The sequence below is a fragment of the Geotrypetes seraphini genome, chromosome 7 (assembly GCF_902459505.1).
Source record: "Geotrypetes seraphini chromosome 7, aGeoSer1.1, whole genome shotgun sequence".
NCBI lineage: Eukaryota > Metazoa > Chordata > Amphibia > Gymnophiona > Dermophiidae > Geotrypetes > Geotrypetes seraphini.
This window is the reverse complement of record NC_047090.1, coordinates 14031675-14320032: the sequence shown is the minus strand read 5'-3', so window position 1 is coordinate 14320032 and position 288358 is coordinate 14031675. Positions and strand designations below refer to the sequence as shown.

Sequence of the window (288358 nt, the reverse complement as noted above, 5' to 3'; positions counted from 1 at the left end):
TGGGTTAATTTATATGACTGCGGTTGTTCAGCTGAAGGCAGGCTTGAAGGTGATCCACGGAGTACAGAAAGAAAGGGGGGGATGTAGATGGGGAAAGTGAAAAGAGAAATGTAATGTAATGTAATGTAATTTATTTCTTATATACCGCTACATCCGTTAGGTTCTAAGCGGTTTACAGAAAATATACATTAAGATTAGAAATAAGAAAGGTACTTGAAAAATTCCCTTACTGTCCCGAAGGCTCACAATCTAACTAAAGTACCTGGAGGGTAATAGAGAAGTGAAAAGTAGAGATAGAGGAAAAATAAAAAATAAAAATAAACATTTTAACAAGACAGCATTGATCTAAATACTTTGGAAGGTAGAAGAGAGGAGAGAAAGGAATAGAAGCAGAAGGGGGAGCCGTTGAACAGTAGAATTCTGCAGCATCCACTATCTCCTCCTCTCCCTATTGGCTAAGGCTCTTAACATTTGCATATCTTCTTCCCATTGGCTAAGGCTCTTTGCCTGCATTGTGATGTCATAGAGCTTTATGGTTATAGAAACCTAGAAACATGATGGCAGATGAAGGCCAAATGGTCCATGTAATGTAATGTAATGTAATGTAATTTATTTCTTATATACCGCTACATCCGTTAGGTTCTAAGCGGTTTACAGAAAATATACATTAAGATTAGAAATAAGAAAGGTACTTGAAAAATTCCCTTACTGTCCCGAAGGCTCACAATCTAACTAAAGTACCTGGAGGGTAATAGAGAAGTGAAAAGTAGAGATAGAGGAAAAATAAAAAATAAAAATAAACATTTTAACAAGACAGCATTGATCTAAATACTTTGGAAGGTAGAAGAGAGGAGAGAAAGGAATAGAAGCAGAAGGGGGAGCCGTTGAACAGTAGAATTCTGCAGCATCCACTATCTCCTCCTCTCCCTATTGGCTAAGGCTCTTAACATTTGCATATCTTCTTCCCATTGGCTAAGGCTCTTTGCCTGCATTGTGATGTCATAGAGCTTTATGGTTATAGAAACCTAGAAACATGATGGCAGATGAAGGCCAAATGGTCCATGTAATGTAATGTAATGTAATGTAATTTATTTCTTATATACCGCTACATCCATTAGGTTCTAAGCGGTTTACAGAAAATATACATTAAGATTAGAAATAAGAAAGGTACTTGAAAAATTCCCTTACTGTCCCGAAGGCTCACAATCTAACTAAAGTACCTGGAGGGTAATAGAGAAGTGAAAAGTAGAGTTAGAGGAAAAATAAAAATAAAATAAACATTTTAACAAGACAGCATTGATCTAAATACTTTGGAAGGTAGAAGAGAGCAGAGAAAGGAATAGAAGCAGAAGGGGGAATAGAAAGATGATAGATGGGGAATATGAAAAGGGAAAGATGGTCTGTGGGGATGGAAAGAGAGGGAAGTACAAATGCTGGATATAGTTGGAGAGGAGAGGGGAGGGGAGAAGAGGGAGACATGCCAAAACAGGGAGTGGGAGAAGTGTTGGACCACAAGAAGACAGAGAGAAGGGGGGTGGGGGGGAGGAGAAATGTATTTTGGCTTATCTAAAGTCACTGAAGTTGAATGCAACATAGGCCTGTTGTGGGGATATGGAACGAATCGTCCGAGTTTCCATTACTTCCTATGGGGAAATTCTCTGTGATATACGAGCGTTTTGGATTACGAGCATGCTTCTGGAACAAATTATGCTTGCAAACCAAGGTACCACTGTATTAGTTAATAGTAGTATATTTTTAAACATTATCAGTGGAATGGGGTGGACCATTAGGGCCAACCAATAGTTTGCCCAAAATACCATTAACAAGGGGTGTGGCTAGAGATTAGTTGATTTGGTCCCTCCTACCAAAAAGGTAGTTTGTATACCTCTTCTTAATGTCAATAATACTGTTGTAAAGAGAGGGTTTTAAAAAAATTTACAGGACTTTTAGGGACCCCTGAGGAAGACAGCATTGTCGAAACACGGGACCGTGTTGAGTCCACAGTTCCCAACAGTTTGGGTCCTAGTTATACTTTATGTGGATTATAAAGCGGCTGGGGCACGGGCAGTGTGTCTGGGAGGGAATGCATGGATGGGAGAACATCGCAGGGGAGGAGACATAGGCATCCTGGGACTGTCGGCCAAGTCTCTTCCCTGAAGAAGCCCTTTCTGGAAACGTCAATCGCTCCTCCTAAACTTACTTGCTCCACTTCATCACTGACGCTGAAACCGTGGATTGAAGACAAAGTTTTATTTTATTTTTCTTTCCAGCTTATGATTTATCTTTAATCTTATCTATTGTTTTGCCTTTTGTCTTTGTTTTGTTCTATTTCTATCATTTAAATTTCTCCAGAATTCTACTGTTCAACGGCTCCCCCTTCTGCTTCTATTCCTTTCTCTCCTCTCTTCTACCTTCCAAAGTATTTAGATCAATGCTGTCTTGTTAAAATGTTTATTTTATTTTTATTTTTCCTCTAACTCTACTTTTCACTTCTCTATTACCCTCCAGGTACTTTAGTTAGATTGTGAGCCTTCGGGACAGTAAGGGAATTTTTCAAGTACCTTTCTTATTTCTAATCTTAATGTATATTTTCTGTAAACCGCTTAGAACCTAACGGATGTAGCGGTATATAAGAAATAAATTACATTACATTACATTACATTATCAAATTGTATATTTTTAAATGAAGCCTGCATCTTGAACATCACCATCTCCACAGTATTTTCGTTTTCGCTGGGTTTTTTTTTTATTTGGCATGCGGGAAAATGCAACTTACTTTTCACTGAATTATATATCCGGTAAAAAGAAAAAAAACCAACATATTAAAATTATTCCTTGTCCTTATTCAGGTCCTCCTCAGCCTTTGCCTCACATCAGAGTGAACAAAAAAGACTCGTCGATCAGCAAATCGTCCATCAATTTCAGCTTCAACTGCAGTTGGTTTAGCGACACCAACGGAGCAGTGAAGTACTTCACGGTGATTGTGTCTGAAACCGAGGGTGAGCTTTTATGGATTAAGAACTTGGTGTTATTTTCGGATGTAAAATAATATTTCTTTTCTGCCCATTTGGTACAGAGGACTTAGGAAGCTCGAGTTAATAATAACGCCCAAAAGGAGCAAATGCCTCATTTCAGTGAACTATGAACAAAACTATTTTAAGCAAAACGGACGCATTTATTATCCGAGTCTGGTGTATAAATAATGACACAGAAGGACACCTCTGGGCCCATGGCAGTGGTCACTTTTTTTTTTAAATGACAACTGCCATGGGTAGAAAAAAAAATCTAGATGTTGGTCAGCACCGGCTGCTGAGTATCTGGGAGGCGGGGCTAAGTGTTGCAACAATCCAGATAGCCAATCTACACACTGCAAATCACCGCTATTCCGATAAGTGTTGGCTCCTCCCATAGACCACCACGGCTATCAGAGGAAACGTTCAGTGGTGCTGTCCAGTTGTGGTGCTGAATATTTGGGCTCCTACTAACTGGATAAGCCCTTGTGAAATATCAGCCCCATAGGGCTAGTCCCAAAGAGCATGCTAGGAGCTCAACTTCATAGCATATTTGCAACTGCAAAGATTTCCCTATGATCTACTGTACATCTGCTCTTTATGTATGTTTCAATGTAATGGAATTTGACATAAACAAAAACAAGAGAATTGACCCAATGATCTCCACAGACAAATCCAAGAAGAAACAAAAAACAACGTGGAGAAATGATGTTCCTGAGATGGACTTTATTAATATTAAAACTTGGCAAACCACATAAAAACCTCTAGGACGCAGTCCGCTGAAAAGCTTTGGACCCTGGACCCAACATGGTCCATGTTTCGACAGAATGTCTTCTTCAGGGGTCCCTATGAAGCCATATGGTAAATATACGTAGATTAAAATGCCAGTCAGAAATAAACCGTAGGACTTCATAGGGACCCCTGAAGAAGACATTCTGTCGAAACACAGACCGTGTTGGGTCCAGGGTCCAAAGCTTTTCAGCAGACTGCGTCCTAGAGGTTTTTATGTGGTTTGCCAAGTTTTAATATTATTTTAATATGAATAAAGTCCATCTCAAGAAATTCCACATGGAATTTGACATAGCCATTCAGACAAGAAATGTGTGGTACCTGTATATAATTTTTTAAAATTTAAACTCCTATTGTGGTTCCACAGAAAGGCGATACTGTATATCATATCCATGACAGAAAAAATGGAAAAGGGACTGGTTACAATCAAAATGGTTTACATATTATATGTATACAGGCATTTATTTTGTACATGGTACAAATGAAGGGGCTGAATGACTTGCTCAGAGTTACAGGGAACTGCAGTGGGAATTAAACCCAGTCCCCCTGATTCTCAAGCCGCTACATAAACCATCAGGCTACTCCTCATGGAGAGGGGCTGGTAATAAGTTCCAGAATGTAAAGAAAAGATGGAGTAGGGATGGGACAGTGAGAAGATTTTGAGAGTTTGAGCTTTAATACACTATTCTGATAATATCCCTCTCAAGTTTCAAATATAAGGGATGATCAGTCGATCCAAGAAGCCTGGGGAATCAAATAGTGTGCGGGAAGCCAAAGGGAATGGCCATGGGAAGGGTGCAGGCAGGTCATGGGTGTTCCAAAGTTAGGTGCAGGAATTTGCGCCAGGTTTCAGTTGATGTAAATGGTCACACCTAAATTTAGTCGCAGGTCCCGACGCTAAGCGCTAGTCTATAAACTGAGTCTAACTTTAAGCACAGTTCATAGAACGGCCGATTTTTTTGGGATGCCATCAGTGGTGTAGTGAGGGTAAGAGGTACCTGGGGCAGTGGCACCCCCCCCTTCCTCTCTGCCCCCTCCACTCTTTAAGCGCCAACTCCCTATGCCCTCTTCGCCAAACCCGTGCCTTTACTTCCCACCCTGTACCTCTTCAAATCTTCTCCAGCGTGAGAAGCTTCTCTGGCCTGCTGTTCATGCTAGCTTTCCCCCTGACATCACTTCCTGGCCCCATGACCCAGAAGTGATTTCAAAGGAAGCCAGGCTACAGTAGTTGCTTGCAATGGCGGAGATTTTTAAAGAAGTGTGGGGGAGGAGAAGGGAGGGCACCCACCAAGATGGCACCCAGGTTCCCCTCCCCCTTAATATGCCACTGGGTGCCATTTATAGAATTTCTCCCCGATTGTCAAAACAACACAAAAGTAATTACCAGGGGTTGTGTGATAGCAGTTAACATATCTGGGCTGAGCCCTAACATGCAGCAGAGAGGAAAAAGGGGGGGGAGTGTGCCTCGAAACAACCTTAGCGGCAAAACATGATCATGCCGGCCTGCCCATTCCCTCCCCGACATGACCACAAAGCTAAGTTTGCTGTATTTATAATATTGAAACAGTATTTTATATTGATACAGTATGCTGAAGTATACCTACGTATTAGTTATGAACTTTGAATTTTGAGTTTACAAGCACGTCTAGGCACCTTATCAAATGTACAACACAACTTTTAAAAAAAGCCCCCAAATTTTTCAAAACGGGACTACTGATAAGACACTTCTCCCTCCGTATTCGCTGTGATAGGGGATTAACAGAACCGCGAATACAGAAAAGCCGCGAATAACGTTTTCATATGTTATTCGCTGTTTTCTATTAAAAGCCATCGTGAATATGGTGAAACTGTGAATAACAATGGTGGGAGACCCGGCCTGTTCCTGAAGGAGATGCAGAACACGGTGAAAAAAGTACTGGGAATCAGAAATTTTCTCTGTAAACGCTTGGAATCGGCGATTTCTCTATGCAAGCTGATGTAGTTGGGGGGGGGGGGGGAGGAGCCAGCAAGCTAAAAACCGTGAATAATCGAAACCGCGAATGCTGAAACCGCAAATACAGAGGGAGAAGTATATAGCAATTTTGCTATTTTAGTCCAACTGGTGTTATCTCAGATGTCCTACACTATGGTTGAAGAGTCCATATAAGCCAGCTTTAATTAATTTTAATATTCTAAGCTTATTTAGAATTTCCTTTTAAATTGTGTGCCTTTAGTTCCATTAGTGTTAGTATTAGCGGTTAACATGTGTCATTTCATGCGTTAAGGACCCTAAAATTGCTTCCCACAAATCTGACTCTTTATCAAGGTGCCGAATGTTTCATTCCAATCTTTGGCTGGCCCCAAATGCCTTCTGACCGGCGATGGCTGAATGCATTGAGTTAAGCACAATACTTTGCGCTGCTTTCTGATAAAGCCCCCAAGAATGTCGGCTATTTTTATTCTTTTAAGGAGGAAACAGATGGTACTGCTCAGTGGTTTGATAAAAGCAGTAAGAAATCTCTGAACTGGAAGGGAGCGGTAGGCGACAGCAATTCTAGAAATTGACTCCTTATTTTAAGTGCTTTAAAGGGGCACGTGTAGCCCCAGTTTTGTAAGGTTAAGAGTGTATCTAAGCAACACTGGTACTGCAAAAGGTAGGCGCAACCCCTTACAAGAGGTCAACGGCACATCCGTTAATAAATTCAAATCTTCACTATAAGCTTTCTTGTTTTTATAAACCTGAGCTTAATTGAGTTCAGATGTGACAGCTAATGAAATGTTTGTTTATTCATTTGATGAATCGCTTATCCATAATTTACTAAGCGATTTACAATAAGATACATAAGCATTATAAAACAAATTACTAATATCATGTACGAGATAAAAACAGACTCATGAACTGACAAACACATAAACATTTTAAGACAAACATAATCATTTTAAAAAACATATTAATAATATCAAGTAATAGATAAAAACAGACTCATACACAGACAACACAAAGACACATAATGATAAAAGGGGAAAAGTTACATAATAGATGTTTCGAGAAGAAAGAAAAAGGGAACATTCAAGGAAAAAACATAGGGAGGGATAACTTAACTACAGTAAAAAAGTATTTTTATTAAAGACTAGCTGATGCCCCAGCGTTGCACGGGTATTTAATTATAGCAATAACACTGTAAATGGATTCAAATAAAGATACTTTATAGTGGTGAATGAAAGTATTTTTACAGCTTAATAAAAAGTACAATATTCAAATTATAAAGTGAAATATTTGACAAAATGAATACAATACAACTAACACAAAACGTGATTATAAACAACAATTTTAGTTTCACCTCCTGGAGCAAGAACATATAAATTCTTGGGTGAACCCACCCTTGAGCAAGCAACATAGAGTTGTGGGCCGTGAGATCCCCAGGACATATCACCCCAGGTAGTGAGGGATCTGCATACCAAGTTTCATCCAAATCAGTCAAGCCGTTTTTGAATTACTGTGAGAATGGCAGCTTTTTACATTTTTTCCATTGACATGAATGGGTGACATAGTAACATAGTAGATGACGGCAGATAAAGACCCGAATGGTCCATCCAGTCTGCCCAACCTGATTCAATTTAAAATTTTTTTTTTTTTTTTTTCTTCTTAGCTATTTCTGGGCGAGAATCCAAAGCTTTACCCGGTACTGTGCTTGGGTTCCAACTGCCGAAATCTCTGTTAAGACTTACTCCAGCCCATCTACACCCTCCCAGCCATTGAAGCCCTCCCCTGCCCATCCTCCACCAAACGGCCATACACAGACACAGACTGTGCAAGTCTACCCAGTAACTGGCCTAGTTCAATATTTAATATTATTTTCTGATTTTCTGTTTGTAGCTCCGCCCACGTGTGCAGGTGGGCCGCGAGACCCCCAGAACATATCACCCCAGGTAGTGAGGGATCTGCATCCCAAGTTTCATTCAAATCGGTCAAGTCGTTTTTGCGTGATCGCAGCACATACACACATACATACCTCCGATTTTATATATATAGATTAAAAGCATCTTTAAAAAGGAAAGTTTTTAATTTATTTTTAAAAAGACTGGGATCCTTTTCATTGTTTATGTATTGTGGCAAAGAGTTCCAAGTCTGGGGGGCCACAATTGAAAACATGTCATGACGTCTGGTACCTACCACTTTTAAAGAAGGGACTGCCAGGAACCATTACCGTTACCCATTTTTCCCTCCTCTTTTCTATCAACTATTGGAATTCATTCCCTTCTTCTCTCCTCCTTTAATTCCCCTTTTGTCTTTTTCTTTCTTTCTTTTTTCTTCTCTTTTCATCGCTTTTAATTTTAACTTCAAGATCTAAGGAAGTTGTAAACCGCTCAGATAACCGCTTAAACTTAAATGAACACGCCAAAGAGTCCATGTAGTGCGTACAACCTAATATTCTATAAATTGTGGGTGTCTTGTGGCAACATACAGCCCATGTTCCACCCACATGTACGCCCCCCCTCCCCCAAAAGTTGCATGCTAATCCGTGTAGGCGCTCTCTTTCTAGACTAGCACCTGTGCAATTATGTGGGCTTAGCTTTAGATGTCAGCTTAAAGAACTGCCTTTCATAGGAATCGGGCCAATTGCAAAATCTTAACCTCTGATCCGTGCTTAGTATGGTGTCTTTCATCCTTTCTTTCTCGGGGGGGGGGGGGGGGAGAAACCCTGCAAGCAGACTGGACGAGTCATTTGGCCTTTATCTGCCATCATGTTTCTATGCTTCAATCAGGGCATATTTTAGCCTGATGGTTAGTGCAGTTGGGTTAAGTTTGGGAGTCCAGGCAAGTCACTTAACCCTCCGTTGTCCCAGGTACAAAATAGGGCCCTGTGTTTAATATGTAACCTGCTCTGATTGTAACCAAGAAAGGCGGAATATCAAATCCCTTTCTAGATAATGGACAGAATGGATAGGCCAGGGGTGTCAAAGTCCCTCCTCAAGGGCCACAATCCAGTTGGGTTTTCAGGATTTCCATCATGAATATTCATGAGATCTATTTGCATGCAGTGCTTTCATTGTATGTTAATATTCATTGGGGAAATCCTGAAAACCTGACTGGATTGTGGCCCTCAAGGAGGGACTTTGACACCCCTGGGATAGGCCATATGGTCTCTATCTGCTATCATTTCCACAGACTCATTTACCCATATCCAAAAAATGACACCCAGGACTTTTTCTTGGGTGCCGACTCCTAAGGTGAACCCTAGCATTGGGTAACTATGATTTAGAATAATAGAGTATTCTTCCCGATGTGCATTACTTTGTTTCTCTCTTTCTATATTTGTCCATATTAAATTTCATCTGCCATTTGGATGCCCAGTCTTCGAATTGCCTAAGGCAGGGGTGTCAAAGTCCCTCCTCGAGGGCCGTAATCCAGTCGGGTTTTCAGGATTTCCCCAATGAATATGCATTGAAAGCAGTGCATGCACATAGATCTCATGCATATTCATTGGGGAAATCCTGGAAACCCGACTGGATTCCGGCCCTCGAGGACCAGAGTTGCCCATCCCTGACATAGACACTCTAATCCAGGGGTCTCAAAGTCCCTCCTTGAGGGCCGCAATCCAGTCGGGTTTTCAGGATTTCCCCAATGAATATGCATTGAAAGCAGTGCATGCACATAGATCTCATACATATTCATTGGGGAAATCCTGGAAACCCGACTGGATTCCGGCCCTCGAGGACCGACTTTGACACCTGTGGCCTAAGGTCTTCCTGCAATTTTTCCTGTCCGAACGTGTTTTAACCACTTGGAATAGTTTTGTGTTACCTGCAAATTTTATCACCTCACTTGGCTCTACAATTTCCAGGTCGTTTATAAATATGTTTAATAGCACCAGCCCTAGTACAGATCCCTGCAGCACTTCACCGTTCACTTTCCATCATTGAGAAAAATAGCCATTTAACCCTACCCTCTGTTTTCTGTCCAGGAACCAATTCCTAATCCCCAACAGAACATTGCCTCCCATCCCATGACTTTTAAATTTTCTCTGGAGTCTCTCATGAGGAATTTTAGCGAAAGCTTTCTGAAAATCTAGATAACTGGCTCATCTTTATCCACATGTTTATGGTCTGCCCTAAGCTCCAATTTTTGTAAGAGTAGACAGGAAAGCCGATTTCATCCTTGAAATGTAGCACCGGCCTAGACATTTGTTATATTTCCCAGAGATTTGTTTTATTTTTTTTATCTACAAAATTACAAAAAAAAGTCCAAAAGGGCATTTTAAAATGTTTACGATGTACCTTCCATTGGCTGAGAATGACTTTTAGTGCATATTGTCTTACTATATCAAAATGACAAGAAAAAATATGATTTGCTTGCATATTGCCTGACATGTCATTCAAGCTTTTACACTAGGGAAGATTTAATCTAGCTTCAGTCTTGGTCTCCACATACTGTAATTTGAAGGCGCAATTCCTGTATTCTAGGAACTTTACTGTAACTGGGTCATATTTTAGAATGGATTCAGAGCCCGTTTAATAACTTTCTTTGCCTGTTACCAGCTCCTGGAAAGGTCCTGCCCATCGGACCGACATATTTCTGTTTCTCATTTCTCATTTTAGGCGGCGACGCGCTGCAGCCGGATCAGCACCACCCTTTCCCTTCCTACGCAGACTATAAGCACAATGAATCCATTAAAATCTACCAAACCAACTATTTTGCAAGCAAATGTACTGAGACGCGGGAGAACAGTGCTCAAAGCTTTAACATCCATCTTGGAGCAGAGACGGAAAGCCTGGGGGGCAAGTGCGACCCGCAGCAGCACACATTCTGTGATGGACCCTTGAAGCCCAGGACCACCTACAGGTGAGATTGGATGGCAGTGGACCCTGATATCGTCCTATACACCTCAGCTTTACATTACATTGCATTGCTGATTTCTATTCCGCCTCAACCTTGCAGTTCTGGGCGGATGACAAAAGAGACAACTGAACATTTCCTTAGGACATTTATATATAGTAAATCTTGGGTGACTCAAGTGTCTGATAGTTTATGATATTCCACTCTTTATACACAGACCTGAACGTGCAAACTGTTAACCCCAACCCCTATTCACTAAATATGAACACTCTATGAACCTAAGGAATATTTCTACTTCTGTGTAAACAACTTGGCACTTCCTGGCCTTGCAACACACAAACTGACGTTAACACTATTAATGTTATCAGATGTACACTGCTATATTCTCTAATTCATTGTACGAGATACACAATGATATACTCTTTAATTCGCTGTACGTAAAGTTTCTCTTGATTGTATTTACAGTTTCTTCAATTGTATTTACAGTTTCTCTTGACTTTATCTAACTCGCTGTACGTAAAGTTTCTCTTGATTGTATTTACAGTTTCTCTTGATTGTATCTACAGTTTCTTTTATTGTAAACCGCCTAGAAGTCGCAAGATTGTTGGCGGTATATAAGAATAAAGTTATTATTATTATTATTATTATTATACTGCAATATTTTCACTTGTAGGAATAAAAATATATAATATTCCAATAATATCCCTCTCAAGTTTCAAATATCCATTCTGTCTCTTCTACAGAACCTCAGCGACACAGCTAAGTAACCCCCCCCCCCCCCTCTGTGAGCGTCGGGGCTGTTACCGCAGCGGCCAACGCTAAAAACACTAGCATGGCTTTGTAAAAGAGAGGGTAAATTTGAGATAAATTAAGTAAAGACTGAAATGTAATTTAAAAAGCACCAATGACGAATGAACACATAAAGCTTGGGGCAATGAAAAAGCTGAGGTTCTGTTGAAGAGACAGAGATGGATATTTGGAACTTGAGGGGGATATTTTACGATGGCATCTGATAGGGAGTATGGGGACAGTTAAAGAATGAATTGCCCATCCTTCAAACCTTGCAACCCCTTTGGCAAATGTATGAAAAACCTGACTTCATACTGCGTAACGCTCCCTTCTACACACAAGGACCGGTTCAAAAAGTACAAGAACCTCAAAGTCACCTTAAGGTAAACCAGTAAAAGTTTATTCCCCCCCAAAAAAATTGTACAGGTGAAATTTAAAAGGTGCCGACCTGCCTAACTTCCCGCCATTAACTTTGCAGGATCAGTATCCGAGCTTTCACCCAGCTTTTCGGCGATGACCTGAAGGAATTCCAGGAGCCCCTCTTCTCGGACACCTTCTTCTCCATGCCTATCACCACCGAGTCGGGTCAGTGCTTTCTCACATCAGTGAGGAGATGTCGTCACACTAAAACAACATGAAGCATCCTGGATGCTGGTTTTACTGGTTAGGTCAACCATTGTTTCTGTAAATAGAAGAAAAGAGGGTGCCCGCCTTTCCAAAGATATGTCTTTATATATAACGGCTCTGCTACTTGGTTATTCTGCGCTACCCCTCAGGGATTTGAGATGTAAATCGCATAAAAGCCAGAAATGGCGCATGCGGTATCAAACCTGTATAAATAAATACGTAAGAAACCCTCCTGTTAAAAATAAGGGGAGAGAGAAAAAATGTTGGTAATGTGAAAAAACAAAACAGGTTTATTCTCCCCCTTCCACCACAATAAAATACTACCTGCCAGGGATGCCAAGCCCCGCCAGCCGAAGAAATCTCCTGCATGAGTTCCACCCATGCTGAGCAAGCAGCACTTGCGGTATAAAAGAAATAAAGTTATTATTATTATTATTAATTCAGTAGGCGCGCTTCTGTCGCTAATGCTCACGCTCACTTCAGTCTAAGTAGGCATGTGCAGAAGAGCCAGAACTTATTCAAGAGACATCTTCATCTTGCGGGGCTTGGCATCCCCACCAGCCATGAAAGCAGTGGGGGGCCTGAGCCAGGCCCTCAAGGTCACCCATAGCTACACCACCAGCTTGAGTGTAGGTGTGTATGTAATTTTTTTAATTTATACTCCGTGTAGTGATATTATTTTACATGTAGTGATATTATTTTACGTGGGGTAAAAGTTGAATTCGTGTAGAGTTCTACAACTGCATCTGTTGCCCTGAATGGAAACTCTACTATTCCTACTGCTTATCACTTATATAGCGCTGAGAGGCGTACGTAGTGCTGCCAGTAGGGGGTGATGTTTTCCTAACACATTTTCAATAGTGAGTGGCAGGCAAGCACTGCAGTAATCCATGGAACCTGCCTGTCCCTCGAGCTTGAAAACACAATATGGAAACAGCACCCCCTAGTGGTAGCAATGCACTTGGAGGTCTCCCACACAGAGGGAACAGTGCAACATTGCCACCCTTGCTCTTGAAACTCTAAAGCTCTTTTCCCTGTCACAGTGAATCTGATTTCTTTCTTTCTTGTTATTCTCTTGCAGAGCCTTTGGTTGGTGTTATAGAAGGTGTAATCGCTGGCTTATTCCTCCTCTTGATGGTGGCTGCAGTCACAGTTTTATTTGTCTGCAGACAAAAAGTGAGAAGAGTGTGAGTGTCATTTCTTTGACATTATGAATTACAGACACAAAGTTTGGAATCTCCCCACTTTATTCTCCCTTTCTGTCATAGAGAATGACATGGGGACAAATTTTTCCCCGTCCCTGCAGGAACTCTTTTTCCCGTCCCATCCCGGCGAGTTCTTTTCCTGTCCCTGCCGCATTCCTGGAAGCTACGTCCTCATCTGCACAAGCCTTAAACACTTTAATATCCTAAGTAGCAACATTCTAGAGCTCAGATTGTGATGTCATAATGCCTCGTTCCACCAATGCCTAAGCTCCGTCCTCATCTGCACGAGCCTCAAACACTTTAAAATCATAAGTGTTCAAGGCTTCTGCGGTTAAGGCAGAGCTTACAGGAATGGGGCAGGGACAAAACTCATGGAGACGATTCGGGGAAATTGAGTTCCTGCGGGGCCGAGGACAAATTTGTCCCCATGTCATTCATTCTCTATGTCGTACTAATTCTTTTCATATAACAAAACGCATCCCTAATGATATCTTAGTCCAGTTTCTTTTTTCAGTCTGTGGAGTAGCCATGCGTGGTCCTGGGCCCACCTACAAATTCTGGCATTTTTGTTATGGCTGGAGGGGATGCCCAAGTCCTTCTAGCTGGAAGAGGTCCTCCTGCAGCCAGGACTAGTCATTCTTCTAATTGCTGCAGCCAGTGGCACTGTCCACGCCCTACTGTCGTGGTGGCTCCTCCCCTCCAACACATGCTTAGGGAGAAGGCGGCAAAACGTGAGCTGTGCTTCTGGCTGCAGCAAATAAGAGAATGGCCTGTTCTAAAACAGAGGGCTTCTTCCAGCTGGCGGGGCTTGGGGATCCCCATCAGTTTAGGTATTTATTTGTTGGGGGATGCTGGTGCAGGAGTTGGGGCAGAAAGCACGGGATGGGGAAATTGTGTGCCCACCCACTTTGAACTCAGGCCCACCCATTATATCATACTAGCCCTTCTGTACCTCTGGCTGACGAAGTGGGGACATATCCCTGGTAGGAGGAAGGTATAATGAGGGGTGGGGGCTTTGTTGAACTGGTGCTGTATGGTCCCAAGCTGTACACAGCTTCCATCTTGACTACTTGGCCTCTCAATCTTTTGAAGAACAATGTCATGGTTGCCATATTAATCCATTTTGTTGTCCCTTCTAGGGCCAGAATCTTTAAATGAATATTAAAAGATGAGAGAGACACAGCCATGAATAGAAATTTAAAAAGAGCCCCCTTGGATGGCTGTTGTCATTTCAGACAAGACACTTAAACCAGCTAAGTAATGCAAAAAAATGTGTGCTCTGCATTGTATTTTAGCCACGGGCAGGACAGACCTTTGGCCAGACTCAGCATTCGACGGGAGAGAGCATCCTCCGTGCATCTCAACCTTGGACACAAAAGGTATTCAGTTCTGGTTTCAAATGGCTCCACCCTAGCGGTCACCATTATCATTAACAAAAGAACCTAAGAATAGCCTTACTGGGTCAAACCAATGGTCCATCAAGCCCCTAAGCCCGTTCTCTCTGTGGCCAATCCAGGTCCCTAATACCTGGCCAAACCCCCCCCCCCCCCCAAAGATTAGCAACATTCCATTTTGGCTATTGGAGCAACTTTTTTCCTTCGTTTTCCCCGTAGATGTGTTTTACATTATCAGGGTAAACAGTTCTTATCTTTTGGAGAAATTTCTATTGAAACATGAAAAAAAATGGGAATTAAAACAGAAAATGGATCTCATTGTTTATAGTTAGGATGCTAACTGGATTTCCATCAGGAATAATTTACTTTTAGTTTATCCTCGCAAATCTCTCCGTGGACTTTAGAATTAGTTTTTTTTCTATTTCTTTTAAAATAGGTTTCACCAATGCTATTCTTTTCTTGTATATCTATACTTGATATGTATAATTGAAATTACTACATCAAAACAAAAAAGAAATACCAAATGCCAAAGTAAAAAAAATGAGCCTTTAGCAAGGCCTTAAACCTAGGCGAAGACAGATGGAGAGGGAGGTTGTTCCATAAAAAAGGGGCAAGTTAAGAAATAATGGGCTCATTTGGGAGATGAGAGGACCAGCCTGTGAGCAGCTAGAGAATGACGTGAGCGTGGTGGCGTGGAGGAGATAGTAACGTCAGAGAAGTAAGAAGGTGGCCTACTACTGTTTGTACATAATACGTGATTACTGAGGGGAAGGTACGTGATGTGGAATGTTCGTTAAAAAAGTCTGAAAGACTCAAGCCTTTTTGGCGGGAGACTTTTGTGTACCCTGTTGCTCGAGTCTTTCGGACTTTTTTTTTTACGAACATTCCATATTTTTACAGTCTTTTCAAAGCCGGTATTCCCAGCACTGGAGTGACACCTAGTGGACTATTAGAACATTTCCCTGAGGCAGGCCTCCATCTGGGGGCCGAAACACGGTCCGTGTCAGGCCATCAACTGGATCCTTTCAATATAAGGACATCAAGGGCTCCGTTTACTTAGGTGCACCGGCGGTTTTAATGCACGCTTAGCATGCGCTACAATGCCGCACACACTAAAAGCTAACGCCTCCATAGAGCTGGCGTTAGTTTTTTTTTTCGTTTAGCGTGCGCTAAAAATGCTAACGCACCTTAGTAAAAGGACTTTTTATACATGTGTTTTTTATTCATGTGTTTCTTTATTTTGAATTTATAGAAATAAAAGGCTGACATGTTCTATCCCACTCCCCACTTGTGCTCTCTCTGTTCAGTATTTCAAGCCCCCCCCCCGGAATCGGGCTCTTGCTGCCGTCAGATTTGCCGTTGTCCCCGTTTTCTAATATCTTTTTTATTTCTGTTTTTCAGCAACCAGAAAATATCTAGGTAAGAGATTGCTTGTTCACCTAATGAGTTTCCTGTTAATTAGCGCCGCGATCAGTGTTAACCTAGAGTAATTTTTAATTTTTTTACTTTTTTAAAAAATTTTAGTCCAATTAAAACAAGCCAATTTGACGTGCACTTCACCAAACTTCAAGCAGACTCCAATTACCTCCTGTCCGAAGAGTACGAGGTAGGTTACCACAAGAATATTTCATTTCCATGATCTGGACCCGCTTTGAGATGGCTTTAGATATATAGGGGTCCTTTTACAAAGGCGCGGTAGCGGTTTAACGCGTGGAATACCGCGTGTTAAACCACCTGCCGCGCTAGTATCTAACGCCTCTGTTGACGAGGCGATAGGATTTTAGGCTGCTGTGGGGGTTAGCGCAGGAAACTCAAGGCCTTTTTTTTTTTAAAGATGCATTCAATGACTAAATGAATTACTTAGGAGTTTCATTTTATCTTTATATTTTTTTTAGAGTTTTTCTCCTTCCCCTTCCTATTGTTTTTGAGCTTAATTGTCTTTCTTTTTATTAATCAGATTGTATTTCTTTCCTTTTCTTTCCTTGTGTTTTATTATGTTTGTAAAGTTGGTTTTTATTATGTTTTGTAGATTTAGTCTTTGTGTTTTATTATGTTTGTAAAGTTGGTTTTTATTATGTTTTGTAGATTTAGTCTTTTTGTTAGTTATGTTTGTTTCCCCTAACTTTGTAATTTTATCGATTTGTTCATCACTTAGAATTTGGAATAGGCGATTAATCAAATTTTATAATAAACTTGAAACTAAACTTGAAACTTGAAACCCCCATAGCATGCCTTGATAAAAGGAGCCCATAGTTTTTTTAACTTTATATTTTGCAATTGTAGGTTTCGTTTTAATTTTGTTATTACTGTAAACTAGTGCCTTTTCCAGAGACGTTCCCCTCACAGGGTGCCGTTTCATTTTACAGGACCTTAAGGACGTGGGCCGAAACCAGTCTTATGACACGGCGCTTTTACCGGAGAACAGAGGGAAAAATCGATACAACAACATATTGCCATGTGAGTTCTAGGTTTCAAAATGTGTGTGGGGGGGGGGGGGGTGGAAGTCTAGCAATGTTTTTCTTAGGTTTTCCTTCATATTTTGTTACTTTGTCATTAGCTTGGTTTTATTTTCAAAAGAAATGAGATAAAAGATGAAATAAAATAATGCCCCATTCCAGCCCCTTCCCCTACCTCCTCCTTATGCCCCATTCCAGCCCCTTCCCCTACCTCCTCCTTAAGTCAATAAGGGGAAGGAGTGATCCTCAATCACTATTTTTTTTTTTTTTAAATAAATCTTTATTGATTTTCAAGTAGTAACACTGCAATACATATAAGAACATAAGAAATGCCTTCACCGAATCAGACTCTTGGTCCATCCAGTCCGGTGATCCGCACACGCGGAGGCCCAACTAGGTGCTTCATAATGAGACCTTGTTTACCTGTATCCCTCAATGTGATTTGCAAGGAGGTATGCATCCAACGTGCCCTTGAATCCTATAATGGAGGTCTCCGTCACAACCTCCTCCGGGAGAGCGTTCCAAGCGTCCACCACTTGCTGTGCAAAACAGAACTTCCTGACATTTGTCCTGGGCCTGTCGCCTCTCAATTTCAGTACATGACCTCTCATCCGAGTCACATTTGTCAACGTGAAAAACGATGCATCTTGCTGGATTTTATCTAGTCCTTTTAGTATTTTAAAAGTCTCTATCATATCTCCATGCATTCTTCTTTTCTCTAGAGTGAACAAGCTCAGTTTTCTGAGGCGTTCTTTGTAGCTCAAATTTCCCATACCTTTTACTAGCTTTGTAGCTCGCCTCTGTACCCTTTCCAGCAGGGTTATATCCTTTTTTAGGTAGGGAGACCAGTGTTGGATACAATACTCCAGGTGTGGCCTGACCATTGCTCTGTAAAGCGGCATTATGACGTTAGCCAATCTACTTGCGATTCCCTTCTTGATCATGCCCAACATCCTGTTCACTTTCTTTGCAGCCGCCGCACATTGTACCGACGGTTTCAGTGTCCGGTCTATCAGTACCCCCAGGTCCCTTTCCTGTTCGCTCTTGCTCAATGTCACACCTAACATTTTATATTCATGTTCCTTGTTCTTCGTGCATATAACAAATCAAGAAAAGCACTTTGAACTTACAAATATTTGAAAATAATATTTTCCCCCACCCCCTTTACTTAATCAATAATATAAATGCAATTATCCTTCCAATAACCCACTCTTATTTAAAGTAGTACATTCCCACCCTGGATGTGTAAGGAAATCAGACAAAAATTAAAGAGAAATGACAACTATATAGAAGCAATAACAGATGCCCACCCCAAGTTCAATACATTCCTATGCCTCGATATCTCAGCATTCATTTTTTCATATTTGTAGCTGGAGCATAAGTTCGCCCACCAAAAGGGAAAGTTAAGGCGCTCATAGTGCTTCCAATTACGTGTTATCATCTTCCAATTACGTGTTATCATAATTAAGAAAAGCCGGCATTTATAACGATCCATAGGGGGTTTAATATGTAATAATGTTCCACATATTATGACTTCATAAATTAATGTGATTGATAACTCAAGTACAACATTAATTTGACCCCATATCGACATCCAAAAATTAAGTATCAAAGGACAATAGAATAACAGATGATCTCCAATCACTCCTGACCTACAAAACCTCCTCACTGTTCCCTCACTTCGTCATATTACCTATGATAACACTCGCAAATCTATTTTTTCAGTTACAATTCGAAAGAATGTTAGTCCTATCTTTGTCCCAAAATATTATTCCTATTTTCATCACAAAACTTCACTGGCTAAGTTTAAATCTAGTCTTAAAACCTTTGTATTCAAAGATGCTTATGAAATATAACAATAAGACGCTATTTTTTTATTAAGGCACATTTTCTTTAGACTTAAATAAGGATGGGATCATTTTAACTTAAACTTGGACAAGGATTGGGATTATTTTAAGTTTATACCCTTTTCCTTTTGTGATTGACCTTTGATCTCTTTTCTATCAACATGTATTTCTTACCCATGGTCCTTATGTATCTTGTTGTTTGTCTTTTTGGTAATCCTTGTATTCAACTTTTTAAAAATCTGTTAATTTTTTTTATGTAAACCACTCAGACATTTGATGAGCGGTATTATCAAGATTTAAATAAACTTGGAATGATGTAATTAAAAGTAGAATTGGCCAACCTGAGATGCTGTACATCAAAATGGCACCAGTTGGGCAGGAGTAACTAGGGATTGCTCCAGTCCTGTGAAAGTTCACAGAAGGGGTAAGAAACAGTGGAGTCCAAAGGAAGGGGCGGTGGGAAGATGGCCTGTGGGAACTAGTTTAAGGTGTAGGTCAGTTGGTGCTTTGCTGTGTTGTATGGAGGCAGGGGTATACTGACCTACAAATGTATTCACTTGGCCGCTCCTCACTATCACTCTTCACTTATCTCCCCCTATGCTCCCCTCCGCCCTGCGGACTCCGCTCAGCTGATAAGTCCCTCCTATCTATGTCCTTCTCCTCCTCTATCAATTCCTGACTCTGTCCTTTCTATCTTGCTGCGCGCTGTATGCCTGGAACAAACCGCCTGAATCTCTATGGCGTGCTCCATCACTTGCAGTGTTCAAGTCCAAGTTAAAATCCCACCTCCGCGAGAGTGCTTTTGAATCCTAACTTCCCAACCCTATATGGCATGTCTGTCTGTCCAAGTTAGATTGTAAGCTCTTCCGAGCAGGGACCATCTATTAAATGTCAAAATGTACAGCGCTGTGTACGCCTTTCAGTGGAACAGTAATAGCAGTAGTTAAAATCAAAATCAAAGAGACAGAAAATCCCTTTCATTTTTCCTTTGCTTTAATTCAGCCCAGTTACTTCTCGCTCTCTCTCTGTGGGGCCCATTTACTAGAATTATTGCGCTATTACATTTGGATGAGCGAGTCATAGAACAGAGCTCTCTGCCCAACTAACTTAATTGTTAAAATAGGCACCAGTTGGCCTTAAATGCCAATAAGAGCCTTTAAGTGCCGTTAATTGATGCCAATTGGCATTAACTTGTAATTACATGAATAACTGCACTTGGGTGCTATTCTATAAACTAAGGGACATTCTAGAAGGTCCGCCTAAAGTTAGGGAACTACATTGGCACCTAACTTAATTAATAGGCTTAATTAGCACCAATGACCTCATAATTGGTGTTAATTGGACTTAATTGAACAAGGAGTACATTTCCTGTGATTGGGATCATAGAAGCCGGCGGGTAATTGTTTTCAATCCATTTCTTCCCAGATGATTCGACAAGAGTAAAGCTTTCCAATGTGGATGACGACCCGTGCTCAGACTACATTAATGCTAGTTATATACCTGTAAGTTCATTTCTATTTTAACCATATTTAGATAACGGTGGCCCCATGTTCAGCCAGCAGCAATTAATTCTGGCGGCAGTCAGCAAAACCCCCAAACCCAGAAATTCAAGGCTGGGCTGTGTCCAGACGCCGGCATTGCATTTCCGGGTGTCTGAAGCCAGCTAAGACGCAGCCAGTTTGGTGCGGTATCCAGCTAGGAGTTGCCGCATGAAGACAGAACCTCACAAAAGTCAGTCCTGTTTAGGCGTTTAGCCAGACGGGTGCTGACTTCAGCACCACTAACTGGTTAAATGGCACTGAAAATTAGTGGTTCGCCCCAAACAAGCAATTCAACCAGTCAGGAGCCATTTCAGGTAAAGGGGGAGGGGACGTCATGTACCACCTTTTCTGTGGTTACAATCAAAGTGGTTTACATATTTTAGGCAGGTGCATAATTTGTACCCGGGGCAATGCCCAGAGTCACAAGAAGCGGCTGGCGACAACCTGTGACCTCAGGGTGCTGAGGCGGCAGCTCTAATCACTGGGCCACACCTCCACTTTGAATAGTGACACGAACTTAAGATGATTCATAATATAAAAACATATCACTTGAAACACCAGTTCAATATGTATCCATCAGACTCCTCTAGCGTAAGTGATTTGTTAAATTATTATAACAATGCATCAACATTGTTGTTTAATAATAGAGTGCAGAAACTAGGCCAGAAGTGTCCAACCTGCGGCCCAAGGGCTGCATGAGGCCCCGTGACGTATTTTGAGCCCGGTCAAGGGCGATTCAGTGTTTTCTTCTGCTGCAGCCGGGTGTTTACCATCTTGCCGGCTCCCTCCTCTGTCTTGCTGCAGCATTTGCGCGGCCCCAGAATCATTTTTTTCGGCCAGTGCAGCCCAGGAAAGCCAAAAGGTTGGACACCCCTGAACTAGGCCATCTTCCTGTAAGCTAAAGAATACTGCTAGAATTGAGTGGATGAGTAGCACAAGTCGTACACGTGGGATAGGTACAAGAAATAAATTCAAACAAGCAAAACATAATGAATGTCATATCTCTTATTATATCCAGTTTTGCACACTGAAAAAGTACCTTTTTAAAAAAAAATAATTTTTAATGGAAATGCAGCCAAGTACAAACAGAGCTCAGAATTTCAATGCGTATATTATAAAGGCTTGAAAAAGTACATTTTTTTTAATGTACAGTTTACTATGGTGGCTGATGACATAATAGCACAAAAGCCACATGCCACAGAACTGACACAGAATGTGAGGAGCAGTGTAGCTACAGACGCAATCGCAAAGGATGGGTTTTGCAGACAGAATGTGAGAAGCGGTGTAGATACAGGCGCAATCGCAAAGCATGGGTATTGCAGACAGAATGTGAGGAGCGGTGTAGCTACAGGTGCAATCGCAAAGCACGAGTATCGCAGACAGAATGTGAGGAGCGGTGTAGCTACAGGCACAATCGCAAAGGACGGGTTTCACAGACAGAATGTCATGAGCGGTATAGCTACAGGCAAAATTGCAATGGACAGGTTTCGCAGACAGAATGTGAGGAGCCGTATAGCTACACGCACAATCGCAAAGCAAGGGTTTCGCAGATAGAATGTGAGGAGCAGTATAGCTACAGGTGCAATTGCAAAGGATGGGTTTCGCAGACAATGTGAGGAGCGGTGTAGCTACAGGTGCAATCGCAAAGGATGGGTTTCGCAGACAATGTGAGGAGCGGTGTAGCTACAGGTGCAATCGCAAAGGATGGGTTTCGCAGGCAGAATGTGAGGAGCAGTATAGCTACAGGTGCAATCGCAAAGGATGGGTTTTGCAGGCAGAATGTGAGGAGTGGTGTAGCTATAGGCACAATCGCAAAGGACAGGTTTTGCAGGCAGAATGTGAGGAGCAGTGTAGCTACAGGCGCAATCGCAAAGGATGAGTTTCGCAAGCAGAATGTGAGGAGCGGTGTAGCTACAGGTGCAATCGCAAAGCACTAGTTTTACAGAGTTTAATGCTAAATAAAGAGATATGAGAAGTGCAAGTAGCACTTCAGATTAGACTGTGCCCCTGGTAATGAGCTCTAACAGAGCGGCTCCAACACTCACCTGTGTCCGTATAGTAAAACGTATGACTGCATCTAATCAAAAGTGTATACTTCTATCTCAGAGCTCTGACAGGTAATACTCAGCCTTGGTCATTTCTAGGCACTCCTCAGATGTCAAAGGCTGAGGTCATAACTAGCCAAGAAGATCCCCAAATGAGAGAGATGATTGCTAGCTGAAAAGAAAAGATAAAATACTGCAGAGAGGTTTCGATCAACATCTTGAAACATTTAATGTAATTCATGTTCCTATTTGCCCTTTCATCTCCGAGATCTTCCAATTCTGATTCTCCTGCCTCTCATTACCCCCAACGGGGAAATGCAAGCTTTTTATGATTAAGAGAAGCAAGTTTTTATAATATTGCAGGCTGTCGATAATTAAATATGTTGTTTTGTACTGTCAATATTTTTATGATGCAAATGATTTTGTGTGTGTTATTTGTAACCCGCCTAGGTAGGAGATAAATTTTAAAATAAATAAATAAATTTCTTGCTTTTTTTTCCAAGTTAGATCTAACAACATGATAATGTTGGCTTTTTTCAGGGCAACAGTTTTCGAAGGGAATACATTGCTGCTCAGGGCCCACTTCCTGGCACCAAAGATGACTTCTGGAAAATGGCATGGGAGCAGAATGTTCAGAACATCGTGATGGTGACACAATGTGTGGAGAAAGGACGGGTGAGAGAACAGGAACGTCGACACTTTTTTTTTCCACTTGTCTCTGAGAAATGCTTTCTGGAATGTGTGGAATTATTATACTGGGGACCTGGATTGGCCACTGTGAGAACGAGCTACTGGGCTAGAGGGACCATTGGTCTGACCCAGTAAGGCTATTCTTATGTTCTTACGTGAGCCAAGTATAGGACAATTAAGCCATTGAGATTGGCTCTGAGGCACTGTGGAATGAGGCATTATGACATCACAGTCTCAGCTCTGGAATGTTGCTCTCATTGTAGTTCCGAAATCTTGCTATTCTTTGAGATGCTGGAATGTTGCTACTCTTTGGGTTTTGGCCAGGCACTAGTGACCTGGATTGGCCACCGTGAGAATGGGCTACTGGGCTTGATGGACCATTGGCCTGACCCAGTAAGGCTATTCTTAGGTTCTTACGTGAGCCAAGTATAGGACAATTAAGCCATTGTAACATCATTGATGAGGTTGGCTCTGAGGCACTGTAGAATGAGGCATTATGACATCACAATCTCAGCTCCGGAATGTTGCTCTCATTGGGGTTCCGAAATCTTGCTAGTCTTTGAGATGCTGGAATGTTGCTACTCTTTGGGTTTTGGCCAGGTACTAGAGACCTGGATTGGCCACTGTGAGAACGGGCTACTGGGCTTGATGGACCATTGGTCTAACCCAGGAAGGCTATTCTTATGTTCTTATAGATCCAGTCAAGCAAATAGATTACAACCAAGGTGGGGGAATGAAGTACAAACTCCCAAACAGGAAACAAAGACTGAGGAAGAAAAATTCAGCACATAAGCATCACTTGGTCTACCAAGTCTTACCTACCTAGTGTAGTACCAGGGACCCAGCGCAGTCTGTGGCCTTTGTGCATCTCTCACCAGTGTCCTTTGATGTCCGTCTAACTCATGCTTGAACTCTGTCATCATTTTGACTCCTACCACCTTAGCAGATCATCTCAGTGGACACATAGTAGTAACCTAGTAGATGATACCAGATAAAGACCCGAATGGTCCATCCAGTCTGCCCAACCCTGCCCACTTTTTAAATTACTGACCTAATTAAATTTTCCTTCTTCTTAACTATTGCTGGGCCAGAACCTAAAGCTCTGCCCAGTACTATGCTTAGGTTCCATCTACTGAAGTCTCCATCAAAGCACACTACAAGACACATTCCTTCTGAGCCATTCCCTCCAGCTTCCTATGATGACCCCCCTATCCAGGTGCTTCTCATTTGGTTGGTCAACACATGGAAGATGGTATGACATGAAAGGTCACAACAAGACACTTTTGGTGATGGTCGCCCAGGATCACAAGGAGCTGCAGTGGAACTCAAACCTAGTTCCCCAGGTTCTCAGCTCACTGCACTAGACATTAGGAAACTCATCCATTCAATGGTAACATCAAGTCCTCTTCTGCCAGTGTTACCCACTGGGCCTATTAACTGAGGCGCCTATTTTCAGCCTTTAATAAATTGAAGCATAACCCCAGCTCTTTGTTAAATTACAGAGCCAAAATCACAAGGCATAAGAACATATGAATAGCTTTACTGGGCCATCCCAATGGTCCATCAAGCCCATAGCCCATTGTCACGGTGGCCAATCAAGGTCACTAGTACCTGGCCAAAACCCAAAGAGTAGCAGCATTCCACGCAAAATCCCAAAGAATAGCAAGATTCCGGAATCCCAGAGAGTAACAAGATTCTAGAATCTCAAAGAGTAGCAACATTCCATGCAACCGTGGCTTCCCCCATGTCCTTCTCAATAACAGAGTATGGACTTTTCCACCAGGAACTTGTCCCAAACCTTCCTGAAAACCAGATAAGCTATCCGCTTTTACCACAACCTCTGGCAACACGTTCCAGAGCTTAATTATTCTCCGAGTGAAAAAATATTTCCAAGCACCAAGGAAATTTTTTAGGAATTGGCTAAATTGAAGGTTCAAGACCCATTAGTAGTGCAAAGGTGGGACTTCCATCTGCACAGTCTGGCACTGGTAAGCTCCAAGACAAACCATACTGTTAAAGACAAGCAAAGTCTCCCGTGTTTCTGTAATAATCCATTTCTTTTCCCATTAGGTGAAATGTGATCACTATTGGCCTTTTGACCAGGACTCCTTGTACTACGGCGACCTTATTGTTCAGATGTTGTCAGAATCTGTACTGCCGGAGTGGACAATACGGGAATTTAAGATCTGCAGTGTAAGATTCCTTTGTCTTTCTGTAAACACTGGGGATGGCTCAGCTTTTCTTGACCGCTCCCCAGCGGAGCACTGACGGGTGGCTGTCACAGACACAAAACTGTTCTACTGCCAACGTTACTGCTCAGGCCTGTCTTTGCCTCGTGGAGCCGTTTAAGACATCCTGATTACATCCGCTTCTTGTCTCTGGCAGGAGGAGCAGCTGGACTCCACCAGGCTTGTTCGTCACTTCCATTACACGGTGTGGCCAGACCACGGAGTGCCAGAAACCACACAGTCCCTGATCCAGTTTGTAAGGACGGTGAGGGACTACATAAACCGGACGCCTGGCACCGGACCCACTATCGTGCACTGCAGGTAACCGAGAACACGAGGGCCAGTGCAAATCCATTGGGTCAGTTTTCAACGGTACCAATCCAGATAACAGCGCCAGCTCCTCAGATACACACGGGCGCTAGTTTACCCCTTCTTTTACGAATGCGTAGTGTGGGTTTTAGCGCTGGCAGGGGCGGTAACTGCTTCGATGCTCATAGAAATTCCTATGAGCATCGGAGCAGTTACCGCTGCTACTGGCGCCAAAACCCACACTACGTGTTCGTAAAAGAAGGGGGGGTTATTTAGTTATGCTAATAAGTCAAGTAAAAATGGTTCCAAAACTATAAATAGAAGTTCTTCATATATATCACATCTTTTAAATATGATTACTCAAAGTTTGCGCCATAGGGTAGAACATAATGGTCAGACCAATGGTCCATGAAGCCCAGTAGCCCGTTCTCACGGTGGTCAATCCAGGTCACTAGTACCTGCCCAAAACCCAAGGAGTAGCAACATTCCATACAGAATCCCAAGGACTAGCAAGATTCCGGAATCCCAAAGAGTATCAACATTCCATGCTACCGATCCAGAGCAAGCAGTGGCTTCCCCATGTCTTTCTCAATAAGACTATAGATTTTTCCTCCAGGAACTTGTCCATACCTTTTTTAAAAACAGCTACATTAACTGCTCTTACCATATCCTCTGGCAATGCGTTCCAGAGCTTAACTATTCTCTGAATGAAAAAATATTTCCTCCTATTGGTTTTAAAAGTATTTCCCTGTAACTTCATCGAGTGTCCCCTAATCTTTGTCATTTTTGATGGAGTGAAAAATCAATCCACTTGCACCTGTTCTACTCCACTCAGGATTTTGTAGACTTCAATCATATTTCCCGCAAGCCGTCTCTTTTCCAAGCTGAAGAGCCCTAACCGTTTTAGTCTTTCCTCATACGAGAGGAGTTCCATCCCCTTTACCATCTTGGTCTTGTGCCTGTATGTAAAAAAAACAAAACAAAAAAAACCAAAACACTGAACAAATTCAATGCAAATTGTCCAGCAATGCTATGATAATTATGATGTACAAAATGGCATACTAATGATGCCATGTCAATATGATTCTTATGCCAGTAATATCTAACTGATGGTCTACAACCTTATATAAGTACTTAAATATTAAAAAATGCATATTTGTATATTTGTTGAGCACTCATATTTTAAAAGATGCGACTTCTAAGAGGAACTTCTATTTATAGATTTTGGTAATTACAGTATATACTCGAATATAAAACAAGAATTTTGGGCCAAATAAATGGCCCCAAAAATGGGGGTCTCGGTTTATAGTCAGGTCAGCGCTGACCCACCCCCCTCCTGAACCTACTGCAGGCTTCTGCTGGGCCTGCCATAAGACCTGGTGGGCTGAGACGGGAGAGATCCCGGCCGTCTGCTGTTCTGGCCGACTCTAATAACTTTTACCCCTCCTCCCCCATCCCTGATGTACCTTCCAGGTCAGGACAGCAGCGATCCCTCCTGCCTCCTGTCCCAGCCAATTCTAAGAAATTTTACCTCCCTCCCGCCTCCCCCGCGGCCAGAGAGACCTTCCTTCGCTACTGCCTTTGTAGACCTGCTAGCTGATTGGTTGCCGCAAGTTTTTAGGAACTAGATATATTTGGGGATCATAAGAAATGTTTTGGCAAGCTGAGGACATTAGGCTTGAAGTTTCATTCAGATGGCATCCACGCTGCCTTTGCTTTTCAGTGCCGGAGTGGGAAGGACTGGCACATTCATTGCACTGGACCGAATCCTTCAGCAGCTGGATTCCAGAGATTCGGTGGATATCTATGGCGCAGTCCATGACCTGAGACTACACCGAGTTCATATGGTTCAGACTGAGGTGAGTTCCATTGGGGAGAATCTACAAAAATTTCCTCAGCATTTAATGGTCAGAATAGTTAATTAGCAGGCAAAGAGCGGAGATGGCAAAGCAGAGCCCAACGCCAAAATTACGCACATTTGCAGACCTTTTGGTAATGCCGCCTGATTGAGCCTCGATGCTAATTTCTCAACGTGGTGCCTTTTGTGAGATACTCAATGGACCTCTGGTGCAGGCATGGGAGTGTGTGGCACAGTGGCTAAAGCTATAGCCTCAGCACCCTGAGGTTGTGGGTTCAAACCCACGCTGATCCTTGTGACCCTGGGCAAGTCACTTAATCCCCCCCCCCCCCATTACCCCAGGTACATTAGACAGATTGGGAGCCCACCAGGACAGACAGGGAAAAATGCTTGAGTACCTGAATAAATCCATATAAACTATTCTGAGCTCCCCTGGGAGAACGGTATAGAAAATTGAATGAATAAATACTGTGAAAAGGGGGGTAGGGGGGGTGGGAGGGTAAGGGGTGCGGACCGCTCCATGCATGGTCATGGTGGGAGTGCCAGCACCCCTTCACCCCCCCATGCCACGCTTGCGCCCTCCCTTCCCTGCACCCCCCATGCCATGCTTGCGCCCTCCCTTCCCTGCGCCCTCCCTTCCCTGTGCCCCCCCATGCCATGCTTGCGCCCTCCCTTCCCTGCGCCCTCCCTTCCCTGCGCCCTCTCTTCGCACCCCCCACACCACGCTTGCACCCTCCCTTCCTTGCGCCCCCCCACACCACACTTGTGCCCTCTCTTTGCACCCCCCACGCTACGCTTGCACCCTCCCTTCCCTGCGCCCCATGCCACGCTTGCGCCCTCCCTTCCCTGCATCCCCCTTCCTGACCCCCATCCATACCTCTTTAAAACCTTCACCAGTGCAAGTAACTACCCTAACCTGTGGCCTGGCTCCCTCTGAAATCAATTCCGGGTTGCGGGGCCAAGAAGTGACACGAGAGGGAAAGCCAACGCCAGCACGAGCAGCACTGGCGAAGATTTAAAGCGCTACGAGGTGGGAAGGAAGAGTGCGAGTGTGGCATGGAGGCGCGGAAGGAGCAGGGGAGGGGTGTGGAGAGGAGGGCGCAGGGGGGGCGTGCTACCACCCCTGGCACCTCCTACCCTTGCTCCACCCCCACACACATTTTAATAGATGAGCCAATTAGCACTGATGATTGGGTGCTAGGAACCAATTTAAATTTCCGCGCATATCTTTAGGTGCTGGGATCCATGTGTCAATTTTGGGCAGATCAGGGGCGATCCTGGAATTTGCACACAGTTTTACTAAATACGGGAGATCCACGCCTAATTTAGGTGTGAGAATTTATACCAGGTTTTAGTTGGTGTAAATCCTGGCGCCAAAAATTGGGCGCGGATCCTGGCGCCAAACGCTATTCTATAAACGCCGTTCGGAGAAAAGTGCTTAGCGCCGACTTTTATCGGCATTGATTTTTTAGCCCCATCTACAGACCTCAGTCCGTAACGTATAAAACACCATTATGTGTCGCACCCGTCTCCGGAATCTAGGCGCGCGAGCATTTGCAGCAGAACATACCGAAGGATGCAAGTGTGGGGGGCCATGTGCACATTGTCAGGCAATGCTTGGGCCAAAATGAAACCAATTTCCAGCGTCGGCTCAAGCGGGCTGACCTAGAACGCTCTCCGAGATCTCTCTGCATTTTAGACACCATCTCTCTCTCTCTCTCGTAGTGTCAGTATGTGTACTTACACCAGTGTGTCCGGGACGTGTTGAGAGCCAGGAAGCTGCGCAACGAGCAGGAGAATCCTTTGTTTCCAATCTATGAAAATGTGAATCCAGAGTACCACCGAGGTAAGGATTGCAGGGCACCCGGGCCCCGATTCTCAAAACAGTGCCTAACTTTCAAATTTCAAGTTTAATGGAGATTTGATTAATCGCTTAATCATAATTCTAAGTGACGTACATAATAATAAAATTACAAAATGTGGGGAACAATACAATAAATAACAAAAATCAGGTCTGACAAGACTATTGACAAATGTAACAAAACTAAGAACATAAGGGAAGAGAGGGATAAGAACTACAAATTATTTAAAAGTTAAAGAGATATATAAGGGAGATACAGAAGGAAAGGGAAGTTAAAAATTACTTCAATAAAATTAGAGGGAAAAAGTAAAATTGGTTGGAAGACTAAATGGCTAATTTTCAAAGGCGTCTTTAAAAAGAAAGCTCTTTAGTTTACTTTTGAATTTTTCTAAGTTGTGTTCTTCCCTCAAGTGAATAGGAAGTGAATTCCAAGTTTGGGGAGCTGTGACAGAAAAAATCAATTGCCGTCTAGTATTAATTATTCTAAAAGAGAGGGAATCGTCAGCAAGTGCTGTTCAGTAGATCTTAACATTCTATTGGAAGTATATGGAATTAATAACTTCTAGACATCAAGGAGAGCAATTGTCAATCATCCACTAGGCGCCATTTATAGAATTGCACCTAGAGGTAGCAGAAGGTGCTAAAACCCTAGGTGCACTCCATTTACGCCAGGGTCTTCATGGCGTAAACGAGCGCGCCTAAGTCAAAGCCCGCTCAAAATCCGCTCCTAACCACACCTACTTTCTGGAAGGTACCTCGCAGTAGACACCTACCTCGAAATGGTAGGCGCCTACCAGCTAATTAATTTTTTTAATTGTATTTTAATGTCACTTTTCAATTAACGGCGCTAATTAAGCCTAATTGAACAACTAAGGTAGGCATCTAACATCAGGCACCATTTACGGAATCTGAGACTCTCTGTCCAAAGCTTCACCTTCCTGACTGCCACCCTCCTTTCTTCCTCTTGCAGATGTGATGTATTCAAGGCATTAGGACGGGAGTCGAGGCCTTCACGTCAGACCGGAGAGGCTGTGTGTTGTTGATCCCTGAATGTATCTCATGCACCAAAGAGGTGCCAGAGATTTCTGTTTTATGCTGTGTATAATTTATTATGTCTGCTGAATTTGGAAGAATTCGTGTCATTTTGGTGTAATAGATATATCATTGTATATAAGTTTATTTGGGTGGCATTGTTATGTAAATATGTATGTTTTATTTCACCGTGTTGAATCGGAAGCTTCAGATCGTCTTCTTTTTCCACATGTGCATAAGCTATTTTGATTCTGCGGCGATTAGCGAGCATCTGGCGGAAGAGGTTTTCTTACGGGGCACTTAAAGCTAGGGTTACCAGACGTCTGGATTTCCCCAGATGCCTCCTTTTGAGGACATGTCCGGGGGATCCGGACGGCTTTTCAAAACCCAGCACTTTGTGTTTTGAAAAGCTGTGTCGGGCAGCGAGGATGTCCGAGCGTAATATCATCACGTAGCATCCGTGCATGCGCAGCCATCCTCCCTGCCCGACAAGAGCAGGCAGCACGGGGGGGGGGGGGGGGGGGGGGGGGAGGGGCGGAACTAGGTGGGCTTGGGGGGGCGGAGTTAGAGAGTCCGGATTTTCCAAAATGAAAATCTGGTAACCTTCCTTAAAGGATAATTCTAGAATTCAAAGAACATAAGAATTGCCGCTGCTGGGTCAGACCAGTGGTCCATCGTGTGCAGCAGTCTGCTCCCGCGGCGGCCCTTAGGTCAAAGGCCAGTGCCCTAACTGAGTCTAGCCTTACCTGCGTACGTTCTGGTTTAGCAGGAACTTGTCTACATTACATAAAAGCCCTCACATTTGTTAGCATCCTAAGCACTGTTCTATAAGGGTGTGTAACTACTATACCACACCAGTGCGAGGGGCTGTGTGTGTGGGCAGGGCATGGCGGGGACTCGCAGCTACCATAAGTCACATTAGGAATCCAGAGATACAGCACTGTTATGCAGTGGTGTAGGAAGGAGGGGAGGGGCGAGGGGGCGGTCTGCCCTGGGCGCCATGTTGGTGTAGGCACCAGCACCCCTCCTGCTCTCCTCCCCCTTCCTTTCCCGTGTAACTCTAGTTGTTCACCGCTGCGAGCAACTACTTCAACGTGTTCCTCACGACTGCGTCAGCTCTCCCGCTGACGTCGCTTCCGGGTGCCGCGCATAGGAAGGGACGTTAGAGGGAGAGCTGCCGGGGTCGCGAGGAGCACATTGACGTTGTTACTCGCGGCAGTGGATATCTAGAGGTACGGGGGAAGGGAGGGCGTGCGTGGTAGGGTAGATTGGGGGTGGGGCACCTGTCACCATCGCTACGCCACTGGTGCAATGGATGGCACAACTGTGGTTCCCTAAACACAAAGCATGCTGATACCAAGCAATGCTAGGATTCTGTAACGGAATCTAGGTGCCCGATGCGGTTGTAGGATAACCTGTCAGAGTGGCACATGGGGCGGTGGGGCCCCTCTTCAGCCACTTTCACTTCCCTCCGGATCCCCCCTTTCCCCATACCTCTTTAATTTTCCAAGCATGAGCAGTATCATGAACTTGCTGCCCACATCTGTGTCGGCTCTCCGTGCGGAGAAATCCGGACATCTGGTAACCCTATTCCTCAGGAGCTTAAAAAGTAGCCAGAAGCAGGATCCAAATACCACAAAGGTGGTTTCTTCTCTGCTCTGCACTTTCAGGTGGCAGACAAATGAGTCCCCAGGCTGGTCCTTTCATTCTTTGGCTTGGTCAGGGGCTGGGATATTGTACAGACCAGAAATCTCAAAGTCCCTCCTTGAGGGCCACAATCCAGTCGGGTTTTCAGGATTTCCCCAATGAATATGCATTGAAAGCAGCGCATGCACATAGATCTCATGCATATTCATTGGGGAAATCCTGAAAACCCAACTGGATTGCGGCCCTCAAGGAGGGACTTTGAGACCCCTGGTATAGACAGCATTTATAATCTCAAGGGGGGAAGGGGTCATTCACAGGGGTTACGTTCCTGTAGCCACTGTGAATTTCAAAAAACTGTGAATACTCTAAACCAGGGGTAGGGAACTCCGGTCCTCGAGAGCCGTAATCCAGTCGGGTTTTCAGGATTTCCCCAATGAATATGCATTGAAAGCAGTGCATGCAGATAGATCTCAGGCATATTCATTGGGGAAATCCTGAAAACTCGACTGGAATACGGCTCTCGAGGACCGGAGTTCCCTACCCCTGCTCTAAACTCACCTCTACATCACTCGCATCTGGGGTCCTGCCCTCTTCCGAGGTTGCTTCCTGTTTCTGGCAAGGCGGGACAGCCGTTGTACTCAAGTGACTGTTTGCTAGAAGGGAAGGGGGAGGAGCTGTGAGCACTGCAGAGTAAACGCCGGCTGAAGGCAGCTGGTACCTGGACTGGGTGCATTGTAGGTTGTGGAAAAACCCACGAATTACTGAGTCCGCAAATCGTGGACTGTAAATTTACAGGGGTATACTGTAGTCAATTTCAGAAGGAATCCTGGCGCATGAAGCCCAGCAGAGGACTGGCCTAAATTATTTTAGAAAGGAATTTTTTTTAAAAAAAACAAAACTGGGCACAAATATTCTAGCCTTGATTCCGATAGTTCAAAAGGATAAGAAAGAAATGGCTGAGTGAAACACAAAAGAAGAAAAAGAAATAGCCATCATTTGCACTTGTAAAAAGAGAACACATTTGTGCAAAGTAAGTAAAATTTTGCAAAACATGTTAAAGGGAGAAAAAATGATAGATAAAAAAAAAAAATACAGGCAAACAAAAACTCTCCAGCCTCTTGACTCCTCCTCTTCTCCCTCTGCCCCCCACCCCAAAAAAAAAGCCAAAATTTAAGAAAGTGAAATCCTTCAGTGCTATTTGGGCCAAGCTCCTGCTTGCACAACGCTCTAGGTTGTGGTGGTTGTCCTTCCAGGTGCTGAGAGAAATTAAAACCGAGCAGAAGATGCCAGTTTCTGAAATCAATGCCAGGCGATTGGCTGGCAAGGTCCCTCCTTCTTCTCCCCCCTTTTTTGTTTTATCTGGTAACTTAAAGGTGACCCTTCATCGATTTCCCTTCAAGCCCTCCCTCACTTGCTGCTCATTGGCCTACTTTATTCTCACCGACTGTGAATTCACCTCTGCTGTAACTCACTGAAAATACTGTAAAATGATTCTCTACTCGTGTTTAATTGAGGCGATGTAGCAATACTATCTGAACGGACCTCGTGTAACAGGACTGGCTTAAAGCAGTTTCAAATGAGATAACAAATATATTCTAAATAGGACCCGCCAGTGTATATTTTAATAACATAATGTAATTTTGAATGTCTTTGCAAAAGAATGTGATAAGCTGTTAGAATCGTAGGCAATTTTCTTTCCTATAAGTAATTACCAGCTGCTATATTTATTTCGCTTCAGTGTGAATAAAAAATATCTATTTATAATGTCAAAATGTCCAGCCATGTCTACTAGCCCGAGAAGTGCTTCTCCCACTGTCAGCTGTGCATGTGAGCCATCGTGGCTGCCCAGGTAGGCTTTTTTTTATTTTTAAGACTGAAGAAAGCCAAAATGGGTCTAAATAGATGTGGAGGGGCATAATAAAAAAAACCATCTAAGTCCCCTTTTGGCCTAAGGCCTTAAACGTCGAAAATAGAAGCAGGGAAAATGTCCATTTTCAAAAAAAGAGGCAGGCCATTATCCAAAAGGAGGTGTTTTTTGGATAATGGCCTGCCTCTACGTTCAGCTGTTTAAACGCCCAAACCACCACTACGTCTAAATATACACCATATAATCAACCTAAAAAAAGCCTAAGTCACAAATGCCCAAAACAAGGGCTTTTAGGCGAAGGAGGAGCCAGTCCTTCACCGAAAAGCTGGATTCTGTAACCAATGTCTGTCAAAAACAACACCAGTTACAGAATCCATCCCCCCCCCCCCCCCTCACAACGATCCAGGCAGGAGAGAGCCCAAGACCTCCTGCCCGGCTGCACCCTGAACCCCCGACTAAGATCAGGGCAGGAGGGAGCCCAAGCCTTCTTGCCGCGGCGACTCCCCGAACCCTCGACTAAGATCGGGGCAATAGGGAGCCCAACCGGCGTCTGTAACATGGACGTCAGTTGGAGAATAGGGTTCACTTTAGGCGGCCTTAGGCCCGATTCTATATAGGACGCCCGTGGGCTTCTGAGACCAGCCGTCCTATACAGAATCTGGGCCTAAATGTCAGCAGATATAGAGTCCATCCTTCCTGCCCAACAAGGTGGCCAGAGTTAGGCAATCCTAGGCAGGCATCTAATGCTAACATAACGCCTGGCCTTTTTCACACATGCAGAAAACAGAGATACTTTCACCATGTACGGAATAAGCAACCACAAGCTAAAAATAGAAATATGAGGGAAAAAATTATACTGAAGGCCAGACTCTGCAAACAATGCAACATCAGAGAAAAAGTGAGGCATGACCTCTTGTACTGTGCAAAATATAAAGTTAACAGCTGTGAATTTCAGAATAAATAAAAATAAAACAAAAATTGGAACATAAGATGATGCATTTTTGTTGGACTGGTTTTCAGAGGCCAAAATCTACTTCCCAAAATCAGGTCAATGGATTTACTCCCAAAAAAGGTTATCACCTTCTTTCCATTGCTATTAACCTTTGAAGTGAACTAACAGGGAATGAGAGGGCATAGGATGAAGTTGAGAGGCTTAAGGAAATACCTTTTTTTACAGAAAGGGTGGTAGATGCCTGGAACAGTCTCAAGGCAGAGACTGTGTGAATTCAAGAAAGCGTGGGATAGGCACATGGGATCTCTGAGAGAGATAAAGCGATAACAGTTACTGTGGATGGGCCATTTGGCCTTTATCCATCATCATATTTCTATGTTTCTACCCGTTTCTCTCACCCAAACCTTTCCATGTCCCTTCATCTTATTGCCCATTCTTTCATTAAGTCTTCTCTTGCTCCTCTCCTTGCTGTCCAGCATCTTCTCTCTGTGTTATGCTCACTTTCTCCTTCTTTCTCCTCCCATGGCCCTATCTTCCTCCTCCATTCAGCATGGCCAAATCTCTTTCTCTCTGCCCCAGTGCATCATCTTTCTCTAACTCTTTCCCATCCAGCATTGTCCCACCTCTCTTCTCCACACTCTCCTGCCTTCTAGGGTCAATAGTAGCCGCAGCAAAATCAAAAGAAGAAAAAGACACGTGGAACCACTTCCCTGTGTGTACCCTATGCTAGTTCTGCCAGGGCTGCCCCCTCTGATTCCTTGGCAACGCTAACTGCGGCGCACACTGGGAATTGATCCTATGCATCTTTCTTGTTGATTATACAACTGCTTCTGCCACAACCGCCAAATTGGAAAGGCAGCAGATCCAGACAGTGGCGTTGTAAAGGGGGGGCACGAGGGGGCAGTCTGCCCCAGGCAGGGTCTTGGTGAGAGCGCCAGAACCCCTCCTCCACTCCATACCCTCCACTCCCTTCCCCGCTGTGCGCGTGCACCTCCATTTCCCCTCCCCCTACCCCACCTCTATTTCTCACGCCAGTAGCAGCCTTCCCTCTGACATCACTTCCGGGTGCCTGATGTCAAAGGAAGAACCAACGCGGGCAGCGAGGGGGTAATGCTGGGGAAGTTAAAAGAGGTACGGGGAAGGGGTGTGTATGCATTGTGGGGGGGGGGGGGCAGAGGGCAGGGGAGGAGCTGCCACTGCCCCAGGTGCCTCTCATCCTCGCTACGGCACTGGCCCAGAAAAGGTGGCATGAGAGGGCAAGTGGGAAAGAGGGAAAGGTCATAGTTGGGAAAGGAGAAGGCTTAGCCTCCTCAAGCCTCTTCTACAGGGTGACTATGGGGATATTATATGCCATTTATTTCAGAGGTGCAGGGTCTCTGAGCCATGTTGGTTTTAAACCCTGGATATAATTTATTTTATTCATCAAACTCGTCGGAAAAAGTTTTGTTTATGTAAGTCCTGAATTTTGCTGAGTCACCTGCGTGGCATGCAGCTGGTCATATCATTTTTATTCCAAGAAACATATTGAACCCCTTACCTGTCAGTACTTATGTGAGTGATATGGGGGGGGGGGGAGGATCAGACACGTCAACGGCCAATCAGAGGGACTCATTTAACCCATTCCAGGACACCATAACAAAGGAGATGACAGCAGAGAAAGACCATGTGGCCCATCTACTCGGCCATACCCTCCTTGTGAACTGCTGGTGAGCAGTCGTCTCTATTTATACGCTGAATATATATTTATAAATGAAAACAAAGTATCTGTGAGTATATTTTATGACTGTTCAATAATAAAATGATAGTTTATTAAGAATTTTGTGTGTGTGTGTCATACCTTCTCAATTATATTTCGACTTTGTCTTAAAAAAAAAAAAAAAGTTTCAAAGCATAAGGAGCAAGTTTCAAGTTTCAAGTTTATTCAGTTTTTGATGAATCGCCTATTATAAATTCTAGGCGATGTACATGATACAATTTTAATATAAGAAACTTACAAAATAGTTCAAAAATACAGGATATAAACGATACATACATGACTTAAGGAAAAGGGGGAAAAGTTACAATAATAGGGAGTTGTTAAAATAAAGGAAAGAACAATAGGGAAGGTATTATAAAAAACCAGAGCACAAGATAAAAAAAGGATTCCGAAATTGTGTTAAAAATCATAGGCGTCTTTAAATAAAAAAGTCTTTAAAAGAGATTTGAATTTAACAGAATCAGGTTCAGAACGGATATACTGTGGTAACATATTCCACCACTGAGGGCCCACAACTGTAAAAATGTCTAGTCTTCTGGTTCCAATAACCTTTAAAGACGGAACTGAAAGGAGACTCTGTTCTGATGATCTTAATGATCGTTTTGGTTTGTATGGAATTAATAACTTAGATATGAATTGCGGTTCGTTAAAAGCTAAAGTTTTAATAATAAGAAATATTATTTTAAACATGATCCTATGGCCAATTGGTAGCCAATGTGCATCCTTCAAAAGAGGTGAAACATGGTCGTACTTTTTTGCGTTATAGATTAATTTTACTGCAGTGTTCTGGATAATCTGTAATCTCCGTTTCTCCTTGTTTGTAATATTTAGAAATAAAGCACGTGGCAAGGCACTTCACAGATTCGCCGTGTTCCGATTCAACTCAAGAAAATTTTGTTCTAGAAATACTTCCTCATGGTCTTGAAAATATTTGATTCGGTTTTTCCCTCGAACAAAAATTCCCTTCTGAAGCTCTACTTGAAACGACGTATATCTTGAAGGAGAACCTGCCCCCACCGCTGCGCTCCCTTTTCAGGGTGAGAGCACACAATAGGACACGAGTGGGCCATAAAATGAGTACGGAAACGGATGTCATGCACTTTATGGTGTGTGAAATCCCATTTTGCATAGGAGTTGCATGTAGGAAAAAGGGAAGGGTTTTGTTTGCCCTTTTTGTTGTTGGAATTGAATGCCATTAAGAGTGCCAGGTGCTATTCTGGAAGAGTGGCCTAGTGGTTAAGGCTGCGGCCTTGGCACCCTGAAGTTGTGGGATCAAACCCCTCCGCTGCTCCTTGTGACCCTGGACAAGTCACTTAATCCTCCGTTGCCCCAGGTGGATTCTGAGCCCACCGGGACAGACAGGGAAAAATACTTGAGTACCTGAATGTAAACCACTTAGGGGCCCTTTTAGTAAAGTGTGGCAAAATCTGGGCTTAGCGTGTTCTAACATGGGGGCTTTCCAACATGCTAAGCCCAGATTACACATGGCATCAAAATAGCGCTTTTTTGCGAGCCAAGTGCTAGTGTTCCAACATGCTCCAATAATTCTGACCATGGTTTATTTCTGCCTCCTGCTAGTTCAGATGTAGAGACCAGCAGAGTTCAGCTCCCTTAAGAGCTGCAGAGACCTCTAGTGACTTAATTAGGACATTGCCTTTTGCATATCCCACAGTGTTTGGCAGTGACTGACAGTGATAGGAAGAGACATCTCTTGGAGGGGAAAGTATGGCGGGATAAATACGCAGCCCAGTTTGAATTTCATGGATTTCCTGCCCATTACACCAGAGTTTCTCCACTAGTTGCCGGTCAGGTTTTCAGGATATCCACGAGGAATATGCATGAAATAAATTTGCATATAACAGAGGCAGTGTATGCAAATCAAGTTTATGCATTTTCATTGTGGATATCCTGAGCACCTGACTGGCAAGGGGGTACACAACTACAAAGTAGAGATGGAGAGATGTTTCCAAAGGGATCTTAAATCAAGTTCTGGAAAAGTACTGACTGAACACGGCCTGTGTTTTTTTAGCATAAATGCGCCTTCTTCAGGAGTCCAAACTTCAGTATATTTATGTATGGACTGGAGGTACAAGTATGACCACAGGCCACAGGTGGTCATTCAATAAACCACAAATATAGACCTGTCTGATAAAACAACTCCTAAGTTCTATTATCCTTAGTAAGGGAAAGAGGGGCTCTGGCTAACACCTAGAAAAGGCACACTGGCTTCTGATAAAATACAGAATTTCCTATCAAATTTCTTTATTAACTTTTAAAACATTATTATCTTTAAAAAAACAACAACAAAACCAGCTACGCTATCCGCTCTTACCACAACCTCTGGCAACGCATTCCAAAGCTTAACTATTCTGCGTGGAAAAATATTTCCTCCTATTGGTTTTAAAAGTATTTCCCTGTAACTTCATCGGGTGTCCCCCTAGTCTTTGTAATTTTTGACGGAGTGAAAAATCGATCCACTTGTACCCGTTCTACACCACTCAGGATTTTGTAGACTTCAATCCTATCTCCCCTCTTTTCCAAGCTGAAGAGCCCTAACCTCTTTAGTCTTTCCTCATATGAGAGGAGTTCCATCCCCTTTGTCATCTTGGTTGCTCTTCTTTGAACCTTTTCTAGCGCCAGTATATCTTTCTTGAGATAAGGAGACCAGAATTGAACGCAATACTTCGGGTGAGGTGTAACTTCCTTCAGACTTTAAATTGAACAGACCCATATCCCTAGAATACAAAGCAACCAGAGCTTATGAAAAAACTGGAATCTTATTGGACTCGGTGTAAAGCCCTCGATGAAGATCACATTGTTCAACTTCCTGGGTTTTTTTATCAAACTTTTCAAACCAGCCTCATCGTTTTGTTTGTCGCTTTTCTTCCATTTTTAATCTGACTTTTAAATACTAATCTCAGAGCTTTCAGTCATTTGCACCTGAATTTTAAAATGAATCCCACCAAATGGGAACGGAAATTTTTTGAAACGTGAAAGGGAAAATGTCACGTTTGCATTGTAGGTTCACAAGCTAGCCAAAGTTGGAAGTTATGTGGCTCAAAGCCTTCCATGCTGCAAGATCGTTGTGGTGTGTAAAGTCCTCTTTGCATCATGCAAATGATCAAAAACCGATCCTAGCTTTACCCAACTTGGGCTTCTTCCTGTGCATAACTTTTTTACTCACCTTTCCAGACATGGCACCCGCTTCCAAAAGGTCTACTTGCTTCCCCTCATGAGAAGACAATAATATTTAATTCTTTCTCAAACTACAAGCAAAGCATGTTTCCAACCACTAAAGCAAGGTTCTTGTTTAAATAGTTAAAAACCGAATCTAGTACTGCACATTTAAACACTGGAGCTTATTAACACTCAAAAGACAAATTTAAAGCCTCCAGTGCAGTAATCCTGCATCGCTAAGCCATCTGCCAGAATTTTAAGATCAAACATTTGAGCTCAATTGCACAATACTGAAGTCTATAAAGAATGTGTTTTACAGAACCTTAGAGCAATAATCTTCTGCCCAGATGCAGAGATTCATACAACAGCTGGCAGGAGGTTTGGAAGGATGGGGGGGGGGGGGGGAGAGACACAACACAGACCTCTCAAGCGTTTTCTTTGGTTTTCAGTTCCAGTTGCTTTTAGGAACATTTTCTCTTTTCAATGGCTTCCGCTCTGATAGCAAGGTTCCTTGTACAGACGGTCAGGACCACAAGGAGGACCCCCAGAAGGCAAGCGACTAGTGGCCAGAGGAAACAGTGGAGGAGGATCTTTTCATCATGAGTCCGCCTCAACAGCATATCGTCCGGCCTGCAGGAGAGAGAAGAGAGACGTCAGCACATGGAGGGAAATGGTCCTGGAGCATGCAGGAAGAAGTCCAACTTTGAGCCGGCAAAAGTTAAAGGCGTGCAGTCAATGAAAGCACGGGCATAATTCTCTAAGGGACAGAGAGCTAGCTCCGAATCTTTCTCATTCAACACAAGACATAGATGCCGACTTTTCAAAGTGATTGGGGGTCGCTAAACTTAACACAATGACCCCTTCCTGGACACAATGAGGGGCATTTTCGAGAGGACCTCTGAAGTTGGACGTTTGGGGCAAGACGTCCACAAACCCAGCAGAATAAAAAGTCCATTTTCAAAACTGCCAGACGTTTAAGCTGTTATTTTTGAAAATGACCTAGGTTTAAGTTTTGGTCCTTAGGACGTCTATCTTTTTTGGCCATTTTCAAAAATAAAAACGTCCACATTAAAATTCACAAAAGCAAGTCTTGCAGATGTGCCCAACTACCTTGTCTGATCATGGCAGAGGAATCCCCATCAGCTGAGCCAGTTTTGGGAATTCCTGTTAGCTCAGCTGATGGGGATTCCCTCTGCCAGGATCAGCTGAGCTGAAGAGCCCTACACCCCTCCCCCTGACATCCCCAGATCCCCCTTGACATCCCTGGACCCCCCCCCCCCACACACACACACACACATCCCACAACATTTCTGGACCCTCCTTCCACATCCCTGGACACCCTTCCCCCCCAATATCTTCCAAAGATAAATTGGCAGGAGGGAAGCACACACCCTCCTGCCTACAGGGTTGTGTGCTGAGAATGACAGGCCTTCCTCCTCCCAATGCATCTTGGTATGCAGGGGGAGGGGCCTAAGGCCCTGCTTGGCACTTGAACGTCCATGCTATTAGGATATCCAAGTGCCAACTTGGACGTTTTAAAGTTTTGCTTATGTTTGCTCGAAATTGGGGATGCTCTGCACCCTTAGAGGTGGCTCCTGTGGCACAAGATATTAACTCAGAAAATTCTGCAGAACCGACAACGGAGGGAGCAAAATAAAATAAAATGTGGACTGTAAGATTTAGAGAATATTAAACATGTCATTAGCATCTCAACCAGAAAACATCTCCATTACATTCTACAAAAATCATCTAGAGGCAAGAATTTGATTATTTCATTTTCTGACTCACTGCCCATGTATCCAATTGTGAGGTCAAATTAATGTATTTTTACTGTAGAATATTTTTTTCCCTGACGTTACGCAGTTGTTTCATGAGCCATTGCAGGAATACTCCGGTGAAACTTTAACTGAATCAGCAATATGAACATTTGTCTGTCTTGTGTGTGTGTGCATGGGTTGTTGTTTTTTTTTTAATCTTTTATTACAATGGTAAATCAGAGCTTGCCAACAGCAGACCAGCAACTGAACACTCAAGCCAAGGAGGAGACAAACAAAACCTTCAAAATGAGTTATGGGCTTCTTTTCTAGAACCGAAGGAGCAGCCTAGTGGTTAAAGCAACAGGCTGAGATCCAGGGAGGACGGCTTCATTTCGCACTGTGGCCCCTACTGAATATGGGGCAAGTCACTTAACCCCTTCATTGCTTCAGGTACAAACTTAAATTGCAAGTTCTCTAAGACTAGGGGGGAAATACCTCCTGTACCCAAAAGTAATTTGTTTATTGATTCTCGATATACCGTTTTAGCTAGCCAATAGGACAAAGCGGCTCACGGCATCAAAATACAACGTTTTCTGCTTTTTCTGTGTGTACTAAATTCTTCCTAGCCACCCCCAATGACAAAATCAAAGAAGCTACAATTCAACTGAAAGGAATGACCTTCCCCCTCGAACCAACCTTAAAAATCCTGGGAGTCACACTGGACAAAAATCTTTCCCTAGAAAATCACACCGACCTCATCGTCAGGAAAAGCTTCTCTGTACTTTGGAAACTTCGCACTATAAAAAAATACTTCAATGACACTTCCTTCCGCCTTCTTGTACAATCCTCCATCCTCAGCATCCTAGATTATTGCAACATCATATACCTTAACGCCACGAAGAAAACAACCAGGAGACTAAAAATAATCCAAAATATCGCCGTGCGCCTCATCTTTGGCCTAAAGAAATGGGAACACGTCACCCCATTCTACCACCAACTTCACTGGCTGCCATTCGAGTCTAGAGTCCTTTTCAAATTCGCATGCTTCTGCTACAAGGCTGTAAATGGTTCCTCACCAAGTTACATCAACCCCCGCTAGCCCAGTGCGTACGCTAAAACCGTTAGCACACCTTCGTAAAAGGAAACCTTAGTCTATGAACGTGCCTATTTTATTGATTTTGCATTTTGGTTATTTTTTGTTGTTATAGACATCTTTGGACCCCTGAAGCAGGTGAAGCAAGACCCTTGTCGCGTCTGTTTATGAATAAATGCAAACAAAATTACTTTGCTCTTGAATACATTCTATTCTATATTTGACTTTCCACTGTTTTTTGTCTCAGTCTTATGATACTGTATTTTAAATATGTTGTGCATTACATAGAGCAATATACCTTCAACAAATAATAGGTAACTAATTTTGCATAAGCTATTTAGTGTGATAAACAGGAGCACGCTACAGGGGTTCAAAGAAGCTTTGCATAGATACTTGGAAGACAAAGGGATTGAGGGGTACAGATAAGAGTAGAGGTAGATTATAGGGATGGGATTAGAGGTAAGTTATAAAATTAATCAGGGATCACTGTTCAGGCACTAGGCCTGATGGGCCACCGCGGGAGCGGACCACTGAGCAAGATGGACCTCTGGTCTGACTCAGCGGGGGCAACTTCTTATGTTCTTATGTTCAACCTCTATCGCACCAACAAGAAATCCCGTCGTATTCAGTTGTTCGCCTTCCCTTCGCTCAAACTTTGTCACCTCAAAAGATTCCTGGACAAAACTTTTGCCTTCCAAGCAGCTAAGCTGAACCCATGGCTAGCACAAATGATACTCGAGGCCCCCACTTACCTCGGCTTTAGAAAATTACTTAAAACCTACCTATTCAGCAAACAAGACCCGAAGTGTCCCCCCCCCCCCCCCGACAATAACTCCCCCCCCCTCCGCCTCCCTCATGAGGCCTTCTCCTTTTTCCCTACTCTCCACATCCTCTGTCTAGTTCGATTAAAGCTGAAATTCTGATAAATAATTGTAAATCTGCCTGTCTATGCAGATCCTAAGCTAATTCGATGTAAACCGCCTTGAACTCGCTGGGTATGGCGGTATATAAGAATAAACTATTATTATTATTACTTTAGTGAGAACTTACCTTGAGCTCTATGTGGAAAAGCACGTTTGAATAAGCTTGAACTGAAAGCAGACCATGCAGTCTTTCAAATGGCCTCATCCCGGACAAGGCTCGGGGCAGTGATGTGGCGAGAGGCGCCCAGGGCGGTGGCACGCCTCCCTTTCCCCAATCTCCCCTGCCATGCACGCGAGCAACAGGAACTACAACATGCCCCTCGCGACCCTGTCTGCTCTCTCTCCGCCATCGCCTCCTCTGCGCGGCACCCGGGAAGTGATGTCAGCGGGAGACACGGCGCGGTCGCGAGGAGCACGTTGAAGTTGTCGCTCACGGTGGTGAGCACAGAGGTACGGGGGAAGGGAAGGGGGAGGAGTGTGAAGAGGCAGGGGTGGGGGCGGAGAGAAGCCGGTGCCCCCCACCGACATGGCACCCCCCCCCCCCCACTGGGTTTGGGAAGAGAGGGAACCCTGTGGCACACAACACACAACGGTAGAGGATGAGTTACCTTTGATGTTGATCAATGTAGCAGATAAACGACCGAGAACCAATTTCTTCCCTCCAGTATTTCAAATCGTGCAGCACGTTTTCAGAGTTCTTGTGGTCATCTCTTTCACAAGGGGGAATATATGAACACGGTTGTTTATTTGCACCCAGGATGAGACACGGTATATTTTCTAGGAGCATGCAAGCAAAAACAAAAATATATATATATATAAAATTAAGTTTGTTTGCAGGTTTTTCATTTTCTTTTTAAAAGTTTTTGTTTCAGTGCAGGTTTTTTTTTAATGCTGCAAGTCACAAAAGGAAAGAAAAATATGTTCATGGATAAACACCCGACTTACCTAACCACACGATCGGCTAACCCTTTCCATTGCAACCAGAATTCCCCACCCCCACCCCCCAATCATCATGTGACTCACACTTAGATCTCTCCAATCACCTCACTACAGACGAGGCAGACAATCCTCATCCCCACTCCCCCAATCCAACTTTTACTGGAGTCCCCGATACTGTAGTGGGTGAAGGAACGATCTTCAGTTGATGTTGCTCATTGCAGTGTCAGCCTGAAAATGGTGGTCTTGATGTCCAACAGTGAGCCTCAGTGGTAAAACCATGGGATGAAGTTGCCCTTTTAAGGGCACTGCCCCAGAAACAACTTTTTAATGCATCTGAAAAACGATGTCTACATTGCTGGACAAAAAGGGAGAGAAAAAGATTTGATATGTTCGAATGAAGAGTTCTTGCTTCTCGTTAGCTGGTCCACAGTTGTGGAATGCATTATCAGGAACATTATGTCTTTGTAGAAAGCTTCTGCAATTTACCTGTTTGTTCAAGCTTTATTAAAAAGTAAATATATATAAATAACAGTGGTTGAGTTAGGTTTTTATAGGTAAATGGTTTATTAAATTGAAGAATGATGGTACTTAGGAACAGTTTGAATGCAGTCATATTGTGGCTATGTAGACTATTGTAACTCTGTATTTTCCTTTATTGATGTATGTCTTTTTATTTTGTAATCTTATTGTCATGGAAATTTGTAAGCTGCCTTGGATAAAGGCGGATTCAAAATGTTGTTTTTTTTAAATTATTATTATTATTTATTTAATTTTATAAATATACATTCATACAGTATGTATATAGGAAAGAGAGATTAAACACATTAATTAAAAAGAAAAGGGAAAGAAGAGAATTAAACAACTTCCATTACAGTATCAATCGTCTCTCAAAAAGTCCACATTATTGGAAAAGCAATTCACATTAGTAGGGTCCTATATTATACAGAAATTTATAATACAAAAATGCAGTGTTACTTCTTCAAATAAATGAAAACTAGACCTTATTCCACTGTAGGAGCACTGGACAGCGTTACCCCTTTAACCTCAAGAAAAAATCGTAGTTGGGGGGGGATCAAAAAAAATATATGAATGTTGATCCAACAAGATCCAACAATTCACAATGTTTTAAATAAATAAATAGGTATGCACACGTGAGTCCTGGACTCTAAAAATGAAAGTGGGCGCTCTGAACCTGATCACATTTGAAATGAAGGGCAATAAAGCAAATAAGTTGGAAGGATTTAGTGAGCAAGAGAAAGATCAGAGGATTTGAACAGGAAATTGATGATATTGGACATATCTGCAGGATGGAAGACAATTGGTTGATAAAAATAGCGATGTCTGGAAGTGCCAAAGGAGTGAAGAAAAGGGAGACTGGGGGAAAAAAATGGCTGGGGCCGGATTAGACATCCAAAGTGCAGTACGTGACTCACGACAGGAAAAGATGGTTCTGATGGTCCAAAGGGTGCAAAGACAATTATGATAAAGGTAAGCATGTATTTTTATCCAGTCTGGGAGGGATCATTTCACCCCAAGGTAATCTAGTTGCAAAAGTATTATCCCACACTACTCCTTAGTCCCCATTGCCCCAGGAACATTAGTTAGGGTGGGAGCCCACTGGGACAGTTAGGGAATAATTTGTAATCCATATAGAATTGTAGGATATGCGGCATATAAATGATTTTTAAAAGTATTAGCTACCTGTAGAAATCTCTCTGAAAACCGTCTTTGTACTGTTGAGTGTGATAAAACAACAGACCTATGAGGAGCCCTAGGACACAAAACAAGGAACTGGGACAGAGAAAGGAGAGCCCCTGCAGTCATGGCCATCAGAAGTGGTAGGCAAAACGGGAGGCCGCCTGGAAGCATCAGTGTCTCATGCCACACTACTGCTCCAGCAAGCTCTGCTTCCGCTTCCAAAAACATTGCAGAGGACAAATTGATTACAGCATCAGAAAAGGGAAATGATCCCCTCCAGAGGCCAACTTCCTCCTCTCCAGGGTACCCTCCAGCCTTGAGATATATTCCTAGGGTTAAACTAGAAATTAAGCATGTGCATTTTACTCCTAAATGCTTCAGCTTCTCCATTCACTTTTAGCCCTAGAATTAGGCGACATTCTATGAAACCAGCTGACAGAAAGGACTAGAGCATGGATCTACAAGGGAAGATGTGAAAATGAAGACAAAGGTTTAAGCTGCTTAGAAACACAACTCTTTAAATCGAGGGACACTCCCTCCTTAGATGATCCATGAGTGCTGGCTGACACCCCAAAATAACCCACCTCCCCCTAATACAAAATCTTAAGAAATGATTCTACTAGCCTGTTCCAATCCACAGAAACCACAGATTGCAAACTGAATCTACCATCCTCAAGATCTGAGCACTTCGATTTGCGTAAGGACTGCACTGTGTGCTCTGAAATAAAGCCTAGAGAACAACACAGGGACAAATTGTTCCCCGTCCCCACAGGAACTCAATTTTCCCATCCTGTTCCTATGAGTTTTGTCCCTGTCCCATTCCTGTAAGCTCTGCCTCAACCACACAAGCTTCGAGCATTATGGTTTTAAAGCGTTTGAGGCTCCTGCACATGAGGACGGAGCTTAGGCATTGGTGGAATGAGGCATTATGACATCACAATCTGAGCTCTAGAATGTTGCTACTTAGGATTTTCAAGTGTTTGAGGCTTGTGAGGATGAGGACGGAGCTTAGGCATTGGTGGAATGAGGCATTATGACATCACAATCTGACCTCTAGAATGTTGCTACTTAGGATTTTCAAGTGTTTGAGGCTTGTGAGGATGAGGACGGAGCTTAGGCATTGGTGGAATGAGGCATTATGACATCACAATCTGACCTCTAGAATGTTGCTACTTAGGATTTTCAAGTGTTTGAGGCTTGTGAGGATGAGGACGGAGCTTAGGCATTGGTGGAATGAGGCATTATGACATCACAATCTGACCTCTAGAATGTTGCTACTTAGGATTTTCAAGTGTTTGAGGCTTGTGAGGATGAGGACGGAGCTTAGGCATTGGTGGAATGAGGCATTATGACATCACAATCTGACCTCTAGAATGTTGCTACTTAGGATTTTCAAGTGTTTGAGGCTTGTGAGGATGAGGACGGAGCTTAGGCATTGGTGGAATGAGGCATTATGACATCACAATCTGACCTCTAGAATGTTGCTACTTAGGATTTTCAAGTGTTTGAGGCTTGTGAGGATGAGGACGGAGCTTAGGAATTGGTGGAATGAGGCATTATGACATCACAATCTGAGCTCTAGAATGTTGCTACTTAGGATTTTAAAGTGTTTGAGGCTTGTGAGGATGAGGACGGAGCTTAGGCATTGGTGGAATGAGGCATTATGACATCACAATCTGACCTCTAGAATGTTGCTACTTAGGATTTTCAAGTGTTTGAGGCTTGTGAGGATGAGGACGGAGCTTAGGCATTGGTGGAATGAGGCATTATGACATCACAATCTGACCTCTAGAATGTTGCTACTTAGGATTTTAAAGCATTTGAGGCTTGTGCAGATGAGGACGGAGCTGGCAGGAATGGGGCAGCGACAGGAAAATAACTCGCGGGGACAGGACAGGAAAATTAATTCCCATGGGAACAGGGAAAAATTTGTCCCCGTGTCATTCTCTAATAAAGTCATATGTCTGGGTGTGGGGGAAATTCTACATTTAAGGTGCTCCTAAAAATGGGAGGCAACAGTTTATTGTGTATGAACACTTGGGTGCCCAAATGTCCTTCTGGAATACTAGCGTGGCAAAGTGTGGCAAGGCTGGGATTTCAGCGCTGTTTTCTGCAACGCTCCAGCTCCAGCCCTCCTGGATTCTCTTGAATCCATCTTGCATGCAACTTATCTGGAAGATCGATGCTTTGTACTTCAGAGAACTGGAAGGTTTTGCAGTGTACAAATGTTTATGTTGGCAACTTAAAGAGTCCTTTAATGGACTTGAAAAGTCTGTGTCAGTAACCAGGTCTCCGACCCCTCTCAATGTTGGTTAACTTGGACCCCCCTTTGTCTGTATAAGTAACTCTCTCTGTTAACTCCTGTTCTGAGCTTTCTGGCAGGACGGGATATAAAGCTAAATAGATATTTATTTTAATAATTTCTATACCGTTTTATGCCAAAACGGTTTACAAAACTGTTACATATATAAAATGTTAAAACAAATTAAGACAAATAGAAACAGAAGGATTCAATTCTTTCAGCAAATCATCAAACAAGTGTAATCAATATTCAAAAAAATGCATTAACCAATAATTGTGTTTTAAGTAACTTTCTGAATTTGCCCAACAAGGGAATTAGACAGTTTAACTCCTGCACATGAGAAGGTCCTTGCCTCAGTTTCCACGTGTTTGGGGTTGACGCTTGTCTTCAGCGGTGCCGAATTTTCCAATCGCAATGTTCTTGTTGGTTGATAACCAGACATCTTATTGTTAAAGAATTCAGGGATCTTGCCCTACAGAAATTGGTGACAAATCATGACGGCTAGATTGGATTCGAAATGCAACGGTTTCAGAGGCAGCTGCCAGATTTCCCCAGAGGGTATTTAGCTGTCTCCAGGGCATGTAGGGAAGAGGAAAAGTTCCTTGCTACTAAGTTTCAAGTTTATTTAAATTTGATAAATCGCTTATTACATACTAAGCGAGTAACATTGAAAATATATGGTATACAACATTAAAAGGGGGGTAAACAACAGACTGACAATACAGACGAACTAGAATACATTTGGGGAAGGACAAAGGAGGGCAAAAGTTACAAAATACTGTTTACCTAATGAAAAGAGAGAGAGTGTCTAGTAAGGGGAAAAACATTGGGATTGGGATAAAAATGGGTAAAAAGAGTTATTTTAGAGATTAAAAGAAGCTTTAAAAAGAAAAGTTTTTAAATTGATTTTAAATAAATTAAGATCTTTAACTTCTCTGATGTATAAGGGAAGAGTATTCCAGGTAAGGGGGGCCATAACTGAAAAAATGTCATGACGTCTGGTTCCTATAATTTTCAAGGAAGGAACCATAAGCAGCCCTTGTGTAGCGAGAAAGACCAAGAATGGAAAAGTGGGAACAAGGGAGGTTTCTAAAAAGGCATCTGTGCTGCTATTTTTTGAGCCATTAAGGGTAGACACTTTCCCTTTTGGCTCCCAAGAAAAGGGGTGTTAGTTCCCGGTACCTTAATGAACAGGGGTCTACTACTACTATTTACTATTTCTATAGCACTGAAAGGTGTACGCAGCACTGTACATTTTAACATACAATAGACAGTCCCTGCTCAGAAGAGCTTACAATCTAATAGAACATTTCAAGGTTGGGGAGTTTATAGTGGGTCTAGGTATCGGACAGCAGCGAGGGAAAGTTAAGAGTTGAAAGCAGTTTAAAAAAAAAGTGGGATTTGAACACTGCCCCCTCCTTACCTTAGGGTTGCACAGGAGCTGCGGCTCGTCCGGGTCCAGCAGGGCGCTGGAGTTGGCTAACATAGACCTGCAGGCAGGGGTAGAGCGAGGTTCCCCAGCAGGTGGCGCCACAGCTGAAGGTGCAGCAAGCGCACCATGCTGGTGGCCGCCTGGCCCCGCAGGTCCTGCCGGGCGGGACGGAGCCAGCAGAAGCCCAGGACGACAAGTGACGCGAGCCCAGAGCCCATCAAGAAGCAGCCCAGGCGCAGGTTTCTGTGCTCCGCTTCTGAATAGCCGCTGGGCAGCCGCAGCTTCACCATCGCCCCATCCCCACCGCGGCCACTTTCACTTTTATAGCTTGGGGCTAGAGCCGCCCAACTCTTGCCCTGCCAATGAGGAGAGCCGCTGAAGTGGAGCACCGTTTGCCGGGGATTAACTCCAACACAATCTTTGATCGGGAAAAGAACAATCATTCCTAGGAAATGATCAATATCAATACTAAAGGACGTATTCAAATACAAATCTTCCCCTATTTAGAAGAAGAGAACTAATACATATATGCACACACCATTAATAACTTATTAATCAACCTTACTTTTTCATAAATATTATAAATATATTGAATCTACCACCCTCTAACTTATAACAAACACATATTTCAACAGACAACCCAGGCAAATGTCCTTGTTGCCTTGAAAACCTGGATAATCAGTTCCACATTGTCCAGTGTTTTATTTGCCAAACTGGTGCTTCATGGATTAAACTCCTGCTTTCATGATAAGATCTTGTCCTCTCTTCAATAACAACTGACAAAATGTTCAAGCCAGCCCAACACAATCTTACGTCTCGCCACACAGATGTCCTCAGGAGCTGAAGCCACTTCAGGTTTTCACTGTATTTTTTTCTCTCTATAATCACATTTGTTAATCACAGCAACCGCAGGGCTCAAAAACCATGTCTCCCCTCTAGTTCGGTTTATTCCTTCCAGAGGGGAGACGGGCTCAAAAACCATGTCTCCCCTCTAGTTCGGTTTATTCCTTCCAGAGGGGAGACGGGCTCAAAAACCATGTCTCCCCTCTAGTTCGGTTTATTCCTTCCAGAGGGGAGATGGGCTCAAAAACCATGTCTCCCCTCTAGTTCGGTTTATTCCTTCCAGAGGGGAGACGTGGTTTTTGAGCCTAAGTGATTATAGAGAGAAAAATACAGTGAAAACCTGAAGTGGCTTCAGCTCCTGAGGACGCCTGTGTGGCGAAACGCAAGATTGTGTTGGGCTGGCTTAAACATTTTGTCAGTTGTTATTCAAAAGAGAACAAGATCTTATCATGAAAGCAGGAGTTTAATCCACGAAGCACCAGTTTGGCAAATAAAACACTGGACAATGTGGAACTGATTATCCAGGTTTTCGGGGCAACAAGGGCATTTGCCTGGGTTGTCTGTTGAAATATGTGTTTGTTATAAGTTAGAGGGTGGTAGATTCAATATATTTATACTATTTATGAAAAACAATCAGGACTCCCTTGTTTAATTCAATTTCATTTGTATTTTTTTTTTTTTAAATTAAAAATGTACTGAACCTTGGTCAATGCAACTGGAAAAAGCAAGAGAGGGAGAATACGCCTACTCTACGTAACAGCAGGGACTGACTTTTAGGCCAGTATTCTATAAATAGCACCTTAAATTAGGCACTACTGGCGCCTAACAAGTTGACAACGCCATTTAAAAACAATTAAAAGTATTTCAAAACAAAAACTGTAGGCGCTTGCAACGCTCCTACAGACATTTTACCACGCCTAATGCCACTGTAGGTGTGGCTAATGCTAGAAGCGGCGTTAGGCATCTCAAATCATCTCCTTAGGCGCGATTCATGTGAACGTTTGGTGGCAGAAATGTAGGCCTCAAAAACCCTGACCTACATTCCCGAAGCTGCGATTCTGTAAGTGGCGCCGTCACGTGATTGACTTGCAATCGGCGGCCGTTTTTAAGCGGCCACTGCCGCCAGCACGATTTATAAAATCTTGGCCTTAAAGATTAAGCAAAAAGAGGCTGCCGCATCCTCTGCTGCCAAGTCTCCGGGCCCTGATGGGTTTGGTCCGGAATACTATAAACTATTTCCCTGATCTTCTCTCTCTGCCTTTGGGGAACTATTTTAATTTCCTCGCCACTGCTGATTCGGGTCCCTGCTGTAATTTAGCTCATATTACATTGCTACCTAAACCGGGGAAGAATCCAGCCCAGGTCGGGTCCTATCGCCCGATTTCGCTGTTGAACCAAGATGTTAAGCTCCTGGCAGCTATTCTGGCGGCCTGTCTAAATTTGTTCTTACCCGGGCTCATAGGGGCTGATCAGGTAGGCTTTGTCCCGCAGCGTTATGCTTCTATGAACCTCCTTAAAGATCAGTTCATGAGCTGCAGACTGAAGCAGGAGACGGACACAATAAACTGAGATCAAACCCAAAATAAAAGTTAACCCCCTCCCCCATCTAGAAAACAAATACACGAAAAGAAAGCACAACTTTAATTTTAGAAAGTTTATGTACCTCTGTACACACATTCCCACCTAAAGAGCCAAGAAAGAAGAAACAGGGAAAATGAATTTTAAAGAAAATACTTTAGGCAAAATAATGTAGAAATTTGAAGAAATATATGTTAAACGGAAACCAATGAAAATACATACAAATGTATAAAACACATTACCATAAACAGAGCAGTATATTTCTCCCTGAGGGAATGTTCTGGATGCAGTGTAACATGGCACAAGTGCTTCCCTGATATTACAAGAGAAATGATCCATGGCCTTGAGATTTCATAGAGAAATTTAGGCCCAGTGCTAGGGTTCCTGACATCCCCTGCAACCTATAAATCTGTGCCCCTCTCTTTTTTCCTTTTCCTGATCCAGCATCTCCTTTTCCACTCTTTTCTTTCCTCTCCTCCCCGTACTCAGTCAGCATCTTCCTTTTGGTTTTCATCCCCTCCTCCGTCCAGCATGACCCCCTCCCTTCTCTGTTCTCTCCCATCCCTTCCACCCATTTGTCCAGCATCATCCCCTCTCTTCTTCTCCTTGTCCAGCACTTACCATCCATTTCACTAGAAATAGGAAATAAGAGAACTGAGAAAACAGGAAAAAGAAGAATGTCTGTTTGTACCTGCTGTATAATGAACTAAGGAAAGGGGAGGGAGCTGGAGTTATCCACTTTTTCCTATCATTTGTATAGCTGTACACTGCTCATCTATGCTCTGCAATTTTGGCTAAAAATGCCAGTAAGCTGCAAGATGTAGTGTTATGTTCCATTTGAGGCACACCACAGGGAGCAATAAGATCAATGGTGATGCACACAGCATATTGGCTTTTTTTTGTCAACATTGCAAGGAATGGATGAATTTTAAGAGCCTTTTGGATCTTTTGGTCAAAATTGTAGTGAGCCTGTGAACTTGAAGAAGAGTCAGGCGAATCTGGTGGGACTCTCCTGCTTTTTCATCATTGCAAGATGCATTTTGTGTGTTACATTTAGCAGCTGAGTAAAGTGTTTGCTGTGCCATCTTTGAGCTGATTTGCATTTTGGACACTAAGGAGTGTGGAGGATTACAATTGCTCATTTAATACAAGAGTTTGGACTCTGAAAGTTGAGGGATGAAGGAGAGGGAATCCAGAGTACACAAATCAAAGCAAAAAAAAGGACCAAGAGGTCCTCAAAATTAGGATAGCAAACAAATCTTTACTCCAGGACCCAATAAGGGTCGGGTTTTGGCACAAACGCCTACATCGGGGGTCTGTAGTCTTGCTGGCTGTGCAGTACGAGACACTAGTTTGATATATGGATCAACAATCTTTGCTCTAATTCTGTCAACAGCACTTTCTAAAGCTCGATGTCCAAGGAAAGGCTTTTCTCCCCTGTATGTTCTATAAGAAGTATTCCAACCCATTCTAAATTGAGTTACAATAGTCCAGCTATTTAAGAATAATGATAGCAGGTATCTAAGATGACAGATTTTCTTCATGGCTAAGAAGGAAGGCCAAACTGTAGATGAGATCTGAGGGGACAAAATTGGATCCGATTCCATGCAGATCCCAAGAATGGTAACAATTTTTTTTAAGGCAACACGAATTCCATTAAGAGGAGCAAGAACTGAATAGGTATTTTTCCTGGAAAACCAGTGTCCTCTGATTTAAGAGTACTCAAAACAAGCTTCTGTTGTGCCAGTCATTATGCAAGTGCATCCAGGGAATTATTACGAAGGTGCCAGAGTCTGTTTCTGCCAATTAACTGATTATCATCAGTGTAAAGGGAACAATTTACAGCTAACCCTTGGATAAGCGCTGGTCAAAGGGACACAAGATTAAAGTGAATGCCAAGAGACAACCTTAGGGGATGTCACAGATCACGCACCCTCCTATCAAAGAAGTCAAACGGAAAAAACTTTATGATGGCCTCCTAGCCACACAAGCAGCAAAATTTGACAACTAAATCTCCAATCTACTGATTATGACCACAGACTACACGTCTCCCTCCTTATTCGCGGGGGATATGGGCAGAGCCGGACCGTGAATGGCGAAAAACCGCGAATATCCGGCTCTGACCCACCCCCGCCTCCCTTCTGCCTTCCCCTGGCATCCCGGCCTTGCCTAGTGGTCTAGCTGGTTTTCGGGGCAGTAGTGATCTTCCTACGCTCCTGCCCCGAATGGCTGTGGGGATTTCCCGTAGTCTCTGCTAATCTAGACAACAGCAGATTAGCTTTGGAAATAGCCATTTGATCTTGTGCATCATCAGCTTCTATCATCCGTCTATACAAAGTGTGGTTAAGAGTCACTGCTCTTAAATGGTTTCTTTCTTTCCTGTCTAATCGCTCCTTTGCTGTTCTGTAGGACGTCCGTCTCTTGATCACAATCACTGGTTCTTGGAGCATTCCAGAAATCTACAGTATTTTTGTTCAACATTTTCTTGACACTTTTAGTTACACGGATTCAGTTACAGAATCAGCACTTACTAAAAGCTGAATGTTTGCCTAGAGCAGGGCTTCCCAAACTGTGGGTTGCAACCTGAGCTGAAACTACCTGGCCTAGATGCGACTGGAACTTATTGCTGGAGGATGTGGTCACTACAGTTAGCATAGCTGGGTTTATAAAACGTTCGGACAAGTTCCTGAAGGAAAGGTCCATAGTCTGCTAATGAGACAAAACATGAGGGAAGCCACTGCTTGTCCTGAGATCAGCAGCATGGAATATTGCTACTATTTGAGTTTCTGCCAGGTACTTGTGACCTGGATTGGCCACTGATGGAAGCAGGATACTGGGCTAGAGGGATCTGACCCAGCTTAACTATTCTTATGATTGCAGGTTGAAATTAAATTCTCTAAAATGCGAACAATACTTTTCACTTCTTGCCTCCCAAGATCTATGGTCTCTCCCTTAAACTTGTTTTATGTACGATTCTACATCCCTATTTAGAAGAGAAGGATCTTCTTCTATTCACAGTTCATGATACCTGTCTGGGCTATAGCAATTCATTGCTAACAGGTGTACCTGAATTCTCACTTAAATGATAACAGTTGATCCCGGAAAGTTTACCATTAGAATGATTTGGTTATGTTAGAGGGAATTTGGATTTAGCTTACATATTTTTCAGTAGTGACTCAAGGTGAGTTCCAATCAGGTAAAGTAGGTGTTTTCTGTCCCTGATTCCACATGCCTGTCCCAAGATTTCTTGAATTCAGACACAGTCTGTGTCCACCACTACTTCTGGGAGTCTATTCCACAAATCTATAAAAAAGTATTTCCTTAGATTACTCCTGAGCCTATCACCTCTTAACTTCATCCTATGCCCTCTAATTCCAGAGCTTCCTTTCAATTATTCTTGGAACTTCTCCTGGAAATGACCAGAATTCTCTCTGTAAATTATCCTGGAAATGTCCAGTTGTCTCTTTTGTAATCCGTCCAGAACTGCAAGGTTGAGGCGGAATAGAAATCAGTAATGTAATGTAATGAGACTCGCCTCATGCGTATTTGTGCCATGTATATATTTAAATGTCTCTATTATATTTCTCCTTTCCCGCCTTTTCTCCAAAGTATACATATTGAGATCTTTATGACAAAGACCACTGACCATTTTAATAGCCTTCCTCTGGACCGACTCCATCCTGTTCATCTCTCTTGAAGATGTGGTCTCCAGAATTGTGCACAATATTCTAAATGAGGTCTCAGCAGAGTCTTATACAGGGGCATCAATACCTCTTATTTCCTATTGGTCATACCTCTCCCTATGCACTCTAGCATCCTTCTAGCTTTCGCCATCACCTTTTCGACCTGTTTGGTCATCTCAAGATCATCACATACTATCATTCCTAAGTCCCACTACTCTTTCATGCACAAAAGTTCTTCACCCCCTAAACTGTACTGTTCCTTCAGGTTTTTGCAGCCCAAAATGCATGATCTTGCATTTTTTAGCATTAAATCTTAGCTGCCAAATTTCAGGCCAGTCTTCAATCTTTGCTAGGTCCTTACTCATGTTAGTCACACCATCAGGGGTGTTTACTCTATTCCAGATTTTAGTATCATCTGCAAAGAGGCAAATCTTAACTGACAGCCATTGCTTTAGATGCCATTAATAGAATAGTGCTTAGGCAGTCTTATGTGCAATATACAGAATTCAGTCCTTTATGTTTTGAGATGTTTTGGTTTATCATCCACTGATTCTTCTTTGTTGATTATTGTAATTGTATTGTGATGAGCATTTTTATCTAGTCAAATATATATTTTGTACTTTTTATAAACTGTCTTGATGTCTGTATTAAAGAGGGTACATGAAGCGAATAAACAAAAACCTAGATGAGAAAGCAGCATGTCAAATGTGAACGGAGGTCACATGAAACCTAAACTCATCTTTGCCTTAACCTCATTCAGTAACAATAGTAGAGAAATTTTAATATCTAATCTAATCTTCCATTTGTGAGTCGCACATACCTATACAGGCTCAAGGCGACAGATCGAAGAGGAAGGGGGCATGGAAAAACAAAAGGAGGGACCTAGAAGTAAGGGGTGCTATACAGAAACAAAGACAGTTAATTGTCAAAGAGGTGAGTCTTCAGGTATTTTTTTTAATGTGGTGTAGTTTGTCTCTTTCCTGATAACTTCTGGTATGTCATTCCAAGTTTTTATACCCAGATAAGTTAGCATAGAGTGGAAAATTCACTTGTAGTGGAGGTATTTTATGGATGGCAGGGTTAGTTGAATTCTGTTAAGGATTCTTTTTGATGTCGACCAAACATTAGAGAATAATTGGATGAGGGGGACTGCTGAGCTTCCGTATAGAATCTGATGTAGAATACATGACGTTTTGAAAATTATTCAGGATGATATTGGGTGCCGATATTGTGATTGATCTGAAATTCTGCTTGGAGGGGGGGTGGGGTCAGCCAAACATTTTCTCCAAGATATAAATTAATTGGCCTAGGACTATCTTTTCAATAATCTTTGAGATAAAATGCTAATTTGAAACTAATCAACAGTGAATCACGAATGGTGGGTCAAGATTGGGGTTTTTTTTCTCTCTCAAATAATCTAAGAAGAATGGCAGCACTAAGCTTTTGTTCACCAATGACAGAAGAGTATAGCAACCTACCTTTTCACTAATTGAGATGTCAAGGAACTGGCCGGAGACTAGAATAATTCACTGAAAGAGGTCTTCTGAAGACCTACAGGCCTCCATGAGCCTGAAAAGACGACACATGTGGAGCCACAGAAAATATTAACTATACCATCATGTATCTGAGAAATGCCAGGTCCAATGCAAGTTATTACGCCTGGCAAGAACAGGGGAATAGATAGAGGAAAAATAACAGGGATCCTTGGTTGCTTTAAGATAAAGGCTTTTAACAGCTTATCACATAAAATGGAGGGAGCTGCTAAATTGCTCTTGCAAGGTTGCAAGAAATGGTTTGCAGAATTATCGGGGGAGGAGGACAAAAGTAAAGAATACCAAAGATACAGATGTGAGCCTAGCTGCCAACTGAAATAATTTCCTGGTCTTATTCTCAGAAGAACTGATCAGACTGTAGGTAGTAGTGGATCAAACACCTTTATAGACCCAGTAGTGATCTTTTCTCCATTTTCTCTTTTCTTATCCAGATTGTCTTCTGAGCAGAGAAAGCACTGAGCAATAACCCAGCTATTATATACTTAACATAGTGTTCCAACAGGTTGCCTGATTCATGAAATCGAATGTGATACTGGTCAATGTCCATATCCGATATGTTGTCTGACAATAAACAAAGTTAATGAACTACAATGATCTGTCCAGGATAGTGAGAAAAGAAGTAGATTTGTTTCCAACTAAAAGAGGAGTCCCAAGAATAAATCTAAGTACAGAGTAGAGAGTTGCACGGAGACAGAAATCCCACCCATCCCCGCCAGGATCCTCTCCGTCCCCACCTGTTCCCATCAGGATCCTCTCCGTCCCCATCTATCCCCGCAAGGAATTACTTCCATCCCCGCCCATCCCCATAAAAAGCAGTAATTACTTCTGACAGGATCATCAATTCCACAGTTTCTTTTGCTGTTTTCCTTGTGGAATCTCTTTGGTGGAACCCTTTTTTTGTTTTCTGTTCAGGTAATTAACTTATAAAGCCCCTCTTTTATTAAGGCTGACGTGTCCATTATATTGTATGGACGAACCCTGCTTCCATAGCCTTCCATCCCCGTGAGAGTCCCGTTGGCTAGAGGGAGGTCCCCGTGGGAGTACGGTGGGCCAGAGGGAGGTCCCCGTGGGAGTCCTGTGGGCCAGAGGGGGGTCCCTGTGGGAGTCCCGTGGGTTAGAGGGGGATTCCCGCAATCCCCGTTCCTGTGCAGACCACTAGTACAGAGTATGGCCAGCAGTGTGAGTAGGGGAACACATCATATTACATTACAAAAAAACGCACATATTATGGGAAGCCCAGATCATCCATGAAGGATACAAACCGCCTATCTAAATTGATTAGCAAGCTCAATTAAGCTTTTTAATCAGCAATCATTTAAACTTAAGCACCTATCAAGAAAGAGCGATTCTGCAATAAGGCGCCTCTAAAAATTTAGGCGGCCTTCAAAAAAACAGGCGCTATGCACGTTAGACATGGGCGTGGCTACCTGTTAGGCGCCTTGTTGCAGAATAGCTGCTCTTAAGCGTGCTTAAGCGCTCAGACAGTCGCCTAACCTTTAGCTGCGCCTAGAGCCGGCCTATTTCTTGGGTGCTTCCAAAATAGGTGCCGCTCAGTGTGATTCATTAAACAGCACCGAATTTTACTTGAATCATACTGAATAGTGCCTAATTCAGCGCCTAACTTTTGGGCGCTTCTTGTAAAATTTGTCCTTCAGTGTCCAGGGATCTAGTGCAATCATTCACATAAATGTTAAAAATCACATCAACAGATTCAGAAATCAGTATGCACTAACTGCTAAAGTGAGCATTACAGATAAAGCACCTTAGTCTATAGGCTACTTTTAGCCACTTCAGAAGGTGGCATTCACAGATGCAGTTTGGAGACACGTATGTCTTTCTCCTCCATAGTGATTCCTCCGTCCTATTAATCTCTTTCTCCTCAACGACGCATTTCCGGTCCTATTAACTCTCCTCTTCCCCCCTCTTAAATTCAATCAATTTGTACCTCGCTTAATCTATTGTAAACCGCATAGAACTTAACGGTATTACAGTATATAAACTGTTATTATTATTATTATTATTATAAGAATAGTCTTACTGGGTCAGACCAATGATCCATCAGCTCACAGTGGCCAATCCAGGTCACTAGTACCTGGCCAAAACTCAAAGAGTAGCAACATTCCAGGATCTCAAAGAATAACAAGATTCCGGAACCCCAATGAGAGCAACATTCCAGAGCTGAGATTGTGATGTCATAATGCCTCAGAGCCAACCTCAGCAGTGATGTTACAATGGCTTCATTGTCCTATACTTGGCACAGATAAGAACATAAGAACTCAACTGTTCCTAAAGTATCTGGACAACTGACCCTCTCATCTTCTTTCTCCTCTGTCCTATTACCGTATTTGCCGGCGTATAAGATGACTTTTCAGTACCTTAAAATCCTCCCCAAAGTCGGGGGTCGTCTTATACGCCGGGTACTGTTTACATGCCCTTACTTTACATGCCCTAACATCTCCTTCCTTACCTCCTTACGGTGCTTACGGTACTAGTAAACCTGCCGGGACATCAGCGGGGCCATGGCGGGACATCAGTGTGACAAGGGTGCCAGCTCCTTCATCCTGCGCAGCGGGAAGCAGCGGCGTTCTGGCCCCACCCCTTTTCTCTTTACTACGTCTCTCGCACATGCGGCCGTGTGTGGAGTCTAGCCCTTAAGGAAGTTGCGGGGGCGAACAGGAGGCTTTTGAAGGCTTTTAAAGGGAAACTGTCATGCCTGCAAACTTGCTAGGGACTTGCCCGGCACTTGCTCTCTCCCTCTATGTGTTATCTTCCTTCTATCATTGACAGTTTCAGTTTGGTTAACAGTTTAGAAAACAAATAGCATGGCAGCTCCCATGGGTTTATTGTTCTATTCAGCTTTAGTGAATTAATTAAAATTGTTGAAATAAATTCTGATGTTCTTTTAAGTTTTATTTGTTGTGCAGAAGGTGTGCGGAAGAAGGGGTAGTCTTATATGGCGAGTATATAACAAACTCTATATTTTAACTGTAAAAGTTGGGGGGTCGTCTTATACGCCCAGTCGTCTTATACGCCGGCAAATACGGTAATCTCTTTCTCCTCAACGACGCATTTCCGGTCCTATTAACTCTCCTCTTCCCCCCTCTTAAATTCAATCAATTTGTACCTCACTTAATCTATTGTAAACCGCATAGAACTTAACGGTATTGCGGGATATAAACTGTTATTATTATTATGTATACATTAAATTTTCACATTTTTCTATGCATTTTGCAGCACAAATGTACCTAAGCATATTTTGTAATTGTGACAAATTTTCAAAAGGCAAGCATGTGTGCACTCTCTCTTTGATAACCAATCTGTGCTTCAAAAGTATGTGCAATCTTTATCCCAATGTGACAGTCTGAGAACTCTCCCCATTATGTGTTGTAAGGAAGGTTAATCATGCAAAATTCAACTTAAAATGTATTATTTTCCTGCATTGGGACTTGCAATAAACACATTTCCTAGCCTTTTAGGCTATAAACCTCTTGGATTCCACATGTTAGGTCACATTAAAATTTCAGTAACAACATACACTGGGCAAGAGCTTGGATTTGTTACAATTGCTTGAATTTATGAAATCATTTAAAAAATAAACTTTTCACTTACAGCATGTGCAGGTCTTTCTGATTTGCAGTTGCAGCTCGCTCTCTCTTTTCCATGGATCGACATAAAGTACAAGTCGTGTTTAATTGAGCAGAAGACATAAGATGTTTCTTTCTCTGCCCCCACCACAGAATGGTATTTTACACACTAGACCAGCTCTTCCATGTATGATGGCAAAATTATTTCATGCTCAATCTCAAATCAAAGTCAACACTGCAGTGAGGATAGCTTTTCTACTTTATTACAAAGAGAAGAAGCCTTTATGTGGTCAGAAAATACAAGATTGATTTTTTTTTCTTCCTATGAAACGCTGCTGTTCAAACAGCCAGAGTGAATTGTCTCAGTTCACTTCTTTTAAGTCCCATCACGTTCACTTGGGTATGGATGTCCTTGGCTGCTGAAATCTGGCCCTATAGTGCACAGGGCGACAAAGGAGTCCCCTGACCAGCAGTTCCAGAATGTCCCGTTTTCATATATTGCATCCATGCACACCTCCTAAAAATGAGGTACAGCAGGGCAAACATTTTCCAAAATAGATGTCATATATATAATATATACACATTCGTACATACATACCTTTATTCATGTGATGTCCAAAAATTTAAAAAAAATGTACACATTTATTACAAAATAGTAACAAAGACTGGACAGTGTTTTGCTCATTCTGGAAAGATGAAGCTCAGTAATGCACAACTCTGGAAACTATCCAGAGGTTGTGGCAATATCTTTCTCCGAAACAGTCAAATATTCTTATTCTTGAAATAAGCTTGGCGAAAACTGCCTTTGAAAAAACCGAAGGGGAGGAATAAAAAGGAAGGAAGCAGACCTTGCTCATCTTTCCGAATGAAAATACGAGAAGGATCTTCACATAAAAATGCACAAACATTGGGGGGAAAAGGGGGATTATCAAGAGTGCTACAATGAACAATGCAAACTTTTATTTTCTAATATATTTTTTTCTCTTTTTTTTTTTTTTTTTTTTTTTTTACATTTTGGAAACTATGTGGTCAACTTTTGTCAGTGTACTTGTTTTGCGTTTGCAGACTCAGGTTTGTCTGCTGGCCAAAAAAAAAACAAAAAAAAAAAACCAAGAATGAAACAAAAAAAATTCAGACCCTGCTCAAACTAAGGAGAACAAGTTACAATTCTAGGTGTTGGGCAGCACATAATTAGTAAGGCAGGACCTCGAATGGTGATCCCTTTGCAAGAGACAATTGCCAGATCCTCAAGGAATTAAAACCAGGATGCCTGAGCCACATCAGTTCTGCAGTTATGGTAAGTTTTGTGCTGAGACAGCCATACCCCATGAACAGGGAAGTCTTTAGAAGGCTTGCTGAGCAGGGTTGTAGTTGAAGGTCGATGGCAGATGAGGTCGTTCTTCTAGCTTGTCATATTCCAGATGGAACTCCTACAGAGAAGAAAGGTGACATTTTTATTCAATGCCAATCTGCTTTAATACTGTTTTAAAAACATCCAAGGCAGTACTAGTTCAGTTCTAGTTATAAGAAGAGTTCTAACAAATTACTTTTGGGAGGACAGTGGCATTATTTCTGATGCTTGATCAAAGGTGTGTTTTATTTTTTTCTTTGTAGGAAGTCCTCATGTGCCAAGAGCAAAAATGTCTCATGACTAGTTAGGCACCATATGAAACACACAGTGAGAATATTTGTGTGTGTGGGGGGGGGGGGGGGGGGAGAAGAAAACTGAAGGTATGGCGTCCATTCTACTAGAACAGTGGTTCCCAAACCAGGCCAGTCGGGTTTTCAGGATAACCCTAATGAATATGCATGAGAGCGATCTGCATATAATGGAGGTGCCAGGCATGCAAATCTGCTCCATGCATATTCATTAGGGCTATCCTGAAAACCCGACTGGCCTGGGGGTCCTCCACGACAGGTTTGGGAACCACTGTACTAGAAGATGAACCCCAAGAATGGCTATCCTGGAAATTAACTCAACTGGTTCCCAAAATAAACCTTCAGGATGCTTCACCCTACTGGCTTCAGGGTCAACTTTCCAGACGTATTCTGCAGCAAAGCATGCTATAATTCAATTAGCTCCCTTTTCCTAACCTATGAGTTCTGGTCAGCTTCCTCACTCAGTTATATACCATTCCCCATACTGAAAAATTTACCGAAAAATCCTTGCTGAATCAGACAGCAATTCCAGAGCCTTGATCCATTTGGCTTATGTAGTATGGCGTATGCGTAAATCCACCAGCGTTTTTACTGAACTGGGCCCCTATATGTGGAACCAAGTAAAAGGTTTCCCTTTACAAGCAGTCATTTTTTTGTTAAAATTGAAGTGCAGAATTTTTTTTATTTTGTTTTACAACTCCTACCTGATATGTTAAAAAAAAAAAAAAAAAAATTCACGATAATACTGCAGAAGACTTCTATTTACTGATAACTATGGCTCAACAACACAGGGAAGAAAACATATCTATTTCACCAATCTGGCACCAGCTCCTTTCCTCAGAGCTTTACATTTTATCAAATAAAAAATTCTAGGAAGGGAAAGTTTTTCTTAAAATTGCAATATTTACGTTATCAACCAGGAAGCACCACAGAAATGTTATAGCCACCCTGACTCTACATTAAACGCTTGGCTTTTTCCCACCAGGGATGCTTTTACTACACTGGTAACTCCAGACAGATGAAACAAGCAATAAAGGTCTCAAAACACTTATTTCCTACAGAGACAAAATTCAACTAACATCTAAGAGTCTATGACACACTTCAAGCTGTATTTTAAACTGCTCTACATTCAAGATTTAGAAAAGTTTGACAAATGCCTTTTCTTCTATAAAAGCACCTTCCTGCATGCAATTCAGATTGAAAATATTTCATGGACAGAAATTTCCCCTTTAGCATGAAAAATAAAGTGCATCTAAATAAGATCTGAAACAAACATTTCCTTGTTGACTGCTTAAGATAAATCTAGAGCAATTGTTTCACTATATCAGAGTTCTCCGACTCTCTAACAACATTGTCTTGTAAGGATGGGGAATGCATTTAATACAATTTCCCGAAGAGTCTGGAAAGCTGTCTCACTTCTGATTCAATTTTTGATTTATTTCCTTTTATTATTAGCCTGAAATTCAAGGTAAATCTGAAGTAAAAACTAATTGTATATTAAATGAAAGTTATTTACTGCTTAATTGCACATGCCAGCATATATTATTTTTTATTAGTGATTTTAACAAACCTAGGAGCATTGCCCCAAATTTTATTCAATTCTGCCTGTTATAGAATTGCTTTTGATGGCACTAATTCATAGTCCATGTTTGTCCATGGATCTTGCAATATATTCTGCATCATACTATCCCTTCACAAAGAGAGATCAGAGCTGTCATTTGGTACTACGAACAGCTCAAACAAAAACCCTGCCCAATTACAGTACATTTTCTTTTAAAGTCATTTTTCACAATGGAGCTTCTTAACTCATACAGCAATGACTTAAGACCGACCTGACAAGCATGTGTAGAAAGAAGAACAAGTTAGGTTAGTACTGTACAAAATCAAATTTGCTTAGCAAAGTCACACTCAAAAGAACAACCCTTCACAACCCCGATTACTCACAGCCGCAAACTGAATGATGCAAAGGGGGAGGGGTCACAACAGAGCAGCTTTCTTAATTTGCAAAACAGTGGGTTTTCTTTAAAAAATAAACCAGTTTCCAAAGTAAGGGCTTTGACTTGATCATTGTCATAACTACCTAGTAAGTAAGTCTCGGTTTAGAGATTTGAAGCCCAAGGGAAAAGGTTTCACCGCTTTGCAAACATGAAGGCCCTTGCACTCTATAAGCACTCCCTCGGAGTCTATTATGGGATCTGCCTGTTAATTAGTATCAATTGAGAGGGCACATCCTGGTACCCTTTTGAGAAGGGCCAATGCACCATCTTGCTCTTAAGAATAGGAAATACAGTGGTACCTTGGATTACGAGCATAATCCATTCCAGGAGCATGCTTGTAATCCAAAATGCTCGTTTATCAAAGCGAGTTTCCCCATAGGAAATAACGGAAACTCGCTTTGATAGGTTCCCATCCTCCACCCCCTCCCCGAGGCCAGCAGCGCTGCTCACCCCCCACGAGAACCGGCATTGCTCCCCCCGAAGGCTCCCCCCCCACAAACTGGCACCCTCACCCCTGCGATCCGGCACCCCCCCCCGCCGCCAACCCACCCGAACCCTCTTCTTACTTTGATGTAGCCTCCGCACCGGCACAGCATGTCCTGTGCGGTGATGCTGGTGCCCGAAGATCTGCCTCCTGTGCTGGGCCTTGAGCATGTGCGCATGCTCAAGGCCTGAGAGTTCACGTTTGACGTGAGAGTTCACGTTCGACGGCTCAAGGCCCAGCACAGGAGGCAGATCTTCGGGCACCAGCACAGGACATGCTGGTGCCGGTGCGGAGGCTACATCAAAGTAAGAAGAGGGTTCGGGTGGGTTGGGGGGACCTCAGGTCGCGGTGGCGGGGGGTGCCGGATGGTGGGGGGGAAGGTGCCGGTTCGAGGGGGGGGGGCGCTCGCAAATCGAGGCGCGCTCGGTTTACGAGGCACCAAGTTTGCAAATGTTTTGCTCGTCTTGCAAAACACTCGCAAACCGGTGCACTCGTAAAATGAGGTACCACTGTACTCATATCCCAGGTGGTAACAACCATTAAAACTATCTTATACTGGAAATGACACAAATCATTGACAGAATTTGAGGTTCTGGTTAATTACATTATTGGCAGGAATCCTGTGTTTATAAGGAGTTGAAGGCAAAGCAAGGAGCCCTTCACCTGTCAGCTGGAGAGTCTTACAACTCTAGGAAAATGTTGTTTGGGTTTAATATGCTGACAGATAGAAACTATAGTTTTATGTTGCTGCTTTTTCATCTTCATGCTTAATGGGAAAAGTCCTACTAGGTTTTAATGGACAACAATAGTTTGATGACTGTAGGTTAAATGTTTGGGGAGATGACACATTTGCTCTATTATCCATGAACATGTTTTCTTTTCTTTTGACTACAAAAGCAAAAAACTAATAGAGCAATTAAAAAAAACAAACCACCTTACAATTGGGAGAAGAACTCTGATTTGTCTAATCTTCTGAAGTGGCACTGGCATGCTTTGAGCTCCAATATCTTGGTGCAAATCAGCAGAAGGTCTGATGTACGAGGGGCATTCATTAATTTATCTGAGTATGAAAGAAAGTAGCAAGCATGCTGAAACAAGTCTGTACATGTTGTGACGTGTCTCAAGGTTACTCATGCACGGTTGTGGCTCAGTGCGAGTCTAACATTCCAAGAGACAGGATATCAGGCAAGTCCTCATGCGATTCAAGAAACTGCTAGATTTGGAGCACCATTCAGTGATAAAATTTCTCACAAAAGGGAAAAAGCCAAAGGAGATACACTAAAGAGTCTGCCTCATCATCCTACAAAGCAAAATTTTGCAGCAAGCAGTTTAAGTGGGGTAGATAGTCCATTAAAGATGACCCTCACACTGGACAGCCTATGGAAGCAACTTCCACAGAAATGTGCAAGAAAGTTGAGGATTTAATTTTGTCAGACAGACGAATTAAAGTTTTCTGAATAGCTGAAGAAATGGGCATCTCGGAGTTACAATTTAGAAAAAAAGTCATAAAAAGTTGGGCATATCCAAAGTTAGTGCAAGATGGGTTCCAAGAATGCTGAAGCCATGTCAGAACGCCACGAGGCTCCAGTGCTGTCAGGAGAAGGCTTGAGTCTATCACAGAGATCCTGAGTCCAAAATGGAGTCAATGTAGTGGAAGCACAAGTCATTCCCCACCCCAAAAAAGTTCAAGACAGAAAAATCTGCATCTGCAGGCAAAGTCATGGCAACTGTCTTCTGGGATGATGATGGATTTTTGCTTCTGGAGTTCATGCCACATAAGAAACCATAACCGGGGAGAGTTACGCCAACCCAATGATCGCTTTGTGGGAGTCAATCAAGGTAAAAAGATGAGGAAAACTCATAGCAGGTGTGCTGCTTCTTCACCACAATCACAGGCTGCCATCCGAGAACGTGGGTTTCAGCAGCTGAACCATCCACCCTACAGTCCTGACCTGGTTCACTCGGATTATTTCCTGTTCTGAGTTTTGAAGAAATCTCTCCGTGGACAGCGCTTTTCAAGTGATGATGTCAAGGAAGCTATGGCGTCCTGGTTTGAAGGTCAAACAAAAGAATTATTTTCAAAGGGGTTAAGGTCATTGCAAGAAGAGTGGATGAAGTGTATGGAGCTATCAGGGAACTATACTGAAAAATAAAACAAATTTTTTTTTTTAAAACTCTTTCCTTTCCCACTGAGGTAGATAAATTATTGAAAGTCTCTTATACAATAGTACACCAAGCCAGGGGAGCTCTATCGGACTGGTCTATTATGAAACTTGCCTTGCACTAAGCTATAAAACCTTTGACCTCATTAAAAAGCTAGGATCTCTTCCAGCTATGATGAGCCTCACTGAGGAGATAACAGAAAAAAATATGGAGGATATTTTACATAGTATGGTGAGAAAAACTGTTTTTTCCTTTCTAAATTATCTCAGTACTGTCATATGAAACATGTCGCTCTCTTCAGAGGCCCCTATCAGCTAATGAGTGGACCAATGAAGGACTTAAAACACTGGACAGAAATCAGAGCACTACGATACAGTTTATAAGACAAATGTAGTAGAGGACATAAGAAAACCACACTCAGGCCCCTTGTTTCCATAACAACTACCACAAAATTTGTATTCCATAAGGGACTTGCCATTCAGAGCAAAATGTACGGAAACCGGAAATCTTGCTAGCTCTCGTGATAGAGGTAAGTGACATCCAACATCTCCCAGCCTGCATTTTCGTTCATCCTCCTGTGACGGAGTGTGTAGAATAAACTCAGTTCCCCTAAAATATACTCCTTCAAAGGGCCACAGAAAGAGAGACTTAGCTCTAGACTGCTTAGCCAGGAGGGTGTTGTCCAGCCCAGAGCAGGAAGAAACAGCCCTTCAGAGTACGTTTCCAAGAGCTGTGTTTAAAGGACCAGAAATACAGCCAAGGTAGGCAAGCTCTCATTGAACATTATAAAATACTGCCCTTAAGACCCCAACAGGGGCGGAGCAATGAGAGATGGGAAGGGAAGAGGAAAGCAGACATGGACGTGGAGGAAGGAAAGACGAGGAAGGGTTGGCATTTGAAAAGAGATAAGGAGGACAATGGGCGAGATTTCAGGAAGGATAGAGGAAAATGAGCAAGAAGAGTAGAAAGCTCAAAGAAAGGACAGTTATGTAAGTGGGGAACAGAGAAGTTAAACTATAGAGGAGCATGAATGACTGAATGACATGCTTTGCTGTTCACAGCAAGGGGAAGCACGTTTGGGAAGAGGAAGAAAGAAGAGAGAGAGAAGAAAGTAGATGAAAGAAAAAGGAATGAAATTAAGGGAAAATCCAAGTCAGACAAACTGAACTGAAAAGGGGAAAAAATATTCAGCCATGACAAGTTTGAGAAATGTTTTATTCTAAAGAAATATTTATAAAATGATAGATTTTCACTTTGGAATAAAAATAGTTTTTGCATATTTAAAGGAGCAATGTTAAAATGGAAAGGAAAAAAAAAAAAAAAGATTAAAACAAACTTAGAAGGGTTCATTAGAATTTGTCATTAAAAGTGTCTTGTACCTCACAGCTGGTAAGAGACACCAGATGTAAGGATGGGATGGGAACTGGTCACTATGGTCCAGGAATGTCCACCTCTATAAACATTGTAGTTGCTTTTAGCTAAGATCACCTCTCCAGCTGGTATTCAAGCATTAATTTATGTTCCATTTTTTTCCCCACCTTATAAAGCCTGCAAATAATCAGTGCTGTTGGCAGTTCTGTTAATATTGTATGCATACAAACAGAAACCCTGCTGCATGGTAATCCTTGTTGGATGTAAATAGACCTATTTCAGCAAGTAGTTACCATGAGAATGTCCTACATCTCTTCCCAACTGGTAAAAACCAGATCAAAGCATTCTCGGGGTTTTAAATGAGGAAATGCTGAAACTAAGACAAGCCACAAGGTTTTTCACAGGCCAGGAAGATCACAGCTCTACTTTCAGACTTTGCAGAGCAGAATGTCACCTTTGGGCCAGGGAAAAGATGAATTTCATATCCTAAGGCACTCATTTTCAAAGCATGTACACACACAAAGTACCATAGAAATAAACCTATGATACTTTGTGTGTCTAAGTGTTTTGAAAATGAGCCTCTAAGAAGCTTGTACGCATCATCACCTATCATGCTCACATTACCCTGATATTACACAACTCTATAAAAGTATAGTCACCTGAATACCTTTCGTAGAATGCACAAAAGGCAACAATTATGCTCAAATCCAAATACCAGATGTCAGTAACACATTGCACCTTGTAAAGTGATGTTTTAGAATCTTCTCCTACTGGAAAAGTACAATACAAAATGGAGCATGTATTTTGGGCAAAAAAGGGTATCGTCTTAAAATTGTAAAATATATAATTTCCCCACATCTAGTAGTAGCTGAAATCCAGGGCCTCTTCAGTGCAAGTCTAAACGGTTTACAATAAAATCAGTTATATAAATACATTAAAACTACTTTAAAAAATTAAAGCATTTTCATAGACAGTACTTAAATAACTAACATGAAACCAAGACGATGAGGGAGAGGGGAATATACGTTGATGTTGGGTATCATTAAAAAAGGGTATCACAACCAGGACGAAGGAAGTCATCATGCCGCTATATCATGGTCGCCATACCTCAAGAAAGACATAGCAGTACTTGAGGGGGTCCAGAGAAGAGTGACTAAACTGATAAAAGGTATGGAAAACTTTTCATACGCTGACAGGTTGAAAATGCTGGGGCTGTTCTCCCTAGAGAAGAGGAGACTTAGAGGAGACATGATAGAAACCTTCAAAATCCTGAAGGGCATAGAGAAGGAAGACAGGGTCAGATTCTTCAGACTGTGGGGAACCACAAGTACAAGGGGGCACTCAGAGAAATTGAAAGGGGACAGGTTTAGAACAAACGCTAGGAAGTTCTTTTTTTACCCAGAGGATGGTGGACACATGGAACGCGCTTCCAGAGGTTGCGATAGGCCAGATCACAGTACAGGGGTTCAAGGAAGGTTTAGATAGGTTCCTAAAGGATAAGGGGATTGAGGGGTACAGATAGATGTAGAGGTAGGTTATAGAAATGGTCAGGAACCACTTCACAGGTCATAGACCTGATGGGCCGCTGCGGGAGCGGACCGCTGGGCGCGATGGACCTCTGGTCTGACCCAGTGGAGGCAAATTCTTATGTTCTTATGTTACATTAAGAAAAAATAAAATAGGGAGGGAAAAGGGGAAAGACAATAGGTTAGGAAGAATGAGTTATCCTCAAATGAAATGTTAAAAATGCCAAACTTCTTGTGAGCTCTGCAATGCTCATCATGTCCAGGACAGGAATTGGATGGCAGAGGATTCTTCTTCAGTGTGTCAGCAACTGCACACTGGGACGTAAGAATTCATATCATTTGGACCTAAAGAAGCTGAGCCTGAACAGGAGTCAGCAATGCTTTTCAATTTCAGAACAAAAATCCATAGTTTGCACATTTCCTTATAATACCTTAGCTACTTTCCTCCAGTTAAGACAGTCAAAGAAGTAGTATGTTCCCCTCTCGTATGTATTGGTTTTCATTGTTGGTTCCATTCCTGGCGCCCTGGTAATCCATACCCGTTCTTCTTTATGGTACCTCCAGTCCCTGTTAAAGCTTGGTTTTTAGGTTAGACAAAGGAGAAAGGAAGAAGAAATTCTGATCTTAATTCATTTGAAATCAATTACAACATACGTAAAGTTCTTAAGCAAAAATCATGTACATTTTACCAGAGCTGGCTGTGCACGAGTGGTTGTGTTTTTGCATATGGCCCCACGTTTTGACCCCTACTGACGACTTATGCAAATATTTAAGCAAATGAGGTCCCAGAGGGAGTCTCTGCACATGACCCTGCATCCCACAGTTCTGCCTTAAAAACTGTAACCCATACCTCCTGGCTATTACTCTCCAGTTTAACATATTACACTACATGCATTCTGGTCAGATTAAGGGATGCAAAGAGAAAGAAGAAATACCTCGCCTCAAAATACAAACAGTCCAGCAAAAGAGGCAAGGGAGGCATCCTGATAGCCAAGGCAAATATATATTTGAATAAAGAATATTTGCCTCTTTTGCTGTACTGATTAAGGGATGCATCATGATCTGGGTTAATCAAACACCAGACACTTAAGAACATGAAATAGTAAGCATTGGAATGCCACATCAGACCAAAGGTCTATCTAGCCCAGTATCCTGCTTCAACAGTGGTCAATCCAGGTCAAAAGTAGCAGGCAGGATCCCACAAAGTAGCTAAATTACATGCTATCAACCCCCCCACAAGGATAAGCAAGGGCTTTCTCCAGTCTAACTTAACAGTTTATGAAAGTTACCTCCAGAACTTGTCCAAGTCTTTTTTTAACTGCTTTTACCACATCTTCTGGCAATGAGCTCCACAACTTAATTATGCATAGAGCAGAAAAACATTTTCTCTTATTAAACCCCTCTTTTACTAAGCCCAATAGCGCGGGCAGACACGTTAAGTGTTCCAATGCCCATAGGGATTGAATGGGCATTTGTTGCATGGCACTCGCTTCCACGGCTTAGTAAAAGGGGGCTTAAATGTATTTACTACGTAACTTCATGATTAGTCCCCTAGTCTTTAAACAAGAGAGTAAGCAATCAAATCACATTTACCCATTCCACTCCATTCAGGACTTTATAGTCGGCATTCTCCAAGCTGAGCTGGCCTAACCTCCACAGCCTTTCCTCATATGAAAGTCATTTTATTCCTGTTATCATTTGGTTGCCCTTCTCTGTATCTTTCTAATTCTTTTTTGAGAGATAATGGTACACAAACACTGAAGGTGCAGTTACACCATGCAGCAATACAGAAGCATTATGATTTTTGTTTCATTTTTTATTTCTTTCCTAATACAGTTAATTCCTAACTTTTTTTAAGTTGCTACCACATACTTTATTTTCTGTTCTTATGTGCTCTCTGTGGAACAACCTTATCTCCCCCCTTCGAAACCTGAGTGCTCTCCAACCCTTCCGTAAACAGCTGAAAACCTGGCTTTTCTCAAAAACCTAACACTCCCCACTCTTCTGACATCCTAGCCCTCTAACATTCTCCTCTCCTCTGATCTTCATCTAGCCCTTCCTTGGAGTTCCTTTCTTATTACAATTCCTGTAAACCGTGCCGACCTCCACAACTATGGAGATGGTGCGGTATACAAACCCAAGGTTTAGTTTAGTTAAGTTTGATATGATAAATCACACCACTACTTAATGTTTGTCTGCTAAAAGCAGCCTCTGGTTCACAGAATGCATGTCCTTTGCAGACTGGATCAACCTAAGAATTACCCAACATTGCACCATTCTTCAGATAGCAAATACTGTTATGTCATAACCAATACCCAGCTCTTAAGTAGGAAAAACATAGCAAGAGGAATGTGGCATGAACTCCACATACGACAAACTCTCTTAGCTGAGGATTTCAGACAGTGGAGTTTCCTCTGTAGATGGATTCAGAATTTCTTGAACTACCAAAGCCACTGATGGCATCAGGGTGAGAGCTGGTTGTTTCTAGCAGCTCCTTGATAACACTTGCAGCGGGTAGAAATAATAAATTATCCTTCACCAAAAGATCGCCCTGGACTTTGAAAACATCAGTAGAACTGCTCAGTCTTCTACTATGTAATCCAATTTTTTACATGGCTCATGCTTACCCTTGAGCAGGGGCATCCATTTTTTTTTCCCTTCCTGGACCACATGATCAGAACCCCTGTATTGGGGGGGGGAGCTCTTGAATATTTTGCCTGCTATAGCATGATTTATACTCATCAAAATGTGTGAATCTCATCTGAAACTGTAACTTCATGTTGCTAGCTCATTTACTAACAATGTCATGAAAGAAAGGCCAGATTGAGCTGTATTTAACCTCCAAACTGTTTCTTGGAATACAGGCACTTTTAAAATTAAATTAACTAAGGGGTCCTTTTACTAAAGTTTAGCATGCTGTGTATCCTATTTTACACCTGTGGGCCACGTCCGTTAGGGTATGCTTTGCTTTAATAAAAGGGTTTCTGAGTAAAAAAAAACACAACAAAAAAGTTTAAAAAAATGCATTTAAAGCTTCAAACTAGATTAAAGAAACATACAGCTCTACTGCAGCTAAAAGTTGTAAAACATCTCCCCCGTTCATGTAGTAGAGATAGAACAGTAGATCTTCTCCATATCGGCCAAGTTTTATTGCAGCAAGCTATGAAAGAGAAGAGAAATTGAGATTACAAAGTTTAAGGCAAGCCTAAACGCATTCATTTCAAGTCTGTCATTGCAAATTAAGGTCAAAGATTACTGCAAAGTCCTGTTTCACTTTACAATGGGTTGTGGATATCTTATTTACACCTAAGCGGCTTACAAGATACAATCACAATCTGAGAACATACGAGGTGCTACCCATAAGTTCAGGAAATTCAATTGTAAAAAAAAAAAAATTGACTACCAAAACTCCTAGTTTCCACCGTCTCCTTCGAAGTAGTCCCCTTGAGAATGTATACAACGATCCCAGCATTTCTCCCCTGAATCCACGCATCTAAGGAAATCATCTTGGGTGAGTGCCTTGAGGACCTCCTGCGATTTTGCCTGGATCTCTTCAATCATGTTAAAACGGCACCCTTTCAGTTGTAATTTCATTTGAGGGAATAGGAAAAAAATCAGGAATTGTCAAACGAGTGATGTGTGAGCAAGCATGCTGTCATGGTGGAGCAACCAATTTTTGGTTTTTCCCCTTGTCTGGGCATTTATGTCGAATGCTCTTGCTCAACCGCTTCAAAATCTCACAGTATGACTGTCCTACTATCTCACAAACATTGTGGATAGTTTGCCTATGATCTGCAAGGATAGTCTCATGAACTTTTGCTATGGTTTCCGGTGTTGTGCTTGTTGACTGTCATCGTCGTGGACAGATGTTCGTCCGTCCTTGAAGAGTTTGTACCAAAGAAAAAAGTTTTGCTTTGGCACTTGGCATTATCTCCAAAGGCTTCCTGGAGCATACGATGGGTTTCTGCAGCAGTTTTTAAAAGTTTGAAACAAAATTTGATGCAGATTCTTTGCTCAGTAAAATCCGCCGCATCACTAAAACAGAACCTTACACAGACCAAAACGACGCGACCACTCAGCTACAAGATCGTTGGCACACTGATTCACAAAAAAATACTGCTAGACACCTCTAGCGGTGGAAGGGCATACTATGTCCAGTTCACATGCGAGATTCACATTCCCCAAACTCTTGGGTAGCACCTCGTAAATACAATAACATACAAAAATGTAATTCTCCATAAAAATTGTCTTCATTCTCTATAATACCTCCACATACAATAATGTAAACATCTCCATAAAGTATTAATTCATTTAAAAGCTGGGATGGGAAAGTATGTTTGGATTGATGGGGGGGGAGGGAGGGAGGAGATCACTATGGGCTTACAATATCCACCACTATAAACCAAAAAAAAGGGTCATCATGTTATCCTATCTTACTTTCTCCTGTTGAATTAGCTAATGTCTTGGATTCCTCCAGCTGCTATTAAAGCAGGTAAACAGAGCTGGTGGTGACACTTCTGTTGATGCTACAGAATTTACTATAAATAGTTGTGTTTTACAATCATCCTTGTTCCTTTCTGGGCTATTAGTGATGAGTTGCAATGGTTGCAATTTATTTTTAACAGGATAAAGAGAATTACATTACATTAGTGATTTCCATTCTGCCATTACCTTGTGGTTCAAGGCGGATTACATCCAAACTAAAACCAGAATTACATTCAAAATTTGAAGGAATAGAATAAGCGATGACATAAAATTTTTAAGGTAATAAAAAACGTTGGTTAAAGAGTTACCAATGTCAGAATGTCAGAAGAAAAGTCATTAGGAAGTGTGTCAGTCACTGTCCTTTTACTGATCATTCACATTTTCCAGAAAACAGCACTCTGATACAAACAGTCCATCCTCATGGTGAGGGATAAAAACATATCGGGTCCAATACTCAAAAGGCATTTATCCTGACAATGGTTGCTGTTTATCTGGTTAAATATCTCAGCCAGCACTGGTTATGGACTATGTTCCCTCTAAGTGGAGCGCGTGAGCAAACGCTCATACGTTCTAGGAGCGTCACTCACAGATTTTATATGGTCACTCACAAGATTACTTGCAAATCTGAAAAACTGTTGGTTTTTAGAACTTGTTGCTTTCACAAAAAAAAAAAAAAAAAGAGAAAATTTTGCACACACCGACCAACCTTTACAGCAGGAATGTCCAACTCCGGCCCTCGAGGGCCATAATCCAGTTGGGTTTTCAGGATTTCCCCAGTGAATTTGCCTGCACTGCTTCCATTGTATGCGTATTGATCTCATGCATATTCATGGGGAAATCCTGAAAACCTGGCCTGGCGAGGGCCGAAGTTGGGCACCCCTGCATTGGGTGTGGATATTTCACAGCACTACCAGGACAGTGCTCTTGGATATCCTTTCAGACTGCCTTGGCATTAGCTGGATAGCACCAGGGAGGTGCAAGGGCAGAGTTGATATTTATCCAAAAAGTAGTGATATTCAGAATGCTATTCAGATAAATACCTACATAAGTTAAGCCAGAAAAACTACTTTCCTAACAATCAGGATAACACCAGCTATTTGGTGCTGGGGGCAACCTACTGAATATACTCAAATATAAACCTAGATTTTGGGGTGAAAAAAATGGCCCAAAAATAGGGGTATTGGTTTCTATTCAAGTCTTTCTCCTCTCAGACCCATGACAGGCCTCTCCCCGGGCCTAACTTAAGCCCTGCTGGTCTAGTGGTGAGCCAGGGCAAGAGCAATCCTCCTATGCTGCACCTCCCCATGCAGTCTCACTAGTTAAAATGGTGGATGCAAGTTCCCACAGCAGTTGCTATGGTGCTAATTGAGACTCGCCCAAAGTGGTTACAATACATTGAATAGTAATCAGGAACTCTTAAGTATTGTTCCTATCTGTCCTGCTATCTGGAGCAATGGAGGGATTAATTTACTTGCCCAGAGTCACAAGGAGCAGGCTGGGATTGAACACAAAACCCTCAGGGTGCTGAGGCAGCAGCTCTAACCACTAGGCCATTCACTCCCACAGTAACCTTGCAAGACTGACTGAGTTTGCTTTATATTCAAGTCAACCTTTCCCCCCCCCCCTCCCTTGTTGGATGGGTTTATATTCTTCGAGTATATACAATACTTCCATATGTTATTTAGGTGCTATGACTGGCATTTTAGAATAACAATCACAGTTGCTAAATACTAACCCAGCTCAGGAATTATGTCATTTATGTTAATTATTCAGTCAAACTTAATCTTCATTCACTGACCCTATACTTAAATATGATAAAGTAAGATCCTAGGACTGTCCCCAATCAAATAATCAAACAAACGTCCAGGCAGTTTACAATAAAAATTAATCAGTAGGAGACTCCATTTCAAACAGGAAAGCTCACACATACAATATACATACAGTGCTCGTTCATCCTTCATACTATTAATTAAATACTTGTAGGTCGGGGGTAGGGAACTCCGGTCCTCGAGGGCCAGAATCCAATCAGGTTTTCAGGATTTCCCCAATGAATATGCATGAGATCTATTTGCATGCACTGCTTTCAATGCATATTCATTGCGGAAATCCTGAAAACCCGACTGGAATACGGCTCTCGAGGACCGGAGTTCCCTACCCCTGTTGTAGGTAGTCATATAGAGCATTTTGCAAGGTCTTTAAAAACCTTAACAAACATCTCTGAAAACCAGCATGTATTATATTCCCATAGTTCAACCTTGAAACAAAAACACAGGTAACAAAATGTAAAAAGTCTCCTCAACAACATGTCCTCACAGCCCAAAGAAAATGCAGGCTTTGGAAACTTGTAGGAGCTATCCTTGCCACCTGTTGATCAAACTGCAAATAAGAATTCATCTATCTAAAACAGGGATCTCAAAGTCCCTCCTTGAGGGCCGCAATTCAGTCGGGTTTTCAGGATTTCCCCAATGAATATACATTGAAAGCAGTGCATGCACAAAGATCTCATGCATATTCATTGCGGAAATCCTGAAAACCCGACTGGATTGCAGCCCTCAAGGAGGGACTTTGAGACCTCTGATCTAAAAGATGTTGTCGTTTGCATTGGCCTCCCCAGCAAAACAGGTTCCAACAGAGGATGGGGATGATGGCCAACTCACCAGCATATTGTGGTTTTTGCCACTTTCAACACCAAATGGTGCTGGAGCAGCCAAGAAGAGACCGCCAAAGGCAATCCTGCAAAGGGGAAAGGTTCAACTCTCGCGGGAAGCAATAACCTGTCAATAATATGTCATCTGCATATCCGTACATTTCAATTCATATATTGGACCTTTAGACAACAGATGGTGATTTGATTTTTCAAGTAATAAAAATGGGTGGTTTTCCCCTTGGTTTACGAGCATAATTAGTTCCAGAAGCATGCTCGTAAACCAAATTACTCGTATATCAAAGCAAGTTTCCCCACAGGAAGTAAGAGAAACTCGCTTGATACATTCCCACCCACCCCCACCCCCGAGGCCAGCAGCAATGCTCCAACCCCCCCCCCCCCGAGAACTGGCATCGTTCCCCCCCCCCCCGCTCACGAACACCTCCCCCCACAAACCGGCACCACTCGCCCGAACAGCATTTAGCCTTACCCTATCTGGCACCGGCACACAGCCCACGGGACGTGCTGGTGCCGGTAAAAGAAGTTTCTGCCTCTTACCTGGGCATTGAGCATCTGCGCATGCTCAAGGCCTTCCGGTTCTCGCTCTCTCCGAGATCCTCAGAGATCTCAGAGATTTGTTCCTCAAATAAATTACATAATTAAAAACTATCATGTGTTTACTAAGATTCACTTTGTATAATGTTACATTTTGCTTAAAGTTTAGAAACCTTTCAGTGTGACAAACTTCTTTTTGTCCACCCCTACATTAAAATTCCATATTTGTTCTTCCTAGGAGGTTTTTCGCCTAGTTCCAACTTTTCCTCTTTTTTCCCTTCAATTATGAGCTTCATTCTAGAAACTGTACCTGCAATCATAGACTACCATCATTAACATGTGTAACTTAATTGGTCCTTAACTGGTTGAACTAGGACCTCTATTCCACAAACTTAACATATCATTTCATTTAGTGCGCATCTGAAAATGGAGTGTTGATATGGGCAGCGTATAGGTGGGTCACGAGTATTTGAACTATGTTGGCACATGCTCTACAGAATCCAAATTTATTATTATTTATTTATTATTTATCCATATTTATTATTATTTATTTTTAAAAATTCATATACCGTTTAGAACTAAACGATTTACATAATTTACATACACAATATTAAAATAAACACAGAATAAAAACATATACATAATGAAACACACATGTAATAAAATGAGTATACATCCAATCCTCTGGAAAATACCATGGTGAGGATAGTAGAGATCATAGATAATTCATCAGTTTTAGCGGAAATACCTAAAAAAAGGTATCTACGAATAGCTGTATCTTTAATAATTTTCTGAACCTACTCTTTTCACAGCAATTTCGTATCTGACCCACCAAGGAGTTCCATAACTTAACTCCTGCCCAACAGAAGGTCCTTTTACTAGACTCAACTAGTCTTGGATTCACGGACGTCTTCAGTAAAGCTAAACTCTCAGAACGCAAAGATCTTTTTGATGTATAACTGAGAATATTACTTTTAAGTAGTTCTGGGATATTTCATACAGAAATTGATGACAAATCATCACTGCTTTATATTGGACTCTAAAGGCGACCGGAAGCCAATGTAATGTTTTGAGATATGGTAAAATGCGATCATATTTAGTTAGACACACCCATGATCAAGCGTGCTGCTGTATTCTGTATAATCCGCAGTGCTCTGCATCTTGCCTTTATTATCCCAAGGTATAAAGCACTGCAATAATCAAGTCATGAGAAGACCATGGCCTGAACAACAGTTCGAAAATCATATGGTGCAAGCATTGGTTTCAAACGGTTCAACAAGTGCATTTGTGCAAAACATGTCTGAATGCTCTTAGTTACCTGTAAGTTCATTGTTAAGCCTGAATCAAGTCTTACGCCCAAAATAGTCAATGGCTCGTGCACAGAAAGAATATCATCAATAACTTTCACCTCTGTAGGCCACTGATAATCTGACTTTCCTACAAACATTATTTCAGTTTTATCTACATTTAATTTGAGATTTTGTTCTCCCATCCATTCCTCAATCTTACCCATGTATGCCTACAATAATTGTTCAATATTATTATCCCCATCACCTATTGGGAAAAACATTTATAACTGCTATAGAGCATGTGGAAGTTGTCGCACCAAACTTAAGACATGCGATTGCTGATTTACACTACTATTCTATATTCATGAGAAAGTTGTTTGTGAATTACTTTCTAGATGATAGCAAGCTACAGAATCAAACAGGCTCATTGAGAGACTACACCTAAGCAAGTAGCTGTTATTATAAAGCAAGAAATAATCTGACATTTTAAGACCAACCTAAGAGATTTACAACAGAGGAATAATGATATATAAATAATTAAAAAAAAAAACAAACCCCATAAACAGTCAAATAACCAATACAAATTGGATTGCAAGTAACTTGGTTTGCAAGCGTTTTGCAAGACAAGCAAAACATTTGATTAAATTTTAACCTGATATACAAACAATGTCTTGCAATACAAGCACATACAGTATACACACATCACAACTGAGCCGATGGTCCTCTCTCTGACGCTGCGGGACTGTAGTGACTGTTCTAAATGAGCGAGGTCTTGCAATACATACAAGTACATACAGTATACATGTGTCGCATCATCACAACTGAGCCAATGGTTCTTCTCTCGCTGATGCTACAGGAGTGTAGTGGCTGTTCTAAATGAGCGAGGTCTTGCAATATGAGTACTAAGTTTTTGGGTTGTGGAACGAATCGTCTGAGGTTCCATTATTTCCTCTGGGGAAATTCGCTTTGATATACGAGTACTTTGGATTACAAGCATGCTTCTGGAACGAATTATGCTCGCAAACCAAGGTTTGACTGTACATAAAAAAATAAAACCAAAAATGCCTGGCCCAACAGCGGAAATCCAATCTGCTCTCAGTAAGGAAACCTGCTGCTGCCACACAGTCTAAAAAACATCAGCATACACCTTTAAAATTTAAGCCCACATATATAAAATCCACCATCTGGGCCTGACACAAATGCATGTAATAACAATAACTCCAGCAAGGCCTCAGAACATCTACTTTTGATGTTTATTACCTTGTACTTAACAGTCTCAGGCATTGTAATAGCTTGTTTTATTATAATCACAATCAAAACATTAAAACGTAAATCAGATCTTTAAAAGCCAATTGCAATCCTTTTAGAGAGCCTAAGTACTCCTGGTGGGACTGCAACTTAATGGAATACACCTGTTCTAATTAATGCTAGATCCATTTTTTCTAATCTGTTCATGGCCATGATAGCTTTTACATTTCCTCAAACTAACAAGCTGGTTTAGCATCTCTAACTGCTCTGGTTTCACAACCAGGGCTGTGGAGTCGGAGTCAATTTCGGGTACCTGGAGTCGGAGTCTGAAGTACAAAAAACTGAGGAGTCGGAGTCGGAACATTTATCTACCGACTCCATTTTTGAACTTGGCATACCAATCACGAGTGATTCTTTCAGCTATAGCACCCACTATATACACAGCACAAATGTTGCGAGCAGCTTCTGCGGCCTTAGAACCTTGATTAAAAGCAAAAAGAAGGTGGTGTCGAAAATGCTCATTTCTCTCAACTTGATATTCCATTTTAACGATCTGAAAATTAACCAGTGCTGTGGAGTTGGAGTCGAGGAGTCGGAGGAAATTTCGGGTACCTGGAGTCGGAGTCTGAAGTACAAAAAACTGAGGAGTCGGAGTCGGAACATTTATCTACCGACTCCACAGCCCTGTTCACAACCATGAAAGAATTACTAGCACAGAATTTAAAAAAAATCAGCTAATGTATGAGAACTATAGTAGAAGATCTTTAATTTCCCTGACTTGGATTCTGAAACAATGAAGAGGTAGAAAGAAATTATTAAATATAATAGTTGGAACTCCAAAGGCACAAAATTTAATTGGCAGGATCCAGGAAAACTAAATGGGTTTGTACAAATAAAGGTTAACAAGTTGCACGTTATTGGATTATAATAACTGGGATATCACCTACAACTTGTTTGTTGACCTTCATTGCCAGAAGTGCTAAATGGTACAACAGAGGAAGATGAATTTCTACACCCTAGGGATGAGAGTTTACTTTCATGCAAAACTTGCCATCACAAGTTTGGCCAAATAAACTCTTAAGATAGACTGAAGAGGATGATATATGACAGAACAGAGCTCATTTGGAGTATTGCATTCAATTCTGGTCTCCTTATCTCAAGAAAGATATAGTGGCGCTAGAAAAGGTTCAAAGAAGAGCGACCAAGATGATAAAAGGGATGGAACTCCTCTCGTATGAGGAAAGATGAAAATGGTTAGGGCTCTTCAGCTTAGAAAAGAGACGGCTGAGGGGAGATTTTGAAGTCTACAAAATCCTGAGTGGAGTAGAACAGGTACAAGTGGATAGATTTTTCACTACATCAAAAATTGCAAAGACTAGGGGACACTCGATGAAGTTACACAGAAATACTTTTAAAACCAATAGGAAGAAATTTTTTCACTCAGAGAATAGTTAAGATCTGGAACGCATTGCCAGAGGATGTGGTAAGAGCGGATAGCATAGCTGGTTTTAAGAAAGGTTTGGACAAGTTCCTGGAGGAAAAGTCCATAGTCTGTTATTGAGAAAGACATGGGGGAAGCCACTGCTTGCCCTGTATTGGTAGCATGGAATACTGGTACACCTTGGGTTTTGGCCAGTAACTAGTGACCTGGACTGGCTGTGAGAATGGACTACTGGGCTTGATGGACCATTGGTCTAACCCAGTAAGGCTATTTGTATGTTCTTATGTACTTTACAAAGAGGCAGCCGAAAAAAACCGCAGGTGACCAAGTTACTGTAGAAGCAAACTCAGTAAGTTTACAGATCAGAGTGAGTGAACTTGCTGACCCGAGTCATTGAAGTTGGGTTCAGGACAGTAAAAAACTCAGTCCAAGTCTTGGAAACAAACAGGGAGCGAATCAATCCAGAAGAGATTTGCCCTTAGGGTGCAAAGACAAAATGAGCAAGGTGCTTTCACTGGAGAATGAATATGGAAGTAAGAAGGGCTGCTGTCTAAGAAGAGCTAAGTAACAGCTATGCATGGATCTGCTTAGAGAGCTTTCTCCCTCACATGTAAGGAAATATTTCAGGATTGGTTTTCTTGGTTTAATATGAGGATAACGAAACAAAAATTGTCTCTTCCCAGCCTCTGCTTGGGATAGCACTTAAGAACAAAAGAACTGCCATATTAGTATCCTATTTCCAATAATAGCCAATCCAGGTCAGAAGTACAAGGGATCTTCAAAAGGTTTCTGCACTTTTATTTTTTTAAACACTATCTATTAAATATCCCAAAAGCAAATTATATCATTTTTCCACAGGTGAGCTGGCTTGCCTGACTGACTACGACACATTCTCTTACCACTTCTCCCGCCCCAACTATTTCTCGCAAAAATATGAAAGTGCTGAAACATTTTGGCAGGATCCCAAAAGCAGATAGAGTCCATTCTGCTTAGCCTCAGGAATAAAGAGTGGCTTTCCCCATGTCTACCTTGTGAATCATGAAAAAGCAATGATTCAGAAAATGGAGTGTGCTCCCTTCAGGATAAAAGCTCACTTTATCAGCTGGGAACACTTCAATTGTGCCAAAAGGACTTGCTGTTCTGTATGTATGGTTTTAGACAGACCTTTGGGGAAAAAAAGATTTTTTAAGTAAAAACAAAAAACAAAACCTATGTAGATGAACTTGATATATGTCCGGTTCTACCCTCTCTCTTTTAGGGTACTGGCACTTATGTGACCCCTCTAGATCTGAGATTTGCATTATTCCCTAAAGGGAGGGGTGGAGGGAGAATTTAATCAAAGAACAGAGAAAAGCCAAAACAATTTCTAGGTAGCTTCTCCATTTTAATTTTTAATTCTGGTCCTTCAAAGAGTTCATGCTACATACACAGTGGCACAGTCAATACTGATTTGTTTTTAAATCAAATTTATTAGGAGTTAACTGATTTTCTAATTTGTATGAAAAAATTTAACTATAAAGAAAGATTAGGTTCTTACCTCGATAATCTTCTTTCTTGTAGATGTGTCTAGTGATCCTGAACTGTAGGGGGTTTGCATCTGAACCCGCAAATTGCTTGCAGAAAACTATCAATCATGTTTTCAACTCTACCTGCTGTCCCCTCAGAGCAGGATGATCTAAAATCACCGTTAAAATCCTGTGGGTCTCTGTGGTGCTGATAAATTGTTCGATTTGAAAACGGCAATCGATGTTCAAACAACTTCATGTGCAAATGAGTTTCGCGGAGATTCACCATAATGCCATCTGATCAGTCATAAGAGAAAGCAACTGACACATGCGCAGAATAGCTACGTTGCAGGGATGCACGATTGTCAATCATAGGCATGCCTTTTTGTAGCATATCATTGGTGCACGTCATAAGAGGGGAGGGGTGGAGAACTAACAACAAACCGTGCAAATGTGAAAACGCAAGATATATATGCTTTTTTCTACACTGCTTCGGCAGACATATGCAATCAGCAGCCACAGACCAGCCTGTATACACTTTTAATGGACACGCTTAAGATGCGCCTTTAACACACACATGAGATGCACACTCTTTACACATATAATCAGCAGCCCAGACCTGCTGGTATATGTGGAGAGTGTGGTGCAGTGGTTAAAACTACAGCCTCAGTACTCTCAGGTTGTGGGTTCAAACCCACGCTGCTCCTTGTGACCCTGGGCAAGTCACTTAATCCCCCCCATTGCCCCAGGTACATTAGATAGATAGGGAAAAATGCTGGAGTACCTGAATAAATTCATGTAAACCGTTCTGGGAGAACGGTACAGAAAATTAAATAAATAAATTCTAACACACGCATTTCAATGCTACCAGCACCTCCTGACCTGTCGCTAATTTGGGATCATTAAAGGCCGGCACTTCATTTTGTGCATCATCTGGGCATTGGTCGGAGTGCTCATTTTAATACTGATGAGCTCATTGTAATCCACTTACATACAATTATGGGAGGCTGCTATAAACCACGGAAAAGACCGTGATTAGCCATTTTGGACATCACTAGCTGAAATACTTCGACACTGGTTTAGCACTGATTGTTAAAGGCATGGTGAGTTTAAGAATATGGGTCTTAGTCTGTACTAAAACAATCAAGCAGCACTGTAATGCTGGAAAGAGGGAAACGGGGAGGAATCCCCGATTGTTACAGAGCAGAACAGAATTGTACTAACATTACCAATAAACATTATAACATTCAAACAGCTGCTACAAAACTGATATAAAAACGTGTGCAACCAGCACCAAGTTTATATAGAGCATGTGGCTACTCGCATGTCCCGCTATCTAGCAGAGACTTGAAGCAGACTATATACACTGTCTGGAGCATTCTCTTTTTCTTTTTTCAGCTCTCCTGAAAGGCAAATATTTCTCCAGCACTAGACTGATTCCAAGGCAGACGGCAGGCGAAGCCCACATTCAGGGTGGGGCTTTAGGATCACCAGATACATCTAAAAGAAAGAAGATTATCAAGGTAAGAACCTAATCTTTCTTTCTAGTGCAGTGTGTCTAGTGGTCCTGAACCGTAGGGACATATCAAAGCAGTCTCCAGAATTTAGAGCGTGGCCAAAAAGCCTGCTTTCAGGATGGAGGACTCGAAAGCGGCATCCTTCCTGGCTGCTACATCCACCCTGTAGAACCTAGTGAAGGTATGTAGGGTAGACCATGTAGCCCTCTACAAATCTCCGACGAGACAACCCTAGTCAAGAGACAGCAACTCCTCTGTTGGAGTGAGCTTTCAATGCGCTCAGTGGCTGCTTATTGCAGCCCACATACATGGAGGAATTGGACACCTTGATCCAACTGGAAATCAAGGCTTTAGATGCCGGCTTCCCTTTCGTCGCATGACTGGTCAGGACAAAGAGATGATCTGATACATGAAACTCATTGGTAACTTTGAGGTGCCGAAGAAGAGCACACTTGACATTCAGCAAATGCAATGCCCTATCTTTTTTCTTTGACCCCATAGGAGAGATAGTGGGCAGATGGAATTCCTGATTAATGTTGAAGGCTGAGACAATCTTTGGTAAGAAGGATGGACCCATATGTAAGGAGATCCCTGTTTCAGTAATCTTGAGGAATGGCTCCCTGCAGGAAAGAGTTTGCAACTCAGAGATTCATTTCCTGATGTAATCGCCACCAAGAAGGGAAGTCTTCTGCAAGAGCTTATACAGAAATCCATCGAGACGGTGTTAAGATTCCAGGAAGGGAAAAGGGGAAGGCACAAGGCACCCCTTTAATGAAACAAGTGACATCTGGGTATCAGGGAGCCTCTGACCCCCGTGTTTGGAAACAGGAAAGGCCTGATATCTGCACTTTCTGAAGTCTCTCCTGCAAAAAATCCAAGACTACCGAAATCAGAGCTCAGACAGATTCTGCACCTTTCACAGTGCACCAGCGCTGAAAGGACTTCCCGGTCTTAGAATAGGCTGCCACCGTGGATGGCCTCTTAGTTCTGAGGAAATACATCTGAATACCCCTTGCACTACAGCCATGCCATAAGCCCAAAGTGTTCTGGATTCTCTATAGAAACTGAACTCTGAGTAAGAAGGTCTGCTTGAACTGGCAGCCTGAGGCCCCCTGGAAACGGATTAGGTCCACAGACACAGCCTGTGGAGTCAATAGGTTCCACTAAGACTACCAACACTGAATGCCTCGAAATCCTGCAAATGACTCGACCGAGCATGGGCCATGGGGGAAACATGTATAAGAGCTTTCTCCAGTTACAGTTGGATCAACACATCCAATCCTGTGCTTCCGGGATCGTGTCTCCAACTGCAGAAATGGATCGTCTTTGGGTTTACTGCCCAGGCCTTCGGATCCATTTGTGGAAGCCCTCACTATGGCGCTGAATGCAAGGGGGAACAGAGACCATTCCCCGGGGTCGAGAGTCTGCCGACTGAGAAAATGAGCCTGCATATTTTCTTTTCCCAATAAGTATGCGGCCAAGAGAGCCTGCAAATGAGCTTCCGCCCACCAGAAGATGAGTTGAACTTCTAGGCGCAATAGGGTGCTTCTGATGCCTCCTTGCCTATTGACACAGGCCACCACTGTTGCATTGTCTGAGAAGACTGACTGCCTTGCCTTCCAGAGACTTCTCCAGCACCTGAAGCACTAGTCATATGGCTCCAAATTCCTGGTGATTTATGGACCACTTCTGTTGAGCCAGCATCCAACGACCCTGCACTGGGTGACTGTTGCAATGACCCCCCCCTCTCCCCGCCATAAAAGCTGGCATTAGTCGTAAATGTCTGCCAGGAGGAAATGCGAAGAGGCAAACTCCTGGAGAGGACAGTTGTCTGCAGCCACCACCACATGCTGCTTTTTGCTACTGGCAACCATAGAAGTGGTTGCTGAAGTAAGTCCATCTGAGGAGACCAGCAAGAGAGGAGAGAGCCCTGGAGGGGTCTCATGTGTGCTCTCACCAAAGAGACCACTTCTATGGCTGCTGCCATCGATCCTAAGACTTGTAGGTAGTGCCACACCATGGGAGACTACATACACTGAGTCAGTTCCAGATGGCTCGTCTTGAAGTTGACGATCCATCCCAAGTCTTAGAGGAGCTGTACCACTCTTGAAACTGCTTGTTTGCCTTCCTCCTTGAATGAAGCTCTGATGAGCCAATTGTCCAAGTACGGGTGCACTTAGATCCCAGCCTTGCAGAGGTACTTTGCCACCATCACCACCATTGCCTTGGTAAAGGTGTGAGGCACAGCTGCTAGGCCAAAGGGGAGCGCCGAGAACTGGAAATGCTGGTCCAGTACATGGAACCACAAGTACCTTCTGTGGGCTGGGAAAATGGGAATGTGGAGATAGGTTTCCATCAAGTCGAGGGAAGCAAGGAATTCCCCCGGTGCTACTGCCGCTATGACTGACCGAACAATCTTCATGTGGAAGTATAGCACCTTCAGAGCCACATTAACAGACTTGAGGTCTAGAATTGGTCTCCAGTCTTCTAAACCTCTCTTTGGAGTTTCTTCCTGAGCCCAATTCAGTGTCTGGGACTGACTCTATGGCATGAAGGTCCAGTAGCCTTTGCACCATTGCCCTGACTCTGAGGACTCTCTTTGGTTGGCCATCCATCCATCTACAAAGTGGTCTGGGGCCTGCTGTCTCCTTCCTCCTCTGACATGATCCCTGAAAGAACCGCTGGGTTGCTTGGCTTGCTGCAGAATGGAATCTGAGAACCTCAAAAATTACACCTTCCTGGATCCTGAGCCATCCGGGTTTCCTGTCTAGTAAGGCCTTGGGGTGACAGTCTGCAACGTTTGCCATTAGGCCATCCAGGCCCTTGTCAAATAGCATCTGCCCCTTAAAGGGGAGCCTGCTCAATGTGGCTTTAAAGGCAGAATCTCCTGCCTACTGTCTAATCCAGAGCATCCACCGAGTGGAGATCACATTGCCCAACACCATGCTCACAACTCTGATGAGATCACATAGAGCATCTGCTATATAATTCACCCCAGATAGGAGCATTTGGGGATCCTCGTCATTTTCCAGAACTGATGCTCGAGACAGTTATGTGTGGCAAACAAGTGCCACAAAGGAAGGCGCAGCTGCTGCCTTAATCCCCAACGCTAAAGCTTCAAATTGCCTCTTCAGGGGCAAGTCTACTTCATAGTCCTGCAAATCTTTATCACCACACCGTCCTCATTAGTCAGAAAAGTGCATTTGGTGACTTGTACCACCAGCAAATCCACCTTCGACTGAACAAATAACAACTGTATATCTGAAGCCATCAGGTAAAGCTTGGCTGTAGCCTTAGCTACCCGCAGGGACCCCTCTGGAGACTCCCAATGGTCTGTTACCAACTTTGTGTTGTCTGGAAGCGAAGGAAAGCACACTGACTGAGCAACAGAGCTGCTCATAACTGAGCACTGAGACGAAGGAGCTGGAGAAACTTCCAGTTTCAGTTCTCTCAGCAAAAAAGAAATAATGCTGGAAAGTGCAGAGGCGTTGAAAAACCGGCACACCATGGGATCATTCCCCTGGTCCTGGGCCACTGCCACTTTCTGACAGCCGTTCTTCAGCATCAAAGCACTCTGCCAGAAAAACTTCATCCTGGAACAATAATGCACGAAATCAGAGACTTTCCATCCTCTCTGTCTATATCAGACTGATTCTCCTGGTCCAAGCCTGTGTCCACAATTGGCCAGAACACCTGCTGAAGGGAGTTCTCCTGGGTTACTGCTTCTGTGCACTGCAAGCAGATGCTGAAGACCCTCAGCAGTTCAAATAGAGTTCTACATGACGCTCACAAAATCTGGGGTGAAGCCTTGTTCTGGGCATCTTGAGGACCCTGGTAGGGACCCCCTGGGCTCCGCTGCCCCCAAGCATCTGCAATTGGTCAGTGCACCTTGGGATGGCTCTGGAAAGGGTCTCTTCCCCTGGGAATGCACTTCCTATAGATCCCCAGTTCTGGAGAACTTGGAGGAGCCTGAGCCCGAGGCTCCCGCCCCTCCCCTGTGCACTCCGATGCATAAGGGACATGGACGCTCCTCGGCCTGCCATCCATTGCAAACCTGCCATGATATAGAGATTAAAAAACATGAGGGGTCAATCCCTATTGATCTGAAGTAAAATCAAGGTGTTTTGAGGCAGACAGAAGCTTTAGAAAAAAAAAATTTGTTTAAAATCCAAGATGGCCGCTGCTAGGAAAATCACACCAAAAAAACAGACCGTGAAGACCTACCGGATGGACAAAAAATATAGAGAAAGGGGTTTTAAAGGGGAGGAGCTAGGCTCTGTTTGTAGAAACCTTCAAAATTGACTTTTGAAGATATTAATAGCCTTACTCACTGTGCTATGTGGTACCTGCCTGCTTCAGCATAGGAAGAGATCTACCTCATAGAATCGCTGCACGAACCTGGTCTTTGGGCTGCTAGTTGGACAGAAGTCAGACTGAGCCTCAACCTCCAGAAAACCTCAGCATGAAAGGGAGGGAGGACCATTCGGCTGGCCCACTATTAATCTCGGCCGAGCAGAAACCCGAACAGCCTGTGCTCAAGCTCCTGAATAAATCAGGGATGTGAGCAGCTACACAGGAGACAGCCCTTGAACAATAAAAAAATACCAGAAGACTGGCTTGCTAGGTGTCCCCAAGGGGCCGATCGTGATAGCAGCAGACTTCCGCTGCGCGAGTCTGTGTCGTTTCCCAAGCAAGAGATCCCAACAAGTGGAAACTTCTGGCACCAAGCCTCCAAACAAATACTGAGAAAAAATGCCCCAAAATAATAAAACCGCAGAGCAGATCAGAAACACTTCTCAGAAACTTCTTTGCAGAAAACAAACTAGGTAGGGGGGGACAGGAGCAGCAACCTGGGAAGGAAGTGAGGTTGAAAACATGCTTGACAGTTTTCTGCAGGCAACTTGTAGGTTCAGATGCAAAACCTTACAGTTCAGGACCACTAGACACATTGCAATACAAATTGCATCTATAAGGTTTCTGTACAAAAAAAAAACCATTGACACAGCAGCTCCTGTTTGGATCACTACTGTCTTCATAGAGGTTGGACATACTTTCTATAGGAGGGAGATCTCTAAAGCACAAAAGATTGAACTCTAAGATGTTACAAGGGAAAGGGACTTGATATATTGGCTTTGATCCCGTGGGGAATCCACCAGGAACACAACTCCATCCCTCTCCCTTCACAGGTCTGGTGGCTCCAGCCCAGCCCAGCCCAGCCAACCCCCACCCCCCTCGCTTGCAGGTACAGCGGCTCCAGCTTACCCATCTCGCTCATGGATCCGGCAGCTCCAGCTGGCTTCCCTCCCTCCCTGCTGCTGGCATATACCTTGAATAAGAGTTAACCGATCAACGGTGCTGTGTGTGTGACCGAGGTATTCTGTTAGGATGAATTTTCTATGTAGCATTCCATTTTCCTGATAGTGGAGTGGATATTTTAAGGGGAGACAGGTTTTGTTGATCCCTTTCTGTATTTGTGATTTATAAAATGACAGTTGTACAGAATATTGTTACTTTTTATACTTTAATAAAATTATTTCAATATAAAATCAAAAATATTCAAGGTTTCAGCGGATGGGATCAGACAGAGTCCGCGGGGACAGAGCCAGAGTTTGCGGGACAGGGGCCAGAGTTCATGGGGATGGGGTGGGGACAGAGTTTGTAAGGACGGGAACAATTTGTTAACACCTGTATGCTACCTAGACAAGGGAAATTATTCACCTACAACTGGTGCACAGAACATCTGTTTAGAAATCAAAAATCAAACCACCAGTGTGCTCAGAGATCTTATAGTTGAGACCATTAGGTCATCTCTCAGTCATTGCACATATCTTCATAAATAAGTGAATAGTAAGACTTGCACTTAGCTTTGTATGGATGCTCAAAAGATCTCCTTATCTCCCTTATAAGTGCTCAGGGTCTTTATTTCATACATTTTGAATGTAGTCTATTCATGTTATTTATGAAGATATGTGCAATGACAGAGACGAGACACCTAATGGTGGGCGTGACCCACACAAAGGTTTCAACTATAAGTTATATCTGAGCACAGAAAAATTGCTAGTATATTAGTAATTAAATAGTATGTATGCTGGTGGTTTGATTTTTGGTTTCTAAACATTAGCAACATGGTCATTAAATCGGGAAATGGAAAACTGTCCATTTTCCAGCTGCAATAAAAAGTTGCTTTAGCATGTAGAAAACACCCATGTAAGGGAGCGCTAAGACCACTTTTTTCTGCAGCTTAGAAAAAAAGACTTCTATATTTTCACTATTACAGTAATGGCTAATGGTGACATGAATCTACCACACCAGTGGTTCTTAAATCTCTCCTGCGGGACACCCAGATATCCCTAATGAATATGCATGAGGCAGATTTGCATTCCTGTCACCTCTATTATATGCAAATCTGCCTCATGCATATTCATTAGGGATATCTTGAAAACCCAACTGGTAGGACAGATTTAAGAGCCAATGTACTACACACTAAGGATATGGAATGCGCTCCTTTGTGGTTCTCACATTCCAAATTAGGACAATAAACTTTAGTTTTCCATGTCATTAATTAGAAAAAATTTCTTTGGGGGGACCTTTGCTATTAGGACAATAAACTTTAGTTTTCCATGTCATTAATTAGAAAAAATTTCTTTGGGGGGACCTTTGCTATTAGGACAATAAACTTTAGTTTTCCATGTCATTAATTAGAAAAAATTTCTTTGGGGGGACCTTTGCTATTAGGACAATAAACTTTAGTTTTCCATGTCATTAATTAGAAAAAATTTATTTGGGGGGACCTTTGCTATTAGGACAATAAACTTTAGTTTTCCATGTCATTAATTAGAAAAAATTTATTTGGGGGGACCTTTCCTATTAAATTTGATAGTTCCTTTTTGAAATGGTTTTTTTTTAATATTGTTATTGTAAACCGCTTGGATTGCTTTTCTATATTAGCGGTATATCAAGTGAAATAAATCTGTTATCTTTGTGTGTTCTGGATGTGAAATTTTACCGTTTCGCTTATTTTATTTGTATTTATAAATTTATTCATTTGTTACAACATATAACAACTTCAGGCAGTTACAAAAATATACAAGGAAAAGTACACCAAACTTAAAAGTATTTAAATGAAGGAGCGGTATATCAAATTTTAAATAAACATAAACATATAAACAAGTCCACATTATGAGGGCTGATTATCTCCTGAGGGAATCACAACAATAAGAGGAAATATTTTATATTTTAAATGTAGCATTAGTACACCGCATTGACCCATATGCTGGAAAATTGATATACAGTATATCAAGAAACAATAAACCATTATTTCTTTTGATGTTTTATGATTTGGTTTTATATTAATTTGGGTTTTATTATGTACTATCTATATTTTATGTGTTTTTACAGTTACATTTTGCCTCTGATGCAGCCTATACAGGGCAAAAAAACAGCCACGTCAGGCAAACTTTTATTTCAATTACTAACAAATTCTGGGTCCTTTTACTAAGGCACACAAGCTGATTTAGCTTGCGCTAAAATGGCTAGGACGCCTTAGTAAAAGGACCCCTCTGTCTTCAATCCACCATGTCTGCTTTGACAATTTTCCTCCTTCTGGAGCTAGCAGACTGCTTGCCTGTTTGTTTTTTGGGACAAACCTCAAATATTTAAATGAAGCATTAAGTCGATGAGCCAAAAGCACTATTGTTTCTTCCTTAATTTGTGTAAACTATTAAAATAAAGCATATTGCATTGACTGTTGCCCACTTAGGATCTTGGAGAAAAGTGGGACATTTTTTAATTGGTAAAAGGTTATTGAACATTTTCTTAAACCAAAACACTCTACAAAGCCATGCAGCTATAATCTATGTATCTACTATCAGGAAGAGTAATGTACACTCACCTTATCCCTAATGTGAATGTTTGTTAAGTATTCCGAAGGAACGTGGAAGTCTTAATAAAGGAAAAAGAATGATTCTGAATTAGTTAAGCCACACAGTTCTTTGCCACTGACAAATATTACCACATAACATAATATAAATGCTCTCCCCTACCAATATCTTGAGGTCGACAAGGTGAAGATGCCCAAGGTGATGCAAATTTTGGATAGAGATTTCTAGGGGGAAAAAAGGTTGAGAGACTTATAGTATAAAAAAAAAAAAACCCTCAAAAAAATAAAAACCCTTCAAATGGGCAACTCACAAAGTAATTCCTCAAAAAATAAAAACATTTATGACTGCAGTCATTAAAAAGAATATGCAATTTCTTTTTTTATTATTCAAGCAATAAAATTGTTGTTTTCACTTATAAGTTTGGAAATAAATGCCAATAATAATTAAAATATATATATATATATATAATAGCTGGAATATCTGATCAATGGAGCTTTTAAGTTTAATATATAGTTAGTCTGATAAAAAGATCTCTCTCTCTATATATATCTATATCTATATACCGTATTGTCACGCATATAACGCGCACGTTATACACGATTTTACAAACCGAGTATAACCATGTGCGTTATAAGTGTGAGCGCGTTATACAATTTTTTTTTTCTCATTGCGATCCAGCATCCCCCCTGGGAACCGGCATCCTGCCCCCCGCTTGTGTCACCCCTCCCTCCCCCGCGATCCTACATCCCCCCCGCACCGCAAAGACATCACTTACCCGATTGGGCACCGGCACCAGCACCAATGCACAGGACGTGCCAGTGCCCGAAGATCCTCCCTCACCTGGGCTGGGCTGGGCTGGGCTTTGAGCATTTGCGCTTGCTCAAAGCCTTCTGGTCTCGCTCTCTCCGAGATTCTGAATCTGAGAATCTCGGAGAGAGCGAGACCAGAAGGCTTTGAGCATGCGCAAATGCTCAAAGCCCAGACCAGCCCAGCACAGGGAAGAGGGAGGATCTCCCTCGCACCGCCCAGCCCAGGCGAGGGAGGATTTTCGGGCACTGGCACATCCTGTGCATTGGTGCTGGTGCCGGTGCCCAATCGGGTAAGCGATGTCTTTGCGGTGCTGGGGGGGATGTAGGATCGTGGGGGAGGGGGGGTGACGCAAGCGGGGGGGGAGGATGCCGGTTCGCAGGCCAGAAGAGGGAGTAAACGGGGGTGGCGGGAGGTTATAGCAGCATGCGCAGTATACGCGTGTGTTCCCGCGCGTTATATGCATGAAAATACGGTGTATATATATAAATAAAGTGATATAGATATATATAATGATATAGGGGTCCTTTTACTAAGGCATGCTACTTGCTAAACGCTAATGCATCCATAGGCTATAACGGACTTGTTAGCATTTAGCACATGCTAATATTTAGCGCACGCTAAAACGGCTAGCGCACCTTAGTAAAAGGACCCCATACTGAGCTTTTAAGTTTAATATATAGTTAGTCCAATAAAAAGATATCACTTATAAGATAGATATCTTTTTCTCTTATAAGATATTTATATATCTTTTTATCAAACTAACTATACATTAAACTTAAAGAGCTCCATTGATCAGATATTCTAGCTTTAGGCTTGAAACGACATTTGTTGTCACCTTCTCACATACCAAATAAAAAAAAAAAATCCAGGAAATCTTCAAGTCAGAGATATTAAGGGCACTGAAATATGTATAGCAAGCAAGGTCACTGCCAATGAGTTGCATGCATAGACTGTGAGCCCGTCGGGACAAACAGGGAAAAATGCTTGAATGCCTAAATAAATTCATGTAAACCGTTCTGAGCTCCCCTGGGAGAACGGTAGAGAAAAATGAATAAATAATTAAATCTCATATACTCTATGGGCTAACAAAAGGAATCCTGCTTGCTGCTGTCTATAGCTGTCCATTCACACTCATGACTGGGCAGAACCAAGCATGCTCAAAGAAAGCGTGCAAGGAGCTTATGCCTCTTTCCACACAGTTCTTCCAAGTACCAGGAAATGGCCTGGTTCACTGTGCATAAAGGCTCTACTGCCAGTGCATAAAGGCGGAGACAACATTGGAGCAGCAGATCAGGTAATCACATTATTCGCGATTAGTTTTTAAAATCGGTGTTCAAGATTTGGCGTTATTAATGTGCTAAATCTGTATATATCAGAGAGGCAGTAGTTAGGGCTGCAGCGTCAGCAGCCTGAGGTGGCAGGTTCAAGCCCACACTGCTCCTTCTGACCCTGGACAAGTCACTTAACGCTCCATTGCCCCAGGTAAGCATCAAAGACTAGGGGGACATTTGATGAAGTTACAGAGTAATACTTTTAAAACCAATAGGAGGAAATATAGTTAAGCTCTGGAATGCATTGCCATAGGATGTGGTATGAGCACTTAATGTAACTGGTTTTAAAAAAAAGTTTGGACAAGTTCCTGGAGGAAAAGTCTATAAACTGCTGTTGAGACATGGGGGAAGCCACTACTTGCCCTGGACTGGTGGCACTGAATGCTGCTACTAGTTGGGTTTTTGCCAGGTACTTGTGACTTGGATTGGCTTCAGTGAAGACAAAATTCAGGGCTAGATGGACCACTGGTCTGCATATATTTGGGTCTTCCACAGAAGTTAATGACTACATTACAACTGCTTCAAAATACAGAAGCAAGAATGATTTTTCATTGCACCAAATTTGAGTGTGTCCCCACTGTTGAATACACTCCACTGGCTTCCTATTCAGGCCAAAGTAATGTTCAAAGTTCTCTGTTTTATTCATAAAGTTATTTATGATTATGCCCCTGATTCTTTGGTTAATCAATTGAAATTTGCTTCTTCTTCTTTCAATAATATACAGAGCTCCCTCCATATTCGCTGGTTCAGCATTTGCAACTTCAGTTATTCGCAAGTGTTACATCAATAATTAAATGTGAATATTTTGCAGCCATAAGTACTGCAAGTTAAAAAGTTAGAATTCACTAAAGAAATCTGCAGTATTTTAGAATCCGCTGCTTTTAGAATGCAACTCTCTTTTGTCTCCAAATAAAGCAGCCTCACTCCTGTGGTTTCATCTTGCAGTGATCACATCAACTCGCAATATTAGCAACTTTGTTCACGTTGGATTATGTGCAATAAGGCTACAAAGCATAAGGCTCGTAGTGCTATTGAAAGTGTTCCCAAGAGGGGAAAAAAACTGCACTCTTTACATGTATAAAATCTCCCCGTGTCGGCTTGTTGGGATTTCATTCTCCGAGGAACAGCTGAGCGTGGTCAGGCCCAGGACAGAGGAGTCCACCCCTCCCCCGAGTGACATCATCTGTTCGATTACATGCAGTATGGCTACAAAGCCTAAGTCTCGTAGTGCTACCGATCTAAAGATTCAAGTTACATAAATTGACTTTGCAAGTACTTTGGAAACTAAAGAGCTTGCATCTTAAATCGATGCCCATGAATATGGAGGGAGAAAGTTATGGTATTTGTGAGGGCGCTGCACCTCTAACCCCCATAAATATGGACCTGTATATATCTCCTATTGATTTGCAATATAGCAAACACTGGAAAGTTTATAATTTTTCTGTTTCAGCTTGGAAAGAGCTACCTTTGGCACTTAAGCTAGATTATTCAAATCATTTTTTTAGGAAAGAAATAGAAGATTTATCTTTTTTTAAAAAAACTACCAGCATAATTGTACTCCTTAGCCCCATGGAACAAAAGTCACAAAAAGAAAGTAGGGTTGAACAAAGGACTTCAAAGTAGGAGCAAAGGATTCCACAGAGGTATGTTTATTCACAAATTCAAACAGACCCAATAAGAGACTATGTTTCAGCGCTAAAAAGCGCTTGCTTCAGGGGTCAATACACAGTAGAAGAAAGATGGAGATCAAAAACATTTCCCCCACCTTTTGATTACAATTTCTGAAGTTGCAGCACCATATGTTTTGAGCTGTAGACGTTCCTGCTTGATAATTCGGGCATCATTTCTCCTCCTTACAACACACATATTTGATGTTTTCGATCTCCATCTTTCCTCTACACTAGTATACTGACCCCTGAAGCAGGTGCTTTTTAGCGCAGAAATGCTGTGCCATGTTGAATCGGTTTGAATTTGCTAATAAACCTCGGAGGAATCCTTTGCTATTGCTTGGAAGTCCTTTGTTCAACTCTACTTCCTTTTTGTCTGTATAATTGTTCAATCTTAAATTTATGTAACAATTTTTTTTTGTTTCTGGGCAATAAGTGTTCTTACTTCATCACCTATGCTACAAAAGTATAGAAAATGTCTATCAGTCCCCTCAAACTTTGCTTTTGTGACCAGGACATTGATGTTTTCAAATTTACCTTTCTTGAAGAACATTCCAGATTGTTTCCAAGCAGAGTAAATTTAGGGGTCCTTCTGATGTCTAGGCTCAAGCAGTGGAACTTACTGAATGAAAGTATGCAATTCACAGATCAGAGGAAGCGTCAACAAGCTTTTTCCACCTTCTTCACTCATCAAGATGGGCTCATCTTCTGCCACAATGTGGCCAGTCTGTTTGAGGCAATTGGAATTGCCTATAACCAGAAAGAGAGGTGTCTCTTCATTGACAGCTCATCCAGAAGAATCAAAGCTGTGCTGCTCCAAAACGGGAGTATCTAGGGGAGCTCAGGGGAGATATGATAGAGACCTTCAAGATCATGAGGGGCATAGAGAGGGTGGATAGGGACAGATTCTTCAGGCTGAAGGGGACAACAGGTACGAGGGGGCATTCGGAGAAACTGAAGGGAGATAGGTTCAAATCAAATGCAAGGAAGTTTTTTTTCACACAAAGGGTCGTGGACACTTGGAATGCGCTACCGGAGGAAGTGATCAGGCAGAGTACGGTACAGGGATTCAAACAGGGATTGGACGGATTTCTGAGGGATAAAGGGATCGTGGGATACTGAGAGAGGTGCTGGGATGTAACACAAGTATAGAAAGCTAACCAGGTAATAAGTATAGAAACCCAATCAGGTCGTGCATGTGCAAGACCGGAGGGTTAGGACTTCGATGGGAAGATAGGACTTCAATGAGAAACCAAGGTGGCAAGTGAGCCCCTTCTGGTGATTCAGACAGGTCGTGACCTGTTTGGGCCGCCGCGGGAGCGGACTGCTGGGCAGGATGGACCTATGGTCTGACCCGGCGGAGGCACTGCTTATGTTCTTATCTCTTCTTCTGGCTCATTCAGTGCACCTCAAGGACGATTACAACAGCATCAAGACCTTACTAGGCGCCTTAAAGTATGATGAGTAAGGGTTGTACTTTGTCAGTTAGTATCTTTTATTGAATTGTGTTATTTCCTTTTATAAGACACTGTTATCTGACTTTGTATCGTAAATACTTTGTAATTTACTATGTAAACCGCCAAGAACTGATGGTTTGGCGGTATACAAAAATAAACTATTATTATTATTATGAGTATGGCCAGGAGGTCATCAGAGACTTCAAAATGGTGGCATTCCTAATGGGTCTCCAAAGCAGATTTACAAAGTTTCCCTGCTATCTCTACCTTTGGGACAGCAGGGTGTACTACACTACAAAGGTGTACTACACTTCCCCCTCTGTATTTGCGATTTCAGTTATTCAAGGGTTTTCGTGTGCAGGCTCCGCCCCCAAATGTATGTCACAGGAAGTCGCTGCTCCCAGCAATGCACAGAGAAAAATCGATCCTCCCAGCGATGCACAGAGAGAATCAATCCTCTCAGCGTTGTACAGAGAAAATCGCGACACTTTCTTCATAGGAACAGGTAAGGTTATTTGCGGTTTTGTGTCTTTTTTAGGGCTTTTTACAGAAAAACCGTGAACAACATACATAAAAGTTATTCACGGGTTTTCTGTATTCACGGCCATGCTGATCCCCTATCTCCGCGAATACAGAGGGGAAGTGTATTAAAGGCAGGACTGGCCACAACGGACTGAGTTCTTTGTGGGGAGAAACATCAGATGGGAAACAGTGGTGGACCCTCGGAAGGTGCCAATGCCACCACTGCACATCAAATTGGGCCTAATAAAACAATCTGTCAGAGCTCTACATAAGGAGTTGACAGCCTTCAAGTACCTTTGAGACATCTTTCCTAATCTGTCTGAGGCAAAGGTCAAAGCTGGTGTCTTCGTTGGACAACAGATAAAAAAGATCCTGGAGTGCAAGGAAATTCCCAAGAAGCTACATTACATTACATAAGGGATTTCTATTCCGCCATTACCTTGCGGTTCAAGGCGGATTACAAATGGATTGTCCGGAGATTAGAAGTATTTAGGGAGTAGTTTGTACATTTCTTTGAGTTGCTAAGGATTACATCTGAGTTGTCATGATATTGGAGGTACATATGTAGTAGTTGCAGGTGATGCTTGGGACATTAATGATTGTGTTAGTTCGGTTTTATGTGTTTTTTGAATAGAAGGGTTTTTATTTCTTTTTTGAAGGTTTTGTAGTCTGTGGTTGTGGTCAATAGGTTGTAGAGAAGTTAACTAGGAAGGAGAAAGCTTTGTCACAGTGGTTTGGGGCTTCATGGGCAAATCACAAGGTCAAAAACTACATGGAGTTTGTTGAAAATTTGAGGAAGAATTATAGTAGAATGGACTGTAGGATGTCTCTCAAGACATTTAAGGAGAATATGGGAGCATACTCAGAGGAGCAAGGTGAGCACTTCCATCAGGATATACTAGACTTCGAATGTAGCTATCAAGGACAATATAATAAGAACATGATGGGAGATTACTTCTGGCAGCTGATTTGTGAAAATGACTTACAATATAATTGCAAATCTCAAAAAAACTACTCATTTTTAAATTTTCTGTGGAGGCCGTTGTTCAAAAAGATATAAAAAGGATGGAGTCGGTCTAGAAGAAGGCTACTAAAATGGTATGCGGTCTTCATCATAAGGCCTATGGGGACAGACTTAAAGATCTCAATCTGTATACTTTGGGGGAGAGGGGAGATATGATAGAGACGTTGAGCATGAGTTGAGTCTCTTTCATTTGAAAGGAAACTCTGCAATGAGAGGGAGTAGGATGAAGTTAAGAGGTGATAGGCTCCGGAGTAATCTAAGGAAATAGTTTTTTCCAGAAAGGGTGGTAGATGCGTGGAACAGTCTCCCGGAAGAGGTGGTGGAGACAGAGATTGTGTCTGAATTCAAGAGGGCCTGGGATAGGCACGTGGGATCTCTTGGAGAGAGAAAAAGATAATGGTTACTGTGGATGGGCAGACTAGGTGGGCCATTTGGCCTTTATCTGCTGTCATGTTTCTATGTTTCTATATGTTGCTTTTTATGACTATAAGAATAAAAAGATGGAAATTTGGTGTTTTCACATTTTAAACAGGTAAATTGCAAAATTTGATTATTCTGGTCACAAAAACAAAGGGTTCCTTTTACTAAGGTGCGCTAACGGATTTAGTGCGTGCTAACACCTCCCAAGAGCTTGTGTTAGTATTTTTCGTTTAGCGCATGCTAAAAACGTAGCACGCCTTAGTAAAAGGAGCCCAAAGTTTTATGGAAATAAGACATTTTCTATACTTTTTTAGGCATGGGCAATTAGGAAATTACACTTACTGCCCTGGAACAGCAATCATGTTACATAATGGTATTGTATTTTTTTTTTCTGTTGATTATAATTTTTATTGTTTTGGTCTACATTGTACTGTGGGCTTATAATTTTGCAAATCATTCAGGACCTTTGGGATTTTGCAGTCAAAACATCCTTGAATTAGATTCGATGTTTTCTAATGCTCTAGCAGCTAATCTAGAAACATTCTTAACAATTAGGGGTGGCAAAGAAGGTTGCACATAATCACCCAGCCCCTTCACTGTAACATGTTAATATTATATTGTAGTTTGCTGATTGTTAAGATTGTAATTCATTGGTCTTTAAGATTGTAATTCGCTGATTGTACAGCTCTCTTTATTGTGAACCGCCTAGAAGTCGTAAGATTATGGCAGTATAGAAAAATAAAGTTATTATTATTATTATTTGAACAGACATTTCCTGCACCGCGTGTTCCTAAATTACAGTTTGTATTTAATTACATTACATTAGTGATTTCTATTACGCCATTACCTTGCGGCTCAAGGCGGATTACAAAAGGAGTTATCTGGCCATTTCCAGAGGAATTGAAGCGTAGAACGGGTTGCTTCAGAGAATCGGGACGAGTCTTGCGGTGTTAGTTTCTCAGAGACCTGCACTTTGTCTGAAGTCATCATAATAATATATTAAGGCAGGTCATTCTCCATTAAGTCCAGCATCTAAGAGGCCTTCTCTTCACTATATTACAAGCCTTGACTGTATTCCTCAGATTAAGGTATGCCGACTGAAAAGGTATTTCTCAAATTAGTTTTAATTCTGCTAGCAGTTTCATGGCATATTTTCTAGTTTTAGCACTATTTGAAAGCCACTCAAGCAGCCAAACTAGACAACCAAATCGCCAATCTACTGATGGCATCCCTCCACTACAAGACTTTTAGAAAAGAAATAAAGACCATACTCCTCAAGAAAACTCTGAAAAAAGAAATAATACTGCAAGTCTCAAACTCCACCTCTTACTAAAACCAACTACCCCAAACAAATAACTTTACCCATTTCTTATCCTTTTGAAAATGACCAATTTTTTTTTTTTTTTGTAAGTTCTTGTTGTAATACTTCTTGGATAATTCTTTTGTAATCCGCCTTGAACTGCAAGGTAATGGCGAAATAGAAATCTCTAATGGAATGGAATGGAATGTAAATAAGCATTCCCTGCTAACCTCTTCCACATCACTCAGGGATTTATAAACTCTGTCTCATTCACTCCTTCTCCATGCTAAGGACACCTTTCTTCACAAAAGAACAATTCCATCCCCATTATCCTTTTTTGTTGCCTTGCTTTATATGTCTCGTCTAAAATCTTTTTCGAGATGGGAGTAACCAAAACAGCACCTACTACACAAGGAATGGTCACATCATAGATTTATGATTCCGTACCCTCAGTTTCATCCTCTAGTCCTCTCCAAATAATTCCTAATATTTTGTTGGCTTTTTCTCACTGCTGCTGCCCATTGAGCTGAAAAGGTTGATGTCTAATCCACCATGACCTCAATGTCCATTTCTCTGAGTGGTAACTCCTAACACAGAAACTCACACTCTCCCTCTATTCTGGCTTACAAGGGGATTTACTGATTCTATATACTTTCTGCCTCTTGTTTTTGCAGTTTATATTTGATCTATTTTTGAATAGAGAATTATTATATTTTAACTGTGTTTTTGGCTCACCTGTACTCCAGTACTGGATTTTGCCCATTATCTGAGCAAGGTTCTGTAAGGCACGCAGGGAGGATTCAATAAACAATGCTGGGAAAAATCAGCACTTGGTGCTATTCTAAAAAAAAAAAAAAGGGGTTCCAACCATTATAGAATTGTGCCTAGCTGACTTTGGGCACAAGGACTTAACACCATCTGAAACCTGGTTATAAATCCTAGCACACAAATTGGATATGGATCCCCAGAATTCTGAAACACTGCACACATCTTTTGAGAACACCCCAGATCCATCCGTGCTCCTCCCATGGCCACAACCCCTTTTGGGTTGTGATCTATGGAATTTAGGTATCCAGCGTGCAGCTAGACTATTTGAATTTCCTTCAGCAAAACGCTGTCATTATAAAAGATTCTTGTTTTAAGGGGGGGGGGTTCTTATCTTAAAATTATAATATGTCAAATGAGTATGTTATACTATATTAATTCAAGTTTAAAGTTTATTAAGAGATGTTTTAGACCTCTTAATCAAATATCTAAGCGGTTTACAATGTAATAGTACATAAAAATAAAAAAAATAAAAACGTACATCATTATAAAAACAAGGGGTTCTGTAATTTGTCTAGTTATAATGTTTTGTCAGTATTGATTCATTCTATTTTTAAATGTACTATGGGCTCCTTTTACAAAGGTGCTCTAGCGGTTTTAGCGTACGCTAAAATGCCGCGCGCTAGCTGCTACTGCCTCCTTTTAAGCAGGCGGTAATTTTTCAGCTAGAGTGCAATAATCCAGTGTGCGCGCTAAAAACGCTAGCACACCTTTGTAAAAAGAGACCTATGTATGAAATTTAAAAAAAATTTTTTTTTTAAAGAATCAACTACCAAAAAAAAAAAAAGATTTTTTTTAAATCGCATTCTGGCTTATCAGGCGGCTTTATGGGATAGGAATTTTGCCACTCTGATTCTAAGATCTGATAGTTACATAAGTATCAGGAAATCGTTAAAAACTTATCTATTCAAAAAAGTTTTTAAATAAGCTAAATTCGCTGTGAATGTGCAGTATCTTAGAATTGTAAAACCGCACAGAATTGGAAGGAAGTGGTATATAAATGATTTATGTTATGTACGCACAATCCCTAGTTGGTGCAAATTAAGGTCCTCCTAAGGTCAATAATGTTAGAATCCAATTGCTGATGTTAATTGGTTTGTTAATTAATTAGCAATCTTGGGATAGCAGATAATTGAGTGCCCTTTATATATAGTCCAGGGGTCAGGCTTCGAGCTCCCGATAACCCTTTCGTATTGAAAACAAGTGTAAAGACAAACTCTTCTATGACATTCTTGGTTTTGAATTGTTTTGATTTTTAGTATTACTGTAATCTCCATGCTTTTCTAGTATAACTCTTTATATTATTCTTTTACTCCAGATAATAACCCATGAGAAGTTGGGGTTTTTTTTTGCTTTTGGGGTTTAATTTTTATTAGAAATATTAAAAAATGGGGAGCAGCTTACTGGACTGGAGCGGAGTCGTGGGGTGTCCCGTTGCTGACCCCGGATTGTACGGCGGCGGCTTTTCTTCTCCTGCCTGGCTGGCGGTGCATGCAGGCACTAGCAGAGACGGACCCCTGACGTCACTGGGTCCGTCTCCGATATCATTTAAAGCAGCCGCTGCTGCGGTTGCGGCTGCAGCCGCGCGGCCGCAGGGCGTGGCCGAAGGGGCATGCAAGGCCCCTTGGGAGCCCCTTAGGAGCCACGTGGAGTCCGGGAGCCGGTAGTGGGAAATTTATATGGGGTATATAGACCCAGATCAGATCCTGCTCCCTATTATTGGATCCAAGATGTTTATTCCTTAACTGCTGCAGTGAGGACGGCGTTGAAGTTTTTCTTTCTTTCTTTTTTTCCCTAATAATGCCGAAAAGACGAGGAAGGAACACCGGAGGAGCCTCCCGGCGACCCTTAACTCCAGTGGTTACTATTGATGATTTTCTCCGATGGGAACAAGAAGGGTCGGGTGCTAGCTCGTTGGGGATACCCCCGGAGAGTAGTGCGGTGGGTTCCCCTGAGCATGATGTCACTCTTAGCCCCGACGTTAGGACGCCACCCCTCCAACCTACGCCGCAAGCTGCCAGCTCTCCACGGGACCAGAATCCACCTGAGGAGGTGGCTATTTCTTTGTCCACAGAGGCTAGTATGGAGGGCTCGCTGAATATGACAACGGGACTTGCGACCGGGACAACAACAGAGGTTGGAGGAATACAAGACGTCACTGAGGTAAAGCTAATTTCAGAACATTTAGATACTACACCATTACAACTTTTTTCACCTACAAAACCTCCTACAGTCACACTCGAAGCATTATGGGACTTGGTAGTGAATTTGGGGAATTCCTTAAACCCTCAAATAAAAAGTTTGGATAAAGAATTAAAAGAACAAAAGGAAGAAATAAAAGTTTTAAAGCAGGATATGTTACAATTTAAAACTGAGACACAAAATACAAATAAGGAGTTAATGCTACTGAAACAAAATCAAGATATGTTGGTTAAAGATAATATATTACTCAGGAAGAAGTTGGAAGTGCAGGAGAATAATGGTCGTATAAATAACTTGAGATTTATAAATTTTCCAAGAATCCTGTCAACTTCTCCTAGAGAAATGGTGAAAAGATATTTTATGGAAATTTTGGAAATTCCTGAAAACTCCTTACCTCCTCTTACAAGAGTGTATTACCTACCTGCTAAGCCCATATCCAAAGAAGAAGAAAAAATTGAGGAACCCCGGGAGAGGTCAATGGACATTTCGGCAATACTGGAACAATCAGATAGGGAACTGGCTGTTCCAGCTACTCTCTTGCTGTCTGTTGCTTTGGCTCCAGACAAAGATTGGATATTAAAACTTTTCTTTAAAAATAGATCCAAAGACTTCCTGGGGCAGCATATTCAGATTTTTCCTGATGTCTCTAGAGAGACTCAGAAAAGAAGGAAAGAATTTTTAATTCTTAAACCTGGAGTGACTCAAATAGGGGGTATTTTCTTTTTGAGATATCCATGTAAATGTGTAGTTAGATATTTATCATTTAAGTATATATTTACAGAGCCATCTCAACTGACTAGCTTTCTCTCAATGAAACGTCTAGAAAAAGGAATAACAACATAATAACGTCTATGGAAAGTTAGTTCCCTGCACTTTAGTCAGATAAGGATTTTTCTTATTTAACTAATTTGAATTATATATGTTCTACTCTTAATTATGGATCCAATAATATTGAGGACTAGTGTGAGATCAGCTAGATTAGAAGTTCCTTGTAGTAATATTAATTTTGGAATGTTAATTTAATATGTTGTTTGATCTCACTTTACTGTACAAGATGTATACGCTTGGAAATATTGTAAAAAATTCTATAAATAAATAAATAAATAAATAAAAAGAAATATTAAAAAATAACCAACCTCATTAAATCCAATCCCACTATTTTTCTATAAATCATGTGTTCAAAATATATACTGTTTAAATTCTCATCGAGAAAATGTTTTGTGCATAAAATTCATCAATATCTCAGTTATTGTTTCCCTCCAATAGTGCTTGTGTAATCTTATGCAAATACTTCTCGCATAACTATAATCATACCAAACATCAGATTACGTTATTTCTCCATTATCTTGTTTGACGAATATGTACACATAATCATGAGTTTAATTATCATGCTTGGAAATTGTCCTAAAGATTTCAAGAAAGGGGTTATCCCCAGGGTGTTATAAAAAGAGCATCTAAGTGAGCTAAATATTCGGGCGACGAATGGGAAAACAATATGTCTTAAGAAAAAAAAGAGATGCTGACAGACCCATAGGTGTGCTTCCTCCTTCATCTAAGTCATATCATATTAGTAATATAATTAGAAAGTAATGGCACATACAGTAAAAGGCATTCATCTACAATTACTACTACTATTAATTATTTCTATAGCGCTACCAGACGCACGCAGCACTGCACAGAGTCACAAACAGTCCGTGCTCGAAAGAGCTTACAATTTAAACAGGCAAGACAGACAAACAGGATGTCATGGATACAGTCAAGGGGAACGGAGAATCAGCGGGCTGGGTTGGAGGGCAGAGGACTAGGGTTAAGGATTGAAAGCTATATGGAAAAGGTGGGATTTCAGTCTGTTTTTAAACAAGGGAAGGGGCTTGATGGACAAACTCGGGTAATTTATTCCAGGCATAGGGGGCAGCTAGATGAAAGGAACGAAGTCTGGAATGGGCAGTGGAGGAGATACCTAGATTTGTGTATAAAAGGAGCTGTAATCTTAGGGAAATTTTAAAGGATTCAAAGTATCAATATGAAAGGTAGGTGTGTGTGTGTGTGTGTTTTTTGGGGGGGAGGACAGGTGTCTATTGTAAATATGCATTAGAAACTGCAGTCCTTCCTGTTCCACATAGTGATGAAATATTTTATTTGAAGGCAAAAACGGAATGTAATAGTTCAGGGGTGATATTCAGTAAATTATATGCCCATGTGGAAAATACTATATTGGTACAAAACTTAAAATTTAAGTAAAATTAGAATGAATAGACTAGAGGTTCCATCGAGCCTATTGATTATCAGAACTGCATTATTACAGGTTTTATTTACACATGGAAGACAGTGTATCCGGATGGTTACACAAAGAAATTGGATGGCCTATTATGCAACTCTATATCATAGAAATTTTAATGATTGTGGATAAATGAGTGATGTTTATTAGGTTTGCCACATGAGGGCGTTGAATCCTTTAAATTTAAAAATGTATGAACCATCAGTCATTGTGAATAGTGTTATTTATTATATTTGCCACTTAAAGGCGCTGAATCTTTTAAAATATACCCTTTATATTAAACTGAACTAGAAAGGAAGATTAGTGAGCTGCAAGAAAGGAAGTACAGTGGTACCTTGGTTTACGAGTGTTTTGCAAGACGAGCAAAACATTCGCAAAATCGGCGCCTCGGAAACCGAGCGCACCTCGATTTGCGAGCGCCCCCTCCCCTGCAAACCGGCACCCTCCCCCCCGCCGCCATCGGGCACTCCCCCGCCGCAACCTGAGGTCCCCCCAACCCACCCGAACCCTCTTCTTACTTTAGTGCAGCCTCCGCACCGGCACCGGCGCCAGCATGTCCTGTGCGTTGGTGCCAATGCCCGAAGATCTGCCTCCTGTGCTGGGCCTTGAGCATGTGCGCATTCACGAACATGCTCAAGGCCCAGCACAAGAGGCAGATCTTCGGGCACCGGCACCAATGCACAGGACATGCTGGTGCTGGTGCCGGTGCAGAGGCTACACCAAAGTAAGAGGAGGGTTCGGGTGGGTTGGGGGGGACCTCAGATCGCGGCGGGGGGGTGCCCGATGGCGGCGGGGGGGTTGCCGGATCGCGGGGGGGAGGGTGACGGTTTGCGGGGGGAGCAATGCCGGTTCTCGGGGGGGGGAGCAGCACTGCTGGCCTCGGGGGGGGGGGGGGGGGGATGGGAACCTATCAAAGCGAGTTTCCATTATTTCCTATGGGGAAACTCGCTTTGATAAATGAGCATTTTGGATTACGAGCACGCTCCTGGAACAGATTGTGATCTAGAAACAGGGACGAAGTGTGAGATAATAAAATTTGCGGACGACACCAAACTATTTAGTGGAGCTCAGACAAAGAAGGACTGCGAAGAATTGCAAAGGGACTTGGACAAACTAGGTGAATGGGCAGAGAGATGGCAGATGAAGTTCAATGTTGAGAAGTGTAAAGTATTGCATGTGGGAAGCAAAAACCCGAGGTATAATTATACGATGGGAGGGATGTTATTGACTGAGAGTACCCACGAAAGGGACTTGGGGGTAATGGTGGACATGACAATGAAGCCGACGGCACTGTGCGCAGCGGCCGCTAAGAGAGCGAATAGAATGCTAGGTATAATCAAGAAGGGTATCCTGCCGCTGTACCGGGCAATGGTCGTCCGCATCTTGAGTACTGCGTCCAGTATTGGTCGCCGTACCTTAAGAAGGATATGATGTTACTCGAGAGAGTTCAGAGGAGAGCGACACGACTGATTAAGGGGATGGAAAGCCTTTCATACGCTGAGAGATTGGAGAAACTGGGACTCTTTTCCCTGGAGAAGAGGAGACTTAGAGGGGATATGATAGAGACTTACAAGTTCATGAAGGGCATGGAGAGAGTAGAGAGAGACAGATTCTTCAAACTTTCAGAAAATAAAAAAACAAGAGGGCATTCAGAAATGTTGAAAGGGGACAGATTCAAAACGAATGCTAGGAAGTTCTTCTTTACACAACGTGTGGTGGACACCTGGAATGCGCTTCCAGAGGACGTTATAGGGCAGAGTACGGTACTGGGGTTTAAGAAAGGATTGGACAAATTCCTGCTGGAAAAGGGGATAGAGGGATATAGATAGAGGTTTACTGCACAGGTCTTGGACCTGTTGGGCCGCCGCCGCGTGAGCGGACTGCTGGGCACGATGGACCTCAGATCTGACCCAGCAGAGGCATTTCTTATGTTCACTGTAGTTGCCTCTCGGGGCAGACAGCAAGGAGAGGAGGCCACTGTGGGCATTTTTGGCAGCTGGAGAAGGTTTGAGGAGTTCCCACTCGGTATGCAGCCTATATTTCTATTCATATTTAAATTCACATTTAGGGCTCATTTTACGAAGGCGCGTTAGCGGCTTTAGCGCATGCGACTTTTCATCACGCACTAACCCCCGCGCTAGCCGAAAAACTACCGCCTGTTCAAGAGGAGGCGGTAGCGGCTAGCGCGGCCGGCGGTTTGGCGCGTTAAACCGCTAACGTGCCTTCGTAAAAGGAGCCCTTAAATTTATATTTCTGAAAGGGTGGATTAAGTTTAAAAAAAAAGTGGGGTTAATTAGTGATGTTTTAGAAAGCATGGTCACAGTTTAAATGTTTTATTAATGTTTCAGATACTCCGCCTCCTGATGAAGATTTTAGAAATTCACGCCGAGCTGAAGAGGGAGAGCGTTTTAAAGAGGAGATGAACTATTTCAACTGATAAAATGAGGATTCCACAGTATTTTAAGTGAGCAGGTTCAGCATTTGATCATGAGTTTGGACAAATTACTGTAATAGATATAAAACATATAGAGAAGGTTTAGTGGGCAATTACAATTCATCAAGGACAGCACAAGCAAGCAAACAACAGAATAATGGAGAATTAATGTAGTGCAGGGGTCTCAAAGTCCCTCCTTGAGGGCCGCAATCCAGTCGAGTTTTCAGGATTTCCCCAATGAATATGCATGAGATTTATGTGCATGCACTGCTTGCAATGCATATTCATTGGGGAAATCCTGAAAACCCGACTGGATTGCGGCCTTCAAGGAGGGACTTTGAGACCCCTGGATTAGAGTGTCTACGTCAGGGATGGGCAACTCCGGTCACTATAAACTCATCAATTAAATCTGATCAAGTACTAACGGAGCTTAGCTCATTTTCTTCAAAATGTTCTTTATTTAATATTCCTACTTTAGTAGAGATTGAAGCTACTTTAAAAACTATTAATTTAAAAGGTTCCCAAACTGATTCTATTCCTCCCTTCCTCCTTAAGCGATTCTTTAAGACTTTCGGGCCAGCAATTCTTACCCTGGTTAGTAACAGTCTAAAAAAAGGTATAATTCCTACGGTTTGGAAACACTCAATTATTCATCCGATCATTAAAAATCACAAAATTAGTCCTGAAGATATGTCGAACTACAGACCGATAGCCAATATTCCATTTTTATCTAAACTAACTGAGAAGGTGGTGTTTAACCAGATTTCAGATTTTATCGAAAAAACTAATATTCTTCACCCCAATCAGACTGGCTTTAGGCAACATCATTCTACAGAACATTCACTAATAGGCATGACTACCATTATTCACTACTTTCTAGACCATCATCAATCAGTTCTCTTAGTTTCTTTGGATCTTTCGGCGGCTTTCGACACAATTGATCATGAGCTATTACTAACAAGGCTCCAGTCAATTGGTATCACAGACCAAGTTCTATCTTGGTTTCACTCTTACTTTTCTGATCGTTCTTCATCTGTTTTTTTCAATAATTCAACTTCCAATACTTTCCCCTCTTCAAACGGTGTCCCACAAGGTTCTATACTTTCTCCTCTTCTATTTAATATATTTCTTGCTCCTTTGTTAACTTTATGTCAATCTATCGGCTTTAATGTCTTCGCTTATGCCGACGATATCCAACTTCTGCACCCCATTGATACCAATAATCCTTCTGATATATCAGTAATCAATACAAAATTAGAACAAATACATAATTGGTTAAACAATAATAAACTTGCATTGAACATTTCAAAATCTAATGTACTACTTTTTCCCTGGAAGGATAACCCCAAACTAAGCCTCCCAATTTCTATTAAGGGTCATCCTTTACAAGAGGTAAACAATATTAAAATACTCGGAGTTACTTTCGACCACTCTCTCTCCTTCCATGACCATATTAGTAATGTTATAAAGTCCTCATTCTTCAGGCTTCGACAAATCCGCTCAGTATCACAGTTCCTTAATGCCAACTCTCTAAATATTCTCATTCATTCACTTGTCATTTCAAAGATAGATTACTGTAATGCCCTGTTCAAAGGTATAGCACAAAAGGAAATAAAACGCTTACAGATTATACAAAATACATCCATCAAACTTATCTATAAAGCAAAAAAATTCGATCACGTAACGCCGCTCCTTAAGGAAGCCCATTGGCTTCCGGTGGGTCATCGAATAATATATAAACTCTGCTTGCTCACCTTTAAATCCCTTCTCTATAAAACTCCGGCTTTCATTCACAAACTGCTTATCCCTTATACAGCTAATAGAACTTTAAGATCAGCTGCACAGCATCTTCTAACGATCCCATCGCTAAAAATAATAAATACGCGTCGTCAGTTTATTTTTTCAGTCACTGCTCCCCAGACATGGAATTCTCTACCGAGCTTTATAAGGGAAGAATCTAATTTAGGAAAATTTAAATGTAAACTAAAAACATTCCTATTTAATGACGCATTCTTAAACTAACTATGCTTCTAAGTGTTTTTTTTTAAATAATCATGAGAATTTTATAAAGTTTTCTTTCAAGTCCCTTTTCCAATTTTACTCTCCTACTAAATTTTATCTTTTTAAAATTATTATCATTATCCCTCCCTTATGTGTTTTCCCTTTATGTTTATTCTTTTTATATAAAATGTAACTTTTTCCCCATACTTTCCTCTTGTCTCCAGTTTCGTCAAATTTGTTTTATAACCTTGTTAGTATTATCTTCTATGAAGCTGTTTTTATATTGTATTTTATCATATTGTACATCGCTTCGAATTTAGATGAAGCGATTAATCAAAAACATATTAAACTTGAAACTTGAAACTTTTCAGGATTTCCCCAATGAATATGCATGAGATCTATTTGCATGCACTGCTTTCAATGCATATTCATTGGGGAAATCTTGAAAACCCGACTGGATTGCGGCCTTCAAGGAGGGACTTTGAGACCCCTGGATTAGAGTGTCTACGTCAGGGATGGGCAACTCCGGTCCTCGAGGGCCGGAATCCAGTCGGGTTTTCAGGATTTCCCCAATGAATATGTATGAGATCTACGTGCATGCACTGCTTTCAATGCATATTCATTGGGGAAATCCTGAAAACCCGACTGGATTGCGGCCCTCAAGGAGGGACTTTGAGATCCCTGATGTAGTGCAACCTGATGTTTGGTATGTTATTGTTATGTGATTTGCATAAAATTACACAAGCACTTTTGAAGAGAAACAATAACTAACTGAGATATTGATGAATTTTATGTACAAAACATTTTCTTGATGATCATTTAAACAGTATGGGGCTCATAATCGAAAGAGAAAAACGTCCAAAAACCGGCCTAAGTCGGCACTTGGACAAACATTTCTCAAAAACGTCCAAGTGCCGATAATAAAACCGGGTTTTGGACGTATTTCTAAACGACCTAGGCCATCATAGTGCTGCTGAACGACCAAAGCGAAACGGGGCGTTTCGGGAGGCGTGTCGAGGGCGGGAGTTGGGTGGGATGTGGGCCAGCTTAGACTTAGTCGTACAGCATGTATAACCCAAAGTTTAACAACAGAGCCTAGCAGGAACTTGGACGTTGTGACTTAGACCATTTAAAACATGGTCTAAGTCACAAAAAAACACCTAAACTCACCAGATAAGCACTGCAAACACATAAAACAGACCCCCACACACTACCCCAGTGATCACCAACCCCTCCCCCCACATAAAAATGTTAATCATAACTTTAAAATTCTGCCTCCAGACCATCAACACCTGGCCGCCTGGCATAGGAAAGCCTAGTTGTGCTGCACAGAGGCGTCTTAAATTGTCTTGGGGATAGGTTAGGGACCCATAGAGAGATGGACCCATGCCCATAAGCCCCTGTAATCACTGCATTGATATTGAAACATGTGCACTCCCCTATACACCCCCAAAACCCTTTTGTACTGGCATATAAGTGGCTCCTGCAGCCCTAAGGGCCATTGGGGTGGTAGATAAGTGGGAGGTGGTTTGGGGGGCTCACTGTAACTTCTAAGGGAGCTGTAGAGAGGAGAAGTCATGGCACCCTTTTTATGAAGTTCACAGCAGTGCCCCGTAAGGTACCCCACTGTTTAGATGGCATGTCTGGGTGTGCAGTCCATCACTTTGCAGACCCCTCCCACGTCCAACAGGGCTTGTTCTAGGCGTTTTGGACTTGGACGGAAAGTTGGACGAAAATGTGGTATAAAGATGGACGATTTAGTGGCTTGGACGATCAGATCGGCAGGACGTATAATTAGACGATTTTCGAAACGAAAAAAATAGTTGGACGTATCTTTCGAAAATGTGTCTTAAGCTCTTTTTAACTTTGGATGACTTGCGAGATGGACATAAATGGACTTAGACGTCCCTTTCAATTATGCCCCTCCACGTGTATTGAACACATGATTTATGGTAAAAAAAGAAAAAAAGCAGGGTAAGGAGAACTTTTCTACCAAGTCTTTCCTTGCCCCACCTACCCAGGAAGGATCAACGGTGCTGCTGCTTTGAAAATGCAATGAACCGAGGGGGCCTCTCTCCATTGGATCGGCAGGATAAGGAGAAAGTTTTCTACACAATCCTCCTTACCCAACTGAGAGAGAACTTCGCTGATCTTGAAGCCCCGTCCATCCAGCAAGCAGCAACAGTGCTGCTGCTTTAACACAACGGACCAGGCTGGATTGGCAGGGTAAGAGGAAGTTTTCCACCAAATCCCTCCTTACCCCACCGAGAGAGCATGTTGCCAGTCCAGAAGCCCCACTCAAATATCAATGGTGCCTATTCTCTAATTCCCCCCAGAAAGGGTATTAAGACCATCCGCTATCACTGCAATTCACCGCAATAACAATATGCTTAAGTGGCAAGGCTAACAGGATGAGGCGTTCTAAGTAATTAGACACCACCCCAGCAAGTGATTTCCTTATATTTACTTTACATCTGCCATACTTTTAATTGCATCCCAGGACTAAGTAACATCTCAGGTGGGTGACATTGCTATTGTTATGTTTCCTCTTATGCCTAGCCAAAGAATCCTTCAATGATTCCCTACATTACTTAGCGGGCATTTTTGAGGATCCGAGTGTATGGACACAGAAGAGCTTCCTCAAATTTAAACTGAAAACAAAGTTTTTTTTGGTTTGGTGACTACAATTCACTACCATGCACAGATCTGGTGTTGGCTAGGGGAGACAGCCTGAAAATTGAGAAAACATCAAAAATACTGGGTGCTATCTTGGACTCCTTGGTCAAAAAATTCTTCTTCAGGCTGAGACAACTAAAAGCAATAAGATCCATCCTGACCAGTTTTAGAGTAATTGTTCTATATTTAGATTATTGTAACTCCTTATATTATGATATTACTGAAAAGGAATATAAGAAATTGCGATTGCTACAGAATACAGTAGCTAGACTAATTTTTCGAGTAAGCCAATTTGAGAAGGCCAGTCCGCTACTAGAACTACACTGGTTGCCAAAAAAATAAAAGTGCAATTTAAGATCGCTTGCATGCTTTACAAGGCACTATATGGAGAGAACTCGAATGGACTAGTATCAGATATCAAGGTCATGCACCCCTTTTCATAACTCAAGGACAACACAACGCTTCAAACTGGCCTTCACTTCTCACCACCAAGTTCAACAGAAAAAGCTATTCGAGTCTACCTTCGAATTCCAGGGACCAAAGTCTGGAAACAGCCCACCTTTAAGTTAAAGACGTATCTCTTCTATTTGTAATCCAATAGAAGCCTACCCATTACTGATCTGAGAAATCTTACTGTCACTCAAACCGATTGTCCTGTAATTATTTGTTTAAACTGCAATGAATCCTAGTAGAAAACTACGAGATATAAGAAATTGTATGCTATGGTATTGTAAGAGTGGTGTGATTGGATTTAGTGAGGTTGGCTATTTATTTGAATGTTTTATATCTATATAGATATAAAAGTATCATTATTTTGACATTTGTTATATTGAGGTACAGATTAGAATATTCCCTTATTGGAGTTTTGGACCTGCAGACTCTTTTAGCCAGTTTCTGTGAAGAAGGTGAGGTCTGTGTTGTTAGTGGAAATCAAATTGTTTCTTAGTACAAGTTTGTTAGCTACTGACCTGCATTTAAAATAGATGCAGTAAACCCCAATTTTTCTAAAATAAGGTAAGATATTTCTTAACTGCAGTTACTTCTTCATACTTCCATACTAAACAAACAGCTTTCCACCAGGCATATTCACATAAGGCAGAACTACTCTTCCATTCAGTTCCGATATGCTATATTGCTAACCCTATCAATATGTCAAACAACTTCAGCCTTATGTAAAATTTGAGGCAAAGCCACAGACCGCAAAATTATGTTTATAAGTAAGTAGCACCTGAAAGTTAAAAATATTTTCAAGTTTTATCCATACAGACCCCCCAAAACTAAGGTACATGAGTACAAGCACAAAGCATATGCTTGAAAGTCCCCACTAGACCCACCCCTCGACAGCCTAGACACTTTATAGGACGTCCAAAGAGCCCTATGAGTAACATAATATAAAGACTGAGTCACAGAAGCAGAAAGGATAGGCCTTTCTCCTCCCCCAGATCATGCTCCCAAATACACTCCAAAGCTAAACAACGAGCAACACACTTTTTGTGCACCGAAGATGCTTTTTTGTTCTGCCCAATTAACCCTTCACAAAAATCACACAAACCTGTATCCCTCCTCCGCACCAGCTCAACTGTTTTAGAACCCTTCAAACAATGCCGAAGCTGCAACCACCTGTAATAAAAAGACAAGCCTAAATCATATTCCCTACTCATACCCACTAAAGACTTAAAATCACCCCCGCTCAAAAGCTGAGGAAAATTCCAGAGACCTTTATGCTGCCAATCAACCCAACTTCTCATAACTCCCTAGATTCTTATATCAGGATTATGACATATGGAAAAACTCTGCATCAGGCCACACCAAACCAAAACCATCTGCCAAAAATTTAAAACACCCACAGCATTGCCTGAAGAACTAAAGAAAAAAAGGTATCATCCGCAGAACCTGCATTGTATACACAACACCCAAAGGAACTGGGGATACCAAAGCACTCTCCAAATATAGCCACTGAGAGCTCTGCTCATCCCCCTCTGGCAGAAACCAAGACACTGCAGCTGCAATCAAATAAGCATACATAACCTGAAATCTGGAAAATTGACACCCCCTCTTATCCTTAAGCTTATGCAAAACAATTCTTGGGGGTTGGTTCTGCCAAAGAAAGCGCAAAATTTAACCTCCAAACTTTTATAAAACGAATCCATGAATGGCAACAGCACCATACCCAAAATATAATTTATTCTAGGGGTCAGTGCCATTTTAAATCGCTTCCAATCTACCCTAGCATGATAAATATAGGGAAGACCAATGAGCAACCAGCTCATCTCCAACTGCAAGCAACACCCCTCGATTAAACTCCATACCTGCAGTCCATACTAAAGAAAGTTCCCCCACATGTCCCCTATGAGTATGAACATTTAAGGGCATAGCTTCTGATTTCCCCCAATTCACCTTATACCATGAAACAGCAGAAAACTCCCTTCTTTTTCTAAGCTATTTTACAAAGACAACACAGGCACCTTTGTGTCTTTACAAGACAGTCTCACAAAACCTGCAGAAATCACAGCTAAAATATACCACGTATATACATTGACACCTGTTTGCACTTCTTAGCTGTCATACTAGTGGGTTTTCTCTTGCCTGTGGTGAGATCTTCCACATTGATTAAGAATGCCATGGATTACATTAGAGAATGACACGGGGAAAAAATTGCCCCGTTCCCGCAACCACCGACCCTGTCCCTGCAACCACTGCCCCCGCCCCATCGCTTCCATACAAGCCTCAGTACTGCAATATTTAGCTTATTCCCTTCCTTATAAATCAAAGTTCTGGCTGATGAACTAGAGAAAGGGATGTTCAGCTGGCAGGGCTTTGTTTATAAATTTTTATCAACACAACTAATATACTACTTTATCCTAAAGCAAAAATAAATAAATATAAATTTTTTTCTACCTTTGTTGTCTGGTTCCTGCTTTCCTTATCTTCTCCTCATTCATTTCCTTCCATCCACTGTCTGCCTTCTCCGTCTCTTCCATATGCTCTGTTGTTGTGCCTCTCCCTTCCATCTCTCCCTCCACCCCCACCCCAACTGGTCTGCCACCCATCTTCTTACCTCCGCTGCCCCCATAGTCTGGAATCTCTCTCTTCCCCATTTCCCTTCAGCATCTGTTCCTCTGCACCCCACCTTCCCCAGTTACCTTCGGCGTCTGTTCCTCCACACCCCACCTTCCCCACTGCCCTTCAGCGTCTGTTCTTCCACACCCCACCTTCCCCAGTTCCCTTCAGCGTCTGTTCCTCCCCACCCCACCTTCCCCAGTTCCCTTCAGCGTCTGTTCCTCCCCACCCCACCTTCCCCAGTTCCCTTCAGCGTCTGTTCCTCCCCACCCCACCTTCCCCAGTTCCCTTCAGCGTCTGTTCCTCCCCACTCCACCTTCCCCAGTTCCCTTCAGCGTCTGTTCCTCCACACCCCATCTTTCCCAGTTCCCTTCAGCGTCTGTTCCTCCACACCCCACCTTCCCCAGTTCCCTTCAGCGTCTGTTCCTCCACACCCCACCTTCCCCAGTTCCCTTCAGCGTCTGTTCTTCTCCACCCCACCTTTCCTCCCTTTCTCCCTCCCTGCCCCTTACCTTCACAGCAACTTACGGTTGCGTCAGAGATGACCTTTATGGCAGCCACATGCGATTTCAATGCTCCGGCTGCTCGTAGGAAGCAAATTTAGAGAAATTGCCTGCCACGAAGGTAAGAAGCAGGAAGGAAGATGCTCAGGCGGCGGCGATAAGGTGGCAGCGATCAGGAGGGATGGAGATGCTTGGGCAGTTGTGGAGAACAGGCAACAGCAGCGGCGGCTATCAGTATGGAGGGAGGAAGCATGATCGGTGACCGCACGTGTTCCCTCCTTTAGCTGCGGAGACAAGGCCATTCATCGCTCTACAGGGTGGTGAATGGCCTTGTCCCCATAGCCGCAGTGGACACTGTTTCCCCTCCCCCTCACCACTGTTTCGGCGGGTTACCAACAGTCACTCGTGGCTGACTGCGGGTAACAGCCACCGTGTCATTCTCTAGATTACATGCCTATAGGTAAACTGAATTATACGTTCAGAAAGCATCAGGCCATATAGCTTCAGTTCAGTGATCTTCTTAAGCTCTACGTATTCCTGTAACCCAGCCCTGCACAACATGCGGCCCAAAACGGCTCTCACTGCAGCCCAGCTCTCATTCTACTCTCCTGCTCTTCCATCCTAGTCTCACCTTTAAAAGCACCACCGCCGCTGCTTTCGAAGAACAACAAGCTAATTACAGCAGCCTGCAGAGTAAACCTAGCAGGCTGCTGTCAGTCTCCGCACATGTTTCCTCTGCTGCTGCTGCTGCTAGGCTGCAGTAATTAGCTTAGCAGCGGACTACGGAAGACGACCTCTCTCGCTGGGTGCAGGAAGCAGCAGAAGTAAGGCCCCGCCCGTCGTGAGGGCCCCTGTGGGACGCTAGATCGGGACACCAGGGGGGAGAGAGATAGACAGAAAAATATTGAGGAGGGGCGGGTGGGAAAAGACAGAAAAGGACCTCAAGGAGGGGCGGGAAAATATACTTGAAGACAGGGAAAGGCAGGGCAGATGCTGGACTAGAGGAGGTAGAGAGGGAAAGCACTTTGAACCGAGGAGAGAGAGATGGCAGGCCCTGGGGAGGGGGAAGACAAAGAGAGTGAGAGAGACAGAAAGACCTGGATCAAAGGTGGGAGGACTCAAAATGTTAGCAGAAGGAAGATAGAGAGGGAGAAACCTGAAACAAAGGGGAGGCAGAAGAGAGGGAGGCAGATGTTGGACTTGGGGGTGTATAGAGGGAAGAGAGACAGACAGAGACTGCAGAGAGGTGGAAAGATTCTGGACCAGGGAGGAAGGAAGGAGAAAGAGAGAAGCAGAGAAAGACCTGGAAGAAAGGAGAACAAATGCTGGGGGAGGGGGGGGTTGTAAGCAGAAGAAAGACAGGACCAAAAGGAGAAAGACAGGAGGCTGATGTTGGACTATGGGAGGTGCAGACAGAGTGGGAGAGACCCTGGGGAAGAACAGCGAGATGGAAGATCATAACAGAGGAGGGAGAGAGAGGGATACCTGGAACAAAGGTGGTGGTAGGTACAAAGGAGAACTAATACTGGATCTGGGGAGGGTAAGCAGAGGGAAAAGAGAGACTTGGACTAGAGAGTTGCACGGGGACAGAAGTCCCACCCGTCCCCGCGAGGAATCCCCTCCGTCCCCACCCGTCCCTGCGAGGAATCCCCTCCGTCCCTACCCGTCCCTGCGAGGAATCCCTTCCGTCCCCGCCTGTCCCTATAAACTTCAGAAATAGTTATTTCATTTAATTATGCTACTGAATTAAAGGCTCTGGTAGAAACCCATTTACAAATAAGCAAAAAGACTTTAGTAATCTAATATAATAAAACACTAGCCGCGCATGCGCACTCCCTCCTGCATGTTCTGGTTTTCATGCGCTGTAGGGCCCCGCAGTTAGGAGTGTGCATGCGCGGCGACCATTTTATTATATTACATATTGGCTGCTGGTAGGGGCTACAGTGATGCTGAATCTCAAGGTATTGCATGGAATGGGTTCTGTTTAGGGTTGTTTTTCGTCCTGTTGTTCGGTCTGACCTGCTCCCTGCTCGCCTTGCAGTATTGTATTTTTAAGTTGAAAGACGCGGCGGTGGCTCCTATCACAATCCCCGCCTGCGTCAGACTTCCGACGCAGGTGGGGATCATGAGAGGAGCTGCCGCCACATCTTTCAACTAAAAAATACAATACGGCAAGGCACGCATGGAGTAGGGCAGACCGAAGCTCTAAATTGAACTGCCAGTTGGCCGGCTCCCTTGCCGGAGTTATTTTTCAGTTTACAGGTGCCGCCACGGCTCCTGTCACGAGCCACACCTGCTTCAGAGAAGGCTTCCGATGCAGGTGGGGATCGTTAGAGGAGCCGCGGCGGCACCTTTAAACTGAAAAATAACTCCAGCAAGGGAGTCGGCCAGACCGCGGGAAGATTAGGGGGATGGAGAAATCCTGCTGCTGCACAGGGAAATGGAGGGGGAGGGAATGCTGTGGCTGCTGCACAGGGAAGTGGGGGGAGGGGAAAAAATGCTGCTGAACAGGGAAATGGAGGGGGAGGGAATGCTGTGGCTACTGCACAGGGAAGTGGGGGAAGGGGAAAAAAATACTGCTGAAAGGGAAATGGAGGGGGAGGAAATGCTGTGGCTGCTGCACAGGGAAGTTGGGGGAGGGGAAAAAATGCTGCTGAACACGGAAATGGAGGGGGAAGGAATGCTACGGCTGCTGCACAGGGAAATGGAGGGGGAGGGAATGCTGCTTCGGCTTTTACACAGGGAAATAGGGGGGAGGGAAAAATGCTGTTACACAGGGAAATGGAGGGGGAGGAATGCTGCTTCGGCTTCTGCACAGGGAAGTGGGGAGGGGGAAGGGAAAAAAATGCTATTGCACAGAGAAATGGAGGGAGAGGCAATGCTGCTTCGGCTTTTGCACAGGGAATTAGGGGGGAGGGAAAAATGCTGCTACACAGGGAAATGGAGGGGGAGGGAATGCTGCTTCGGCTTCTGCACAGGGAAGTGGGGAGGGGAAAGGGAAAAAATGCTATTGCACAGAGAAATGGAGGGAGAGGCAATGCTGCAGCTGCTGCACAGGGAAGTAGGAAGGGAGACAGAAAGAAAGGAAGAAGGACACAGGGGCAGGAAGAGAGACAGATAGCCAAAGGGGGCCAGGGAGTGAGACAGACAGAAAGAAAGACAGCCGGAGGGAGACAGAAAAAAAAGACAGGGGTAGGGAGAGAGGCAGAAAGAAAGATAGACATATATTCTAGCACCCGTTAATATAACGGGCTTAAAGACTAGTTTGGAAATATTAAATGGGAAGAATACATTCTTTGTAAACGGGTTTCTACCAGAGCCTCTAATGTTTATAAATTTTTATCAACACAACTAATATACTACTTTATCCTGAAGCAAAAAAAAAAAGAAATAGAATTTTTTTCCTACCTTTGTTGCCTGGTTTCTGCTTTCCTCATGTTCTCATTCAATTCCTTCCATCTACTATCTCTCTTCTCTCTGCGTCTTCCATTTGCTATGTTACTGTGCCTCTCCCTTTCTCCCCCCTTCCAAATTGGTCTGGCACCCATCTTCTTCCCTCCGCTCCCCCCATAGTCTGGCATCTCTGTCTTCTTCCCTGCCAGCGTCTTCTCCCCACTCTCTCTTCCCCATTTCCTTTCAGCGCCATTCTCCCCCCCCATCTTCCCCATGTCCTGTCAGCGTCCTTCTCCACCCCTTTGTCTTCTCCAGTGCTTTCAGCGTCCTTCTCCCCCCTCAGTTTTACCCATTTCCCTTAAGCGTCTTTTCCTCTCCACTCCACCTTTCCTCCCTTTCTCTCTCCCTGCCTCTTACCTTCGAGGCGCTTCCCCGCCCAACCGACAACAGAACAGGCCAGGTCTGACAAACCTCCCTGCTCTGTAGCCGCGAATCTAAATTACCTTCTTACAGCAGCTGGAGTATTGAAGCTGCTTTAAGAAGGTAATTTAGATTCGCGGCTACAGGGCAGGGAGGTTTGTCGGACTAGGCCTGTTGTCGGTCGGTCAGGGGAAGCGCCACAAAGGTAAGAAGACCTGGCCGGCTGTGCACCCCCCCCCCCCAAGGCTGCACCCCTGCAAAGGTGTTGTCAGGTTCTACTGGATCAGGTTCATTTTGTGATAGGTTTTGATGCATTTATTGACTTAAAATAATGTAGAATAGTCAGCCCTCTGAGAAGTTATGTATAATTGTTTATGAAATAAGGATTAAGGGAAAGGGATCTGCGGTTGTTTGCTGAAGCTTATGTATGTTTGTTTAATGTGTACTTATACTGAATTATATGTGTATTAATTGTGAGCCACCAAGGATTTTTAGAATGTTTGGAGTATAAGAATTAAAATCCATAATAAAATTTAAAAAAAGAATAAAATTTAAAAAAAAAAATCCACCAATCTTCTACAGCCTTTCAGGGTTAGCGAATTTTCATAGAGATAAAAGGTTCTTCTTGATTTGTTTTTCCTTGTTAACTTGCTTGTGGGATGAAGATATGGCATTGTGGTTGATGTACTATGGTTATCCAAGAAACTGGTTTCCTGGTTTTCTTGTATTTGATCCTCTTCATTCATCATGATATAGACTTGACATAGTGCTGATAATGATTTCTGTGTTATTATGGATCCCTGCTTTTTCCTATTCTTAAATTTCCATTTATGAATCTATATTTGAAAAGGTGCCATAAAAAATAGCATTAACTAATTCTTCCATACAGGACATCTAGTCTTCATTTGGCCATTTTCTGTACCTAAGATGATGATAATAATAATAATAACAGTTTATATACCGCAATACTGTTAAGTTCTATGCGGTTTACAATAGATTAAGCGAGGTACAAATTGATTGAATTTAAGAGGGGGGAAGAGGAGAGTTAATAGGACCGGAAATGCGTTGTTGAGGAGAAAGAGATTAATAGGACAGAGGAATCACTATGGAGGAGAAAGAAGATGGGGTGTTTTTCTCCATTAGGAAACTTTGTATTAGTATGGGGAACTTGGTGATATTTGGTGATTTTTCATGGCGTACATTGATTCCTTATGGTCTCAATAGAGAGATTGAATGGCTGGTATCTCATGGAGCATTCTCTCTCTCTTTCTTTTTGTTTGATCTTCTAGTTTCAGCCGCTGGTTCAGGTTTGCTCTTAATCTGATGCAGCTGATTGCTACATCTTTACGTAGATCACTATTTAAAGTGCTGGCTCCCTTTGGAGTCTATGATGTTTTGGTGGCGGCTTTGACTATTGCTCCTGGTTAAGCTAGTTTCTTCTTCTTCCCACCTGGTATGACTGCCTTTATACATTTTATTTTATTTTATGGATAGTATATGCTGTTTTTGTAATTTATGTTATTTCTTAGTTTGGTATGTGTGTTTATAGATTGCTTGTTTGTGTGCTTTCTCTTCCCCAGCGCTGTTCTTCCTCTTGATAAAGAGTGCTATTGAAACACGGCTCGTGTTGAGGGAGTTGATTTTGATGTGGAATGCTTTTATATTCAACGTTCTTCCTCCCAAAGGTTGCCCAGCTCCCAAAGGAGCTCCCCAATTTCTTGTCTTACAGAATGCAGAACTACGGACCGCCCTCCCCCCCCCCCCCCCCCTTGGTATGCCACTGCCTTTCCCTACCTGCCCTGCCGCAGCACACAGCCGACTGGAAGTCTTCCCGATGTCAGCGCTGACGTCGGAGGAAGGGAGGGCTTTGCTTAAGCTCTCCCTCCGACATCAGCGCTGACATCGTGGAAGACTTCCGATCGGCTGTGTGCTGCGGCAGGGCAGGTACGGAGAAGACGAGCCTCGTGAGTACATCCAACCCCGCAGGAACCCCGTGACCCTAGGGGGCGTCCCCACGGGATCCCCGTGACCCGAAGGGGGAACCCGCGGGTCCTGCGGGATTCCCGTCATCCCCGTTCACCTCTCTAACCTGGACCCAAAGGGGATGGGGCTGGATTATGAAAGAAATGTTGGATGCACAGTTAGAAGGAAGTCCAACCAGAAACTAATTAAATCACCAGACAACAAAGGTAGGAAAAATGATTTTATTTTCAATTTAGTGATCGAAATGTGTCAGCTTTGAGAATTTATATCTGCTGTGTGTATATGAAAAATGAAAGGAAAAAATTGCACAGCTTGGGTGGATTTAGGGTAGAGCTTGGGAGGTCTGTGGTTGGGGATACTTAGCTTGAAGTAGTTGAGAAACGCTGCTGTAGGCAATCAACTGCCTCCAGTGCCTCTCCTCTCCTGCCCTCTTCCCTACTGGTATCTCAGGGCCCGTCTGGAAGGCCTCTGTGCATGCGCAGATGTCATTGTGATGATGTCACGCAAGCACGTAATATCATCACGGCAATGTCCACGCACTTCCGGGTGCCTCGAGCAGTGGCACCTGCGGCCATCACTACATTTTCTGACTTCATTTCGGCCCCAGATCATTTTTGAGTTGTGCAGGCCTGCTCTAACCCATCTGCATTTCTAGGTCTTCCACTGACACCCTGAACCATATTTTATTAGATCTATTCTTCTCTGATGACTTTCAGTTGATGGTAAGATTTAGCAGAATGGGAATCCAGGGAAAATACTTTTTCAAGGAACACGTACTAATCTGTAATTGTTTGATTATGGTAGTACTTTTCAGAGATTCATCCTACTCAGAAAAAAGTAGAATGGGAATAGGAAAAACTCAGCTCATTCAGTTCCCCTTTATGAGTTTCAAATATTCATTTCACTCTGCAGCTAGATTTTCCTAAGATGATACTGAATTGCTAGTTGGCACAAATGATTGGTATTAGAGCTGAACCCCAGGATAGCTCAGTTCTAATTTCCCAAATTCTAAGCCTGGGAAGCTTTTCTGGAGGAGAAAGTAACTGATCACATAACTCGGCTGTGTGTGGTCATAAAAAAAAAAAAAATTATAACACAAATGTGAAAATTCTCTCTAAAGTCTCAGCTACCCTGTAATTTGAAAATGCAAATAACTGAAGTTATTAAAGCCCCAAAAGATACTGGTTTATTGCCTAAAACCTCAGGTTTGATCTATGAGATAACTGTGGCATTAAGTAGCAGCTTTTTACAGAAGCTTCTGTTGGCTTTCCAAGCAATGATAAAATTAGGTTCTGCACATCTGCTAGTCAAGGTCATAGCATAGACTTGGATGATATGTGCTTTACATTTATTTGGAACCCCAAAAGAAGATAGCCAATAAAAATAAAAAGCTCCTTGGCTGTAGCTGAAACAGAATAGCAAGTTAAGCAGCAACGAACGATACCTTTTCAAACTTGGCAAAATTATTTGCAGTCAATGAACAGAAGTGAAAGGGTCTGCAATTTACCTAATATGTCAGACAGGTAAGAATTCATAAATAAACAAAATGGAAAACAAAAACTTTGTGCTGTAAATATGTGCTTGCGGCGTATTGACAGCTCAATATAATACAGTCAGAGACATGCTAGAATTCTTTGAAATGTACAGTTCCGTAACACCACTGGACCATGACAGTACGGGAGAGCCACACGGCTCAAATCATTTTCTCTATCCATTTACAATGAAAGGCAAACTTACTCTGGAGAATTGAGGTTGAGGCCTAGTGTCGTTAAGTCACTTCCTAATGCAAGATGGACCATACCAGGGTCCGTCTCTGCTGCCCTGATAAACGTTAACAAGCCGATCATTCCAAACTGATCCGTCACCATGCCTTGAGGAATGTTAGTTACCCGACCTAAAAAAAAAAAAATCATGATGTTGTTTCAACAATATAGATTTGGCCTTAGATATATATACTAGAGAATGACATGGGGACAAATTTTTCTCCGTTCCCACAGGAACTCAATTTCCCCATCCTGTCCCCGCAAGTTTTGTCGCTGTCCCTGTCCCATTCCTGTAAGTTCTGCCTTAACCGCACAAGCCTTGAACACTTATAATTTTAAAGTGTTTAAGGCTTGTGCAGATGAGGACAGAGCTTGCAGGGATGGAGCAGGAACAGGAAAAGGACGGGAAAATGAGTTCCCATGGGGCGGGGAAAAATTTGTCCCCGTGACTGTTCCTAAATTATCTAGACAACTGACCCACTCATCTTCTTTCTCCTCCATAGTGATTCCTCTGTCCTATTAATCTCTTTCTCCTCAACAACGTATTTCCGGTCCTATTAACTCTCCCCCCCCTCTTAAATTCAATCAATTTGTACCTTGCTTAATCTATTGTAAACCGCATAGAACTTAACGGTATTGCGGTATATAAACTCTTATTATTATTATTACTTGGAAGAACAGTATAGAAAATTGACTAAATAGTGTGAAAAGTTTGAGCCTCTGATAACCAGAGCTGGTATTGTGACATCATAATACCTCAATCCACCAATAAGAGCCAACCTCCTCAGTGATGTCACAATGGCTTGATTCCCATTTAATTGACTCACTTTTACTACATTTTGATTTCTAGAGTGGTGCAGTATAGAGAATGACACTGGGACAAATTTTTCCCCATCCCATCCCCGCAGGTTTTGCCGCTGTCCCTATCCCTGCCCCATTCCTGTAAGCTCAGCCTTAACGCACAAACCTCAAACACTTATGATATAACATGTGTGCTGCATACTGACTTAAATTTTCTCATGTGAAAGTCAATAGACACTATAATGATCCCGATTTTAGTTATTTAAATGTATGATTCACTTGTCAATATAAATATTATCATTCCTGTTGGGGCATTAACACATATATAATAACTAAAAGCAAATATTCAATAAACAGACCTCAATTACAATACATCACTATCTTACAGACAAAGGGTTCGATATTCAGTGTGGTTTAAGCAGGCAGGAGAAATTTCTGCCTATTTAAATTCCCATGAGCTGGCTGTCTGCCAATATTCAGTGGTACTGTACTGAGCAGTGCTGCTGAATATTGCCTTACCACCCCCGTACAATCTGGGCAGTGCTGGGGCAGACCCAGAAGTTATGTGGGAATTGGACGTATTCAGTACCAGTGCTCACATGCCTAGCTATAGAGGACCATATAAAATTCAGTTCTCTCTTTGCCCGGTTAAATAGATAGGCATTGGCAACTTAATATTGGCTGGCACCTGCATAATTTTTGGGATATTTAATGCCAATGCCCAGATGTGGTCGGCATTAAATTTCCAGGTCTAACTCAGACCATGGCTGTCAGCGATTTTAAAACTGCTGACTACCACAGACCAAATATCATCTGGAAAATTTTTAAAATACAAGAATAAATCTACATCTAAACAAACAGTAATGAAAAAACAGAATATAAATAAAATGAAGATCAATCTCTTTAGACTTAGGCACATGAAGCCCCAAAAAGGGGTTGTGCACAACTGTGCACAACCCATTAAAACATAACTTTGCAACAAATCATACAAAATACATATGTATCAAAAAACAAAACTCGCTAGTATTTTTTTAAACAATTTCACATCATTTAACGCTGTGTAAGAAAATGTAAAGCAATATAGCATCTATAATAGAAAAATCTACTCAAAGCCATTTTAAAACAATAAAATTTCATCAGCTTCCTAATGTCTATTTGGGAAACACCCTTCTTTCCTCTAGTCCAGTAATATTTACTTCTACTTTTTAAGGGCCAAAAATAGTCCACAATATAGGTTTGCATACAGTGGAAGTAGTATGCAAGAAGATTCTGAAAATCAAACCCACTGCTCTAATCTAAACAAATTACCCTGAGAAGATCTAAGACTTTGCTCTGGAACCTAAGCTACTAGTAATTTCTCCAAAAATATAAGGCCTGAATATGACTATCACTGGCTTGAATTGTCCAGGGTAAAATGCAGGAAGCCAGTGCAACTTGGTCAACATACATAGAGCATGCTTTCCATTCCTTTCTAGACCAGTTAGCAATCAAGTAGCATTATTTGAAGCCTTCTCTCTTGGAAGTGGTCAAATCCTTGAACCATTATTGCTAATTTTTTTTTTTTTTTAGTCTTATAAAATTGTGAAGAATTTAAGAAGAGAATAAATATTTATAACAAAATTAAAACATACCATCAGGTAGCACCTGGATGCCTTTTTTCTGCTGGTTATTGTTTTGCGTTGTTGAACTTTTGTCTCCGGGAAATTTGGGTCCATCTGTACTAGAAGACGTTTTTCCTGATGTATTTAAATTCTATTAGACGAACAAAGCAAAGCTAAGTGTTTGTTGATAAGGCATTCTCATGAGATAAAAGAAGACCAACAAAGTGAAGAAAACCAAACCTCACTGATTTAGCTCCTTGATTTACAAGAAATCTCATAGAGCTTAGGTCTGTGGAAAAAAACCCTCTACAACAGATAATTGCTCTCATTAAATCTTGGTTTTCAAACCGGTTTGAATACCAAAATTGAAGGAGAAATACAGCTGGTTTGAAAATCAAGACTGAATGAGAGTTTTTCACAGACCTATGATGATATAAGTTCTGTGAGATTTCTTGTAAATCAAGGAGCTAAATAAGTGAGGTCTATTTTTCTCCACTTTGTTGGTCTTTTTTATAACTTCTGGTGCATTGCGTCTGGAATGGAAGTGTGATCCCCCAATAGCTTTAACAGCAGTACGTTACCAGTGAAGTGTGTGTTGGATATTCAAAAAAGGCTGCGTCCATTAAGATACAGTGTGCCAGACTCCCTGGCTATGTGAACATACAATTATTACCAAATATGCAGCTTGCTATTCAGATCCATACACAGTACTATAGGTGCATATAGGGTGACTGAAGAACTTACTTTTCATTCTCCCATACCAGGTGCCAGCTCATCAGAACAACATCATACACAACCTCTCTCTATATATAGTTATCTCCTTTAGGTTAAAGTATTAAGTACAAATATGCATTTATTCAACGTAACCCTTTCTGAGCTCTCTGGGGAGGACAGGTATAAAACAAATTAAATAAATAAAACAGACCAGACAAATTAACTTGAAAGGGGAGCATTTCAGCTATAAAAAAGTTTACTTTTATTTCATAAGGAAGAATAAGCAATGAAAACCTTATTAATCTGTACTGGGCACTTACAGATTTACTGTCGTCATTACTTGATGTGGGATCTTTATAGTTAGAACCCGGCAACGCAGGAAAATCCTCGTTGTGTATTGAAAAGTCCTGTGATTGTTCACTTGCTGGTTTCGTTACCATTCCCACTATTATTAAAAATAAAAAATAAAAAGTGGAAAAGTTATCAACACAAAACTGAAATGTATTTTTCTGATTTTTAAAATACTTAAACCAAATAATGCATTTTGCCGGCAACGTGTTCTCCATTGCTGGAACACAATTGCACCTTGCTGTGCGTCAAGAGAACAGTATTGTCCAGAACAGAAAAAAAACCTAGAATACGCCAAAATAGCCTTTTCCTCCTCTAGCTACAAGAGAGGCATTTTCAACTTTGCTAATGCAAAATTTAAACAAGGTTGACAACGATTCCTTACACTGAGAATTACATTTCAAGTGCTCAGCACCCAGTCTCTCTCTGACATTCTGTAGTGTTTAACTGGAATCACCACAAAAGCAAGTGGCTCCTTGAGAAAGCTTAAAGGAGCTTTTGACTTAGAAGCCTTTTCTGGGTTTAAACTGTACGATTTGCAGTCCTGCTCCTTCTATCTGAAATTAGCTCTGCAGGTACTGAAATGCTTCAGAAGATAGGCTCAAAAAGCATTCTCCCTTGAGAAACAGTAATTTAACCCTCCTACAGAAAATAACTAATTTCACAACAAAAAATATTCCTTTGAGGAGACAGCACACTGTATTTTTGCACAATAAATCTAGATGGAGAATTTCATCCTAGTCAAGCTTTTAACCTAATTGGATGTGTGAGGCCTGAATTTAAAAAACAGTACAGAAAATTTATGAGGTATTTTTTAAATGGAGCAAGAAACCTGATTTGTCATTAAAAAAAAATTGTAATTTGGGTTATCAGAGCACTTGGTATACATAACTGAACGTGTGAAGACATAAGTTGTATGTTTCATATTAAGAAAACTATACTTCACATACATGCTGTACTTTGGATTTGGCTGTGTTTCAGGAAGGCAATAAAGAAATAAAATTTAATTACTATGCCACAGTCCAGAGTGTGAATTCAATAGAACTGGAGTATCCATAAAATGGAAGGCAGCAGACAATAGAACTGGAGTACCAACAGAACCGAAACCCACTTTTGCCTATAGCTAATTAATTCTAAATCCAAGTTATCTTTGCACTTCCTTTAGACCCTGAATTTCCCCCTTTTATTTCTCAACCAATAATGGACAATATGGTTTTTCACTAGGGCAGTGTTCTTCAATGCAAGGCCCAATAGTGGCCCTCAGACTTCTGTGGCAGCCCCCACTGTCTTTCTGGTTTTATTTCCGTTACTTTACCTCTTTATTCAGGCTCAGGAAAGTGGAGGGGGGAACCGCATGCTTGAAGGACAAGGCATTTCTCAATAGACAAAAGAGAATGCATTTAGAAATGTTCACAATTATGAGGATATTATTGCCCAATGACGTTTGAAGGAAAGGCTAAAGTGGTTAGGGTTCTTCAGCTTGGAGAACAGAAGGCTTAGGGGAGATGTGATAGAGCTCTATAAAATACTGAGTGGAGTAGATGTGAATCACTTGATTACTCTTTCCAAAAATACTAGGACTAGGGGGCATGAAACTGCTAAGCAGAAGATTTACCGTATTTTCACGCATATAACGCGCGCGTTATACGCGTTTTTACCTACCGCGCATACCCCTCGCGCGTTATATGCGTGAGCGCGGTATACAAAAGTTTTAAAACATAGTTCCCACCCCGCCCGACGCCCGATTCACCCCCCCAGCAGGACCGCTCGCACCCCCACCCCAAACGACCGCTCGCACGCGCTCCCACCCGCATCCACGATCGGAGCAAGAGGGAGCCCAAGCCCTCTTGCCCGGCCGACTCCCCGACGTCCGATACATCCCCCCCCCCCCCCGGCAGGACCACTCGCACCCCCCCCCCGAAGGACCGCCGACTTCCCGACAATATCGGGCCAGAAGGGAGCCCAAACCCTCCTGGCCACGGCGACCCCCTAACCCCACCCCGCACTACATTACGGGCAGGAGGGATCCCAGGCCCTCCTGCCCTCGACGCAAACCCCCCTCCCTCCAACGACCGCCCCCCCCCAAGAACCTCCGACCGCCCCCCCAGCTGACCCGCGACCCCCCTGGCGACCCCCACGACCCCCCCACCCCCCTTCCCCGTACCTTTGGTAGTTGGGCCAGAAGGGAGCCCAAACCCTCCTGGCCACGGCGACCCCCTAACCCCACCCCGCACTACATTACGGGCAGGAGGGATCCCAGGCCCTCCTGCCCTCGACGCAAACCCCCCTCCCTCCAACGACCGCCCCCCCCCAAGAACCTCCGACCGCCCCCCCAGCCGACCCGCGACCCCCCCTGGCGACCCCCACGACCCCCCCACCCCCCTTCCCCGTACCTTTGGTAGTTGGGCCAGAAGGGAGCCCAAACCCTCCTGGCCACGGCGACCCCCTAACCCCACCCCGCACTCCATTACGGGCAGGAGGGATCCCAGGCCCTCCTGCCCTCGACGCAACCCCCCCTCCCTCCAACGACCGCCCCCCCAGCCGACCCGCGACCCCCCTGGCGACCCCCACACCCCCCTTCCCCGTACCTTTGGTAGTTGGGCCAGAAGGGAGCCCAAACCCTCCTGGCCACGGCGACCCCCTAACCCCACCCCGCACTACATTACGGGCAGGAGGGATCCCAGGCCCTCCTGCCTTCGACGCAAACCCCCCTCCCCCCCAACGACCGCCCCCCCCAAGAACCTCCGACCGCCCCCCAGCCGACCCGCGATCCCCCTGGCGACCCCCACGACCCCCCCACCCCCCTTTCCCGTACCTTTGGTAGTTGGCCGGACAGACGGGAGCCAAACCCGCCTGTCCGGCAGGCAGCCAACGAAGGAATGAGGCCGGATTGGCCCATCCATCCTAAAGCTCCGCCTACTGGTGGGGCCTAAGGCGCGTGGGCCAATCAGAATAGGCCCTGGAGCCTTAGGTCCCACCTGGGGGCGCGGCCTGAGGCACATGGGCCCAACCCGACCATGTGCCTCAGGCCGCGCCCCCAGGTGGGACCTAAGGCTCCAGGGCCTATTCTGATTGGCCCACGCGCCTTAGGCCCCACCAGTAGGCGGAGCTTTAGGATGGATGGGCCAATCCGGCCTCATTCCTTCGTTGGCTGCCTGCCGGACAGGCGGGTTTGGCTCCCGTCTGTCCGGCCAACTACCAAAGGTACGGGGAAGGGGGGTGGGGGGGTCGTGGGGGTCGCGGGTCGGCTGGGGGGCGGCCGGAGGTTCTTGGGGGGGGCGGTCGTTGGGGGGGAGGGGGGTTTGCGTCGAGGGCAGGAGGGCCTGGGATCCCTCCTGCCCGTAATGTAGTGCGGGGTGGGGTTAGGGGGTCGCCGTGGCCAGGAGGGTTTGGGCTCCCTTCTGGCCCAACTACCAAAGGTACGGGGAAGGGGGGTGGGGGGGTCGTGGGGGTCGCCAGGGGGGTCGCGGGTCGGCTGGGGGGGCGGTCGGAGGTTCTTGGGGGGGGCGGTCGTTGGGGGGAGGGGGGTTTGCGTCGAGGGCAGGAGGGCTTGGGATCCCTCCTGCCCCTAATGTAGTGCGGGGTGGGGTTAGGGGGTCGCCGTGGCCAGGAGGATTTGGGCTCCCTCCTGGCCCGATATTGTTGGGGAGTCGGCGGTCCTTCGGGGGGAGGGATGTATCGGACGTCGGGGGGGGGCATCAGGCTTTCAGGATGGGGACAGACCTTCAAGGGGGGACAGTGCACGGAAGTCAGGGCGGGCGAAAGGAGCGTCGGGCAGCATGCGCGGTATACCCGTGAGCGCGGTATACCAAAGTTTTTGTACATATCATCGTGGTTTCTGCGCGCTATATCCGTGTGCGCGTTTTATACGGGTGCGCGTTATTTGCGTGAAAATACGGTAATACAAACTGGAGAAAATATTTTTTCACTCAACGTGTAATTGAACTCTGCTATCCGTTGCCGGAGAATGTGGTAAAAAGAACACTTCAACTTAAACCCAATACAGGAACATGTAAATAAGTGAACTAAAAAGTTCCTTTCAACAGGACAGATCTAATATATTATTTCAAAAGAAGCATACCCGACATACATAAAATTAATCATTGTGAAGTAATTAATTATATGTGAAAAAGTGTGTCCTCAGTGTGTCGTCATAAGCAAGAGGCACACCAACCCTAAGGCTGAAGCTCCATGCTTAACAATCACAGACTTTCCCACAGAGCTTATTTTTTTGCTCATCTTAGGACACACTTTGTCCACATATTTCCACATATTTCAATTTGGAGCAGCCCCTTACAGTAGGAAACGGAAAAAATATTCAACAAGGAAGTGCACAATAAGCATATGTAACAAAATCAAATGTTTCTTAAGAGATAATTATAAAAGTCTGCACTGAAAAAATATCTCTCGGTCAAAGAGATTAGTATAGTTTAAAAAAGGTTTGGATAATTTCCTAAAAGTCCATAAGCTATTATTGAGATGGCTTGAGGAAATCAACTGCTTATTCCTAGGATAAGCAGCATAACATCTGTTTTACTCCTTGGGATCTTGCCAGGTACTTGGGACCTGGGTTGGTCACTGCTGGAAACAGGACACTGGTCTGTCCCAGTACATCAATTCTTATGTGAGCCAAGTATAGGACAGTCAAGCCATTGTGACATCACTGATGAGATTGGCTCTTAGGCATTGGTGGAATGAGGCATTATGACATCACATTCTCAGCTACTGAATGTAGCTACTTTCGGTTTCTGTCAGGTACTTGGGATCTGGGTTGGCCACTATTGGAAACAGGATACTGGGCTTGAAGAACCTTCGGTCTTTCCCAGTATGGCAAACTCTTATGTTCGGTGGGCTGGTGGGGATGGATGTCACTGATACACTATAGCCCCTGCATGGGAAAATATTTGGTGGTTCTCTTTCACTTCATAAGACTCCAAATTGGCCCCAGCTTTCAAATTAATAAAGCCCACTGCATTAGGGTCTATAAGATCAACCTTTACTCTTCAAAGAGACTAAATTGGAATATAATTTTGCCTTGCTAAATTTATCCAAACATGTTTAGAGACAAACCACATATGTATTCCTTGATCATCACAGCTCTAAGCTTCTATCCAAAAAAGATAAGCTGGTTCCAAAATCCCCTGGAAATGGCATCATCTAGCAGCTTTTTAGATGTGAGAACAATACTGCACGCTCTTCCAAGCAAAATCCGGCAGTATTTCATGAGACTGTGCTGCCAGGATTCTGAAAATATTAGCTTCAGGCCATTTCCATGCATGGCACCTGTCTTTAAAAATCTCAAGGGGAAAGGAATGGATTGAAGGAAAAAGCTACTTAATTGAAAAAAAAAAAAAAAGGGTAATGAAAAAGCTTTCTAATTAAAACTAGCAAACTTACGAAAAAGTACACAGGAAACCAATTAGGCAAGTAACTTCACATTTAAAACTATGGCCTCCGTTTATTTAACTGCGCTAACAGTTTTTAGCGCCGGGAGCCGCACTGAATGCCCTGCGCTGCTCCTGACGCTCATAGGAACTCTATGAGCGGCGGGAGTAATGCGGCTCCCCACGCTATCACAGTTTAAGAAAAGGGAGTATATGTCCCCCTTATGTTAAATGATTTTATTAGGGCATCAGAGATTTATACCAAATCAGAAAACCAATCAGAGTTTAACCAGAGAAGAGGGCAGGTATTCTGCTGCCCAGGGAGAATACCTGCCACAGGTAAGTAATTTTTCAGCCCCAGTTTCCTCCCATTTCTCATGAATAATTTATATTAGATCTATGAAAAAGGCCTGTTTAAACTACATACATAAATTAAGATGCCACATGAGTCTCACAGTAAAACATTCTCTTGTTTACTTCAGCAAACCATCCAAGGATTTTATTCTCATACTGTACAGTGTGCGAGACCTCATCTTTAGCAGCCATATGTGGTCTGATGAAAAGAAAATCTATTTTAAATTAGAGCAGCTAAATTAAAAGTGCAGATTTACCATATGGTGCCCTTCCAGCCAACGGATTTATTAATGGGGTTGGGTTGCCGCTTCCTTCCCTTCTGTTTCGGTCTGCTAGTGCTGGAAAATCTGAAAGATCCAGTCCCGTCACGTTTTCACTCCCATCTTTAAAACAAAAAATTTGCACAGTTCGTATGTGACCCATTAACATGAAGGAAGATGTTAAGAGCAAATTAACCTCCCCCTCCCCTTTTATGAAGCTGCGTTAGAGTTTTTTTTTTAATCACCAGCTGCAGCGGTAAAAGCTCTGAAGTTCATATAATTCCTATGAGCATTGGAACATTTACCACAGTAGTCGATAAAAACCGTTAACACAGCTTCATAAAAGGGGAGGTAAGATATAGACATTTAGGGCCTCTTCTACTAAACCGCGCTAGTGGTTTTAGTGCAGAGAGCCGCGTTGGATGGCCCGCGCCGCCACCAACGCTCATAGGAACTCAATGAGCTGCGGGAGCTCATTCAGCGTGGCTCCCCGTGCTAAAAACACTAGTGCAGTTTAGTAGAAGAGGGGGTTAATAAGGACTCATTTTTTTAAATTTTAGTTACAATTTTGGGGCATCTGTGTCTGCCCATGAATATCTCAGTACCCCAAATTGTTTGCAAGCCTACAACATAACACTCCATTTGTATACTGAAAACACCTCACAGTTCTACGTGGTTAACTTAAAGAAAACTGTGCATTCACTGAAAATTACAAAATAATAATGGAAACATACATTCCATCCACATTATTCCCCTCCCAAAATTGTTTAAATGAATAAGTTTTTAACATTTTCCTATAATGACCATAAGATACAGGTGCTCATATTATAGGGCCTAGTTTATTATAGATGCTCATATTATAGGGCAAACTAGCAGCCTGAAAGGCCAACATCTTTTCCACATATTTCAATTTAGAGCAGCTCCTTACAGTAGGAAACAGAAAAAAAAGCAGAAAAACATGAAGGGCAACTTGATATATTGAAAGCAAATTGATCAATCAGATAACATGACAATAGACCAAAAAGCGCCTTACAACGGAAACAACCAAATTTGAAAACTACCCTGGCCTCTATGAAAATTCTTTTCTAGACCAGCGAAATAGACTACTGTATATTGCAATAGTCTATAACTGATAAAACTAAAGACTGCACCAATAATTTAAAAGCGTAGTCAAGAAATAAAAGCCCTTAATGAATGTAATTACCATAGTAGAGAGAAACCCTTTTTCCACTACAGCATCTACTTGTGCTGGCATGGTAAGATTTCTGTCCCAGGACTTTTAATATTTTTAAATAGAAAGAATTTCGTTTGGAAGCATTGGATTATTGCAGGTATACGGACTTTAAATGATGTGATTATAAATGGATCATTGCTTAGTTTTTCACAATTGCAACATAAATTTGGTTTAAATAAATCACAAAGTTTTAAATTGTTGCAGTTGAAGCAGGCTATTCAGGAAGGGTTCCCTGAATGGAAAGTTCTTAACTCTCAGTATAGTTTGGAATTCCTGTGCTTTCAGGCGAATTTCTTGGGCCACCAAGCCGCACAGTGGTATAAATTGTTATATAGATATTTGAATAAAAAAACAAAAAACTGTTCTTAGGGATATTTGGAGCATTGAGCTTGGGCACCGAATTTCTGCCTCTCAATGGCCACGTTTTTGGTCTTGGAGAATAAAAACTACAAGGGCAGCATCTATGAGACAGACTTGGTTTTTTTTGTTGCATAGAGCTTTATGGACCCCAGTTCGTTTACAGAAGTTGGATAGGTCTAGGTCCAATAGATGCTGGCATTGTGGTTTAAAAGCTGGGACATTAGATCATTTGATATTTTTCTGTCCCTATATAAATATCTTTTGGAAGTTAATTTGGCCCCAAATTAATTCTTTATTAGAAAATCATGTTGGACTTTCATATGAAACTGTATTATTTGGTACATCAATGAGATTTAAAAGCCAAATTTCAGCGAATAATAATAAACTTTTATTAATATTAACAGGGGTTGCCATTCAGCAGATTACAGGAAATTGGAAAGATTATACTAAACTAAATTATACTTTTTGGTGGAATTCAGTGTGCCATATTTATAAAATGGAAAGGGTGCTTGCTATGCAACAAGGAAATTATCATAAGTTTAAAAAGATTTGGGGGCCATTGATTATTTATTCTAATAATCAGACATCTTAAACACCTCAGTATTGGAAAAGATAGAGGGAGGGTGGGAGTATGAATGATAAGAATTGATAATTGTTAATTATTAGTATATGGGAGGGAGGGATGGGATTCTTTTATATTTATGTATTTGGAAGATTACAAATAAGATTGTCAAGTGATTAATTAATATATTTCTGATGGATTATTGTACACTTGTTGTAATTTTTGAAAACAAATAAAGATTTATTAAAAAAAAAAAAAAAAAATAGGATATTGTACCCCACGTAATGACAAACAATCCTCAGTAAGTTTACTTGGAGTAGCAGAAAACAATTCAGTTTTATTTGAATTTAGTTTCAATTTAAACTCCTTTGTCCACTCCTCAACAACCCTTGAGATTTCCTTGCAATGTTTTAGGGAACCAACGCAAGAGACAATAGTAATGTCATCTGCATAGTTAAACAATTTAACCCCAAAATCTGATAACCTAGTGCCCAAAGAGGATAAATAGGAGGGTGAATCAAAAATTAAAGGCAGAGCTAGCAAAATGCAACATATGTACTCATACATTGCCTGTTAGATAGTTCCGTCTACGAACATTGCAGTGCTCAGCCTTTAGTCATGTGGCATCCACAAGGTCAGAAACATGGATGCTCCATTGTAAGATTGTACAGTTGAAGAACATGCAATAGTGTGCTATCTTTGGGCAGAGGGAGTGAAACCTGTGGAAATTCATCGTCGGATATTGACTCAGTATGGACATTGCACCATGAATCAACTAAAGGTTTATGAGTGGGTAAAAAAGTTTAAAATGGGAAGAAAAGTTGTAACGACAAAGGTCACTCTGGTCATCCATCAACATCGCACACACGAGAGCACATTGACAGGGCAGATGCCTCGATTAGAGAAGACCAACGGATAATGGTGTCTGCAAATCTGGATATCAGCTATGGATCTGCCTTTGTCATAATGAATGACAACTTGGGATACAAGAAAGTCTGTGCTTGATGGGTTCCCTAACAGTTTACTGATCTGCGCAAGCAAAAGCGTGTGGAGGATGCAACCCATTTTCTGAGAAGATGTGAAGAAGATCCGAGTTTTCTGGTGAGAACTGTCACCAGTGATGAGACATAGGTGCATCATTATGACCCAGACAGCAAAAGACAAAGAATGATGAAGTAAAAGAAGAGGTGCTCATCTGGCTTCGAGAGCAGCCGAAAAACATCTTCTCTGCAGGAATGCAGAAGCTAGTTGAAAGATACACCAAAGCATTATTTTGCATTGGAACTATGTGGAAAAGTGATATGTTCAATTGTGCACAGTTACTTCTATTAAAGCCGTTAAATGAATTTTGCCTTTACTTTTTTATTTACCCTCGTATTATAAAGCAGAGGGGAAAGGGGTGACCCTTGTGGAACACCCACAGGTTAATCCAGGGATGAAAAAGTACAGGAGATTTTTTATTATTATTATTAACATTTAATCCTTCTTCCCTTTCCATTGTTTTATTTTTTGGCCTGGAAGTTTCTTCCTGCTCCTCTGTACTTCCAGATTAATCAGAATGAGGGCTATGATCTACTGCTAGGTATCACTGCAGTTATGGTCCTTAGCTGGAGGACATGCACAGGATTCTTCCTAGATTCATGTAATCAAATTGCCTAAACCTGGCAATCAGGTACCACCAGAACACAATGACCTTGTCTTCCTTCCTCTGTAGCATCCCCTGTCAAATCAGGAGCCAAAAACTTGATTGAGGCATCAGACTCAGGCTCCTCTATTTGACACTGCACAGCATTGCTAATGAGCCAGTGGATTGGTTTCTCTCTTCTTCCAATAAGCAACAGTAATACAAACAGAAGCTCCCTTGTAGCCTTCCTCCAAATATGTCATTTAAAACCTCCTGATGATGCTTCATTTTTTTTTTTTTTAATTCTTTATTTATCATTTTAAATGTTTTAACAAAATCAAACATTTTGTATGATGATTCTTCTTTGTCAGTTTCTTATACAGATGACAGTATTGCTAGAACCTTCTTTCATACAAGGGCTTCACTTAGAACAGCAAAGGTGATTGATCAAGACACTATCTACACAATATATTAAAAACTAGCGTATAAGGATTTAAGATACAGTTAGATGATAAAAATATTAAAATTTGCTTTTATAATTGAAAGACATTTTTAACCTAGGAAAGAAGCTTGCAAATTTGGAAAAAAAAAAAAAAAAAAATCACTTTACCTCTTTCCACGTTTAGCACAAAAAAAAAGCCTAAAGAGAGCCAAACTTGAATGAGAAGGATATGGAAGGATGTGTGCATGACAACTTTTGAAGAAAGCTCACAAACTGGTAAAGTTGAATGCAAAAGAAGCATTATGTATCATACCTGATAATGTTCATTCCCAGTCATCAACAGCAGATGAATCCAGATGAGTGGGTTCTGTCCATCTACCAGCAGGCGGAGATAGAGAGCACCAAGCTGAGCTCTGTCTATATAGGACAGAGCTCAGCTTGGTGCTCTCTATCTCCGCCTACTGGTAGATGGACAGAACCCACTCATCTGGATTCATCTGCTGTTGATGACAAGGAAAGAAAAAAATAATTCAGCTTACAAATGCAGTAGCACCAGTATCTATTATATGAGGGTTGAATGGAAAGTAATGCCTCTGCATCCATAACATTTGTTTAAATGAAGATATTATAATGAATATAAAATAAAAATAATGCTTGAAGCTTGTTTTTTATTGCATGTATTTAATGTTTCTACATAAGTCACCACCATTCACCACACTATTCGGCCAATTTGGACAAGTTTTTGAAAGCCGTTGCAAAAGAACTGCACATCTTGTCTCTTTAACAAGTTGCTCACAGTGCTTTCCTCTTCATTTAAGGTATTTCTTCAATTTTGGAAAAAGATGGAAATCTCACGTACTAAGTCTGAACACTAAGACTAAGACCCATCTTCGCAATTGCCTCTGTGGCATTTCGAGCTGTGTGAGGCCTAGAGTTGTCAAGTAACAACAAAATGTCCTTCTTGTGCATCCAAATTCTTCTCAATTGTTCTTTTCAAAGTTTTCAAGGAGGCTGGGTGATCATCCGATTGTCTTTACAAGTTTATCAACATTTCTCATAGGAGACTCATCTGTTGCCATTACAGTTCATCCACTTTGGTTTTGATCAGACAATCAGCCTTTCCCAATCCACAATCTTTACATTTTTTGGTCCAGTGGTCCAGTACTCACATCAACATGGTCCTCACCATAAACCACCTGCGTATGGCAATGAATTTCAATTGAAAATATTCCTTCAACTGTCAGAAATTCTATCACAACACAATGCTTAAATCGCACTGATGAGTATTCACTGCAAGTTTCCATTTGACAAGCAATAGCAAAATAGCCTCTTCACACAGACACTTCTCGCCAACTGAGGAGAAGGAAGAGATTTCAAAGAACAAGTGAAGGCCTACACATGTGTGCACTTCAGTACTGCCATCTGTTGATGGATTATGGAGGTGGAGGTGTTACTTTTCATTCATTCAATTCTTGAATTATCTGATCACCACAGCACTTCCCATTTCTAAACTCGGTGACTACCAGAGGCTTTTGTCATCTTCATTATTAATAATAATAATTTTATTTTTATATACCGCCAAAGCCATAGTAGTTTGAGGCGGTTTACAAACAAGAAGAGCTGGACAGTCAGCGAAAAAATAGCAATGAAGACTTTGGTTACATAAAGTCACAATGTAGGAAATTCAAGTACATGTAATAAGGATACAGGGGAAGGTTTAAGAGTTCTTGGTTACAAATCGGTTAAACAGGTTGGTTTTAACTAGTTTTCTGAAGTTAAGATATGATGAGGAGTGTTTGATGATGTTGCCTAGCCAGCCGTTTTGTTGACTTGCTTGGAAGGCTAGTGTTCTGTTAAGGAATCTTTTCTATTGGCAGGTTTTTATTGAAGGGTAGCAGAACATATGTATTCTACGAGTAGGCCTGGTGGAACAATCCAATTTAAAATGGGAGACCAGGTATAGGGAGGCCATGCCAAGAATGGAGTTGAAACAAAGGCAGGCAAATTTGAACAGCACTCTTGCTTCTAGTGGCAGCCAATGGAGTTTTTGGTAGTAGGGGGTTATGTGATCCCATTTTTTTATGCCGAAGATCAGTCGCACTGCTGAATTTTGTATGATTCGGAGTCTTTGAATGGTTTTCTTGAGGGACCCCAGACAGATAATATTACAGTAGTCAAGCAGGCTCAAGATGGAGGATTGTACCAGTAGGCGAAAGGATGCTGCGTCAAAATACTTTCTGATGGTTCTAAGTTTCCATAGTGTCGACAAGCCTTTTTGGATCAATGACTCTGCTACCATCAATCAGTTACAAACAATATTTAGATGATAAATTATATGGTACACTGAATCATTTACCTCATTTCTTTATTCCCTACTTATATCTAAAAGACTCTGCTTACCTGTCCCATTGAAAATGTTACTCGATAAGGAGTTGTTCATTCCAAACGCCTGATTCCTGTTCATTCCAAATCCAGACATACTATGTATATGAAAAACAAGAACTTGCATTAAAAAAAGAAAAGCAAAAAGTCTATTAACTCTTTTTGATGCTTTGTTAAATTTAAAGTCTAACTCAGTCCAGTTGATTTTATTTATTAATGTCATATGATCTGACAATTTCGAGGCTCAGTGAGTCAAGGCTGTAGTTTTCTTAAGTGCATTTGCAGGAAAACTCTGGAAACCATACTGCTCAAGTATTTCATCTACTAGAAAAGGACTACAAGCTTAATGACAGAAATGTCACCTAAGCAATAATGCAGCACTGATAGCCAATAGACAAAGCAGTAAGCCTCACAAAATTCCATTCTTAAGAGTCATCACAATTCTGTAGCCAAATTATACAAATTACTTTAATATTACCCGTGATCAACACATATAACGGCTCACAAATCTTATATTTTAATACAGTAATAAGTTGCATGCTACAAAACTGTCATGTAATAATCATTGTCATCTCACCTGTTCACAGTAAAAGGTTGTCGGGAGGGTTGCTGCTTTGGCATACATATTATGCTAGGTGAGCTTCGGTTAGGGCTACCTAACCCCGAACTGCTCATATTATTTGTCCTGTTGGGAATTCCAATGCTCTGTCCAACTTGGGAATGGTTCATCATATTCCTGGGATTCATAGGCAAAATACCCCTGAGGAAACAGGCATACAAAAGATTAATTCTGTACGTCTTCATTTGTACACAGAAACAGGACAATACTATCATCTTCCTTTAAACCTATCTACAACTTCATGCTATAAAGCAACACTCTAATAAAGCTTTAATAAATGCTCTCTGCTACAATGATTGTGAATATATCGTACTGAGAACCCATGAGGATGGTCTGTATTGTAACACAATTTATACTCAAAATATGGGTAGATCCTAGCCTAAACCCTGAAAAGAGTAAAACAGCCTCCACTGAATAAATAACTCAGATAAGGTCAACTATCAGAAAAAATGCAATGAAAACATGGGAGGCAATTAAGAAGAAATTACAACGTAGAAGAAAAACACTGCTGCCTAGCTCAGGTTTATCAAAGTACCTAGATCACCCGCATCACTTCTGGAACAATATTCTCTAGACAGGGAGTCCACAAGGAATTTTTCAGTCATAATACCAAATGTTTTGTTTGATGAAAACCAAACACCATCTTTCGAAGAAAGAACATCAACTGAACTGTCACGCATGATGGTGGAGGTATCATGGTATGGGAGCGGCTTTGCTACATCACACCTGGACTCAAGTTGCCATCATTGATAGAAATTTGAATTCTGCTTTATATTAAAAAATTCTACAGGAGAATGTCAATCAATCTGCAAGCAAACTAAATCTTAGTAAAAAGGGGCTCGGACAACAAGACAACCCTAAACGTTCAAATAAATCTCCTATGGAATGGTCAACAAAGATGAGAGATTTCATATTTGCATCGGTTACATCCTGACCAAAGTACTATTGAAATGTTGTGGTGAGACCCAAATTGAGCTGTTTATAAAAGAAAGCTTTCAAAAGTCACACAATTAAAACAGTTCTAAATGGAAGAATGGACCAGAATTCCTCAGTGTAATGGGTTGAAGATGCTGCTACTTAAGGAGAGGTCATAAGCTATTGCATGAGAGTTCATATATTTCTAAACTAAACTAAACTAAACTAAACTAAACCTTAGGTTTGTATACCGCATCATCTCCGCAAGCGCAGAGCTCGGCACGGTTTACAGAGGTTAGGAGGAAAAGGAAACTACAAAGATGGATATGGGAGAGGGAATAAGAAGATAGGGAGGGAACAGGGTACTAGAGAACGAGGGGTGATTATATTTCCACACAAGATAGCTACTGTTTAATCTTATTGTTGAACAATCAAAGAGCTAGATTCACTAAGCCCACTGATCAAGTCCTGACCACTTAGCGACCCGGACCCGATTCACTAACCTGCCTCAATATCTGATTCCAATCCGCGCATGCAAATGAGGGGGAATGGCATGCAAATATAAAAAAGAGAAACACCGACTAAGCTGGCCGATCCCAAAACAAGCGACTGCTGAGGTCCAGTTGCACACGGCCCTGCCAACTCTCCTGCTCCATTGCCGCCCTGAAATCCCTGCCAACTTCCAGCCCTGCTCTCTGCTCCGCTCTCTGCTGCAATTGGTTTGAGGCTTGTCAGCTCGCACGAGCTGTGTAGGGGAAAGTGAACAATTTGCTCCCGCGCTCTCTGCCACAACTCTTGCTAGCCGCCCCGACTTTTCTCTGCCCCAATTCTCCACCCTTCCCTGCAGCGCGAGCCTGTGGTTTTAGCCCGCAGGTTAAAACACGGGCTCACACGTAAAAAAGTAAAATTAAAAATTAAAAAAACAAGGACATCAAACGCATGCGCAGACCATCTACAGGCAAAGTAGATGGTCTGTGCATGCGTCAGGATCGCTGGAAAGTGATCCGTGTAGTCAGTGGGGGGGGGCGATCCTCCGATCGCCCCATTTGAATAATAATAATAATAATAACAACTTTATTCTTGTATACCGCATTACCATGGAAGTTCTATGCGGTTAACAGATGAAGAGACTGTACATTACAGCGAAGTTACACATTTTTTTTTTTTGGCATAGCTACATTTACATTTTCGACGACGCTACACTTGCGGTGAAGTTATTCTTCAGGTCGGTTACTATTGCAGAGAAAGCACAGTTACTTACCGTAACAGGTGTTATCCAGGGACAGCAGGCATATATTCTCACATGTGGGTGACGTCATCTACGGAGCCCCAGCGCGGACAGCTTTTCAAGCAAACTTGCTAGAAGTTTCAAGTTTGCACACTGCACCACGCATGTGCTAGCCTTCTTGCCCACTAGAGGGCGCATCCCCACCTCGTGGTCCTCAGTTCCATATCATAGCAAAGAAAGCCATCCCCGGGGAGGTGGGCGGGTTGTGAGAATATATGCCTGCTGTCCCTGGATAACACCTGTTACGGTAAGTAACTGTGCTTTATCCCAGGACAAGCAGGCATGATATTCTCACATGTGGGTGACCTCCAAGCCAACCAAAAAAGGGCAGGTGGGAGGATGGCAAATTATGAAAACAGATTACGTAACACCGACTGGCCAAACCGGCCATCGCTTCTGGACAAAGTGTCCAGACAGTAGTGAGAGATGAACGTATGAACCGAAGACCAAGTGGCAGCTTTACAAATGTCCTCCATAGGCGTAGATCGGAGGAAAGCCACAGAAGCTGCCATCGCCCGGACCTTATGACCCGTAACACGACCCGCAAGCGGGAGACCAGCCTGAGCGTAGCAAAAAGAAATACAAGCAGCTAACCAGTTGGACAAGGTGCGCTTTGAAACCGGGTGTCCCAAACGATTAGGATCAAAGGACAAAAATAATTGAGTAACCTTCCGATGAGACTTGGTACGTTGGAGATAAAATGCCAACGCCCTCTTACAGTCAAGGGTATGAAGCGCCGCCTCACCAGGATGAGAATGGGGCTTCGGAAAAAACACCGGAAGGACAATAGACTGATTGAGGTGGAAATCAGACACAACTTTAGGTAAAAATTTGGGATGGGTGCGGAGAACCACCTTATCATGATGAAACACCGTGAAAGGAGGATCCGCCACCAAAGACTGTAGTTCACTAATTCGACGAGCAGACGTGAGTGCAATCAAAAAGACTACTTTCCAAGTAAGAAACTTAAGGTGCGACTTGTCGATGGGCTCAAATGGAGGCTTCATAAGCTGAGCCAAGACCACATTAAGATCCCACACCACCGGAGGAGGTTTCAGAGGAGGATGGATATTCACTAGCCCCTTCATGAAACGCGTCACCAGAGGATGAAGAGAGAGAGAACGACCCTCAAGATGCCGATGGAATGCTGCAATGGCACTGAGATGTACCCGAATGGAAGTCGTTTTCAGGCCAGACTCAGACAAATGCAAAAGATATTCCAGAACCGAAGCCACAGGCACCGAATCTGGTTCCAGACTATTCAAAGAACACCAGGATGTAAACCTGGTCCATTTCTGAGTATAGCAAAGCCGAGTCGAGACCTTACGCGAGGCCTCCAAAACGTCCCGCACGGCCCGAGACACCGGAATCGAAGTCAGGGGGAGAGAAACCAAGCAGTCAGATGTAAAGACTGAAGATTGGGATGCAACAGCGAACCCCGACTCTGAGACAGCAGAGAGGGAAACACCGGCAGAAGCAGAGGTTCCCTGGTACTGAGTTGAAGAAGTAGGGAGAACCAGGGCTGCCTGGCCCAACGAGGCGCAATGAGGATCATGGAGGCACCGGTCGATCTGAGATGAACCAGCGTTCTCAAAATCAGAGGAAACGGCGGAAACGCATAAAGGAACCTCCCCTCCCATTCGAGGAGGAAGGCATCCGCCTCGAGACGATCCGGAGAGTAAATCCGAGAGCAATAGAGGGGCAGCTTGCGAGTCTCCGGAGAGGCAAACAGATCCACCTGAGGAGTACCCCAGCGGTCGAAAACCTCGCGAAGAACTCGGGAGTTCAGAGACCATTCGTGCGGCTGGAGGAAACGACTGAGTTTGTCTGCCAGCTGGTTCTGCTCTCCCTGAATGTACACCGCCCGCAGGAACATGTTCTGGGAGATCGCCCAGTCCCAAAGGCGGAGGGCCTCTTGACACAGGGGCCAAGAGCCCGTACCCCCCTGTTTGTTTACATAGTACATCGCTACCTGGTTGTCCGTCCGCACGAGTACCACCTGATCGCGTAGCAGGTGGACAAAAGCTCGCGCAGCTAGAAAAATGGCGCGAAGCTCCAGCACATTGATGTGGCTCCGACGATCCTCGGCAGACCACAGCCCTTGCGTCCTCAGGCCGTCCAGGTGCGCTCCCCACGCATACTCGGAGGAGTCCGTCGTCAAGACCTTGGTGTGAGGAGGAACGAGAAACAGCAAACCCCCTGACAAATTGGAAGAGACGGTCCACCAACGGAGCGATCGACGTAAACAAGGAGTCACTGCTATCCGGGCAGACACCGGATCGCGATCCTGTCGCCACTGTGACGCCAGAGTCCATTGCGCGATTCTCAAGTGCCGGCGAGCGAACGGCGTAACGTGAACCGTCGACGCCATGTGGCCCAGCAAAACCATCATGTGCTGGGCCGACATCTGCGATTGCCCTTGACAATGGCGACTCCACCGAAGCAGAGTCTCCCGTCGAGGCGGGGGGAGAAAAGCGCGGAGGCGAACCGTGTCCAGCACGGCTCCAATGAACTGGAGAGACTGCGCCGGACGCAACTGAGACTTGGGGAAGTTCACCTCGAACCCCAGGTCCTGCAAAAGACTGATAGTCTGTCGGGTCGCTAAGATAACCCCCTCCCTGGACGAGGCCTTGATCAGTCAATCGTCCAGATAGGGAAAGACCTGCAGACCCCGCGAGCGCAGGGCCGCCGCCACCACCACCATACACTTGGTGAATACCCGAGGGGAAGATGACAGCCCGAAGGGAAGAACCCGATACTGCAGGTGCAAATCCCCGACCTGAAAACGCAAGAACTTGCGGCAAGCGGGATGCACCGGAACATGGGTGTAAGCTTCCTTCAAGTCCAGGGAGCACATCCAATCTCCTTCGTCCAAAAGTGGATAGAGAACCGGGAGCGATAACATACGGAACTTCTCCCGGACCAGGAACTTGTTGAGCTTCCGGAGGTCCAAAATGGGGCGCAAGTCCCCGGTCTTTTTTGGGACCAAAAAGTAACGGGAGTAAAACCCCTGGCCCATCTGATCGCGAGGTACCACCTCGACCGCCCTGAGACTCAACAAGGCCCTGGCTTCCTCCAGGAGAAGGGCCAGCTGGTTCCGATTGGGAGGACACGCCCCGGGGGGCAAGTCCGGAGGCGGACAGGAGAAGTTTAGCGAATAGCCGTCTGAGATTATCCGGAGCACCCATGCGTCCGACGTGATCGCCGACCAGGCCCCGGCAAAGGCCGTCAGCCGACCCCCGATGGGGAGGGGGTGGTGCGATATTGCGGTGAGGGCCCGCCCCCAACCGTCCATCCCGTCAAAAGGACGGTGCGGCCTTGGCGGCCCCCTGCGCGGCAGGTTTAGAGGGGCCAGCCCTACTCTGCTGGGGCTGTCTCCGAGGGGGCGGTCTGGAGAAGGCCGGTGTGGACTTCTGAGGGTACCTCCTCGGGGGCTGCCGGAAGGGACGCTGGGCAGGAGCCTTAGGCTTCGGCCGCACCAGAGAGGCCAGGGAGCGTTCCTGTTTAGACAGTCGCTCCGTCGCCGCATCCAAAGAGTCATCAAATAATTCCACCCCAACACAAGGCAAGTTTGCCAGGCGTTCCTGCAAATTTGACTCCATCTCGAGGGTCCGAAGCCACGCCAGCCGGCGCATGGCCACTGCACAGGCGGACACCCTCGAGGCGAGTTCAAACGCATCATAAACTGCGTGGAATAAATACAGGCGCAACTGGGTCAGATTCGAACTAAAGGTGGCGAACCGGTCCCTATGCGACTCCGGCATCACCTCACGAAAAGAGGGGAGGTCCTTCACCATCGTACGGAGGAAGGAAGAGTACGAAAATGCATAGTTCAGGACCCTTGCAGCCATCAGAGAGTTCGCATAGAGACGACGGCCAAATTTGTCAAGGGTCCGGCCCTCCCTACTCGGTGGGACCGTCGCCGAGACCCTGGAGGGCTGCGATTTCTTGACCGCCGATTCCACCAGGAGCGAAGTATGGGAAAGTTGGCCCTTCTCAAACCCTTTGATGGGGAGGGTGCGATACTTAGACTCCATTTTGGAGGGGACCACCGCGACCGTCAAGGGAGTCTCAAGATTCCGCAGAAAGGTCTGGCAGAGGACCTTGTTAATCGGAAGGCGCGGGGACTCCCTAGGAGGGGCAGGAAGATCCTGCTCCTCCAAGAACTCTTTGGTGTGAGTGGACCCTTCAGACAAGTCAACACCTAAAGCCGCCGCCATATCCTGCACAAACCTGGTAAAGGATGAGGGTTTAGCAGGAGGAGAGGGAGACCTCGACTTCCCGGCGGAACCGAAGGGAGAGGCCTCGTGAGAGTATCTGGGCTCCCTCCCCGACCCCGACCCCAACGAGGCACAGTCCTGCGACCTCGACGGAGTCGGAGACCGGGTGCGTCGGAAGGAACCCCTCGGGGATCCCCCCGGGGTCCGAGGCACCGAAGCCCGACCCTTCGGCCCCGGCGAGGAAGCCCGAGAGCTCTCCCTGGCCGGAGACCGGAACAAAATGGGGTTATCGACACGCAGGTCCCGCACCTGCAAGGCATCGGCCCCGGCCGGCGACGAGCGACCACGCCGCCGAGGCGAGGTCCGAGACCACTTGGCCTTCCTCGGCTTGCGCCTCGCTCGAGACCTGCCCGAGGGCGATGAACCCCGCGAGGACCCCGAGGACGAAGATGAGATTCTGCGCACTCGGCGTACCTTGTCCTTCGGGCGCACGCTACGCTCAGGCGGATCCCGCGAAGCCGGGTCCGAGGGTACCGCCGAGGTCGAGGCCCTGGGCGCCTCGGGAGCCGAAGCCCCGGTACCCGAGGCCGAGGTCGCCAACTGCGGGGCCACCGAGGCCGAAGCCTCCGGGGCCGAAGCCGCCGAGGCCGAAGCCTGCTGCAGCTGGTCAATGGCCCCGGTGAGCTCCGAGGCGATCAACGCCCGGAGCAATTCTTGGAACACAGGGATTGTCATTCCCTGTGGCAAGACCTGCCGCTGCTCCTCGGAGGGCGACCTCGGTCTCGAGTATTCCCTCGGGGCAGCGGACGCGGGCAACTTGGGTTTAGCAGAGGCGGACCCACCCGCCGACGAGCCCGAGGATGGCTTTCTGGACGATCCTGGAGCTGAGGAGGGAAGCGGAGACTTACCCGAGGCCTTGGAAGAGGCCGGCTGTTTCGAAGGCATCGAGGCCCGAGGCGAAGCCGAGGGTGCCGAAGTCGAGGTCGATGCCGACGTCGAGGCCGAGGTCAAGGCCGGGGCCGAAGCCGAGGCCGAACTCGAGGCCTTCCCCGGAGGGGACTCGACAGAAAAAAGTTCTGCCATGCGGGCTTTGCGGCGTTTAAGTGCCCGCTTCTGGAAAGTGGCACACTGCTCGCAGGACGCCGTCGGGTGTTGGGGCCCCAAACACCGCAAGCAGCACCCGTGCGGGTCAGTAATTGAAAGAAGCCGTTCACAGCGCCCGCACTTTTTAAAGCCCGTTACGGGCCGGGACATGGGCCCAAAAGAGAGCCGGGAACAAGCGAGGTTCCTCGGCCACGGCTACCGGGAGCCCCCGGTAGCAACGGAACGAAAAAGTTTTTTTTTTTTTTTTTTTTTTTAGAAAAGAAGAAAATAAAGAAGAAGAAGACAAAAAAACGCAGCGACCGTGCGAAAATCCCTACACAGCCGCGGCGACAGAAGGCACAATTAGCACAATTTCTCCACAGGGCTTCTGGCTCCGCGGATGAAAATGAACTGAGGACCACGAGGTGGGGATGCGCCCTCTAGTGGGCAAGAAGGCTAGCACATGCGTGGTGCAGTGTGCAAACTTGAAACTTCTAGCAAGTTTGCTTGAAAAGCTGTCCGCGCTGGGGCTCCGTAGATGACGTCACCCACATGTGAGAATATCATGCCTGCTTGTCCTGGGATAAGTTACATTTGTTGTAAGTTGCATATATACAGCGGAGTTCATACAGTAGTGTTACATATAGCGGTGATATATACTGCGGATTGTGAATCAGTCGGCCTGTGTCGGATCAGACACGGAGCAGAGTGAATCGGGCAGGTTAGTAAATCTAGCCTAAAGTATGTTCTCTTTGTCTAAGTAATTTATTCAATGACATTATCTTTCTTATCAGGGTTTAGATTAGGATCTAATCACCTACTGAATACAACTGTTCTTGAATACAGATCATCCTGGAGTTGACAAACTTTTTCTCAGCTCTGTAAATAAGTAGAGAGGCACATCATGATGAAATAATAATTTAAAAAGGTAGGGCCTCTGCACTTAGTTGATTATACTAACTTGCCTGCATACGTCGGTGTACTGGAATTGAACTAATGTCGTGTACTTGAATATCTCAATAAAATCCCCTTCAAGTTAAAACAAACAAAACACAAGAAAAGGATAGCAGAAGGCTGTCAGCCACGTGAAAGCCCCAAGGTTGACAGTGATTTGTTCCTATCTTTCTTTGGCATGAAAAGAAAGATGAAAGCAGATGCACTGAACAGCACAGCTGCACCTCTGGGAACACCAGAACTCATTACAGCTTTTGGTGTAATGCTTTGTCACATCACAAGAACTATCCCCCCCACTCAAAAAAATGTGTGTTATTCCACCTTTTATAAAACAATCTATATTAAGTCTATGAGCCAATCACTATTATCACAAATACAAGACACATAAATATACTTTACAGCAGTGGCTCCCAAACCCATCCTAAGGGAACCCCAGTCAGTCAGGTTTTCTGTATACGTGAAATGAATATTCACGAGATTGATTTGCAAGCACTGATTCAACTGTATGCAAATTTCACTCATGCATATTCAATGGGATTTCAGTGGTAAATAGCCAGAAAACCTGAATGGCTAGGGTCCCCCCAGGACAGGTTCCAGTTAGGCTGTTATGTCCTGTTGGTCCTTTGTTTGTCAATGGAAACTTAAGGTTCTGTATTTACAATTGTATGTTATTTTACCCTTTTTTTCTTTTGGATGTACACCGCCTAGAAGCTTGATTTGGTGGTATAAAATTTTTAATAAACATGGAACCACTGTTTTACTGCAAAATTAGGGGGGGGGGACAATTTTCAAGCTCTGCTGATACTTCTGACATGCACTGCTTCTGCAAATGTTCAGAGAAACTCCTTATGTTTCTCTTTGAAAACTTGGTCCATCCACAATAAACAGCCCACGTGGGGGGATCATTTTATAAAAGAATGCTTACGGAAAAGGAGATTGTAAACCCATTTTACAAATGGCTACCAGCAGCCACTCACACATCAATAGATCACAGTTGATTTTGTTTAGGTGGCTGGGCAGCTCAGACATCACTTGTACTTTTCAGAAAGTCATATTATGCACATACTAATTTCCAGATACACCTCTAGGAACTACTCCTCACAATTCTGCTAAAAGTAAATGCCCTACAGATGATGTACTTTCAGCGGGACAGAGGAAGACCATTATAAAAGAAATCATATAACCTGGCTACATACTAAAACTCAAGCTCATAACTGTCATATTCTGAATATTGCCTTTAAGCAGCCTGCTATATATACATATAATATTGAACTTTGCCCACCACATCATTCCAATTCCATGAACATTCAATCACATGTACTGTAGTTATCAGAGCATCTAAAAGAAGACATTTTAAATTCAATTATGTTTAAATAGCAATATTCTGCAAAATTGTAAAGTATTTACTTAACAGCATGCATTTATTTTTGACGGTAGCTATAGCATGAACCATAGAATTAAGCTGGTTTTAGTAAAGAATGATACCACAGGACACATAACTAGAGAAGCAGAGATATTAATTAGTGCTGCCCAATTCAGGGAAATTTTTCGATTCGATTAGGCCTGACTCAATTTTTCGATTCGATTTTCCTGCCCAATCAGGCATTTTTTTTCAAACGTCCCCAGCAGGTTTATTTTGTAAACTTTCAGCCCACCCCACCACCCTATGCCCTCTCCAACCCCATGCCGCTGTTGTGATGTAAACAAAATAAACAAAAAATACTTTTACTCTCTCTGTTAGGTCCTAGTTCATGCTCACTGTCTAACACCAGCTCTTGCAGGAGACACATTTCAAATCTGACATATTGCAATCGCAAAATAGAAAATAAAATTATTTTTTTCTACCATCCACTGCCATATCCAACATTTCTGTTTCATTCCCTCTGTCTACCTTCTCTCTCTCTCTCTTCCTGCCTGCCTTGTTCTCTGGGTCAAACCTCTCTATTCCCTTCCATGCAGTATCTCTCCTTTCCTCCCATCCATCATCATGTACAACATTTCTTTCTCTCTCCCTGCCCTCCATCCATTGTCCAACATTTCTCCCTCTCTCTTCTCCATGCATGTCTCCCTCCTCTCCATCATATGCAGGATTTCTCCCTCTCACCCCTTTCTACCTCTTTGTTTCACCTCTCCCTTCCTCTTCCACCCCAATTCGTCCTCTCTCCCCACATGTGCAGTATCTTTCCTCCCCTCCCCTCCCCCTGAGCAGCAGCACACCACCGACTCTCCCACCTTGAGATCTGACATACCTCCGAGGCCTCTTAAAGCAGGGGGAAGGTCCCAGTGCTACTGCTGCTGCTTTAGGAGGCTCGGAAATATCAGGTCTCACCTGGGTAGGGGGTCTTGGTTGCTTAATCAGTGAGTTTGATTTTCTCGGACAGTGAATCGATTTGAACTAATTCACCAAAGTGAATCAGCAAATCAGGCAGCACTAATATTAATATGCTTTTATCTTGCCAGTAAATTTACCTGCTTGGAGATGGAGGCGTATGAAGCGACATTGTTGGTACCCCTGTTGTTGGCGTTACGTGGCTCGCTAATTGAGTACCCTGTGATAAGCTGCGATTTAACTGAGGAGTACTGTTGCTCATTCCCCTCATTGGAAGGCCTAGTGCACCTAAAATAAAGGATTAGAGAGAGTTATTTATCAACAAGTTGATGTATACAATAGAAAAGTATATTCAGTACACTGGGAGAGCAGGGAAGGTTATGAGATGATAGGCTCAGGAGTAATCTAAGGAAATACTTTTTTTACAGAAAGGGAAGTAGATGAATGAAATAGGCTCCCAGAAGAGGTGGTGGAGACAGAGACTGTGTCTGAATTCAAGGAAGCGTGGGATAGCAAGTGAGATCTCTTAGGGAGAGCAGGAGATAGTGGATGCTGCATTTGGACAGACTGGATGGGCCATTTGGCCTTTATCTGCAGTCATGTTTTTATTTTTCTAGGAATGGATCAAGGTGCAGTATACGGTTGTCTTTTTTTTGTACCTTCATTCACCACCAGATTCAACAACTTTCAGGATCTCAGTACCACAGGTTGCTGAATTCCACTTTATAACAACACTGTGTGATTCCTGCAGCCCCAGAGCATCAGGCTGCAAAGCATGCTTTGCATCTCATTGTTATTCAAATACCCTAATGCAACTTGTGTTAGGGCTTTAAAATCATGGGTTATTTCACCACCCAGGAGCATTGGGCCGCAAAGTCACAACCCAATGTTCCCAGGCAGGCAGAGCAGGGTCTCCTGAAGCCTTGCCCTTCCCAGCCCCCTCCCAAGATACCAGCACTACCTATCCCCACCCGGTGATCCAGAAGTGATATGGTCACTCCTGTCCAGTCTGGTGGTACCTGCATGTTTTGTACCTCACTGAAACTTAAAAATCACTGCAGGAAATTAAGACATGTTATGACCCTTTAAGTTGCATTATGAGGCTTATAATATGACTTAAAGCCCTAATGTGGCTTGGTAACTTTGCCCCTGAATGTCAGAAGAGCAAGAGATTATCAATTTATTTTAATTCTATGGTTCAAAACATAGTACTTAAAAAGTGAAAAGGTCGCCTACACTGAGCTCCTTGATCTCAATGTGCTCTATAAAAATGAGATGATAAATACAGGAGCTTAATAATATATTAAAAGATACAGTAATGACAGCTATTTCTCCAAGGGGAAATCTTTAATTTACAGCAGTGTTTCTTAACTCGGTCCTGAAGTACTCCCTTTGCCAGTCAGGTCTTCAGGATATTCACAATGAATATGAATGAAATAGTGGAGGGAGTGTATGCAAATCAAGTTTATGCAATGGAGTGTTAGCCCAGGGTCACAAGGAGTAGCACAGGGATTGAACCCACAACCTCAGGGTGCCGAGGCAGAGGTTCTAATCACTAGGCCACTCCTCCACTTCATCTCTTACTTTTACAAATTACTGAAAATCATCTGGATTGTAAGGAAATACATCTGCACAGCTTCACTGTTTAAAATGGCAAAACGATGCCAAAATGGTTTGTGACCTTACGTGGGGTCAGGAAGATATAAATTCCCAAAACATTTCTCAAAAATCATTACACACAATTTTAAGAGGGCCTTCTTTAAAAAAAAAAAAAGGAGAAGGATACAAAAAAATAAATAAAAATAAAAACTATGAGAAAATAAAATAGCAAAATAGTGCTGATGAACTTCCATGAACCTGAGAAATAAAATCTGATGAATATGTATATATCTCAACAGATCAAGTAAATGTATAAAATGTGACATGAAGAGATCGCCAATATCTAAAAAATATATAACAGAAAAATAACACACTCAAACAAAAAATTTTTTATAGAATAATCTGTTTAAAAATATACATTAAAAAATGTTCCCTCCCTTTTATTAAGCTGCGGCAGAGGTTTCCACCATGGCTCAGAGCGCTAAATGCTCTGAAGTTGCTCAGACGCTCATAGAATTCCTATGAGCATTGGAGCATTTAACATTCCGGACCACAGTAGAAACCTCTACAACAGCTTAGTAAAAGAGAGCCTTTGGGCTCCTTTTACAAAGCTGCACTAGGGCCTTAAAGCGCGGAATAGCGCACACTAAATTGCCCCGCGCACCTTTTCAGCAGGCGGTAGATTTTTGGCTAGCGCACGCTAATCCAGTGCGTGCGTTAAAAACGCTAGCACACATTTGTAAAAGGAGCCCTTTATGTAGAAGATGACATTGCAGAGTATCAACTAAAACAAAAAAGCAGTAATTGTGCCCAAACTGGTCATAAAAACACTGTCATGTTAAGAAAACTGATTAAGGCCATGCAAGTGGCCAAATTCTTAAAAGTAATTTTGAGTTCAAATTACCACCTTCCCATGATGCAGACATGACATGTAATACATAGATCTTAAGTTCTTTAAAAGTATATCCAAACTGATTACAAAAAAATTAGAAATTCTAATGAGACAGAATAGGAGAAAAGTGGAAGAAGCAACAAATGTTCAACAAACGACCAAAAAAAAATAGAGTAAGCTGAAGTTTCTTTCTCTGGGAGCTGAAGATGAAAAGTGACAGACTGCTGGAACAAATGGTTAATAGCTAGCGGTTTGCCTACAGCAACAAAGATCTGAAATTTTTGAACTCCAAAGTCATGAAAGCTCCCTGAGCTAATGTAAGTTAACATGTTACATGATACTTCAGTATGAATCCATGCAAACACTTACCTTTGAAAGTTATGTTCGCAGCGAATGCAAATTATAATTTTAAACATGGATAAACATCCATAATGAATTAAGTTCTTACTTTGTTGCCCGTATAAACTTGCCCCGAACTGAGACAGCTGACCTGATGAGGATGGTGATGGAGATGCCAGCATCTAAATACAACAACATTTTTGTTGGTAAAGAGCAACAAATTTTTAGCATCAATCCCTACAGAGTGCTTTGAATTCTACTTTCTTGGCCACTCATTTCATGCAAAACACACGTCATGTTTGGCTCATAAAATTTAAGGGGCCATTAATCAAAAACATTCATCTTGATGCAAGAGTTGCCCAATATCCAGATATTGCCAGGGTAGAAATTTCAGCCCTGCTATTCAGGGGGGCTATGGAGTTAGTACATAAAACCTTCGATTACAACTCCTTTCTTTATATATCTATACAGGTTGTACTACATGCAATGTGTGGCTTCTTGGGATTTTGGTTTAATTTACGTTTATATCATTTTTGGTCAGCTATTATGGACTGGCATTTATGTTATGTGTGCGCAACTGAGGCATTCTGTTAGCGTGATTTTTCTATGTAGCATTTTGTAGTAATTTGGCTTGTTCAGTTGTCTCAATAATGGAGGAGATATTTGTGAGGGGGAGGGAAGGGGAGACGGGGGATTTGTTGATCCTTGTCCTGTATTTGTGATTTATAAAATGACTATTGTACAGACTATTGTTTCTTTTTATATTTTAATAAAATGATTGTGTGGGCATACAACAGGGATATTTTAAGGATTTTATGGATGTTTGGGAGCCATTGGCTAAATACTGTAAAGAAGAATAATTAATTTTATAGTCAAGTAAATATACACATCCTGGGGGGTAAGGGAAGGGAATAGAATTGGAATTGATTCAAGGATTTTATGAATAATTTCATGAAGGTTTTATTATATTTGTTTATTAGCTGGGAGGGTGGGGGAAATTTCATTATGCAGTAGTATTTGTAAGCTTTGTTGCGCTTATTATGTAAGGTGCAAATATGTGAATCATTTATTGCGCATTTGTAGTTTGAAAAATCAATAAAGAATTTTACAATAAAATGATTTCAATATAAAATCATGATTATTCAAGGCTTATGTGGATGGGATCAGACAGAGTTTGTGGGGACGGGGTGGGAATAAAGTTTGCCACTTTCACAAATATAAATATCATAAAATATATTACATTTTGTAATCATCAAAGAGCTTGATATCAAAATATATTCTGAGTGAAATGGTTTGGTGGTAATATGTGGAAATAAAACAAAAACACAACAGAAAAAAAAATACCTTTTTTATTGGACTAACTTAATGTTGTTTATAATTACCTTTCAAAAGTTACCCCTTCTTCCTCAGATCTGGAAGAAAGGGTTACTTTTGAAAGCTAATCATAAACTACATTAATCCCCACCACACTTTTTTTTTTTTTTTTTTTACAAAACCATGAAAGCGTATTTTAGCGCAAGCTAGCGTGCTGAATGCTTTGCGCTGCTTCCAATGCTCATAGAGTTCCTTTTTTTTTTTTTTTTAATTATCTTTATTAACAATTGCAAAGGAACATACAACCATGAGCAGAACAAGCAGAAAATAAAGCAGCCAGAAACAGTACGAAAGATAATGACATCAAAGGGTGTTCAATACAATACCCCCATGGGTGACTGCCCATCACAATTGACATTTTGAGATATCAAATTGATCGCTGCAAGGGAATCCCCAATCAGCTGAGCCGGCAGAGTCCAGCTGGCTCAGCTGATCGAGGAGAAAATATTCCTGCCATGATCAGCTGAGTGGCTACATTTCAGGTGTCTGTCATGGTCCTGGGGAGACTCCTAGGACCACTTAAGCTCACCCAAGGCCACTTATGTGATCCTAGGCATCTCCCTGCACCCGCGACAAATGTCTACAGTGTAGGCAGCCTGCCTCTGAGGGTTGTTGTTTTTTTTAATATAAAAGTGCATCTCAATTGGCTGCCAGAAAGTGATAGAACACTTATCGCTGCCTACAAATTGAGACACCTGCTTATAGAATCAGCCTCTAAATGTGTTCCACTGCACCAAGTACTCCTTTAATTATATTCACAAATGAAAGGAGAAAAAACTCCAAATGCTATGCCCCAAGAAAGAGGTGCTCATGAGCAGCTGGAATAAATAAGATTTACAAATTTAAACAAGCTTAAGAATCCAAATGGTCTGCTAGGGTAAGGACGTGGCTTATAACGTGATTCAATGTTGCAGAATGCATCGTTATGAACAGTCTGAATGCTTGTGTATACCCTTCTCCCTCCGTATTCGCAGGGGATGCCGGTGGACCATAGGCACGAATATGGAAAAACCGCAAATAATTTTTTTATATGTTATTCGCTGTTTTTAGAAAACATAGTCAATTTTATTATTGAAACCGCGAATAACTTGGAGCAGGCAAGCAGCAATTTCAGGGCTGGAGCAGGCAAGCAGTGATTCCCAGCGATTCAAAGAGAATTTAGGACTAATAGCAGACAAGCAGGCAAGCAGAGATTCCCAGCAATTTTCTCCATGCATGCTGGGAAAAAGCCTTTCTCTCTATGGATGCTGGGAAGCAGCGCTTTTCTCAGTGCACACTGGGAAGCAGCGATTTTGTGGGATAAAGCATGGAAGCAGCGATTTTCAGAGTGAATGGTAAGCGATAAGCTTTTTTATCGGTACAGTAAACGAAAAAAGAACTTTAATAATGATGTAATTTTGGGGGGCGGAATCAGCAGCCAAAAAATCGTGAATAAGCGAATCCGCAGATATGGAAACCGCAGATACGGAGGGCGAAGTGTATCACTCCTGTGTTGAGTTCACTGTGCAATTCTGTATTATTCGGCACATCTGTAAAGGTTGTCATGCTATATTTTCCTTATAAAAGTTGTTTGTGGTTTTTTAATAACCCCAAAATTGGAGGTTCAGATGTGGCTAGCAAAGTGAAAACTCTAAACTGAGCAATATTTTTGCTATTGCATTTGAAAGATTATTAATTGCTGCTAGGACCAAAAGGCCAAAACAAGAAATGTTTTGTGTAGTACCAAGGTGGTAAGTGCAGAAGCCATATTAAGAATTTACATACCTATATTGAGCAAGCAACGAAAACCCGGTTATAGGAAGTCGGGATTTATATTTGTAAATCTAAAATATGGGCATATGGCAAGGGGGCACGGTTTGGGTAGGATCAAGAAATGCACGTGTATTCCCCATATCAAGATTGGCAGCTGCTTCTGCGTATGCAAAGGTTCAATTGCTCATTTTAGGCAGCACAGGACAGGTCACTAGAGGTCACCCCCCTTAATCCCCCAGTGTCCCTCTCTTCCAAAATCAATTGTGTCAATGAGTGTGAGATCTGTACTTAATTGGGAACATTCAGACATATAAGTTTCCAAAATAGCACACGTACACCTCCATGTGTCAGCATTTACATATCTAGGTTCTGAAATATCAAACATACACATTTAAGTTCATACTGCCGAGTCGCCTCCACTGATCTTTTTGATATCGACAATTGTAAAATAGTTGTTCCCTCTGCACATAACATAAGAACTGCCATCTCCAGATCAGACCTTCGGTCCATCAAGTCCGGCGATCCGCACACATGGAGGCCCAGCCAGGTGTACACCTGGCGTAATTTTAGTCAGCCACATCCCTCTATGCCTCTAGTAAGGAGATGTGCATCTAGTTTGCTTTTAAATCCTAGAACTTATGTGTATATATCTGCATCTACATTAGCAGCAGATCCTTTTTGAAAATACTACCAGATTTAAAATGTCTCAACCTGGAAGACTAAACTCCGATTTCTTTATTTAAAAAAGGGCTTTTAAACCTGTATCTGAAGAACTGAAAATCGGCACAACATTAGTTTTGGACAATATTTACTCTGTACTCTGCTTCCCATGACAAATCTATATATCAGATATTATGCTAGTTCTGTTCAGCAAACCACGTTGTTACATCTGCAGATTAACAGGGTCTCTTTCCATATTCTACCTGCTCAGTATTCAACAGCTTTGCTCTGTCCAGAATCTGGGCCACTATTGTGTCTATTGTACAACTAGTATCTGGCCATATGGATGCAAACCACATGTCCAATAAGTTTGTTTTTTTGCCAGGTGGTAGAAGAGCACCTCAACGAATACAAGCACATTCTCTGGAACAAAAGGAACAGATGCATTCTGACAGCTGGCTATAGAAGAGGTAGACAAAAGACCAAACGTAAAAAAAAAAGAATAAACTAGAACTAATGGGTGAATGGATACCAGAGTTCTGAAGTACACCCACACCAGCTCCGAAAGGCAAAACGTTCACTGGTTTACCAACTCTTACTGAGGGTCTCTAAGACATTCTGAAAGTGACTATGATAAAAAAAAAAGCTTTTGAAGCCTTAAAAGAAATTAGGTACAACGAGAATAGGAAGATAAAATGATTATCTAAGGCTATATACTAAGGGACCTACTTAATAAACTGCATTACCTATTAGCACAGCAGTTAATGCACGCTAACAATTAGTGCATAACCAGCATCCTGCCTCCAACAGTGACTAATCCAAAGTCACAATTACTTGGTGATCCCAAAAAAAGTAAAATAGATAAGCAGTGGATTTTCTTAAGACCGCTTAATAGCAGCTTTTTTTTTTTTTTTTTTTTACTTCTTTTAGGAAACTGTCCACATTTTTTTAAAACCCTGCTATGCTAGCCACTTCTACCACAATCTCTGGATAATTAAGATACTACTTTTCTTATGTAGATGTGCCATACCAAAGGCACCTCTGTCCTGCAGCTGTCCTGAAGAAGCACTGCACCTTGGCATGCCCACTTGAGGCCATGAGGCTGAAGATGGGCTGCCCCTGCCAATCCAGGAGCTAGAAGGCTGTCTGCCCCAGCTCCCATTCCCACTGAAGAAGTCCATCTGGACACTGTCTTTGCAGGCTATGTCAGCTGCCAGCACTAGGAGTTTTGTCTCTGACCGATAACAAAAGGACCGCTGTTTCTAGGGCCACTGCTCGCCTCCCTACTTGTTGATACAGGCTAAGGTAGTCCTACCAGGCCAGGCTACACTCAGCACTAAGGAGGAGAGGCAACTGACAATTGAAGTCCTGGGAGACAGGAACCCAACCTGACAAAGACAGCTACCAGGAAAAGATAGATACTGGGTCAGAGTCACAACCAAGGATCTCAAAAGCTGGAAGTAATCCCAGGTCTATAAAACTTCCATGTACTCCTGGGTCTTTCACCAGCTTTTCCAAGTACTCTACAAAGAGCAGATTACCCTTGAAGGGAAGTTGACTCAGACACAACCAAAGCAACCTTTTGGCCTCCACAACCAAGGCCATAAAACAGAAGCTTATTTGCACTAGATTACAGAGGACATCCGTTCAGAGCAGTGAAAAGCAGAAATGGAAGCATTTATCTCTATCAACAGCACAGAAAGCTGAGGTACTGAAGAAGATTGACGAAGGTGTGTCTGTACTGAAGAATATGGTGTAGGAATAACTGCCATATATGACTTAAAGAAACAGAGAGATAAGTTGTTGAAGTTTTTTACAGTGAGAATTGGTTGCCTGTGGAAGCTCGAGTATTGTTCAAGTTGGGCGGTTTTTGTTACAAGGTTTTATATGGTGCAGCCCCCACTTATCTGGCTAATAGTTTTTCCATAGCTGCGCACAAATGCAGTAGAAAAACTCATGGTCTATTCAATTTCCCTTCTGTAAAAGGCTGTAAAAGCAAGAAATTCCTAAATCACTCTTTAGCATCTCATGAAAAAGAATTTCGATCATTGTTGCTCACAGCTGTTTCTTACAGACATTTTAGAAAACAGCTAAAAACCTCTCTCTTCTCCAAATACCTGACTAGCTGACTCCTTCAAATAGACGATTATGTTTAATGTTTATAATCTTTTGTAAACAACATAGAACTTTTTGGTAACACGGTCTATAAGTATAATGTTATGTTATGTTATGTTATGTAGAGTGATTACCAGAAATCTGTGTTTGAAGTGCTTGAAGTCTCTAATGTTTGCCTTATTTTGAAATAAAGTTTGGTGGCAATTTTGTGGCTTATGGTTTGTCTTTTTCTGACTTAACATTATCATTCCGAAAACTGAAAAATTCCAAAACCCAAAATATGTCTGGTCCCAAGTACTACCGATAAAGGATCGCGTACCTGCATTTAGAAGGAAGCTAAAAATAATTGACAGGAAAGAAAAATTCACTCAAACACACACACAATGAAGAAAAAAAAAACATGAAGGCTAAGAATACAAACTTTCTAGCCATTCTATTCTCCCAAGGCAACAACTGGATTGAAATAGAGGAGAGGGGGAAGGATAAAAATGGGAAGGAGATTAACACCCCCCTTAAGAGTTCCTATGAGCGTCGGGAGCAGCACAGAGCATTCAACAAGCCGGCCTGCGCTAAAAACTGATTTCACGGCTTTGTAAAAGTGGGGGTAAGTGCCTTTTCAAAGAAGAATGTCTTTAATAAAGTCTTAAATTAAATCTGGGAAAGTTGGCTTCCAAACTATGGTAGGAGGGAAGTTGTTCCATGTTTGGGGGGAGGCATTGAAAAAACCCCCACAGAGCTTCTAGCTGATTGTTTGCTAAAGCTTATCAGTGAGCACTTGAGCAGCTTCTCTTCCCCTCACTTATTCCTACTTTTATTCTTTCTAAAGCGCTGAAAGGCGTACGCAGCGCTGTATATTTTAACATACAATAGACAGTCCCTGCTCAGAAGAGCTTACAATCTTACTTCCCCATCTCTTCTTTTCTACAGCGCCACTAGACATGCAGCTCTATACATCAAACACTGAAGAGACAGTCCCTGCTCAAAAGAGCTTACAATCTAGTCAAGATAGACAAATTGGACAAGATGATGAATCTATATATACAGTATTTGTATCTCTAGTACCCTCCCTCCTATTAAAAAAAAATATATATATATACAGTGGTACCTCGGTTTACGAGTGCACCGGTTTGCGAGTGTTTTGCAAGACGAGCAAAACATTTGCAAAATCGGCACCTCGGAAACCGAGCGCGCTTCGATTTGCGAGCGCCCCACCACGAACCGGCACCCTCCCCCACGCGATCCGCACCCCCCCCACACCGCCATCGGGCACCCCCCCCCCCCGCCGCGACCTGAGATCCCCCCAACCCACCCGAACCCTCTTCTTACTTTGCTATAGCCTCCGTAGCGGCACCGGCACCAGCATGTCCTGTGCGTGGTGCCGGTGCCTGAAGAACTGCTTCCTGTGCTGGGCCTTGAGCATGTGCACATGCTCAAGGCCTGAGAGTTCACGTCGAACGTGAACTCTCAAGGCCCAGCACAGGAAGATCTTCAGGAACCTATCAAAGCGAGTTTCCATTATTTCCTATGGGGAAACTCGCTTTGATAAACGAGCATTTTGGATTACGAGCTTGCTCCTGGAACGGATTATGCTCGTAATCCAAGGTACCACTGTATATATATATAGCGAGAATTAGAAAAGGTACAGAGAAGGACGACAAAAATGATAAAAGGGATGGGATAATTTCCCTATGAGGAAAGGTTAAAGCAGCTAGAGCACGCCAGTTTAAAGATGAGATGGCGTGTAAATTTAACTCTGGAATTCATTGCCAGAGAATGTGATGAAATCAGTTATCTTAGCAGGATTTTAAAAAGGTTTGGATTACTTTCAAAAGAAAAGTCCATAAGCCATTATTAAAATGGACTTGGGGAAATCCACTGCTTATTCCTAGGCTAAGCAGCATAAAATCTGTTTTACTCTTTCGGATCTTGCCAGGTACTTGCAACCTAGGTTGTCCACTGTTGGAAACAGAATACTGAGATTGACAGATCTTCGGTCTGTCTAAGTATGGCAACTCTTATGCTCTTATTAAGGGTTTATTATTGTTGTCCCCATATTATTCGCTACTTGGGAGAATAGTATAGAAAATTGAATAAATTATACTGTGAAAAGTTTCAGCTTCTAATAAACTGAGCTGGTATTGTGACATCATAATGCTTCATTCCACCAATAAGAGCCAACCTCATCAGTGATGTCACCATGGCTTGATTGTTCTATGCTTGGCTCACTTTCACTACATTATGATTTCTAGAGTGGTGCAGTATACAAATTTCCCCCATCCCCATTAATTTTATCGCCATCTCTGTCCCCACCCCATTCTTGTAATCTGAATCTTAACCGCACAAGCCTCAAACAGTTATGATTTTAAAGTGTTTGAGGCATGTGCAGATGAGGACAGAGTTTTCAGGAATGGGGCAGGGACAGGAAAAGAACTCACAGGGACAGGATGGAAAAATTAGTTCCCGCAGGGACGGGGAAAAATTTGTCCCCATGTCATTTCTCTAGTAAGCACCTCTTACGTGTGCCATTGATAATTAGGTGCTTAAGTGCACTGAAGGCCAAAGTCTATAAACAGCGCACTGAAGGCCAGTCTACAAACAGCGCCGACCTCGGTAGGTGTCTAGAAAAGCAACACCCACTGCATGTCAATCAAATTAGGTGCCATTTGTAGAATCACGCCTAGCAGTGCCTGAATCAACTTAGGCACTGATATAATAAGCCAGGTTTTTCTTCGCGGCCTGGATGAGCAGAAACCAGGAGCAGGATAAGGACCATCCATCTGCCTACGGAGATAGAGAATATTAGAGTACCAGCGAGCAGACCATCGCATATATGCCAGAGCTCAACTTTGTGCTCTCTATCTCCGCCTGCTGGCAGGTGGACTTAACTCACTCGTCTGGATTCATCTGCTGCTACTGACAAGGAATATACCGTTGCCTAACTCAATCCACGCCCAAACTCCACGTGTAGGTGCCTCGGTGTAGACCAGTGTTTCTCAACTTGGTCCTGGAGTACCCCCTTGCCAGTCAGGTTTTCTGGATATCTACAACAAATATGCTTGAAAGAAATTTGCATATAATGGAGGCAGTGCATGCAAATCAAGTTTATGAATATTCATTGTGGATATCCTGAAAACTTGACTGGCAAGGGGGTACTCCAAAACCGAGTTGAGAAACACTGGTGTAAACTCCTACTGCAAGGTGGTAGGTGCCTACTGAGATAGGCACTTTCAAGCTAATTATATTTTAATTGTTTCTGAATCAGTTTTTAATGGCACTTTCAATCAACAGCGCCAATTAAGCCAATTCAAAAATTTAAGTTAAGCACTGCCGATTTAGGCGCCTAACTCCAGGCATCATTTATAGAATCAGGGGCTAAGGTTCTATTCTATAAGGCAGTTGCAGTTAGGTGCTTTGGCACTTAGGCAAGAGGGTCGTAGACGTGACAGGTGTCGTTGCCTACTTTGCAAGGCAAATCGTGACAATTTACAATAATAATAAAAGAAAAAAAAATGCCATTAAAATCATAGGGCTGTTGTTACATCCATATGTAAGTAAATAAAATCATGCACACTAATAATACAGAGCTACTACAAATTACATGCTTCACTTGGAACGTTTAGGCGTGCCAACTTACACTTGCTGATGCTGAATTACCCTAGTATTCTATAAGAGAATTTTGGGGCCAAAACTCTATATTTATTTATTTAAAAAATTTCTTACCCGCCTAAGTGGCTTACAGAATGCAATCATAAATATGGTAGTACAAATATATAATCAAACAATATAGTTACAACTGTCAGCATAGCTATTGCTAGCATTCTTAGTTGGCATTACTAATGTCAGCGAAGGCCTATGGGAAATTATATCAATCTGACTCTGGATGCAGAATTCTCTGCTTCTGCACAGAATTCACATACATTAATCATTCAGCCAGACTGGATTGTTTTTCAAGAAGATAGGCTGCTTGAATGGGACAAAGAAGCCAGAGACTAATCCCATCTACCATGCCTGCAAGTATCACACCCTCCTTATCAATTAAATTAACCGTTGTTTCAAACAGTTTACAAATTCTAAACAGAAAGATACTGGGACATACAATAGTTTCTATATTCAGAATAAGATTCCAAGCTATAAAAGCCTCCTCTCTGCAACACACAAAAAGCTATCTCTTGAGCTCTAGCTCTCTCTCTTTCTCTGTCTATCCTTCTCTTTGTCTATGGAATACGAAGCATGGACCATCACCCCATCCCCCTTTTTCTCTCTCTCTGCCTTTCCCTGGAACTTCATGCTTCCTTCTGGACTCTATAAGGCAGGGAAACTGCTTTGCTCTCTACTTAATTGTAATGCTTAATTGTTGTAATGCCTATGAATACTACTTTTCTGTAAGACTATTTCTATAATATATTCTTTATGCAATCACCTCTGGCTGTGCCTCTTTGATTCTACTTCCTGGTGAATCTTCAGTGAGGGAACTGAATCTGGGACCTGGCGTTTGTAAGGGCGCCTCTCAAGTGACCCTACCAACCATACATTGGGGGGGCCACTAGCGAACCTGACATTTTGGGGGCTTGTCTCGGTCCTTCCTGATGATTTCATTTGGGTAAGTAGAATTCATTTTTTTTTTTATGTATAGACAGAGTGAGATAGAAATCAAAATACCTTGAAAAACCCTTAGATTGATTGTACTTTGGACTGGATGACACACTGGTGAAAAGTTCCAGTAATATTGTGGGGTTTTAAACTTGGTGAGATTTTATTTATCAATAGACTTTGTATTTTTGATTGATAGACAGAGTAAGATAGAAATCAAAAGACCTTCTGGAACCCTTAAATTGTTTTAGACTGGATGACACACTTGTGAAAAGTTTCAGTAATATTTTGGGTTTTATATTTGGAGTGTTACCTGTGCCAGTTTGCATTGTATGATTTGCTATCATAAACTTGCTAGGGTGTTGCATGTAAGAATATTTGAGCTGCTCTGAAGAAAAGCAGGGTTCAAAGTGAAAACAGTCACTCAATTAAGACACGCCACATCTGTACTAATAACTTTTACTTTTTTACCTTGTGCTTTTAATTCTATTTCTTGTCAGTCTCTGCCCTGGTGAAAGGCCCAGTGCACACTGGACTGGAACTGGCAGCTGACACCTCTGCTCTTCTAACAGACTTCTTATATTTTTTCCTGCTAAACTTCTGCCTGTAAATTTCAGGTAGTAACCAGTGTGGGCATAAGTGTATTATTTATGCCAATGACTCTTGCCTAACACGCTTTACCTCGATTTTCTATCTATTAACTAAAGTCTCCCTCCTTCATAAGTGGGAGCATTTCAATCTCAAAGGCTACACACATACAGGGACATTTAGAAGGCCATATAAATATATGAGCAAGGCCCACGAACCAAGGCAGACTTCTGCAGCCTCAAATATGAACCCTTTTGATTTTCAAGAACTCACAGATATTGTACACAAATATTTTGACAAGAAAGGGGGTCCATATGAGGGTAATTTTCCAGAACACACATGGCACGATATTCAGAAACAAATGGTTTCTCATTCTCAGGAGTTTAGAAAGAAAACAAATAAAAGAAAATGCCTAAGTTATTAGCCTAAGACAAGAAAACACTAACTTGAACACTCAGTGCCATCAGCTGTCCAAAGACTTAGATGAGGCACAAATTAATATATCCATGCTAAGAACCCAAATTGTTCAAGCTACAAATTCCTTTTTAGCTGTAAATGAACAATTAGAAGAGGCCAAGGCAGAATTAAAGTATTTAAATGACAACAACATTCTCCAACAGTGTCACTATGGATTCATTATTTATTCAGTGAAAAGCTTCTATCAAAAAAGTTGTCAAGTATCTTCTTGAATTTCTGCATATCCGAAAGTAATCTTAGGGATCTCTTCAGAATTGTCGCTGATGGGTCCTTTTACTAAGGCACGCTAGCTGTTTTAGTGCACGCTAAACGCAAGCGCGTCCATAAAACCACTAGTGCGCCTTAGTAAAAGGACCCCTAAGTGCATGACATTTGGCACCTATTTATTTATTTAATTCATTTTCTATCCCGTTCTCCCGAAAGAGTTACAGACAGTGGCGCTAATTTCTAAAATTGCCCCAATTATGTTTTCATTTCATTTATCAAATGTTGGACCAAATATACAAATGTTTGTCTGCTGGGGAACGCAACAGGAAATCTCCAGTGAATTGACTTACATCTTTTTCTGATCGATGTGGAAACATTGAAGACTGGCTATAGTACATGTTTTCATCGTGGTAGTCACTTTCAACCCCTTCTACAAACTTCTTTCTTGAAGCACCAAACATGCTGTTTGTCACCTAAATGAAAAGAAACACAATTAGTTTTCCTCTGCAGCGATGGTACAGTATATTTTTCTTTTCATGCAAATTGGGATTAAAAAAATATATAAGGAGGGGACTCCCTTATTAAAATTCCTTTTTGTATACTGACAGTACAAGAGAAGCCCTTGCTAAGAAATGGCTAAACTCCTAGATTTCAATAATTTGATTATAGGTTTGACCACATGGCACTGAATATTGGAGAGTTCTAAAACCAGTTTTCAGTCTCACTTTAGAATAAGTCATCCTTATTTCTTTCTTTTTTAAAAAATATTTTCTGTTCATTGATCCCATTGTCAATAACATTATTTCTACATGAATATTAGGCCAGTAGCAACACCAGTGCCAAAATGGCTGCCACGACCTCCAGAAACAATCTACCACTGGAGCCATTTTCAATAAGAGAGTAGAGGCAGGAGCGCATGAAAATAGCTCCTGCCCCAACTCTCCACTGCAACATCAAGCAAAACGGTAGGCCTGGGAGGGAGGCTATCTCTGATCAGGAGGAGGAGGGACATGGAGAAATTCCAGCATACTCGAGTAGAAACCAAGATTAAAATTTTGGTTCCTTTTTTGGCCCAAAAACTCAAGTTTATAATAGAGTATATACAGTAAGTGCCGGGTCCATGCTGTTTATTTTTTTTCACATGCATATTCATAAAATGGCTTTCCTACTGTGCATGCCAACAAACACATACATGCACTCTCTTAGGCAGTTTACATGTAAAATACTGCTAGAACTGAACATGTTCTGACCTGGACATCTTAATTCCAATCTCAATATTCTATATAAAATGGGCTTTATAATTTACATAATCACTGCCAGAGTTTTCAGGTGTACACTTAACAAACAAAAAAAAAAATCTTTAAATTTATTCCTCTGTCAAGCATTACATTAGATTACATTAAAATGTTCTTATAATCCGCAGTTACCATTCAGGTTCAAAGTAATTAACAATAAGAGCAACTAGACAGTAACTAGGAATTACATTGAAATAAAAATTAAAATCAGCACAGTGACAATCAAAAGACACCAACTAAAATGACATCAGATACCCTAAGATCATTACAGGTATAATACAAAATTTTCAATAGTTTTCTAAAGCAGAGATAATCTGTATTTCCCCTTAAGAAAGGAAGAGTGTTTCAGATTAGTGCTGCCTGGGGGGAATAAAGCAGAGGGAAAAGAAAGTTAAGGCCAAACAGAATTTTTTTACTTTTGTTTTGCAGGAGCTCTCAAGTGAAGGGGGGATGGTGACTCTCAGACCCCTCCCCACCTCCCCCTCTTCACACCCTCCCCCTGCTGAACAGGGCCCCATGGGATCCTGGGCTAAATGCTTAGGAAGGTGAACCAGATCCATACTCAACTGAAGGATCATGGTCTGAATCCCAGGAGCTACCAACCAGAGAACTCAATTGCATGGGCACAGGCCATGGCCTTCACCCTGGGAAGTTAGGCCTAGGAAAGGGACCTGCTGTACCAGACCAGACCTACCATCTGTTGGAGGTGGAGAAATACTGGAGAATTCCAAGCTGCACCAGCTCTTATATCAGTGATGTCACTGGAACAGTTCAGTACCTCTATCTCCATCTGCTGGTAGGAAGGGGTCACAACCCACTTGTCTGGACCAGTCTAGTGGGATAAGGAAAGTTACATTTAACATCTTACTTTTGTGAAATTACTACTATACTTTAAACTGCAGTACTAGTATCTCAGTATTATTTTCTGATAATTATTGATTTGCCTTCTTAGTATAAAATGTCTTTATATTATGTTTCCTATTTGAATACCTTATCTTTTCCTGATTCTGTCTTGCAGGCAATGATGCTATATATGCCTTCTACATATCCCTATTATTGACAACTGTGTGAATTTCTAACATGGTCCTGCCTACATCAGCCTTAAAAATTTAGATTTGGAATGAAAGAAAATGACTATGTAGAAAGAGTTCTTGATAATAATGAACTGTAAATGCTCTCCAAAAAAAATCAAATGTGCTAGAAGATATTTTAACTTTTCGACAATATGGGGCTTAATGCTACAGAATTTGAAAAGACAACACAAATAAGTCCGACATGATCCCTCCACAGAACCAATCTTTAGTTAGAAGACAGCAACTCTGTCACAATTTTTGGACTATGTTTACAAAACATTCAACAATAGATGACGAATAACCATCTTGTTATAAATGTAACTACAGTAGAATATCAGTTGATGGATGCTGGATAACTGGTTTTCTGGTTGATTGAGAGTGTGTTAGAAACCTTGTCTAACACACATCTCAATTCCCCTCTTCCTCCCAACCCAAAGCACCAGTGTGGCAGCAGTCCTGAGCTGCAAAGCTCTTCTCCCTTCCTCCCTCAAGCCCCAATGCAGCAGAAACAGGTGGCAGTCATGAGCCGCGAACACCCTCCCCCCCTTCCTTTCTTACCAGAAGCAGCAGCCGGTCAGCAGGAGGCAGCACTCAAAACAGGCTGCTCACAGCCAGTCCCGGCAGGGCCTTTCCTCCGACATGTCAGAATGATGGAGCGAGCAAGGGGGTGTGTGTAGCTCAGCACCGCTACCTGCTTCTGCTGCTTCAGGGCTTTAGGGAGGGAGGAAGGGGGGATTTGCAGCTTAAGACCACTGCCGCTGGTGCTTCCTCTCCACCCACCCCCGGCAGTTTTTTTTTGCCGGTTGGATGAGAGTTCTTGTTAACTGAGAGCCAGTTAACTGAGATTCAACTGTACTGTAAAACAGAACTACTTGTCTGTAGCAGACCACATCGTTGATCTTCCTTCTTTCCTTCTGAGGTTGAAAAAGCAGTTACTTACCATAACAGGTGTTATCTGGGGACAGCAGGCAGATATTCTCACATATGGGTGACATTATCCATGGAGCCCGGTATGGACAGTTTTAAAAGTGAACTGTCACTTTAAGTTTTAAGAAACTTTGCGACTGCCCACACTGCGCATGCACAAGTGCCTTCCCGCCTGATGTAGGCTCACAGTTCCTCAGTTCCATAAGCAAGCTAAGAAGCCAACCAGGGGAGGTGGGAGAGATGTGAGAATATCTGCCTGCTGGAGATAACACCTGTTAAGGTAAGTAACTGCTTTTTCAATCCTAGGATAAGCAGGCAGCATATTCTCACAAGTAGGACTGCGTAGCTAAACATAATGGGATGGAGGGAGAGTTGGTCATTAAGAAGAAAATTAATTCTGTAGTATTGCTTGGCCAAAATGACCATCTCATCTGGAACAGGATTCTAGACAATAATCTAATCTAATCTAATCTAAACTTTAGGTTTGTATACCGCATCTTCTCCACGTTGTAGAGCTCGGCGCGGTTTACAGTGGAAGAAATAGGAAGGAACCACAACAGAGGGTTAGAGGTAATAGTATAAAGAAAATTTAGAGGACTTGGGTTGCCAAGATATAAGAGTTTCCTAGAATTCCTAAGTTAGAGGGAGACTTACATTTTTGTGAAAAGACAGGTTTTCAGATGTTTGCAGAAAACTTGGAGGGATGGATTTTTCAAACGTGCCTTAAGAGACCACCCCACCCCCCAACCTGAGTCATGCTTTTTAGGATATCCAAAATTAATATACGTGCTTCCGATCGATGCAGTTTCTCTCGTGCATATTCCTCGTGGGCTCATCAGGATACATCTTTGAAACCCCAGTTAAGGTCTTCATCAAAAGTGAATCTCGAAGGTTTTACTCCCCAGCTACAGCCTCCTTTCTCTGTTCTGTTCTGTCCATTTCCATCAGGTCTCTGTCCATCTGAAATACTGCCATCTCCATGGCTAGAGAAAGCCCATTGAGTAATAACTGTCTTTCAGTTACCTCCATTTCCTCTGCTTCTCTGACGACATGCAAGTTCTCACAAGTTGGCCAGGCTGATTTCCGAAGGCCGTGGGCAGTGTGACAGCTCAGTTCTCCATTAGACATAGTTACTGCCACGGCTGACTGACCTCCCTACTGCCGGGCAAAGCCATTCCTTCTCCATCAGCACGGCAGACATCAGTCTGGAAACCAGTTTACAGATCCCAGAGGCCGGCTAAGACTCGGTTACATTTAAGGGTATTTGCACTTTCCCTACTTTGGGCATCTCCAGAAGCGCCTGGGTTCCCCTCACTTCCAGAGGATTCTCGGACACCATGTCCCTCCTGGTTTCTCTCTCTGACATCCCGGCACCGCTCGGAGCTGCCGAGATGCCTCTCAGCTGACGGCCGACAGTCCTCCGTACTGCTGAAAACTGACGCAAAGCTGTCGCTATAGAGATTGTGCTTTTTTGGTTTGAGGCTTCTCTCAGTCCTTTATCGACGACCTTCTGCAACAACCCAAGGACTATCTCTTCGTAAACACTTTCCACGCTGACGATTGAGCTATAGTCAGCAAACACGTAGCTCTCGTACTTGGGCAGCTCCAGTTTACAGCTAGATTCTAGGCGCTGAAGCAGGAACGGAAGGAAGATCTGGACAAGAGCATCCTGGACGAATTGCTTCCGGATGGCGCTACTGTCATAGTCAAACTTCTTAAATATACGACCTCTGACCTTTTCCAAAGTCCAGATGACATCAAGTGTGCTGTTTATCTGTTTTAGGTGCAGGTTGGACAGATGTTGGAATGTGAAGACCAGGTTTTGCATTAACTTCTGCATGAGATTCTGGGCTCTGAGCATCAGGCCAGTCACGCTCTGAAAGCCGAACCGATCTCTCAGCCCTTGTAGCCCCTCGAGAAAAAGCGTGGCCTTTTCGTAACATTGCTGCATCAGGACCGAGTTCCTTGGCATCTCCGTGAGGTTAAATACCTCCTGCGGCACTGCAGACGGATGGCTCCCGGCGCTGTCAATTATTCCGTCAATCCTCCTGGTGAACAGAGATAATGAGATGTGAATGTGTGAATTGAGGACCAAATAGCTGCTTTGCAAATTTCATCAATGGGAGTGGAACGTAAGAAAGCTACTGATGCTGCCATAGCCCAGACTTCGTGTGTATTTTATTGTTGGTTTAAATAAACTAAGACTTTAAAAAAAAAATAAAAACTTTCTGAAGTAACTGCTGCTTTTTATGGGGACAGGTAACATTTATGGGGGACGGAGGGGATTCCTCGCTGGGACGGAGGGGATTCCAGTGGGGAGGGTGGGATTGCTGTCCCCGCACAACTCTCTACTTTGTACTGGAAGTGTTGGTGAAAGCACAGAAACTTCCTGTGAGCAAGGTGTATGGAGATGTGTGTAGGCGAGAAGAGGGTATAGAGTCCCCAAAGATAACATACAAAACTTTTCTTTGACTAGATATGTGTTTAAGTCTTGGAGATCGAGAATTTGTTGAAGACCTCCCGTTTTCTATGGAATTTGAAAATACCTGGAGTAGAACCCCTGATTTTTCTGGGAAGGAGGAACTACTTCAGTGCATTTAGCTGAAGCAAAGCTTCAATTTCCTGAAAAAGGGACATCTGTTGTGATGTGAAAGAGGACTCTCTTGGAGGATGATTTGGAGGTATTGTTACGAAATGGAGTGAGAAACCCTCCGTGATGACCTTGAGGACCCAAGAGTCCATCATGATGAGAGCCCAACATTGATGATATAATTGTAGTTGACCTCCAATAGGTTGGGGGAAAGGCTGAGAGGGAGATATGATGGCCATGCTCTCTAGAAGCAAGTCAAAAAGACTGAGCTGGCTTTTGAGGAGCTGAAGTCTTTTGAAGGAGCTGGGTCTTTTGATGTCACTGCTGCTCTTGTCTCTTCTGTGGTGGTGGTGGTGGTGGTGGTTTGGAAGAAGAGGATATTGCAGAGTATTGTCTCTTATAAGAATAAGAAGCTGGTTTTGGAGCAGACTTAGATTGTTGACTCTTAGACTTTGATCTTTTCAAAGAGTTTCAATTTTGCTCATGCCAAGTCAGCTTTTGAGTAGTAGTCTCTATTCTATCACCAAAGAGTTCTTCCCCCCAGGCATGGAATTTTGGCTAAACGGTCCTGAAGATTAATATCCATGTCAGAGACTCATAGCCAAGCAAGACGCCTCATAGAAACAGACATGGCCAATGCTTTGGAAGACATTTCAAAAGTATCACATGCTGGCCGTGCCATATATTTCCTGGTTTGTAGAAGACTGTGTGTGGTCTGTTGAAAATCCTCAAGATGTTCTGGAAGAATATACTGCTTGAAGTCAGCCAACTTTTTTGCTAGAGATTTAAAATAAAATAAAATGACATGTAGAAGTTGTAATTAAGCACTCTATTAGCCAACATAGAGTTTTGGTAGACAGGGCAACCAAATTTGTCCATAGTAGTGCTGCCCGATTCAGGAAAAAAAATTTTGATTCGATTCAGCCTATTGAATTGTTTTTTCGATTCGCTTTTCCTGCCCAATTGGGTGTTTTGTTTTTTACAAACATCCTCGTGGGTTTATTTTATAGCCTCCTCACCCCCTTTGCCTTCTCCTAACCACACTGGCGCTGTGGTGTAAACAAAATAAACAAACAAAAAATACTTTTCCTCTCTCTGTTAAATCCTAGCTCGCGTTTGCGGTCTAACACCAGCTCTAGCAGGATACACGTTTCAAATCTGACATACTGTAATCACAAAACAGAAAATAAAATTATTTTTTCTACCTTTTGTTTTCTGGTCAATATTCAAATCTTATTAGTCCCAGGCTCTGGTTGTCTTCTGATAACTTGCTTGCCAGGGTCTCCTTCTTTCTCCATGCTAACCATCGATCTTCCATCTCTGTCCTCCCCTTCCATTTCCCTTCCCTGGAATCTTGTTAGAATGTTTATTTCTTATTCTTTCCTCTATCTGTACTTCTCACTTCTCTATTCTCTTTAGGTACTTTAGTTAGATTGTGAGCCTTCGGGACAGTGAGGGAATTTTCTAAGTACCTTCCTTACTAATAATTTTAATGTATATTTTCTGTAACCGCTTAGAACCTAACGGATGTAGCGGTATATAAGAAATAAATTACATTACATTTCCTTTTTTTCGTCTCCCTCCACAGATCCACCTTTTATCAACTACCCTTTCATCCAGCATATCACCACCCCAGGGTCCAACATCTCTCCCTTTCTTTTCCCAACTACCCTCTTTATCCAGTATCTCTAACCCCCCTCCACACCATCCCTTGTGTCCAACTTCTCTCCCTTTCTCTTCCTTCCCTCCCTAAATCCCATTGTCCATCATCTCTCTCCCTCTCCTCTTTTTTCAGACCCATTTCTTCCTCCCCAAAGTCCGGCATATGCATATCTCTTTGAATCCCCCCTTCCCTCCCTCTGTGTACTTCTACACCAGGGCCCCCTCCCCTGAAGATCTGTCCCCCCCAAAGGCCTGCACCCCACCCCTAAAGGCCTGTTTCCCCCTTGAAGGCTTGCCCCCCTTAAAGGCTTGCCCTCCTTAAAGGCCTGCATCCCACCCCTGAAGGCCTGCCTTTCCCCCCCCCTTGAAGGCCTGTCCCCCCTTAAAAGCCTGCATCTCATCCCTGAAGGCCTGCCTACCTGTCTCCCCTGAAGGCTTGTCCCACCCCCCACCCTGAAGGACTGCTCACTCCCCCCCAGAAGGCTTGCATGTTCCCCCTGGCCTCCCACTGGGGTCCGGCTTCCCCCCTGGCTTCCCCGTACTGTTTACATTCGAGGAACAGCCTGCAAACAAGATTGCGATGCTAGCGATCTTTGTACTGCTTTGGAGCTCTTGTTTGCAGGCTGTTCCTCAAAGGTAAACAGTGCAGGAAGGCCAGGGGGGAAACGGGAGGCCAGGGGGGTGGAAGCCAGACACCAGGGGGGGAAGCCGACAGCAGCACTTCACGACTGACCCTCCCCCCTCACTCTCTAAAGAAGGTGCGGCAGCGGCTGGCCAGCAAGAGCAGCGCTGCCGCTCCTGTTTTAGGGCCAAGGGTCAGGTGAATCGGGAAGCCGATTTTTTTGTTTTGTTTTGAACTGATTCGAATCGATTTACCCGAAGTGAATCGGTGAACCGATTCGAATTGTGAATCGGGCAGCACTAGTCCATAGTATGACCTCATGTCCCAGTGGTGCAGAAGCATAAACCCTGATACAGGAGGATTTTTTTAAGGGTCAATTCCACAAGCAGCGATTGGTATTGTAGTTGCAGTTTGTCAAATCCAGGGCAAGAAATTATTCTGTAGAGTGAATACATTTTTTTTTTTTTTTGGGGGGGGGGGGGGTTGCAGTAGTCTCCCAGTTTCGAAAGAGGGCCTCCTCAAGAAGATTATACAGAGATAACTTGAGAAGTTCTTTAGGAGGTTCATCATAATCTAAGGCATCAAGGAGCTCTGCCCTGGGCTCAGTGGCAGCCTCTAATTTGAAAGGGAAGGTCTTGCCCAACTGTCTAATGTATTTAGTAAAGGAAAGTCCTTCAGGAGGAGATGATCTTTTTGGAGGAGGAGATGGATCTGAAGGTATGCCATATGACTCAGGGGCAGACAAAGTGGGCTCACACTCAGAGTCAGTATGGTGAGGTGAGAGATCAGAATCAACTACAGGAACCCCAGGTGACTCTCTATAAGAAGAAGAATGTAGAGGAGAACAATGAGACGATGCTCCTTGATGTCTTTGATACCGATCCGATGAAGAGGACCGATGGGAAGTTCTCTTATCACTGGAAACATGGGATTCATGTGATGTAGATCGATGGTGCCTCAAAACAAAGAGCATCTAGTTGATGAAGAGTGTTGATGAGTCGAAGGCGGCCATCGATGCTTCGATGAAGAGTGACAATGTTTTGATGGGGAGCGTCACTGTGATGTTGAGGATCGATGCCTGCTCCGAAGAACATAAGAATTGCTGCTGCTGGGTCAGACCAGTGGTCCATCGTGCTGCTGCTGGGTCAGACCAGTGGTCCATCGTGCTCAGCAGTCCGCTCACGTGGCAACCCTCTGGTCAAAGACTCTTGAGGAAGCTGTGTTGAAAAGGGACAGTTAGATCAGAGAGAAAACTTAGGAGCAGGCTGCAGGTGGCAAGAGACCATTGCTACGGCTGCCAGGACTGAAAAAGAACTGATCTGAGGTAGCCTGGGGAAAGAAGAGAGGGAAATAGGGGGAGAAGCTAAGGGGGGAGGGGGCAACACCGCAGCTCAATTAATTTTACTAGTACTAATAAATAATGCATTAATCGTGATTAACATGCAGCCTTAATATATATTATAAACACACACACGCGCACTCAACTATCTACAAATACTGTATCTTGAATCTTCATAACTCTAAAACATATCTAAATGGCAACAAAAACTTTCCCTATCGGTGTACAGGCAGATTTAATCTTTGCAGTAATCTTTGCAGTGGTCATCATAAAACGCATGAGGACAGTCTTAAAGATCTCAATATGTATAACTTTAAAAGAAAGGAGAGAAGGTGGGAGAGGGAAGATATGAAAGAGACTCACCTCCTGTGCATTTATGTCACAGAGGTATGGAGAAATTAGGTCTTACCAGATCATTTTCTTTCCATTAGTCTTTCACACTATTCCAGACCGGTGGGGATAGTTATGTCCATCAACCAGAGTTGAGAGATATAGGAACTAGCCAGCCCCTCAGCATCTCAGTATTAACATATACAAGCAGAGGGAAAGAAACAAACAAGAGTCCAGCCACCCCTTGAACCTTCCCAACCTGCCTATACTCTGAAAAATATATATGTTCCTTCAAACATAGTTTATAGTTTGTTTAGTAGCAAGGGCAGGGAGAGTGACGGTGTTAAGAGAATGAGGAATCCGAAGTGCGACCGAACTGCAGCTAAAAACACAGAACCAAAAAATGGGAAGACCTCTGGAATAGTGTGAATGACTTATGGAAAGAAAATTATCAGGTTACTATGTTAGACTTAAAAATATCAAATTGTATACTTTAGAGGAAATGCGGGAGAGGGGAGATATGATAGAGATGTTTAAATACCTACATAATGTAAATGCGCATGAGTCGAGTCTCTTTCATTTGAAATGAAACTCTGTAATGAGAGGGCATAGGATGAAGTTAAGAGGTGATAGGTTCCGGAGTAATCCGAGGAAATACTTTTTTTACGGAAAGGGTGGTAGATGCATGGAACAGTCTCCCAGAAGAGGTAGTGGAGACAGAGACTGTGTCTGAATTCAAAAGGGCCTGGGATAGGCACATGGGATCTCTCGGAGAGAGAAAGAGATAACAGTTGGTATGTTTAATGTCATGGGCAGACTAGATGGGCAGACTAGATGGGCCATTTGGCCTTTATCTGCCGTCATGTTTCTGTATTTTTGTATGGTAATTGTATACAAAGTATACAAAGGTAAGACCTAATTTCTCCTTCTATAGCATCCTTCCCACTATGTATAGAAAACTGAATGAATAAATAAATATTTCAGACCAGTGGGATGTTCAAAAGCAGACCTCATTAAAAAGGAAGGAAACTGGGGCTGTGGCCTGCAACAACAATGCACAAAATCTGGCATCCAAGTGTTGCCACATCAACCTGGTAATGCTAGACAAAAGAATTGCTGTTGGGGAAGCAACCTCTGGGTCTCTTGAGGGCCCATTCATCTAGATATCTTACAACGTCCTGGGTGGAGATGATCCTCATGGCACTGGCAGCTGTTTGCTGGGCAGCCACATAGTCTTCCATCCAATAAGTTGCCTCTGCCTGCCAACTCCGCTGACCCTTTCAAACCATTTTTATCTTTTTTTTTTTTTTTTTTAAAGAACCAGTCTTAAGTTAAGTTAAGGACACACTTCCTTTTTTTTTTTTTTAAAGAGGCTGCAGAGTCCTGAGAAGGAGAGGACTCAAGGGCAGTAGGGAATGGGTCAGGAGGCAGAGACTCCAAAGGCCTACCCCAAGGAGCTCAACTGGAACCAGTTCACCAACTGTCCTCTCAGCAATTCATGTGTTCTATCTCCACCTGTTGGTCGATGGACATAAATTATCCCCACTGATCTGGAAAAGAGGGAAGGATGTTATGACATTAAACATTTCTATCATTTGAAAGGAATTTCTGGAATGAGGGGACATAGGATGAAAGTAAAAGAGGACATATTCAAGAGTAACCTAAGAAAATAATTCTTCACAGAAAGGATGGTGAAGATATGGAACAGCCTCACAGTGAAAGTAGTAGGGACAAAGAATGTATATGAATATCTAAGTGGTATAAATATGCACGAGGCCAGTCTCTTTCAAATGAAAGGAAACTCTAGTGAGAGGGCATGGGATGAAGAAGTGATAGGCTTAGGAGTAAACTAAGGAAATACTTTTTTTTTTTTTTACAGAAAGGTTAGTAGATGCATGGAATGGTCTCTTGGTAGAGATGGTGGAGACAAAGACTGTATTCTGAATTCAAAAAAGCATGGGACAGGTATGTGGGAACACTTAGAGAGAGGAGATAGTAGATGCTGCGAATAATAGACTGGATGGGCCAATTGGCCTTTATCTGCCATCAAGTTTCTATGTTTCTAAGAAAGCTTGGCACAAGTACATTGGATCTCTAAGAGAGAGGAAGGAATAGCAGATGGAAAGATGGGTAGACTAGATAGACCATGTGGTCTTTATCTACCTTTATTTTTCTCTGTTTGACTGTTTCTGTGTTTCAAAGTCTGCAAATTAAGAGTCTAAGAGCTCTCATATGAATATTTTTTGTGGATAATTTGTGGTCCTCAACAACCAGAGCTGAAAACCAACTCCATGGACTTACAAAAATAAAATTACCCTTCAAATATACCGTAAGTATAAAAAGAAAACCACACATCAATGGCAATATTATGAAAGTCATGGTTAGCCTCAGCTTGCAGTATCAGGCAGCTCCTTCCTGTTTCTTTCTTCATGGGTAGGCAATTTACAGAAAGAACCAGGAAGAAGACCCTCTAACTGATCAGACATGGGAACTGTTCAGCTCTTACAAAACAAACTATTTAAAGTTGTGAAGAGCTTTACTGCACAGTATCCAGTTGTATAATAATGCTTTTCAGAAAAGCGTTCAACTACTAAAAATGATTACATCAACACAAGAGGTCAATTTAAAAAGACAACCTGGAATTTCAGTTCAAAGTAGATATCTTAATCATTTATGCCCGGATTCTATAAAACGGTGCCAGTATTGACGGCTGCCTAAGAAACAGTTGCCAATCGAATGTCAATCACACACCTGTGCCATTTGTAGAATCATGGCTACTTTTGGGGGTTTTTATGTAAACACAAACGTCTTAAATGTGGACCAGCATTTTAAAGGCCTACATTTAAAGTGCTGGTCTCGCAAATTTGGAGGTGCACAGGAATGCCTACGGATGCCTAAAGTCGCTTCTGGCACAAACTATACCCCTGCCAGGCTTAGGCATCCATAGGCGTCCCTATATGTCTTCGTAGGCATGAGCCAGTGCCTTAGAATGGCGCCTTCAGTTTGTTGTTCTTTTTTAAAGAAATGTGCCCCCTGACTGGTCAGCCTAATTGCAGCGCATCCTGTACAGAATTTTCGCCTTACAATTCGCTTAAAACTAAGTGAATTATAAAATACATACAAAATTATGACATACAAACAAACCAACAATATAAAACATATAAAAGCAATGCAAATCTTTAAAATATAACTTGTACGCTTTCTCCAGGCATTACTACCTAATTTCTTAAAATGCCTTCCTAAACAAGGACATTTTTTTTAAACTCTGTATATTTCTATTGATTCTCAATCGTTCAAGCAAATTATTCCATAACCCCCCTCCCCCACCCCCGCCCCCCTGCTGCCACATGCACACCCCCTTCCCTTTCCTCGCACCTTTTAAACTTCTTCGGCATGAGCAGCATGCTGACCACATCAGTGTCGGCTCACCTTTGACGTCACTTCCTACGCACGGGTCTCGGAAGTGACATCAGAGAGAGCTCCAAAAAGGTACGGTGGAAGGCAAGGAGAGAAGCAGGGAGCGAGCAATCAGGCAGGTGAGGGGAGAGGAGGAGGGGGTGCTACTGCACCCTTAGGAAGACCACGCCCGGGGAGGACTGCACCCCCCTTACTACGCCACTGGCTTCACTCCCACCACCAAAATTGCGATGGTCTTTATGCACCAAACATAAACCAGAGTATCAGATTATCTTGATTGACAGATGCAATTGTAAGGCATGTCCACTGGAGCACCAGACTCTGCCTTAGAATTTTCCATAGGAGAAAATCCTTGCTGGTATTTCTCATACGTATCCAAAGTGCCAAAACATTAAGATGATGCTTATCATTCAAGCTGTGAATGGGTCACACAGTTTGGAAATTACTGTTTAACAAAAGAAATACATCTTAGATTCTCAAAGCTAATTACTCATTCATTAAATTCAAACACACATAAACCCCCTCTTCTACTAAACCGCGCTAGCGGTTTTAGTGCCGGGAGCCACGCTGAATGACCCGCGCTGCTCCCGACGCTCATAAGAACTCTATGAGCATCGGGAGCAGCGCAGCTCCCTGCGCTAAAACCGCTAGCATGGTTTAGTAGAAAATGTATTAATTAGCTTAAATATTAGACAGTCAATACTCAACCACAGAATGAATATATAATTTGAAACATCGAGCTTAGACATTTACAAGTTATATTTATTTATAAAATTCTTAATCATTCAAGGTGACATACATGAAAATAAAAGACAAAACCCAAATCTGAAGAAAAGAAGGCACAAGGCACTAAAATAAACAATACAAAATCCTACATAAAAGCATACGAGTTCCCAAGTTATGGCACCCACGTCTCCATTTTCCCTTATGGATTAAAGATACATTTTTTACTTTTTCCTATAAGCCCACAAACTGACTGCTTACCGCAGTCTCACAGGGAGTTTATTCCAAGCCACCATATCCTCAAGACTAAAAACCCTATTCCACTTAAAACCCTATTGCTGACACTGTATGAATCAACAAATAATTACCCTGAAGGCACTCTGTAAGATACAGACTGTTTGTCTGGACCTTAAAACACTAACCCCCTCTTCTACGAAACCGCGCTAGCGGTTTTTAGCACAGAGAGCCGCGCTGAATGGCCCATGCTGCTCCCGAAGCTCAATCAGTTCCTATGAGCATCAGGAGTAGCGCAGGCCATTAAGCGCGGCTCCCCACGCTAGAAATTGCTAGCACAGTTTCGTAGAAGAGGGGGTAAATGACATCTAAGTGGCACCGTACCCAGAATAGCCCAAATCCTGCCCCTTTTCACACATATTTTGGCAGCAATGCAACTTAGCTCAGTTTCCAAAAACTGCCTTAAAAAGGTGCATTCAATAGTCTACCCGAGTATGAAAGAAAGTAGCAAGCGTGTTGAAACAAGTCTGTACAAGTTGTGACATGTCTCAAGGTTACTCATGCACTGTTGTGGCTCAGTGCGAGTCTAATATTCCAAGAGACAGGATGTTAGGAAAGTGCTCATACAAGTCAAGTAAGAAACTGCTAGATTTGGAGCAGAAAAATTTCAGTGATAAATTTCTCACAAAAGAAGGAAAAAAGCCAAAGGACATCCATGAACTCATGACTGAAGTTTATGGTGAACTTGCCCCATCATCCTACAAAGCAAAATTTTGGAGCAAGCAGTTTAAGTGGGGTAGAAAGTCCACTGAAGATGACCCTCATACTGGACAGCCTATGGAAGCAACTTCCATAGAAATGAGCAAGAAAGTCAAGGATTTAATTTTGTTAAATTAAGGTTTCCTGAATAACTGAAGAAATGAGCATCTCGGCAGGTACAGTTTGGAAAATAACTCATGAAAAGTTGGGCATGTCCAAGGTTAGGGCAAAATGGGTTCCAAGAATGTTGACACCATGTCAGAAGGCCACGAGGCTCCAGTACTGTCATAAAAACTTGGGAGATGCTTCGTGAAGATTTTTCTCATCATTTTGTGACTGGAGACGAGACTTGGGTCTATCACAGAGATCCTAAGTCCAAAATGGAGTCAATGCAGTGGAAACACAAGTTGCCTCCATCCTAAAAAAGTTCCAGTCAAAAAAATCTGCAGGCAAAATCATGGCAACTATCTTCTGGGATGATGAAGGGCTTTTGCTTCGGGAGTTCATGCCACACAAGACAACCATAACCGGGGAGAGCTAATAAACACAATGATCCCTTTGCAGGAGTCAATCAAGGAGAAAAAAATGAAGAAAACTCAGCTGGCACGCTGCTTCTTCACGACAATGCGCCAGTGCACATGCCACAACAATCACAGGCTGCCATCTGAGAATGTAGGTTTCAGAAACTGAACCATCTACCCTACATTCCTGACTTGGCTCCCTCAAGTTTCAAGTTTATTGGGATTTGTTATCTACGCAATATCATATATTTCAATGCGTATAACAATTGTTTTTAAAATAACAATTAACAAATTGGGAAGGACAAAACAAGATAATATAGACAAATTTTGGCATTCTATTACAAACTGGTACAAAAGGCAAAGGGGGTGAACTACAATTTTTAAGAAAAGAAAAAGAAACATTTAAGGAAAAAACACATGATCTCAAATCCAAGATATAAAGTAAAATAAAGAGTATTTTGGCGACCTACACATAACACTCGTTAAAAACTGTGATTTAGTACTTGTAGGTAAAGTTTTCTATGCATTGAAAGCGTCCTTGTACAAAAAAGCTTTTAAGGAAATGCTTAAATTTTTCTAAAGAAGATTCATTACATAAAAATAGTGGTAAATTGTTCCAGAGTTGGGGTGCTATGACCGAAAAAATGGTGGATCTCCTGGTCCCTATTATTTTTAAAATTATTTCATGTTCCAAGTTTTAATGAAATCTCTCCATGGACAGCGGCACTGGATTGGCCATCAGGGACGTGCCAGAGTAAATCAGGGCAGTAGAAGGACCCGAAGCAGCATGTGAAGACTGCTGCACACACTGCTGGAATCACCAGGTTCGTAGTCGGGCCCGCGGGAAGTGAAGGGGGAGGGACGGCAAGGACTCTCTATCCAAGTAAAGAACAAACTCCAGGGAGAACGGCAGAGACCGGGTCTGTACTAACTCCCATGGACAGGGGGAGCAGGAAGAGGTGCTGATGGACAGGGGGGGGAATGAAGGGAGACCTACTGCTGGACAGAGGGAGCAGGAAGAGGTGCTGAAGGAGGGGGGGGAAGGAAGGGAGGCCTACTGCTAGACAGGGGGAGCAGGAAGAGGTGCTGATGGACGGGGGGGGGGGAATGAAGGGTGGCCTACTGCTGGACAGGGGAAGCAGGAAGAGGTGCTGATGGACAGGGGGAAGGTAAAACAAAGGGAGAAGGGCGGCTGCTGGATAAAGGGAGCAGTGAAGGGGTGGTAGTGGTGGACACAGGGGAGGTAAAAAGAAGGGAGAATGGACAGGGGGAACACGCAAGGGGTGGTGGTGGACAGCCAAAAGAAAGACAGAAATACAGAAAGCGGCTAAAGAAACAGAGAGAGAAAGAAATAAAACAGACACACTCATATATTCTAGCACCCGTTAATGTAACGGGCTATAAAGCTAGTAGGAAATAATGGAGGTGTACTTACAGTCTGTGAAGTGCCTGCTAGCCAGCTCTGTACATTGCAGGTGAATACAGGAAAAGGATTTTCAAACCTCTGATAGGGTCAGAGGGAAAGCGAGCTCCCAGGGGAATGGACCCCACCCCCCCAAGTCTGAGAAGGGTGGCACACAGCAGATTGGCTCCAAAGAATCCTCAAAGTTTCTCTGTGAAGCAGCAGTCTCACTCCACCTGTTATACAACCTTTTTTCAGTTGATCTTGATATAAGTTTAGTAGATGGGGGTAACAATATGTTTTGAAATGATGTATACAATTCTACCGTATATCCATCGCCACCTGGAGCGGATCCAACTCTAAGGGACTTCAATGCAGATTGTATTTCTTTTTGTGAAATGGGTGCTTCTAATTTCTTTTTTTCATGCTCGGGAATTTTAGGCCTCTCAATCAACTTCAAAAATTCTAACCCTTCTTCCTCTTTAGTTAAATGATGCTCAGAAGAATACAAGCTTGTATAAAATTTCAAAAACTGTTTTAGTATATTATTAGTTTGATATTGAATTTCCTTTCTTTCATCTATAATTGCTGTAATATTTATTTTCTTCTTTTTTGCTTTTAAATAATTAGCCTGTAATCTTCCCGCCTTATTTGAATTTCCATAATATAGAGCTTTATGTGACAAAATGTTTTCTAGCTAACTGAGAAGAAATTTCATTGTACCTAAATTTTGTTTTTAAAAGGGCCTGAAAAGTATTTGAATCCCAATTTGACTTCAATTGTCTCTCTAAATTTTTTAATACTTTGTTCTAAGACAAGTTTCAAGTTATTAAAATATTTTTCTAGTTTCTAAGCGGTTAACAATATAAAATTACATAAAAACAGATAATAAATTACATAGAAAACTTATAAAAATAGGGATAACAGATAAAAGTCAGAGACATACAGACTACATAACAATGGGATAGTAGGGATGAACTACAATTATTATAGAAAAGGCGAGACATAAAAGGATAAAACAATAGGTTGGGTAAAAAGTAACAGAAATTTTAATTTTAAATTTAAATTTAGCCCTTAAAAGGGCAATTGTTATCCAAAAGCATCTTGGAAAATAAATGTTTTTAATTTAGTTTTATATCAGATTCGTAGCGCAAATGGATCGGTAATGAGTTCCACAGAGTGGGGGCAGTAACAGCAAAGTTATTGGAGCGCAACGTATTAATTGATTTTAAGGAAGATATAACTAAGAGATTTTGGGAAGTTGAACGGAGAGATTTTGGTGTGCTATACAGGATTAGAAGTCTGTTAATGAAATCAGGTTGATTATTCAGTTTAGTTGTGAGTGTTAAAAGTAAAATTTTGTAGCTAATTCTGTGTTCAACTGGTAACCAATGAGCGTTGATCAAGAGGGGGGAGACATGATCGTATCATTCTTAGTCGATATAAACATTTCTGGACGACTGTGCTTATGTGAGAATGATAGGAAAATTTATTATTGAAAGTAACTCCCAATAACTTCAAAGTTGGAACAGTTTTAATGAGTATCGATTCTAGTTTCAAAGGGACTTGGAGTGTTGTTCCTTTTTTAAACGGAGAGATCATAAGTTTAGATTTATTGATATTGAGGGATAGTTTATTTAGATCTAACCAATATTTGAATTTTTCTAATTTACAATTAATGAGGACTACTTCTTCCTTATTATTAAGATTGATGGGATGAAGTAGTTGGACATCGTCCGCGTAAGCAAATGTGGAAAAGCCAATAGATTGAGAAACTGTCAAGAGAAGCGATAGAAAGATATTGAAAAGAAGGGGGGACAGTATAGAACCCTGTGGGATACCATATTTAGAAGAAAAAGATTCAGACAAAGTGTCATTGAAGATAATTTTAGAGGATAATAATAATAATAATAACAGCTTATATACCGCAATACCGTGAAGTTCTATGCGGTTTACAAAGATTAAGCAAAGGTACAAATTGATTGACTTTAAGAGGGGAGGAAGAAAGAGGGTTAATAGGACAGGAAATCCATTTTTGAGGAGAGAGTGATCAATAGAACAAGTTAATCGCTATAGAGGGGAGAGAGAAGAGAGGATCAGTTGTCTAGATACTTTAGGAACAGGTGTGTTTTCAGACGTTTCCTAAATTCCTCATAAGTAGTGGGTGAAAGCAATTGTTCTAGATGCTGTTTGGTGCGAGAGAAGATGTTCATGGTGTTTTTTTCAGTTTACAACCTCTCACTGGGGGGGGAAACAAAGTTGGAATGTGAGCTTCTCTTGTGTCTGTTGGCTGAGAAGATAAAAAGGTCAGTTATATATTTAGGGGCAAGTCCGTGTAGTGCTTTGAAGCAGAAGCAGGCAAATTTAAACTTTACGCGCGCCTCCATTGGCAGCCAATGCAGCTGCCGGTAGTAGGGTGTCACGTGGTCAAACTTCCTCAGCCCAAAGATCAGTTTGACTGCTGCATTTTGCATCAACTGTAAACGCTGCATGTTCTTTTGGGAAATTGCTAAATAGGCGATGTTACAGTAGTCAAGTAGACTCAGTACGAGGGATTGGACTAGGGTTCTGAATGCCGCTGTATCGAAATAAGCTTTAATGGATCTGAGTTTCCAGAGAGTGAAAAATCCCTTTCTGATCAAGGAGTCCACCTGGTCTCTCATGGTTAGGCACTGATCCAAAGTTACACCTAGTATCTTTATGGTAGGTTGGATAGGGTAATTAAGATTATTGATACATAGTGGTGATTTGGTGTCAAGCGGATGTGGCGAAGCAACGAAGAAAGTTGTCTTTTCTGAATTAAGTTTGAGCCTAAAGGTTGTCATCCAGTGCTCCATCACGTTTATGGCTTCTGAAGCTTTAGGAATAGTTTCAGAGATAGAATTAACGAATGGGATGATGATCTATCTTTAAAGTAAGATATGAACCAATCCAGGACCTGGTCAGATATACCAATTTCCTGGAGTCGTGTTAGGAGTAAACTGTGGTCAATAAATGCAGAAGAAAGATCTAAGGATATGAGTAATATGGATTGATGGTGATCAAGATAGTATAATATTTTGGTGGTAAGTGAAAGCTCTGTAGAATGACAACGATGGAAGCCGGTTTGATTGGGGTGGAGTATATTGGTTTTCTCGACGAAATCAGAAAGTTGTTGGAAGACGATTTTTTCTGCGAGTTTCGCCATGAATGGTATGTTTGCTATGGGGCGATAATTAGATAGATCTTGTGTGCTAACATTTTTGTCCTTAATAATCGGATAAATGATTGATTGTTTCCAGGTCTCAGGTAAAGATCCGGATGACAAACTTGAATTGACTAAATCTTTTATGTATGGACCGAAAATGGAAAAGAATCGTTTTAATAGGAAAGGAGGAATAACTTCTGTGCTTGTCCCTTTTATATTAAGTGTACTAATATATCTTTGTATTTCCTCCAAACTGGGAAGGGTGAAATGAGAACATTTAGAATAGGACAAAATAGTTGCCGAGGTGGAGTTTGCGTGATCTTCAGAGGAACATGAAATAGCGTTAATTGGAAAAGTGTCTCTAATTTTCTGGACTTTATCGATGAAGAATGCGGCTAGGGCTTGCACTGTAGGAGTGGGACTGGATGTATTTGTTTCCTTTTTTCTTGTAGTAAGAGATTTGACAATCGCGTATAAAGCAGAGGAGTTTTTGGCTTTCTTGATTTGTTTGGTGTAGAAGTCTTTTTTGGTTCTATTGATTTCTGATTTGTAGTATGCAGCGTGTTTCCTAATATATGAAGAATAAGAAATTATATCTCCTCTCAAGATAGCCTTAAAGGTATCCCATAATGTTTCTATAGATATTTCATTTAAGCATTAATCTGAAAAAATTCCTTCTTAAAGTTGGAGTCTGCCAGCATGTATTATTGAATCTCCATACAGGTCTATTATTTCCTTGTCCATCCAGACACCTCCATGATCTGATAAAATAATTGGATCTATGGTTGCCTTTATTACCTTCTGAACTAAATTATCTGATACAAATATATAATCAGTTCTTGAAAAATGATTTATGTACGTGAGAGCAAAATGAAAATTCCCGATCATCAAAATGAAGAATTACCAAATTATCCAAACCTAATAATTTTAAAATTTTACTAGGTTTTTTGTCCAATATTGGATCCATAACTGCATTAAAGTCCCCTGCCATAACATCTAAGGATCAAAATCTACTCATGCTTACAAAAATCTTGGATTATGTAAACATGCAAGAGTTGAACAAAATCATCTCAAATCTAAAATTCTTGAACACGGCAACCTTCTAAAGACAAAAGAAATTTTGTCATAAGAAGCATACAGAGAGGGCATTTTGAGAATACATTGCCTAACTTGTACAGCAGATACGCAAATGGTACACCCATTTCAAAGGCAAAAACACAAACACACATTTACACCTTTACACATATTTGCCAGTTTATTCTGCATCTGGAATGTGTGCAAAAATGCTTACCTGTGCATGCTATCAAATACATGACCACTCAACAACAATTCATTATATTTAAAAAGAATTTTGTTAGCTCCTAGATAATATATCAAGCAAACTAACATCTCCTTAGGCCCTAAGGGAAATCATAAGGGACAAATATAAAGGAAAATATTTTAAAAATTAGATTTTACATGTGATAGCCAGGATTTACTAACAAAGACAGAGACAGTCCAGAGACGTGCAACAGTTAGCATGGTGGAGCAAAGAAGGAAAAAAATGCTGGTTTTATTCTAAGCTTATATTCCACCTATCATTATATCCTCACAAAAATAACATACAAAGCATGAACTTTAGACAAACATAAGCATTTTAAAGATGGCAATAATATCTGTTCAACATCTTAGCAATAACAGCATTATTCTTGGAAGTATTAAAACAGACTCGGTAATAACCACCAACCACCAGAACCTCAACTGTTCTGCTGGTAGCTTAGCCCAGCTGGACACAACTCAGAAAGAAGCTGATGGTTTCCTAGTGGTTGGGCCTGCTGGATTTAAATCCCCATTGTGCCTGATTGAACTATGTGTGCTTGGAACAGTAATGCGACAGTCTGAAAAATGAATAAAGGTGCTGTTTAAGTTGATGTCACTGTGCGAGACTTTAGACTTTCTAACAATGGACCAGGTTTGCATACAATCGGATACAACCTGTGAACTCATTTCCATATTATACACATCAATCTGTTTTCTTCTCTGAGACATGATAACCACATAGTAAAGAGCAGAATTGAAATAGTTTAATAATTGAAAAAGTAGACCCATGGAAAATCAAAAATTAAAAGATACATACGGGGCTCCTTTTACGAAGGCGCGTTAGGGCCTTAACGCGCGGAATAGCGCGCGCTAAATTGCCCTATGCGCTAGCCGCTACCGCCTCCTTTTGAGTAGGCGGTAGATTTTCAGCTAGCGTGCGCTAATCCGGTGCGTGTGCTAAAACGCTTAGCGCACCTTCATAAAAGGAGCCCATGGAGTATGAAGGACCTTCATGTAGTGGGAGGCAATAATTCATGGAACAGTTCATATATTCCAAAGATCTCACTGGTCCATTCTTTGAAAGTAAAAATGTCACCAAGAATTGACTACATCCATTCGGGTTTTCAAGATATCCTTAATGAATATGCATGAGGCAGATCTGCATGCTTGTCACCTCTATTATATGCAAATCTGCCTCATGCATATTCATTAGGGATATCTTGAAAACCCGACTGGCTGGGGGTCCCCCAGGACAGGTTTAAGAACCCTTAGACTATAGTATAATAAGCTTTCTCTATCACATCGTATTTTAATTTCTTAAAAATTAACTATTTAAAAAGAGGATATTTGTCCAGTTGGAATAAATTCACTTCAGATGATCAATTTTGCAACCAGATGCTGAAGGGATACACCAGGACAAGAGACAATGATTTGCAACATGTTCCATGTTTCAGCAGAGAGTGCCTGTTTCATAGGGACAGCTTTAGTTTCTAACTCTGGCTTTTCTCAAAAATGTAAGTCTCCCTCCAACTTAGGAATCAAGGAAACTCTTATATCTTGGCATCCCAAGTCCTCTAAATTTTCTTCACACTTCTACCTCTAACCCTCTGTTGTAGTTCCTTCCTATTTCTTCTACTGTAAACCGCGCCGAGCTCTACGAATGTGGAGATGATGCGGTATACAAACCTAAGGATTAGATTAGATTAGAATATAAGAATTGCTGCTGTTGGGTCAGACCCGGGGTCCATCGTGCCCAGCAGTCCGCACACGCAGCGGCCTTCTGGTCAAAGACCAGCACCCTAAACGAGACTAGCCCTACCTGTGTACATTCTGGTTCAGCAGGAACTTGTTTAACGTTGTCTTGAAACCCTGGAGGGTGTTTTCCCCTATGACAGTCTCCGGCAGAGTGATCCAGTTTTCTACCACTCTCTGGGTGAAGAAGAACTTCCTTATGTTCGTACGGAATCTATTCCCTTTCAATTTTAAAGGGTGCCCTCTTATTCTCCCTACCTTGGAGAGGGCGAACAACCTACCCTTATTTACTAAGTCTATTCCCTTCAGTACCTTGAATACTTCGATCGTGTCCCCTCTCAATCTCCTCTGTGTTGCTTCTAGTTGTGAATAGATACAAATTCAGAAAGTTGAGACCCTTAAGTTTGGTTAAAAGAGTTTTCTATTATTTACAATGTGAATGTAACATATTAACATGCATTAATGTGGGTTATATGTTAAATTGTAAAACTCCATTATTCTTTGTGGACCCTAAGTAACATGCATTAAATCACATTAATGTATGTTAGTAAATGAGGTCCTAGAGACACATTACACTTACCATGCTATGGACAATTCTTGGTGACGTTCACTTTCAAAACACACACCAATCATGAAAATATACATTCTGTTTCATGAAGCATTGCCTCCCATTATATGTACACACACTTCTTATTATTAGATTTTTGTAATTTGTTTCCATTTTTAAACTCAACACAATTCTTATTTTGGATACCTGCATGGTTGGTGCTTATGGCTTCTGTTTGACTGGATTCTGACCAAATGAAAAAAACAAAACAAAACAGAGGCTGTAAACTTTGAGAATAATTTAGTGCTATTTCAAATCAATAAGCAATAAGTACAGTAGTTTGCTGTAAGCTATACAGTATATCTTTCTAAACTAATTAGTCTGCAAAGTGACAAAAGCTCGAACGTTGAGCTCTTTTTTAGAAGGTGTCTGTAGGTAAACATTTCCATACACTGCAATGATCCAGACAACTTCTGCCTTTATGAAACATTAATAGAGAAATTTCCTCTTCCAACATGTATAAATATTCTCACAAGCTGTAAGAGAATAACTTCTCTTTCATAAGTGCCCAGTCCTTCTGGAATAAAGAGGGCTGAAATGAACATAAGAATAGCCTTACTGGGTCAGACCGATGGTTCATCAAGCCCAGTAGCCCATTCTCATGGTGGCCAATAATAACCAACAGAACAAAAGCAGTTACTCTTTAAATTTACAGGTCAAGTTTGTCAGGAACCTTAGAACATACATAACTTCCAAAGTTGCTCCACAGCCCCCAACAAATATCTTCCACTTCACTGTCCGAGTCATGGAGAACTATCAGGACCAGTCATAAACAGCTACTCCACATTTAAACTCCATATACCACCAAAATCACTCCATCATCAGATATAAGAACAAAAGAACAGCTATACTGGGTCGGATCAATGGTCCATCTGGCCCAGTATCCTGTTTCCTCAGTGGCCAATCCAGGTCACAAGTACATGGCAAAAACTCAAATATTAGCAACATTCCATGCTATCGATCCCAGGGCAAGCAGTGGCTTCCCCTATGTCGTCTCAATAGGATATACAGTGTCTGTATAAGGCCTGATTAGTATCACAGGACCTGCTGCAGTCACTGTCTCAACAGTGTGACATAAATTTTAAAAAGGACAATACAGAAAAAAACATTTCTTCTGAGAAAACTCAAGAAAATAATGGACACTGACAGGGTTTTCCTTGGTTCACACTCTATGTATGATCAAATTTGAGAATGCTCGTGAGCTTCAAGGGAAATCATCAAGTTCCCATCAAGAATTTTCAAATGAAACATGTTGGAACTGGACATAAAAGCATCACTTCAAGAAATATGGCTAATGCACAAGCTCAAAACAGGTCTGGCAAGAAAACCTCATTTTTACGAATTACAAACTGTAACTAAGCAAGACTGAAAGAATGAAACAGATGAGATTTTCTGTAGTGACTTAAATGGGGTTCAGATGAATCAGGAACATAAGCATTGTACCTGATGAGATAATGCCCTACTACTTCATAATAAGTTTTGGATGGACAGAGTAATATTAGTAAATTCACTTTCTTTCATTGCTAAAATTAAAATTATCAGCCATTCATTCCGCTACCACATTTTCCAAACTGTTTAATGTCAACAGTCAACCACGATTTCTCAGCCCACCGATATGCACAAGCTCTCCAAGATAACTAAAAATGGATGATTTAAATAAAATAAAAAAACAAAAGCAGATTTTCTTTTTCTAATTTAAATCGGATTTTACAATTTTGTTCAAATTCTTTAGGGGAAAAAACCCTCAATCTAGCTCAAAGATATCATGTATATACAGTAATCATAATTTCTAATTATATTCTCTGAATATGCTAGTTAGCAGCAGCACATGAAGATGAGAAATAACAAACTTATCAACCCGAAGATGTCATATTGTGCCGATGTGAAAGACACCATCCCCAGATTCTAACATAGTAAGATAGTAAATGACAGCAGATAAAGAACATAAGAATAGCCTTACTGGATCAGACCAATGGTCCATCAAGCCCAGTAGCCCGTTCTCACGGTAGCCACTCCAGATCACTAGTACCTGACCAAAACCCAAGGAGTAGCAACATTCCATGCTACTGATCCAGAGCAAGCAGTGGCTTCCCCCATGTCTTTCTCAATAACACAACTATGGACTTTTCCTCCAGGAAATTGTCCAAACCTTTCTTAAAAGACCTGAATGGTCCATCCAGTCTGCCCTGTAATGCATGCATGCATGCATTACAATTTCATGATTAAAGTCTTTTTCCTTTATTATTTCTGGGCCATAGACCTTAGAAATCTACTCAGTACTGTCCTTAGGTTCTAACTACTGGAGTTGCCCTTGAAGCTCACTTCAACCTATCCAAACCATCTCCTTTATGGGATTCAGACCGTGAAAGTTTGCCCATTCATATTCTAATTAGAGATCCTCTGTGTTCATCCCATGCTTTTTTGAATTCTACATAGAGCACCTAGATTTGGGAGCGCTCCTAAGATGCATGACTCAATTAATGTTTATTATTGAGTGCTAACAGCCAATTATAGACGTTAACTGGCACCCATTAAAATTTACACAAACAAGAGAAAAATCCAACAGGAACTGCAGCAAAACCAAGCGGAAAGCAAAAACCAAAAACAACTGCAGACTATGTACACTGTTTATTTCAAACTCTAATGGTATATGTAATCTTATTACCAACCGAGGGACCCGACACGGTCCGTGTTTCGGACAACAAACCTTCCTCAGGGGTCCATGGTAGATAAGGTTTTGCAACAAACAGCATTAAAGGAAAAAACAAGTGCCTGAACCAGTGTAGTGCTGGATTGTAAAAAGCTGCTGGGCACGATGGACCCCCAGGTCTGACCCAGCGGAGGCATTGCTTATGTTCTTATGTATTTTCTCTTCACCCTTTTATGGTGCCTAGTTTTTCCAGGACTAAGTTTTGAGTGCTATTTGTGGAATTCTCACCTGTGTGTATGGGGACGGGGTGGTGAAGGGGACAGTGGTCTGGTGACGGGGACAGATTTTTCACCGTGTCATTCTCTAATTTATTAGACGTTTGTGTGGAACACTGTCAAAGGCTTTGCTAAAATCTAAATATACCACATCTAGCGCACATTCTCTATCCAATTCTCTGGTCACCCAGTCAAAGAAATTGATCTGATTTGTCTGACAAGACCTACTTCTAGTGAATCCATGTTGCCTCCGGTCCTGTAATCCACAGGATTCCAGAAACTTTACCACAGAAGTCAGACTTACTGGCCTGTAATTCCCTACTTCTTCCTTACTTCCACTTTTGTGGAGAGGGACCACATCCGCTCTTCTCCAGTCCTCTGGTACCACTCCTGACTCTAGATACTCATTGAAAAGGTCAGTCAATGGAGCCACCAGATCTTCCCTAAGTTCCTTCAGCACCCTCAGGGGTACACCATCCGGCCCCATCGCTTTATCTACCTTTATTTTAGCTAGCTCCTCACGAACACAACCTTCTGAAAATCGATCAGGGTCTATTACTCCTCCATCCCTATTCACGTTTGTCTTCTGCGGTCCCGCTCCCAGCACTACAGCCATGAACACAGAAATTTATCTGTTAAACAATTCGGCCTTTTCTTTATCAGCTTCTACATATTCCTTCCCTTCACCTTTCCGTCTCACAATGCCACTTTTGCACTTCTACCATGTCAGCTATTTTTTTTCTTCCATTTGCATGTTTGTTTTCCTCTCTTAACTTTTCCAGATATTTTTGCCTGTCTTCCTCTTTCTGCAATCTTTTGTAATTAATACCACAAAAAAGCTAGATTAGTAAATCTAGGATATACATATAATTTACAATATAGATGGACATTATCCTGCTATCATCTACAAAGATCATACTTTTGAAACAGAAATTAAAAGCATTTAAATTTGTTGTAGGTCATAATAGAATTGGAAAAAATAGACCATGCAGCCTGATACAAAACTAAAATATTGAACAGCTTTTTTGCAATTATCCCCTTAGGGCTAGGAAACTGCAATGATAGTGCATCTCGCACATTATAATGTTCATTGAAAACCACGTACATTTTGGTTCTCTCTCCAACGTATATTTTGGTTCTCTCTCCCAGCATTTCTCCGAGGCCTCCAGCCCTGACCACAGTACTCAAGGCAAAGTCAATATTATTTCCCTTTCCTAATCACAACTCTGAAAATCTTGTAATGCCAGTCTGTTCAATTTGAAATGTGCAGTCACAGGAAATACCCAGGCTAACAATGTGCCTCAAGCTGAAGTGCAATGCTCTAAGATCTTGCTTTATGATCCCTGGATGGTACAGATACTTAAATGGCAGCATTCATGTTGAAGAAATGGCTTCTTTGTGGCCCTCTACAGTCCTCCTCCATGGTTTTATATATTCCAGACAGAAACACTACCCTCTGCTACATTCATTTTAATTGCAACTGGCAACATGACAAATGGTTTTTGTAAGAAAAGCTGTTCTTAAAATCTTAAAACTCCTGCCCTTCCCATACTGGTGAGGAAAGTGGGCTTGTGCAGTATTTTAAAAAGAATGAGATTTTGTTTTTAAATCACATTCTCTCTTCAAAGGTTCCCCAGTGCTCTCAGTTGCAAAGCAAATCTGTTTATATTTTGGCAGACAAAGTCTGACATCTGAGAACAAATCTGCCTCAATGCATTATGAGGCCATCTGAAATGTCCTCCACTGCTGAGCTGGGAGATCTGCCGTTTATGACAAGGAATTATCTCCTTATTCCTTTCTACTGAACACTGAAACAAAACTAAGGCTAGAACTGAATTAACAACAATGAGATCTAGGTTGCAGATGTGACATGAATCAAGCAAAAAAGAAAAATCATTTTTGCTTTCAGTTTAAACTCACTCTTGGTACAATATAGGAATTTAAGATGAGAATACTAACACACACAGTAGACATGCCACCAGTGTAATAGTAAAGGGGGGGCAGTCTGCCCTGGGCACCGTCTTGGTGGGGGTGCTGGCACCCATCCTCCTCAACCCTCCCTGCCGCGAATGTGTACCCCTTCCCTTGTACCTCTTTAATTTCCCTGGCGTAAGCAGTATCACGAACTTGCTGCCCACGTTGGTGTCGGTTCTCTCTAACGTCACTTCCAGGTCCCATGCCTAGGAAGGAAGGAGAGCTGACAAAACACAGACATCAAGTTCATAATGCTGCTCGAGCTGGGATAATTAAGGAGGTATGGGGGAAGGGAAGGGGGCATGCATGCAGCAGTGGGGTCAGGAAGGAACAGAGGGGCACCACTCACCCTCGCTACGCCACTGAATGCCACTACAAAATATTCTGAAATCTCAAAATCCTTTTTCCAAAGCCAAGTTCAAAATAAAATCTTCATGCAGAAAGAGTCCGTTGGAACAACTGGTACAGATGATAAGTGGGGCCCCAAGACTTATCCTGGTCGCCCAGTGGACAGCCAAAGTACAATTTGTATAACTTCTTCAGATCTATGGTAAATGGGCGATGTTGTGCTTTCGTCATAAATGAACCACAGACGTAACAGAAACTATCTGGATGATTAGTACAATGTCTTGGCATGATAAAGACTGTTATTAATCACCGTCTGTAGCATAAAAAAACAAAGACAACTGCCGTTAACCCTCCTTATAAGTTTATCCTATAAACCAGGGGTGTCAAATGTCGGGCCTCAAGGGTATCAGGATTTCCCCAATGAACGTACGCAGGTAGAGCTAGTCTCAGTTAGGGCGCTGGTCTTTGACCAGAGGGCCGATGCGTGAGCGGACTGCTGGGCACGATGGTCTGACCCAGCAGCGGCAATTCTTGTGTTCTTAACATGCATGAGATCTATTTGCATGCACTGCTTTCATTGTATGCTAATAGATCTCATGCATATTCACTGGGGAAATCCTGAAAACCCGACTGCATTGTGGCCCTGCTATAAACGCATGATATATTGCCCAATTAACGTTTATAATTATATATAATGAGCCTCATTACAAAACTGTGACATGCTAGTGAAAAACTAAACATAGATTTGAAATCAGAATGAAAAATACTACAAAACCCACCCAACATTAACTCTGATGAAAATGATGTGATGACCTGTGTAATTAAAACAGCCTTGAGTATTAATAAGTGCACAATCTCTTCAAGGTAGTGAATGACTATTAGGTACAAGAGATGAGGCAACCCAGGTCACTTTCCATCTAACAATTCACATCACCTTCAGATGCCTTTCTAATCTTCACTACATATTCTACATTAAATAAATAAGAGGCCTTTACTAAGTAGTGATATTATAAGAAAACTTTGGAAATGTATTGTCTGACTGTGTAGTTTCCATGTCATATTTATGATTGTATTTTGTAAAATGCTTAGGTTTAAGCGGGTAAGAAATGTTTTAAATAAATAAAACTAAAATTTGGAAGGACAGGAATTTTCCTACTGAGCACAATTTGTCAAATAACTCAATTCTTGAAGCTGCTTTTAAAAAAACATCCAAACAAGAAAAATCACCATTACCAAGCAATTGTACTTTGTACAGATTTTTTTCTGTTTTAATATTTGTACATTACATAAAATACAATAATGTATAAACTAATGTACACATTTGATTTGTCTGTGTTGTGTAGGCAGATCTTGGATAGCCCAATTCTTCACAACGTCTGCTCACTCTACAGAAGCTAATCTGCAAAGCTCCTGAGCTGTGTAAAGACAGATGTCCGACAATGGCTTACCATTTCTTCTTATGCCACAAAAAAAGGTACCATATATACTTGAATATAAATTGAGATTTTGGTGCCACAAATAATGGGCCAAAAATGAGGGTCTCAGTTTATATCCAGTTGTGCACTCTCCTCCCCTCTCCCAGACCCATTGCAGAACTCCCCCAGGCCTGCCTTCAGCCCTGGTGGTCCATTAGTGAGCCAGATCAGGAGCAACCCCTGCCGACTCCTGTCCCGGCCAGCTCTGCATCACCCCACCTCCATCCTGGACCCTGCAAAGCTCTACCTTACATACCCTGGTGGTCCAGCGTGATTTGCGAGGTTGCAGTGGGAACTTGTGGCAGCCATTTTCTTTAGCGGCACTACACGGGGCAGATTACAGGAGGATCATTCCTGCCACGGTTCACTGCTGGACCACCAGGATGTTCAAGGTTGACCTTTGCAGGATCCAGGAGGTGGGGAGGTGGAGAACCAGCAGGGACAGAAGACTGGAGGGGTCGCTGCTGTACCAGTTCACTGTGGGACCACCAGGGCTCAAGGCAGGTCCAGGAGAGACCTGCAACGGGTCGAGGCGGTGTTGGGGGTGCAGAGCCAACTGGAACAGGATATGGGAAGGGTCGCTCCTGTCCTGGCTCACTGTTGGACTACCAGGGCTCAAGGCAGGCCTGGGAGGCCTGCAACATGTCAGGGAAGGGGTGCAGAGCCAGCCAGAACAGGCTTCCCTTCTATCCTCACTGTCTAGTTCATCTGGTAATGTTATTTGTATATACAAAATACCTTTTTTTTTTTAGTTTCTTTTAGTTTCTCTTTCTTTTAAATATATTGTTAACCGGCCAGATATTAACTTGATGGTTGGTATATCAAAATTAATAAAACTTGAAACTTAAACTTGACACCTGTCTTGACACCACTGGACACCAATACCTATTCTTGAATATAAACCCTTAGTTTATATTTGACTCAACCTCCCCCCTCTTTTAGGAGAAAAAAAAAAAAAGTTACCTCCGTTTATATTCAGATAAGTTTATATTTGAGTATATATGGTATTTAAGAGATTTTCACCATGGCTGATGTTTGAACCATGCTATCATTCCTTCCTTGCTAATATATGCAAAATGTATGCCTAAATTATGATTCAGAAAAAAATAAAACCATACTCCACCTAGGAATTTCCATCTCAAACTGGTTCTAGCAGATTTTTACAGATTGGATTATTTGCATTCAAAAAGCCCAGGCAGAAAGTACTGTACTACCTGGTTAGATGGACAAAATTACCGTACTCTTTGGGTAGGCTCTGTTTTTCCAAAACCCTTGGGCAACAACCTTCTATATCCTGAAATTCTTAACCTTAGTAGTCAATCATATCTCTACCTCCAACTAGCAACTAATCATATCTCTGCTTTGTTTCTTATTCTTAGGAGGTCTATGAGATCAATCAAGAGAAAGAAGACAAACAAGGGGGTATAGGAAGTCCAAAAGTGCAGACAGAAAATGACAGCTTCTATCAACTCCATAAAGGCTACAATTAATCACCAGAATTGATGATTCGGGGGGGGGGGGGGATTCATCAAGCAGTGTTAGGGTTTAATGCACCGTAGCACGCATTAAATGCTAAACATTCATAGGTATAAAAGCAAAGATACTTATCTGTAGCAGGTGTTCTCAGAGAACAGCAGGCATATATTCTCACATGTGGGTGACGTTAGCCACAGAATCTGGTAAGGACACTACTAAATGCAATGTCACTTTAAATCTTAAGGCAATACCCATTAGAGAATGACACAGGGACAAATTTTTTCCCCTCCCATCCCCACAAGTTTTTTTTCCTGCTAGCTCTGTCCTCATGTGCACAAGCCTCAAACACTTTAAAATCATAAGTGTTTGAGACTTGTGCAGTTAAGGCAGAGCTTACAGGAATGGGACAGGGACAGGGACAAACCTCACGGGGACGGGATGGGGAAATTGTGTTCTTGTGGGGACAGGGAAAAATTTGTCCCCGTGTCATGCTCTAGTATCCATATTGTGCGCATGCAAGTGCCTTCCCGCCTGATGTCGGTACATAGTACCAACAGTTCAGTAAAAAAGCTAAGAAGCCAACTAGGGGAGGTGGGCAGGTTGTGAGAATATGCCTGCTGTCCTCAGAGAACACCTGCTACAGTTAAGTATCTTTGTTTTCTCCAGCCATGCCCTCGTTTGACAGCCACACACTAGAATTTACACACACCACTTTATAGAATACCTTAAAAAGGTTGTGAATAAATTCTAATTGGTGCCAATAATTCCTTATTAATTGGCAATTATTGGCACTACAAAAAGATCTGGAAAACATTACTCATCTCGTAGCTGGCTGTGAAGCACTGATGATGGAAAATTTCTGTACAGAACAGCACATCTCATTCATTGGAAACTTTGTAAACATTACTACATAACTGTACTGAAAAAAGTATTAGGATCATGACCCTAGGAAAACAGTGGAGAATGAAGGGGTTATGATAACCTGGTACATTCCCATCCTAATCAATAAAAAATTGGATGCGAGGAAGTCATAGTGGTAAATGAGAAAAGCACCAGAACAGCACTGATCAAAGAGACGTCTGTCCTAAGCAATTACTCTGTAAACTGTATAGAACATAAGAATTGCCGCTGCTGGGTCAGATCAGTGGTCCATTGTGCTCAGCAGTCCACTCACACGGCGGCCCTCTGGTCAAAGACCAGCGCCCTAACTGAGACTAGCCCTACCTGCGGACGTTCCGGTTCAGCAGGAACTTGTCTAACTTTGTCTTCAATCCCTGGAGGGTGTTTTCCACTATGACAGACTCCGGAAGAGCGTTCCAGTTTTCTACGACTCTCTGGGTGAAGAACTTCCTTATGTTCATACGGAATCTATCCCCTTTCAATTTTAGAGAGTGCCCTCTCATGCTCTCCACCTTGGAGAGGGTGGACAACCTGTCTTTATCTACTAAGTCTATTCCCTTCAGTACCTTGAATGTTTCGATCATGTCCCCTCTCAATCTCCTCTTTTCAAGGGAGAAGAGGCCCGGTTTCTTCAATCTCTCACTGTACGGCAACTCCTCCAGCCCCTTAACCATCTTAGTTGCTCTTCTCTGGAACCTTTCGAGTAGTACCGTGTCCTTCTTCATGAATGGCGACCAGTGCTGGATGCAGTACTCCAGGTGAGGGCTGCCTGGTACAGCGGAATGATAACCTTCTCCGATCTGTTCGTGATCCCCTTTTTTATTATTCCTAGCATTCTGTTTGCCCTTTTTGCCGCCGCCGCACATTTTGTGGACTGCTTCATCAACTTGTCAATCATAACTCTCAAGTCTCTTTTCTGGGAAAGAAAGAAGATCTTAAAGTACCAAGAAAATGTGGCACAAAGATACAGAAATATTTCCCATCATTTAAGATGCCACAGGCTTGATTAAAGAGAATTTCCAAGCACACCTGGATAGGTTGCCCATACATGTTACATCTTACAAACTCCAGAAGGATGTAAGTACGGTAGCATGGTAAACGTTAACAGTAAATTTGAGAGTCTGAGATCCCATTCCTAATACCTGGCTTAGGAGTGAGATTCATTACTGTCACGGTACATACAAAACTAACTTATTTGGAGATGCTGCCCTCGTGATTTTTGGAAAGTTAGGATAAAGACCCATACTAACACCAAGAAATACTCCTGGACATCAGCGAATGCTGTGATTCAAGAGCTCACTTGTGCTCGGTTATGAAGGAAAGATCCATGTCCCTGCCCAGAGTGCTATCACTATAATTGCCAGACTATAAAAGAAGAGATGGGGGGAGACAAAAGGAAAATAAATCTGTCAGAATGAAACAAAGGCCCATGGAGCCTCAGATTTGGACACCAACTTCCCCCAGCTAGACTACAGACAGAAATCTGCTTCCTGCTATATCTAAGAGACCAGTATATCCAAGCCTGGAGAACCAAATCAACAACTACAACTCCATCTGATAAAAATAGATTTGTGAAGCTCAACCTTTGTTACTTGTGAGTCTACATAAAGCACAGTTACTTACCGTAACAGGTGTTAGCCAGGGACAGCAGGCAGATATTCTTAACGTATGGGTGACGTCACCGACGGAGTCCCGGTACGGACACTTAACTAGAAAGTTCTAGTTGGCCGCACCGCGCATGCGCGGGTGCCTTCCCGCTCGACGGAGGAGAGCGTGGTCCCCAGTTAAGATAAGCCAGCTAAGAAGCCAACCCAGGGAGGTGGGTGGGTCGTAAGAATATCTGCCTGCTGTCCCTGGCTAACACCTGTTACGGTAAGTAACTGTGCTTTATCCCAGGACAAGCAGGCAGCATATTCTTAACATATGGGTGACCTCCAAGCTAACAGAGAGGGAGGAGGGATGGTTGGCCATTAGGAAAATAAATTTTGTAACACAGATTGGCTGAAGTGCCCATCCCGTCTGGAGAAGGCATCCAGACAGTAGTGAGTAGTGAATGTGTGAACTGAGGACCAAGTGGCAGCTTTGCAGATCTCCTCGATGGTCGTGGAGCGGAGGAAAGCCACAGAAGCAGCCATAGCTCTGACCCTGTGGGCCGTGACAGCACCTTCCAGTGAGAGACCGGCCCGAGTATAACAGAACGCAATGCAGGCAGCAAGCCAGTTGGAAAGCGTTCGTTTAGAGACAGGACGACCTAAACGGTTAGGGTCGAAGGACAGAAAGAGCTGAGGTGACGTGCGGTGAGCTCTGGTACGGTCAAGGTAGTATGCCAGGGCACGCTTACAGTCCAGCGTGTGTAACGCCTGTTCCCCAGGATGAGAGTGGGGTTTAGGGAAAAAGACAGGCAATACAATGGACTGGTTGAGGTGGAAGTCCGAGACCACCTTGGGAAGAAATTTAGGATGGGTACGCAGAACCACCTTGTCATGGTGAAAAACCGTGAAAGGTGGGTCAGCAACCAGTGCATGCAGCTCACTAACCTCCTGGCAGAGGTGATGGCAATGAGGAAAAGCACCTTCCATGTCAGAAAGTTGAGTGAAGTTGTGGCAAGAGGCTCAAATGGAGGTTTCATGAGGGCTGAGAGAATCACATTCAGGTCCCAGACGACTGGAGGAGGCTTCAGAGGTGGTTTGACATTGAAGAGGACTCTCATGAACCGGGAAACCAGGGGAATGAGCCGTGAGAGGTTTTCCGAGGATAGGCTCATGAAACGCAGTGATGGCACTGAGGTGGACTCTGATTGAGGTAGACTTGAGGCCAGCGTCGGAGAGAGAAAGCAAATAGTCCAGTACAGTTTCCACCGCCAATGAGGTGGGATCGTGATGATGAAGTAGACACCAAGAGGAGAACCGGGTCCACTTCTGATGGTAACATTGGAGGGTGGCCGGTTTCCTGGAGGCATCCAAAATACGACGGACAGGCTGAGACAGAATCTCTGGAGAGGTCAGCCTGAGAGAAACCAAGCTGTCAGGTGGAGCGAGGACAGATTGGGATGTAGTAGAGACTGATGCTGCTGTGTAAGTAGAGTAGGAAATACAGGAAGAGGAATGGGCTCCCTGGAGCTGAGCTGGAGCAGGAGGGAGAACCAGTGTTGGCGAGGCCACCGAGGAGCGATGAGAATCATGGTGGCTCTGTCCCTGCGGAGTTTGGATAATGTCCGCAACATCAGAGGTAGTGGAGGAAAGGCATAGAGGAACCGATCCGTCCAGTCGAGCAGGAATGCATCCGGGGCCAGACGGTGAGGAGAGAAGAGTCTGGAACAGAACTGGGGCAGCTGATGGTTGTGAGGAGCTGCAAAGAGGTCCACCTGCGGAGTGCCCCAGCGAGCAAAGATGGAGCGGAGCGTGGGAGGATCCAGAGACCACTCGTGAGGCTGAAGGATACGGCTGAGATTGTCGGCCAGGGAGTTCTGTTCGCCCTGGATATAGACAGCCTTGAGGAAGAGACTGTGGGCCGTGGCCCAGGTCCAGATGCGGATGGCCTCCTGACAGAGGAGGGGAGATCCGGTGCCGCCTTGCTTGTTTATGTAGTACATGGCGACCTGGTTGTCTGTGCACAGGAGAAGGACCTGAGGGTAGAGAAGGTGCTGGAAGGCTTTGAGAGCATAGAACATGGCTCTCAGTTCCAGGAAATTGATGTGATGTTGACGCTCCTGAGGGGTCCAGAGTCCCTGGGTGCGAAGATCTCCTAGGTGAGCTCCCCACGCATAAGGGGAGGCATCTGTGGTTATGATCATGGAGTGAGGGGATAGATGAAAGAGTAGACCCCTGGAAAGATTGGAGGAGTTCAACCACCAGTGAAGAGATTGCTGAAGAGACGATGTCACAGAGATGGGATGAGAAAGAGGATCCGTGGTCTGTGACCATTGGTTGGCCAGCGTCCATTGAGGTGTCCTGAGGTGGAGTCGCGCCAGAGGAAGCACATGGCCCGTCGAGGCCATGTGGCCCAGGAGGACCATCATTTGCCGAGCTGGAATGGAGCGATGAAGGAGCACCTGATGGCAGAGGTGGAGCAGGGTCCGTTGGCGGTCTGAGGGGAGAAACGCCCTCATCAGAGTGGTGTCGAGGACGGCTCCAATAAACTGAAGTCGCTGTGTGGGAAGCAGATGCGACTTGGGGTAGTTGATCTCGAACCCCAGAAGGTGGAGGAAAGAGATGGTGTGCTGAGTGGCTTGTAGCACAAGAGGAGACATAGGTGCTTTCACTAACCAATCGTCCAAGTAGGGGAACACCTGAAGGTCGTGAGACCTGAGGAAGGCCGCCACCACAATAAGGCATTTGGTGAACACTCTGGGAGATGAGGCGAGGCCAAAGGGTAGCACTTTGTACTGATAGTGATGGTGCTGTATCTGAAGCCGTAGATAGCGACGTGAAGTCGGATGGATTGGGATGTGAGTGTAGGCCTCCTTGAGGTCTAGGGAGCATAGCCAGTCGTGGTGAGAGAGAAGAGGGTAAAGCGTGGCCAGGGAGAGCATTCTGAACTTCTCTTTGACCAGACACTTGTTGAGGTCCCTGAGATCAAGGATGGGACGAAGGTCTCCTGTTTTTTTGGGAACCAGGAAGTAGCGGAAGTAGAATCCCTGACCCCTTTGGTCCGGAGGTACCTCTTCAATGGCATTGAGGAGAAGGAGGGATTGGACCTCCCTCAGGAGGAGGAGGGTTTGGGAGGAGTGAGAAGCAGACTCTACGGGAGGATGGTCTGGTGGAAGAGTCTGGAAGTTGAGAGAGTAGCCGTGGCGAATGATGTTGAGGACCCCGTTGGTCTGATGTGATGACCTCCCAACGGCTGAGGAAGAGTTGAAGGCGTCCTCCGATCGGCTGAGGAAGAGGCAATGAAGGTGGGAGACTGGCTATGCTCTGGAGAAAGGAGTCAAAAGGGTTGAGACGGTTTTGATGAAGGAAGAGGCTTGGCAGATTGAGTCTGTGGGCGAGCCTGAGGCTGATGCTGGTGGCGAGGACGGCGAGACTGTTGTGGAGGCGGGTTGAGAGGTCTGGCCGAGAACCTGCGTTGGTAAGAAGACTGTTGCCTGTAGGGGCGAGCAGGTGGAGTCTTCTTTTTAGGTTTGATCAGAGTGTCCCACCTGGTCTCGTGTGCTGAGAGCTTCTGGGTGGTCGAGTCCAGGGATTCTCCAAAGAGTTCATCACCCAGACAAGGTGCGTTAGCCAGGCGGTCCTGGTGGTTAATGTCTAGGTCAGAGACTCTCAGCCATGCCAAACAGCGCATAGCCACCGCCATGGCAGATGCGCGGGAGGTCAGCTCAAACGAATCGTAGATGGAGCGAACCATGAATTTCCTGAGTTGGAGGAGGCTGGAAATTTGTTGCTGGAAGAGAGGGACCTTACGTTCAGGAAGATATTTCTGTAAGGAGGAGAGCTGTTGCACCAGATGCTTCATATAGAAGGAGAAGTGGAAGGTGTAGTTGTTGGCTCTATTGGCTAGCATGGCATTTTGGAAAAGGCGCTTACCAAATTTATCCATAGTTTTTCCCTCTCTGCCAGGAGGGGTGGAGGCATATACACTGGAACCATGAGATTTTTTCAAAGTAGATTCCACCAGGAGGGATTCGTGGGGCAATTGAGGTTTGTCAAACCCTGGGATTGGAATAACCCGGTACAAGCTATCCTATTTGCGAGGGGCCCCGGGAACAGTGAGGGGAGTCTCCCAGTTTTTGTAGAAAGTTTCCCGTAAGATGTCCACCGCCATGGCAGTTGCATGGTTTCTGCAGGGGGAGATCGTGCCTAACGAACTTATTGCACTTCTTCGAAGGAATTAACAAACGGATGGACAGAGGAGACCCCATAGACATCATATACCTTGATTTCCAAAAAGCCTTTGACAAGGTGCCTCACGAACGTCTACTCCGGAAACTGAAGAACCATGGAGTGGACGGAGACGTACAAAGATGGATCAGAAACTGGTTGGCGGGTAGGAAACAGAGGGTAGGGGTGAAGGGCCACTACTCGGACTGGATGGGGGTCACGAGTGGTGTTCCGCAGGGCTCAGTGCTCGGGCCGCTGCTATTTAATATATTCATAAATGATCTAGAAACAGGCACGAAGTGTGAGATAATAAAATTTGCGGACGATACAAAACTATTTAGTGGAGCTGGGACTAAAGAGGAATGCGAAGAATTGCAAAGGGACTTGAACAAATTGGGGGAATGGGCAGCGAGATGGCAGATGAAGTTCAACGTTGAGAAATGTAAAGTATTGCATGTTGGAAACAGAAACCCGAGGTACAACTATACGATGGGAGGGATATTATTGAATGAGAGCAACCAAGAAAGGGACTTGGGGGTAATGGTGGACATGACAATGAAGCCGACGGCACAGTGCGCAACAGCCGCTAAGAAAGCAAATAGAATGCTAGGCATAATCAAGAAGGGTATTACAACAAGGACAAAAGAAGTTATCCTGCCATTGTATCGGGCGATGGTGCGCCCGCATCTGGAATACTGCGTCCAATATTGGTCTCCGTACCTTAGGAAGGATATGGCGTTACTCGAGAGGGTTCAGAGGAGAGCGACACGCTTGATAAAAGGGATGGAAAACCTCTCATACGCTGAGAGATTGGAGAAACTGGGTCTCTTTTCCCTGGAGAAGAGGAGACTTAGAGGGGATATGATAGAGACTTATAAGATCATGAAGGGCATAGAGAGAGTAGAGAAGGACAGATTCTTCAAACTTTCGAAAAATAAAAGAACAAGAGGACACTTGGAAAAGTTGAAAGGGGACAGATTTAAAACGAATGCTAGGAAGTTCTTCTTTACCCAACGAGTGGTGGACACCTGGAATGCGCTTCCAGAGGGAGTAATAGGGCAGAGTACAGTACAGGGGTTTAAGAAAGGATTGGACAATTTCCTGCTGGAAAAGGGGATAGAGGGGTATAAATAGAGGATTACTGCACAGGTCCTGGACCTGTTGGGCCGCCGCATGAGCGGACTGCTGGGCATGATGGACCTCAGGTCTGACCCAGCAGAGGCATTGCTTATGTTCTTATGTCGTGGACGGGCAACTTTAGAAATTCCTTGGGAGGTTGCTCAAAGTCTAGGGCATCGAGGAAAGCCTGAGACTTTTTAGAGTCGGACTCTAAGGGGATGGAAAGAGCTGCTGCCATCTCCCTAAGGAATTTAGAAAAAGAGGATTGTTCTGGTTTTGAGGCGGTATCGGTCATGGAGGGTTCTTCGTCGGTTGACGAAGCATCCTCTTCGGTACCGTGCGGGGAGTCTTCCCACAAGTCTGGGTCTCTAACGTCAGGATGTGCACGTTTGGACATCGGTGTGGAAGGCTCGGCATGGCGGGTCTTTGAGAGAGATTTGCCTGAGCGCACCGAGGCGGTACCGGGAGAGGAAGACCAATGTCGTTCCTGGGACCGGGAAGGGTCGGCAGCAGTACGGGTATGCACTGTAGGTGTTTCAGCCAAGAGCACCGGCATGGAGGTATTAATCGGTACCGAGGGGGTCGACACCGATGGGACAGTGCGAGGCTCGGACCGGTCTCGTACCGGAAGGTGCGGTGCCAGCAACGCCGGCAACAGTTGTTGGAGTTGTTGCTGGAGCTGCTCCTGTAACTGGTCTTGGAGTATGGCCGCGATGCGGTCATCCAGGGGGGGCACCGGTACCGCTTTTTTCTTCTTCGGTACCATAGGTGCCGCTCTACGCTCCGGCGATGAGGAGGCCAATGATGAGGCACTCACCGATATCGGAGCGGAGCGTTTGCGGGGTCGATGCGGTGCCGGGAGGGCCGGTGTCACAACCGTGGTAGGAGGGCGCTCAAGGGAAGTGGAAGGCTTCTTAGCCGGCTTACCTGGGCCCAACGACCCCGAAGAAGGGTCTGGTGGTGTCGACGTCGTGGGTGCCGACTTTTGTGGTGCCGTCGACGTCGCAGCAGGTTCCATGGCAGATCCGGTACCGAATAAAAGATTTTGCTGGATCTGCCTGTTTTTTAATGTGCGCTTTTTAAGCGTAGCACAGCGGGTGCAAGTGTCAGCCCGATGCTCTGGACCTAGGCACTGCAGGCACCAATTGTGCGGGTCGGTGAGAGAGATCGGGCGTGCACACCGCTGGCACTTCTTAAAGCCCGGTTGAGGGGGCATGAAGGGAAACACGGCCTCCGCAAAATCGAATCCGGAGGCCTGTATGGTGGCAACAGGCCCCGCCGGGGCCGGCCTGAAAAAATAAAGAAAACTGGACGAATTTTTTTTTTTTTTTTTGTAAGTAAAAATAGGGAATCCGAAAGGAAAAATTAGAAGAAAAACGAAAAATTACGCGAGCGGGAAGGCAGAAACTAGCTTTTCAACGGCCATTGAAAGCACATGCGCCTTCTTCGCTCCACGGAAACGAAGAAACTGGGGACCACGCTCTCCTCCGTCGAGCGGGAAGGCACCCGCGCATGCGCGGTGCAGCCAACTAGAACTTTCTAGTTAAAAGTGTCCGTACCGGGGCTCCGTCGGTGACGTCACCCATACGTTAAGAATATGCTGCCTGCTTGTCCTGGGATAAAAAGCATTTCTACCCACGGACACAAAATAGTAAAAACCTTCTAATATATCAGGCTTCAGTGAGCAATGCCTCGATAAAAAACGGTTAAAATGGGGCCCTCCTTTCAGACCTAGGTCTATAATCTAATCTAATCATTCATTTCTATACCGCATAACCAAGAAGTTCAATGTGGTTTATATAAAAATACCATACAAAAGTATCAGTTTGATTAAATACTAAAATCATGATAAGACTTAGAACAAAGTAGCAGAGGTTTTAGTTCCCTGTCCCTCCAGCTTCTCTTTCTCTTTCATGTTACCTTTTTTTTTTCCCTTTTAATAACTTCTGAAAATACTAAACAAACTACAGAAGAACTGAAGAACACAAAGAAACGTAAGTATCACAGTCAAGGTAGCTCCTGCTTTGTTATCCTAAGTCGGCATGTTCTGTTCAGTCCATCCTCTTCCTTCAGCTTCTGTCCTTGACAGAGTCATTAAACCATAGCCCTAATTTGCTGTGAATATTATAAAACCCTCATAATTTATGGTGGGAATTAAAAAGGAAGGCTGAACAGGGAGCTGACTTAAGTGCCAACGAACTCAAGTTCAATCTGCAATCACTTCAATGGGGTAGGCAATATTTAAATTCCAACTGGAAAAACCCTAAGAAAAGCAAGAAATAAAACAAAAATTTACAAGCTTTTTGAATCCACATATATTTAATTTTAAGCTATAAAGAAGGGTTGACATGAAGGAAGCAGTCCTTCATAATAATGAGCATAGTAGACAATACATATTGTATGTTTACGTCATTAATGTAAAAACATTACGGCAGATAAAGGCCAAATGGCACATCCAGTCTGCCCGTCCACAGCATCCGCTATCTCCTCTTCTCCCTAAGAGGTCCCATGTGCATGTCCATACTTTCTTGAATTCAGACACAGTCTTTGTCTCTACCACGTCTACCAGGAGAGTATTCCACACATCTACCACCCTTTCTGTAAAAGAGTATTGTATTTCTTTAGATTACTCCTGAGTCTATCACCTCTTAACTAGAGAATGGCATGGAGACAAATTTTTTCCCGTCCCTGTGAGAACTCATTTTCCCGTCCCATCCCACGAGTTCTTTTCCTGCAAGCTCTGTCCTCATTTCTACAAGCCTCAAACACTTTAAAATCATAAGTGTCCAAGGCTTGTACGGTTAAGGCAGAGCTTACAGGAATGGGGAAGGCACAAGGACAGCGACAAAACTCACAGGAACAGGACAGGGAAATTGAGTTCCTATGGGAACAAATTTGGGAGAAGTTTGAGATCTGAAAAAGCTATGCACCTAATTGGATTCAGTGCATTAGGGGGCTCATAATCAAAACTTAAACATGTCTAAAAACCCGCCCATGTTGGTACTTTGATGACCTAAAAAACAAGTTGTCCAAGTGCCGATAATCAAACCGATTTTCTGGACGTGTCAAGGGACTTTTTAGGCCTCTGAATCCCACTGTAGCCCAGAGCTAAAAGAGCCTTATCTACAGGAGTGGTTAGGGCAGGATGTTGGCGGGATGTAGGCTGACCTAGACTTAAGGCTCCTTTTACGACTTAAGACGTTTGTTTTGATTATGCCCCTCTTTGTGACCACAAGACTGGCTGCATTTACCGTTGCAGGCTCAGTCTTGTGGAATGCTTTACCAGACTATTTGTGCCTATGTAACAGTCCAGTCCAGTTTTGTAAATTGTTAAAACTTACTGGTTTGTTCAGGCGTTTTTTTTAAATTTGTATTTTTAGAAGATGGAAGGATATGACTAATTTGAATAGGGTAAGGTTATTGGGGAAATCTACGCTTCTGTGTTTTATTAAATAATCAATGGGTGGGGGTGGGGGAGAGGAAATGGTTGGTTATGTATATTTGTAAGTTAAATGTGCTTATATTGACTTATTATATGTGATATATTTGTGTATTGCACTATTGAAGTTTGGAAAATCAATAAAGAATTTAAAAGAAAGAAGACAGAGGTCTCTTTTAAGGAATAGATACCATAATAATTCTCTGGGATAGAGAATGTGAGCAGCAAACTGTTGTATTTATGTGGGGGTTTTGTCTTGTTATTTTGTGCTGTTTGATTTATTGAATATTACAGTTGTGACCCACCTACATTGTAGGATAGAAATTTTTAAAATAAAGTGTGTTATAATCCTCTTTTAGATACATAACATCTGCTAGTGCTTTTTATAGTTTGGCGTTCTGGGGATTGATGGCTATGCTAAATGCTAAAAGCTAAGTAAAGTTTTTCCAGATTGGACATTATAGATATGTATGAATCAAAAAAAGCTATTTAATGAAACTAATCAAGAGAAAAAATTATTTAAAATAGGAGGTGGAGGTACCGTGGGGTATATGAGGAATTTTTCCCTGTGAACATAGCTTGTTTACCGGGTTGTCTGATACCCCTATAGGTCCTCTTTAAGACTTTTTTGCGACTCTGGGATTCTTGGTATTGATTTTTATAGTTTGATACTTTTGGTCTGTAGTAACCTGAGCACTTGTTGAATGTTAAAAATTATACCACTATTTGTCTAATGATGGCAATCACTCTTTGGATTTGAATGTATGTTTTTTCAATAGTCCTTCACTTGACAACTGTTGCAACTTATTGCCCGTACACATCCATGAAATATCTGCATTGTTTGTATTTATTTTGCATGTATCCTTTCATTAGTATTTTAAGTATGTTCCTTTATCACACTTAAATATATCACAAATCTAATTATTCATTTATTATTCTTTAACTGATATTATTTATGATAATTTTATGTTCTAATATGATTTGTACATTTTAAAGTTTATACCACAGCAATAACCCCTGACACAGTCTTAGGGCGAAACGTGGCCATGTCAGATACTAGAATTTAATAAACTGTATACTTCCTATTTCTGTTGGTCTGCTTTGTGTGTCTTACTGTCAAAACAAGCAAATTTAAGGAGGCAAAAACATCAGCCAAACAGCTCAAAACAAGTTCAGAATATGAGCCAAATTCTATTGTTTTCATTTATATAATTTCCTCATATACTACAGAGGAAAACAACAGTAAAACAGAAGAAAACAGAATATTACTTTTTTACAACATGTACAGAAATTAAACTTGTAGAGTTAAAATTTTCATCTTCATTCAAGAAAGGTTCGAGGGGAGATGCGGGAAACTACAGACCGGTGAGTCTGACCTCGGTACCGGGAAAGATGGTAGAGGTGCTGATAAAGGATCGCATCATTGATCACCTTGACGCACACGGGCTGATGAGGACCAGTCAGCACAATTTCAGCAAAGGCAGATCGTGTTTGACGAACTTGTTGCACTTCTTTAAGGGAGTAAACAGACAGATAGACAAGGGCGACCCGGTCGACATTGTATATCTGGATTTTCAGAAGGCGTTTGACAAGGTTCCACATGAACAACTACTTTGGAAAATTGCAAGCCATGGAATCGAGGGTGAAATACTCACGTGGATTAAAAACCGGCTGGAGCATAGAAAACAGAGAGTGGGGGGTAAATGGACAATACTCGGTCTGGAAGAGCGTCACCAGTGGGGTGCCGCAGGGCTCGGTGCTTGGACCCGTGTTCTTCAACATCTTTATAAATGATCTGGACATTGGTACGACGAGTGAGGTGATTAAATTTGCGGACGATACGAAGTTATTCAGAGTAGTGAAGACACAGGGGGATTGCGAAGATCTGCAATGTGACATAATCAAGCTCAAGAAATGGGCATCGACATGGCAAATGAGGTTCAACGTGGATAAATGTAAAGTGATGCTTGTCGGTAACAAAAATCTTATGCACGAATACAGGATGTCCGGGGAAGTACTTGGAGAGACCTCCCAGATAAGAGACTTGGGAGTTCTGATTGATAAGTCGATGAAGCCGTCCGCGCAATGCACGGGGGTGGCGAAAAGGGCAAACAGAATGCTAGGAATGATAAAGAAGGGGATCACAAACAGATCAGAGAAGGTTATCATGCCGCTGTACCGGGCCATGGTGCGCCCTCACCTGGAGTACTGCATCCAGCACTGGTCGCCATACATGAAGGACATGATACTACTCGAAAGGGTCCAGAGAAGAGCGACTAAAATGGTTAAAGGGCTGGAGGAGTTGCTGTACAGTGAGAGATTGGAGAAACTGGGCTTCTTCTCCCTTGAAAAGAGGAGATTGAGAGGGGACATGATTGAAACATTCAAGATACTGAAGGGAATAGACTTAGTAGATAAAGACAGATTGTTCACCCTCTCCAAGGTAGGGATAACGAGAGGGCACTCCCTAAAGCTAAAAGGGGATAGATTCTGTACAAATGTAAGGAAGTTCTTCACCCAGAGAGTGGTAGACAACTGGAACGCTCTTCCGGAGGCTGTTATAGGGGAAAACACCCTCCAGGGATTCAAGACAAAGCTGGACAAGTTCCTGCTAAACTGGAAGGTGAGGCTGGACTCATTTAGAGCACTGGTCTTTGACCTAAGGGCCGCCGCGTGAGCAGACTGTTGGGCAAGATGGACCACTGGTCTGACCCAGCAGCAGCAATTCTTATGTTCTTATGCTAAATACCAAGATTACGCCAAAAGTATTAATAAAATCAGAGCACAAAAAAAAAAAGAAAAAAGAAATCAATCAAATGCACAGCATCATTAAAAGGGCAGCAGAAACAATAGGATGATATAATACATCTTAGCAAAACTAACTTGTTTTTGACTCAGCTCAAGTGGAAGCAAGGCCAGCTCTAGTTCTACACACTCTCTTTCATAACTAGGTATCTGGAGAGGTTTTTTCATATTTTATATCCCTTTTAATTTACTTTAGCTCAGTTTTTGCAACCACAGTTCTTTGGCTGGAAACCTTCAATCAAAGGCCTTTAATCCGGCCAATAGGCATCACAAAAGCCATATTAGATCAGACTTATGATCCATCTAGCCCAGAATCCTGCTTCCAATAGTGGATAGTCCAGGACATAACTACCTGGCAAAAAGAGTAACAAGATTCAATGCTCTGGAAGAAAAAGTGAAGCAGACAAGTATGCAGGTGGTGTTCTCATCGATTCTCTTTATCGAGGGTAAAAGGCCAAGGCAGAGAAACTTGAACCTGGAGATGAATATGTGGCTGTGTGGATGTCATCAAGAGCGTTTTGGCTTCCTGGCCCAAGGGATGATTTTCCAAGGCCGCTGAGCAGAGATGGTGTGCATCTATCAAAGAAGGGAAGAAGTGTCTCCAGGAGCAGACTGGCTAACCTACTGGAGAGAGCTTTAACTAGAGCTGTTGGTGCTCGGTGATCAAAGCCCCCAGGTAAGTATAAGCCCTCAGCTAAGTGAATCATTAAATACCTCTACACACATGGGGAAAAGGGGCAATGGCTGCAAAGCATTATATATAATGCTCGAAGTATGGGAAACAAGATTCTGGATCTAGAAGCTGTGATGGAAGAGGCTGATTTGGATTTAATGATATTCACAGGCGACATATATAGTTCATGAAGAACTATGACTGGATATAGTTATAGCAGGCTATAATCTGTTCAGGAAAGACAGGGTAGGAAGAAAAGGAGGAGAAGCAGTGTTACATGTTAAAGATCATATTAAAGATACACAATTGAAGGATCTACAGTAGTATATTACAAACTGTGTGCTGCAGTGAAATTCCTGGTGTGCTGCAAGACGCCAGCGAACAGGAGAGGGGCCTTAAACAACCTGGGCCAATCAGAGCCTTAGGCCCATCCCCAGCTCATCCCAGGATGCACCGGGGAGGGGAAAGCCCACCATTTTGAAGAGGTGAGCCTGCTGGCCAGAGGGAGAAGGCATCTCTCCGGCCAGCCATCGTAAGAAGGAGGTTGCTCGACGTTGGTGGAGGGAGGGAATGGGCATCTCTCCCGCTGCCAGAGGAGGTGTCATGGGGAGGGAACTACTTGACATCGGTGGCAAGAAGGAGTGGACATTTCTCTCGCTGCCATGGAGGGTATGCTCGACTTCGGCGGCGGAAGGGAGTGGGCATCCCTTCTGCCGATTTGGGATTTTGTTGTTTTTTTTATTTGTGCGTTTATTCTGCGCATGTGCTGATCACTATATAATCTATTTGTATGAAGTGCATACCTATCCAGGCTCAAGGCAACTTACAGTGAGAAGAAGGGGGAAAGCAGATCATATACTAAGAAAAGAAAGAGAGAGGAAAGAAAAAGACAGACAACTGGAGGAGGCTAAGAGAAAAGAAGGTTCAGGCATCGAAGAGAAGGGTTTTCATTTTTTTTCAGAATGCAGTGTGGTTTGGCTGTCTTGTGCCCATCGCTATCACCAGGGAAATTCTGGCAGCTCCGCTGGCTGATCCTTTCAATGGTTTTCTAGAGTTGGGTGTGGTATCGGAGGACTGGAGAAGGACAGATGTGTTCCCTCTCCACAAAAGTGGAAGAAAGAGGTAGGGAACTACAGGCCCATAAGTCAGATTTTTGTGGTAAGTAAACACTTAAAACACAGAACACTGACGTTCTGGAATCCAACAGATTACAGGACCTGAGGCAACATGGATTCACTAGAGACAGGTCTTGTCAGACAAATCTGATCAATTTCTTTGACTGGGTGACCACACAATTGGATAGAGGGAGAGCACTAGATGCGGTATATTTAGATTTTAGTAAAGCCTTTGACACTGTTTCACACAGGAATGCCCTAGGTATGGGTCCCAAAGTGAAAGATTGGGTTAGAAATTGGATGAATGGAAGGTGACAGAGGGTAGTGGTCAATGCTTATTGAAGCAATGTTATGGAAGCAAACTGTTACTATAGGATTTAGTAATGATTGACTTGATTTTGCTAATTTGAACTACTGTTTTATTCTTTTATTGGTTTTTTATAGATTTTGTAAAGTGATTGTATTGTATTTTTAAAGTTCTTTTATTGTACACTGCTAAATACTTATGTCAATAGTGATAAATCAAATAATAAATCCAATCCAATCCAATGGAGATCGCTTTGAGGAAAGGGATGTTACCGGTTATGTGCCTCAAGGTTCGCTTCTTGGGTTCTTTTAACATTTTTGTAAGCAATACTGCTGAAGGGCTGACTGGTAAGATTTGCCTCTTTACAGATGATACCAAAATCTGCAGTAGAGTAGCCCCAATGGTGTGGATAACATGAGGAAGGACTTAGCGAAGCTTGAAGAATAGTCCAGAATTTGGCAGCTTAGATTTAATGCTAAGACATGCATGGTCATGTGTTTGGGCTGCAAAACCTAAAGGAATAGTACAGTTTAGGCAGTGAAGAACTTTTGTGCATGAAAGAGGAGTAGGACTTGGGTATGAAAGTATGTGATGATCTTAAGGTGGCCAAATAGGTTGAAAAGGTGACAGCAAAAGCTAGGATGCTTGGGTGAGAAATGGCCAGTAGGAAAAATGAGGTATTGATGCCTCATTTAGAATATTGGGTACAAATCTGGGAGACCACATTTTCAAAAAAATATAAACAAGGTGGAGTCAGTCCAGAGGAAGGCTACTAAAATGGTGAGTGGTCTTCATCAGGGACAGGCTTAACGATCTCAATATGTATACTTTGGAGCAAAGGCAGGAGAGGGGAGATATGATAGAGATGTTCAAATACCTACAATGTACATGAGGTGAGTCTTTTTCCAATAGAAAGGAAACTCTGGAATAAGGGGACAGAGGATGAAGGTGAAAAGGGGATAAAAGTAACCTCAGAAAATATTTTTTCACAGAAAAGGTGGTGAATGTTTGGAGAGGCCTTCTGGTGGAGGTGCTGGAGACAAAAGTTTCTGAAAATATCTTGGGACAAGTACATTGAATCTCTAAGGGAGAGGAGGGGATAGTAGATGGCATGGTTTAGGCAGACCACTTGCCTTCATTTCTCTATGTATTTTTTAATAACAGATAATGGATACAAGCAGATACAAGTGCTGTTACCACATCTTTCAGCAATGAGTTCCAGAGCATAACTATTTCTTTATGAACTACTGTTATTTCTTGAATGAAAAGGTATTTTCTCCTATTCACTGAGCCATGGAGTGAAACTCAGGTGCCTCTGCATGGAAAAGGTGCAGCAAAGCCACTGAGCCACCCTCCAACCCTGCTAACTCGGTGCTCTTTTAAGACTCAGCATACAACAAAATTAGTACTTATTTCAACATATTTACAGTATTCCCTGCAAACTCATTACTGTTTAAAAATATAACTTTAATTTCTCCAAGAGTATATGGTGCTGTTATGAATGAAAGAGGCAGGTTTTCTACACCTGTGTTTACGGATGTTGTTTGCATGCATATGTCCTATGACAAATTCCAAACTACCACATCCTACAACTAGACCCAAGAGTTTAGATAATTTAACAACACTTACCCTCTTTTTTCCTAAGGTGTGCGAACCAATTAGCACGCGCTAAGTGCTAACGCATCCATAGACTAGCATGCACGCCTTAGCGTTTAGCGCGCGCTAATCGGTTAACACACCTTAGGAAAAGAGGGCCTTTTTTTATCATCTCTATCACAAAAACAAGGCCAAAAGACACAATTGCATCAGATCATTAAGAACTTACTAATGTAAATAGACCATCCTACAAGACATCATCAAATCAAAGCATCAACCATAAGCCCGCCCCCTTATCAAAATGCAGATTTCTTTCATGATGTAAGACTTATTCCACAAAAACAATGCAGCCATGAAAAAGGTCCTATTCTTTAAAAAGAAAATGCACTTGCAAAGGTGTGAAGTCCAGTGTACAGGGCACAATATTGTGGGCCCATTTTATTTCTAAATTTTAAACTAGTACCACTGGTTAACTGGGAACCAATCAAACTCCTGAAATGCTGGCAAGATATGGTTCCTGATATAAAATCTGAATGTGTTGCAAAGTCTTGGGGGAGGGGGGGGGGTTTCCCCCAAGACTAATTCCCATAATCTAACTTAATTACATCAAAGGCCTGCACCACCATATTTGTGGCACCATGATATGTCACAACAAACATCTAAACCGGCAGGGAAGAATCCAGAGTGGTCTGTTCTTTCCTCCCATTGGTTGTCATTACTGTTTCCCTTAACAAAGCTGGTTAGCCAAGAGAGCCTGTGATTAATGTACACACCACGGTCTAATCACAATTCCCTCTGCTAACCTTTTTTCACCAATTCTGTCACCTCCTTGAAAGTGGCCTTTGAAAACTATGTCCTCAAAGTAGCTTGAAAATCTAAAAGAATAGAGCTTGCTATTACAGGGCTCCTTTATAAAGCGATGGTAGCATCTGCTGCTGCGGTAATCACTCTGACGTCCATAGAGGTTTAATGGGCAACTGGAGTGTTTGCTGCAAGGCAGCCGCTACCACAGCTTTCTAAAAGGGTGGGATAGTAAAACAATAGCAGATAAAGATCTGCACCATCCAACTGGTCTGTCCAACAAAGCGGCCAGAGCCACACCACCACTTCATACAGGTTATTTTCCATGATTAAACACTGGCATGACGAATAGGGCAGTCAGCAATTCAACATCATGTCAAGAGTCTAAAGAGTGCAGCAAAGTCACATTCATTGGCAATACATAATTAAACCAACAACATTGCTAACAACATTTTATTCACTAATTTCCAAGTTTCAAGATGGCTTCCCTTCCCCCGTGGAGGGGACACAGCTCCAGTACTCATAGCATATGCGATATAAAATACACATATGTTGATTCTAATCTCTCTTTGCCATTTTCAGGACATGTACCATAGAAGTCTGTAGCCTTACTTCCCAACTAGAGAATTCAAACCGTTCCCGTCCCCACAGATAACTGCGAAAAACCATTCCATGTCATTCTTTAGTGTCTATCTCAAACTTAGTCATTCTACACCATCATTCTTCAATGCAAGGCTTGAGGATCAGTGGTTGTGCCATTCATACTCTTGATTCTTCCCTCTCTCTTTAAAAAAATGGCATAGAGATGGTTTCCCGCAGTTATCTACAGGGACACGAACAGTGATGAATTCTGTCACCATGTCATTCTCTATTCCCAACTACTGGAGCTGCCATCTAAGTCCCACTCCAACCCATCAGAGACACATCAACACCACCTCAACATGCTTTAACTAATCAAGCAGATATCATAAAGAAACACTTTTTCCTTTACTACTCTGACCAACCCTAAAAGCTACGTTAAGAATAGGGACTCCATTTTTCAACTTTCTTCTAAAAGGAAAAATAATCAAGTTGATAGGTGGTACAGATCTGATCCATGGGTTGAATCCTAGTCCTTTTACCTGTCACAAAAGTATTAGCAACATGGAAATAGTCTTTGACACTATTCTTTCTAGTTATAATCTGCCTAGCAAAATATTACACCAGCTCATTTTCTTGAGACCATCACCTGCTGTATATCGACATCAATTGAAAATGATCGAAACCTGCAAAATTTGGGAAAAGGCTCCTCCATTCTTTTTCCACATTAATAAAAATCACTATTTTCCAAAAACTCTAAGCAAAACCTTAGTTGAAAGTCTATCCAGCTTAGAAGGAAACTGACAGCATGAGGACACAAAGTCTAAATATTAAATACTGACATACATTAATGTTTTAATCAAAAACGAACCTCCCCTTTTATAAAATCGTGCAATAATTTTTTTAGCGCTGGCCGGCATGCTAAATGCTCTGCACTGCTCCGACGCTCATAGGAACTCTATGTCCATGGGAGCAGGGCAGAGCATTCTTATTTATTTCTCCCTCCATTTATATTCCCCGCTTTAAACCAAAGCGGGTCACAATAAAAACATAAATAGCAGACAATAACAAAAACATCACAACTACATCCCATATAAAATCTTCAAAAAAAAAAAAAAAAATCAGTATGTCTTCTACAATTAAAGATCCAATCCCCTAAGAAAGCTTTCACAAAACAATAGGGGCTCCTTTAACAAAGGTGCACTAGCGTTTTTAACGCACGCACTGGATTAGCGCGCGCTAGCCGAAAATCTACCGCCTGCTCAAAAAGAGGCGGTAGCGGCTAGCGCCCGTGGCAATTTAGCACCCGCTATTCCGCGTTAAGGCTCTAGCGCGGCTTTGTAAAAGGAGCCCTAGGTTTCTAGTCCTTTTCTAAACTGTTCAGTAGTCTCATATATCCTGGCAAATGGTTCTACATTTTTGCACTGGACAAAGAAAACACATGAATGTAAGTCTCAGCAAATCTATAAATTGATACTGAAGCCAGTTATACTCATGCAACTAGAATATCTTATACAATATCTTATATCTGGTACAATGACAACACTCAACAAACTTACATTATTGGGGGGGGGGAACAGGCATAAAAAGAAGTTTCTTCATTGGTAGCTTCACTATGCATATTAATTTGCTATTAAACCTAAAACACCACTGAAATAATGCACCATAAAATTATATACATTTTCCACCTGACGAACCAAAGTTTCACGCTGCAGAAAAATCCATTTAAGAATGCTTTTAAAGACTACAGTTTTAAATATGGCAGCCAATAGCTCTTTCAAATTTTTCCAATCTGTGATCACACCTCTGCATAAGCACCGTGAAAACAGAATTCTGTTATTTAAAAGACTAGGATGGGAAGAGCACTTAAGGAGGCTGCAGATGCAGTGGCCAAAACAGAAGCCCCAGTAGGACTGACCCGGGGGGGGGGGGGGAGAACAGTTCTACTTTAAAAAAATAAAGTAAAAAATAAATTAAATAAAATCTTCTGTAAGCAAGGGAAGACTTCGTAACCCCCCTCCTTCAAGAAGGGACTACTGTTACATAGAACACAAATTACACAAATTAAAATTTACATGTCAAAAAGACACAAGGACTTGACAAATGTTTTACCTATCTAAAGGAGACAAACAAAAGTCAAAATAGCAGGAAATTATTATTATAACTCATAAATGAGTCACTTGAAGTTTCAAGTTTATTTAAAATTTCTTATACCTCCCAATCAACCTTCTAGGCAGTGTACAAAATCCTAAAAACATACTTTAGCTAAAATACAAATTTAAGATGATGGAGTGTCACCTAACAATAACTTTCAGAGACTTTTAAAACAAAGACAAACAAGAACAAAAGATAAAAGGGCAAGAATTACAATAATCAAAGTAAAAGAGAACAATTAAGGAAAAAAACAGCTATAAATAAAAATCGAACTCAATTGCCCTTAAAAAGGACAGTTAGGTCTCGAAGGCCTCCCCATAAGCCTCAACTAGACTGTAAGCTCCAAGCAGTCTCTTTTGTGTTTAGTTGCAGGACTAATGTTCAGGGAATTGTCACCTTTCCAAATGTTAAGTGTCAAAATCCTCAGATCTTTTAGCCTAGGCTAGTTAACTAATTGAGCAAGTAATGTTAGGTGGGATTTGAACCCTAACTTCCCATGTTCTCGGTCCACAGGTCTAATTGTTAGGCTAACTGGGAAATCTGTATTATGTGTTATGAAATGCAAGATTAAGGGAAAGAAAACAGAATTTCATAAAGACTGTACTATCGAAACTCCAGACTTTCATCAACAAACAAGATGCCCTCTCCTCCTACCAATCTGGCATCACGACATTCCACAGCATGGAAACAGTCCTGGCAGACATCACAGACAACTGCTGGAACATGCTAGATAAAGAAACAATGTACTATTGGTTCTTCTAGACCTCAGCACTGCTATTGACACCATCGATCATCCCCGCCTCCTTTCCAAACTCAGAATCTGCGAAATTGCACTCCACTGATTGTCATCATTCTTAAGCCAAAGAACCCAAAAAAGTATTCTGCTAAGATCTGCTCTAACAAAACTGAAACTGATAACATATGGAGTACCGCAGTGTGCCCTCCTATCCCCTTTACTCTTCAACCTCTATCAGACCGGAATATAGATATTGCCATAAAATACCAGATAAAGATCTACTCCTTTGCAGATGACATACACTATACCTGCTGCTAGATTCAAACTGAGACACCCAAATATCCAAACTACACAACTGTCTTATGGAAATAAAGAGCTGGACGACTCAAAACAAGCTCCAATTAAATGCTACAAGAACTGAGCTCCTCTGGATATGGAAAGATAATCTCACACTCGCCTGTCCTTCGATCTCCTGGGAATCTACCACCCTAACTGCAAAGACAAGGTATGCAGCTTATAACTGACCCTTGACTCCAATCTATCACTCTCTAATCATATATCCCAAGTGGTATCCACCTCATTCTACTACCTCCGGCAACTCTGAAAAATCAGAAGATATTTTTCAGAACTAGACTTCTCACAGCTACTCTATGCCTTTGTCCTCTCCCACATGGACTACTGCAACACACTACTACTAAACGGTCTCACTTCAAAAAAATCTCCATCAATTACAACGAGTACAAAACACCACCATCCGCCTCCTAAAAAAACCCTTCACATTTGTGACCCAATCGCCCCAGCATTGCATGCAGCTCACTGGCTACAAAATGATGTCTATCAGGGGCCTAGTAATGGCCTACAAAGTCTTCCACAACATGGTGCCAACATATATGGCCTCCAAACTAACACCTTACACCCCAAACCGGCAACTTTACTCACAAGAAGAAGGGAAAAACTATGCACACCTTCAGGACACTGCCTCTGCCTTGAAGACACCTAGAAAATATCCTACTTGCACTACCTATCACACCTCTGGAACAAACTACCACCTCACATCAGATCACTAGGCCTACTGAATTTCAGGAAGGCAATAAAAACTCACCTCTTCCTTTAACCTTCTATAAAATAGCTCCAATCTAAATACCATTGGCTATGCCAGAGTTTCTCAACACGCAGTAAGTATACCCTTAGAGGTATGCTTACCGCTTGTTGGAGGTATGTGGCACTACACGGGTCTCCCACCACCGGGGATCCCAGGCCCTCCTTCCTGCCCTCCACGCTTCCCTCTGATTAAAGAATGACATGGGGACAAATTTTTCCCTGTCCCCACAAGAATTCATTTTCCCATCCCAGCGAGTTATTTTCATGTCCCTAACCCAATCCTGCAAGCTCTGTCCTCATCTGGACAAGCCTCAAATACTTTAAAATCTTAAGTGTTTGAGGCTTATGCAGTTAAGACAGAACTTACAGCAATGGGACAGAGACAAAACTCATGGGGGGACGGGAAAATTGAGTTCCTGTGTCATTCTCTACCTTCGAAGCCGACATTGGAGGGAAGCCTTCCAGGTCAGTAGGGGATCCTAGTTACCTCCTTCCAAGTGGACTGCTCCTTCCTGCCTTCAGCCGCACTTGTTGCAGGGACACGGGCAGCGGCTCTTACACATTGCATGTGGCTGGCCCGGAAGCCTTCTCTCCGACGTCAGAGCTGGTGTCAGAGGGAAGGCTTGTAGGTCAACCATGTGCAGCATGTAAAAGCCGCTGCTTGCATCCCTGCAAACAAGTGCAGCTGAAGGCAGGAAGTAGCAGCCCAGCTGGACGGTCCTGAAGGGAGCGAGTGGGGCCCTGGAGCAAGCAAGGAAGAGAGGACATAATCATGGGAGAAAGGGGGGCAAGGAGCACATTGGGACATTGGAGGGGCATGAATTTGGGACACAAACATGGGACACAGAAGGAAGGGAGGGGGCATGAACATGAGACACAGAAGGGAGGGAGGAAGGGGGTGCTAACTTGGGACAAAGGAGGGAGGGAATAGAAAGGGATAATTATTGGGTATGAGTGTGTGAGTAAGAGGGAAAGAGTTGGTGCACATAGGGAAAGGAAGAAAGAGAAAAATTTGGGGATATAGAGAGAGACATGATTGAGGTAGAGATGCATAGGGAAGAGAAGGATGAGAGGGGGAAATGTTGGATATGGTGGTGGAGAGGGAACAGAGGGACAGATTGAAGGGAATACAAGGTGGAGGAATGGTGGACATAGTAATGGAGGGAGAGATGTGGCATGGTGCTGGAGAGGGGTGATAGAAGGAGAAATGGGCATGGGGCTGGTGGGCAGTGGTGAAAAATGCTGCACATGATCCGGGTGATGAGAGAGGAAGAATTGTTGGACATGGCAGGAGAGGGGGTAGAAGAGATGTACCTTGGATCTCTCTCTCTCTCTTTCCCCACTCTCTTTACAGCAAGGGAGGGAATGAAAGAAAGACAAATGGACAGAGAGAGAGGGAGCAATAGAGGTGAAGGAGGAAGAAAAATTGAACTCATGGAGGGACAGAGAAAGATGTTGGTTGGGGAGGGGAACGAGGAGGGAGGCAGAAAGAAAGAAATATTGGATGCACAGTCAGAAAGAAGTGCAACCAGAGACTCATGAAATCACCAGACAACAAAGGTAGGAAAATGATTTTATTTTCAATTTAGTGATTGAAATGTGTCAGTTTTGAGAATTTATATCTGCTCTCTATATTTTGCACTATATTTGTCTATTTTTCTATAGTTGTTACTGAGGTGATATTGCCTATGTTAAAGTCATCTGCCTTAACCTCTTTGAAAAAAAGAACATATATAAATGATAATTAACATTTTCTGTGTACAGTGTGCATTGTGTACAAACTGTGCCTGCTCACTTTTAAATCTTTGATATTTAAAACCCCAGCTTTTATCTATAGAGTTTTAATTCCATATACCTCACCTAGACTTTTACGTTCAAACGACCAACATTTGTTGGTCATACCCTCTCTTAAAATTATCAATACGAGGCGGCAGTCTATTTTTTCTGTAACGGCTCCCCAATCCTGGAATGCCCTCCCATTATATTTAAGAGAGGAAAAAAATCTTGAAAAATTTAAAAGCAATTTAAAGAGTCTTCTTTTTAAAGATGCATTCAACGATTAATTGAATTGCTTACGGCTCTGATTTTAACCTAGACCATTTTGATATTTGTTATTCCCTTCCCTTTTGTTTTTAACCCTAATTGTACTACTTTATAATTAAATTGTAATTCATTCCCAAGTTTCCTAATGTTTCTACTTGTATGTGTAATTTAATTTATTCTTATGTTTTAGTTGTTTTGTTACTTGTCATTTTAAGTCTGTCTTCCTTTACTCTGTAATTTTTATTAATCTGTACATCGCTTAGAATTCGGATTAAGCGATTAATCAAATGTAATAATAAACTTGAAACTTGTTTAAAATTTTGTGGTCACCAGTATGTATTAATAAGATTATATTGTGTGTAATTTAAGAAATTATTATAGGAGTGGAATACTCAGTTGATATTTGTTAGACTTAGGGGGGTACTTGGTTTGGCGAGTCACTTAATCCCCTCATTGCCCCAAGTACACTAGATAGAGTTTGAGCCCACCGGGACAGATAGAGAAATATGATAAAGTACCTGAATGTAAACCACTTAGGACATAAGTGGTATATAAATAAATAATAAATAAATATTAAAAAATAAATAAATATAAGAAGTTGAAAAACACTGGTCTACATAACAAGATCAACCATCACTAATACAGTGGTACCTTGGAATCTGAACTTAATCCGTTCCAGAATCCTGCTTGAATTCCAAAACGTTTGAGTTCCAAGATAATTTTTTCCATTGAAAATAATAGAAACTAGATTAATCCGTTCCTTGGTCCCACAAACTCAGCAAGATCGGGTCCCCCTGGCAGAGGCAGCAAGATTGCCTCCCCCCCACCCCCCATCGGCATACACAGCAAGATTGGCAACGGCAACTATAAGCGGTGCTCAGCCCAAAACTTCCCTCTCAGGCGGAAACAGGAAGCTGCATCAGAGGGGAAGCTTTGGGCTGAGCACCGCTTGCAGTTCCCGTACATTCGGATTCCAAGGCAAAATTTTATTTTATTTTTTTTAAAGTTTGGATTCCAAGTTGTTCGAGTTCTGGGGCGTTCGGATTCCGAGGTACCACTGTACTACCGTGCCCTGCCATACATCCCATACCATGTTATACTTAACACATATCATGCACTGTTATGCACTGTCATGCACTCATTGCCAATACTGCCACACTTTGCCAGACATTCTATGCTAAACCACACATAGCATATATTATCATTCACAGGTATGTATTGTACTACCATGCCATGTACTGTCATGCATCCTAATGTACTGACATGCTCTGTTATGTCCTGCCTTACCACACATTGTACTATCAGGCCCTATTAGTTACTGTCAAGCTCTATTAGTTACCGCAATGTCCTACCAAACTCATGACATCACCATCCCATGCTGTATGAAGTCTTGTCCTGTCATATCCTATTAAGTACTGCCACATTTTTTAACTACTGTATTGTCCGATCATGACCTAAAATGTACTGTAATGCTCTACATTACTATATACCCTTTTTATGTATACCCTGTTATGCTTTATTATGTATGAAAACTTGTAACCCGTTCTGATCTATTCTGGGAGGATGGGATATAAATCCAAATAAATAAATCAAAGACACCTGCTTCGCTGTATTGATTTGGTGAAAAGATTTTGAACAGAAATTAAAGCATGACTACGCTACTAGTACATCTCTGCAGTGCTAAACAACTGGAAAATTAACAGCAGGTATGGGCATGTTTTCTGGCATCAACTACCCAATGACCAAGCACACTGTATGATTTTCCTTCACACAGATTAAGCACTAAAATACATTTACTATGGATCTCTCTCTGGAATACACCAATACTACAGACCAAGCTCTTGACAACATACAGATCTACCTGGGATTTTTTTTAACATTTTCCTATGGCCAGCTCTAAGGGCCTGATTCTCCAAAGTGCTTCCCGATTTTAGGCAGCTGTAGGCGTCCTACAGCTGTCTAATCAGCCAATCGGGATGCACATTTTTTTTAAAAATGCTCCCCAGGCAGGCCGCCTATATTGAAGGCGAGGCCCTGATTCTGTATAGGACGCCCGGGAGAGGTGTCCTATTCAGAATCGGCCTACACTAAAACCCCGATTCTGTAACCGGCATCCATGTTACAGACGCTGGTTAGAGAATCGGGTTAGATTAGACACGGCCCGCTACACTTATTGTGTCGAGGGATCTCTCTGCCGCTATAAGTATAGCGGGCCGCGGCCCCCTGTCCGATCGCTGGTAGGAGGGTGCCCAATCCCTCCTGCCCGAAGACGCACCCTCCCCCCCCGACAATATCGATCGCTGGCAGGAGGGTGCCCAATCCCTCCTGCCCGAAGATGCACCCTCCCCCCCGGCGCTAACAACCCCCAAACCTCCACCCCACCAAACTAACCTTTTCTTAAGGCCAGATGGGTCTTGTCCGTCCAGCCGGCAGGCACGTCTCGTCGAAATGAGGCGGGCCCGCCCCTTCCCGGCCCATCCCGCCGAAGCCTAAGGCTTTAGATTAAGTGGGGATGGGCGGACCCGCTATGCCTAAGGCCTGATTGGTCCAGGCTTCTAGAGCCTGGGCCAATCAGGCCTTAGGTTTCAGCGGGATGGGCTGGGAAGGGGCGGGCCCGCCTCATTTCGACGAGGCGTGCCTGCCGGCTGGATGGACAAGACCCATCTGGCCTTAAGAAAAGGTTAGTTTGGTGGGGTGGAGGTTTGGGGGTTGTTAGCGCCGGGGGGGGGAGGGTGCGTCCTCGGGCAGGAGGGATTGGGCACCCTCCTGTCAGCGATTGGTAGTGTCGGGGTGGGAGGGAGATCGGTAATGTCGGGGGGGGGCGGTTGGTAGTGTCGGGGGGGGCGGTCGGTAGTGTAGGGGGGGCATCTTCTGGCAGGAGGGTTTGGCCACCCTCCTGCCAGCGATCGGACAGGCCGCGGCCCGCTATACTTATAGCGGCAGAGAGATCCCTTGCCGCAATAAGTATAGCGGCCGCGTCTACTTACAATGTAGACCAGCATTTTGCTGGTCTACATTTTAAGCGTTTCTTCCTCTACTAGGGAGACGCGTAGGGCCGCCTAAGGTCCTTAGGCGAGCTTAGGTGTCTTGCGGGTCTCCCTAGGCTCCCGGAGGCGCCTTCAGGCCTGCCTGGGGAGCATTTTTTTAAAAAAAAAAAACGTGCATCCCGATTGGCTGATTAGACAGCTGTAGGACGCCTACAGCTGCCTAAAATCGGGACGCACTTTGGAGAATCAGGCCCTAAATGTCTTAGGGGGAAAGGAGGAAGGGATATCATATACCGCCTTTTCTGTGGTATAATCAAAGTGTCTCATACACTATATTCTGTATGGTGTCAAAAACCTCAAATCCTTTAGCCTTGGCAGTCTCCATTCTTTCCCAGGCATCCACCTCAACACCTTGATATCAGAGATTGACACCTACCACTTCCAAATGGCTGGGCAAACATGGCCTGATACAAACCTGCAGCATGCAAACAGATCTGCTTTAGAGCTACACCTCCCTCTCCCCCCGTTAGAGCAAAATACAGGTTAAAATTTAATAACACAGCAAAGATACTTCTCAGCATATACCACATAACCAATTTAGAAACAAACGTTTGCTTCTAAATTGGTTATGTGGTATATGCTGCAGAGTCTAACAAAAATGCATCAAAACATATTTCGACCTATTTATTAAGTTGTGTTAGCTGTTTTAACGCAGGGTTATGCACTGTTACTGTAGTATATTAATTATTAGCATATGGTAATTCCCATATTAAACAGCCAATGCAGAAATTGGCAATTTGCGCATAGTGAATGCAAAAGTAGTTAAAGCGCATTAACAATTTACACTCTATAGAACAGAGTAATGAATGTCATCTCTAGAGATATAGCTAAAATGTGTTATACTTTATCTGCTGTGCAGTTAACACATAAGGCTCCTTTTACTAAGGTGCACTACAATGCCGCGCGTGCTAAACGCTAATGCCTCCATAGAGCTTGGTTAGTATTTTTCATTAGTGTGCGTTAAAAACGCTAGCACAGCTTAGTAAAAGGAGCACATAGTAGTTGTGTCCTCTCCGTCAATTATCCCCCTCTTTAACTACGGTGCGCTAATCAAATTAGCGTGCACTAAATGCTAACGCGTCCATAGACAAGCATGCACATGTTAGCAATTAGTGCGCGCTAATAAGTTAGCACACCTTAGTAAAAGAGGGCCTTTATGGCTGCTCTCCCAAAAGTGCTAGAACACCCCCAACTGCAAAACCTAATGCGTCAACGTAAATAAGGACTATTATGTATATTTGCACCATACTCTTCTGGCATTCATACGAGTTCCTTTGCTAAACTATTTTCTAGTATTCAGAAAACTTTACATATTGCAATTATTCATGTAAAATCTTTTAAGTGTCAGAGATACACAAGTAAGTTCAATTCTCTGCAGGGCAAATCCAACTATCCTCTGGACTGGCCAAGCATCTTTATAAATCAGGAAAAAAATATGCCATGGACTCAAATACTTTCAGATGTATTCAAATACTTTCAGCCATGCAAGTGGGCCAGAAATTGTGCAAAAGAGAGGCATATACAGTCTGTCTGAAAAGACTCATTATCAAGGCCGCTTTTAATCTAATTTTCATCATCTCAATATCAATTCCCTGCATTACTTGCCAAAATAGTACCTAAAGGGAAGAAAACCAAGCCTTACTGTGGTTTTGTTACACTGCAAACGCAGACTGTCTCCATTTAATATGCTGACACTTTTATACTCACAATAGACCTTTCATAAAACCTGAGTATCATCAAGCTATCCTATGCCCAGAAGAACATCTAAAGGGTTAATTACAAACTCTAACATACAAAAATTTCAAAGTTAACTGGAAAAGGGCCTTTATAAATCAATTTCACATTGACTTAGCCTGCATAGTGAATTGAGCCTTATGTATGCTTTCTTCCCTACTCTGTCTCTCTGAGAAAAGATTTTGATCAATCAGGATCATGATATTAGAGGAAAACAATCTTTAGGAAATGCTCTGGATGTTTTGTTTATTTTACTTTCGTACCTTTGCATAATTTCAAATAAATATTCACCATTCCAACAAAAGTGTTAAGACAACTTAAAAAGCTATTTAAGATTTTCATTAAACAAAAGCTGTGTACTTTTTCAAAAAGCCATAACTTGCAACTTAAAGGAAACAGACATGCTTTTAATCATTTTGGCAAGTAAAATATACTTAACATCTCCCTTTTTTTTCTTTCCTGATTAGGTATAGCCATCAAAGTAATATAAAGCTTCTCCAGCTTAGCCATTATGACAATGTAACATAAAGTACTGTGTCCCTGTACCGATTCTTAGCATATTCCTCATACAAGCATCCAATAAATGTTTTAGAGCAAAACCTTTAGGGTAAAGTAAAGGTCTGAGATTTTAAAATGAGGACACAAACATCAAATATGCACTTTATTCTAAAAGCCATAAAAATATTTATAAATTAATTAAATTAAAAAAGGGAAAGTAAAAAAAAGCATATGATAGAGCCAAGAAATACACAAACAGATTTCAAGGATAAGTTAATTCTTATTACTTTGATATGTGTAATCTGCAAAATGACCACAGTTAGTGTGACAAGAATTAGTGTGTTCTTGAATATCATGGTGATATTTTTCTGCTTAAAATTTAATTCACAATACTGTGTGAATCACTGTAATTTTAACTTTATAGATTCTAAAGTAGTTGCTTTCTTGTCTGCCAATCATCTCTAGCTGTTACATATTTCTTTAAAAAAACATTTAGGCCCTCTTTTGCTAAGGTGCACTAATCGATTTAGTGTGCACTAAACACCAACGCGCGCATGTTAGTATATGGACGCGTTAGCTTTCAGCGCCCACTAATCGGTTAGCACACCTTAGTAAAAGATGGGGTTAGTTGTTCTACAAAGACTAACACTCAGCAGAAGACAAGAAAACATTTATGCACTCTCTCCAGAAATACTGAAAATATTTTAAATCCTTTCAGGTAACTTCCCAATGAAAGATGACACTTTGCAACACAGCTGCAGCCAGCTCTGCTTACCTAAAGTCAGTCTTAGAATTACCAGCATTTCCTACCGGAACTAGAAAATAGGAACAGAGGCTCTTCAAAAATGGAGATGAAGACACACAAAACTATTTTGCAAAATAAATAAAATTATTGCAAGGTTTTTTTTTTATTCCCAAAGAAGTGTGATCACAAATAAACAACAAATCCGACACTCAAGCTTATTCCTTACACACTAATTTCATCAATCTGCAGAGTAACACACCTGACAGGAGGGATTCTAGCTTCAAGTGGTTTCATCATAAGCCCATATCTGTAGTTTTAGTCAAGATATGGAATGATTAATACATTTTAACGTCACTGGAAGAAAGCATTTCAGTTAAAAATATATATACAATGAACTAGCAGCTACCATAGATGGAATGAATAGTTGTTTTATTATTTTTTTTTTGTTACTGTCAAGTTTGATGACCTCATAAGGTGGCAGGGCTTCAATACCAATGGAAATGTCCCACAACAAATGTAAAAAATATCCATCATTGAAAAGTGTGTGTAACTTACATATTCTTCATCAAGCCAGGGTAATAAGGTACAATATAACAGAGCAAACCAGAAATAAGAATGCACATAAACATAACTATATCAATGAAATAAATAGAATGAAGGGGGAATAGGGTAGGGGGGTATATAGAAATATATTTTGGAGGAATGATAAAAATATGTATGCAAATATTATTGTGAATTTAATTGTCATTAATCTCTCTTTGTATCTTATTGTTGTGTATTTATTTGATTCCTTCAATAAAATGGTATAAATTCAAATAAACCAGCAGGTCAGCCAGAACTCTTCTTTCCAACTGCAGCACTAGTTGCACAAATGCGTTTTGTAAAGTGCCAAACTGTCAACCCTAAATGGTGCATTTTGTGTCATTACAATGCCGGCTTTACAGGAACAAACATTTTTTAAAACAAACAAGACCCCCGTGAAAGTTTCCTCCCACAAACCACCCCAGCCTTCCTGCTCCCTGAGCAGACCTGCAGCAACTGACAACTTCCTGCTGTCATCGGGGGTGAAATGCGGCCACCCGGAGAGCCCAACGGCTCCGGGGGACTCGTTAACCAGGTCTGGCTAAAGAGCCCCTTCGCCAAAGGCGGAAAGAGCGGCTGCGAAAGTTTCCGCGACGGCGATCCAGGAGGAACCCAGAAATGGGCACTTGCTCCTCGGTGACAGTTGGGTGGCCCCGGCCTCCTCTTCCTCAGACACTTGCGACCCACCCATCACGGCCAAGTTTGCCCAAGTTGCAGGAAGAGGAGGCCGGCTCCGGCGCTCAGGAATCAGCGAGGCCCGGGCTTGGCCCGGTGGGGGCGGCGGGGAGAGGGGGGGGTGGGCCGGTCGCCGCGCTCCTCAGGGCAGGGCCTCGAGTGCCTTCGGTTCCCGAGCGATACTGGGAGGGGGGGGAGTTTGTCATACCGTCCTCCTCCTCCCCCCCCCCCCGGCTCGGGACCGAAGACAAAAGCGGCGAAGAGCGGGCCCGGCGGGACGCCCCGCCGGGCCGCCCCGGCGCCACGGACGCTCGCGCTGCCCGCCTCGGCCCCGGCGCCGGCCCCTCGCCCGGGCCTTTTTTGACTAAAAATGGCCCCAAACCAACCCCCCAAAGCCCCCAAACTCACCGCATGAATTTTTCCCACTTCCCACAAATCCAAGATGGCTGTGTACTGAACCCGGAGGATGCTGGGTGGGTAACCTTTCCCCTTTGACCCCGGCCGTGCCCTCCTCCCCGCTCGGCGACGGAGCCCAGAGGCTTTCCTGGCGGGCGGGCGCGCTTTCTCGGCGCGAGGCGGAGGCGGCCGCGCGACCAGGGCTCCTCGCGACGGTGGGCGGGACAGGCCGCGCTCGCGCCGGACGGAGGCCTGAGGGGGGGGGGGAGGAGGGAGGAGGGAGGAGGAGACGCTGCTGAACCGAAGCCTCGACTCGCCTTCCGGGACGGCAGAGAAGGAGATTAAAAAAAGCCCCAACAACCGGGAGATGCTCTCCGCCCCCCTCCCCCCCCGCTCTTACCGGGAGCCTCCGGGCTGGCCCTGGCTCAGGCCCGCCGCCCGGCCGCCCAGAGCGTCGAGCAGGCGCGCATGGTGCCCGCGGCGGGCGCTTTCTCCATGGGCGAAGGCGGCCGCTTCTGCCGTAGGCCGTGGCATTGAAACTCTAGGGAGGGGGGGCGGGAGGGGGCCGCGTCTTCCGCCCGGAGGCCCTTGAGCGCCGCTGAGAGGAGCTGAGCGGCTGCTGATGCTTCATTGTGATCTAGGAAGTGTTGGGCCGCAAGAAAAGGACAAAGTTGCCCCCCCCGGGGGGGGGGAGTTGCTTGAAAGGAAGCTCAGAAAAACGGGGTACACAAATCGTTGGATGCAGGTGGAACTTATCTCCCAGGTGAAAATATTCTTATGTCTTTCCAAGTTTATTCGTCTCTTGATATACTGTTTATCAATGATTTATCATTTGGAAAAAAAAAAGTGCTCAAAAGAAACAGAAAAGCGAGATCATATACAAAAAAAATTAAAAATGTTATAAATGAAAGAAAAAGAAGGAAGGAGGGAAGGGATCAAGGGGGGGTAGAGGAAGGAATGGATTAGGTATATAGAAATATATTTTGGAGGAATGATAAAAATATGTATGGAAATATTGTGAATTTAATTGTAATGAATAGCTGTTTGTATCTTATTTTTGTATATTTATTTGATTCCTTCAATAAAATGTTTTAAATTAAAATGATTGGGGTGACAGAAAATACTTTGGGGGAGATTAAAAATATATGGTGATTGAAAATTAAAGAACAAAGAATGGGCAGGGAAGTACAGTAGGATGGGGGTCGCTTTGGAAAAAGCGGTTATCATTCTCCGTGGTGTGGTTGCGCATGCTCTGCGTGGTAAGTCTCATCTCGGGTGTTGTTGTAGGCATCCTTAAAGAGGAAGGTTTTTATTTTGGATTTGAATTTGTCTAGAGAGGGCTCTAATCTGATATCTAGTGACCGAGAAAATAGCTTTACGGGTTGTATCATAGAATATCTCCCTTCACATATACACACACACACATACACACATATCCATCAGTAACAAATTGAATTTGTGCATATATTTTCACACACACACACAAAAAAGACTTTTGATAATGATTCAAGGTCATCTTGACAATGAAGCCCATCATATTCAACCGCAAGGACTGCCTACCTAAACACTGTAAACACAATTGCTCCCACTTGATATGGGGTTAATTCAACTATGTTGTATCTCTAATTCAGATGTGTTATAATTCTAAGGGCAACTTAATGTCTCTCTTCTATTGAATGTTTATTCAACAGTACTGTATATGATAACCCACCTATTCTGCACTTCAGAATTGTAATTCTTCTCATTACAATATGATCGTCTTGAACCTATTTAGGCATAGAGTGGTCCAGAAATTGAAGATTCGATTCAATTCTCTTTTATCAGCAACTGAAAGTGAATTGAGTCTCTCAGTTCTTGGCCCCCAATAGATTTTTATATTTCTGGTAACCAGCTAGTTCACTTCTACCTGCACCATTTCAAACATTGTCTTGCATTTCATTTGCTAGCCAGTTTAGGGCCTTTTTGTTTGTTTGCTTTAAGGACCTAACAATGTTGCCAAGTTCCTAACAAATCAGAATCCCTCTTTCCTTTTTTTAATTTATTTATCATTTTATAATTATTTATTAAGTATAAACTTGTACAGAAAGTAAAATTTAAGTTGAGAATATATAACCATATACATCATATTTTTTTTTTTTTATAACTTTATTTTTATTGAATTTAACATACTTTACAAGTATAACTACTTGATTTAGAAATACAGAATCATGTTCCAAAAGAAAAACATCATTAAACATTACGATCTTTAAAATAAATATATATGAAACTTAACTCTTCCTTAGACCTCAATTAGAAGGAGGAAAAGAAAACAAAGATATTATAGGAGTAATATTACAATGATACAACAAAAAAATAAAAGTAAAGACTTAAACGCTAGAACCCAGCATTTCCTTTAAGCTACATTCCCTCCACTAGATAAACCTTTGAGATCTAAAAAGGAACGTAGATGATCTGGTGTAAAATACACATATTTCAGGCCCTTAAACTTAATGACACATTTGCATGGATAAGCTAGCAAAAAAGTAGCACCTCGCTTCCTTGTCTCTTCTCTCATGCCCAAAAACATTTTCCGTCTTTCCTGGGTTATTCTAGTTACATCATGATATAACCATAAACGTTGACCACAAAAAAGTGATCCAGACTTTTTAAAGAATAGCCTCATAACTGCATTAAGATCTTGTTCAAAGATGAAGTTAACAATTAAAGTTCCTCTTTCTTTAACTTCCATAGATGATTCCTCTAATATTGCCGTAAGATTTTGCAGATCTTTATCAGTAACCAAATTCTCACCCTTAGGTATATCTAAATTTCTTTTTGAAGTAGGTAAAAAGTATACTTTATTTAAAGGCGGAATCTGATCTTGCGAATAATTCAAACATTCTACCAAAAGTTTTTTAAAAATCTCAATGGGTGATATTGCCGAAATCCTTGGGCAATTTAGGATTCTCAAGTTCAATCTTCTGTTAAAGTTCTCAATCATTTCTATTTTACGGGCTGTAGAATTTTGTTCTTTAACAATGGTGGTAATTGAGTTTTTCAGTGAAGCTGACTCAATTTGTATTTTATCCATGCATTCTTGCTTGACTTTTAGCAAACTTTCAGAATAGTTATCCATTTTCTTAACCATTACCTCAATATCTGAGGCAGTCTTCTCCACCTTCACATCCAGTCTCTTGATAGCCTCCAAAAGTATCTCCAGTGTCACTGCTGGGGTGCTTGTTTGTGGTACTCCTCCTTCAGCAGCCCTTCCACCCAGCGTTCCAGCTAGGGCAGTAGCTCCTCCCATTGCCTGCTCCGGGGTCTCCAACTCCTCTCCCTCGGGGCCAAGCTCGACACTCTGCGCCTCTGCTGGACATGGGGGCGCAGAGAGATGCGGTGGAGACAACGATGTCAGCAAGTCCAGAGACCCGAGTGCTCCCTCACTCAGGTCCGACGCGGAACTCTCCCGCCGCGGGGACATCTGGGCGTCGGCTGGGCTCAGCGGCTGCAAAAACCGCTGAATTGACTGCTGGGCTGGAGACGATGTGAGCAGCAGCAATTGACCCGCTCTCACACTCCCCTTCCTCTTCGCATGAGGCATTCCGACAAAGTAAGTATCTGGTTGAAGTATTGATATGAAGAAAAAACGCTAAGCCTGCCGAGCACAGCTACATAGCGTCCGCCATCTTGTATTCCTCATACATCATATTTAAATCAAGAATATAAAAAACAATACATATCCATATTTTCCAATTAGAATCAAGAACTACATTAAATTACTTAAATTTTAAACTCAAGTCCACCATTAGAGGATCTAGATGAAACAAGGGCGATTTAATAACAAAAAATATCTAAAAGAATGCTACAACTGATCTAAGATGAACTCAAGGTTTCCCCCCCAAAAAAACATCTAATCTAGGGCTGGGTCTTATCTTTTTTCTTTTTCCAAGCGAGACAATGACAGAAAGGCCGTCAGCTGGAGAGGTTCAAAGAAAACATATTTCTGAGAAGAATAATACACTATACATTTGCATGGATGACGTAAATAAAAAGTTGCCCCTAAGGCCAACACCCCCAGCTTTAATAATAGAAATTCTTTACGACGTCTCTGGGTGTCTCTGGCGAGATCTGGATACATTTGTATCTGCATTCCTAGGAATTGTTTCTGTTTATTTTTAAAGAAAAGTCTCAATAACCAGTTTTTGTCAGGGGCCAAAGCCACTGTTAATAGTAAAGTTGCCGGCACTGCCTTTTCACTATTCGAGGATTCCAGTAAAGTGGACACATCCAAGTTTTGCTTCATAATCTCTTGTTGTTGTTTCCATTGATAATAAACTTGTGTAAATGGTGGTATCATTTCTTCAGACAATCCCAAAATTTCCAACATAAATCTTTTCAGCATCTCATGAGGAGTAATCATTAAGACCTTAGGAAAATTCACCAATCTTAGATTATTACCTCGGGAAAAGTTTTCCAAAGACTCTAACTTCCTCCTAAGATTAGTGTTATCTTTAATTAGTGTTTCATAGATATGTTTGGTCTTAGATGACTCTTGGTTAATGCTGACAAACTCTATTGTTTCCAATTTCAAATCTTGAATATCCTTATCATGAACTTTTATTTTCTCTTTATTTGATTTAATTGAGGTTTAAACAAATTAGGAATATTAGCAACCAGGTCCCAGATAACTTCTAGTGTTACCTCACAGGGTCTTTCAAGATGAAAAGAATGAGCTGCAAACGCTTCTCCTGTTGATGGTTCTCCCTGTTGAGCCCTCTCCTGAATCTGTGCGTTCCCCTGTGGTGTTGACTCCTCAGTTTCTACATACAGACTCTCTTGCAAATGTAGAGAGTCTGAATCCCTGCTCCCTCCATGGTTGTCAACGGCCTCCAAAGCAGGACATACTCCCTCTTCGGAGAGTTCCCCCACCCGCAGGGAGCTGGTAACCTGAGGGTGTGGGGGCGGAGCCCTCGTGTCCGGGCTTAGTGTAGTCTCAAGTCCCAGAGAGATCGCCTCCGTTCCGCCCATTCCGGTTGCAGGGAACTTTGCATGGGGCGGATCAGCTCCTCTATATTGCCCGTTCCGCAAGGCCCCAGCTGTGCTCCGACCTCTCCATTTGGGCATCTTGGGGAAAATTGAGCAGCAGTCAAAAGGTAAATAGCGAGCTCACCAGCGCGTGACGCTCAGCTTAGTCAGTCAGCGGCCATCTTTCCCAGAATCCCTCTTTCCTACACCATTGTTGCATCTGCGTATGGAGACTCTGCCTTTTGGGTGCTGCACGTGGAACCAAGGAGCATGTCTGAATTTCATTTTTTTCCAAAAGGTCTAAATTAATCTTCCAGAATCTACCACACTTTGCTATGTCATTGGTACCTTTATATATCAAGATATGGCTGCTCTCCAGCATTACACAAAATCCTTTCTAGGTGTCTTGTGAGGTCCACCATCGTTGCACTAGGCAGGTAAGTGACCTAGGGGAAGATTCTCAAAACCTAACGTGCCTTTAATGTGGTCGCTAAACCTGCTCCAGACAGTTTAGCAGGGCAATATTTTACTGGCTAATATTAGAGCGTCTCACCATGGACTTTTCTGAGCTTCCTAGCAGTCTCTGACTCTGCCATGCAAATGTAGTACAATAAGGCCATTAATATTAAAATGAGCACTCCGGGTGATTCTCTGTCATTACCGAGTGATTCCTTAACCTCATTGTAGCACATTTGTGGGCCAATTTTTCCGGCAGGGTCTGAGCTATCATAGCCTTACTTTCCGATCAGTGTCTGAGTGCTGATTGGCTGAGGCACTGACAGGAAAGTAAGGTTTGACAGCTCATACCCCCCCCCCCAAAAAAAAAAAAAAAAAAAAGAGAGAACCCCCCAAATCAAAGATCAACAGGAGGGATGTCCACTCCCTCTGGCCAGCAGGCCTGTCTCTTCAAAATGGCTGGCCTTCTCCTTCCCAGTGCATCTTAGGATTTGTCGGGGAGGGGCCCGATTGGCCCAAGTGCTTAAAGCCCCTCCTATGGGACAGAAGCACCTGACATTAGATGGACTATATAAATTTGCCAGAAAGTGAATTCCATTCAGCACAGGAAGAATTATTAGTAAAGCTGATTCACTGAATAGGGATGTTTTTATCACTATTAAAGATAGGTGAGAAAACCATAATCTTAAACCCTGTACACAGGTGAGGTGATCATGAACCAATATTGCAGAAAGACTATCCAGGCAAATTATGAGTAAAATAAAGTCCCTGCTTTGATTTTATAATTATGTTGTCTAATAACAATTTTTATGCTCATCTCTAATTAGTGTTGGTCAAAAAAAGAAGAGCGTTTGTAATACAATATAGTGCAGGAAGAGATGGGTTGCAGTAGGTGAAGGAAAAGCTTTAAAAAAAAAACATGTCTTCGGACCTTGAAGCCTGATCTCGGGTTTACACTAGGAGCTTTAGCTTTACACTACAAAGCTACGGCTCAAAAGATTTACCACAGGACACACTCGGGCACTCCCCTCCCCCCCAGTATAAAAAACTTATTTTTCTTTTTACCATGGAGTTTGAGTGGAGAGCATCTACAAAATATATTGTTAGGGCAATTTTTTATTTATTTTATTTTTAAATGGCCACATACTAATGGAGAGTGAGGACAATTGTGGGAGACAGACTGTTACAGTCTGTCCAGCAGTGATGAAATGAATTTGGATAGGCTAGAATGGGCTTTTATAGCAACTCCAGTAGTTGGAACATAAGGACAGTCCCAGGCAGACCGCTACAATCTGTCGCAGAAATGCCAAAGAAAGGCATTTATATCACATTCGTTGTTGGTTTAATCATGAATTGATGATGAGTGTGACTGTTGGGCAGACTAGATGGACCATTCAGGTCTTTATCTGCTTCATTTACTATGTTGCTATTATTGCGTGTTCATTAATACAAGGACTTAGTGCGCTGGAAAGACCCACGTCAGAGCACGCTAAGGCCACTTTTTAGCACTGCTTTGTAAAAGGGCCCCTTAATGATGTGATCTTAAAACAAGTGTGACTTCCACATGTTCTGTAAGTTGATTAGTTAATATGTTTAGTTTTATTTCAGGTTTTTATGACTGCCTTCCTCCCCTGGAAGGGCATCCAAAGTGGTTTACAATTTTTTTTTTCAAGTACAATCAATAAAATATAATAGATCAGTTTAAAAAAACAAACAAACCCCAAAAAGAAAATCTGGTGTTTTCAGCAAAAGTGCAACCTTGGTTAATGACTGGTCACTTTTATGTCTATGAATTGTTAATGAAGATAGCAATAACATTTTTGGTTCTAATGTCCTTCCCAAAATAAGGCTGTTTTCTAAGCACATGCAACTAATCAGGTTCATAGACCAGATTAATGGATATAATTTTTATGTATGTATATGTTTTATGTATGTTGCAAAAACTTGTTTTTGTGCTTCCTGCAAAAAGTATTTTGTTTTGTCTTGGGTTTATAGCTATTAGGCCTTACTTTTTAAATAGATATCCACAGGAATAGAAAATGGGGGAAGGGAGAGGTGGGTTTAGGAGGAAAGATAAGATGCTCGGTCTTTATTATGTTTAGTTTTAAATGGTGACGAGACATCCAGGCAGCAGTGTTGGACAGGTAGGCTGAGACTCTGGCCTGGGTTCCTGTAGAAATGCAAGGTCTAGAGATGTAAATCTGAGAGTCATCAGCAAAACCATGGAATCATATCAGAGCACTAAGGGAATAAGTGTAGATAGAAAAAAAAAAAGAGAGAGATCCCAAAATAGATCTCTGTGGTACACCGACCGATAGCAGGATAGCGACGGAGGAGGATCCACCAGAGCATACACTAAAAGTGCGATGGGAAAGATAAGAAGAGAACTAAGAAATAATGGAGCCTTGGAACCCAAGTGAGAAGAGTGTATGGAAAAGTAGGTGGTGATCAACAATGTCAAAAGCAGCAGAAAGATCAAGAGGGAGGATAGAATTGAGGTCACTGGGGATTTTAGCAAGGGCGGTTTCCATAGAGTGAAGAGGGTGAAAGCCTGATTGAAGTGGGTTAAGTATAGCTTGAGATGAAATTGCCTTACCTGATGATAATTTTCTTTAGTTAGCAAAACTGTTCTGCAATCCCACCCTTGAAAGACCTTGGTCTATGGTTCCTGTTTGACATTTCCTTGGTATGCGCAGTGAGGCAAGTGCCACTATGTAGTGTTTACTCGCTTGCTGCTCATTGTTGTTGTAGTGGTTGATGGGGACTTAAGTGCATTTGAAGGGACTTTTGCTTCAGCAGATATAGTACATACTAGATTCTTCCAGAAGGCACCACAGCTTATACAGTGATGTCACTGTAGATCTCAGTCTTTTCTCTACCTCCATCTGCTGGTAGGAAGAGGTAACCCATTTGTGCTGACTAAAGAAAAAAAAATATATCAGATAAGGCATAATTTCTACTCATAGACACAATCAAGTAGCCATTCCAGAGTGGCAGCATTTGGTCTCATCAAGCAGTAGTAATGAACCTGCTGGACTCCTGCCTATGGCTGACTTATAAGCTTGTCACTAGGGTGAAAGATCATACTTCAGATAAAAGTTGAAAATAACATGAGATTTGCACATGGTTTCAAGTGGCTACAACTCCGCCATGCTATTTTTTGTTCAAAAATGCCACTGGCATAATTTGAGGTTGCAGGGAGGAAGACTGTCAGGAGCAATGTTAGGAAATTCTTTTTCACTGAGAGCGTGGTAGATGCCTAGAATGCCCTCTTGAGGGAAGTGGTGGAGAGGAAAACAGTGATGGAATTTAAAAAAGCATGGGATAAACATAGAGGATCTTTAATTAGAAAACGAAGGCTGTAAATTAAAGAACTAAGGCCGGTACTGGGCCGACTTGCATGGTCTGTGTCTCACATGTGGTGATTTGGTGTAGGATGGGCTGTGGAGGGCATCAAAGGGAACTCCACTAACTTGGAACATAAGGGCTTTATGGTAGATATCCTGCAAACAGGATAGTTGGATAAGCCGGAGTGAGCTTGGAACCTAGGGCAATACCAGGTGGACTTTAGTCTATGGCTCAAAAATATCAAAGAAGAGACAAGTTAATTTAATCATGTATTTTTAATGGACAGACTGGATGAACCGTTCAGGCCTTTATTTACCATCATTTATTATGTTATCTAAACCAAGTATATTTCACTTGTACATACAGATAAAGGGGTTGGATCATGAGGCATCTAACTGGTTCAAAGTGAAAGGAGGGAGAGGCTGCATGATAGATGGTCGCGAGAACTGAAAAGTGCCCTGACTGATGAACAGTGGAATTTCATTCTCCTCAAGTGTTGGCGTTGTTAGTCAGTCTGCATCTATGAAACAGTCACTGTACTTTTTAATTCGGCGTGTGATATGGACCCTGGTTAAGTTGAATAAGATCAACCTAGAATTCTCTCCACTATGCTGGTCTTGTAGCTATGTCAAAGGCACGTTAAAGCACGTGTTGTTTTATTGCCCCGTGGTTTACAGTTTTGGGCAGCAGGTTTTGAAGTCATGTTCAGATGTTACTTCATAGGAGGAGCTTTAGGTGCCTAGCCAATCTGGCCCTAGGATCCTGTGGGTTGGGCAGGGGAGGGGCGGGCCTGCTGGCCGGACAGTGCGAGAACGGTCCAGCCAACTTGTGGGTAAGCCTGAGGCGGGGTTCCGGGGGGGGGGGCTACCGGCAGGGAGGGTTGAGCACCTTCCTTCCGGTGATCATGGGTTCTGTGGGCAGGAGGGGTTGGGCATCCTCCTGCCGCGATCGTCGGGGGGGGGGGGAAGAGGGGAGACTGGCAGCCTTAGGGAGATCCCTTGCCGCGATTAAGTATAGTGGCCGCGTCTAAACAAACCCGATTCTGTAACCGGCGTCTGCAACATGGATGTTGGTTACAGAATCGGGTTTAGTTTGGGCAGGTTTTGTTCCGATTCTGTATAGGACGCCCAGGATGGGTGTCCTATACAGAATCCGAGCCTATGGGTTAGATTTACTAAAAGATAACTAACTACATTAATGCACTTTCCTTACTACAGAGTCCCATTTTATTCAGTGAGATCTATTTGCTATTAATGCTTATTAACAGTGTTAGCACACACATAAAGTAATGTAGCTTTTTGGTTAGTAAATGGACCCCAGTAAGAATAATGGAGCTTGTGTTACATTTTGTGCATTAATGTGAGGTTAAACATTAGCACAGTTAGTAATGAGTACCCAAATTAATGGAGGGTGAAGTGACTGGCCCAAAGTAAGAGATTTTGCCTCAGAAACTTGGAAGCAGAAACTGTGGGAAAGAAGACTGTGCAGGAGTGTTTCTATAATAGAACATCAAAACAGGAAGTCGTGTCTTATAAAAACTTCCAAAAAAAAAACCCCCGAATAGATTCACAGCTTAGGGTGGTCAGCTGTGTACAGCAGCCTGGGAAAATTTTGGGAAAATGTCATGGTTGCTGCCAGCTCGTTTTCACTGGTGCTGAAGAATCTCCTCCATCTTATGTTGATTTTTCCGATAGATATCATATCTACTAACATGCTTCAGACTTCTGTTTCTTTGTAACATCTAAACAAGTCAACTTCAAGTTCTGGTAATGAACTTGAAATCCATGGGGTGAAAACAAAGGATGCTCTTTTCAAAGTCAGTCGTTTAAATGCAATCAAAGCCAAGTTTAATTCTTCCACCTTACAAATTTTCCCCATACAAATGGACATCTGCAAGGGTGTTACTGTGTAAGTCAATTTCTACAGTTTTCAAGGAACGCTGTAATTGATTTCAGGGGATGCGTGTGTATATTTGGACTCTGTCATAGCCATGAAAATAGCTTATTCTATTTTAATCAAGAATATAACAAATATAACAGATAGAAAAAGTCATGGGTCAGTTCACACATGTTTCATGCCACATTCACTGAGCTTAATGCAAGAATAATTAATGGTTGCAATCTTAGTTTTTATATTATGTAACAGCTTCATTAAAGAGGAAAAAACAACTTTGGGGCCAGCCCAATGATGCAGCAAAAGATACAGGTTCCTTGTTCGGTCATGATGTGAAAAGGACCCAACAAGGTACATGTTTCAGCATACAGTGCTTCCTTCCCTTCGGAGTCCTGTATATAAATACTAGAAAATTTTTATTTTTTTTTTAAATTACACATGTATTTGCCAGCACATACAGCAGCTTCTCTCAAAATGCTGCACGTGTCCTTTTTGCAAAACAACACTCTCAAGAGGAATCGGATAAGGAGCCCAGTTTGAAAACTCAGTTTTGGCTTTTGGGTTGGTTTGTTTTTTAAAGCCAGAGGAATAAGTACAGATGCCTTCTCATTCACTTCTCAAAACTCCAAATGAGCAGTTAAGTCACACTTTTACAAGATTCATCGGAGGTGTAAATGCTACCGGGGAAACTTTATGAACTCTATGTGCATTTCCCTTGTAAAATGGGAAATAAAGCCTGCCTACATGGTGCCCAGATTGTACACCCTTACAGCTTTTCTAAGATTATTTTTATGTAAGTATGCTCTTTTATACATACGAAACTAACTTTTTGCATATGTAATGCCACCTAAAATGTCTTTCTGTATCTACTGCAGGCTTTTCTTTCAAATCTTAGCTGCGAAACGTGCAGTACAATGGAACCTTAGTTTACGAGCATAATAGTTCCAGAAGCATGCTCGTAAACCAAATTACTTGTATATCAAAGCCAGTTTCCCCATAGGAAGTAACGGAAACTCGCTTGATTGGTTCTACCTCCTCCCCCCCATCCCCAAAAGACCCCCGAGGTCACTTGTGCACTTCCACATCCCCCCGGCAAACCGGCATCACCCCCTCTTGCGAATGCCAGATGCTCAAGGCCCAGTCTGGCAAGCAGCACGATCTTTGGGCACAGGCACCTCCTGTGGGTTGGTGCTGCGTGTCTATGCCAGATGGGGGGCGATGCCGGTTTGCGGGCGGGGGGACTCACAAATTGAGTCAACGCTCGGTTTGCAAGTCACGATTTGCGAAAATGTTTTGCTCGTCTTGCAAAACGCGTTACTCGCAAACCAAAGTTTGACTGTATATAAAATTGGCATTCAACATATCACCTGCTACACTCTCATGAATGCTGACGAGCTAAGATGTTCACAGCTCATTATTCAGGACCATATTCTGATTCTACAGTTGTGCGTCGGTAGTTGAGAAGCCAGGCATTCTCTGTCTCTGTCCAAATCCGTTATAAACATTACTTACCAAGCAGGTGGCAAACAACCTAAGAATTGGCTATTTGTGACAATCTGGGAAAAGGTGACTAAGATCTCATTGATTAGGCAAATTGTAAATTCATCCACTAGAGATCGTTCTTTTGCAATCATTGGTCCTCAACTTTGGAACGCTCTTCCAAATTACCTTCCAACAAAAACTAATCTTGAACGTTTAAAAACATTATTAAAACTTTCCTGTTTATAGATACATTTGACTAACAATCTACAAAATGAATTAAGAAGTCTTAACAGAGATCAATCTGAAACAGGGAGCACAGAATTAACTTTTAATTCTTTTATTTTCATGCTTTTACTATTGATAATGTGGTTCTACTTTATTTTAGTTATTAGTTTTAAATGTAAACCACTTAGATGTTCTTCTATTGTGGTATATCAAATAAACTTGGAAAAAACTTTTTGTTTCTGGTGACTTTTAATTTATTCTGTTAGAGCAAGCAATTTGTAATACAACAGTCCAAACACAATTTTTTTAATGTTAAACATTTTAAAGTTACAGAAGTTCAAACGTGATTTTTTTTTTTTTGCAGACTTCTTATGGACATTTGATATGAAAAGTCGACCGTTTTCAACATTTTGGATCTGCTACTTTAGTCACTTCTTCCCAGAGATGGTCAAATAGTAGGTCAGACCATTTCCAACAGCAACTATGTGCAAGAACATGACAGATATGGATCTATAAGACAGACGTTTCTTGCATAGAATGCCAACAGTCTGATTGCAAACTGATAAAGTGATTTTTGTAAGTCTGATCATTCTCTAGCAAACAGATGGAAAATCATGGGCTCCTTTTACAAAGGCATGCTAGCGGTTTTAGCGCGCACGCGCTAATCTTGTACATGCGCTAAAAACAATTAATTGTAGTTCTGTCTAGAGTACAACAGGTTAAATCAGTGATTCCCAAACTTTTTACTATGGTGGAACCCCTAAAATATTTTTGTATGTGCCTAGGAATCATCAGTTTCTCTATACAAACATATTCTACAATCTAATTTCTTGAGGAACCCGTGAAGAGAGTTTGGGAATCACGGGGTTAAAGCTTCCTTTGCATGTGCTCTACAGTTCCAAAATTTTGTGCAACCCAAAGAGGGTAAGCTTTAGAGGCAGAATAGATTTCTTAATGTAGCTAATGATCTGCAACCACAAATGGCAATCCCCAAAACCCATTTCCTACAGTGAGGAAACAAAATGGGATCTCAAACAACCAGCAGTTCAATTGATTTTTGGTTTGAAAAAATGAGAGCATATTAGTCCTTATTTTAAAAAAATTGCATTGGTTGCGAATAGAGGCAAGAGTTCTATTTAAATTTACTTGCATCTGTTTCAAATCAATATTTGGTATGGCTCCTGTTTATTTGGTTTTGCAGTTTTCTTTAGACTGTTCCAATATATCTACACGTCGAATTCATTTGTTTACCTATCCAACAGTAAAAGCATGTAGGTACAAAAGATATCTGGAAAGAACTCTCGCTTTTCAAGCTGGTAGAATGAATGATTGGTTTGGAAAAATTTTTATGCATGCTTCCTGTTACCTTACTTTTAGAAAACTAGTAAAACCCCAACTGTTCGATCGATTCATAACTTGAGAGTTTACTGTTTTATTTTAATCTTAATTGTATTTCTGACGATTTGTAATTTTCTACTGATTGTCCGGTACTTCTTACTGTAAATCACCTCGAACTTTTATGGCTAGGTGGTATATAAGAATAAATTATTATTATGAATACATAACCAAAAGAAAAACACCAGGGTTTCTTACCAAGCCACAACTTATTGGATTTTCAAGTTTATTAAATTATTTTTTTGACCGCTTATTCTAGTTTCTAAGCGGTTAACAAAATAAAATTATATAAAAACAAATTGTAAAATTACATTAGAACATATAAAAACAAGGAAAAAGGGTAACATACCAAGACATACAGCCACACAATGGGATGGTAGGGAAGAACTACAATTGGTATAGAAAAGGCGAGACATAAAAGGATAAAACAGTCGGTTGGGTAAAAATAACAGAAGTTTAGAGTTTGGATTGTAAATTTAGCCCTTAAAAGGCACAAGGAGTAATAAGGAATGGGCATGTAGGGGAGACATCAATATTTGTTTTAAAATTGATATGTTGCATACAACTATGCGGTTTCCATATCGCATACATAAAATCTTGTTTCCCTACGATTATCACATATAACATAGACATGTCTAAACAACATCATATACGCAAATATATATCATGCGTGTTCCTTGGGGGACAAATAAGGGTAAATGGGATGGGACTTGTTATACTGCTTTTTTTGTGTGGTTGCAAAGTGGTTTACATATTTTTGACAGGTACTTATTTTGTACCTGGGGCATTGAAATGTTAAGTGGCTTGCCCAGAATCACAAGGAGCTACCGTAGGAATCAAACTCTCAATCTCAGGGTGCTGAGGCAGCAGTTATAACCACTGGGCCACTCCAGATTTGGAACACTGTGCTAGACTCATATCATTAATCAAGGTCTGGTGTAACACTCTTGAGGCAGAGCATCCAGGATTAAAGTAAGACGAACCCTTGCATTTACTGAGACGTCTGACATTGCTAATGAACTCTGGCTGTGCCTGAAACATCAGAATGTAAGTTGGAAGTTAATTTTCACTAAAGAATTAAAGCAAATTAGTTTTGTGTTGTAATTAGTTTTAGCATACTGAGCTCCTGCAATCCTCTCCTCAACAGACACTACCTGATACCTAGTCCCCTTCCATCTAATCAGATCAATGTGACAGCAGGAGATAAGCTGTCTCACTTTCTTTTACTAGAAGGGTTTTATGACTCTCTTATGCTTCTGCTTGTTTGATTAGTTCAGCAGAGGCAGAGCCGAACATGATCTTGCAGCTGTCCAAAGTGAAAAAAAATAAAACTTGTATGTATAACAGCATTTAACGTTTAAGCATGTAAATTCCCTAACCACCGTTCCCTGTAAGGCAGGGGTGTCCAACCTGCGGCCCCGTGAAGTATTTTGTGCGGCCCCGGTCAAGGGCGATGCAGTGTTTTCCCTCTGCTGCCCCCGGGTGTTTACCGTCTTGCCAGCTCCCTCCTCTGTCTTGCTGCAGCGTTTGCGTGGCCCCAGAAAAGTTTTTTTGCGGCCAATGCGGCCCAGGGAAGCCAAAAGGTTGGACATCCCTGCTCTAAGGGCTAGGTGCATAAAAAACGGTCGCTAGGACCAGACAGAACACTGTGGGCCAATCGCTGTTCAATTGGCTGTCCATTCAAATGAGTCTTGTGGAGGGCAGTTGTAATCCCATCTGATCACTCATTTAGAAACCGGTTTTCACACTTGCACAGAGCCGGTTTGGGGAAGCCCTAAAGCAGCCTCCTGTGGGGCTTTTACCGATTATGGCATGCAATTTTAGGCCATTGATCAGATGGCTCATTTTAATATTAATGACCTCATTTTAATAGTAATGAGATCATTTGCATGCCAGAATCATGCAGTGAGCCGTTTTGTGAATCAGGCCAGTTTAGTGACCATCGGTACACAATCGGAGAGTTTTGTGCATCTAGCTCTAAGTTGTGCAGGAGTCCACCTACATTCCTGCCAGTGGGGGGTGCTGTTTCACAATCACATTTTCAAGAGCGAGGGGTAAGCAAGCCCCACAGGACTCCAGGGAACCTGCCTGTTCCTAGCAATTAAAATCCCAACCTCTTACTGTAAGCAATGCAGTTGGAAGACTCCCACTCAGCGTTGCTGACTTATCTGTTAAACGGCATTAACTTTCAAAAAGACAGCATAAACCAGCACTTGAACATCTTACTAGTCAAAACGTCCAAGTGGGCATTCTTAAAACAGACTTTCCAAACATCTTTCTGGTGGTTTTGTCTCCAGTGCTTCGAAATCGTAAGGAAGTGTATTTTGGGTGGGCTTAGGACTTGGATGTCCTGCAGGGATAAACTTTTAACAAAATGTCTGGGGCACCATTTAGACGCTCAGGGCTAGACCTGTTTTAAAAATGAATAAGGATCATAAAGGTGCCTAAACTGTCCTGATGGCCACTGAAGTGATTAAGGCAAGACTCGTCCCCCATACTCCCCCGGTGTTCACTGACACCCCCACCACCACCACCACCCAAAGATGTGGGGGAAAAAACCCAGTACTTTCCAGCGTATATGACAGATTCCCATGGCTCGCATACATCAGCAGAGCAGAGGAGCACGGGTTACTGCAATGAATGTCACATTAAAAGTCCCAGGTACAAATGTCACTATCACTTGCTTATATTGTCTGGTGAGCACACCTGCAGGCATATGGGCTATTGTTGTGGTGTACAGGTGGGTACAGTAAGTTTTGGAGGGCTCATCATACATTATAAGCAGGTGATGTGTACCTTGGATATTTTATGTGACATCAATACATTACCTCTTAAAGAGTTCCCTTCTGCTGTGCTGAACTGTCTGTGAGCAAGCAGTTTGCTAAGAATGCTGGATGCTTGGATGTTTGAAAAGCTTGCTTTTGTGCATTTTTCACGTAGACATATTTATATTCGAGAATGGCTAGAAAAGATAAACATACTAAGGGTCAAAACAGCTACATAAGTTATTAAAAAAAAAAAAAAGGCCTTGCAGTTTTGAAAATTAACATTTTCTCTACTGCATTTCTGGATGTCTTTCCCAATATGTCCAAACTCAGACGTCCTATTGAAAATGCCCCTCCACGTTTATAATTTGATTTTAAAATGGGATTTATAACCTGCTTTAATCAGATTAGATTCAAAGAGAGGAACAAAATATAAATTAAAAACTATAGATATCATACACCTTACTAACGGAAGATTCTATGGATCTCAAATTTATTAGCTAGCAATCAGGTGCCTAAGTAACAAAATCCTGCCTATCCCAAGTATAGCAGGTATCATTTACAATCACTTCAGAGTCCAATCTGTTCATAGCCAACCTCTTTTAGCCTTCCCTCCTATAGTCCATGTTGGGCAGAGTAAGTTATTAGAGAATTTTTCCCTGTCCCCGCAGGAGCTCATTTTCCCGTCCTGTCCTGTCAAGTTCTTTTTTTGCCCCTGCCCCATTCTTGCAAGCTCTGTCCTCATCTACACAAGCCTCCAGCACTTTAAAATCAAGTGTTCGAGGCTTGTTTGGTTATGGCAGAGCTGACAGGGAAAGCGACAAAATTTGCAGGGATGGTGAAATTGAGTTCCTTTGGGGATGGGGAAAATTTGTCCCCGGGTTATTCTTTATAAGTCATGTTACATTTACTTTAGGAGCAGAAAATAATCAGGATTTTAACTTTTTTCTAAAAAATATTGTCCTCATCATTTCTTTTCAGTCTCGGGGTTTGAAGGAGTCTTTTTCCATTCATGTGAGCCAAGTCCTTTTTGGCTGAGTTCGAGTTACTGCAGCTATGTTGCTTGATACTTGGAATTTCCAAATAAAAAATTGTCCCCTGACCACAAAAAGTGCACAGATTAGATCTTCAGAAACTTATTTAAATATCTAGCACATGGTTTTGAATAAAACCTCTGAATGCAGGAACTATATGTCATATCTAATTTGAAAGGTTTGTACGTCATGCATATAAGTAACTGGACTCTGAGTCATTCTTCTAAAATAATGCAAAATGAAAATTTCTGATGGAATGTGGGGTCAGCTTTGTTATGCTCTATATCAGTGGTCTCAAACTCAAACCCTTTGCGGGGCCACATTTTTGATTTGTAGGTACTTGGAGGGCCGCAGAAAAAATAGTTAATGTCTTATTAAAGAAATGACAATTTTGCATGAGGTAAAACTCTTTATAGTTTATAAAACTTTCCTTTAACAGTTAAAAGGAAAGATATATAAACTATAAAGAGTTTTACCTCATGCAAAATTGTCATTTCTTTAATAAGACATTAACTATTTTTTCTGCGGCCCTCCAAGTACTCTATTTTTTTCTGCAGCACTCGCATTTAAAGTTCAATATCTTTTCTTTCTCAAAACTGGCACATTTCAATCACTAAATTGAAAATAAAATCATTTTCCTACCTTTGTTTGGTAATTTCATCAGTCTCTGGGTGCACTTTATTCTTCTGACTGTGCATCCAATACTTCTTCCCTTCTTTCAGCCTCCTGTATGCTTCCTCTTCTCCAGACCTCATTCCCTCCCCCAACTTTTTCTTTCTTTCTCTGTCTGTCTTTCTCTGATTCCGTGCCCCATTTTTTGCTTTGTTTCTGGTTCCCAGTCCCCCCTCCTTCTTTCTTCCTCCGTGCCCCATTTTTTGCTTTTTTTTCCACCCCACCTTCTTTCTTTCTTTCTTTCTTCCTTCCTTCCTTCCTGCCCTCCCCCATGCCACCGCCGCCGCGGAATAGGCTGCTGCCGCTATCGGGAACAGGCCATCTCCCTGCTTCTCTTCTGCACGGGGCCGACCAACTTTCGCTGCCCGACGTCAATTCTAACGTCGGAAAGGACGTTCCGGGCAGCCAGGCAGCGATTGGCTAGCCAGAACGTCCTCTCGACGTCAGAATTGACATCAGGCCGCGAGAGTTGGTCGGCCCCGCAGGGAAGAGAAGCAGGGAGATCAAAGAACACGGTGCCGGCCTGATCCCCGATGGCAGCAGTGAGAAGGGAAGGGAAGCAGGTTGGGCACCACTGCTCTAGACGAGCCGCGAGCCGCACTCTAGGGAGAACGGTGGACCACCCCCCCTTGGTATGCCACTGGAGCAGCAGCGTGTCTGGCCGGCTCGTTCGTTCAAAGCCGCGGGTGGTGGCTCCTTGCGATATCCGCGCCCGCGTCTGAAGCCTCTCTGATGTTGTGACATCAGAGAGGCTTCCGATGCAGGAGTGGATAGCGCAAGGAGCCGCCAACCCGCGGCTTTGAGCGAATGAACCGGCTGCTGCTCCAAAAGGAAGAGAATGATGGCCTCCAGACCACGGGCCGCAAATAAAACCTGGAGAGCCACATGCGTGTTTGAGACCGCTGCTCTATATAGTTTAAAGCCATTTTAGTTTAAATGATCACAGAATGCACTGAGTAACTTTCACAGTCAAATCAGATTATAAAATCATATTGGGCGGACTTCAGTAAAAAAACACCTGTGTTGTGGGGCTGCAGGATTCCTCTGAACAGCCAGCATGAGCAGTAATCCCATTTTGGAATCTTATTAATGTACAAAACAAGTTGAGAAGTGCACCTTTTTAGTGTGACAAAATGGGGCATTTCCCCTTTACCTCCATTTGTAGAGTCATGCATGTCTGTGGGGAAATAGGGTGCAAAGTCACGTGTCTCTTTAGGACAGTAGGGGCTATGGATCTCCTCTGTGAATGGTTTGTGTGTGGGGTGCCGAGGTGAGTGTGTGAAGAGATATAAAAGGAGGGTGGATTGGATTATTATTTTTGATTAACCGCTATTAACAATAGCACAATAAAACATGAAAGTCCAGGACTTTATAAATCAGCAGTACAACTATTTCATAGTAAAAAAAAAAAAAAATTTATTATACCTAGAATTTAAAATTTACATCAGACTGTAATAAACTAGTTGCCCATCATTATTTTATGATCATTCCATAATGTTGTTGAAATCAAGTGGTTTTAAAGTAGGACAAACCATTGCAAAAAGAGTCAATGAGTTCCAGAGCTCTGGTCCAACATATGAATGTGAGGGGGTGGATTGTAGAGGGACGAGAGTGTTGACTTGAATATAGGGGGGATGTAAGCAATTAGGGTGGGAGGCTATGGCTCTGGGGATTGGGGGGGTGTTTTAGTGTGTGTGTGCCACCTTTCCCCAACCTCAGCTCTACCCTGCCTTCTCTTTTTCTCTCTCCCTGCACCCCACCCCCATTTTCGGTGTCAGGTCAAAACCACGGAAGACAAAGGTGCGCGCCGCGCGGAGGCGCACGCCAAAGAAAATAACTGTTTTTAGGGGCTCCGGCGGGGGGGGGAACCCTCCCACTTTACTTTATACAGATCGCGCCACGTTGTGGGGGGTTGTAATCCCCCACATTTTACTGAAAACTTCACTTTTTCCCCCAAAACAGGGAAAAAGTTAAGTTTACAGTATAATGAGGGGGGTTACAAACCACCCACAACGCCGCCGCGATCTGTATTAAGTAAAGTGGGGGGGCTCCTCAACAAAACCCCCAGTCGGAGCCCCTAAAAACTGTCATTTTTTTCGGCGCGCACCTCCGTCTTGCGCTCAGTTGTCGGCGCGCGCCTTTGTCTTCCGCGGTTTTGGCTATGAACCCCCATTTTCCCGCCCCTTTTTCCCTCGGTGCCCTATTCCTCTTTGCTGCCACCACAGCCTGCCTCAATTTCTTTGCTGACAAAGTGTGGTGTTTCCACCAGCCTGCTCCTCGTTTTGCTAAGCCCAACCCTGTCTCTGCTGCCAACAGGAAGGGGTCTAGACACGATGACACCACTTCAGGAGGACAAACTCGCCAAGTCAGTAGCTGCCCATTCATCTTTTTTTGCTTGAATTAAATTCACCTAATCAGAGCTTGCAATATGGCTCTTTCAAATCTGCACCAATACAAGAGTCCAACAAAACTGCAGTAGACATCGAACAAAGCAAATCCAAAGGAAAATACTGCAGAGACGATGTACTTTGTGCTGAGTCTTTAGTTCAATCAATGAACACATGGCTTTTGCAATATGGCCCACTTTTATGACAAAGGAAAAGGACGCGACATGGCCCATGTTTCGATTAATACATCTTCAGTGGTCCAAATGGTTCCTTTGAGGGACACAAAAACGTGTAAAATATACCAAACCACTAAGTGGCATGTGGGATACGCTAGAGAAATCCATATCAGTGAGTAGCTGATGGACATGTTTATTGATTGAAATAAAGACTCAGCACAAATTACATCGTCTCTGCAGTATTTTCCTTTGGATTTGCTTCTTTCAAAACTGCAAAATCTAAACGAATTGAGGGCCGAATACTTTTCCATTGTCCATGGCCATGAGTTTGCATACCTAAGTAACCCCATTACGTGAACCTGAAAGCCACAGTGATCTCTGGTTAAAGGGGGCATGGAGGAGAATAGACAAAGGAAAGGTTTTATTCAGTAAGATGAGCCCAGTTCTAAATTAGGCAAAGAAAGACCAGCTGTTACAGTAAAAGTGAAATGATATACTATTGAACCTGAAGGCAAGTGATCATATCTTCAGAAGCTGTAAACTCATGAGTCCAAGCAATAGTCGGAGGAAGGCTTTAACAAAAGTACTGCATGTTGAATTAACTTGAGGATGAGCCCCAGTTCTCCACTAAACCTGGTGGCCTTTTCTCCGCTTTCCCCCAGATATTATTCTGCAACAATGTTGATTTTCTCTTTCTTCTCTCCCTACCTAAGAAGTTTTTCTCAGTGGGTCAGATGATTGGATCTTTTTATTACTGATGGTTGGGTGAATGTATGTTTAAGCCTTTTAGCGTTGCTAAGCAGGTTCGTTTGTTCTGTGTGAGGTTGTGTTTGAGTTATTTATTAGATTTAAATCGCCCTTCTTTCCTTAGTGTACACTATCTTTTTATTACTCCCATTTTTATTAATTGCTGTTATGTTGTATGTGATTTTATTATGTGTGTTTTATTTTAACGCGCGCAGAATTGTTAGATGTTATGGGTAATACATTTTTTTTAAATAAATCCAAGTGTGAGTTTTCAGCAGTAGGCAGTTTGTGGAAACGTTTCATGGCAAATTCAATCCTTACTCAAGTAACATTTGAGGATGATTTCAGACTAAGCCACCGTTTATTGAAAGTGTTCCATAATTATGTTTTCCTATGTTCCCATTTTAACAGGAGCTGATGAAATAATAAATATTACAGGGGGAAAGACAACTGAGAGGTTTTCTGAAACTCTTAACTTTTTCTTTTCTATTATGTTTCTTTTGTTTTGCAAAAATTTCAATAAATACACCTTGACTTAAAAAATATATATATATTTTTAACATCTACAGTGTGGATAAAGCATGAAAGCATTTCTCCTTGTGACTGGGCAAGTCACAACCCTCCATTGCCCCAGGTACAAAAAATGGCCCAAAAATGGAGGTCTCAATTGAGACCTATCCCTCTCAGACCCATCAGAGGCCTGCCTTGTGCGCCACTGGCCACAAGATCTGAGGCAGCCGTCCAGTGAGGGAGGGGCTCAGTACGGGGCAAGAGCATAGAAAACTCATTCCTGCCGATACACCGCTAGACCACCAGAATTTCAAAAGGTACCATATATACTGTAAGTTTCCCTGGCAGACAGCCAGAGAACACTGCATATCACGGTCTGTGACGCAATATTCATTCCATAAGATGCACATACATTTCCACCCACTTTGGGGGGGAAAAAGTGTGTCTTATGGAGCAAAAAATACAGTGGTCATGTAAAAACCAAAAGCAGTCATTTGAAGAAAATAAAGTCTGATGACAAAATCTACACCCCTGAGTTTACCTTTCCTGAAACATGGCAAACCACTCTAACGCTTTTTAAACTGTGTGCATATTGTGAAAAGGAAAAGATTTCAGTTTCATGTTTTAGATATATGCATTAATTTAAGCCACATGCTGTACACAGGCTATCTCTTAAAAAGACAACTGAAACACCTGGAACGCAGATGGAGGAAAAATCCAATGGAGGATTTACATCTTAAATGCAGATTGCACAGTAAACTCTATTATGGTAAAATCTAAAGGAGTAAAAGCAAATATATCAACATGAAATTGGAGAAGTAGGGAACAACCCCCATCATCTGTTCAAAATTGTCCACAATATGATCAAAGTCCCAAGTAATAAATTATCTGACAAGTATGAAACCTTAACCGCTGCAGGCTTCTCAACCTATTTCAATAACAAAGTGATTAAGTTGTTCCATGTACCTTCAAAAACAGCATCAGACTTCAATCCCTTAGAGGTGAGTTCCGATTTCAATCATGTGCAAAATCTGAAACATAACAATATATGGGACCATTTTCAATCAGTCACTACTACAGTTGCGAAACAAATAAATTCTCAACTCCTTTGCTATCCATCTTGACAAAGTTCTATTTAAAATTCTCTGCTCTCATTGGAAAGAAATTGCTCCCATCATTTGCCACATAATCTATCTTTGCTTACAGGCACAGTTCCAAACTGCACCAAGGTAGCATCTATGACACCTATCAAGAAAGGTAGTACCACTGAAGGAGGCTATGCCAAGTTTTGACTCATCTTAAATCTCTCTCTACTGGCTAAGACTACATGTGCAGGTTCTAATCTTTGGAACTCCATGCTTCATGGCTTCCTTGAGGAAACATCCTGCTTCTTCCAAAAACTATTGAAATCAATTCTATTTCATCAGCACTATGGAAATTTATGCGATACTCTTCATAATCTGCAAACAAGCATCTCCCACTATCTACAATTTCTCCCTCTGACTATTCATACCTTATTTCTTTTTTATTTTGCTGGGTTTTTCTTTTCTTTTTTCTGTTTCTTTTCTCTTGTTAGATTTACTATTCTATCTTTTTTTCTACAATGCAACCACTCTGCTTCATTTTCCCTGGTCCTCTACATCAGTGGTTCCCAACCCTGTCCAGAAGGACCACCAGGCCAATCGGGTTTTCAGGCTGGCCCTAATGAATATGCATGAGAGAGATTTGCATAGAATGGAAGTGACAGGCATGCAAATCTGCTCCATGCATTTTCATTAGGGCTAGCCTGAAAACCCGATTGGCCTGGTGGTCCCTCCAGGACAGGGTTGGGAACCATTGCTCTACATCTCTCTGGGGCGCCTTCTTCTCATCTTCTTTCTATTTTTATCTTTGAATATATGAATTATATTCTTTTTCTCTTAGGTGTTGTAGTTTGATTGTGAGCCCGTTCGGGACGGAGAGTAAAGTCCAAAGTGCCTAGTGTATATAGTTTTGTAAACTGCTTAATACTCATGTACAAGCGGTATATCAAATATAATACATACAATACAAAACACTGGATTTTGCTGCCGGCTTTCAAGACGGCATCTGGAAACAAAAGTGAGATTTTAGTGTTGCCCGTGGGAGGCTGTTTAGTGACTCACAAGCTCAATTCATTCATTTTTAAATGTTTAGTCAGTGCACAATAATGATGTGTTAGAAATAAAAATGATTCATGCATCCGTGGACCTAAGCGCCTAATGTAGTTTCTGAAAAGCTGCCCGAGCCAAGCCTTCTGCTGTACTTTTTCCACTGGAGGGTCACTTTAATGATGTTCCAGCAACTAGAAACACAAGAAGAAAAAAAGTAATTATTTTACAGCATGGCAGGCTCTTCCAAAAGTTTTTAATACAGCAGGCTCTCCATTAACCGGCACCCATGGGGATTGATAGATGCTGGAGAAATGTAGCTTCTGGTTGCTTGAGAGCAAAATAGGCCTAACTAATACTATGCCAGCCATACCATAAACTGACAAACTGCCAGAAATGTGATAGGCAAAGCATAGGTGTACTAAGGTGTAGCATGCCAAGTTTGCACTTACATTTCTTACAGAAATTGAATTTATTTTTATTTAAAGTATTGCATTAATTCTCTTTTTTTTTGCTGGTTGCTTGAGTTCTGGTTAATAGAGAGTCTACTGTAAATTACATTACATTACATTAGGGATTTCTATTCCGCCATTACCTTGCAGTTCAAGGCGGATTACAAAAGAATTATCCAAGATGTATTACAACAAGAACTTACAAAAAAAAAATTTGGTCATTTTCAAAAAGAGTGAGAAATGGGTAAGGTTATTTGTTTGGGGTAGTTGGCTTTAGTGAGAGGTAGAGTTTGAGACTTGTGGTATTATTTCTTTTTTCAGAGTTTTCTTGAAGAGTATCGTCTTTATTTCTTTTCTAAAAGTCTTGTAGTCTTGCTGTAGTATCTACAAAATATGAGGAAAACATTGCAAAAAAATCCAGTCATTAATCTTTTTAGAGGCCCACCTTGCAAAGAAGCTCACGAGTTTGTTTTTTCTCAGATAACTACATAAATATAGTCCGGTATATGTAAGATTTTAGTAACAGTTTGAATTTTTTCAGTGTTCTCATGCAATACCATGCAATGTTGCTCACTAATTCAGAACTGATCACAAATCCAGTACACAACAATGGCTTCACACACTACTTTCACAAAAGATTACACTTCAATAAGGTATAATATTTTTTTGTGACCAGGCAAAGTATTTGCATAAAGAACTGTCACCTATTTCTGTTTCCATATTCAGCCCCATAAATGATCACTCATTCTAACATGGACCAAAAAAAAATCTGCTAACTGGTTTTGTCTTTCTCAAAACTCATCTTTCAGGCTGTTCCACTTATTTGTTGATTACCGCTTTGGCTTTTATGCAGCGAAATTCAGTACAAGTCCAAAAATCCAGAGTGCTCGGGGATTGTGCCAGTCTAGATTTTTCAGATTATTAGGCCGTACTTTTAAAATTCAAATTTAAGGAAAACAAAAGAGATGGACAAGCCAATTTTGATGATGTGTTCACTAACAAATAGTTTCATTTATCAAAATAGGTATTTTACAGGAAGACATACAAAGAAACTTAAGTATTACGTCTCATTGAATTAGACTATTATGCTAGCCATAGAAAACAATTAGTTTTTGAATGTTCATTTTTTTCCTGTTTGTGTAACATTTACTGTAAAATCTCCAGCATCACTCTCTCTCTCTCTTTCCACAGAGTCTAGATTCCTGGGTAGTCCAAATTTCTAGCATCCAGATTTTTAGATTTGTACCGTTCCCGGAAATATTTCTCTAACAGCATTTCTGTTGTTCTGTTGTAAGGACAATCCAAACAAACAAAGCTGTGGAAATTTAATGTTCTTGACGTTGATTTTATTCAACAAATCCTTTTAAAATACAAAATCCACATTTGTGGTAGAAGGATTCGACACGGGCTGTTTCGGCAAAACACGCCGTCCTTGGGGATCCTATGGACTGATATGATGATCAAGAAAAGACAAATGGTGTCTGTTGGTGTATTTAACGCAGTGACGGTGCATTGGGAATGTTCGTGAGTGGAGCGCAGTGGCTGTGCAAATGGATAGGTGAGGTAGACTATTATGCATATGTGCAATTGAAGAACTCGCGTGAAAAATGCTCGATCTGTGTGAATTCAATACCATATAAAAAAGATATTTACTTGAACATCGTAGCAGTCCTCTATTTACACCATAGGATCCCCTAGAAAGGCGTGTTTTGACGAAACATGGCCCGTGTTGGGTCCTATCACAAATGTGGATTTTGTATTTTAAAAGGATTTGTTGAATAAAATCAGCGTCAAGAACATTGAATTTCCACAGCTTTGTTTGTTTGGATTGTCCTTTTTTCTCCTGTGGAAATCCGGGTCATCTTCGTTTGTTGTGATTCTACTGAAAGGTACTTTGGCTGGTTCAGGAAATAGACAGAGCCATTATGTGTGTATATAATTTCATGCAGACTTCTGAATTTCACAGGCCTCCAGTCCTCTGATTCTTAAAATGAAGGCTGCAGAGCTTTCAACCGTACAGTATTTATATTTTTTTATTAGGCTGAGAGCATAAATGAAGGTCAGCAAGAAATAAATAGCATTATTGAGGCTAGCAATCTTCTGGCATTATGTAATGATGAGTAACTGATGTCAGAGGCAAAGGGAATCCTTTGTTAGCAAACTCCATCAGGGTCAAGGATCAACAAATTGGTGGAGGTGGTTTCATAAGAGCTTCTGCGGAAGGTTGATTTAAAAGACTCGGGGCAACAAAAGTGAAAGGATATCATTAAAGGAGGGATTGAAGACTAACTGGGTAATACTGATGGTTGTATTTGGAATGTGCCTAGGAAAAATGTAAAATTTCCCTTAAATAAAAAATTTGAATTGCAAAATAACGAAGAAAGATGATGTTTCATGACCAGAAAACAGAGCTTTATTTGAATGGCCATTTTCCCAGAAAGGACTGGTTAAAATCATCCAGAGCTAAGTCATTCTCATTGTTTGGTAGTCTTGTAACATATGTTTAAGAAAATAAAATTAGAAGGGAACTCTTTATCTCTGACCCTAAGTAGAACACATTTGGGGTAGGTTGATCTTACTTGCTCAAACGCCAGTTCATTGTGAGATAGGTAAAGTTCCTCAATCTGTCTCTGTTGTCTAGGTTTGCTGCTTTTTCTTGATGGTCTAAATCAGGGGTGTCAAAGTCTCTCCTTGAGGGCCGCAATCCAGTCAGGTTTTCAGGATTTCCCCAATGAATATGCATTGAAAGCAGTGCATGCACACAGACTTCATGCATATTCATTGGGGAAATCCTGAAAACCCGACAGGATTCTGGCCCTCAAGGACCGGAGTTGTCCATCCCTGACATAGACACTCTAATCCAGGGGTCTCAAAGTCCCTCCTCGAGGGCCGCAATCCAGTCGGACTTTCAGGATTTCCCCAATGAATATGCATGAGATCTATTTGCATGCACTGCTTTCATTGTATGCTAATAGATCCTATGCATATTCATTGGGGAAATCCCGAAAACCCGACTGGATTGCGGCCCTCGCGGACCGACTTTGACACCTGTTTTTAATCAATTGTTTTTTTATGTCATTGTATGCTGATAATAAATTTTCTTGTTTTATGTTGTATGCTGACAATTTTATTATATGCTGCTTTGAATTTCAGATTAAGCGATATAAAAAGTTTTTTAATAAACCTTGAAGATGCTGTGAGAGTCCTTGTAAATTCTTCTGTCTATAAAGTAGCCCCATTACTTTGGAATTCTGTACCTAGAGATCTTCAGAAGCAGAGTTATCTAGGTTTAAAAGAAGGGGATGAGTAACTTGTGTTGGGCGCAGGTCCGTAGTGAGACCCTGGGCATTCTTTTCTACCTATAATTTTGATTTGATTGCTGATTAGCTGTTCTGATGTTTTTAACAAACAGCAGTATATAAATTTCGGCAATAAATTTAAACATAATATGTAAGTTATCTTGATATGCTAAGGCAGTGATTCCCAACCCTGTCCTGGAGGAACACCAGGCCAATCGGGTTTTCAGGCTAGCCCTAATGAATATGCATGAGAGAGATTTGCATATGATGGAAGTGAGAGGCATGCAAATTTGCTTCATGCATATTCATTAGGGCTAGCCTGAAAACCCGATTGGCCTGGTGTTCCTCCAGGACAGGGTTGGGAACCACTGTGCTAAGGGGCTCGTAATTGAAATGGAAATACGTCTAAAAACCGGCCTAAATCGGCACTTAGACGATCAGTGAGACAAGTAGTCCAAGTGCCGATAATCGAACCGGGTTTTAGATGTATCTAAAAATGACTTAGGCCTTCACAGTGCTGCAGTATGCCCAGAGCTGGGTTTCAAGAAAGGATTAGATGTTTTCGTGAAGGAAAAGGGGATTGAAGGGTATAGATAGAGGATTAATATGCAGGTCCTGGACCTGATGGGCCGCCGTGTGAGCGGGCTGCTGGGCATGATGGACCTCTGGTCTGACCCAGCGGAGGCACGGCTTATGTTCTTATGAGTAGTGAGGGTGGGACGTGGGCCATCCTAGACTTGGTCGTACTGCATGTATAACCGAAAGTTTTACAACACTGCCTAGACGGAACTTGAACCAGGTCTAAGTCACAAGAAGGTATCCAAAGTGACCAGACAAAAAGTACAACCCCCCCCCCCCCCCCCACACACACACACACACACTCCCCCAGTGATCACTGACCCCACACACACACACACACACAGCCATAAAAATCATAATAACAATTTTACATATCTGCCTCCAGAACATCAGCACCTGGCAGCCTGGCATAGGAAAGCCTAGTAGAGCTGCACAGTGGTGGCTTAAGTGGTCTAGTGAACCAAGGAGAGGAGGGCCCAGGCCCATAAGCCACTCTAACCACTGCACGCATGCTGAAACGTGCACCCTCAAACACTTATGCACTGCCACATAAGTGGCACCTGTAGCCATAAGGGCTATTGGGGTGGTAGACAGGTGGGTCAGTTCTGGGGGGCTCACCATGACCTATAAGGTTGTTGTGGTGAGATGTGTATGTGGCACCCTTTATATGAAGTTCACAGCAGTGCTCTGTAAGGTACCCCACTACTCTGGTGCAATGTTTGGGTGTCCAGTCCATCACTGTGCTGACTCCGCCCACATCCAAAAGGTCTTATTCTAGGCTTTTTTGACTTGGACAAATTTTTGGACGAAAGATGGATGACTTGGTCTGGACAATCGGTGATCGAGGCAGACAGCGTGCCAGACTTTAAGAATAAATGGGATACCCATGTGGGATCCCTACAAGGGTCAAGATAAGGAAATTGGGTCATTAGGGCATAGGGTGGGTAAGCAGAGTGGGCAGACTTGATGGGCTGTAGCCCTTTTCTGCCGTCATCTTCTATGTTTCTGTTTGCAAAAGGGACTTTTCAGCAAGCAAAGTTACAAAGGAGTCATCTCTGTCACTTTCAATAAATGCAAAGGGAAAATCACTTGCATACATTTGTTTTAGTATCTAGCAATGGTTTTAAAGCTGACACAGCATGAAACACACCTGCATTTCACAGTCTATTGTGTAATCAAGGCTAGGTGGTTGATTACAGTTGACAAATAAGCATTTTGCTCAGAATAGCAGCTCTTGTTTTCCAAAGAAAACCAGCTCTGCCATCAAAATTGTACTTTAGCCATGTTCTTACCTGTTTCCTTCTTTAATCTCCCTACTGACTCTTATGGAGGTTACCGAATGCGGTGCATTTTCCATGTGCTCGCTTCATCTTTGCCGTCTCGTGGTCCTGCATCTTAGGAGCCACCACCGACCTAAATAATGCATCGGAAATAATCAAAGTTGAGTTCTCCTATTGCTGCCTTAACCGATCACCTTTTCAAGGTTGACTAGCCAGGGGAAAAAGAGCTGTATTTTTTTTTTTCCTTCCTGTCCTCATTCAGCTGGAGTTGATTGTCTGCGTAGACCACCAGAGGTCAAGATGACTTTTTAATAGACACGTTGCTGTTATGTGCTCAGCTGGTTTGCCTCTTTCCACAGCATCCTTCCCACTGTTCCAGACCAGCGGGACAGTTCTGTCCTTCGATCAGCAGGTGGAGAGAGAATACACAAGAATTGCAAAACCAACTAAAAATTAAATTTGAGAGTTATGTATTTAAAGTTCTTTAAGCTATGAGTGGGTAATTGTAACAATGGTGAAACTAAAGTAGATAGAATAGAATTAATCAATGCAATGGATGTGCTTGTTTATGCGCGCAAATTAACTCAAAGCGCGGCTCGATAGTCAACAAGCAAACACACATTTCATCATCCACCATCTGTTCTCTTTTTTCAGTTTAATTTCTGTCGGAGCTGAAAATCCAGTTCGCAAAGATAAGAAGATCTAAACAGTAACAATGCCTTAAAGGGTTACTTTAGTTTTTAGAAAAGAAAAGTTTGTATATTAGGTGAATACTTGATATTTTATTTTTTCTGTCATGCTTCCTTGCATTTGATAACTCTATTGGTTCTGTGCTGGATTGTTATTGATATTGTTGACTGATGTTCATGGTATGTTTTTTATATATATATTGCCTAATAAAAAGATTATTTCTAAAAAAAAAAAAATAAATAAATAAAATTACTTGCCAATAGTTTTCAAGGACCTATCATGATGCTTGTCTGGGCGGTTTTATCCTTATGTACACAGACGCTCATAATTGACACTCTTGCAACGAACATGTCATCTATTTTTGTGTATACTTATTTTAGAAATTTTTTAAAATTGAGTAAAATTCTGAAATCTCTCATGGTACTCCTGCAATCTCTTTGGGGCACACAGTTTGAGAGACACTGGGTTAGAACAATGGAAAGCCAGGTTCAAATCCCACCACTGCTCCTTTTGATCTTGGCCAAGTCATTTAAACCTCTAATGCCTCAGCTGCAAAATAAGATTGTGAACCCTCCAAGGAAAGGGAAATATCTAGAGAATGACATGGAGACAAATTTTCCCCCATCCCCGCAAGAACATATTTTCCCATCCCGGCAAGTTCTTTCCTGATCCTGCCCCATTCCTGCCAGCTCCGTCCTCACCTGCACAAGCCTCAAACACTTTAAAATCCTAAGTAGCAACATTCTAGAGCTCTGATTGTGATGTCATAATGTCTCATTCCACCAATGCCTAAGCTCCGTCCTCATCTGCACAAGCCTCAAACCCTTTAAAATCCTAAGTAGCAACATTCTAGAGCTCTGATTGTGATGTCATAATGTCTCATTCCACCAATGCCTAAGCTCCGTCCTCATCTGCGCAAGCCTCAAACACTTTAAAATCCTAAGTAGCAACATTCTAGAGCTCAGATTGTGATGTCATAATGCCTCATTCCACCAATGCCTAAGCTCCGTCCTCATCTGCGCAAGCCTCAAACACTTTAAAATCCTAAGTAGCAACATTCTAGAGCTCAGATTGTGATGTCATAATGCCTCATTCCACCAATGCCTAAGCTCCGTCCTCATCTGCGCAAGCCTCAAACACTTTAAAATCCTAAGTAGCAACATTCTAGAGCTCAGATTGTGATGTCATAATGCCTCATTCCACCAATGCCTAAGCTCCGTCCTCACCTGCGCAAGCCTCAAACACTTTAAAATCCTAAGTAGCAACATTCTAGAGCTCAGATTGTGATGTCATAATGCCTCAATCCACCAATGCCTAAGCTCCGTCCTCATCTGCACAAGTCTCAAAAACTTGAAAATCATAAGTGTTCAAGGCTTGTGTGGTTAAGGCAGAGCTTACAGGAATGGGGTAGGGACAGCATCAAAGCTCGCAGGAATGGGATGGGGAAAATTGAGTTCTTAGAGGATGGGGAAAAATTTGTCCCCGTGTCATTCTCTAACTTGAATCTAACCTTGAGCTTACTAATGAAAAAAGGTACAAAATCTTAAATAAAGGGTTTGGAACTCCTCTCATATGAAGAAAGGCTAAAGGAGTTAGGGTTCTTCAGCTTGGAAAAGAGATGGCTGAAGGGAGATATGACTTGAGGCATACAAAATCCCCACTATGTAGGAACAAGTAAAAATCAATTGATTTTTTATTCTTCCAAACTGTACAAGGACTAGGGGACACTCATTGTTACATGGAAATACTTTTAAAATAAATAGGAGGAAATAGCTTTCACTCAATGAAGAGTTAAACTCTGGAACTCATTGCCAGAGGATATGGTAACATTGGTTAGTTGGGTTAAAAAAAAAAAAAAAGGCTTTAGACAAGTTCTTGTAGGAAATGTCCACTGCTTGCCCTGGGGTTGGTAGCATGGAATGTTGCTACTCTTTGGGTTTCTGCCAGGTACTTGGGACCTGGGTTGGCCACTGTTGGAAACAGGATACTGGGCATGATGGACCTTCGGTCTATCCCAGTACGTCAATTCTTATGTGACATCACTGATGAGTTTGGCTCTTAAGCATTGGTGGAATGAGGCATTATGACATCACAATCTCAGCTCTGGAATGTTGCTACTCTTTGGGTTTCTGCCAGGTCCTTGGGACCTGGGTTGGCCAGTGTTGGAAACAAGCCATTGTGACATCACTGATGAGGTTGGCTCTTAAGCATTGGTGGAATGAGGCATTATGACATCACAATCTCAGCTCTGGAATGTTGCTACTCTTTGGGTTTCTGCCAGGTCCTTGGGACCTGGGTTGGCCACTGTTGAAAAAAAGATACTGGGATAGAAGGACCATTGCTCTGACCCAGTATGGCTATTATGTACTTTGACCTACAACTGAAAAAGGTGTGACCTAAAACCAAATCCCATTATTCTCTACAAAGTTACTGAAATGAAGAATAATCCAAAAAGGGAATAGTTTCCATAGGGAAAAAAAGCCATCTTAAGGGTGTCTTGAGAAAGGGGATATTAAGGCAGAAATTAGCTTTCCCTTTAGACTTGACGATCTGAATTCCTAGGTATTGTCTGCATGTGAACTTATCTGTTATGTCAGAATAATCTTTTCTATTTTAATGGAATTCTTTTATATATATATATATATATTTTTTTATTTTTTTTTTGTAAATTGCTTTGTTCTTATTTGTAGTTTAAGCGGTATAGCAAGAATTTTAATAAACTAAACTAAACTAAAGCTTAACTTTATATACCGGGTCGTCAACCTAAGTAAGCTCGACTTAACAATTAGATAAAAACTAAAGAAAGTTTACAATGATTAAATAAAAAAAAAAGTAATAGCAAAGGTTTCAAAATAAATTAGTTTTCAAACTGTTTGGGAAAAAGAAAATATTTTAGAAATTTACGGAAAGATTGGAAAGAATTGGGGCTCCTCAGAATTAGGGGGAGTTCATTCCATGGTTGAGAAAGTTTGAAAGATCTTAACTCCTTTAATTCCTTTTCTGGAAGGAAAGGAGAGTTTGAATTGTTGGCTGCCTCTTGCAAAGGAAAATCCGTAAACATTCCATAATAAGGGAACGAGAGGAACAAAAATGCCATATGAAATTTTGAAAGAGAAGCAGGCACATCCCATAGTTCATTCCATAGTTGAGAAAGTTTAAGAGATCTTAACTCCTTTAATTCCTTTTCTGGAAGGAAGGGAGAGTTTGAATTGTTGGATACCTCTTGCAAAGGAAAATCTGTAAGCATTCCATAATAAGGGAACGAGAGGAACAAAAATGCCATATGAAATTTTGAAAGAGAAGCAGGCACATCCCATAGTTCCATAATTCATTCCATAGTTGAGAAAGTTTAAAAGATCTTAACTCCTTTAATTCCTTTTCTGGAAGGAAAGGAGAGTTTGAATTGTTGGCTGCCTCTTGCAAAGGAAAATCTGTAAGCAATCCATAATAAGGGAACGAGGGGAACAAAAATGCCATATCAAATTTTGAAAGAGAAGCAGGCACATCCCATAGTTCCATAATTCATTCCATAGTTGAGAAAGTTTAAAAGATCTTAACTCCTTTAATTCCTTTTCTGGAAGGAAAGGAGAGTTTGAATTGTTGGCTGCCTCTTGCAAAGGAAAATCTGTAAGCATTCCATAATAAGGGAACGAGGGGAACAAAAATGCCATATCAAATTTTGAAAGAGAAGCAGGCACATCCCATAGTTCATTCCATAGTTGAGAAAGTTTAAGAGATCTTAACTCCTTTAATTCCTTTTCTGGAAGGAAGGGAGAGTTTGAATTGTTGGCTGCCTCTTGCAAAGGAAAATCTGTAAGCATTCCCAGTAAGGGAACGAGGGGAACAAAAATGCCATATCAAATTTTGAAAGAGAAGCAGGCACATCCCATAGTTCCATAGTTCATTCCATAGTTGAGAAAGTTAAAAAGATCTTAACTCCTTTAATTCCTTTTCTGGAAGGAAGGGAGAGTTTGAATTGTTGGCTGCCTCTTGCAAAGGAAAATCCGTAAACATTCCATAATAAGGGAACGAGATGAACAAAAATGCCATATCAAATTTTGAAAGAGAAGCAGGCACATCCCATAGTTCATTCCATAGTTGAGAAAGTTTAAGAGATCTTAACTCCTTTAATTCCTTTTCTGGAAGGAAGGGAGAGTTTGAATTGTTGGCTGCCTCTTGCAAAGAAAAATCTGTAAGCATTCCATAATAAGGGAACGAGGGGAACAAAAATGCCATATCAAATTTTGAAAGAGAAGCAGGCACATCCCATAGTTCCATAATTCATTCCATAGTTGAGAAAGTATAAAAGATCTTAACTCCTTTAATTCCTTTTCTGGAAGGAAGGGAGAGTTTGAATTGTTGGCTGCCTCTTGCAAAGAAAAATCTGTAAGCATTCCATAATAAGGGAACGAGGGGAACAAAAATGCCATATCAAATTTTGAAAGAGAAGCAGGCACATCCCATAGTTCCATAATTCATTCCATAGTTGAGAAAGTATAAAAGATCTTAACTCCTTTAATTCCTTTTCTGGAAGGAAAGGAGAGTTTGAATTGTTGGCTGCCTCTTGCAAAGGAAAATCTGTAAGCATTCCATAATAAGGGAACGAGGGGAACAAAAATGCCATATCAAATTTTGAAAGAGATGCAGGCACATTTGAATTGAATTCTAAGATCAACCGGGAGCCAATGAAGACTCGGGAGAAAGGGGTCACATGGTCAAATTTACTTTTTCCAAAAATCAGCTTGAATGAACTTCTTTGCGGTGAGTCTAAGTGTGGGTTCCCCTGGGTAGGCCTCTACAATTTAAATTCATAAACACTTAGGAGTCCTTTAATTAAGGTGCGCTAACCGAGTTATTGCGTCCTAAATGCTAAGGCATCCGTTATATCCTATGGTTGTCTTAGCATTTAGTGCGCGCTAAATTGGTTAGCACACCTTAATTAAAGGACCCCTTAATTAGCATTTACCCCTCTCCTGACATCGAATGTTATTCAGCCATTAAAGCCTCCTCAATAGTTTCTATGCTGTTCTATCTGCCCCTCGTCGGTCTTGGTTTTACCCTACACAGCAGACTAGATGGCTCTAGAGCAGTGGTCTCAGTCTCTCGTCCCGGGGACCACATGCGACCCGCCAGGTCCTATTTTGAGACCCTCGGTATGTTTATCATAATCACAAAAGTAAAATAAATCCGTCTCTTGATCATACGTCTCTTTAGCTATAAATGACAATATTATTATTAAGATTTAGCCAAAAGGAAAGTTTGACCTCATGCAAAATTGTCATTTCTTTAATAAGACATTAACTATTTTTTTCTGAGGCCCTCCAAGTACCTACAGACCCTAAATGTGGCCCTGCAAAGGGTTGGAGTTGGAGACCACTGCCTTAACTGTATCCATGACATCCTGTTTCTCTTTGGGAAGCAGAGCCGAGATTGTGATGTCATAATGCCTCTTTCCACCAATAAGAGCCAACCTCATCAGTGATGTCACAGTAGCTTGATTGTCCTGTTCTCCCCTCTGCCCTCCAACCCAGCCAGCAGATTAACTGTTCCCCTTAACTCAGTGGTCTCAAACTCACAGCCCACCAGGTTCTATTTTGAGGCCATCGGTATGTTTATCCTAATCACAAAAGTAAAATAAAACCATTTCTTGATGACGGCGGCAACCTTGGTGAGTTTATTAGATATAATTTATACTGAAAGATATTAAGCTTTTAAAGGTATGTAGAGAGGGGGCGGGACATTACTGTATGTGACAGCTTCCTTTCTTTATCACACAGGGAGACCCTTGATACAGCACTTTTCTAATGCGAAACATGTCGGGTCTGACTCCCAGGTTTGGCTGAGATAAGTACTGTTTATACTCTTACACATTCAAGATATTTATTAATATTTTTATATTGAAGAATCACTTGAGTATTTTTGATATTCTAAAACAATAGTAAAATGGGCAGCCAATGATGAGGCACCACATAATCCTTCCCGCGGTAGCAAATCATTACAGCGGTGGAGTGGTGGGGCTGAGGCGTCCTTAAAGATATAGGATATATAGAGAAGATCAATATTCAATCCAGACCGTAGATATTAGAAGAAGCATCAAATCTTACTATAGCGTGTGACAGTCCAAAGGTTATAATGCATGCTCCTTAAGCTCGTTTGATTAGCCTTAAGCTCAGCCTGCTTTTGCACAGGCAAGGTCTAATTGCTGCCCATATAAGGAGTGGTTAAACAAGATAAGGAATAAGGGTAAATGTGTGTCAGATTAATATGTGACAGGAAGGGAGGAGGAATGCCTCAGCATTCTGTCACAAGATGCAAACCTTGTCCTTGCTTAGAATGTGTACGTGGCAGGAGGGAGAGGGAATGAGAAACAGAGCCTCAGTTCCAAGGGAGAGGGAATGAGAAACAGGGCCTCAGATCCAAAGATCCAAACACAAGGCCTAGATCCGTACACAGGGCCTAGGTCAGTGTGCCGACCTGGCCTGGTTCAGAACTGCCTGTGTGCTGACCTTGCCTGTGTTCTGATGCCCTGGATCAGAACTTATCAGATCTCCCTACATCAATGCTGGCGTTAAGGTCTAGCGCGCGGGGCAATTTAACATGTGCTATTCCACATGTTAAGGCCCTAACGCACCTTTGTAAAAGGAGCCCTAAGTCTGGCCTGCGCCATCCTGTCGATTTCCTTCACAATCAGCTTGTTTGGCATAGAACGCTTAATTTTTGATGAACATTTGGGCATGTATTGCTGTTTTTAAAAATAATTTTAAAGTAATTTAATAAAGTAAAAAAAACAAAAAAATATTAACAGATGAATTTAATAAAAGTAGGGAGGTGCTTGGTTGGCCTGTGATGTCATCAGGAGCGTGCAAAGTTTTTACACAAGATGACCCATAATTGGGGACACTGCTCCATAATCTGAGGCATATCACCCCTTCTGAGGGTTTAAGTTGCACAGTCTAAACTGCAGGGGTGTCCAATCTGCGGCCTGAGGGCCGAATGCAGCCCCGTGAAGTATTTTGTGAGGCCCCGGTCAAGGGTGATGTAGTGTTTTCCTCTGCTGCCCCCGGGTGTTTACTGTTGCCGGCTCCCTCCTATGTCTTGCTGCAGCGTATGTGCGGCCCCAGAAACATTTTTTTTCGGCCATTGCGGCCCAGGGAAGCCAAAAAGTTGGACACACCTGGTCTAAAGCAAGAGTCCTACAGAGCTTTGTTCTGGAGAAAGTGGTTTTGTGTTTCTTGGTTTGGACTAGGTACTTTTTCAACCAATAACAGTTGTTTCTTGTTATTGTCTTTGACATTATTTATATCCCACCCTTACCCAGGGCGGGTTACAAAAAAATAAATACATGTAAATTAACACAAAATAGTACACTCAAATGCACACTACTTGCAACAAACTAATGGCTCCTTTTACAAAGGTGCGTTAGGGCCTTAATGCGCGGAATAGCGCGTGCTAGCCACTACCGCATCCTCTTGAGCAGGCGGTAGTTTTTCGGGTAGCGCGTGCGCTATAAACACTAGCGCGCCTTTGTAAAAGGAGCCCTAAGTGGGCGACCAGCACTCCCACTTTCAATTCATGCGTCAAAATCATGCCCCATATTTCATCTGACAAAAAAGATGCCGTTGAAGTAATCGCTTAGAACTTTCCAAATTAAGCTGTTGACGTTATGTATAAGGATAGCTTATTCCATTCTCTCGGGCCCATACAACAAAATACGTAATCCCTAAACAGGGCAGGATTAATTCATCGAGGGCCCCTAGGCACACAAGTACACTAGGCCCCCCTGCCCCGCCCCACCATGCGCCTAGGCGGAAACAGGAAGCTGCGTCAGAGGGAAGCTCTGGGCAAGCAGCACCGCTTGCACAATTACAGTTCCCGTTGCCTTTCTTACCCGCCTTGCTTGCTTGTCTTACTTTCCATCGATGGGAGGGGTGCCGATCAGGGTGGGGGCCCACGTTGCCGATCGGGGGTGCCCGCGTTGCCGATTGATGCTGGAGAGGCCCATCGCCGTTTGGGAAAAAGAATGTTGATGCCTTCCTTCATCGGGCCTCCCCTGACCATTTCAGGCCCTACTTGGCCTATTGGTTAATCCTACCCTATCCCTAAGATCTTTAACAGATGGAATATGTAACTCTACCAACCCAGCCGCCCGCAGTTGACAAGACGGGACATGTGGCAAAACACTCTCAATGAAAAATTGGGGGACCAGATTGTGCAAGCACATATAAACCGTTAATAGCGACTTATAACGGATCCTATAGGACAAGTTTAACCAATACAGACTTACGTAGTACTCAGACACATGATCCCACCTCTCCAACCTAAACGAAGCCCTTAGCACTAAATTCTATGCTACCTTACATTTCCAGCACGCGCTGTGACAATTCAGAGTTAATGCAAGGGTACATTAAGGCCCCCTTTTATTAAGCCGCGTAAGGGCCTAGGAATTCTGTGAGCATCGAAGCTTTTACTGCAGCGGCCTGCAATTTAAAAAGAAAAAAAAAACCTTATGCAGGACCTAAGGGGACCTAAGTTATTCTATACATAGAAACTTAGATGGCCATCTGACTTCTGAAGTTCGGCAGCTGAATCCTGTTGAAAACTCTTTCCAGACTGGTGACACAGATGCTACGAAGCGACAGGTTTTGGTAGTCTGCTGGATTTGTGCAGAGAAGGGGAGAGAGGAGTCAAAGATGACCCCTAGGTTGCGAGGTGACAAGACGGAGGATGAGAGCGCCATCCACTGAATAGAGAGTGGGGGGAGGGGGGGGAGAGGTGAGTTTAAGCGAAATGACAAGTAACAGACCAGCTTTATGGTGTGCCACTTACAAATTGTTTGCTATGTCTGCCTTATCTAGCATCAGTCTAGAGCAGTGGTCTCCAACTCCAACCCTTTGCAGGGCCACATTTTGGATTTGGAGGGCCTCAGAAAAAATAGTTAATGTCTTATTAAAGAAATGTCAATTTTACATGAGGTCAAACTCTTTATAGTTTATAAATCTTTCCTTTTGGCTAAGTCTTAATAATAATATTGTAATTTATAGCTAAAGAGACATAAGATCAAGAAACTGTTTTATTTTACTTTTGTGATTATGATAAACATAGTACCTGGTGGGCCGCAAGTTTGAGATCACTGGTCTAGAGTCATCTAATTCAGCACCCTGGGATCAGCTGCTACGGAAGCTTTCCTGGACTTAGGCCCAGGTTCTCAGAACTTGAATGCCATTGCTAAACTGATTACCGACGGTTTAGCCTATTTGCATTATAGCGGCAAATTATTAAAATCTCTATCAATAGTGAGCTTTCTAGCAGTCTCCGACAATGACATGCAAATGGGCTCTTCAACATTGAAATGAGGCCTCCAGTGGATTCTTAAAAAAATGCCATTCTGGGGGGGGGGGGGGGTGTTCGCTGGCGGCATGGGTTTCTTTGCAGCGGGAGAGAATTAGCATCTCTCCCGCTGCAGGTGGGGGGGGGGGGCGATTTGTTGGTTGACAGCAGGGAGAGATTAAACATCTCTCCAGCTGTTGTGTTTTTGTTTTTTTTTCTTTGCATATTTTTTCTGCGCATGTGCCCATCGCTATCACTAGCGACGGGCACATGCAAATTTAGCGAATCTTCGCTGCTGTCCGCCGACCTCATTTGCATGCATGATTTTTTGAGAATGTCTCGCTTTTTTCAATTTGCTATCACAACAGACCATCGCTATAGCAGACCATCGCTTTGTAACGTGGGTTTTTGAGCATCCTGGCCTTAGTGATGAAATAGCCTTTGAGCAGATGTCAGAGAAACACCCTCCCCCCCCCAGTAACGGAACAGAGAAATAAGAATAGTTAATCCGTAAATTGTGACGGTGTGACTGTGCCATTCTGTAATGGGTCTTACAATCCATATCAATTGATATATTTTAAGTGTATACTATAGGCAGCAAACATCTGCAGAAGCAGATTCTATGGTGCTCCAGACTAGGCCTTAAATGAGCTAAGACCTGCAGGCCACGTGGGTCTCACGATGCTCCTTTTCACTGTCATTTCTTCAAATGATTGCTTGGGCTCCTTTGAAGTGTAACTTTTTTTTGAAGGCAGGAAGATGTCCTTATTGCCAAAATGCCAGCGGAAGTAAACAGGTTTCATGACCAGTTCAGTGTGTTTTGCCGCTTAATCAGCTTTGGCAGCTGTGAACAGCTGCATCTATTTCCCACAATCGACATTATTGCTTAATTACCGAGTAACAATGGAAAATGAAGACCCAGGGCTGTGGAAAGAGCAATAATTATTATCATCCCAGGGCATACCATACCGACAAACTTGCCAACAGGAGACATAAGACCTCATAATTCCTTTGTCCTTACAATTTAATGTGCGCGTAACCTGAATAATGAACCATATTTCACTCCCCAGCAGTCCATTGTGGTGGTGAAAGCAATGTACTCCTCAAGCATTGCCCTGCATGTGCTCTTCACATTCTCAGTTTCCCATTCGGTCTACTATTTGTCTTGCTAAGTTTTTAAATAAACCCTACGTGGTGGTTGCTGAAACCAGCAATAGCATGAGTTAATCTACAGCTTTGTATTCATCCTGTAACACAATGAGAGAAAAAAAAAAAATCACCATCCAAACATTAAACCTTTATTTATTTATTCAATTTTCTAGAATGTTCTTCCAGGGGAGCTCAGAACGGTTTACATGAATTTATTCAGGTACTCAACCATTAATCCCTGTCTGTCCCGGTGGGCTCACTGTCTAGCTAACGAGCCAATGGGGGGATTAAGTGGCTTGCCTAGGGTTACCAGATGTCTCTCCTTATTTCTATTATTATTATTATTGATCTTGAACCTCGAAAAGGACTTGGGAGTGTTGGTGGATGCAACAATGAAACCAACGGCGCAATGCGCGGCAGCCTCAAAGAAAGCGAACAGAATGCTGGGTACTATCAAGAAGGGTATTACAACAAGAACGAAGGAAGTCATCCTGCCGTTGTATCGGGCAATGGTGCGCCCACACCTAGAGTACTGTGTCCAGTGTTGGTCACCATACCTTAAGAAGGATATGGCAATACTTGAGAGGGTCCAGAGGAGAGCGACACGAATGATTAAGGGCATGGAAAACCTTTCATACACTGAAAGGTTAGAGAAACTGGGGCTCTTCTCCCTGGAAAAGCGGAGACTCAGAGGAGACATGATAGAGACTTACAAGATCATGAAGGGCATAGAGAGAGTAGAGAGGGACAGATTCTTCAAACTTTCAAAGCATGAAAGAACAAGAGGGCATTTGGAAAAGTTAAAAGGGGATAGATTCAAAACGAATGCTAGGAAGTTTTTCTTTACCCAGCATGTGGTGAACACCTGGAATGCGCTTCCAGAGGGCGTAATAGGGCAGAGTACGGTACTGGGGTTCAAGAAAAGATTGGACAATTTCCTGCTGGAAAAAGGGATAGAGGGGTATAGATAGAGGATTACTGCACAGGCTCTGGACCTGTTGGGCCGCTGCATGAGCGGACTGCTGGGCACGATGGACCTCAAGTCTGACTGCTTATGTTCTTATCTAAACAATTTCCCACACACCCAAAGGACTGGATTCTATAAATGGCACCGTTCTCGGCCGGCGTCTCCAAGATCTGCGCTGGTCATGGTTCAATCATGCAACAGCACCATCTGTCGAATCACGCCCACCGTCAAGCCTAGGCGCCAGAAATGTAGGCCAGGGTTTTGAAGGCCGACATTTTCAGTGCCTGTGTTTGACATGAACCGCGTCTACTCAAGGTCATTTCCGGCGCTAAATGTGTCAACTTTGACCGTAGGTACCTCCACCGGCATGATCCGCACCAATTAAAAACAAACTAATTAAGTTAGTTGGCGATAGAGCACCTACCGCCACCTAACATTAGAGAATTTGGGCCAAAATGTTTTAAGAGGGTGAATTTTCAAAAGCTCTGTCAGGATCTATGAGGCTAAAAACATGGACTATGGATTCTCAAAAGCACATATGGATTTTCATATGGATGTTTTTAGCTGCTTTGCGAAGAATTGTTTCCTCCGGCATTCTGAAGCCATGGTTGAAAACTATGTAAGTACTTTTATTTTTCAAAAAAAATTTGCAGATAGCTCACACCTTAGAGATGGGGCAGCAGTCCAGTCCTCAAATACAAACTAGGTGGCCACTTAGGTGGCGTTGACTGTACTAGAAATCTAATACCAATGGAGTTTACAGGTTGCAATCACCATATTTACAGTGCAAGGTTTTTCAATTCAGTTTTTTATCCTAACTCGACACATTCCGAGGATCTTCTACCGATATACATTTCTTTGTAATCTGTCGGTCGTGGGCAGGGCAGTTATGTGAACAGGTATATTTTTATTGCTTTCTTAAAGTTGAGGAGTCTTTCAAGGGATTTAATCTGCTGGGGCTCAGTATGAAATGGGAGTAGGAATGTCGTTTAACAGTTTGCAGTTGAAGGGCCCGACCATGGGGCGTTTTGCGGCGTATTTCATCCTGGGAGCGGAGGGATCTGCTTGGCACGTATGGAGGAAGCTTGGCCGTCATGTAGCCCGGCGCCATGCCTTGCAAGGATTTGAACGCCAGCATCAGGGCCTTGAAGACACAACGTTTGACTACGAGCAGCCAGTGAGCCGACGATAGAGCCCGGGAGACAGGGTCATGGGGATGGAGTCCGATCGTCGCATTTTGAACACGCTGGAGATGTTGAGCGTTCTTTGCTGTGTCGAAAATTTAAGAAGCACAATCTTTATGTAGTGCTATGGGCTATATTACCCTCTAGGACGGGGGTAGGCCCCAGTCTCCAGGTAGCTTTTATCAGTAAAGTCCATATGGTTCACGTGCAGTGATTACCGGGGAGGGGGGAAGGCAGTGACCTTCAAGTCTACCCCAGTCATGAGCTTTAGGTTAACAGACTTGAGAAAAATCAACCTACAAGTCAACGGATGTAAACTTTCTTCATTTCATAACATTTATTACTGCGCAATTGCCACATGAAGTGAGGAACAACAGAATACAGCCATTCAGGATTGAATTCACTTGGGGGTCATCTAGTGAGCCTATGCTTTAAGTATTTTGCCTTAAAACATAACGAAAGCTCTTTTTTAACCCTGCACTCTGTCCATCAGGGTAGTGATAAATCAAGCCTTGTTCGGCCATTTTGTCCTGCTCAGTTCTTGCTTTTAGATCTGCCCCTAATTCTGTCACATTCTCAGGAAGTTCACCCTTAGGTGGGGTTCAGTGGTTTGGACAGAGGCGCAAGGTATTTTGTCTTGTAAATGTCTTGAAATGGGCATCTTAATAAGCTCTCCTGATCAATCCACACTGGGCGAATGCTCCCGAACAGTCACTTTAGACACTGCCTTGTTTATTATGTGAAGAATGTTTTAATTATTGTGGAAGTAATACAGACATTAAGTATAGAAATAAATACATCAGTCTGAAAGTTAGTGGATTTTCCAGTGCATTTACCATAAGAACATAAGAACATAAGCATTGCCTCTGCCGGGTCAGACCAGGGGTCCATCGTGCCCGGCAGTCCGCTCCCGCGGTGGCCCCCCAGGTCCATGACCTGAAAGTGCTCCCTACCTAACCTAAAATATCCATACCCTATTCGCTCAATGTCCTGTAAGGTAAACCTCTATCTGTACCCTGTTATCCCCTTTGCTTCCAGGAAGTCATCCAGTCCCTTTTTGAACCCCAGAATTGTACTCTGTCTTATCACCTCTCCGGGAAGCGCGTTCCAGGTGTCCACCACCCTCTGAGTGAAGAAGAACTTCCTTGCATTCGTTATGAATCTGTCTCCTCTCAGTTTTTCTGAATGACCTCTTGTTTTAGTTGTCCCTGCTAGTCTAAAGAATCTGCCCCTCTCCACCTTCTCTATGCCCTTCATGATTTTATAAGTCTGTATCATGTCCCCTCTCAGTCTCCGCTTTTCCAGGGTAAAGAGCCCCAGCCTGTCTAACCGTTCGGCATATGAAAGGTTCTCCATACCCTTTATCATCCTCGTTGCCCTCCTCTGGACCCTCTCGAGTATTGCCATGTCCTTCTTGAGGTATGGCGACCAGTATTGGACGCAGTATTCCAGATGTGGGCGCACCATCGCTCGATACAGTGGCAGGATAACTTCCTTCGTTCTGGTAGTGATACCTTTTTTGATAATGCCCAACATTCTGTTCGCTTTTTTTGAGGCCGCTGCACATTGCGCCGCCGGCTTCATTGTGTTATCCACCAATACCCCCAGATCTTTTTCTTGGCTGCCTTCCCCGAGTACCCTCCCTCCCATCGTATAGCTGTACTTGGAGTTCCCCTTCCCTATGTGCAAGACCTTACATTCTGAGGTTCTGGGTTCAAATCCACGCTACTCCTTATGACCCTGGGAAAGTCACTTAATCCCCCCATTGCCCCAGGTACATTAGATAGATTGTGAGCCCACCAGGACAGACAGGGAAAAATGCTTGAGCACCTGAATGAATTCATGTAAACCGTTCTGAGCTCCTCTGGGAGAACCGTATAGAAATTGAATAGATAAATAGTGTGAAAAGTTTCAGCCTCTGATAACTAGATCTGGTATTGTGACATCATAATACCTCATTCCACCAATAAGAGCCAACCTCATCAGTGATGTCACAATGGCTTGATTGTCCTATTCTTGGCTTACTTTTACTGCATTTTGATTTCTAGAGTGGTGCAGTGGTTAAAGCTACAGCCTCAGCACCCTGAGATTCTGGGTTCAAACCCACACTGCTCCCTGTGACCCTGGGTGAGTCACTTAATCCCCCCATTGCCCCAGGTACATTAGATAGATTGTGAGTCCACCAGGATAGACAGGGAAAAATGCTTGAGACCCGAATAAATTCATGTAAACCGTTCTGAGCTCCTCTGGGAGAACCGTATAGAAAACTGAATAAATAAATTTAAACATATATGACTGAACACATAAAGAAAAAGGGAAATGTTCAGTCTGTGTTAGACCTTTAATGCTCCATCTGATTGGACTCCTTAAGAAGTAAGGAAAATTAAATAGATGTCAAATATTGTCTCATTGCTTCTGATGAAGGATCGGGCCTTTAATCGGGGATACTGACCCTGTCAATTTGCTGGATGCCTAACTGATCTTTGCTTGTCTGTGTGGCTGTATCAGACACCTGTCCCTACGCCTTCAACACATGGACGCAAACGAGAAGAGTTGTAGCCACACAGATTCATTACAAATGATTCTAATTGATGTGGTGCGGATGGAGCATCTTGTTTCTGCTTTTCCTCACTTCACAAAAGCGAGATCTATGGGTTTTCTGAGGGTTCCCATACATCAGCCTGGCCCACATTCATAGTCATGAGCCCGAACAATGTTCGTGTCTGCACGGTTGACAGCTACTTTATACATGGTGGAGGCCAAAGTTCACTGGAGGTCTTCCAGCTGCCACTTCCTTTCGAAAGCCAAGTGCGAAGGCCGTCCCCCCAGAGCAACACGTCAGGAGGCCTTCAGCTCAGCAGCTCTTACTTTTCATGATCTAGGACTGATTATGCAAAATAAAAACCCCCAAGTACCAGGCTTTTGTCCCAGATTAAGGTCACTGAAAAACTTATTTTCGAGGAAACACGGTCGCAATTTTGAAACTTAAGACAGTGCCTTATATTAATTTTGGGTCCAAAAACCGCACTAAGGCTTATTTTCGGGAGATGTATTATTTTTTTCATGTAAGAAGAGGCTCTGGAGATGTCACAACCAACTTATGGATACAAGTCTTTTATTTCAAGTGAAAAAATTAAAATTTTGAAAACCAAAACAAAGTTTTCAAGTGAAAAAATAAGACTTGTATCCATAAGTTGGTTGTGACATCTCCAGAACCCGAGGCTTGGTCTTTTCTTTTTTCTCTCGTTTATTTCTTTCATGTACAATGAAAATCTCTCCCTTCCCCTCCTCCACCCCAATTCTTCCTCTTTCCTTTCTCTCCCCCACATGCACAGCATCTTTCCTCCCCTCTCCAGCATCTTTCTATCCCTCCCTCCCATCCCCCTGTGCAGCAGAACCACGCCAATCCTCCCACTGCGAGATCGACATACCTCCCTCCAAACAGCAGCGTCAGCAGCACTCTAAACAGGCTGCTTCACGGCCTTCTCCCGCTGGGGCTTTCCCTGTGCCGCGTCGCTGATGACATCATCAGTGATGCGGCAGAGGGTAGAACCTGGCGGAAGAAGACCGTGAAGCATCCTGTTTAAACTGCTGCCGACGCTGCTGTTTGGAGGGAGGCATGTCCATTTCACAGTGGGTCGGCAGGGTTCAGATGGGAGGGAGAGATGGAAAGATGCTGCACAGGGGGATGGGGGAGCACGGGGACATTTGGGAGACAGCAATGGTCACACAAAAAAAGAGGTTAGGCAAAGTGACAGACTCGGAAATCTGCTATCCACCAGTATTTTATCTATAAGATTAGACATGGCGGGAAGCCCCTTAAACATCAGTGCAGCATTCCCATGATGCATTGGTCTTTTCATTGGTGCTAAAACTGCCACAGCCAATCAGGTTTGCACAGTACTCCCACTGAATAAGGATGTGCATTAGTTTGACATATAAACAAAAAAAGGAAGAACCAACAAAATCTATAGTAAAAGGGTCGAAGACAAAACAAAGCAAGGAGAACTGAAGTAACATGTACAATGATACAGGCAAAGTTTATTAAAATAATTGCGGTTAAATCTATCATCCCACGTACAAGTTGTTCTTCGACGTTCATCTTCACACAGGCCTCCTCATGCTTTTTGTGGTTCAATTTGACTCCTTTCCAACCTAGGACCCCTGAAGAAGGCGTTACCGAAACACGGACCGTGTTGGGTACTCTGATTTAATTTTAAGGTGTTGTTTTTAACCGCAATTATTTTAATACACTTTGCCTGTATCATTGTACATGTTACTACATTTGTTTGAAATAACATTTCCCATGTCATTGCTGGAAATCTGACACTTCAAGTTTTGGGTGGGGGGGTGGGGGTTATGTTGTGTTGTAAATGGTGCTCACTCTATCAGAAAAATGTGCACACTTGTGGAAGAATTTACACTCTTTCCTGATAATGCACACACATGTGACTAGCAGAAGAGAGGATTGAGTTTTTTGCTCCATCAAAAATTACAAAGACTAAGGGACACTCGAAGTTACAGGGAGATACTTTTAAAACCAAAAGGAGGAAATATTTTTTTCACTCAGAGAATAGTTAAGCTCTGGAACGCATTGACTAAGGATGTGGTAACAGTAGTTAACATAGATGAGTTTAAGAAAGGTTTGGACAAGTTCCTGGAGGCGAAGTCCATAGTCTGCTATTGAGACAGACATAAGGGAAGCCACTGCTTGCCCTGGATTGGAAGCATGGAATGTTGCTGTTATTTGGGGTTCCAGAACCTTGCTACTCTTTGGCATTCCAAATCATGCTACTCTTTTTTGGGATTTTGGAATGTTGCTGCTATTTGGGATTCCAGAATCTTGTTACTCTTTGGGGTTCTGTTTGGAATGTTGCTGCTATTTGGGGTTCCAGAACCTTGCTACTCTTTGGCAGATAGAAGTAGAGGTAGGTTATAGGAATAGTCAGGGACCACTTCACAGGTCATAGGCCTGATGGGCCGCCGCGGGAGCGGACCGCTGGGCGCGATGGACCTCTGGTCTGACCCAGTGGAGGCAACTTCTTATGTTCTTGTTCCAAATCTTTCTACTCTTTTTTGGGATTTTGGAATGTTGCTGCTATTTGGGATTCCAGAACCTTGCTACTCTTTGGGGTTCTGTTTGGAATGTTGCTGCTATTTGGGGTTTCAGAACCTTGCTACTCTTTGGCATTCCAAATCTTGCTACTCTTTTTGGGGATTTTGGAATGTTGCTGCTATTTGAGATTCCAGAACCTTGCTACTCTTTGGGGTTCTGTTTGGAATGTTGCTGCTATTTGGTGTTCCAGAACCTTGCTACTCTTTGGCATTCCAAATCTTGCTACTCTTTTTGGGGATTTTGGAATGTTGCTGCTATTTGAGATTCCAGAACCTTGCTACTCTTTGGGGTTCTGTTTGGAATGTTGCTGCTATTTGGGATTCCGGAATCTTGCTTACTCTTTGAGATTCTGGAATGTTGCTACGATTTGGGCTTTTCCCAGGTACTTGTGACCTGGATTGGCCACCGTGAAGATGAGATATTGGGCTAGATGGGACCATTGGTCTGACCCAGTAAGGCTGTTCTTATGAGAGTGCACATTCTTTGGAAATAGTGACACGCTTTTATGAAACAGTTGCACTGCTGGAGAGACTGAGCTTGTAATAAAGAATAATTGTAAAAAAAAACAACCCCTTTGAACATGAAAACTAAAATGAAACAAACGTTTGTGGGTTAACGCATCTCTAGTAATGAATATGCCCAAGATCAAGTTGCAAATTTTGGACACCTGGTGCACCGCAAAGGAGCCAACAGCCCTGAACCAAAACTGAAGTTGGAGCTGCTATTAAGAAGGTCTTTAGCACACCATGGCATTTTCTCTCTCTTCCCATACTCAGTATTCCTTTTCCTCCGCTCAGTACCATTATCACTGAACTCTTATCTTGCCCTTGCAATATGGAAGGGCACAGGGAGGAAAGAGGGGCCAGTATGATGTCATCCTTTTATATATGAAGCCCTGCGCACACATCGCAAAAACCTGGCATTGGACAAATTCAGACGAGAATCTCTGCATTGATGTATTGTTGAATCATGTGCGAAGGAAGCCACCCAATGGGGATAATTTTATAACAGGACTCCCTATTTCAAAATTCCCAAAACGGCAATTATTCAATGTCTATCCAAGATCCCAAAACGCTCAAATTCTCATACATAAATGTATGCCTGCTCTAAAAATGTATGCATATACCTTGCATGTGTGCCAACCTACAGTACATAAAATGCACACATCAGGAATCTTTGCAAACATACAAGGACTAAGGGGCACCCACGAAAGCTACAAAGTAGCAAATCTACAACAAATCAGAGATGGGGAAAGAGGATGGGATTTGATGTCACCTTTCTGTTGTTACAAGCAAAGTGGGTTGCAGAAAATATTTCGTCAGTCAACATGTAATTAAACTTGAATTTTTTTGACAGAAAAGTGGTTAGCTTTGCAAGGAATAATAAAAAAAAAAGGATTGGATAATTTCCTAAAAGAAACACCATAGACTAATTTGATAACAATTTGATAATTTTATGTAGCATGTATGATTCTTTGTAATATATTTAACTCTATACAAAATTCTTTGTATCAATATGTTGCCTGTAACCCACCTAGAACGCTACTTAATGAGGATTCCACGGGATATAAGATTTCACATAACATAAACCATTATTAAGATGAATTTGTCAAAATCCATTGCTTATTTCTACAATAAGCAGCATAAAATCTGTTTTACTATTTGGGATCTTGTACTTGGGACCTGAATTAGCCACCGTTAGAAACAGGACACCGGGCTTAATGGACATTCAGTCTGTCCCAGTGCGTCAATTCTTATGTGAGCCAAGTAAAGGACAATCAAGCCATTTTAATCCTTTTTAATGATCTACACCGCCTAGAAGTCCAAATGGCGGTATAAGAAATTTTTAAATAAACTTGAAAGAGCTGCATTAAGCAAGCAAAGTACATGAGAAAAAAAAAATATTGCATAGATAACTTCATTGTGAGATCATCAAGGTGCACCTGGAAGGTAGAATGCCATTAATAAATTAGGAATAGGTGCTAGGGGAGCTGACCATACTTGGGATTCAAACCCATGCCCTTTGGAAGATGGAAACAGTGCCTTTACCCACTGAGCCAGATAAGCTTCCGTTCAGGTAGTTCTTCCTGTCCTGTGATATGATGCCTTAGGGATCTCCTCAGATATCATATCACGCAGAGGCGCACGCAGAAGAAAAAGACTGTTTTTAGGGGCTACGACGGGGGGGTGGGGGGAACCCCCCCCCACTTTACTTTATACAGATTGCGCCGCGTTGTGGGGGGTTTGGGGGGTTGTAACCCCCCACATTTTACTGAAAACTTAACTTTTTCCCTGTTTTTAGAGAAAAAGTTACGTTTTCACTAAAATGTGGGGGTTTACAACCCCCCCAAGCCCCCCACAACGCCGCCGCGATATGTATTAAGTAAAGTGGGGGGGCTCCCCAACAAAAACCCCCATCACAGCCCCTAAAAACAGTCTTTTTCTTCGGCGCGCGCCTTTGTCTTCCGCGTTACTGTCTATGAACCCATATCACAGCCATGGGCTTTGAAAAGCCGTCCAGACATGCACTCTAAAAAGAGGCTAAATCCGGACGCCTGGTAACCCTAGAGCAGGGGTGTCAAAGCTCCTCCTCGAGGGCCGCAATCCAGTCGGGTTTTCAGGATTTCCCCCCTGAATATGCACGAGATCTCTTTGCATGCACTGCTTTCATTGTATGCTAATAGATCTCAGGCATATTCATTGGGGAAATCCTGAAAACCCGATTGGATTGCGGCCCCCGAGGAGGGACTTTGACACCCCTGCCTTAGACAGTGTCCCCGTTTGCCCACTCCTCACTGCTCTACATCCTGTATGCAAGTACTATGACTTTCTTTGTTAAGAGGCTGCTTAAATTCACATTCCTCCTCCATTCTACCTGCTGTCAGATGCACACTTCGTTCTGCGTTGCTCTTCTCTACGACCTCCCTTCCCGCTATAATCTAAATTACAGACCAGCTGGCTCATGTGCCTTTCACATCATAAATGTCCCAAATCCATCTGCAGAGGCAGCCACATAAATCCTGAATTATTAACAGAGGACTCTAAGGAAGTCCGACGCAGTATGAATGCTTAACAACTTTGCTAAATCTTTTTCCTCATAAACAAATACAATTCTTGGTTCGTGATGGATCACATAAACTCAGTTTAAATGGTAAGCATGGTCCTAGAGCTGGAAATGTGTTTTGTTCCAGATCAGATTATTTTAAAATGACCTTTGTGGATTGGGGGGGGGGGGGGGAGGGAATCTATCCATGAACCTCTAGCAAAAGCAAAGATTAGAGAGGGTCAAACTCTTTTTGCTATTAACTAATTTAGAATTGAAGTGGGTTGATGCCAATAAAAACATCTCCGGAAGAAAAGCTTGCTTTTGTGCACCAGGACAGCCTCCAAAAAGTGTTAAAATAACTTAGAGACCCCCTTTCAGTGCCAACTGGTACAATGCAGTGCACGAATAAAGAATAACAGCTTTCTGATTGGTCTCTCAAATATAAGACACGTCGCCCAGTGAGAAGGCAGTGAAGGCCTAGGAATGAAGACACTTGTGAAGCTTTCTCACAATCTGCTTTCACAGACAGATTTTGAGGCAAACTAAGGGCTCCTTTTACAAATGTGCGTTAGGGCCTTAACCCGCGGAATAGCGGTCGCTAAATTGCCATGCGCGCTAGACCTTAATGCCAGCATTGAGCTGGTGTTAGTTCTAGAAGCGTAGCGCGGGCTAAAATCCTGCGTGTGCTAAAACACTAGCGCACCTTAGTAAAAGGGGCCCTAAGTGTTCACCTGGAGCCCAAACTTTGAAGGGTGGCAGAAAATGGACCCCAAATAATCCCTTGCAGTGGCGGCTTCTAATTTCCCTTATCTGCCTTTAGCCGCTGCTACATCTCCCCAGAACTCAATGGAACTACGGGGAACTACAAGACCAAGGGGGCACTCGGAGAAACTAAAAAGAGACAGGTTTAAGAACTTAAGAACATAAGAAGTTGCCTCCGCTGAGGCAGACCAGAGGTCCATCTTGCCCAGTGGTCCGCACCCGCGGCGGCCCATCAGATCTAATTGCCCGAACAGTGCCCCTGTCTAATTTTTCTACTCCCTCTAATCCTCTCCCTATAACTTACCTCTACTCCTATCCCTATAACTTACCTCTACTCCTATCTGTACCCCTCAATTCCTTTGTCCTCCAGGTATCTATCCAAACCTTCTTTGAAGCCCTGTAGCGTGCTCCTGCTTATCACATCCTCCGGTAGCGTGTTCCATGTATCCACCACCCTCTGGGTGAAAAAGAACTTCCTGGCGTTTGTTCTAAACCTTCCCCCTTTCAATTTCTCTGAGTGCCCCCTTGTACTTGTGGTTCCCCATAATTTAAAAAATCTGTCCCTGTCTACTCTTTCTATGCCCTTCAGGATCTTGAAGGTTTCTATCATGTCTCCTCTAAGTCTCCGCTTTTCCAGGGAGAAAAGCCCCAGCTTTTTCAGTCTGTCAGTCTTCCATACCCTTTATTAGCTTAGTTGCTCTTCTCTGGACTCTCTCAAGTACCGCCATGTCCTTCTTGAGGTACGGCGACCAGTACTGGACGCAGTACTTCAGGTGCGGGCGCACCATTGCACGGTACAATGGCAGGATGACTTCCTTCGTCCTGGACGTGATACCCTTCTTAATGATGCCCAACATTTTGTTTGCCTTCCTTGAGGCTGTGGCGCACTGCGCCGACGCCTTCAATGATGTGTCTACCATCACTCCCAGGTCTCTTTCAAGGTTACTCACCCCTAGCGGTGATCCCCCCATTTTGTAAGTAAACATCGGGTTCTTTTTCCCTACATGCATGACCTTGCATTTGTAATGTAATGTAATGTAATGTAATTTATTTCTTATATACCGCTACATCCGTTAGGTTCTAAGCGGTTTAAAGAAAATATACATTAAGATTAGAAATAAGAAAGGTACTTGAAAAATTCCCTTACTGTCCCGAAGGCTCACAATCTAACTAAAGTACCTGGAGGGTAATAGAGAAGTGAAAAGTAGAGTTAGAGGAAAAATAAAAATAAAATAAACATTTTAACAAGACAGCATTGATCTAAATACTTTGGAAGCAATTGTTAAAGCTCATTTGCCACTTTTTGGCCCACTCTTCCAGCGCTGTCAGGTCTTTTTGGAGATCTTTGCAGTCCTCCATGTTTTCAACCCTGCTTTATAGTTTGATGTCATCCGCAAATTTAATAACCTCACATTTTGTTCCTGCCTCCAGGTCGTTAATAAATATATTGAACAGGAGCGGTCCCAGCACCGACCCCTGCGGAACTCCGCTCGTGACCCATTGCCAGTCTGAGTAATGGCCCTTTACTCCAACCCTCTGTTTCCTGTCCACCTGCCAGTTTTTGATCCATCTGTGGACCTCCCCTTGCACCCCGTGGTTCCATATTTTCCTTAGCAGTCTTTCGTGTGGTACCTTGTCAAAGGCTTTTTGGAAGTCAAGGTAAATGATGTCTATAGTTTCCCCTTTATCCACCTGGCTGTTTACCCCTTCAAAGAAGTATAATAAGTTTGTGAGGCATGACCTGCCCTTGCTGAAGCCATGCTGGCTCGGCTTTAGCTGTCCAGTGCTTTCGATGTGTTTCCAGATGCTGTCCTTGATCAGCGCTTCCATCATCTTTCCCAGGACCGATGTCAAGCTCACCAATGCCAGGAAGTACTTCTTCACTCAGAGGGTGGTGGATACCTGGAATGCGCTTCCGGAGGGAGTGATAGGACAGAGTACCTTACAGGGATTCAAAAAGAAATTGGATAAATTCTTGAAAGAAAAAGTTATTGAGGGATATAGGTAGGGAAGATATAGGATAAAGAAGGGTACAGTTAGAAGGATATAGATAAGGTAGGAAAAAAAAAAAGGATTGAAGGGTTAGAGGGGTACAGATAGAGGACTACTACACAGGTCCTAGACCTGATAAGCCGCCGCGCGAGCGGACTGCTGGGCACGATGGACCTCTGGTCTGACCCAGCAGAGGCACTCCTTATGTTCTTATATGTTCTTATGAATTTTTTTAAAAGTGTGGAATAAACACAGAGGATCTCTAATTAGAAAACAAATGTTATAAATTAAAGATCTAAGGCTGGAATTGGACAGTCTTGTAAGGCAATTGGGGTGCGCATGTGGCGAGGGTGGAGAGCCACTGGGGACAGAGTCTCTGGTTTGAAGCTAGAAAGTTGCTGACTTTAATCCTTTGGTCCTACGACAGTACAAGCATACTTTCCACAAATACGCCTACTGCATCGAGTAAAACCTATGTTGTCACCCTTTGATTCTTGTACAGTCCTTCAAGCGATGGTTTTGTCGAGGCTCGTTTACTGCAATGCCTTGTACCTTGGAATAAACAAGACAAGATGCAAGACATTGCAAGTTGGGCAAAACACAGTAGCAAGATTGATCATGGAAATATCAAAATTACATTGGCTGCCATTTGTTTTCAGAATTCAATATAAAGTAGTGGTTCCCAACCCTGTCCTGGAGGACCACCAGGCCAATCGGGTTTTCAGGCAAGCCCTAATGAATATGTATGGAGCAGATTTGCATGCCTGTCACCTCCATTATATGCAAATCTCTCTCATGCATATTCATTAGGGCTATCCTGAAAACCCGATTGGCCTAGGGTTGGTCATGATGTGTCATCAATTCTTTATAGTACTATATCTGAATTATTTAAGAGCAAGATGACCAATTCTTTACCAAATAGATATCTGCGTTCGAAAAACTTAGCTCTAGTAAAAACAAATGTTAATCCAAAATATGTTGAGACCAGTAAAATGACCTTCTGCTGTGCAGGGGTTAAACTGCGGAACTCACTTGTCAGCCTTTTTTTTAGATACTGATCCTTTACGATTGCTGCTTGTTGAAGAATTTTCCTATGATTCTTTGCATAATTCTTTTTGGCTCTCATTTTTTTTATACTTGATTTTCTGAGGATTATTTGTTTATGTTTGTCTGATCCTACTTGTTTTGCAGAATTATGCATGTAAAATTATGTAAACTGTTTCGGTTTAAACAATACAGAAGTTTTTAAAATAAATAAATAGTTACAAAAACTAGACTAGTGCTTTCCGAACTGCGGCTGACAACCCTAAATGGAATTGCAAACGCCGCTTTTGGCAATCACTCCGTAGACACATCACTATGGCATGTCTTGGCAGAGTCTTAGGCATCGCTGTGGCCTTGATCAGTGCTGGAAAAAATTTGAGCATAAGAACATAAGAATTGGCATACTGGGACAGACCGTAGGTCCATCAAGCCCAGTATCCTGTTTCCAACCGTGGCCAACCCAGGTCCCAAGTACCTGTCAGAAACCCAAATAGTAGCAACATTCTATAGCTGAGATTGTGATGTCATAATGCCTCACTCCACCAATGCCTAAGAGCCAACCTCAGCAGTGATGTCACAATGGCTTGTTTCCAACAGTGGCCAACCCAGGTCCCAAGTACCTGTTAGAAACCCAAAGAGCAGCAACATTCCAGAGCTGAGATTGTGATGTCATAATGCCTCATTCCACCAATGCCTAAGAGCCAACCTCAGCAGTGATGTCACAATGGCTTGATTGTCCTAGGCTTGGCTCACATAAAAATTGGCATACTGGGACAGACCGTAGGTCCATCAAGCCCAGTATCCCATTTCCAAGCATGGCCAACCCAGGTCCCAAGTACCTGGCAGAAACCCAAAGAGTAGCAACATTCCAGAGCTGAGATTGTGATGTCATAATGCCTCATTCCACCAATGCCTAAGAGCCAACCTCAGCAGTGATGTCACAATAGCTTGATTGTCCTATACTAGGCTCACATAAGAATTGATATACTGGAATAAACCGAAGGTCCATGAAGCCCAGTATCTTGTTTCCAACAGTGGTCAGCTCAGGTCACAAGTACCTGGCAAGATCCCAAGGAGAAAAATAGATTTTATGCTGTTTATCCTAGGAATAAGCAGTAAATTACCCCAAGCCATCTCAATAATGGCCTATGGATTTCTCTTTTAGGAAATTATCCAAACCCTTTTTAAACCCCGCTAAGCTAACAACAGTAAACTAGACTATAGAGGCATGAACTATACTCTTCAAAAAATCCCTTAATAAAGCTTAA

General features: G+C 42.5%; 3 protein-coding genes and 1 long non-coding RNA gene across 18 annotated transcripts in view; 2 read left to right on the top strand and 2 right to left on the bottom strand.

Moving 5' to 3' along the window:
- PTPRB (protein tyrosine phosphatase receptor type B) overlaps nucleotides 1-31002 on the top strand; it is a 141241-nt gene extending 110239 nt beyond the window's left edge. For all 3 annotated transcript variants that reach the window (XM_033952393.1, XM_033952392.1, XM_033952394.1), the window contains 15 exons: nucleotides 2850-2999; nucleotides 10380-10623; nucleotides 11885-11991; nucleotides 13115-13220; nucleotides 14534-14617; nucleotides 16034-16051; nucleotides 16157-16238; nucleotides 16999-17089; nucleotides 20361-20437; nucleotides 23062-23196; nucleotides 25282-25404; nucleotides 25597-25760; nucleotides 27472-27607; nucleotides 29332-29452; nucleotides 30438-31002. In XM_033952393.1, the coding sequence (XP_033808284.1) occupies nucleotides 2850-2999; nucleotides 10380-10623; nucleotides 11885-11991; nucleotides 13115-13220; nucleotides 14534-14617; nucleotides 16034-16051; nucleotides 16157-16238; nucleotides 16999-17089; nucleotides 20361-20437; nucleotides 23062-23196; nucleotides 25282-25404; nucleotides 25597-25760; nucleotides 27472-27607; nucleotides 29332-29452; nucleotides 30438-30460 (1661 nt within the window). In that variant the 3' untranslated portion in view covers nucleotides 30461-31002. The remainder of the gene's footprint in view (nucleotides 1-2849; nucleotides 3000-10379; nucleotides 10624-11884; nucleotides 11992-13114; nucleotides 13221-14533; nucleotides 14618-16033; nucleotides 16052-16156; nucleotides 16239-16998; nucleotides 17090-20360; nucleotides 20438-23061; nucleotides 23197-25281; nucleotides 25405-25596; nucleotides 25761-27471; nucleotides 27608-29331; nucleotides 29453-30437) is intronic.
- Nucleotides 31003-40359: 9357 nt separating this feature from the next.
- Nucleotides 40360-50332, bottom strand: KCNMB4 (potassium calcium-activated channel subfamily M regulatory beta subunit 4). The gene is given in 5 exon segments (XM_033951149.1): nucleotides 40360-40528; nucleotides 44280-44408; nucleotides 50035-50091; nucleotides 50093-50158; nucleotides 50160-50332. Coding segments are annotated over 5 exon segments (594 nt in total).
- An 11885-nt stretch (nucleotides 50333-62217) lies between these two features.
- Nucleotides 62218-232513, bottom strand: CNOT2 (CCR4-NOT transcription complex subunit 2). 13 transcript variants are annotated; one of them, XM_033951311.1, is made up of 18 exons: nucleotides 232382-232513; nucleotides 230588-230635; nucleotides 191070-191108; nucleotides 169173-169310; nucleotides 167534-167656; nucleotides 155530-155602; nucleotides 152731-152878; nucleotides 141760-141942; nucleotides 141201-141280; nucleotides 134576-134701; nucleotides 128553-128677; nucleotides 127549-127669; nucleotides 125091-125247; nucleotides 93210-93271; nucleotides 93059-93108; nucleotides 73543-73643; nucleotides 70915-71059; nucleotides 62218-62713 (listed from the first exon to the last, which is right to left on the bottom strand). In XM_033951311.1, the coding sequence occupies exons 3-18, from the start codon at nucleotides 191073-191075 to the stop codon at nucleotides 62627-62629; spliced, it is 1725 nt and encodes a 574-aa protein (XP_033807202.1). In that variant the 5' UTR covers nucleotides 191076-191108; nucleotides 230588-230635; nucleotides 232382-232513; the 3' UTR covers nucleotides 62218-62626. The 13 variants fall into 13 exon arrangements, with proteins under 13 accessions (XP_033807202.1, XP_033807199.1, XP_033807200.1 ...); XM_033951308.1 differs by lacking the exon at nucleotides 232382-232513 and adding an exon at nucleotides 231994-232110; XM_033951309.1 differs by lacking the exon at nucleotides 232382-232513 and adding an exon at nucleotides 231358-231939.
- Nucleotides 232514-232605: 92 nt separating this feature from the next.
- On the top strand, nucleotides 232606-248849 carry LOC117363498. The gene is made up of 2 exons (XR_004540075.1): nucleotides 232606-232744; nucleotides 244754-248849. It is a non-coding gene; the product is annotated as an uncharacterized LOC117363498 (long non-coding RNA).
- The last annotated feature ends 39509 nt before the right edge of the window (nucleotides 248850-288358 follow it).

What these genes read in the sequence shown, in the direction of transcription:
- CNOT2 (XM_033951311.1), bottom strand. An exon ending in CACATCGATCAGAAAAAGAT is followed by an intron (nt 155,603 to 167,533) that starts GTAAGTCAATTC and finishes TGTTGTATTTAG; the next exon opens with ATGCTGGCATCTCCATCACC. An exon ending in ACGCCTCCATCTCCAAGCAG is followed by an intron (nt 141,943 to 152,730) that starts GTAAATTTACTG and finishes CTGTTTCCTCAG; the next exon opens with GGGTATTTTGCCTATGAATC.